This window comes from Ictalurus punctatus, chromosome 3 (genome assembly GCF_001660625.3).
Source record: "Ictalurus punctatus breed USDA103 chromosome 3, Coco_2.0, whole genome shotgun sequence".
Taxonomy (NCBI): domain Eukaryota; kingdom Metazoa; phylum Chordata; class Actinopteri; order Siluriformes; family Ictaluridae; genus Ictalurus; species Ictalurus punctatus.
In genome coordinates this window covers 20,434,707-20,662,602 of record NC_030418.2, presented here as the reverse complement: position 1 = coordinate 20,662,602, position 227,896 = coordinate 20,434,707, and the positions used below count along the sequence as shown (strand labels likewise).

The following is a 227,896-nucleotide window of genomic DNA, read 5'->3' as shown; positions in this document are numbered from 1 at the left end:
GGTACAGACCCACTGAGAGGAACAATAGATAGGCCATTGTTTAAGACACATTATATGGCCAACGGTTTGTGGACACTGGACCATAACGATCATATGTGCTTGTTGAACATTTTATTCTGGATATAGTACCCTTTGCTGTTATAATAACCTCTACTCTTCTGGGAAGGATTTCCACTAGATTTTGAAGCATAGCTGTGGGGATTTGTGCTCATTCAGCCACAAGAGCCACAAGAGCATTAATGAAGTCCTCAATCCGGACTGCAGAATTTGTCACCATCTTCAAGAAACAGCTAAAGACCCACTTCCATGAACACATAATCAACCCATAAAAAAAATCTTACTCTGGCACTTACACCACTACTCTGTGCACTTTGCTTCTTCTAGAACTCAATTAATAGATTTTTGTATAGTAGCACTACTTGTATTGTTCTCTGCTTGATATCACTTTCCTTGTATTTTCTGTAAGTCGTTTTGGATAAAAGTGTCTGCTAAATGAATAAATGTAAATGTAATGTAAATGTCAGTGAAGTCAGACACTGATGTTGGGTTAGGAGGTCTACCACACTGTCAGCATTCCAGTTCATCCAAAAGATGTTCAGTGAGGTAGAGGTCAGGGCTCTGTGCAGGCCACTTGAGTTCTTCTACAACAATCTTGGCAAACCATGTCTTCATGGAGCTTGCTTTTTGCATAGTGGTATTGTCCACACTCCAATGTTTGGGCCCCTTAGTTCCAAAGAAAAGAAATTGTAATTCTACAGCATACAAAGACATCCTAATCAATTGTGTGCTTTCAATCTTGTGTGTACAGTTTAGGGAAGAACCACATATGGGTGTGATAGTCAGGTGTCCACATACTTTTGACCATATAGTGAATATACAAGGGAAAAAAAGCACTAACTCTGGGCAGGCTGTGTAACTATGGTCATAACACAGCTGCAAAAACAATAAAGAATAGAACAAAATTAAATCAAGGATAATAATGAACTATCAGTGAAAACAACTCCCAAAGGTGTTAAACATAAACCTAAATTAACCCTGTTCCAACTGTTTATCTGTTCATGTATGTCTGAAATTAAGGAATCATTATATGAAGTGTCAGGAATGTAAGTGTGTGGACAAGCTCTTTCTATTCTTATGTCCTCTGTCTAGATTTCTTGCTGTGGAGATTCCCAGGAACTTTACAGTAAACACCAAAAACACATCACTTCATGGAAAAATCAGCTTATATGCAACACAGTTTATTTGCAATACTACACAGATTAAATGACTATATGTTATACCTAAATATTGTTAAGCATTGCAGTTTTGCCTTCTTCATCTGATTTTATTGTTAATATAGTTTGCCCAGTGACTTAATCCCCAAAGTGCAAGAATGGTGTGGAAAAACGCCATGTTGCATTTACTTTAATTTATGGAGAACCTCAGGAGAGTCAATGCCTTTTTATCTGGAAAGCTATCATCCTCAGCTGGCACTCGGCACTATAGTTAAGCAAGTACTGTAGGTAGGCTTGTGCGATATAACAATATTAACCTCCCCACATGATATTTTGACATGATATCCAGTGAAGCAGATTGCCAAATCTACCAAATCTGCCAATTCTGTTCAAGTGCAATTTTCTAACATACAGTATTACTAATCAAGGTGAAATGCTCTTACAACGACCTAAGATCAAGCCAGGAGCAACCTGCTATGTCATAGGCACTGCCTGACAATGCCCTACTAACCCCTTAATGACACTAGGGAGTTCAATTGGCTGTGCAATCACTCTGCATTTGCTTCAGGAATTGCAATTTTCTATTATATAAGAAGTTTCTATTCTTCTTCTTCTACTTCTTCTTCTTCTTCTTCTTCTTCTTCTTCTTCATATTATTATTATTATTATTATTATTAATATTATTATTATTATTATTATCATCATCACCAAATACTTCAGTTATCCAATTTGCCTTCTCTCTTGAACAAAAGAAAACAAGTTTTGGTATGTGACATTTTTCTTGGTGATGAATGCCACATTGCTTGTAAATGCTTGTAATCAAATAACCGCCTTTTTGTTTTCTTTTGTACAGATCCAATGTCAGGGCTCCACACGTTTTTAGGAACCTTCCCAGAACCATCCTTTGCCTCAGCTGTGCTGAACTGAAAATTGACCATCTCAAATATTGTAGTTTCTTTTGTGTACAATAGTGTTAGATGTATTTCTGAGTTTAATTTCTTGTACTGCTATAACAACATTGCAACTGCTTTTGGATTATCCTGATTATACTGTATATTTAATATAATTATGACTAAATAAACATGAGTATTGGTAAGAACATCACCATTTACACAGACAGCAACAAGTGTACTGTATCATCTGAGAAATATTATTCTTCTTCCTCTTATTAATAATGAAATAAATATTTTTTAATGCCTAACCCAGTTATACTCATAGACTAATTTGCATATTCATTTATACATCATGAGTATTGATATATGAAATGACAAAATAGGGTACATGAAGAACAAAAATTTTGCCTAGAATATAATAAAATAAAATAGACTACAGTTTAATTAGATGTTATCAACCCATTGGTGTTCCTTGTGTTTGTGTGTTTATTCTTTCTTTCTGTGTGTATTGTGTATGTGCTGTTTAGGCCATTTCAGTTTTTCCAGGTACGGTCCATTCCAGGTCCAATCCTGTGTCCAGACCACCCTTTCCCTGTGGCTTGTTACTCTCTGTCATAGCTTTGATTATTTGTCAATTATACATTACTGTACACTGAAATTCTTCTCTTCACATACCCAAGTTTCTTATCCCATCTTCCTCGTGAATGCTGAAGGAGTCAGCAGTTTAGACTCATTACCTTGTGCTCACTTGACGTGTTGTTTGTGTGCTAGTAGTTATTTGTCATTGAGTGATTCTAGTATATGACCCCAAGCTTGTTTGTGCCCTTTGGTTTTGACTACAGATTGTATACATTTCCTATTGTGTAAATATTGTAGCATTTATAAATATTTGTGTATATGTTACCCAAGTCACCGGCTGTAGAGTTTGGCTGCTATTTATGTTGGGTTTTATCTATGTTTTAGTTAGTCAGGGAGAAAAGGGAAGCCACAAGTCATTTGTTTATCATCTTCTTCTTCTTCTTTTTTTTTTAATAGATAAGACAGCTTCCTTTTGCAACATTTGTTTTGGGTGTTTGTTGTTTTGGCCTGGGCTGGCTTGAAGCAATACCAGCAACTGGAAATATTGTCTACAACGTATTTCATAAAAGATCATTTGTGTCATTGTCCTCATTTTCACCCACATTTCTTATTTCACCTTTCTCTTATCAGCCCCAACCCTAGACTGGGGCATAACAGAAATTGTGAGATGGTGAAAATTAGGAAAATGACATAAATAGAAAAACTAGATTATATAATTTATTTCTTAAATAATATATTTCTTATAGAAATAAGTCATCTTTGATCATGGCTCTACAAACAAAATTTTTTACAGTTACAAAATACTATACTTTCTATCAAGAATGCAGACAAAAAGAAGCAGTGTGGCCAATCGTCGCGCTTTAAGTCATAGAAAATTACCAGTTAAAATACGCCTGGAACCCATGGGGTAATGTTGTCTGGGAGCAACATGGCTATGATTGATATTATTCGTTCTGCAGCTGCCATCTGTTCTGCAACAAATCAGAATGCAGCTAATAAATATTAGGGTGAAATCAGGTATATTGGGACAATAGGTAAATCAAGACAGTTTAACTTAGCAGAAGTTATTTTCTGATAAGTGAAACTCAATACTTTTGTTCCTAAGCCCTTAGAGGAACTGCTTGATGAAAGACACATGGCTTAATTGATGTGACACCATATGGGGGTGTGATCACTGATCAGCATCAAACAGGAAGTTGACAGCAAAAATCGATAACCTATGTTGATTATATACACCGATCAGACATAACATTAAAACTACCGGCCTAATATTGTGTAGGTCCCCCTTGTGCCACCAAAACAGCTCTGACTCGTTGAGGCATGGACTCCACAAGACCTCTGAAGGTGTGCTGTGGTATCTGGCACCAAGACGTTAGCAGCAGATCCTGTAAGTTGTAAGGTGAGGTCTCCATGTTGTTTGTTCAGCACATCCCACAGATACAGTCTGATTGAGATCTGGGGAAGGCCAAGTCGACTCCTTTGTCATGCTCCTCAAACCATTCCTGAACATTCCTGGACCAGACAGGCTTCCCAGGTGCATTAGTGGGCCTTGGGCGCCCATGACCCTGTTGCCGGTTCACTAGATGTCCTCTCTTTAACCACTTTTGGTAGATTTTAACCACTGCATACCAGGAACACTCCACAAGAGCTGCTGTTTTGTGCTCTCCTCTGACCCAGTCATCTAGCCATCACAATTTGTCCCTTGTCAAAATCACTCAGATCCTTATGATTGCCCATTTTTCCTGCTTCGAACACATCAACATTGAGAACTGACTGTTCGCTTACTGCCCAATATGTCCTTGACAGGTGCAACTGGAATGAGATAATCAGTGCTATTCACCTCACCTGGCAGTGGGTTTAATGTTATGGCTGATCAGTGTAAATTCTCCCTTGTTGATGATGGCAGAGAATAACTAAAGAAGGTGACAGCATGAAGGCCAAATTACCTAATAACTTGAATATGCTGGTTGCCGCACTTCTTCACATGCATATGATTCTTCCAAGTTTTATACTGAGCCCCTAAAGGATCACAATGAACTTTTTTTTTATATATATACATTTGCATTACCTCACAATAATTTTGCATTGTCTGGGATCCTTGCTTTAGTCTCTCCATGGGTACACACCCAGCAGTGTCCTATACCACGATGGCTGCACTTACTGAATTTTCCTTAGAAACTGGATTAAAATATTGAGATATATTTTCAATCTGAAATTTGCATTCTGAAACTTTTTAAATGAAAGAACTTCTTGAGGATAGTACCGATAACTAACTGCAAAGAATTTATGTAGGAAGGTGTGCAGGAATCTGTGTACGTTTGATCAGTGAGATGGATCCAAGAGTAGTTTTACAGAGGAAATGATCAATTCAATATTATTGCAAGGGAATGCAAGAAGTATTAAAAAAAGGGAAAGATATCTCATCATGACCCTTCAGAGATTCAGTATTTTTATTTGTTTAATGGAATTTTGAATGCATGCTCTGTCCATGGTCCTGAACTTGGCTCAGACTAGTTGGGCGAGCCTAATTCCAAATAAAGAGTATTCCACTAGAGGGATTTTCCAGGTCAGATCGGTTAATGTGATTGTGCACTATATCATATTTATATTTAGCTACATGTTTATAGTTATCCTACTATTGAGCAAGCAAAATTAAATAAAAAATTAAGTCTGCTCATGGGTGTCTCAAGCGATGCCAGGGGCCTGGGTAAAGTGGTGTGCACATACAAATACGCTATAGAACTGAATAACCAGCCTGCTAATGATAGCAAGTAATGATTGCCAATAAAGAACTGTACCTTTGCTGAGCCAGATCTTCTTTGCAGCAGTGAAGTACATGTGAAGTACACAACAGTGTGTACATAGCAAATTAAAATGCACTACAATGAATAATCTATAATGAAATTGGGGTATGCTACTTACATGGAAATATGTGCAGGTGACACAGAAACTGCTCTTTTGGTGCAAAAATACAACTTGTAACAGCAATCCATTTGGATAAAATTATATATATATATATATATATATATATATATATCTCAGAAATATATGCATTTCATGCATATATTACATGTAGCCCTGAGCATGATAGTGAATAGGTTTCTACATGGCATATGACAAATACAACATCTAATATTTCTATAAAACCCTAAAAAATTATGAATAAAATGCACAAATAAAAAATACTTTGCATATGCCTATAAGACAGCAGCCAGCAGGTGATTACTGATACCGTTGTCCACCCCCACCATTGTTGATGATGAGTAACATAATGAAAGAAAATTGTGTTGTCTGTGTGCTTTTCTATTATATTACCTCCCCAACAGACTTTTTAGACTGTTTTCTTAGTCTGTGACCTAGTGAACCAGTATCAGGATGTATTTATTGATAGATACTTGAAAGCAATTCTGTAAGTTGCTCTGGATAAGGGTGTCTGCCAAATGCCGTAAACATAAATGTAAAATAAATTTCTCATAAACACTGACAAATCTGCCCTTTTTTTTTTTTTTAAATAGTTGCTTGATGCTACCCACAAAAATATTTTCCCCCTCCATTTAAGATATATACACCTCCCATCTCCCCTGAAGCTGAGCAAATGAACTAAGTGGCTCAATATTCAAACCACTTTATATAATCTTACAAAATGTATTAAAACATGACTGTATGGCCTGCTTATTAACTGAAGATATACTGTAAATGTCATGGTGAGCATTTAGTGACATAGTTGTCATAAAATAAAATATCTTGGCTATACCAAAAATGGTAAGGTTGTGCCAGATGTCCAGGAGAGTTTAATTCCTCTATCCCTGACTCTTTGTGCTTCACCTCCCATTCACTTTTTCGAACAGCGAGCTTAGAGGCAACTTAAATACTCCAAGAGACACACTTAACTTTAAAAACATTATTGCATCGAATTTTCAGAAGAGTGTCATGCACAATTTAATGCTCAGCATTTTAATTTTGATGCAGAGAAGTCCTAATAAATCACACCAAGAGGTTGTGGTTTAAGAAAAACTCTGGCACTTTTAATCCAACTCTTTTTGGCCAAAAGCACAAATATTCAAATATATATTTATTGGGTGGAAAACAGATGCATTGGATTTAGATCATTACAAAAGACACAGTTAATTTTCACTGGCTTTACAGTCTCTCTTATACATATGTTTTTTCCATAAAGTTTAGTGTTTCTATAAATTACAAAATTGCATTAAAGAATTAAAGAAAATAAAAACTGAGAACATGGAAAAGTATTAATAGTTAAACAACTGAGAATTATTTTCAACAGGAAGCAATACGTGAAAAAGATTTCTTTTTATGCTTCTTACAGTGTATAGAATAACCCTTTGGTCCCTGTAGATAAGAGGTTAGATAAATCACAGTCTTCTGTTCACTGAGTAGGCAGCACAAGTCCAAACTGTAACACCAGCATTCCATCCTTAGATCGTGGGGAGTGGAAAAAAGCAGTCACTTAGCTGTACAGTTCCAGTTACTATACTCAAATACGAATAGTTACAGGCTAATTTACATGCATGATTAGAGTTTAACTGATACTCACCTGTAGGGCATTTTCTCCCACTGTGCTTTGTACTTCCCTCAAAGACTGACACTGCTCTAAGAGATGCTCTCCACAAACAACATCCACCTGACCGAGAAAGAAAAGCCGTCGGTTTCATTTCAGTCTATTACAAGGCAAAGTGAGGTCAAATCCCAATGAGATGTGTATTGACATATCTGGGTTATGTCTCTTAAGGGATGAATTTTAAATGGAATCCCCAGATTAGCATATATTAAACAACATTTGGTTGGGTTTCAATCATGCCATATTGTCTTCTTTCTCTTGGTTTCAGCCTCATGTCTCAAGAGACTGCAGGCACAATGCATTTCTCTCTCTCTCTCTCTCTCTCTCTCACTCTCAATTAACCTTACAACATTTGCTTTCAATTCTCTGTCTAGGGAAAGATTAACTTTAGCCACAGAAGTCAGTAAGTGACAGTCAAGAAATTACCTTAAGCCACTTTTACATGCATGTTCAATCATACTATTCTGCTTTTAGTAATAGACACTTTTGGCCATTACAAATTCAAAACTGGAATATTACAAAATGGGTCATAAAAAGCTACCACATTCAACTGAATTTCCCGTGCTTGAAATGCTAATGAAGGAAAAGGCCGAAGTCCGATCTGTTCGAACGATTTCCACCCGAGAATTTTTTATATCTTATACTTATTCTGGTAAATATAATGCATGTCTCAAGAAAATGTTGTAACTTATTCTCAGGCTTAAGGTAATTTCTTGACTGTCACTTACTGACTTCTGTGGCTAAAGTTAATCTTTCCCTAGACAGAGAATTGAATGCAAATGTTGTAAGGTTAATTGAGAATGAGAGAGAGAGAGAGAAATGCAATGTGCCTGCAGTCTCTTGAGACATGAGGCTGAAACCAAGAGAAAGAAGGCAATATGGCATGATTGAAACCCAACCAAATGTTGTTTAATATATGCTGATCTGGGGATCACATTTAAAATTCATTAACTCTTAGTCTGCAGTCATTATGGTCTGATACATATCATTAAACAAGAATATGAATAGTGAACAGTGCAATTTTCTTCACTGTTATAAAAAAAAAAGAAAAAAGAAAAAGATGTATTAATTAAAACTACCAACAGTGCTTGGTGAGTCTGGCACACTTATTCAAAAGACCAGTGTCTTATCAGGACCTTGGATAAGAGAACCTTAATTAAATGACAGTTTTGGGGTGAAGTATGACATGGGGATGGATAGAAACAGTTAAGAAAGTCTTTTCGCAGTACTTTTTTTTTTTTTTTTTTTTACATTTTTTTTGCATCTAAAGCAGTTAGAACATTTTCTAACTTTGTCAAAGATCAAGTCTTTTCGCAGTACTTATTTTATTTAAATTTTTTTTTTTCACATTTTTTTTGCATCTAAAGCAGTTACAACATTTTCTAACTTTGTCAAAATGATCGAGCTATGAAACCAAAAACCACCACTATCCCAGGGAGCATCGGGCACAAGGCAGGGTACACCCTGGACAGTTTGCCAATCCATCACAGGGCACAATCACATACCACGCCAATCACATACCAATCACATACCACGCATGTCTTTGGACTGCGGGAGGAAACCCGTGCTGCGTCTCCCCGTGCCGCAGCATGGGGAGAACATGCAAACTCCGCACACACGTGGCCCCGGCGGGAATTGAACCCCAGACCCTGGAGGTGTGATGCCTAACATATTGTGAGAGGCAACTGGCCTTAGTGTTACAAGGATGGACATTTTTACTCAGGCTTTAGTTACATTTATTCACTTTCCAGGCACTGCCAGTATACAGGTGAGACAGGATACAATGCAAGCATATACCTGAGCAGTTGAGGGTTAAAGGTGTGTTACTCATGGGCCCCAGTGGTTCTCTGGTAGTCCTCGGATTTGAAAGCTCAATATTCTAATCACTAGCTCAGAAACTGAATGACTAAGCCAGCAGTGTCCCAAAGTGGGCTTTCACTTTGGGACAATCAACACTAAGCTTATAGCCCTCATTAAATGTCTTGTATTTTCCTGTGCTTAATTACAATATATAATATGTTTTCATTTTATATTTTAAAATACAGTGATGTGTGTTAGTGTTACAGTATAGTGTATACAGTCATGTGACTACTATCATCTCAAACCCGGACAGTGCATGCCCACAATTAACAAAGACTGAGGTCACCACACACACACACACACACAACACACTATATAAACTGTAAGCTACTTGACAATTGTTTATGCAAAGCAATGCAACACATGCCATAAATTATACAATATTCTGCTGTACCTTCAAATTTGGACTCAACTCCATCTTCCTTCGGATAAAGAGCTCCACATGACGAATGGTGGCTTCACCTGAGACACGGATATACTTTCTCTCCAAAGGCTGCACATAGAAAACCTCATCATATCGATAAACCCTACTTGACCAACGCATCATGAGTGCCATTATAAACCAAAATATACCTTATAATTCTCAATGCCCTCCTCAGCTCTGTGAATCAAAGATGTAATAAACACAGAACAGTTAGAAAGGAGAAATATATTTGACGTGTACTTTACACTTACTTCAACCGGCCATTATTGAATTGTTTCTGAAGTTTAACTCCATCTAGTGGTGAAATTCCTATTTGCAATCCTCATAATAAATTACACTGAAAGGTGCGAGCATCATGCCCCAGACACAGGAAAACAAGAGCATTTACCCAACAAAATCCAGCATTAGAGACACATCAAGCTCTGGAGGAATGGTGAAAACAGACTGTGGCATGTAGTCTCTCTGTTTCTGTTTCAGAAGCTTTATTGGAAGCATACTTGGAGCTGCTATTAAAGAAGAAATAGTGACACAAGGGTATTTGATCATTAATTCAGAATACAGAAGAGACCTAAAATGGGTACTCCGAGACCACCAGCTCAAATTTAAACACTCATATACAATCTTTGTTTAAAATAAAATAAAAAATAACCAAACCTGGTTTTGGGATCGGCAGACCTCTCTCTTTGTAAAACGCATAAATTTGTGCCCTCTCCACTTGAATGTGGATCCAAAGACAATTCAAGAAAAACAATAAGCAAAATGAATCATTTTGGAACATGAGAATAGGTTGCCAGATACGTCAAGTAAAATAACACCTTACCTTCCTCCAAATATGGGACTGTCTTATAAACAATATCTTGTAACAACCTGTCAGGTCTGTGAAATAAACAGACAGATTAGACAACAAATTATTAGACAATGGCTACATGTACATGCTGGAAAATCAGCCATGTGGAAAAACGTGAACAAATCCACTACTGTTCCAGGAGAGCAGCATAATTTACACCCAAGGGATTGTTGTGATCATAACAACAAACTCTCAAGGGTCCCATTTTGATCAGAGAACAGTGAAAAATATATTTTGATCACATGAAATTCTGCACTTGCTTCATTTCACGTTGTTCTTTTAAAGGTTAAACTAATATTTTATATTATATATTATATACAAGTTAGTAATATATAACTTTAAACTACCATGAATTACAAAGAAAGGGACTTCAACGCTAATACAATATAGTAATACCTTATATTGTATAATGGTTGTGTTTGATGAACCACGATGCTACAGTTGGGACACCTGTTGCTGCAGAAGAAGTGCTTGACAATGCAACTTTTACAGACTGTGAATAAAGAAAATAAAGACAGTGATGTGTTTGTAGTTGTAAACGGCTAGCCAGAAACAAAACGGACGTGTACATTATCTACATTGGGGAAAATAAGCATTGAACAGGTCAACATTTTTTTCTGTAAATACATTTCCAATGAGGCTATTCACATGAAATTTTCACAAGAGTATTAACTCAAGACAGGATTCACACAATTAAAGTCCATAAATAAAGTTGTGTGTAATAAAGTGGAATGACGCAGAAAAAAATATTGAACACACTAAGAAAAAGCAGTTCTCCAAGGCAAGGTAAGGCAAGGAACCAGCTGAAATCCGTAAGTAATTATACCTCCTATATGTGCAAATTAATATCAGCTGGGTTAGTAAACTGATGGTCTACAAAAAGGCTTTTCGTTACCAAGGTGCCAAACAAGAAACTTCTCATGATGAGTAAAAGCAAAGTGCTCTCCTAAGAACCTTATTGTTGCAAAACATATTGATGGAATCAGATACAGATGTATTTCAAAACTTCTGAATCCTCCAGTAAGCACCATCCATCCATCAGTCCATCTTCTACCACTTACTCCTTCTTCAGGGTTGCGGGGAGCCTATCCCAGGGAACATCGGGCACAGGGCAGGGTGCCAGTCCATCGCAGGGCACAATCACATACACACTGACACACCCATACATACACTACGGACACTTTAGACACGCCAATTGGCCTATTATGCATGTCTTTGGACTGGGGGAAGAAACCAGAGTACCCGGAGGAAACCCCGCAGCACGGGGAGAACATGCAAACTCTGCGCACACATGGCGCACAATCGAACCCCTGGAGGTGTGAGGCGAACGTGCTAACCACTAAGCCACCGTGCGCCCAGTAAGCACCATTGGGGCCATTATCCATAAGTGGAAGCAATATCACTCCATCATCAACCAGCCATGCACAGGAGCTCCTTGCAAGATTTCTGACCAGGGAGTCAGAAGAATAGCCCAAGAGCCAAGGACCACTCAGAAAGAGCTCCAGAAACACTTGGAGGCAGCAGGTGCCATCATCACAGAGAAAACAATAGGCAACGCTCTCCACTGCTCATGCTCACCCTGCCAGACTCCATTACTAAAGAAAAGTATGTCGAAGCTCGTTTAAAGTTTGCAACAAGTCATTTGGACTCATTCAAAAAAAATCAGGGTGTTAGAATGGCCCAGTCAATCACCTGACTTGAATCCAATTGAACAACATTTAAAGACAATATGTTTAGAAGAATGGGCCAAAATCACACCTGAATACTGAGGCCGATTAATTTCTTCATACAGGAAGGGTCTTGAAGCGGTCATTACAAACAAAGGCTTCTCCACTAGGTAAATAAATTTCAGTTAGCGTGTTCAACACTTTTTTCCTGTGTCATTCTGCTTTATTACACATAACTTCAGCTATGGACCTTAATGTTTGGATTTCTTTATATGTGTGGATTTCTTGAGTTAATAACAAAGTCTGGTGAAAAATTAATGTGAATAGCCTCACTGGAAATATATTTACTAAAAAAAAAAAATATTGATGCGTTCAACACTTATTTCCCCCACTTTGTGTCAGGGTCGTTCATTTCAATTCTTGGATGCCCAGTGCTGTGATGACTCTTCTTTATCACACCCACTGAGCTCACAAATAACTGGCCAGTACAATCGGTGAGGAGATCACTAGGACTCCAACACTTACATGTATGAAGACATTCAGTGATGGTGGTAGCATCGATGAAGAAGCCATTGCAGAGACCACAACGAATATAAGGGTACAGATCCCTCAGTGGTAGTGAACGCTTCAAGACAGTGGGGGGAAAAAAACATAATTGATCAGATAAATAAGGAATAAAACACAATGTGGCATGCTACAGTGTGTTATTTAAGCAATACTGTGGGAACAAGAGTGCTGTTGCACTGAATATCAGCACAACTAAAGGCCATGAGGCTATAGGAAATCACATCTGTATTCATATTCAGTACAACAGCAAGATTGGGAGTGTGATATTTGTTTTTATATAACAGTTCTATAAATTATAAATCTATAAAGAAATTATTATTGAGTAACTGACATTTCAGACACAGTATGGCCAAATGTTTTGTATATTTTTTCTCCATAATTAAAAATGGAAGCCACATATGGAAATAGCATAGTGTGTTGCCATGCAAAGCACAGACTAACTGACAGTCTGTAGAAACGATTTTATTATAATGACCTATAGCCAGAACTGGTATTTTATGTAGTGAACACAAACAGGCACAGTGATACAAACAGTGAAATGTGCCAGTACATACTAAATATCACCATTTATGGAATGCCGTTTGACCAGTCAAATTAGTATACGGGAACTAACTTTGTATAAAATAATCCACAATGGTGTGTGCCGAATTGTAATTTTTTCCCCAATTTACACCACACTCAGTAAGTTTACATGTACAACCATAATTCGATATTAACCCGATTAAGACAATACTCTGATTAAGAAACTGGCATGTAAACAGCGATTATTGATGACCTCAATCCGGCTAAAATCATACTCGAAGTAAACACAAATCGAATTACGACATGTGGAGTACTCCTGATTTAGTCGCATCAACGTGCATTACAGACATGTACACACCTTAATCACACTATTAACGTCGTGTGGGAGTTTTCACCGCATTTTGAGACAGGACACGATCACACACGGCAAACAAGAGTGCACGACTGCATCCGAAACCACATACTTACCTACTATATAGTAGGTGAAACACACGTATTTCTATATACTATATAGTAGGTAAGTACGTGATTTTGGACGCAGTCCACGGCTTCAAGCAGTCGTCTATTTGCACATACAGCATGACAAATAATCAACTGCACTTGCAGCTTTCATAAAATTAAAAATGAAACACCCAAAACTGTATACGGTACCATAACGAAGAAGAACCGTATATTGATATGTGAAATTCTGGAGGAACGTCGGACGGCATGGCGTGGGGACGTGATGACGTGTGCCGTTAATCGATCTATGTTCTATAACATGCAAAACGGGATGAAAGGAGTATTCTAAAAGCAACTCATGTAAACACCTTAATCATAATATTGTCTTATTCAGAATAAGGTCAATAATTAGATTACTGCTGTCCATGTAAACGTAGTCACTAATTTGTCAAGAATTGTAATTTGTAATGTATTACTGAATAGCACTTTTTAACCATTTATGATTACATTTAACTTTGCGGCACATTCTGTGAGACAAGTTCCTGTTATCACTGTTGTTATAGCAGCTATAAACAGTCATTCCCTCAGCAGCCTCCCCTTTATTTCTCTCTTTCTAAGTTAATAAGACCAAAAATAGGCAGCATGTCATGGTACAGAGAAAATGGAAAGTGCAAAGCCCATTCACTCTGAAAAAAGATGATAATAATAATAATAATAATAATTATCTTTATCAAATTTCTCAGTAATCAATTAGTCAGTCTCTCTCTCTCTCCACACAAACAGTTCCCTATACAGTTTTCAAAAAATTGCGCTCAATTACCAAAAACGTCGGTTGAGTCAACATGGTAGTTATCTGGTGGCCAGCTGACAGACATAAAATGCAGAAAACAAATAAACATGTCTGAAATATCAAAACATTAAAGTATCATCTTTTATTTCATTAATAGGACTTTTTTTGTTGTTGTTGTTGAAGAAATCCATTAATTCCAATAAAGGACATTTTAAATGATGGTATATTGTGTGTATGGGTCCATATGGTATAAAAACATCACAATTTTCACACATGATTTGATAGTTTATTTAATTAAATATCAGAAATCTAAAAGATGTGCAAGAAAGAACCAACACTTCTCAGTTGGTTTTAGGACTATAAGTCATTCTCTTCAAATGCTATTCAAGTTAGAAACCAATGTCGTATGTAACTTTACAGACGGCCCCGTAAAATTTGCGAATATCGAGCATCCAACGTCAAGCCAACTTTATGCCAGTGAAACTTGTAAGACTTGTTAAGAGTTAAATGTTAAAGGTGTACCTCTGCACAGGTGATCATGTTCTCTGGTGCTTTCTCTTGATCTTCAGCGCCGCTGCACGAGCCCTCGCCCAAACTTTCGTTTCCCTCACAGCTGTCGTCCATTCTTCTTCACTATTTTTTTTTTTTAATAAATGTATTTTTTTTTCTTAAATATTCGGTTAGTTTCAGATAAACATAACTATATTTTGCTTTGGGTTCCAAAGCGTTTAGCATGCGTTACAGCAAACAAATGAACTTTAACAGCGCTTCTCCTCACACCCGGTTGCTACAACATTCAATCCCGCGAGTTAAGCTTTGCGCGCGACAATAACAACACAAAGCTGCCGCGTGCAGATTTGTACATAATAAAAGTCCACATAAAAGTGTTTTTTTTTTTTTTTTTTTTACTTCAACAACAACCACAACAACACGGAAACACCACACATAATTCTACATGTTAATAAAAACCGTCGTGTAGTTCCAAAACTTCCATTTTGTATTGAATACACACTAAATAATTCACTGGACATGTTTAAGCGCATTTTATTGTGAAATGTAAACACGGTTTTGAGCGGAAGTCTGGAGGAGGTGCAAGAGGAAAACGGGCAAAATGGCGGTGCCTATGAGCAACGTGGATGAGATCCGTGATAGAGTGATTTTGGGCGAATTTGGCGTAAAAAATGTACGTATAACATCTTCGACTTATACATAACATCAGTTCACTATCAGATTTATAATAAAGTGAAAGGTTAATACACGCGTTAATAATAAATGCACTGTTTTCTGTGCGGCTGTTTTCATTGACAGTAGCTACACCATGTGTATTAGATAAGTAAATGTATTTTTTGTAGGTGTGAATTGGTAAAGCTTTTAATGTGTTTGATATACAGTGTAAATCCTAATTTTATACAGGTTCATTCTACAAATTTTCCTGGTAATTATCCTGGTTATGATGACACATGGGACCTCGGGAAGTTCAAAAAGGTAGCTACTATAAGCGTTTAGCTTCTGTTACTTTAGTCATATAGATCTGATCATTTGCAAATGCTTTGCTTTTTCATACTGTGCTATAACAGAATTTCAGGCTCGATGTCGTTCATATGGATGAGAACACGTTGGAGTTTGACATGGTGGGAATAGACGCTGCCATTGCTAATGCTTTCAGGCGGATATTACTAGCTGAGGTATGCCATTACTCTTATTAATCTCTGATTTATTGTATTGCATTCATCCAGTTCTTCCATGATGCTGAAATTTTGCTAAATTGCATTAAAGATTTGTACATCATATGGCTAAGTGTTTGTGGACACCTGGTCATCACACTCATGTGCGGTTCTTCCCCAAGCTGTTGCCATAAAGATTGAAGGACACAATTGTGTAGGATGTGATTGTGTGCCGTAGCATTAAGATTTCCCTTCACTGGAACTGACGCCCAACATGTTCTAGCATGGAAATTCCCCTGTGCACAAAGCAAGATCCATGAAGATATGGATTGCCAAGTTTGGATTGGAAGAACACGGGTGTCCTGCACAGAGCCCTGACCTTAACCCCACTGAACACCTTAACGGGAACGCTGACTATGCGCCAGATCTCCTCACTTAACATCACCGGCTGAGTTCACTAATGCTCTTATGGCTGAATGAGCAAATTCCCACAGCAATGTTACAAAACCTAGTGGAAAGCCTTCCCAGAAGAGTGGTGGTTGTAGTAACCGCAAAGGGGGACTAACTCTAGAATGTGCTGTTCAACAAGTACATATAGGAGTGATTGGTCAGGTGTTCACATAGTTTTGGCCACGTAGTGTATATACTGTATATGTATTTGATTGCGTGTCACATTGTTGCATGTATGATAAATGTTTGTGATTTGCTAAGTCATGTACATTTGACAAAGAGATTATGGTTTTATCATATTTTCTGCATTTAGGTCCCAACCATGGCTGTTGAAAAAGTTTTCATTTACAACAATACGTCTATAATTCAAGATGAGATCCTAGCACATAGGCTTGGCTTGGTACCGATCAAAGCTGATCCTCGTCTTTTTGAGTACAGAAATACTGGTAAGAGGGTTTTTTTTGTTTGTTTGTTTGTTTTTTTTAAATTAAAGTAAGCAAGTAAAACTGAGACACATGAGTCATTTCCCTCTAAAGCACTTCCAGTTTTCTCTATTCAAACGGATGGTCCTGTCGACACACTCAACAAGCTTGTCAGTTTAAGTGCCATTTAAATGCTGACTGCTTGTGCTTTATTTCTTTAATATCCTGTTTGAGCAAGATAAGCATTCTTTATGGTATTTTGTTTGATTTGGCTGTTTTTTGTTCTTTACTGTTAGGTGATGAGGAAGGCACAGAAATTGACACAATTCATCTTCAGCTGAAGATCAAATGCACAAGGAATCCCAGGGCATCTAAAGATGCCTCTGATCCCAAAGAATTATACCTCAATCACATGGGTAAGTAGATAATTGTTACTATCATATTATTTACAGATAACTGGAGCATTTGTGCATGATGTGTGTATACAGGAATCAAATATTCTTTTTTGAAATTGTTAAGGTAATCTTTAGTTTATATTGTGATTGGATCACACTTAAATTTGTTTTTTGTTTATTTTATGGTTACACTTGACACCTCATTTTGAGGCTGTTCTCACCATAGTTTTTTTTTAATGCAGTCATCAGTATGAAGGAAAAAGATTTGTAACGAAATGTGCAGCTGCCTGGAAAAATAACCTGGTATATTGTTTGTATTTGTAATGTGATTTGATCAATGAGTTTTGTACAGTCACAGAGGTGGATCTGGTACTTAAGACACCTGAATATCATATTAGGTTAGTGTGTGTGTTTGATTCATGAAACAACTAAAATTCTCCTTATTCTATTATTTTTTACAGTGTATTCAAGGGACATGAAGTGGGTACCTATTGGAAATCAGGCTGATGTGTTTGCTGATGCTAACATTGGTCCTGTGCATGGAGACATACTGTTGGCACAGCTTCGGCCAGGACAAGAGCTGGATATAGTTATGCACTGCGTTAAAGGAATAGGTGAAGACATATGAGCTCTAGTTAGTTTACGTGTGTAACATAACAGTACTTATTAAAAGAATATTTTAATGTACAGTTCATAAGAATATATTACATCTATGAACATCAGAAGATTAATCTCTAGATATTACCATACTAATTGGCTTTAATTAAACCAGAAAACCACATATTGAAGGAATATGCTAGTGTTTTCATACTATTAGTCTGTAGAGTATGTGATTGCCGTGAATTTGGACATGTTAGCCTGTACTTAAAACTCACTCGTATTAGAGGTATAGGAGCAGTGAATTCATTCTGTAAAATGAACATTTATTTTAAATTCTTTCATTAATTTTTTTCCCATTTAAAGGTATTTTAAAATCGCAGCACAATTTACCTTTTCATATACAGTGCCCTCCATTAATATAGACAACCTTGGTAAATATGAGAAAAGAAGGCTTTGAAAATTCTCTTTACCTTTTGATCCTTTGTTTAAATAAAACACAAAAATACAATACTCATGGATATTAAACAATTGCAAACAAAACAAATCCTTTGTTAAATATAGGTTTGCAACAATTATTGGCACCCTTTAGTCAATAAATTGTGATACCCCCCTTTGCCAAGATAACAGCTGAGTTTTCTCCTATAATGCCTGATGAGGTTGGAGCATACATGGCAAGGGATCTGAGACCATTCCTCCATACAGAATCTCTCCAGATCCTTCAAATTTCAAGCTCCATGCTGATGGACTCTCTTCTTCAGTTCACCCCACAGGTTTTCTATGGGTTTTGAGTCAGGGGACTGGGATGGCCATGGCAGGACCTTGATTTTGTGGTCAGTAAACCATTTTTGTTTTGATTTTGATGTACGTTTTGGATCATTGTCCTGCCGGCCCATTTTAAGCCTTCTGGCAGAGGCAGTCAGGTTTTCATTTAATATCTGTTGATATTTGATAGTCCATGATGCTGTGTATCCATCAAAATGTCCAGGTCCTCTGGCAGAAAAACAGCCCTAAAACATTAAAGAGCCACCACCATATTTAACCGTGGGCATGAGGTACTTTTCCATATGGCTACCTCTCTGTGTGCCAAAACCACCTCTGGTGTTTATTGGTAAAAAACTCTTTTTTTTTTTTTTTTTTTTTTTTTGTTTCATCTGACCATAGAACCCGTTCCCATTTGAAGTTCCAGTAGTGTCTGGCAAACTGAAGACGCTTGAGTTTGTTTTTGGATGACAGTAGGGACTTTTTTTCTTGAAACCCTTCCAAACATCTTTTGGTGATATAGGTGACTGCAGATTGTAGTTTTTGAGATTTTCTGATGCAAAGGCACAACTAACCTCTGTAATTCTCCAGGTGTGTTCCTCAATTTTTTTTTTGGCTACTCGAACCATCCTCTTCTCAGAGTGTTGAAACAATATAGACACATGTCCAATTCCCAGTTGATTCATAAAATTTCCAGTTGTCTGGAACTTCTTAATTATTGCCCTGATGGTGAAAATGGGCATTTTCAATGTTTGTGTTATTTTTTTTTTTATAGCCACTTCCCATTTTGTGAAGCTCAACAACCTTTTTCCGCATATCACGGCTATATTGAATCTGGCTATATCACAGGGAATCTGGCCTGTGTGTTACCTCATATTTATACCCCTGTAAAACAGGTCGTCATGGTTGAACAATTTCCTGTTCCTAGTCACCCAGGTGTACTACTTACTTACTTATTTATTTATTTATTTATTTATTAAATATCAAAGGGAGTATACTTCAAATATATTTTTCAAATATGAATTCTTAGGGGTGCCAATAATTGTTGCACACCTATATTTAACTTTTCTTATATATATAAAAACCTGTGTTTTGTTTGCAATTGTTTGACATCCGTGAGAGCAGAGTATTTTGTGAAGTTTTTGGACAAGAGATCAAAAGTTTAAACAATAAAGACAATTTTTCACAGTCTTCTTTGCTCATATTTACCTACGGTTTAGAAGACTAAAGAATTCAGTCTTTAGTCTTCTGTTATAAATGAGGTTTCAGTCAGCTAGGTTTTCATTCTTTTCTCAGTACAGGAAAACATGCCAAAATGATTGATTGTGGTAATTGCATGTATGCTACAGATGTAGTGGTGAATAGGTTGAAAATGTTGGAGTGTTCATTTATAATGCAGAGTTCTGTCTGAATTGTGGCATGTAAAAATTCTTAGCTGTCTCCTCTTTACACTGTATAGGTAAGGACCATGCAAAGTTTTCCCCAGTTGCCACCGCAAGTTATAGGCTACTTCCTGAGATCACATTACTGAAGACCATTGAAGGAGAAAAAGCTGAGAGATTAAAGCGCTGCTTCTCACCTGGAGTTATTGAATTGGAGGATGTTGATGGTATGATTATCTCTCTCTCATTCAGGCTATTCACAGCCTTACTAAAGCACTATACAGTTTTTCAAACATTGATTATTTATGTATGTATGTATGTATTTATTTATTTATTATATCACTTAAGGAAAACAGGTGGCTAAGGTGGTCAACAGTCGTCTGGATACATGCAGCAGAGAAGTGCTTAGGCATGATGACCTAAAGAGTTTGGTTAAACTCGGAAGAGTGCGGGACCATTTCTTATGTATGTATTTGAAGCATGAAAGCTTATACAGCAGTGATACTACAGTAGGGTGAGGTCACTGGCTAATGTTTGTCTTGTCTCTCGCTTTCAGTCTCAGTGGAGTCTACTGGAATTTTACCACCCGATGTCCTGTTCAGTGAGGCCGTTAATGTACTCATTGCAAAGTGCCAGAAATTTCTGACTGAGCTTGATTCAGTGAATGAAATGGAATAGATTGAGGGACGTTGGACTACATGTACTGAAGGCAACATTAACCGGACCTCAACCTTGAAAGGTTTGTAAGACTGGGTAGCTGAAGCAGTGCATGATGTTTTCTCCCCTAATTATAAATGTCTCGAGTCCTACAGGAAGCCTTGACATTAGATCCTTATCAACACAGATTACAATGTTAAGATAAATGGATTTTGCTATGAGAGGTAGTGTTATATTCTCATTCTTAAAGCATCTGCTTTGCTCGGAGTCAGTATTGCTTGGCTGGTCATGATGAATGACTGAGCTTAAGCTTTATTTTTGGCACTTGCCCATGTCTAGACAAAGGCATCAATGATCTAGTGAATCTCAGTGTTCATATTTCTTCATAAATTTGGTTTACATGAAACATTGTATATTGTTTGTATTAAATTTATTGACAAAATGCCACTCCTGTACTCTGTTCTTCCTTTGAAATGTGTGGGGTTTTTTGTATTGTGTGTGTTGTCTTGCCTTGCAGTTCATCTTATTTATGTGCTACAAAGCCCAGATATTTGTTTGAGTTTAGATTTGTTTTTTGTTCTGAAAACTGCTCCAACATATATTTCAGTAAAATGCAGCAATTTCTCCACTGACAGCAACTATACCCACTTTCAGAGATTCATTTCATGGCAGTCTTGGGTGGGGAAAAATATAAATCCACATCCACAGAAAATGACACATGACTACCTGTAAAGTGGTGCTTGAAAGCTTCTGAACGGTTTAGAATTTTTTCTATTTCTGCATAAATATGATCTAAAACAGCTTCAGATTTTAATACAAGTCCTAAAAGAGAATCCAATTAAACAAATGAGACAAAAATATTATACTTGGTCATTTATTTATTGAGGAAAATTATCCAATATGGCCTCTGTGAGTGGCCAAATTATTTGAACCTTTGATTTCAGTATATGGTGTGAACCCTGTGTGCAGCAATAACTGCAACTAAATGTTTCCGGTAACTGTTGCTCAGTCCTGCACATTAGCTTGGAGGAATTTTATCCCGTTTCTCAGTACAGAACAGCTTGAACTCTGGGATATTGGTGGGTTTCCTCACGAACTGTTTGCTTCAGGTCCTTCTACAACATTTCTGTTGGATTAAGGTCAGGAGTTTGACTTCGCCGTTCCAAGACATTAACTTTATTCTTCTTTAACCAATCTTTGGTAGAACAACTTGTGTGTTTAGGGTCATTGTCTTGCTGCATGACCCACTTTCAGAGATTCAGTTCATGGACAGATGTCCTGACATTTTCCTTTAGAATTCGCTGGTATAATTCAGAATTCATTGTTCCATCAATGATAGCAAACCGTCCTGTCCCAGATGCAGCAAAACAAGCCCAAACCATGATACTACCTCCACCATGTTTCACAGATGGGATAAGGTTCTTATGCTGGAATGCGGTATTTTCCTTTCTCCAAACATAACATTTTTCTATTATCCTTCTGGCTTGCTCACATGATCTTTAGCAAATGCAGATGGGCAGCGATGTTGTTTTTGGAGAGCAGAGACCTTGCAATCCTGCCATACACACCATTTTCAGTGTTCCCCTGATTTTCAGTGTTCCCCTGACTCATGAACATTAATATTAGCCAATGTGAGAGAGGCCTTTAGTTGCTTAGAAGTTATCCTGGGTTCCTCTGTGATCTCGTGGACTATTACACTTATTGCTTTTAGTAATCTTTGTTGGTCAACCACTCCTTGGGAGGATAAAAATGGTTTTGATTTTCCTCCATTTGTAAGCTGTCTGACTGTGGATTGGGGGAGTCCAAACTCTTTAAGATATGGTTTTGTAAGCTTTTCCAGCCTGATGAGCATCAAAAACTCTTTCTGAGGTCTTCAGAAAGCTCCTTTGTTCATCCCATGATACACTTCCATAAACATGGCTTGTGAAGATCAGACAAGATACCTGTTCTTTAAATAAAACAGTATGGACACTAACACCTGATTGTTATCCCATTTATTGAAAACACCTGATTCTAATTTCACCTTCAAATTAACTGCTAATCCTAGAGGTTCACATACTTTTGCCACTCATATATACGGTGGGGGAAATAAGTATTGAACGCGTCAACATTTTTTTCAGTAAATATATTTCCAATGAGGATATTCACATGAAATTTTCACCAGACTTTGGTATTAACTCGAGAAATCAACACACATAAAGAAATCCAAACATTAAAGTCCATAAATGAAGTTATGTGTAATAAAGAGGAATGACACAGGAAAAAAGTGTTGAACACGCTAACTGAAATTTATTTACCTAGTGGAGAAGCCATTGTTTGTAATGACAGCTTCAAGACGCTTCCTATATGAAGAAATTAGTCGGCCGCAGTATTCAGGTGTGATTTTGGCCCATTCTTCTAAACATATTGTCTTTAAATCTTGTTCAGTTGGATTCAAGTCAGGTGATTGACTGGGCCATTCTAACACCTTGATTTATTTTCTCTGAAACCAATTGAGAGTTTCTTTTGCTGTATGCTTTCGATCGTTGTCCTACTGGAAGGTCCACCCACGTCACATCAACATCATTCTGGTGGTTGGCAGCAGATTCTTCTCAGACGAGAAGAATCTGATCAGACTACATTCTCCCAGTATTTCATAGCTTGTCCAAATGACTTGTAGCATACTTTAAACGAGCTTTGACATGCTCATTTTCTTTTCTTTTTTTCCAATCCATCGCAGGGCACAATCACATACACATTCACACATCCATTCATACACTACGGACACTTTGAACATGCCAATCAGCCTATCATGCCTAAACACCTGCACTCCTTAAGCAGCTTCTAATCACTGGCACCCGATTTTAAACACCAGATTCTAATGTGAGAGTGTACCTAATTCTAAATGTAGGGATGTACTTACTTTTTCCACAGAACAATATCACATCTATTGATATTCCTGATGAGTAAATGATTGAAAATACTAATTTTCCTTGTGGCTTTGTTCAAGTATATCAACTTTATTAATAGGCATGGTTTCAAACAACGTTTTTTTTTTTTTTTTTTTTTTACATCACTTGCCATAGGTTTACTCAGTATAAACATTTTAGACTGTTTCGTTCCACTTAGATTAATTAGATTTTGAAAGAATATAACATTTACTCCTATTACACCATTTACTTGATTCTAAATTGTGTAATTGTAGCAGATGGACTAAATTATGTAGTGCTAGTGTGACTCAGTTTGGGCACTGAACTGAGAATCTCAGGTAGCAGAGGTTGGCAAAGCATGCTGAGCCACACAGACTTGGCTTTATCTGGTTTACCCTGTGTGCTCTGTGGGTTTTTTTTTCCCTTTCTGCAGAAGAATTGTTGAACTTTAGGAATTAGATATGTATGCAGTCTTGATTATGAATACATACTCTAAATGACTAAATTAACAATCTATGCTTTTAAAAAAATAATTAAATTAATACTTTTTAGTCAATGAATTGATTGAAATTCAGTCTAAGTTACAGCAACAAGACATTTACTGTGTTAGCCTTCACAAGTTTCCCTTCATTATTACTTTGGTCAAATAGTGCATGTTAATATTTTAATATTAAAATATGAGTATTGCAGAAAAAATTATTACATTTTAAAGGGTTGCATCTCACTTACTGGATGTGATGTAAATGTTCTCTAACTACATAGCAAACCCATCATGTGCCTTTATAATTACCCCATATCTCTTTTATATCCCGTGTGCTGCTTTTGAATCTTCTCCATTGTAATACTTGCATTGTAATATTGTTTCTGGCAGATCGCTTGGTTTCTTTAAACACCTGTTATGACTGCTAGATTTCATACACGGCTCCAAATTAACTATGAAGAACGAGCTTGTTTTTCTTTGGGGTTTTTTAAGATCAATTCAAAGTGCATTTTACTCCTTAACCATTAAGTGTGTGGGATGCAAACTTTCACAGTTAACATTGCAATTTCATATTAATAGGTGTTCTTATATAACTTTGCACAGTATTATTTCATTTGTAAAAACCTAAGATCATATACTGTAGCCCAAACAAAGTATAACGTGTCATACTGGGATGATGCCATCACTTTTTTGCAATGTGCCCGGAGCTTGGGTTGTTACCACTTCTGTAACTTAATAACCAAGCTTCTCAATAGTTTCATAATATACACTGGAATATCACTCATCTGTATCCAGTCAAAAATCTGTATTTATGTATAAGATTATTGGTAATATAATAATGCTAATGAATGAATACAAATATTTTGTTTTAATTAACTGATTCATTAGATTCTTTTTTTTTATTCAGTAGGTGGTGTCTGTGCTGGCACTGGAGGATGATCAGATATAAATCCTTTCTCCTCCAGATGGGCTGCATTGCCATTGAGGCTAATTACTGGAGGAGGCTGAAGTCACTACAGCTGCACTGCATCATTCTGAGCATGTTTCTGCCAACAATCCACCAAGCCAGACACACACACACACACACTGGCTTGTGCACGCACATGTGCACACGCACACAGAAGGCAGTTTAATTTGGGCCAGAACATTATCCGTGGTGTCTGGAAGCTGAAAGAGGTGACAGTAAATTGGGTCACCTTCCTTTGTGCCACGAGCTAGCTCTCATCATTAGAGCTCCATGAAGGATGTGGAAGCATGTAGAATTAAAATGGGGGAAATCATTGAGCACTTTCTTTTCCATTCTCCTTCCTCTGTCTGACTTCACAGTCTGACTCATTTGTTTAGGCAAACATAAATCCTATTCATTATATAATATATGGCAAAGAAATAAAAGTGGCATTAATACCTCTGTCATTATGCCATTGATTACTGAGATGACTTTGGAAGATTGGTCATTTTAGACATTTGGTATATGCTTATGTAAGGACTGTTGATATAGAAATGTTATAGTTCGTGTGTGTTAGTTTAGATTCTGGTTACTTTGTTCCTGTTAATCCCTGTAATCTTCCTATTGTGCTTGGCAGACTCCAGCTAAAGTAAAGTGTAGTGTGTAATGACCACTGACTGCATGAGTGAAGCCTCAGGTATTGTAGAGTCATTACTGTACTGCACTGTAGTTATTGCTGACATAGTGAAATTGTGTTTGAGTAAGGAATTTATCCAGGCAGAAAGCAAAGCTCTATTAATAATTAAATGATTAAGACTAGAGTACTGTTAGTATAAGAGATTGTTTCAAACAAAGAACAGGAACCAGGTGTTGACACTGGCAGTCTTTAACTGGGTCAGTATTCCTCATTTTAGGTTATGCATATCTACTGAGGGGGATAGAAACACAATTTCATCTGATATGGGCAGCAGCTGTCTCTGTTACTGGTTCGGATATGACTGCGAGGGCAACAGTGCTCATTTGTGACAGTTACATTTCTGCTTGGTGTATGGAGTGCCTTAATGATCAGTGTCTCCTTGGCATAGGTCACAAGTGGCTGGACTCTACGGCTCAAGGCTGGTTGAAGTTAATTGAATGTGAGGCACCCGTCTGCCTGCATGTATGCTTTCCTGGCTGCATGTTTCCAGCGAGTGAGAGACAGAATAATGCTGTGCCTTGTGTGCCCCCAACGAGCGATCACTGCTCTGCCGTTGCCATGGCGACAGTGCCCTCTCTGGGTACGACGGGCTGGAGAAGTTGCTCTGGATCTGCGTCATATTTTTTTTTTCCAGTGGATCTGTGAGCACTCTCCCGCCTCCTCTCCTCGCTCTCCACCACATCACCCCTCTCTCTCTCTCCCTCTCTCTGTCAGTCCTTTCTTTGTTTAAAGGCTAACTGACCCAGCTTCAGATCGTAGACACTCACTGCTTGGTCTGCCACAAACATCGCAGCTCTTGAAGAGAGAGGACGTGGTAAGGAACCTAGGGCTGATAAATGATGTAAATTGATGAATGAAAACAATGTCATTGTCATTATCTGTGAGCTTGGTGACAGTGATGACTGTATGCTGTGCATTCTGTGTCAGTTATGGTTCATTCTAAGTAATGTGTTTCTGCCTGATTCTCAGGTGGTCAGTGTGGGATCATCGGTGTGTGTGTATGTGTGTGTGTGTGTGTAAGGTGAGTTCATGCTCCTGCATGCAGGTAAATGTCCACTCTTTCACCATGCACTCACACTGCTATGCAACACTCTAATACAGAGTGAGGTAAAGACAGTAGCGGGACCATCTTTGTTTTCAGTGGAGCTGTGGCATGTGTGTGTATGTGTGTATATATGTGTGTGAGAAAGAAGGAGGGAGTGCAAGAGGACCTGATTGTGCAGTCATGAGACCTGATTGTGGTGAAGTGCATTTCCTGAGGCTTAGTGCTTCAAAGCTTTGGCTTGGAAAACAAAAAGCCATTTCCCACAAAATCGCTGCAGCAGCACAGAGAACCTTTTAGTGTAAAATTACTTTGTGATACAGCACGTCTCTTTGTATGTGGTTCACCATTTGGGGACATCATTCCCTCTTGGTCTTGATATTAATTTATTACATACAGACATTAGATGCTGTTGAGGTGAGTTAATGAAAAACTCTTCTGGGCTTTGGAGATCTCTCCAAAGCTAGAACAAATGTGTCATACAATTTGTCCAAAGAAAACACCTTTAGTTGCCATGTCGTTCATATAAATGCGACAACTAGACGAGGAATGCCCTAGTGTCTTCTGAGTCTTGTCTCTCTGACAGTGCATTGATTTTAAATGACAGGCAACAAGGACCAACACGATGCTCGTTTAAAGAGGTCTCTATTCCCTGGGATCGAGATGTCTGAGATCAAGAGGCTGTAACTCAGCCTTTCATGCCTCTCTTCTTCACTCCTGAGGTTTCTAAAGCTCCAGAGGCAGAACAGTCAGCAAGCTCGACAGGATGCGTGGAGGACTCAGTGGTATATGTATTTGATAGTTCGGGGACTGAAGCACAGCCGGTAGGGGAGATTAAGAGGCAAGTGTAGTGACAAAGGATGAAGCCTGTCTGTCCTTCTGTCCTCAAGAATAAAGTAAAGCTGTGAACCAAGAAAGAGGGATTAAAAATGAGCAGGCAACTGAGGAGGCTTTTGGTTATTTGAAAACTAATTAGCAACAACAGTTGAAGCCCTTTGAAATTATGAATGGTGTGTTATTTGTTTGCTTTATGGATTCTTGAATTGAAACCCCCCCATTAGAATGGAAACAGTCTTGCACTGCTCGTTAGCTTGTGTCTCCTAGGTTCCTTGGGCTCTTGTGTGTCCCTGCACTCCAGGTGGGCTTTGCATTTTTAATCGACACTGTCTGTAGCCATTAACACCACCGTTCTCCTGTCAGCAGAAATAAATGAGGGCTTGGAGCAGAAATGAAAAATGAAAGAAAGGGGGAAATGATAAATAATATGCCAAATAATAAAAAGGATATGGACAGAGGGCTGTGTGAAGAGGATGGGGGAGATCTGCAAAACAAGGGATGAAATGTATGTCTCAGTGTCTGGGTGAGTTGTTCAGCAGTCCCTAGGGAGTCACAAGAAAGTAGGCTGTGTGTGTGTGTGTGTGTGTGTGTGTACACCACAGCTCTACTAGGCGATAATGACTCTGTGCCTCTGGGCTCTGACTGACTCTGTTTATCTCGCACACATTGTGCAAGGTAATAGCTGCCAATACATCCACAAGAATAAAAGAGCTGCATTTCATGGCTAATATGCAATGAAATCTGTCTTGTGTGCGTCTTTTACACTGCTCACTTTCTCTTTCACCTTCTCTGTACATCTTCTCTCTTGTCACTGTCTCACACACTTCCTCTGTGTCATATTTTCCCCCACCCACAAGTAATTCAATTTGCATGTTAATATGCAACCGAGAGTCAAACAGGAGCACAATTCCTGCTTCCTGCTTCTAGTCGAGCTCTTGTTTCTACATTTTTTATTCCCTTAAGCACTCCTCCTCCTTACTGCCCTCCCCTCGGCATCTGTTTCTGCTCCTCAGAGGAAGCCCATGCTAGCAGCGCGTGGACTCAACAGCAGCTTTCTGTTCCAAGAAGAGCCAAACATGTGAGAAGATGTCTGTTGGAGGTTGCGCTTGCCCAGGTAAGCACTTCAGCTTGACTTACTCAGCCAAGTGTTGCACTCTGGCTGCACTGTTTATCTTGTGGCGCTCCATGCGTCACGTCTTTTCATTGTTACTCTTCAGTACAGTAGTTTTATGGGTCCTATGGCTTGTATCGTGGTCTGTTTGTGACTCAGTGAGAGGTTGATCAAAGGCTCCATGTCAGTCTTCTAGTAGTTGCACACTGTACCTAATATGCAATTTCAAAGAATTGACTTCCTGTGCAGAGAAAGAATGTTGCTGTAACCTGAACAGCCTCACTGACTGGTTTATATTTGTGTGCTGAGTACACACTTTTTCATGTGACGTCAACCTGTTCTCACAGATCTTGAGGTTGTTTGTAATAAGCAGTGAATAATGGGCGATGGTTTCTGGGGCTGCCAGTGAACTCCAGTAAAAATCTACTGGTTAGACAGGTTGAAATTCATCCCTTTAATTGCTAATGGGATTCTGTTCAAATGTGATACTTACTCACCTGTAGAAAGCAACCTTTTGTTTCTCCTTTCTCTTATATGCTGAGTGAATGCTCAGGCTTTTTAAGCAAACACACTTCAGTATTAAATTTTAGATTGAGTATATTTTTTCTTAGGGTTTATAAGTTGATGTATGGTGAACAGTAGAGCTTTGAAACTGAATGTACTAATGACCGTCTTAAGGAGGATGCTGAGTGTGTGAATTAAACTGAAAGAAGCTTTGACATGGCAAAAATTATACCTAGTCAGAGATCTGAAGGCTTTCAGATTTAATAACTAGAATCCATGTGAGGAATCTACAAGCCAGCAGATTCAATATAGAACCATTCTATCAGATTAATGGGAATATTAAATTTCATAAGGTTATAGGTTATCTGTGCACCAAGGAGAGGCATTGAGAGGATATAAGGTAGAGCCGGGATCTTGTTTTGTTAGGCTCTGAAGAGTTATGGTACACATCCTAGAAGTGGTGCCCTTTTCCCTAGTGCTGTTCGTAATCCAGCTGTGAGAGCCATGGCAACGGATCAACTGTGAAAATGCAGGGGGGACTTGTAACTACATTGAAGAGATTATTGCACGAATGTTGGTCGTTTAGGAGACATTTTAGATATGAAAATGACCCAGTCAGTCTTGTCTGATATTAATGAATTAACCTCATAGCGCTATGAAACGTAACAGTCTGTTAGGGGATGATTGAGTCTTAGTAAAACTGCCATGACATAGCTGCAATATCAAACAAGACCACACGTATGAACTATAGAAGTCACACCGTACCTCAGTTCAGTGATATCCAGAAAACGAGCAGCTCTGATGGAACCGCAGTCACAAGGCACATGAGGTTTCTTCCCTGCTGTTTTAAATGGGATAAAGATCAGTAACGTGTTCATAACGTGGCATGGAGGCAAGTTTAGACGAATGCGGTGACATCAGCACAATGCGAACAGTCTCTTCGCTTGCTCCCTACTGAGATCCTTATCTTTGTACAAGACCCAGGCATGAATGTCTTGCTGGCAGCTCGACAGATTAAAAAAGCCAACATTTCGCACATTTGTTTAAAATCAAGTAGATTAGGTTCACAAGGGTGCATTTTTTATGAGTGTGGTCATGGAAATTTCCACAGCCGTGTGTCCTTTCTGATTGTTCTCTTTTTTAGCAGCAGGAGGAGGGAGAAGGGGCAGAATGAGGGGGTGAGACAGAGTGAGGCAGGGGAAGAAAGAGTGGGAGAGACAGTTGTTTCATGTTGAAATGGGCTGCTTTTGTGTGGGCTCTCCTTGCATTGCTCCATAAAAGCTAGCGGCACTCCATAAAACCTGATTGTGATATTCACCTGGGCTACGAAGACAATGCTATCGCCTTTTCTTTTCCCAAGTCACAGTCAAAGCCCTTCCTCCTAACACATGGCTCTGTTTGAAGTCGAGTTTGTTTACATTCCTGTGCTCGGTGGGAGTGATCATACCCTGGCCCTCAGAGGTCCCCCATCCTCCTGCATACCTGTAGAGATTGTGACTTGCGTGTCCTACCTTTTATGGTTCATTACTATGTTTATTTGGACAGCATTACTCTTATGATGGAATCCCAGTTACCTCCCCAAATTCATCCATTTTCAGTTTGCAATTTGATACACAGGCTTTCGTGTTAAGGTGATAATAAGATTTATAGAGACAACACAAAACAAGCAAAAACAGAGGGCCAGTAATGATGCTGTTCCCTCTCTGCTCTGTCACATACTCATGCAAAGCGTAAGCTGCTGCTCCATTCTGCTTCTCATATACAAGCACTCCAAATCAGCAGGGGCTCTGCTACTCCATGCAGAAAGTCACATGGGCCCCTTGATTAGAGGAAAATCAGAGCTAAAATGGCAAGCTCACAAAGACAGTTTCACATTTCACAATGGCTGCAGCTAGGAGCCAAGAGTTAGGGCAGGGTGTGCTGTGCGTCGAGCTGAATAAGGCTGTCCCGATTCAGTTTCCCTGTTGGACTGTGTGTGTTTGTGTGCGTGCAAACAACACACCTCATATCTACCCATCCCAAATCTTGCAGATCTGTATCATTAGGTTGAGTTTAAACAAAATGGCTTCCTGGGCTGAAAGTCAGCACCGGTTTGCTCGGTGAGCTTATGGCTGTTTGGAACTCGTAATGAACTCGAATGTCAGCAAAAGCCAGAATGTGCCAGATGTAGATTCTGGGACTATGTGGATCAGTGCTGTGATGGTACAAACTGTTCAATATAATTAATTCTCCTAATAGCAACCCTTAAATCCCGGAGATTAAATAAGACAAGGTTAATGCGGTGGTGCAGCAGGTTGCATTGCCACCTCAGAGCTTCAGGGTTCCATGATGATTCTGAGTTCAGATCATTGTCTGTGGAGTTGCTGTGCATGTTTTTCACACGGGTTTCCTCTGGGATCTCTGGTTTCCTCCCACCTCCCATAAACATGGCAGTAGGATAAATTGCTTACTGAAGATGAATGTATGAATTAAAATAGGATAATAAGGAATGCAGTGACAAATAGTGCTGAGGTAAAAATATAAGAGCGAAGCACTGCAAGTGGTGGATGTTTGAGAGACATACAGGGTTGGAGGAAGCAGAAGACAAGCACCCGTTCACTAATTCCACCTTAATTGAACTGTGAACATTTTATCTTGATATGCTTCCACGAGTCAGTGCAGTGCTGCCATTGCCACAGAAGACACAGTGAGTCTTCTCAACAGCTCCCCCATTTAAACTCACCTGACACACTGCACTCTCCAGTAAACTGAAAATAAAATTTGATAGATTCATCCCTTTTCCTCATACAGTCTCTATCCTCAGTCTCCCTCTCATTCCCTCACTCACTCTGTCCATACACTATTGCACTATTGTCAGGCTTCAGCTTTGACAAATCTCACACAGTGGTTTGAATTTACACAAGGCTATTAGACAGAATTATTACAACTGCCAAGCCTCCTATTTTGCATAGTATATCAAACTCCACATTGATTTTTGTACGTCATCTTGTTCAGGATTTCTCTCACTTGTGCCACCTGTTTAGCACTTCTTTTAGACGTTATAAAGTGTTGAACTTTACCACACTGGAAAAAATGTGAACAAACACATAGGAGGATGGGCTTGTGCTTGATATCTTTGCTTTCTCACCAGAAAGCAATATGAGCCTGGTGTTGTATAAGAGCACAAACTGGCTAGAACCAGATTAGGCCATTTACAGCAGTAAGGTCTGATGTCTTAATTTTATACCGCAGCATAAGCAGTGACATGAATATAATAATACTTTTAAAATGATTAAGTAGTATTTGAGCTCTAACTGAGAAACAGGAAAGCATGTCAGATGGTGAGTGTATATGATGTAACGGTCAGGAGAAAATAGTTTGAACCGGCAGTGAACCGCAACAGATCTTATCTTCTGCACTGAATTATGGTTTAATGTAATAGAGAAAGATGTCTCCGCAGCTAGGTCAGTCTGGGGCGGATCGGCTGCTCATCTAAATGAGATGAGAGCCTGCCTCAGCAGTTCTGTAAAGTAGTTTTTCAGCTTACACCAGTGCCCTATAGCCAAAGTGAAAACAGTAAATGGTACATTGAATAGGTTCAGTTAAGAGAATACCCAATTGGATTGATTTTGTCACAATATTATATAAATTATAGTTGGTAAAAGTCTTATAAAAGGTTTTATTGCATGCTTGTAAGCGGTGGCTCTAATGATTCATTTCATAAAGTCAACACAGTGTTCATGTGGCAATAAAAAATTAGCTACTTATTCCTGTGAACACTTATCTTTTTTTTTTGTATGATACATAAAAATTTGTCTGACTTTTATCTTCAATATAATTAGGCTTGGTTTTTTTGTTCTTTAATGGTGTAAATAACAAATTAGGTTAATCTGGAATTGAGTCTTGTAAAATCCATTTTAAAGTCTTTGTGAAGTCCTGAAACATGCAGCGTTATTCGATGTGTTGATGTAATTTACAATTATACAGGAAGTCAGGGTGGGACATATTGAGTGGCTCCTCCCTCTTTTTAAATAGCCAATAACAGCCATAGTTAGTACTATGGATTTTTATAATGTTGGGGGGCGGGAAACTTCAGATTCTAGAGAGCATTTGATTGGACAGGAAATCTGATGAGAAGCTGAAGTGCAGAATGATAATGTAAATTTTGAATTCATATAGCTACTAAATGTTAATTTTGTCATTGTTTTGGAGCACACTAGATAAATAACCTTAAGTCTAACATATTCATACTAAAAGCCACAAAACTTTCATTTTGATTTTAAGGCATTGATTAGCAGGAAGTAATGTGGATGTGAATGTGGATGCCAAAAATTAAATCATATATTAATATCATTGTATCTTTAAAAGACAGGGGATCATATTTATACCAGAATACTGGTCAATTGCACAGGGTGTCCCGAACGTCTCCATACACAGGGAACTATGTTTGTCAGCACCACGTCGGTTGTGTCTTCGTCAGTGGATGTTTGTGGACGTCCTCTTCTCGGACGGTCCGCAACACTTCCAGTCTTTTTAAATTAGTTAATAAGTCTGGCAGCAGTGTCGTGTGTGATGCTCGCCATGTTTCCTGTTAAAGTCCATCACAAACTTGTGACAGCTTCCTGATCCAGCCATGAGAATGATTTCAATACGTTCTTATTTTGTCAAAGGCATTCTTAAAGTGAAAAAAATATATGTATATAATTTTGGAAGATATTTTGCTAAAAAGTGTTCATTTCCCCAGTGTATGGAGACTTTTGAGTCATCCTGTCTTTATCTTTGAGAACGCCATTAAATAATATACATTGAACAGTATCGTTCCAGTGCTTTTCTTGAAAGAAGTACAGTTAACCACATTCTAATTCCCAGTTTAAACTCTGAGTAAAATTTTGATCTTGAATATATAAGCACAATATTCTCATTGTCCACCAACTGAAACAGTGGCACTCCTGAAACAGATGTTGAAATCTGCATTCACATTAGTGCATTCATTTCACAATGTTTAATTCAGTTTTTTGGAGTGTTGTTGCCCTGACTTTAGCATTTTGGGCCTTTAGGCAGTGATTTGTACTGCGATCACTCATCTTGTGTAGTTAATATGGCTGTCACATCGCGTGTCTATCGCCAGAGTATTATCACACTCTGCCAGGTGTGTAGCTGTAAGCAGTCAGGGTGAATGTGCAGCATAGAGCTACTTCTGTGTTTGGGTGTTGGGAGACACGCCATATTAAAGAGCCCCTGAAGCTGAGAGGGGGAAACAGATTTTGTCCGCAATGACTGAGCCAAAACTGAGTGGTGTATAGTGTTTCCCGGCAGTGACATCTCTTACTCACAGCAGTGGATTTAAACAGAACAGAATTAATGCACATTATAGACAATATTGGTTCATGACAAAACTGACTGTTGTTAAAACTTTCACTGACTGTTAAATAAACAGCTATTAGCTCGTTCATTTTTAGATGATATTTTGCAAACACAGGTATTTGCCTGATTTAATGCACCAGTCCCAGACGTTGCGTTCTTCAGGTTTTTTTTTTTTTTTTTTTTTTTTTTTTTGGGTAAAAGAACTCTCAGAGAGACCTGGAAGCATACACCTAAGCTGTAAATACTACTCTTAGAAATACGTCTTAGATATACATAAACATAATAGACATAAGTATAATTCTTAAAAACTGTCATTATTAATATGGAGAAATACATAAAAAAAAGAGATATATTATATATAAATATAGATGTATATTTCCATGTGGAAAATTCTTTGAACCCTCAAGACATTTACTTGGAATTAGTTTTCCCATTAAATGTTTGTGTATAGTGGAGCTGAGGCAAAGTTGATGTAAACAAAATAGTTTGAAATATTATTGAGTGTGGTTTCAAATCAACCAAAGAATTGCCTGTATTGAAATGAATTAAGTCTGCACCCTTACTGAAAAGTCACATGCGCACAAACTAGACATGTAAATAGTCACACGATTTAAAGGTGAAATTTACATGTGGTTGTAGTGCACTTTCACTTGCAGAGCATTTTTTTTTATGTGATTGATGAATGCATTTTCACATGTGATTTGTACACAATTCATTATAATTTTCACGTTCATTTTTCCCCATGTGATCACACAGCGTATTCGCATGATGTCACATTTACATGAGTTCACGTGCACTTTCAGTGCTTAACATGTTGACCTTCACATATTTTCCACATATTGTTTACATAATCACATGTGAACAATCTAAGATCACACGTGAAGTGTATGTGATTTGATGACACTGGTTATGTTCCACAGTGTTCATAAGATCTAAGATTTTAGTCTTTAGAAATGTGTTACCAATAGATGGCGCTGCTGTAATATTGTCCCATATTTTAAACTGAGCGTGTAGACTGTAGGTACATCCAGCAGTACATTTCCCACAGGTGATCATCAGTCAGTCTGGATTTACATGATGACTCATCTTGTTGCTACAACTATGCCATTAGACGCAAAGCAGGTAGACACAACACCAAGCCTTATGGATGCAAATTTGCTGACATGGCAGCTCATGTTGATGGTGGTGTTGCATATTACATTTTTATGTATGTATGTGTATTAACCTCTATTATAAAGCTAAACCAAGATATGACATAATTTGTCATACGGTATGCTCTGCACATAAAGGGTTCTTAAAAGTTTTGGCAGATCAAACTCGTGCAGTTGATGAGTTCTTAGATAGTGATGGTACATTTCATTCATTCATCTTCATAATCACTTTATCTCAGACATTATCTTATCCTGGGAACACTGAGTGTGAGGCAGGAACACACCCTGGATGGGACGCTAGTCCATTGCAGGGCACCATGCACATACACACACACATTCACACACTCATTCAACACCTACGGGCAAAATTGGTGCAGTCAGTCCATCTACCAGAATGTTTTTGGATGATGGGAGGTAAACTGGAAAAAACAACGGAAACCCACATGGACACAGGGACAACTGATTATACATTATTTGTACAGTAGTAATACTGTAATGCAGGGGGTTTCCAACTCAGCATGGTGCATTCACCCCCATACTGCAAGATGAAGACACTCCCCCATTCCATTTACTCTTTTTTTTTTGTTCCTTCACATTAACTCTACAGTTACTGTCTTTTTTTTTTTTTTTTTTTAATAGAATGGTGATTTAAAGGCATAGCTGCATGCTATAGGAGACCAGTATCTCCTAAAAACCCACTTTCAGGGAGGTAAAACATTTTGTTGCCTTCGTAGTCAGCTCTGCAAACCGTTTGGCAACCTATCCAAACTTATCCTAACCTCAAGATCAAAGCTCTTATCATGTGCACAGAATGAATGAAAGAATGAAATTCTTATTCGCATATGGTCCCTCATGAATACATACAGCATGCAGATATATTTAGAAGAAGATTTTGTCATTACAGCACAGTGAAATTCTTTTCTTCGCATATCCTGGCTTATGAGGAAGTTGGGGTCAGAGCACAGGGCCAGCCATGATACGGCACCCCTGGAGCAGAGAGGGTTAAGGGTCTTCCTCAATGACCCAACTACGGCAGCTTGGCGTTCTGCAGCTTGAGCCCCTGACCTTCTGATCAGTAACCCAGTGCCTTTAACCACTGACATGGATGGGTAGTATGGTGACACAGTGGACAGTATTGCCCGCCCACAACTTCTAAGTCCTGTGTTTGATTCTGACCTCGGGTAACGTGTTTGTGAGAGTTTTCTCTGGGTTCTTCATTTTCCTTCCACTATCCAAAATACTAAATTGCCTGTAGGTTTGAATGAGTGTGTGAATGTGTGTGTGAATTTTGCCTTGCGATGGACTAGTGTCCCATCCATGGTGAATTCTCCAGTTTGCATCCAGTGCTGAGAGTGTAGGGGAAGTTATCCAAAAAAAAAGTAATCCACTACACATTACTAATTACTAATTTAAATTGTAATCTGATTACATTATTGATTACTGCATGTAAAATGTAATCAGATGACTAATTAATTTACTTTCACGTTACTTTCAAAACCTAACAAACCTACAAAAATACACTACAAACTGAAACTAAGAGTTCTTTCAGTAATTTTAGCATGCGTCAATGTATGACGATCAGAAAAAGTTGGATTTATCATAAAACCTGCCTCGGGTGTTGTCACTGTTAGTAGAACTACCAGACCGATAAAATATAAAACTTTTTTAACTAGGCTAGTTTGGTGTCGCTAGCCAAGGGAAGGCACAACTAAGCTATCATTGTAAACTGGAACTTTCGTAAATTTCGTAAACTGGAACTCATATAGACATTTAGACACTTTGTTTTCCTGCTCATCATCAGAGGATGTTACTGTTTAGTTTCAACCCCTTTACTGGTTTAAAAAAAATATATATGTATATCCATTTTTCCTCACACTGGCTATGAGCTAGCGTTTGGCAGAATTGAAAAACTGTCAGCCAATAATATATGATTATTTCCACGTATTTTCCTGTAAACCCTGTCTGATTGGTCTCACCTCTGTTCACTGAAGATATAAAATTACAGGCGATCTTCTTTTACTGACGTTCAGTTACGTAGTGACAAACCGCACCAAGTGGAGAATTATTCGGGGCTAAAGAACAAATCTCTGGGGCAAAACATCCATCCATCCATCTTCAATCGCTTACTCCTTTTCAGGGTTGCAGGGGAACCTGGAACCTATCCCAGGAAGCATCGGGCACAAGGCGGGGTACACCCTGGACAGGGTGCCAGTCCATCGCAGGGTGGGGCAAAACATGATTTATTTAAACATGCATTTTACTTAATATTGTTTTCTTAACAATAAATTTATAAGGCAAGTAACGTAATTATATTGACATCAGTAACTGTAATCAAGTTACATACATTTAACATGTAATGTGTTACATTACTGCGTTATCAGAAAAAGTCACTCGATTACAGTAACACGTTACTTTGTAATGCGTTATACACAACTCTGAGCCTTGCTGGGAATGGCACTGGATTCACCGTGACCGTGACCAAGATAAAACAGTTACTGAAGATGAATGAACGAACGCATGCATTGTAACATTTAAGGGGCAAATTAGAATAACATGGGCAATGCATAAAGTTGCATGTGCAATTACGAGTTTGATATGTGCGAGTTAAGAAAGTGGCACATACAACTTTAAAGTGCCCATTAATGCAGTACAGTAGCAAAACTGTTTTGAATGTTTAACCTATGAAAGTTTTATGTATTGAATTATCAAACGATTTGGCAATCTGGGCACTGACTCCTTGCAGCATTGTCACAGATCCAAAGAGAAACTCATTTATAGTGTTCAAATAGGAGTTTATATTAATAATAGACAGATCAGATCTGGGCTGCTCATCAAACAACACCCACAGTTATATTTTATCTGTCCTTTTTACTTGTATACACTCAAAGCCATGATTCTGCAGCATACACAAGCTATAGATTTATGGATTTTAACCCATTTGGCAAATGAAAATCACACCGAATTTTCCAGTTCTTTCTTGCATATAGCTCCTCAAGACTACACAACAATGCAGACATACAGTATTCACAACCTGAAGACAATATGACACCTGTGCAACTTTTTTGAAGACATAGACTGCGAAACATAAGGGACAAAGTAGGATAACATGCAGAGTGCCTTGCGCAGTGTTAAGAAATTGGCATGGTATGTTCAGTGTTCACTAGAACAGTGGTTCCCAGCCTTTTTTCCTTGGAGCGTCCGCCCCCCCAACCACATACTTGTATCTAAGAAAAGCTGACACCCCACTCCCCCCCTTAGTTTTTTTATTGCCAAAAATTGACATCAATTATAGTTTTAAGAATAATAATGATTAATTATTAGCATAATAAGTGATTAATAGCACCTATATGTCTCTGTCCTAGATTTCCCTCAGACAAATAACTGAAACGGGACAGTTTGTTGCATACACACATGCACATCATGTGAACACTGGTTTTGACACAGCTATAATGTCTGTGTTATAAAAAACAAACAATAAGTAACAATAACAAACAGTAAGTTGCAATCAATAACTTTTTTCTTCCTTAAAAAACTAATGGCCACCTTGGGCCTGCATACCTCTGACCAGGGATGGGATGTCAGGTGTCATGCTAGTAGTGATGGGAAGTTCGGATCATTTTACTGACTCGGATCTTTGAATCTCATTCAACAAAATGAACGAATCTTTTTCTTGTCAGTCTTCGGGTTTGAGTCGTTCGTTCATCCTGTTTTCGGTATTGTATGGTACGTAATGAAGAACGAATGACTCGAACCCGAAGACTCGAGAGGTGAACTAATCGTTTCTGTTTACGGTACAGAACCATGTGCGGTCAAAAATGAACGAATCACTCTCTGAGACATCTCGTTGTTCCCGAGTCGTATTAAAGATTCATTCAAAAATGAACAAATCGTTCATGAACGACACATCACTAGATGCTAATGACAGTCATCCTCAAGTCCTGATGGACATCGATCCAGTTACGGCTTTTGTTTTTATCGTTACAAGTGCTCTGAAGGCCGTGTCAGACAGGTATGTAGTGCTGAATGGTAGAATTCCAGTGTTTGGCCAGTCTGGGTGCAACAGACTGTCCTTTCACAAGCCAAAACTTTTTGTATCCGTTCTCATGGAAACATTTGTTTGACCCAGACTCGGCTTGAAAGTCAGCAAGCTCATCTTCACAGCCTAGGTATTCCACGTCCTCGAGACTACACACGTAAAGGTCCATCACCCACGTTTCCTTTAATAAGTGTAGTAGTCAACAGCGACAAAACCTCAGTGCGTAAGGACGCAGGCACAGTGCCTCTCGAGATATAGCCTTACTTTCTTTCTTTCATGATGAGTCATCAGCACTTTTACGTTTCTTAGACATGTTGTTTTATTCATAAAATAGTGATGCTCTGACTGCAGGAGAAATGAGCTGCTAGCTGAAACTGATTGAGTGGGTCATTGAAGTGCACACATTTTGTTTTCGGGTAATTACTGCATTACGTTTCTCTGACATTATTATTATTATTATTATTATTATTATTATTATTATTATTATTATTATTTAGATTGGCCTTAGCATTGCAAGCATGTGATTTTTATAAAAAGTTTTAAATGTAGTAATGTTACAATTAAATTATAGTAGAACATTGTTTGACCTTAAAGCAAATGAGATCACGCCCCCCTGTGAACTCTGGCGCCCCCCTATGGCACCCCAGGTTGTGAACCACTGCACTAGAACAATACAGTAATGATAGATGTCTTGTGCTTTAAATGTTTTCACATATACCATTTGTATGCGTTGGATTTAAGCTCACATTCACATTTTACCTGCCATTGTTGCTTGTATGCACTCTGAGCCGGATAGTGCAGGATTCGCAAATCAAAGATATCTGGATTTTAACCCATTTGGCAAATGAAGAGCAAGTTAGGGCACGTTCATGCATGTAGACTATAAAGTAGCAAATGCATGCTGCAGATGTAGCAAAACTGTTGCAGAGGGAGGGCCGTGTGCGGTCCGGCTACTGGGGGAGGGGTGGATTTAGGCTTGCAGGGAATGCAAAAGGGGGTGATGATGCACAAGAGGAGTAGGAGGCGGTGTGAAGGAGGAAGAGAGAGGTAGAGAAGGAGCACGAGCGAGAGAGGCAGTGAGAGCGCGAGCGCTGTATGCCATTGTTCATGTCCTGTGCAGGGAACAAAGGGCCGGGTGGGTGGACTGTCTTGGGCTTTGCTTCGCATTTGTATTTTTGTTTTGTAGAGAAGACCACAAATTCTGTCGCTAAAACTGGATATAATATTGCATGCCAGCATGGACTTTTAAAAGGGTAAACTTGCGCCCCAGGAGCTGAGATCGGAGCGGGAGACGCGCAGGAGTGCATTCTTCTCTCTGCACAGGTAAAGCACGGCCCAGCTAGGCTAACTGGGCTAACCGGCTTGAGTTCTTACGACCTGTGTGTTACAAACTATCCGTATTTTTGCAGACATTTGTTTAGAAATGAATCCGGACAAACTGACTGTTGTTTGCTTCCTGAACAGGAGCTAAATTAATCTCTGAAAGGCCGCTTGGAGTGCAGTGTTGCTAGGCTAGCCATCAGTACAGACCTAGCCAGGCCTGTGCTCAGAGTGGGGCTGTGTTGTTGCAGACGGTTTTGTCTCATTTCCATTAGTTTGTTGATCATTCACAAGAAATACGTTAACTCTATTTATTTCTTTTTGCTCAGAACTGAGCAACAGTCAGTGCATAGGCATAGAGCAGACATGTAGTAATCCAGTCCACATAAAGGATGAGAGAGACATCCTAAACTTTCCTTTTAGGCTGAGACTGAAGATGTTTTCTAGTCCACAGGTTCCTAATCGTGGTGCTGGAGAACTCCCTGTCCTGCACATTGCAGTGTTTTCCGTGCTCTAACGCACACACACACACACTTAGACGCTTCAACACAAATGATTAGTTGAAGGTGTGTAAGAGCAGGGAAAACACCAGGGTTGTGAATCTGTGTTCTTGTGTATGAAAACAAATCTTAATCCCTGCTTTTAAAAAAAAAACCCCAGACACAACACAATAGAAGTTATAATGTGTACACAGAGGTTGTAATGTGTTTTAGTGGTTATAATGGGAATTGTATTGGTTTTGATGGAAACTGTAATGGTCCCTGTGGGTCTCTACTGGTAATTTGTTGCCTTCTCTTGGTGTTGTGTTGTGTTTAGTGGATACCATTTAAGGACTAATAATGTTAATCTAATGGTTTTAATAATTAGCTGACAGTTTATAATAGTATTTGTAGTGGAAACCATTAGAATTTCTGTAATGGTTTCTTTTTTTCAGCAGGGTTGGCAATGCATTAAAGCGTAAGACATTTAATCCCACACCGACTAGAGATCGACTGATATTGATTTTTTTTTTAAATAACCGATACCGATTATTTTCATGCTTATGTGCCTGATAACCGATATGCAGAACCGATTACTTCTGTTTTTCACACAGTGATAACAACACTACTGAACTTAAGATACTGCTTTTGTATCACTTTTGTACATTTCAGTTCCTCCTTGCATATAAACAATAAAGAGTGCAAAAAACATAAAGTAGTTTTGATCAGGTAAATGGATTATGTGAGTTTGTCTCTATTTCTTAGCACTAAGCTGCTTAAACAGCATATCAAATGTTTATGTAACACATCTAATTTGTGCATTAATGGCTATGTCGGTGCTGCACGCAATTCTCAAAACACCCACAAGATGGCCCCATTTATCGGTGGATCCGGTATTACTAAACCGATAACTGATAGCTTAAATATCGGGGAAAATAACGTTAAAACCGATTATCGGTCGATCTCTAACAGTGACTCTGTGGAACAGCCAGTTTCCCAGTACAGCCTGCATCTTGCACATTGCGACCATCTTGTGCAGTGTAAATGGTCCAGCGCAATGTCATACTGTCATTTGGGTTCGCATTAGGACTGCCGTTATGTGCAGGTTATAATGTGCCTTGATTCTTTTGCTTAGATTAGAGCTTTGCTCCACCAACTCACAACTGTTGTACATCCACAGTAGAATAAAAAAGTGAGTGTGTTGGAGTATCAGGTTTTTTTAATGTCTGCCTTTTTGCAGCTAGGAACCAGACATGTACAGACCCCCTGATGATTCCAGCACAAATGTAGTTTCTGAACATAATCCAACTTTTCAAATATTGGATATATTAAATAAATATATACCACCACCTTCTTCTTCTTCTTCTTCTTCTTCTTCTTCTTCTTCTTCTTCTTATTATTATTATTATTATTACTTCAGCAAACGAGGAAAATAAAACTAATCACATTTGTTATAATGTAGATTCAATAAACTTTTCTATTAACTGAACATTTTCTACTTTGATTATGTTTGCATTTATTTCAAGTTCTTTGTACTTTATTTATTTATTTATTTTTTTAAATTAATCACATTTGTGTCTTTTTAAAATGTAGGTTTCAAACAGTTTGCATTAACTGCATCTCATATCAAGTCCTTCTTTCTACATTTCAGTTTAATAACCAAGTGTAACTATATATAATGAATTAAAAACTACAACTCTATCAGTACTATGTTATTTAAAGAGCTTACTCGTTTGGTGATGCTTCATACGGCACACTGGAGAATCTTGCTCTGTGTTGTTTACCAACTGATTAATCAACATTCTATATTAACAGTCCATCTGCCTCTATAAAATACAAAAGTTATCAATCTATGCCAGAGTTTGTCGTTGGTGTAAGTCAAACGTTTGGGAAGAAGCTAGTTGTCCTGGTTGTTCTCACTTCACTTAAAGTTTAAAGGAGCAGTTTGTATTTTTTTTTTTTTAGTGCCCTCTGTTGCTTGCAAGGTGAATAACAATTGCACTAAATAATTTTGAGATTTTCCCCAATCTAACCCATGTCCCTCTGTTGAAACTTTTGTATAATTTTGGTAAATGGGCAAAGGCTTTTTGGAGGGTCGTAAAATGATTGTTACAGGTTTATGAACACTTGGACATTGCAGTATCACCTTTAAGTTCAATAATTATACCTGGGCAAGGTACAAGTTTTACCCTCAAAGTTTCAGAAAACTAGCCTGGGAGCAGTTTGATGTCACTGATTTGTTAGGGAAAAATAAATGTATTTTGAATGTTCTGTTTGTGCAGGATATCATGTAGGCTGCACAAGAGAAGTGTATAGTTTGTGGATAGCCAGGCCTTTCAGACAATGGATATTTATTTCTTATAGATTTTTGCGTCAAGTGTGGTGAGATGTGTGTGTGTATGTGTGTATATATAATATAATATAATATAATTTCTTCATTGTACCATATCTTTTGCTGTGTGTTATATGTTTATTGGGACACCTAGGTCAGCAATTGTTCAGCTTTTATAGTTGAGTAATTATGTTTCCTGAAAGCCCACAAGACCTTTTAAGATGTAATAGATGGTGTATCAGAAAAGCCGAGAGCCTGTGGGTGAAGTTAAAATGAGAGTGAGGAATTATGTGGTTGATGTTTGCATGTGTTTAGCAAGGACCGTGGGGGATGGGAAAAGCATGCCTCCGCTTCCTTATGTCACAAACTCGAAGAAGGTGCAAAACAGACCAATATGTGTAATGTTTCTCAAATGCATCCATGTCCATTCAGGAAAGGTGTTGCTGAGAAATCATCTCTTATAGTATGATGTTTACATCTGCATGACTAATGACTCTCTCTAGATGCAATGACTGATCTAATTGGAACACAGGAATGAGTCATTTGATACGGCCAAGTCTTGTACTTGGTCTTTCTCTTCATTAAGATTAAGATGTTTGGTTCAATCTTTGACTAAACCACAAGAGAAAAAAGCCTTTTTCTTTCATGTCTGTTAGTCTATGTTTCTATGCTGGTTTTGTGTGTAAAGAGTTTGTGCCTGTGGTTTGTGACACTGCTAGACAAGCAGGAGTTAAGAGTAGCAAAATAAGTGGGGGATGGGCCGTGCGCAGAGTAAGCAGCAGATCAACCCAATGTCATGTGGTCACATGGTACTGTGTTTGTGAATGCAGGAAAAAGGGGTTGTAGGTTTCAGCTGAATTCAGTATTTCACACTCTCTGCTAAACTTTTCTGAAACTAGTTGCTAGAATTCTAAATGCGTCTTTGATATTGTCTAAAATCGTTCTTTTAATGCAAATCGTAAATACAATTATCTTTGTCTTTAAGGGGGAAAATGATTGTGTATATTAAAATTACACTCCACTTCAGAAGCATGTAATTCATTCAAGCTGGATTTTCTCTTTCTCCTGTAGGCTGTTCGTCCAAGTCGTTCAAGCTGTACTCCCCAAAGGAACCTCCTAACGGTAGTGCCTTCCCCCCATTTCACCCAGGCACTATGCTGGACAGAGATGTTGGGTACGACACACTACTGTGGTCACATTTCTTAAATAGACGTTCCACAAAGTAACCATAATGTTATTTGTGTGTTTTTTTTTATTTATTTTTATTTATTTATTTATTTAAACATACACATTACAATGCAAATTAAAACGTCACTTGTGGACTCTTGTCTAATTATGGTTTTCATGATGTGCCTTAAATTGCAGCCCGACACCGATGTACACCCCTTCGTACATGGAGCCTGGAATAGGGTGAGTGTGTGTTATTCAATCACTAATGTAGGTTTGTGTGCTTATTGGTAAGACCTGATCGGGATTTTACCTTTCTGAGAAGTCATGATTAACAGTTTGATAATCTAGAGCTGATGGAAGGATTTAATGTGCATTTTAAATCAAAACGGAGTTATCTTCAATAGACCTTAAATAATTTTATTAGCCTGTTATTACCATAGTAATGTTTAAGACACAACTTTTTGGCCTTCACCTGCGCATGTGCAATATAATAATACTGACTGTTTTTAGAGAAAGGGAGAAAAAATAACACTTACTCTGCATTGCTATTATGTTTTTAGGATTTAAAAATAGGAAACATGAACTGCTGCGGCAAATTTTCTCACATAATATATTCAGTGTCAATGTCATTTGCATAGATAGTTTAGGAGAGGACAAAAATTTAATTAGCTGGTACTCTGCTGGACAAATGTGCATACCCAGTTCTGTGTTCTGGTTGTTCAGAAATAATGTTAATTAGTCTACTTAATATATTCCAAGCTAGTGGATTAGTACAGATCGTCTTAATAAAAATGAGCAAGTATTTGAATTCCCTGGGGGATGATATCTCCGTGTAGGCGTAATCGTTATCCTCTCTTCCTGATGTTATCCCTAATGTCGCAAGTCCTTGGCTGTGAGCTGTGGTTTTCTCTTCTTGTATCACACATGTAAAATATTATTAGAGTCTGGCCGTGTTTTATGTTTTTGTTGGAATGCTGTATGTAAAGTTTTTTTGAATGATCTTTTTTCATTGCATTGTTCTATATTCAGCTCAGCTTTGTCGAAGTTTACACAACATTGGTCAATCCTTGTAAAAAAAAAAAAGGTTTGCCATTTGTACAAGCCAATTTATTAACATAGTAAAAGTTCCTATTTATGGTCAGCATGTATCCTCAGTTGATGTGTGTAGTTTAGCAGGATTGGGCAAACGATGGATGCATGCTAGTAATACGTCGTACCACTATAAAATATATTAACCGGCTGGAGCATATTAAATATTTTGTGAAAGAGGGGGACATGGTGGCTAAGTGATTATCATGTTTGCCTCACACCTCTGGGGTTCGGGGTTCGAATCCCATCTCTGTCTTCTGTGCACGGAGTTTGTATGTTCTCCTCATTCTTTGGGGGTTTTCCTCCGGATACTCCAGTTTCCTCCTGCATGTGTCATAGAAACATGACTGGCATTTCCAAATTGTCCGTAGTGGTGTGTATGATTGTGCCCTGTGATGTGTTGGCACCCCGTCTAATGTCTACTGCCTTGTGCCCCGAGTCCCCTGGCATAGGCGCCGGGCTCCACGTGACCCTGTGTAAGATAAGGGTTACTGAAAATGAATGGACGGAACGGATGTTTTGCGAAAGATAATCAGATGCTTTTTTTTTTTTTCTCCCTGCATTCTCTGGATGATGGACGGGAGAAACAATTGCTGGTTTCACTATATCAGCAGTCTATATATCAGTTAAACATGCTTGTCCATTGGACACCTATGAATAATAAAACAAAAAGACTGGGCATGTAATCTGCTTGTATTATGCACTCCTGTAGTTGTACATAGTAATATTGCACACACCTGCATGATCAATTTCATGATTGACTTCTTTAATCATATTGTTGTAGCACCACTTATTTCCATGTGTTGTCACAGGAGGCATACACCGTATGGAAACCAAACAGACTACAGGATATTTGAACTCAATAAACGACTGCAGAACTGGACAGAGGTAAGGAAAAAGTCTGCTTTCTTGCTAATGTACGGACTAGAGTAGTGTAGTGCTGTCTAGTGTGAATAAATGTTTTCCCTTAAAACACAAGTGAGTGTGATTTTTGTTTTTTTTTTTCTCTAGCAGGATTGTGACAATCTGTGGTGGGACGCCTTCACTACAGAATTTTTCGAAGATGATGCCATGTTAACAATCACATTCTGTTTAGAAGATGGTCCTAAACGATACAGTAAGACGCCTTCAATTTTTAAACCTGTACATTTTATATGAAATTTCAGGCTGTTCACCTGGTCATTATTTTATACGTTGTGAAGGTGTATAAATGTCTCAGGGGTGATGAGACATGTCGTGTGTTGTCTTAACGCTAAACATTTTTCGTGTTCAAAGCCATCGGCCGGACGTTGATTCCTCGCTACTTTAGAAGTATCTTTGAGGGGGGAGCCACTGAACTCTTCTATGTACTAAAGCATCCCAAGGAGTCTTTCCACAGCAACTTTGTGTCCCTTGACTGTGATCAGTGCACCATGGTCACGCAGAACGGCAAGCCCATGTTTACACAGGTAAACCATTCTTTAAAATTTTTGTTGAACATTTACAAAGAGTCAGTGTTTGTCCTTTCAGGCTTTAGGCCAAGACACTCAGTAAGTTTACATGGACCACAATAATCCAATATTAACCCGATTAAGACAATACTCTGATTAAGAAACTACCATGTAAACAGCAATTACTGATTACCTTAATCCGACTAAAGTCATGCTCGAAGTAAACACAAATGGAATTAAGCCATGTGGAGTACTCCTGATTTAGTCTCATTATCGACGTGCATTATAGACATATACACACCTTAATCACACTATTAACGTCGTGTGTGAGTTTTCACCGCATTTTACGACAGGACACACACACACGGCAGTGCTCAATCGTTTGATGGCAAACGAGCACGGCTGCGTCTGAAACTTCGTACTACCCTACTATATAGTATGCAAAATACATGTATTTCTATATACTATATAGACGGTAAGTACGCGGTTTGGGACGCAGCCCACATCTTCAAGCAGTCGTCTATTTGCACGTACAGCCTGACAAATAATTAACTGCACTTGAAGCTTTCGTAAAATTAAAAATGAAACACCCAAAACTGTATACGGTACCATAACGAAGATCAACTGTATGTTGATGCGTGAAATTCTGGAGGGAACGTCAGACGGCGTGGCACGATGACGTAATGACATGTGCTGTTAATCGCTCTATGTTCTATAACAAGTAAAACAGGAACATGAAAGGGATATTCTAAAAGAGACTCATGTAAACACCTTAAACAGAATGTTGTCTTATTCAGAATAAGGTCAATAATTAAATTACTGCTGTCCATGTAAACGTAGTCACTAATGCTGTTAGCTTTTGCACTTAAAGGGGGCATTCACTTTTTTCCTCTAATCTGACCGTTTCTAAGCACTTATAGGTTAATCCACCCGCAACAATAGAATTGCAGTGACTTTGTCGACATACAGTACTACTTCAGGAAAACGTATTTGAGGAGACTAAAGCTTCTAGTTGTTTAAACAGATTTGCCTGCTTGAATCATATGAATGTATTCATCCACTGTCTTGGGGGCACGTCTCGAACATGTGTTACTGCCAATGATGTATCGATTTTAGCTAAAATTTGCATAAATTGAAGGAAACGTGTAGAAATGTACACTGATTCATGCTCTCGGTAGAGCATTTCCACAGCCTACGACACCCCCCATGTTGCTATTACCATGTGAGGTAATCAGCTGCTGTAACCAAAACAAAATCGCCTTTGAGTACGTTCCGCTGTTGCACTTTCCTTTTTTGAAATGGATCAAATAACCAGATTGGCTTGTCTCACCTCCAGCACCACTAAATTACAAACCATGTAGAAGAGATTAGATTAAATCACGTCATGAAAATGGTGACCATCGCGAAGAAAAGCAGGCTTTTTTTTATTGACCGTTTTTATGTCTTTGAAAATTGTTTTGAAGAAACTCATATTGACAAATCAATTAGCGTACTTTGAGTTCGGCGGTTTATAATTTATTTTGCATATAATCCATGGGGTGTACTTATTTTTTCGCACGACTGTATAGTTCAACATCGATATTTTTTGGGAAAAGCAATTTATTAGGCTTAGTTTTTGTGGAGAGTTACATTTTAAGCATGCACTGCTATAAGAGCTGTGCTGTAAACGAATATTTATCAACACCTTCTGATTCGACAATTCAGCAGTACTGTGGCGTAAAGAAATCTGAGTCCGAGTTCTTCAGAGTGTGTGTGATTGGGACCATATCCACAAGCCGTTTTGTTTATCCAAATCACCAGTGAAACTACAGTTAATACGTGTAATGCTGAAACAGTCTCAAATATATAAGATCAGTTTGCTGTGAGTATTATCTCTCTGCCATGTAGATATTTCCTTCAGCTAATGAGGTCTGGATACTGGTTGACATCTGAGTTTTAATTAGGCTTTGTGTTCAACATTCATTAAAAATGCTGTCGTATCCACAGGTTTGTGTAGAAGGAAGATTATATCTGGAATTCATGTTTGACGATATGATGCGCATAAAGACGTGGCACTTCAGCATCAGACAACACCGTGAAGTCGTTCCACGCAGCATATTGGCCATGCACGTGAGTGTCTAATTTTCATATTATTGCATCTTTTAACCAACTAAAGGGTTATTTGTATTGTGTCCAGGATCACTGGAATTCTGTTTTGAATTGAGATGTTTTTTTTTATTACTTTTGAAACACCAAAGAAGGCAAATATCATAATTTGTCACTATTATCCCATGTAAACTGAAATGACTGAGAATATCCATGTGATGGTGCTATATGAATGATGTAAATGTTCTTTCTCTCAACATTATTTCTACAAAATGACTCATTACTTACTAAACAGATCATTAGCACCTCGCCATGTTTGATCCTTTTACTCCAATATTTTGCACCATGCTGGCTAATCAAGCAGTTTGCTTTTTTCACCAAATTAATCAAGACAAAACATTCCTACTCAAAATAACACGTGCATGTGATTTTTTTAAAATTTTTTAAATTTTTTTTTTTTTACCAGCACTAATGTGTCCGCTGTAAAATGAACCTAAAAGAGGAACTCTTTTTACAGGCACAAGACCCTCAGATGCTTGACCAGCTTTCAAAAAACATCACAAGATGTGGGCTGTCCAATTCAACGTTAAACTACCTCCGAGTAAGTATGCGAGAAAGTATTCCTTCCATTTTCTTAGTGAAATACGTTACTTCTTATAAACTCTAAACTTGTAGTTGGCCTTGTTGGCGCTTTAACAAAACTTCAATAACATTATATATTGTGATGCATATTGTGTATCATAAAAATCTCAACAATTATCATATATAATAATAATATTTTTTTTTTTGCCATATCACCCTCCCATATACTAAGGAACATTTAGTTGACTTTACATTAGCCATATGTAGTGTAAATGTTCGGTACAGTTCTAGAAGAAATATGCAAATCTCAAACCTTTAAAGGTCAGACGTCAGATTAAGTGTGTATAGAGTATTCCTCCTTTAAAGCAAGGGTCTAGCCTTGGCATTTGATGACTCGTACAAGTTTTGGCATGGTATTCAAAGTACTCTTAGGACAATTTATAGTTTTTGAGCCCACTATTTAAAATATAATTCGATATTTGTGTCTAAGATTGGTAACTAGGCAAAAATTCCTGTTATGTTTACAGCACTATGAAGAATAAACTGCGAGTCATGTGGGGGAAATTATATTTTTGAAAGATCCATGCTGGTGTTCTGTTTGTTTTGGTATACTTTGTATATTATTGTATTGTTTATTGTATGCAATTTAAATGCATTCATTTGAGCCTTTATTTTACCCTGCTAGGTTCACCATGTAGTGATAAAGATGTCCTGTGTATTGAATGCTGATTCATGTGACTGTTCTTCTGTCTTCTTCAGCTTTGTGTAATCCTGGAACCCATGCAGGAGTTAATGTCCAGACACAAGACATACAGCCTCAGTCCTCGAGACTGCTTAAAGACGTGCTTATTTCAGAAGTGGCAAAGGATGGTTGCCCCACCAGGTAAAGGGCCTGATGAAAGGTCTGCCTTCTTTGTGGTGTTAATATTCGCATATTACTCTTTCCCTCACGACTGTAACACGAATGCCATTGTTCCTGCAGCTGAGCCGGCAAGGCAAGCACCAAATAAGCGACGGAAACGGAAGATGTCTGGTGGCAGCACCGTGAGCACTGGTGGAGGCAACAGCAACAACAGCAACAGCAAGAAGAAGAGTCCAGCCAGCAGCTTTGCGCTCTCCAGCCAGGTACCTGTAAGCATCTCATTTTGATTCCGCTTATGCAAACATTTGGGTAATTAGACAATGAGTGCATGGGTGGTGGGACTGAGAGCTTTGCATGAAAATAAAACCGAAAGAGTTCAAAGAAAAGACAGACCCAATATACTGACAAGTGGACATGATCCAATGCTGGGCAGTCCCTGGTCCTTCAGGGCCTCAGGTCTGTGGGTTTTTCTTTGGTATTTTCTCAGTTATTTGGTCAGAGCCTGTTTTGTGATTTGAGCTCCTGAAACAGCCAGTAATGGAGACCCGAGGTGGAATGAACCCATGCAGCACTAAAGGATCAGGGATGCCCACCGCTGATCTTCTCTCTCAAAGACAGGGCTACACAGGGCTACATTTTAAGGCCACAGTACAATATGGTTCCCAATCAGTAAACTTCGTGTTGGATTCCAAGTTCATTTTTTTGGCAGCCATTGGCGCTTAGAGTTTCTGTGGCTGCCGAACTGTGTTGGCGTTGTTGATTACAGTGGGCGCACATGACTTGAGCTCTGAGGTCTTAATGGCCTCTGAAGTCGGATTGGGGAATGGACGGTGCCAGAAGCTACCGAGTCCCCTCCACCCCTGAAACACCCTCCCCCGTGTTACGGGGATAATGTTTGCACCCCTTGCTGTCCCCTGCAGGACGTGATGGTGGTGGGTGAGCCCACTCTGATGGGAGGGGAGTTCGGGGACGAGGATGAGCGGCTGATCACGCGACTGGAGAATACGCAGTTTGATGCGGCCAATGGCATCGATGATGAGGACAGTTTCAGCAACTCCCCTGCTTTGGGCAACAACAGCCCGTGGAACAACAAAGCTCCCTCCAGCCAGGAGAGCAAGAGCGACAACCCCAGCTCCCAGTCGGCCCCGTAGGCTACAATACTCGCTGTGCATAGATAGGGAAAAGGGCAATACCAAAAGCCTGCATTTGTTCAGAATGGCACTTGCGTTGTAGTAAAGCCAGCCTTCCTGTCACAGAGTTCCGCTCCGAGGAGTCCTCACTGGCCAGACTATGTTTTTCAACTTGTGAAATTGTGATTTGCCGCATACTGTAGGAATTCAATTTGATACAGTTAAATTTCATCATTGAATGATTTCTTTTAAAGGAGCTCACTGTGCATTTGTGCCTGAGAGAAATTCAGTGTTTGGTCCGTTTGAGTTCTCTGAGCCTCAGCAGAGTTAGTGAAGGCAGTCATGTCTGTGGGTTCTTGTTCCAACCTCGGGTCTCAGTGGGTGCTGTGCTTAACTATGCATGGCGGTTTCTGTTGTGCTCACTTCACATGGAAGGGTTCTTTTATTGAATCATCTAATGATAACTATTATGTGCACCTCAGATTCAAAACCAACGCTAAATGATTTGTTTTGTAGGACCTGGTTGGAACAAAAACCTGTACAGTTCCGGAGCTTGAGGACCGGAGTTGAGAACCACTACGTAAAATCTCTTAATAAAGAAATAAATTAATAAAATAAGCAAATAAGTGAAAGCCTTGATGGTACTGGAGTTGTGGTCATGCTCAGTATGGTCATAAGCAGAAGTGGACCATGAAGCCAGGCTCCAAAGAGGTGTTTGTTTTTCTCATTTGTTTTTGATTTGTTGTTTGTTTGTTTTTTTTGTTTTTGTTTTTTCTAGCAATTTGTAAGGGAATAATTATGAGCAAGTAAGAAATACCCTGAATATCCTTTGCACTGTTGCCACTCTATTTTTGATCTATTTTTCTTAAAAGAAAATTATAGTACTTTTTTTTTTTTCCCCCTTCTTTTTATTCCTCCCTATTATTAATAAGTGGAATTTGATTAAATATGTTAAATATGTAACTGGAGAATGGTAGATTTATATATGATGATAATTTGCATTATTAAAGTTATTACTTTGCGGTAAGTAAAGGTCCTGTTAAATGTGTACTAAAGATTTCATGGCATGTATGTCTGGAATCTGCATGTTCCTGACATAAGGCTTACAGTGAGAGAAACAAATTATTTACAGGATCTCCCATTTTTTTTATATTATCATATTTGGAGGGCTTTACCTCCATGTGTATGGTACACGCATTCTTACTCATTAATTTGAGTTGATGTTCTTGTGAAAGAGATTTTAATCTGTACAGGAAAGTAGTCAGCTCAGTACCTTTTAAAGTCTTCAAGAGACACTAACCATGTGGTTTCAAATGCATAAGTAAAGCACCTCTTTTCCTCAACAATAGATTGTGATTATTTTAGTCTCCCAAGAATGGATTTGTTTTGTTTTTATTTTTTATATGCTACAGACCAAGGAGCTAAGAGCAAGATGATTCAACTCAACTATTGTGTATTTGATTCTATGAAGAATACTTTTCATAATTTCGTTTGTGTATTTGTGCTTGTATATTTAAGACTGTAGCTAAGGTCTGTGCAAGTGTAATTGTATTTACTCGTCTTTAGAACTTCTCTAAGGACTTGCATTTTAATGTAAAAAAACAAACAAAACAAAAAAACAATATAAAAACTAAAAAACAAAACCCATGCATTGTAGTAAGTGTTTTTAGAGATATTAGCCATAGGTATCATTTTATTTCTGGGATTAGCTTAAAGTTTTTCAGTGTACAATGTATTTATTATTATTTTTCTTGCCATTGCATCATGTGTATGCATTACATTACATTACAATGTCAGTTTTCTGCCATTTTCAATAGAGAAAGATGGCGCTGCCTTTTTCTATTTCTCATCACCTCATCATTTTCATTTTGTCTAAACAAAGAATTAAGTTATCTGGAAAAAAGAAAAAGAAAAAAAAAATCAGTCCTTTAACTTCTAAGCCCCTTAGACATACTAGATTAAAACACCAGAGGGCATTCTGCATTTTGGTTCTGTGTATGATATGGGGAAAGAGTTCTACTAATTCAGCCATGTATTTTGGTCAATTCTCTGGATGTTTTATAAAAAAAAAAAAAATAAATATATATAAAAAAATAATAATGGGAAAAAAAAAAGCCTCCAGTAAAATTCTGGTTCAAATACCTTCCAAATGTCCTGTGTTGCTTTTGGGGATTTTTCCACCAAATTAACAGTAAAGGGTTAAACCCTTTTCGTGTTCCTGTCAAGCCCCTTTGATAGTGGCTGTTTATAAATCTATTTTTTTTCTATTATCTGCTATTGATGATTCATGTATGGTATAATAAAACCAATTTTCATGTAACTCTTGCGTTTTGTCTTTGTATCAGTAGCCATGCGATCTATATACACCCTTCCAGCTCCTCTCCTATTTGATGAGCACTGAAACTGAAGTGTTTACAGGTACAAAGGTTGAAAATTCATGAGGAGGAAGTCTCAATTCTCTGCCTGGCCTGAAACAGCAAAGTGGACTTGTACAATAAAGAACAGTTTAGTAGAAGGTTCAGGGTAAGGTTTATAGCTGTTTTTAAAAGGTATGCTGACTCACTATTCCCAAAATGAATTTAAAGGCTTCGGTTTACGCTTCCGCAAAATGCAAAGCTGTTTTATTTATTTTTTTTTTTTAAGACCGTCGGTGCAAATGTGATATGCAGCAGCATCTTTTTGTGACAAGCAAAGATATTTACTTCTTTATTTGTCTCAATACATCTTGTAGTGGAATTCAGTATTTATCTTCTTCAATTACACGGTCTTGAGTGTGTACTTCATACTGCTGCTTTTTTCATCTTTGCAATGTAAGAGATACAAGATAAGACTCATTTACTTGTTTTTATGACTAGTTTAATGATTGAGTTTAGGGTATTACATTATGTCTAAGGGGTTAAACCCTTTGATAGGGGCTGCTTGATAAATCAAAATTTTTCTATTGTGTGCTATTGTCGATTCATGATTCAATAAAATCCCTCACATGTTTTGCAATCAAACTTGAATTGTTTTCATGATTCGAATACATAAGAATTTTGTTTCTGGCTTTTAATCACACTAGATAAGTTCCTGCATGTTGGGACTGCGCCATTACATGCTTGTGCACCCTCATCACCTTGAATTTCAACGTGTTCAGCAACAGTGCACAAACTTTACATTTACCCTGAAGTTGTTATTCTTCTGTTTGTAACTGTTTAATAAAGAGTTAAATTATTTTGAGAAACTAGATTCTCTCTGTGTATTCTAAGTGTTGAATTATTTTGAAAAAAGCAGTATAACTTATTGCTAGTTTCTTCCCTACCCTCTTTACCTTCTGTTCAAATTCCTTTTCAAACAGAAGCCCTCCCCTTCTCTCACTCCCTTTGTGGTCGGTCTCTGGTCACTCATGTTCTAATCGCATTTGTGAACTACAGATAGCAGATCAACTTTCTTTTGGACATACTCTGTTTATTACCTAGGCAAGTCAAGCTCTTTTGTCCTGGACACAGCAAGATTTTCTTTCCTGAGGGCACAGGTAATGTCCCAGCACTTCTCTTTCTACATGTTAGTAACGCAATTAAGTCCTCACTGTGTCTCACTTTGCATTTTGTGTGTACATGACTGGTTAGTTTGTTTTCTATTTTTGTGGCAGTGGTATGAAAAGATTTGATGCTGTACATATGTACAGTTTGTACATATGTGATGCACAAGAATTTAACAAGTTTCAATGTGAGCATTTGTCAGAGATTTCATAAAACTTGCAGTAGTCATGAAGAATATTTTGAAACTTTAGTGTGAGCAAATATAGTTCAGCCAGGGTGCAGTTATGTTCATAATCTACACTGAATAACAACCCATATCTCGTGTTCCCATTATATCCATTTCATTCTCTGTCTCTCAGATGCAGTGGGAAGGTGTAAAAGATTAGTAATGAGTTAAAAGACAGTTATTTGTTTACTTCTTGCCAAAATGGGGACCAGTACGAGCCTAATTCTTGGTGTGGTGAACTTGCTGCTCTTTCTTCGGACATGTGTAAGCACACAGCATTGTCCAGCCGGAATAATTCCTCCAGAACTGGACAGTCCTGAGTCCTGGTCTGTCCATAAACCTCCATTTGACACAGGTTTTATGTCATCTATCGTCCATTCCTTTTTGAGCTCTGTCCAACCCAACCCTTTCCCTAAAGGTAAGTTAATTTCTTCTATTTGTAGTAATGTGTTCCTGTATTTTGTTCAGATGCACTTGTGTTGCGTGAAATATGCCACACAAGAAGAGATAGGAGGACATAATTGAATTTACATTGCAAATAATCTATATGTGGACAAATGTTACTTTGCATATAAGACTATGGGTGATGTGTAGTGAGAGCATGGTGTTCATTTAAGATTGTATAATTTATTATCCAATTATGATATATAAAATAATTTTTTCAGGGGTGTATTTGCATGACAAAAAAAACAAACACAAAATATAAATGATACCATGATGAGAACACAAAATGAGCCTTGCTGGAAAAAATGCAAGTTGGCTTCTATTAACCATTTACCTATCAGTACCTAATATTAACAACATTTGATCTCCGTTAGGAAGTATTTATATATAATATTCAGCAGGGAGGTAATTAGAGAAAGACCATTAAGTTCTGTTAAATGTATAAACCCTTATTTAAACAGCCGGTTAATCAGTAGCTAGGCAAAAGTGAATACTGTTACCTCCTGAAGTTTACACTCTATGTTTTGCTTTTCATACTGTAAAGAATCATAATTTAAACATGTATATTTATTTGGAATATGAGGAAGCTGATCTTTACCACTCCTACCACAGAGACTGGTCACATATATTTCGAAAACACATTTAAAAATAAGGGGATCAGATTTTGCTACAGTGAGAACAGATTAGATCAAGATGAAAAAAAACCCCATAGTAAAGCAAGTCCTTATCTCTATTTCTAAAGCAGGTTCTCAGGAAAGCAGCATTAAGAGCTTTTTCATCACAAACCACAAAGTTGTTTGGGAAAATATTTCTCATGCTGGAGAAGCCTAGTTTACGCCACCTATGATGTCAGCTGTGTACATAAGGAGTGACCTTGTAGTCAGGTTTTATTGACCTAAAACAACTTACAATAGAAGTAAATCATTTTAGCGGGTCATGTATAATATGAGTAACCTTCACTAGTGGCTTGATTGATCTGATGAGATGAAATGACTTGAAATAGGTTTGAAAATGGGAACTCTAAATAAAACCTCTTTAACTTAAGGTACTTTTAACCATGAAATGATCAGAGGTCAGAGCTAAAAATGCCTCGTTTGTTAAGTATTGAGTCTTCAGACTCAATACATACTGAACGAGTGCTTTTTTTTCATTTGAATTGGTGTAGAAAATGTGTTTCACCATTCAGCCACCTGCTTTTTATATGTGGAGTTTTGGATACTTTACAAACGAGATCATGGATCCGTTATGCTTTGTGTCAACATGGAAACCAGATGGAACTAAATGTATTGTGTGTAAATTATTCTGAATGGGTAAACACAGACCACAGTAACTATAGTTTCCTTTTCAGACAGAAATCATTGTATTTTTTGTACCTTTACTGTTGAGCATTTACAAGTTCATGTTGTGTGAGCATTTTCACAGGAACTGGTGAACATTGTGACCTTTAATTATAAAAGGATTAGCTGAAAAATACTGCATATCAATCCTGCTGCTCAATATAACAGTAATAAAATATTCTTTCATACTGTGTGTGCTGAATGTATGAAATATTGTGGGTTGAAATGCACTAAATGCTCCTTCTGTACTGAATAACTGTAGTATATCTTGTACTTGGGAGCTTTCTACATATACACAACAAGGTTATATTGATGTTTGAGTGGAAAGTCAAAGCTGAACGTGTTCTCAAGGAGTATGCATATAAAATGTCATTATATTTTTGATATTGAACAGAAAATGGAGCAGTAAGCTATGCTAATATTGTGAAGATATAAAAACTTTCTATTTCATTTCATTTTTTTTAACAGATCTTTTCATTCAAATTCTGAACACTAAGAACATCACAGGTACCACAACACTAAATGAGGTATGTACAGAGTGAACAGCAACATAACATTTGAGAAGTAATGCATGATAGGAAAATCTTCATACTGTTCTGGCCAAATGTGGTGGCAAACACAGCTATGTTTTGTTTAAACAGCAGGAAATTATCCCCAGTCATAAGCACTGCATGCTTGTGTGTCATGTGCCAGTGTTTTTAATAAATATATTCTGTGAATTGACTAGTAGAATATATCATTGAGTTTCATAATGTTCATATTGCCATTATCAATTTTGAAAAAAGTTCTTAAAGAAAAGCTTCCATGTATTCATTTATAGCTGTCTTAAAAACAAACAAAACAAAGTTGTACAGGTTTCCGTGTAACACTTGGATATAGTCAGTGTATACAGTATGAATCAATAGTTTACACATCCTGGATAAGTCATCAGTGTTATCTGTATTTCTTTACTCTGTCTAATGCGTGAAGGTTTTGCGCTATGAGGTGGGATTTCTGGTGTGTGTGGCCATTGGGATTCTGTACATCGTCCTCATGCCCTTAATTGGCCTGTGTTTCGCTTGCTGCCGTTGCTGTGGGAATTGTGGGGGCTACATGTACCAAAAGCAGACCAGTAGCATCAACTGCAGACGACGGAGCTTTTACTGGGTTACTTTTCTAATCACCCTCCTTATATTGTAAGTGGCAAAGGTGCTGGTATATATTATTTATCAAAGCTTCATTACTCTCTTTTCTTACTGGTATTTCAGGTATAATCTTTAAATGTCATTATTTTAGCCTGTCAAAAGCACTTTCTCACATTCTTATCTATATGACTCTTTGAAGCATTTTGCCCAATTCATCTTTTAGTGGTACCGGTTAATTTTAATAGTTTTTTTGTTATCACTAATGGGATACTACTTCCCTATCTCAGGTATACTACTTCCTTATTACCCCCCCCCCCCCCCCCCTTTTCATACTTTTAAGTATAGAGTCATGATTTGAATATACATTATAGTATGTGCTCTGTACTCTATAGCATTATACACAGTATGTCACTGATGTCTCACTTCATGGTTCTGTATGCTATGATAAATGGTGTGATTTAATTAATATTTATCCTTAGTGCAGGGAATATTTGTATGTTCTTAAGCAATAACCACACCCACGAGAGTGTGAGGTCTGCGCCAGGTGAATTCAACACTACCTTAAAAAATCTACAAAGCTACATCTCCAATATTCCCAAGGTAAATATGGAAATAAAGAATAGCTTTATTTGGGTTGGCTGCACTTTTATATTCAGAGCCAGGGCTTCTCTGTCCTAGCAAGCTCATTTGACATCATATTATGTGTTAAGTACATATCAAGACAAAGTACACTGTGTATTATAATCTCTGGTGTTTCTACCAGGAACATTTACAGACGCTTAATGTTTACGGGAAAGTTAACAGGCACAGTGCTTATGATAAGGCTCTTTCTAAGACCAATTCTAAGATTTGGCTTGGTGACAGTTTTTGTCAAGTTGTGTGTGTGTGTGTGTGTGTGTGTGTGTGTGTGTGTGTGTGTGTGTGTGTGTGTGTGTGTGTGTGTGTGTGTGTGTGTGTGTGTGTGTGTGTGTGTGTGTGTGTGTGTGTGTGTGTGTGTGTGTGTGTGTGTGTGTGTGTGTGTGTGTGTTAGTTTAGTTTAGTTTAGTTTAGTTTAGTTTAGTTTAGTTACAGAATAGTAATGAAAAACCCCTTAGCATACTGCATGTTTGTGTTTTTCCTCAACAGCAAATAGACCAAGTGTTGAGTGAGAGCTTTGTAGTTGTGGATAATGTTACATATAACATTAAAGGTGAGTCAAAGTGGCTGGCTGTGTGATTGTTGTGTTTCTGTTACTAATATAAATAAAAACTGTCCGGTGGGAAAAGAGTTTAAACAGAACCGGATATTTCTGTTTAAATTCTACAGAAATTGGCCCTTTGCTTGGCAGAGACATCCAAGGAGGAATAGAAGGCGCTATGATGCCGGCCCTGGACTCTGCTGCGGTGATGGCACAAGGTAAATAGAGCTGTCTTTTAAAGAAAACACTTTGAAATGAAATGATATTTCACCCACTGAAAGTTTACATTAATGGAACAATCTTTTGTAAATGTTTTTGCTTTAAATTCTTTGGAAAATATGTATTTATTAAACACACACTTATTACCTACTTTTTTAGATTGTTCAAATCTTACAAATGCAATTAATTTAGCCTTTGTTGTGATAACACACTCAATGGTCATACTTTCACATAACAATTTGTCAAAATAATATTATATTATGAAATTTTTAAAACACTATGTCAAAGAAAAATGAGAAAATGGCTGACGGCAGTAACCAACCAGCATTCCAAGAAATGGTTAATCTTTCAGCGCATAATAAAGGTTTCTGGTGATGTATTATACAATATGGAGAGATTTAAATTGAATTATAAGCCAATGCAACAAAATTTACGCTAGGTGTAGTAAATGGAGTTGTGTTAAAAGTGTGAAAATATTAACATCAATAACTGTCAATTTATTTTTATATATTGTGGAAGTAAAAATAATAGATGAGAAATACACACTCCGAACATTATAACTTAACAATTGATTCTTGAATAAAGGAAGAATAACGTAATATTTCTCATTGGGAGATTATTATATAACAAATATAAGGCCATTAATCCAAAACATTTTTACTAATTTCAAGCTTAAAATTGTCAGTCTATTGGAAAATAAATAGACTTCTTTCTAAAAAATACAGTAAATACATGAATAAATGTCTGCCAATCGAATAAGGCAATTTCAAGCTTGAAATAAATAAAAAAGATCTAGTTATAGGCTTAATAATGTTATATTTGTTTAATAACAATATAATAAAGTGAGTATTAATTGAATTAGTCTATATATTTAAGTTTCAAAAAGGTCGGAATGGATCACTAAAAATACGATCACCCTTTTTGCCCGGAGTCTTGTATATATGTGTATTTTGTTCATATAGTTTACTGTATTTTTGCATCTCTTAACGTTATTATCTGAATGTTGTGTGTTCAGTTGTTCAAAACACCAGTGTGTTGCTGTACACATTGAACACAACTCAGAAAGAGCTGAATTTGCTGCAGTCCAACCTGACCGGGGTGAAATCACGCATCAACAAGACATTGCACAGCCAAGGCTGCAATCAGTGTGTCTTCTTGCAGTCTGAACTGGACAAGTTGTCCCTGGGAACAAGCATTAATGTAAGTGTAATCTGATCTGTCATGTGGAACAATAAACAGAAATTTGACCAGGGAATTCAGTAACCACTGTTAAGTGAACCGCATGGACTCTTGAGGCTCTTTATTCTGCTTCTTTAATCTTCAGTCCTTCAACACACAGTTATTGGGCATTAGCAGTATTAGTGGCTACAAGCAGATAAAGGAAAAAAGATCACAGTGCTCTAACAGAAGCAGAAACCTTTTTTGAAACTTTTTATGCTGTGGAGCCTATGTGTATTTAGTAACACAGTTCTCTCATTTTTACATTACTCAGTCTGACCATGACTCTCTCAGTCAATGTGTCCTTGAGTAGTGGTTCTCAGAGTGTGGTCCAGTGAACCCCAGGGGTGTGAAGCATTGCCAGGGGCTCTGTCGATTTTTAATATTGTTCTAGCAGTGCTAATCATTCAAACCTCCGTAACACAAAAGCAAACATATAGGTCTGTAAATCATGTCAAATTGGACTTATTGTGTTTTATTGGTGCAAAGTTCAGGAATAAAAAGCACTGGCTCTAATGAATCAGAATATTACTGAACACATTTGAATAGTTCATAATGTAAATCCATGCTAAGGGAGTCTGTAGATTTTTTTTTTTTCCTGGGGTTCCTGGCTGCAAAAGTTTTGAGAATTTTTGCCCTAGAGAGTGCAGAAAGTGATGTTAATTTAATTAGTACACTTATCTGTGCTCTTAGTAAGTAATAAACTTCTTGGGGTAAAACAGTACTATGCGAAGGTCTTATGCCTCCTCATAAATAGTATTTGTGTTGGCTGCCTTAATGCACAACTCTGTAGTGCTGGGACACCTGCGCAAAATGCGCTTTAGTTCAGTGTTCAAAATAACCGTATGTGTGGTAGATAGTCCATGAATAGGAATCCAGCATTTACATTTATGGCATTTGGCAGATGCCTTTATCCAGAGTGATTTACATTTATCTCATTTATACAGCAGAGCAGTTGAAGGTTAAAGGCCTTGCCCAAGGGCACAACAGTGGCAGCCTGGCAGTGCTGGGGCTGGAACGCCTGACCTTCTGATCAGTATCCCAGAGCCTTTAACTGCTGAACCACCACTGTCCTAATTTTACTTTCAAACTATTTTTTTGCTGAATTCCTACTACCCACATAGTTAGAAGTAAAATTAGTCACAGATTTAGAAGTAAAACTTTTAGAAGTAAAACTAATATTTTCTGAATAGAAGGCATGAAAAGACTTTATGTGACAGCAGAAACAAAAGTATATGTGATACACAGCAAGGCACTGGCATCTCTTTGCCTCATTACAGTATTTGTCTTTGCATTAGTGTCAGATCTCGAACTGCATTTGTATCCTTTTTTAAAATTATTATTATTTTTTTATATAAAGGTTTTCTTAGATATCCGTGTCATCATACTGCAGTCTGCTGCATGGCCCAGAATGCTGTTCAAAAGCATATTCAATAGCTGTTAATTGTGACATGTCTCTATTTGTTGTCAATGCACGAATATAGCGAAGCTCACCAAAATAATTGGCAATGACATGCATAAGCAAACTCGCACATGATGTTCTATCCAGCTTTAGAAAACAGACATGGCTCCAAACATTTCATAGTTTGGCTGGTAATTAACAATACTTAATCAACACTGAATTGTAATATCATGTGTGACCATTGTGTATGGCTAATATGGTAGTCTAAAGCAGGGGTCCCCAAACTTTTCCAGGGCAAGGCCCCCCAAATGGCATTAACATTTGACCGTGGCCCCCCTTTTGCAAGATGTCTTTAAAACACATTAAAAATACAGACTTCTGAATATATCCACCTTTGTTTTTTTTTTAAATTAATAATTACATTTTACATCTTTACATTACATTACATTAGGAATTGATTGTGTGTATGTGTGTGGTTGTCTGAGAGTGAGAATTTATTTTTCACACCAAATTGCTCACCGCGACCCCCACTTTGAAAACTACTGGTTTAAAGTGTGAAAAGAGGATTGAACTGAAAGGGAATATGCAAATACAGTACATCAACGGGAAGCATATATTCCCCAATTATTGGAAATAATTACTGTACAGAGCAAAGGAAACAAGGAAGTCATTTTCAAAAAATTTGTTTGTGGCTACGCTGCATATAACACAGAGGCCCAAAGAGAGTGATTCAGTTACACAGGCTGGTGTACTTTAAAATGAGGAAGAAGTTGAAGAGGAGGAAGATGGTTTTTCATGCCATCCATTAGACAGATTTTCATAGACCATATTGAAACAGTACATCTTTCCACCTCAGTGGCTTATGGAAAAATACAAAAGGGTAATTCTGTAATGACACTGAATGGTAGTAGAGTTCAGGTTACTGTCTGTTTGGACTTTCTGTGCGTGTTCTCCCCATGTCTATGTGAGTTTCCTCTGGATTCTCCAGTTTTCTGTCATCTCTGAATTGCCTCTAGGTGTGTGTACATGACGCCTTGATGACCTTTGCTATATTCTTGTGTCAAAAACACATTCCTGAGTCTCACACACAGGACGGTAAAAATTTTTTGTGTTGAATAAAAGGCCTGTAACATTAAAAAAAAAAACACACACACACTTTCAGGAGCCAAATCAAAATGTAGGCCAGTTTTCTAATTTATTACTCTGGGTAAGACACATTCATTGTTCTCTGTTTTTGTGTGATGGTTGTTATGGGCTTAGTGATTGCGTTCCTGTCTGGGTTAACATGAAGATTGACTCCAGTAGGCTCAGCTCCTTAATGGCTTTACTTTGTTCTTCATCATTTTTAACTCCTAATTAGTTAATCTCTCTTTAAATATCTACCGTACTTAAAGATTCCAGATTCAATATCTTTATTGTCATATGTACTTGGTACAATGAAATTCTTATTTTGTCCATTCCTCTCAAGACATCAGGGTAAAAGGACATAAGAAACAATATAATACAAGACAAGACAAAACATAATGGAATTTACACAATACGCAATAAGAACTATAAAAATTAAGAACATTTCACAGTATAATAAAAAGTATAATAAAAAAATAATAATCAAATGAAAAAAAAAAGGATTTATTACAAGTAATGATAAAGTATCAGTGCAAAGTGTAGCGTTAAAGAGACAATGCTCGTCAATCCAGTACAGTGTGAAGTTTGTGTATATGGATAGTCCACTTGGTAAGTTCAAAATGCAATTGAGCAGGGGGGAGGGTTGCTCTTATCCTGATGGCCCCGGGGGAAGTAGTAGCGGGTGATGACTGTTGATCAGTCTGATGGCCTGAGTATATAAACTGTTCCGGAGCTTACATTTTCTGGCTGCAGTACTTCGGTACTGCTTTCCAGACTTCATGAGTGTGAAGAACCTATGGGTGGGGTTGCTGATGATGTTGCTAGCCTATTTGTAGATTTTCTTATTATCAACCTCTGTAGTGCCTTCCTGTCATGTGATGGGCTGTTGCCAAACCACACAGCTATACAGCAAGTTAACACACTCTCTACAGCACCAATCTTCCTCAGTCTCTGAAGGAAGTCCATTCTCTGATTGGCCTTTCTTACCAGCTGCACATGTTCTCTGTCCATTTGAGGTCCTCACAAATGTGCTCACCAAGGAACTTATAGCTGTCCACTCTTTCTACCTCAGAGTCTCTGATCAGTAGTGGCCGATAGAAATGCTCACCCCTCCTCATGTCCACAGCCATCTCCTTGGTCTTACTGATGTACAGTGTGAGATTGTTAGCCTCACACCATGTGACCAGTTCTGACACCTCTCTGCGGTAATCTGGTTCATCATTTCCCCTCATGAGACCAGTGACTGTGGTGTCATCTGCAAACTTTATGATGACATTGCTGGGCCGGGCAGTGACACAGCCATGCGTAAAGAGAGTGTACAGCATAAGACTGAGTACACAGCGTTGCCTGTGTTCATTATGAGGGTACTGGAGGAGTGTTTTCCGAGGCGAACATGTTGTAGTCTGCCAGTGAGGAAGCTTACTGTATTAGATACTGTTTACATAATTATGTCAGGAATACCTTTTCAAGTTTTACAGTATCCCCTAAAAAACACCTCTTGATGATATTTTTAAAAATCAAACAAATGTTAGAGGCACTATTTAAAAATTATCTAAATAAATTTTCTCTTAAACAGGCATGGGAACATGATTTGTGGCGAAACCTACTGTAAGAGAGGAAGACTGTAAGAGAGGAAGGTTCTAGTTGGTATTTGCTTCTTATCATTTGGTGCCCAGCATAGCTTAAACTATGTTCATCATGCATAATGGGCTAAGATCAAACAGGTCAAGATCAAACCAAATCTCGACCCCACATTTGATAGATGTCACTAAGCTCCTGTGACATTAGCTGATGTGTTTTTGGTCTTGTTCCTCTCTAGTTCAACAGTTATCCTTAGTGGTAAATGGTAATGGTAAATGGTCTGCACTTATATAGTGCTTTTTTAACCTTAGTGGTTCCAAAGCACTTTACACTGGTTCTCATTCACCCATTCACACATACTCACACCAGTGGTAGCAGAGCTGCCATGCAAGGCGCTAACTTGCCATCGGGAGCAACTTGGGGTTCAGTGTCTTGCCCAAAGACACGTCAGCATGTGGGCCGGGAATCGAACCGCCAACCCTATGATTAGTGGACAACCCGCTCTACCACCTGAGCCACAGTCGCCCAAAGTGGTTATCATGGCACTACAGAATTTATATAACTATAATCTAAATGTATTTCCTTGCTGAACTTGCTTAGAGAAAGGCATGGAAAGATGTCAAATGCAAATAATTAATGTTTCTATTATGGTATCAGAGTTTGTTTGCAGTTAATCTCATTTTATATAGGTTTTACAAACACGTGCTGCACATACAGTTGGTGGTATAAGACTTTTGCACAGTACTGTTGAAGAGTGCAATAGAATCTTGTTTGAGAAAGATAATTTAAAAAAAAATCCAGTGTAGAGTGAACCCTGACATTTGTACCATTTGGAATCATGGGATATTTACTGCCCTCTGGTGTCAAATATACAACAGGTCAGCCATGATGCTGTATGATTCACTCAAACCGATATGTAAAATAAGACCCCACAACCACCACAAAAACACTGATAATATTTGTTCTGTTGTGTCTTTCAGTTATCCAGCCTTAGTAAGCTCCAGTCAGCTGTGGACCAGGCTGAGAAGACTGATCTGAATACGCAAATACAGAAAGTAATATCTTCAGTACATTCTTTCTCTACATGCAGTTGGAAAATATCGGAATAATTGTAATAATTATTTTAGTACATGGTGTAATGTTCATCAGATTTTACGAATATTGATTGTTGCTTTGCCATGAATCTTTTGCTATGCACAGATTTTCAAGCATCTATTGAATCTGTCACTAGAAAGACATCATCATAGACATTATTAACACCTTAGACACTCTACACACTTTCAACAAACCATCTGTAGATTGAAAGGTGACTTATCATGAGGCATTATCACCTGTTATCAACAGTTAAGGGTTGTTAATGTTTACAGATAATCTATAGACCATCAGCACCCCCTTTTTGCTTTTTACTTTATTTGGATAGTCTAATTTACTGCTGTTGATTTTCAGTAAATATTCCATAGACTCAATCAGTTTGTCTCCAAAGATATCGTGATTTCAAACACAGTCCGTATGTACTCTATTACTGGAATTTCTGATATCTTGTTGGATGATGAATACACATATTTTGACATTTTGAAAATCACATACAATAGACTATACATGGTTTGTTCATTGTGTGTAGACTGCCCAAAAGTGGATTATCAAAATGAAGTGTTCTTAGGCGTTCTAATATATTTAGGTTTATTTTGTAGTTAAAATGTAATATAGAGGTTATTATTATTATCATCATTATTATTATTATTATTATTATTATTATTATTATTATTATTGTTATTAGTTGCACCCAGAAGCTATGGGGGATGCTAAAATTTGCACTCCACAATACCTTTCTGTCTCACAGGGGAAAGACTTCTTCGAAAGCATTCCTGATAGGGTGGCTGATGCAACCACAGACAGTGTGAAGCGTAAGTACATTTTGTGGTGACTTTGAGGAATCCAGTTGTCTATTTATTTATTTATTTTTGCCATTTACTGCTCATAAAGGTTTGCATCTATGTTTAATAACTGCAATTATGTGCATTTATTACTTTTTTTTTAAAAGTCATATATATATATATATATATATATATATATATATATATATATATATATATATATATATATATATATATATATATATATATCTGTGATAACTAAGTACAGTTTACTTTGTACTATAAAATGGAATAAAAGAGGTTTTATGCTCATATATTCATGCAACTGTTAAAACTGTTCTTTTTTGCTTTACGTAGTTCATAAAGGTGTTCTTCACTTGTTTTTTCCCTTTATATTTGTAAAGAGGTTGAACAGGACCTTCAAACCATAAAGAACCAGGTCTCACAGGTAACTAGTGATATTCCACTTCAACAATTGACCGAATTCTCTAACAGCCTGAGTACTGTACAAGAAGAAACCAAGAACTACACACCCACCATAGACCTGGCAGAGAAACTCAGGTAGCAACTAATCACTCTTAGTGTTTATTAATATAGAGGGGGTTTTAAACATTTAATGATGTTTGCATATTTATTTTGTGAAAAATATTAAGTATGATGAGCAGTAGCTATATAAAAATATATAGATAGGTGACAAATAAAAGAAGAAAAAGAGGTGACTCAGTTATACTTTTAATCCACTTGTCCCCTTAGAGGGAAGGTCATTAGAAATCAGTACAAAGTTATTTTGACTGATCACCTTTATCCTATGATGAAACATTTCTATCATGATAAGAGTGGTCTCTTCCTCATGTTTTCAGTTTGGTAATTTGTCAGTTCCCATCCACTAGCTCATGCTCCCCTATCACATGCCAGCTACCAATCGGGGAGGGTTGGGGCAAACACTTCCTCCGAGACATGTGAAGCCAACCTCTGCTCTTGCTCATGATGTGTCACTAGGCAGCGTAACACACTCTGAGGAATCCGAGTTCCTATCTCACTTCTTCCTCATAAATGAGCTCACGGATGCTCTGATTGACAGGGGAACAAGTAATGATATCCCTCCCACCCAGAAAGGATGGCCAATGATGCGCTCTTGGATCCACCACAGATGGCTGTGGCATTGTCAACATATGAACTTAAAATCTCCCGATGATAAGGCAAATGCTTTTTTGTTGCACCACTCTGGGCCCCTATGGAAATGGTGTCTTCCAAGATGGCAGTGTCCATTGGCATGGGGATTTACTGAATGGATTGAGTATCAAAATGATATACAGTGCTGTGAAATTGCAGTGCTGATTTCTTTTGTTTTTGTGTATATCTCATACTAAATAGTTTTAGTGCTTCAAATGAAATGCAACATAAAACAAAGGCAACCTGAGTAAAAACACAATATAGTTTTAATTTATTTATTTATTTTTGTTAATGGAAAAAAAAGTTATTGTACACCTATCACCAATGTGAAAAATGAATTGCCCCTTAAACTTAAAATCTGGTTGTGCCACCTTTAGCAGCAATAACTGCAACCAAAGGCTTCCAAGAACTGCAGCTCAGTCTATCACTTACTTCCAGGATGATTTACTCCTATGCTTTGGATTATTATCTTGATGCATAATCCAGTTCCGCTTGAGTTTCAACTTACACTGATGACAGGACATTCTCCTTTAGGATTTTCAGGTAGAGTGCAGAATTCATGTTTCCCTCAATTACTGCCAGTTGCCCAGGCCCTGAAGCAGCAAAGCATCCGCACACCATCACACTTCCACCACCATGTTTGACTGTAGATATGATGTTCTTTTTCAGGAATTCTGTGTTTAATTTACGCCAGATGTAACGGGACCCTCGCTTCCAAACAGTTCCACTTTCAACTCATCAATCCACAGAACATTCTCCCAAAAGTTTTTTTTTTTGACTTTTCATCAAAGTGTGTTTTGGCAAAATTCAGATGAGCCTTAATGTTCTTCTGGGTTAGCAGTGGTTTTCACCTCGCCACTCTTCCATGAATGCCATTTTTGCTCTGTGTATTTCTGACAGTGGATCATGAACAGTGACCTTTATTGATGCGAGAGGCCTGTAGGTAAATTGATGTTGTCCTTGGCTCTTTTATGACTTGCTGGACGAGTTGCTGTGCTCTTGGAGGAATTTTGGAAGGTCAGCCACTTCTGGGAAGGATCACTACTGTGCTGAGTTTTAACATTATCATTTAAAAACTGTATTCAGTGTTTTCTCAGGTTGCCTTTGTTTTATCTTAGATTTTGTTTTAATTTCTGAAACAATTTAGTATGAGATACACACAAAAACAAAAGAAATGCTTTTTCACAGCACTGTAAATCTTATGCTATGGACTTCACAGTCATCTGATTTCAACCCCTATGAAGAATATTGGAGTGGCATGTTAGACAGTGTTCTTCAGCACCATCATCAAAACACCAACTGAGGGAATATTTTTTTGGAAGTATGGTGTTTATCGCTCCACTACAGTTCTAGAAATGTGTAGAATCTGTGGCAAGGTCCAGTGAAGCTGTTCTTCTGACTCATGGTGGCCCAATACTTTATTAATAAATGTTATGATCCTTTTTTTTACGAATTTATCACCCCCCTATATATACAAGACATTTCTGTTATGCACTGTGACAAAGTTATGGACACAGGAAAAGATGAAATTGTATATGCACTTGTATGTGTGTGTAGGTGGATTATTGCAATAATCCTGTGCTGTCTCATTCTGCTGGTGGTGATGTGTAATGTGCTGGGATTGATGCTTGGCCCGTCAGGACTTGTGCCTAAAAACGATCCGACTGATCGCTCTAGCACAGCAAACTGTGGTGGACTGTTCCTCATGGCGTACGTACAAATCCTACAGCAGACTGCTGCTCCAGCTTCTGCCGCTACTGCTCTTACCACTTTATTTTACTGCATAAGAACATGACCTGAGTGTGTGAGACAGCACATTCTGTTTAAATCAGAAAAAAGTTCATATCTTTTGTATAAAAGTATTTATCCAGATCGCACTATATCACTGTGTAATGCTTGACTATGTTTCTTTTGTTTGATTGCAGGGGTGTTGGCTTCAGCTTTTTATTCTCTTGGATCTTCATGATAATAGTCCTGATCCTTTTCTTAGTAGGGGGCAACATGTATACCCTCATCTGTGTGCCATGGAAGACCCAGCAACTCTTTCAAGTAAAATACTGTAGATAATACATTGTATTAGTTTTCCAAATACAGATCCATTCGTTTATCTTTTATATTGCCGAAGTGTATATTGCATCATGCATAATGATATGACCAGTACATTAACTGTGCTTGTTTGTGTTTTTAATTACAGATCATTGACACTCCAGGTGTGATTCCAGGATTCCAGCTGTCTCAAAGCCTAGGACTTAAGACTAACCTTACTATCACTAATGTGTATAAGTGAGTCACACACACACACACACACGCACACACGCACACAAACACAATAAGACATTCGAAGGAAAATAAAAAATGTAAAGCTATTTCTAAGCAACCCATTTCTACACTTAGATAAGAAGAAGTTTGTTTTAAAACTTTACGGTGAGTCTTGTGCCCACAGGTATCCACGTGACCATGAAATTAAAGAGTAGTGTCTACTTAAAGTAGTTTGGAAGTTTCTTTTTCATCTTTATAAAACTTTAGCTTTTTTTTCTAGGCACTGTATTATCAATTCCTGCTTTTGCTTGTCATTGATAACTTGTATCATGTATCAATCACAGTGACTGCCAAATGAACAAGTCTTTATGGAACACCCTCCACCTGGAGGACATTATTAACCTCAATGACTATCTTAATGTTTCCAAAGTAAGAACAATATGTCATCTCCTAGACTCCCTATACCATTTACATATATTGACACTTGATTAGATGGTTTCAGTAATCAAACAATTTTTGACCTACAATATCTTACATACTGTGAGAAAATCAGTCATATTCTCTTGTTCTTGATGGTGAACAGTACACAGGACATGTGCAGGAGGTGCTTCAGAGCAGCAATATCACTTTACCCAGCATCGTTCTGCTCAATTCTGAGACGAAGAAGCAACTGAGCAGCTTCTCTGCTACAGCCAGCAGTGTGAACGTCAGTAGCATTATGCAGAAGGTATAGTTCCTAACTAAATCAGCTCTCTGAGTTTTCATCTCACCTCTACGAAAATACTATTTTTTGGCCCTTTAATGTGAACCTTAAGTGGTAAAGAGGGGGCATACAATGACTGGTCCTTTGCATTAACCTCAGCTACCTTCCAACCTGGGATATACAAACAAGAATTATGTTATGATGTAGACTTTTGCAATAATAATTAGAATAAATACTATTGTTAAACTTTCTTTGCATCACAAGAAGTGATGAATATAAAATAAATGTTTACTCCAAAAAAAAGTAAATATTCTGCTATTTATCATTTAGGTTACTATTCCAACAAATTTTAGTTACCTTGCAGACCAATTGGATGCTTTGGTTAAAAAACAGGTAAACATTTTCCTTTTTTATGCTATGGTACTGTATGCTGTTTATAGATATAGTTTCCTGTTAAGCTCTAGTATTTGGCTGGTGATTAAGATGTTTATCCTGTTATGCTGTGAGAAGTTCCACATCTACCAAAACAGTAATAATTAATAGTAGTCTCAAACTCGTTATTCATGGTTTATGTTATATTGTATTATTACTTACTTTTCAGACCAATGACACTATTAAAGCTGAACTACAAAATGAGGCAAAAGACCTGAGATTCATCCAGACTCAGATTAATTCCACCATCAAGCCTCAGTTGGTATGTTCACTCAACACAAAAGAGCAACATACTGAAACTGAAAACAATTGAAGCCTTACTATAACTGAGGTGTCACTATGTAGATACTAACAGAAAACAATCTCTGCTAGTATCCATATCCATATCTCTTCATTTTATGCATCGGTTGGTTCTGTCCAATATACATAATGGTTTTCTATTTTACAGATGGATTTAGCCTCTCAAATCGAGTTTTTCAGTGACATAATGTCACACATCAATGTAAGTACACAATGAAATTGTTGGAAAGCTTAGACAATACCTGAAATGAGCGTAATTATTCTCTATAGTTAGTGTTAAAGCCCAATGTGCTAATCTATGATGCCTCTAGAAAACAAAATGTAAGTGGCAGATCAGTGTTTTCCTTTCTCTAGAACATCTTTGCCACATCAGCTAATCATATGAATATTCATGACTTGAATTTGGTGTATTGGTGCTCTACACTGCCCTCTAGAACCCAAAACAGAAATAATTTTGTTGGATTTAGGCTTCTTCTTCTTAAAAGTCCCACTGTGCCATTTATGATTCATGTAAGATTGTAATGGATTTTTGTGCATAACCTATAGTAAGAAAAACAATGAAATACAGGAGTTTCTTCTGCTCTAGGGCACTGTGGAGATTGTTCTGGAGAAAGTCAATTCTGCTCAGGATGTTTTGAACAACACAGCACAAACAGTGAAATCGGTAAGTGTGCTGGTGAATATGTTCTATAATCAGCATTCAAACTACACTTATAAGTACATTATAACTAAATGCCTAGAACTCAATAAGCGTTCTTAATCCGATAGACAATTTGAACAGCAAGATCATTGACGAACTTACATGCCTATACAGTTACATCAGAATAATCATGCAGCACCAGTGTACCATTAATACTGTAGCCATTGATACTGTAAAATGTTAAACTGATAAACATGCTTCTACAGAAATTGACTGAATTTGTAGACTGTCAGATTGGAGTCTTCACAACGCTTGCTGAATGGGCCAACCAAACAGTAAGTCTTAGCTTTACAATTCTAACACAGATTGGCACTCTACTATGATCATTTATGCAAATACATTGCATGATGTGTACATATTGGCTATGGTTGACTGTGACAAAAACTCCAGACTGAATTGAGTGTTTAGTTGTACTGTGTGTATGTGTGTGTCAGATTACTGAAAAGGTGGGACGCTGTGGACCAGTTGCTGTTACTGTCAACACTGTAGAAAATCTAGTTTGCTCACAGCTTGTGGACTCTCTGGTAAGCATGCTTTCTGCTTCACCCCTCCCTCCCCCATAATCTATTTCTATGTAGGGTTATTTGAAAATCTATGTACAAAAGACATGTCTTATAGGGAAAAAAAAAGTGTTTATAAAAAGATTATTATGGCATAAGCCTATAATTTATCTCACCACTTTAATCAATTCATTGACATATTCTCTGTGTCCAGAATGCCTTTTGGTTCAGTTTGGGCTGGTGCATGGTCTTCCTCATTCCCAGCATTATTTTCTCTGTTAAACTGGCCAAGTTCTACCGTCGGATGAAATACAAGGATGAGTATCTGTGAGTTTTAACTGCTGAATCTCAGACACATAGAAATGCATTGTGTCAGGCTGTTGGCATGGCTCACTTTTTTGTGTTACTTCTTTTTAAAGGGATAACATAATGATGAATCCTTTCCCACGAGTCAATCAAAAACCGTACTGAATGGAGGAAGAACATTAACAGTACTGTATAGTCAATGTTGCCATACTAAAGGACCTTGGTATAGTGTGAGAAGACATACACTGGATGCTAGGGCTAAAAACTCAGAGCCTGGAAATCTTTTGCTTTTGGATAAAAGGGGGAAAATTTATGCTATTTTGAATGTGCACATTCAAGACATGCTTTAGAGATTTTACAGTAAGTGAGATCTCTTGACTCATGACTATGAATGCATGTGACCTATCAGACAGAAGCTTCGGAGTTATTTTTGATCGCTGCTTTGTATTTGCACTTTCTCTCTGAGTGAATTTTTGTGTCTGGAATGCTTATTTTATTTTTTTATTATTTAAAAAAAAAATGTAACCAGTAATAAAGCACTGCTTTATGCAGTGCTGTAATTTCACATGGTGATTTAAAATGTGCCGTCTTAATAAACCATACTACTGACATTGAAATTACCTTGTGTTTTTCCTCTTAACCGCTCAGTCAATAAGAAATCCATTCCACCTCCATTTCTGAGGCTCTGTTCTAATCATAGAAACAAAATCAATACAATGGAGGCAGCAGTCGCTGACGAAAAAAAAATGCTCTTGTGAAGAAGCAGCTTTCAGAGTCTGTGGTTTTGCCTTACTGGAGTTAAGTAGGATGGAATCTGACCACGGAGTCTGTTCTGTAAATGTAAAGCTGCATAATCATAGCCCTTCTGGAACTCTCTGCTGTCTCTTATGAGCTACTCTAATGCCCACACTTCATTTAATCACAGCTTGGCTGGGATAGCAAAGGCCGTTCACACTGCTATGCTGAACCTCTGTGTTTGGTGTAAAGCAGCTCTTACTGTGGTCTGTCTTCTCTAGCAGCACGTGCCTCATTCTCCATTCACACAACACGGCTGCTCTCACAGGACCTGCATATCAGAGAACATTCCAAACACAACCATGCTGCTCAGAACAAAGGAGCAGCATTTACACCCAGGAGATCCCATTTGCACTCAACACCAATACAGCCACCTTCATAAAGTCTTTCTTACAGTCGAGTAAGAAAATACCCACTGAACCTGTGCATGATTTGATATTTAGGTTAATACTCATTATCTGGGTTAATAGTAGTCAATGGTATTTGATAAATCCACTATGTGTAATACTAGGCCTAATAACGATAATCTTTATGGAACACTGAAGTGCTCGAATTGAAAACTGTATGCTTAAGCCTTTACAGTCAGTTTCTGAACCCCAAGCTATAAAATATAAAAACTAGAAAATAAACAAAAAATTCCTATTGTTTAAATAAATAAATATATTTGAATTCACATATGATTTTATGTACGACTGTAGACGTCTAAAATTTTTAAGGAAATATGGTCTAAGCTGAGGAGTACAGGCTCCAAAAGAGAATCATTTATTTCCATCTATCACTGATCAGTACTTTACAGAGTTTTACATTTGGTGCATGAAGCTCATTGTGTCATACAGTATGTAAATAATACATACGATGCACAAATTTACAAAAATAAAAAAGTAAAGAATTGTATAAAACATACAGAGATATAGGTGCTCCAAATTAGAAAACATTCCCAGTTTCCAAGAAATCCTATTTTCAAGATGTTTGTCCTGATATATTTAAATATTCTGTTTTATGAAAATGCTTTCTGTTCCCACACCAAACAAAAGCTTTAAAAAAATTCAAACTACATCCAATTAAATAACATACTGATGTTAAGCATTAGTTTGTGGTCATGGGATGGAATAAGGTGTGACTAAAAAGGCAACACAAAATGAGATTAGCTGTGCTGAACCAATACAGAGCCACATAAGTCTGTGCAACATGCTTCAATTAAAGGACACTCTCATTCTGTGCATAATAAAATTTACTTCAAATTCAATTTAATGCAGGGTTGTGACTGCTGCTGACTCTGAACCTCTAACTCGGAGTCTGTGTTTGTAAATCAGCATCTAGTGTCTATGTTGGAGGTTACATGCTAAATTCCTAGTTAACTTAATTATCAATAAATAAGATATATCATGTTGATAAATAGGTTGTGGTGTAATGTAAATGCTAAATCCTGTAGGAACTGGTAACTACTTCTGGATATTGAGCAGAATGAAAAATTCACTTAAGAAGTAACTTTGAAACAACAGATGAGACTCCTTGTATGTACATGTATATATCTATATCTATATACACACACACACACACATACATACATACATATATATATATATACATACATACATACATATATTGTATATATTGTATATATATTGTATATATATATATATATATATATATATATATATATATATATATATATATATATATATATATATATATACAAACTACCAGTCAAAAGTTTAGACACACTCATTCTTTATTTTTATTTTTCCACATTTTAGAATAATAATAAAGTCATCAATACTCTGGAGTAACACAAATAGAACTATGGGAATTATGTAGTTATAAAAAAAACCCCAAAATAATTTAGTATTTTAGCATCTTCAAAGTAGACCCCCTTTTTGCCTAGAATTTCCAGAGATGTATTCTTGGCATTTTTTCCAACCGATTTCTTGAGGAATTCCCCTGAGATGCTTTTTAAACAGTATTAAAGGAGTTCCCACCTATGCTGGATTCTTATTGGCTGCTTTTCTGAATATTTCACTCCAAGTCATCCATTAAAAAAAAAAAAAAAATGTAAATAAAATGTTAGTTTTCTAATGAAAGAAATGAATATTTTGGCACAATTATATTTTTGTCTGCAACACTGATTTCAAACATTTAATCACACACCTTCAGATCAAAAGATCAAAGAGAAACATTTCAGTCGAGTGTCTCCAAACTTTTGACTGGTAATGTATGTATATGTGTGTGTGTGTGTGTGTGTGTGTGTGTGAATCTCTCTCTCTCTCTCTCTCTCTATATATATATATATATACACACACACACACACACACACACACACACACACACACACAATTCTTAATTATTTTCTGTTATTTGTTCATATATTAACATGCCAACAAAAGTGCAAAACACATTTTCATGGCTTTTGCATATCTATATAGTTATATCACCAAGGCAATTGTTAAATGCTTTATCATGGGGAATTTCCTAGAATATGCAGACTGGGCAAAATGTGAAAATGTCACATGTCAGCCTTTGCTGCATTAATTTAAGAACCAACCATCAGTTGGCTTTTAACAATTGTTACTGAATCATTAAATGTAAGAGGCAATCATGTTCAAATGTGCAATACAGGCCATGCAACACTGGTTTAACAGGCGAAGAGGAGTTGAAGAGCATACAAATAAGGTTTTCATGTTCATAAATGGGATTTTCTTGATAAGGGTAAACTTGTATACATGATTGGAAAGGTCATGTCAAGTAACTTATTACTCAATACACAGACAGGTGATAAATTAAAGGGAAAAAATCTGCAAGTATTTGGAACTGTACTGAAGGGATGAACACCATTCTTCCAAAATATATTGGTGTTTTGATGATGGTGGTGGAGAGCAGTGTAAACGTAACTCCACAATCTCCCATTTGTGTTCAACTGGGTTTAAATCCGGTGACTGCAAAGGATTAACATATGATTTAAATCATTTTCATACTCAAACCGTTTAGTGAGCCCTCATGCTGGAGGAGACCACTCACATCAAGATAGAAATGATTCACCATAGGATAAATGTGATCAGCCAGAATAGGATTGTATTGATTTGTAATGGCACATATAAAGGGGACAATAGACATGAACCATGCCGGCAAAACGTAACAAAAACACAACCAGTGTTTAATCCTTTAACTTGTCACCTGTCTGTAGAAATAGGTTTTTAGTGACTTTATATACATTTGTATTAACATATTATTAGATGTTCACCACATTACTGACTACAGTTAAGTCTAATTATTAGTATGCACATTTAGATAACATCATATGTAGTGTTATAGCAATAATCACATTTTTCACTTCCAGAAGCAGATAGCATGGCTCAGTGCAGCGCCACGCCATTATTTCCTGTAATGACTGAACCTCAAGCTGCTCTACTGGGCTACAACAGCACACCTTTGCAACCCTTACCCTTGAATAAGGCAAGGTTTGTTCTATTTGCGATAAAAGTAACCAGTTGGACACATTTGATATAAAATATACTATGATGTGACTGACACCCATGAGTCAGGTCAGTATAAAAGAGCATGCCCCTTTAACACAATTAATGTTCCATGGAGCTTAAATAAGGGCACATTCATATGAAATCAAAGAATCATGTCATTAAATGAAAAAACCTAAAATGTTGCTCCAAACAAGGCATTTTAAAAATAATAACAATAGGCCATACTTAAACTCTGCAGTTCACTACAGACCAATCAATATTTAAAAGCCTTTAATGTAGGCCCCATTAAGGTTCCTATATCTGTTATCGGCAATAACACTAAGGACAGCAGTGTCTGGCTCGTGAAAGAACCACAGTCAATGACGATACTGATCTGATTTGTGTCTGGGAATGTCAGACGGAGGTGACTGGCGATCCAGTTGGAGTTTCCTCCTTTAGGTCAATGTCCAGCTCAGTGTTGACCCGAGCCAACTCTATGACCTGACGTCGAGGCGTAGGCGGTGGGAGGGTGGGGGACTGGAGAATGTCTGCATACCTCTGGCTGGATCTCGTCTCCCGCTGGAGAACTTTACTCAGCAGAGGCTTCAGAAGCCCAATGGTGGGCTGACTCCTGTGCGAATCTCCCTGAAATGGGCCATAGGACTCTGTAGTCGAGGGTAAATTTTTAAGAACTAGGTTTAAAATTCCAGTAACAGTCATATCTTCTGGACAAAGGGCCCATAGTAAGTCCAGGTAGGGGTCCAGGTCTCTGTGCTGGGACACCTCACTAAGCAGTGTGGTGAAGATCTCCTTATTGAGAAGAGGGCTTTGACGGCTGTACCTCTCGGCCACCTGGGTAACACGGTCCCACTGGCCTTGTCCTATGAGCATGCGAAGAGCTTGCATTACTGCATTAGGCCGCTGGCTACACAAAAGCAGCTCCACCTCCAAGTCTTGGCAGGCACTTTTACAGGGAAGGACAGCAAGAGCCCGTTTATATAAAGGTAGGCTCTCAGAGTTCTCCTTTCCAAAATTCCAGGAAGACGTAGATGAAGAGCTGGACTGCTGCTGTGCCAGCTCCAGAAAGCTGGGAAGCCAGCTGGGCTGGAATTTAAAGATGGACTGACACAGCAACTCGAAGACTGGCAACGTACCATTGGCTGGGGTGTTTTTCTGCTTACTATTGTAGTAATTAGGTGTTGTTTGGACAGTGCTTAGAACAATCTTCCATAATTCAGCAGGAGCTTTGGTAGATAAAGAGCCCTCGCCGTTGCATCGGAGTTGGAGTACAGCCTGTACGGCTTGCCAGGTCTCGGTAGGGAATAGTTGGAACATACTATTCAGATATTGTAGGTTTTCCCTATCGATTTCAGAGCTGAGAAGTCTGCAGAGTTCCTGCTGAACCAGAGTCTCACAATAACTATGTAGATGTTTTTCTGAGGCTTTCACCACTGATGCCTTAATGTCCTCCAGGGCAATGAGACTCTTCAGCTCAGAGTCAAGACAGCTTAACAGTTTCTCATGTCCTGAAGAATCCTTCCTCGTCGTTTTTGTCTTACTGTTGCCCAAGTAATCCCTGATGATGTCTGCCATTGCGATAGGTGCCTGAAACATCCCACCCTTCTTGAGTTTTTCAGCTGTTAGCTGTGTGCTGCTAAGACTTCTCTGTTGGTAATATTTACACGCCTCCTCAAACACAGCCTCAACCAAGACAGCACCCAAGTTAATATTCTCTAAATGAGCACTTGATGGTTTGGCTTTTGCTTCGATCTCCTTCTGGATTACCTTATATAACCCAGCCTCTGAGAACATCTGTGGGGAATAACTATCCAAACAGTTCACAAAGAGGAGGCCCTCCCCTTTTAAAGGGATCCTCTCCAACTCCACGCCACACTTAATGTCGATTAGGTACATCATTCTGCCTATTGTTAGTGCAATGACATCGTCATACATGTTTAGGCTGTTTTGAGTCCCGCATGTAGTAAGGCAGTTGTCAGGCAGTTTATAAATCTGCCGCAGAACTCCATCTCTTTGCATAATGCAAATCCACCCCGAGCTGAGGAGGAGCAGGATATCCCCATATCCAATAGGACTAAAACCATAGATGTCAGGCGGGGTAATGGTGGACAGATAGCCGATGCAATCAGTGACCAATCCCTTAAAGTCAAACTGTTTATTTGGATTGGAATTTTTGATAAGGACAGTCCCATAACTGGCACTGTGGACCTTATAGACATCATTCTGAGGGGACCAGGACAAAAACACTTTTGTAACACTTGTGCAAGAGTCTTCCTTTATATTTGGTAACAAATATACAACATCTCCAGTACTGATAAGCGAATAATGAGGATTATTGTGCAGTGCAGTTTTCACTCCACCCAAGGAGATACCTCGTTCGTCTACATCAAAAGTCCTTTTACAGATGCAGTATGTGAAGTTACGGCGATCCGCACTGGAGACCGAAGAGCTCTCTGAAGGAGGTCTCTGCTCACACCATATGATGAAATTCTGACTGAGGCACACAGAAACGATTTTGGCTCTGGGGCTGTTACAGAGATCCACAGTCTGAAGCAAGCTCCATCCACATTTCTTCTCGGAGAATTTCCATAATTCAGCTTTGCCATTCTCAAATATTATTCCAAGCAGAAGCACTCCATCCTCTGAGTCGTTTAGTCTGAAATAAAGTAGGTCTACTATGGAGACATTCCGTGTCAGAACTAAATCCAGATGTTCCTCGCACTGTACTAGGTGGGCTCTTTGGTATCTGTCATGGGTCATGAGACCAGTTCTCGGAGCTTGCTGGATAATGTGGATGTGTCGCCCATCTGGACTAATGCGGATATTAGACAAGCAGCTTTTTGAAGAATGTTTCGCATAAGACTGCTTTAAAAAGTCTTTCAGTTCTTTACCTCTTGTAAAATCGCCGAAATCTGTCACCTGCTCCAAAACATGCTGCGTCATATTAGCTGAAGGCGAGGAAATCCCGGACTAGGACGCAAAATAGAGCAGGTAGTCGATGACAGTTACTTCACTTTATGGCAGCGGCGCAGCATATCTGTCTTCCGTCGTTTCATCGCTTCCATTATAGTTCACAGTGAGCGGATGCCAATGTGTTCAGAAATAATTCTAATCCGAAAAAGCCTGTCTTTTCCTACGTTTAACAACTCAACCCTTTCTGCTCGCCACTTGACATCACGAGTTTGTTAATTTCCGGAATAAAACGCGAGTCCTTTCCTGTAGGAGGAGTCAAAACGGAAGCTTACCGACGGCCTGTTCGCTGTATTTTCACGCCGCTGTTCGATTCCAGAAAATCGACTCCTCGAGAGATAGTCGACTCCTTGTGAATCTGATTCGTGGTGTTGTTCCACCCTATACTCTTTCTCTTTTCAACGTCTGAGCCGAATACATTTCACTCTCGGTTCTTGATTGCCTAGACGTGGCTGACTATAAGAAGTGCCACACACATCCTTTTGTTAAAGTGACGCATTATAAATTGAAAATGTTTATTTTTAAAGCACCGCAAGATATTAGTATCAGTTTCATTGTACAGGCGCGTGCTCTTTTGAACCACAGGGCGCGATAGGGTTTATTCAGTGCCTTCAGTTTTGGTACAGACAATCTTATAGGATCTTATAAATCTTGTACATCTTAGGTAAACAAAGCACTTGTAAACAATTTCATTTTATTGGGCACATCTGTTCACCATTTTTATTTTTATTTTTTACAGATAAATCTAGAAATGAAACATTTATGTTGACTTTACATTCATATACTGGTTAAAATAAATCTAAATAAATGAATTATATACACCCCTGAAATCGTTCTTTCCTTTGTCAGAGTGCAAAAAGAGTACTACTTAGTACCGACAGGGAATTCGGGGTGTTCATGTACAACTGTTCAGATCGAAAACCCGTATTTACGACATTTATCTCGCTAGCACACCAAGGTAACATAAGTCCACTGGTCCACAAGCTAAATTCCATTAGGTTAAGCCCTATGTAGTGCACGTAGATAGGGAGTGTGTGACTGTTTGGTATTCAGCCACGCATGCAAATCGGAAATAAGTCTACTTCCGTGTTTATTTTCGCGCGAAGCCATTCCTATAGTAGTTGGAACTGGTAACCTGCAGGTTGTGTGAGTATAGTTAGCTACTGTTCATGGAACTATGATGTAAATAATGGTAGTGATGTAGAATGAATGGTTTTGTAATGCTGTGATATAGGTTTTAAATGCGTTGTTTGAGAAATGCGTTTGTTTATAGCTAGCTCGCAGCGCAGACGCCAGCAGTAATGATTTCACATAATTAGCAATAGCTTAAACTCTACAAGGAATCTGATGTAAGGGCAGCTAGCGTTTAAAAGCCCAAAACTAGTAACCGACATGTCTCTTTTTAGAGTCATTCTAAATATTTTAAGATGCACAGTATAGACAATTCAATATACATACGAACAATAGCCTTGGCTTAAGTACAGAAAGAACAATTGCTGCAGTTATTAATATCTATGAAGCACTCGAGAGTTACAGTTTCTTTTTTATTGGTCTTTCCACTCCTGTAAACACTTTGGTAAACATTCACTATATTTATCACAATATTTATGTTGACTTCCAGAGTTCCAGCAAAAGAAGGACGTTTTTAAATATTGAAATATACTACTCTACAAATATATTTTTCTGTGCAATGTATACCTTTTTTGTCAACTCAACTTCATTTAAATCTTTCAGTGGTGGTACTGGCGCTTTAAATCAGCACGAGTAGCATGGGGGGAAATTAGACTCGATTCCAGAACTCCCGCTTCACTGCTGCAGCCCGGTGCAAACTGTTAGCAGTGCAGAGTTTAAGAGATTACAAACTGCAGTTTTGTCATCATTCCACACAAAAGACATAATCTTTACAGACAGAACGAATTCAATGTGTTATCCTACCCTCTTTTGATTAACAGGATATAATCGGCCCTGATCAACAGATGTTTTAGGCCGATGGCCAATACCGTGAAAAATGGGCTTTATAATAATCTGTATTGGCCGATACATTGGTGCATCTTACTTGGAAGTGGTCAGAGTGAAATAAGTACTGATGATACATGCAGTATCACTGGGAAGTGGACTGAGGTGTAATTTTTTAAAAAATTATATTGTGATGTACAGCGTTATTCAAATTAAAATGAGAACACAAAAAGGACAAAGCACCAAAATAATAAATATTTTAGTAAGTGTTATGGCTCCCAAAATCTCATCGTAATATCATATAGCAAACTGTTTGCGCACAAAACTCAATCAGTTGAAACTGGCTCTGAATATCTCCGAGTACTTTCTTCATTGTAAATGGCAGGACGTGTGATAAGCATGGTCCCTGCTCCATACTTTATTGATATAATAACACATATACCCATCTGGTTTTATTTGTAATGACCTGCAAATCATATTGTCTGTGTAGTTTTTTTTATTAGTTTTTTTAAATGATTTGTATATGTATATTTTACTTGTGATTTATTTTTCTCTTTATTCCATTTAAGGAACAATTTGCAGAAGTGTAACCTCAAATTGAAATACCTCCACGGTTTCAAAGAGGGCCTTGTTGAAGATGTCCGAGTCGAGACGAAGGGCCAGCCGAGGCAGTCAGGAGGAGGCTGCTGGTCATGGTAATGGAGTGGGTGGACGCAGTAGACCAGACAGATCAACAGACACGGGTGAAGATGATGAAGGTGCAGGTCCATCAGGGATCCATGAGGAAGATGACGACCCTGCACGGCGACGGGAGATCAGAAGCCAATACAGGGATCTCATCAACTCTGTTCAACGTGAGTTTCAGCTTTTTCAGTTTCAGGGCTTTTCAATAGTATAATATTATCTTGAAATTATTATTAAGTTCAAATAGAAATTATTATTATTAATAAGTATTCATCTGATTTTTTTGCTTGCAGAAAACCGTGAGGACATGCTGAATCCTGCCAACAATAAGCTGTTTGATGTGTTAGAGGAGGCCAACAAACTGTTTGCTAATGGTAATATATGCACTTTTACTCGGTTAGAATGTTGTGACATTGTGTCTCAGCTCTGTAAGTGTATTTTTATTTAAAAAAAATCATCCGCTTCAGTTCATATTCTGATTGTGGTTTGGCCACTTCCCCACAGTCAGGCAGGCTCGAGAGGCTGCGCTGGATGCACAGCTGCTTGTCTTAGCCACAGACCTGGGGAGAGAAAAGGCCAGCCAGCTGCATGCTGAGGGCTCAGCGTTTGACCCGTCTGCGTTTGCAGAGCATTTGGTGAGTTATTGTTTGTTTAGATTTTCAGAACACATAACCTAGCAATTTGGGTTAAATTAAACCATTTTTATGCAAACCCAGTTATCCTTCATGGGTTTCAATCGCTTAGAAGAGGAGGAGGATGGTGATGCTGGTTTGGATGGGTATATGCCTCCAGATGCCTGGCACCGGCTTTCCAAAAGAGCACAACATTGCTTCAAAACAGCCCCTTCATTCCACTATATGTGAGTTTCCTAAAATTAATTTGTTTATTTATTTATTTATTTAAGTCAGTCACTATGAATAGTAGATTTCCCCACTATTTACTGAAAGTGAGAAATAGATTTTTTTTTTTTTTTAACTTGATTTCGTTCTTCGAGGTTTGGCTCGTTTTTGGCTGAACCACCACCACCACGGCAGCGGGTCGAGAGACAAAGGAAAGCTCCCAGCAAAGAAGCAAAACGAATCATGCCCACTCAGGTCTGATTTATTTTGTGTGTGCTTCACTGCTTTGAATGCTTTTGATCAAAGCAAAGCTATATTTTAAAATGTCTTTTCACATCACAGCTAAAGAAAATGGAAGAATCACATCAGGAAGCTACAGAGAAAGAGGTGGAGAGGATTTTGGGGTGCCTTCAGAGTTACTTTGCTGATGACCGTTAGTTAATATTTTTGTTGTTTATCGTTGGCAGATATTGAAGATTGAAAATCAGTCCCTCCAGGATTTTGCAATCACAGAAATGAACGCAAGATCAAGCAAACTCTGCAATCTTCGGAGGAGCTTTAAATTGTTCGAAATTGTTCAAAATTCCCAGAGATTTGGGTCAAAATGCGTCATGTGACGTCATCACAACGCACATTCAGCAAATGCCCTCTTCGATTCACGTACGTCGAACATGAGTGCACTTAAAAGGTCTTATTTACCAACACACTTCACTGTGATAGACCGTGCAAAACAATTTTGTGCGATTACAATTTTGCGAATTCAAGTAATTTTCTGCACAAAAAATTCTGCAAGTTGCATCACAAAAAAAAAAGTGTGAAATCCTGTACGGACTGGAAAATAGTAATGATATCAGAAATCTCCAGGCAGTTTGCAGTTGAAAATGAAGTATTATTCTTTTCAAATCCTTTTCTTTAATTTTCAACAGCACAGTCCCCCATATTGTATTACGAGTTTGTTGTTGACCCTACCTCCTTTTCCCGGACAGTGGAGAATATTTTCCACACCTCGTTTCTTATCAGGGTGAGTGTTTTGGGCATGTTTTATTAGTTTACTATGTCGTGCATGTTGATATTAAATGTACAAGTAGGAACTCTTCCCTACTATGTTCTGATTTCCATATTATAATACTATAGTAGTAGTGGTAGTAATAATAATAGTTAAAAGATATTGCTTAATATTGTACAATCCTTTAAGCATCTAAATCAAAGAAAAACCAAGATAATTTTAAGAAGTATCAGCCTTCGTTAAGCTTGTCTAATAGCTGCTGAACATTTCTTGACCAATGGCGGCCATGTTTTTCAAAATTTGTCATTGTATATGCTGATTGGACCTTGGACAAGGACAATTCTTGCAAGAGTTATTTATCAAGACTGTTGGACTAATGGTTCCACATTTACTCCCAATTTCGTTGGGAGTAATTCTCCTCTTAATTTTTTTCTGTTATAGTGCCATCAACTGGTCACAATCAGTTTTTTTTAGAATAGTCCTCAGATTGAGACTATGTGTAAGTATCCTAAGTTTGGTTAAATAATTTCAAGAGTTCAAGTTTCAAGTTCAAGAGTTATAGCCATTTAAGTAAAAGCGGCCAGGCCCACTTCAACTTTTTGATGTGCCCTGATAAATCAAAACTTCAGCTTTTTGTTTTGATAATTATTGATTTAAGTAGTCCAAAGGAGAAAAAAATACAATTATATATATATATATATATATATATATATATATATATATATATATATATATATATATATATATAAATAAATTATTACATTTGAGAGAAAAAATCTAGGACTGCTTTGCAAAGCTAGGTTTCTGTAATAATCCAAAATATTTAACAAACGATTTGATTGACAGCAGTAGTCCTAGAGGCAAAGTTGTTCAGAATCAGAAGATCTAATGTATGATCCAAAGAATATGTGTATATTTGAAACTTTGAATGATATTCAGTCATTTGCGCACCATTTATACAGCCATTGTCAAGTTTTATTTACTATTAAATCAACTTTTGAAATACAAATACCACTCAAAAATTTACTCTTATTTATTTATTCACAGGATGGACTGGCAAGGATTTATCTAAACAGTAACAAACTTCCTTGTATAGGTAAGATATCTAAAACTTCAGTTTCCTGTTTTTATTTAGGATTTATTTGTGTCTAGAATGATTTATTTTAATTACATTTGCGTGGGGCATGCAAAGGGAGGTATTATGGGGGAAACACACATACAGTAATTTTGCATAAACCTCAAATGCTTCACCCTTCTTTAAAAACACAAGTTGTATCACTGTAGGCTACAGTATTTATGTTGAGTGTTTCCCTATTGTTATATATTTGATCACTTTGCTGTTAATATATGACTTTTAATGCAAAAGAGGATTTTAAAATAACACCACCAAAGAAAGATTAATTCATAACTTCTCCGAAATCATTTGATATTAGAATTGTGATTTTGGACTGTTACATTGAAACTGTAGAGCTTGTTCCTCTTTGCACGTGTGGGTGCGTGTGTGTGTTTTTTGGCCCATATATAATGTAGTCTCTCTCTAGTAATACTTTTATGTTGTATGCCTGTGTGTGTGTGTGTTTCCTTCAGCTCCAGTTGAGGAGGGTGAGTTAGAGCCTGGTGGTGCGAACACCCGTCATCAGTGTGTCGTCTCAATCAGTCCAGCTAGCTGGAGGGTAAGCTCCTGATATCCTGACATGCATATAAGTGCCATTGACCATAATTGATGTGTTATGCTTTAGTTCAACTGGAATTTAGGTGTATGTATGTGTGTATGTATATGTGTATGTGTGTGTGTGTGTGTGTGTGTGTGTATTAAATTTGGTGTGTCACATTAATCACTGTGATGTGAAGCTAATCATACAATTGAAAGGCAGAGAGATTTTCAATGGCAACCTTTGAAAAGTTACAGCACCATAAACCTTGTGCATTTAAACATCTCATAATTGACTGAACTATGCGATTATTCATTTCAGTGAAAGAGTGCATTCTCCATTCTACAAAACACCTTCATAGACATGCTTGTTCTGTCTGGTTTAAAACTATTATATTTAAAAATAAAAATTTGATGCTTTCTCTCTTTAAAAAAAAATGTTCTCTTTGTTTTGCAGGAGATCATCGAGGCCTTTGATATTAAGGAGGCTTTGATTCCCACCCCAAAAGTATTGTCACAGGAAAGCTGATTTTAAAAAAAGAATAATTCATATTGTTTTCATTACTTCACTATTTAGAAAAGGATTTTTAGAATTAATCACAAATTTTAAGTGTATATTATGTATTTAAAATGCACTGAGGGGTTTTATAATGTAAGAAAAGTATATGTTACCATTTTAAATTTGTAAAATAAAGTTACATGGTCTCTGACACCTTGATCATTTTTTTGTGCCCCAGGTCTATAGAATCACTATGTAGACTACAGTTTGTATAAAGTATTTGTCCACAGTCTATGATTAAGTGCTGCCACCTAGTGGAGAAGAACAGTGTGTGTGTGTGTGTGTGTGTGTATGTGTGTATATATATATATATATATATATATATATATATATATATATATATATATATATATATATATATATATATATATATATATATATATATAAAACAAAAAAATGAAATGTGTTGGAAAATATTTAGGCCCCTCCACTCATTGTATGCTTTATTGTAATATAGTTTTAACTTAATATTGATTAAATCGACCTTTTTTGTCCATTAAACTACAAACAATAATCTAAAATGACAAAGCATAATTTTTTTGAAATATATGCAAATTTAGTAAAAATCAAAAACCTACACCTCATTTAGCGAATTATTCAGACCTTTGACTAGGGCACTCCAAACTGAGCTCATGTACATCCTCTTTGCTTTGAATATTGTCTTTTATGTGTGATGTGAAGTGAAAACACTAGAGTTCTTTGAAAACATTGAACTCCAAGTGATGTCTGGTGCAAAGCATGTACTACTCATCAACTGGCTAATACCTACAGTGAAGCATGGTGGTGGCAGTATCATGGGGTACTTCTCAGTGGCAGAGACAGGGATATTAGTAAGAACTGAAGGAAGAATAAATGCAGCCAAATATAGAGAGGCACTTAAAGAAAGCAGCACAGGACCTCAGACTGGAGCAAAGATTCACTTTTCAGCATGCCATTGACCCAAGCATACAGCCAAGTCAGTACTGGAGTGGCTTTGGAATGTGCTTGAGTGATCCAGCAAAAACCCAGACCCTGTAGAACATGGTGATGAGGGCTGAACATGGTAGTTCACAGATGCTTCCCATCCAATCTGATTTGCCAGATAGAATGGGAGAAACTGCTGAAATCCAAGTGTGCAATGTTAGTAGAGTTTTACCCAAAAAGGCTTGAAGATGTAATTGCTCCCAAAGGTGCTTCTATACAGTAGAAGAGAAGGAAGTTTTGATAAATTTTTCATAAATTTAAATTTAAAAAAAATTTTTTTTTAAATAAATCAATCAATTGCTTTGGCATTATGGGTTATTGTGTATATATGTATGACCAGAAAAGTCAATTTAATCCATTTTAAATTAAATATACATAAACATGATGAAGTAAGCACGTTTGCCTTGCATCTCCAGGGTTGGGGGTTCGAATCCTGCCTTCACCCTGTGTGCGCAGAGTTTGCGCAGAGTTTCTCCCCGTGCTTCATGGGTTTCCTCCCCCAGTCCAAAGACGTGCATTGTAGGTTGATTGGCATTTACAAATTATCTGTAGTGTGTGTGTGCGCCCTGCATCCTTGCCTTGTTCCCCGAATTCCCTGGGATAGGATCCAGACTTCCCCGTGACCCTCTGTAGGATAAGCAGTACAGAAAATGGATGGATGTGTGGGCATAATAATGTGTTTAAAAATTGAAAGCCATTGAGTACTTTTCTGAAGCCACTGTACTATATGCAGTCTAGTTTGAGGATACTCCATCTAATTTGTCGGTGGTCAGTCGTTCTGCTTTCTAAATTGTGCATTTTTTTTTTGATGGTTAAGGCAGCATAATTATTATTTTTTTGGCTGTGGTCCCTTTAAAATCTCAGATGTGCTCTCTTTTTACCTCTCCCCATCTCACTCAGCTTCACTCAATCCTGTCCCCATCCTCTTCCTGCTCTGTTAGTGTTTCTGTGGGAAAGAGAGGAGCTTTTTACCCTCACAGTGCTACCATCCACCATTTCTGTGTTACTCCTGAGGAATGCAGGAAAGGAAATCAAAGCGCTCTCTCTTCTCTTTGCATTCTTCAACTGATTTCATTGTTGCACTCTTATATAACACAGCATATAGATGTTTGCCACTCCAGTACTCTGATTAGTGCTGGCGGTGAAGCTTATTAGTCACACACACGCTCACACACTTGCATGCACAAGCCACTAGGGTTTTCTCACTCTTACACATTTGCACTCAGTTCCTCACATGAATCGTAGCCAGCTCTGCGATGCCATCTCTCTGTAGTGGCAATGCAGTTCTGCAGAGACTATTTCTGTAAGCCTTGTAGCGCAGCTGTCACCTCCCCTCAGGAGGACATGGAATACAGGATGGGAAGCTGCATCGGAGTCGCACGCAACCAGGTAACACCTCCATCACTGCCTATGCAACAGCAAGCAACAGATGATGTGGTAGAGAAAGAAACGCAGAGAGAGATGCAAGAGCTCGATGGAATATTGAGGGATGCTTGTGATCGTGACCGTGCAGTGCAGGGTGGTGGGGGGGAGGGGGTGATGTTTGTGCTGGAGTAGAGTGACGTCAGGAAAAGAGGGAAGGAGAGGAATCATGTTATTACTGCCAGTACTGGAGAGATGGAGAGAAGAGCAGGAGAGCACCCCAGAGAGAAGAAGGAAAAGAGGGATGGGCCAAGGGGAAGTGGGGAAAATGGAGCAGTGGAAATGAGTGGATGAGTCCGACAGCACTGTTTTATCTAAGAAGGGATGCTTTAGTATTGTGACTTTAGTGAGATTGATGCATCTGTGGAATGATATCAGAGCACATAAATCTTGCGTAGCAACACGACTGAATGGTTCACACAGATGTGTTTTGGGGAGTGAGCTGGCAGGTGGTGATTAAAAATTTATTTTCTTTTCATGATTACTGTGATTATTAGATAAATTGAGTCAAATATCACCAAGTATAAAAAAAATGTTATCTGTTATTGTTATAGTTACAGTGAACTATTACATTAGTAAAACGATTAAGTATACCCCGTAGAAGTCTATGATGTCGTTCAGTTTGATTTATTTACTACACTTCCTTTTGGCTTAGTTTATCAAGCCATTTTTATTAGTCATATTTTGCATCTTAAATATGTTGTGATCTGGGAAAACCTGTACAATATTGCTGCTGTTTAAGAAATCATTCATATACAGTCAGGTCCATAAGTGTTTGGACAGTGACACGATTGTTTTGTAATTTTGCCTGTCTACAACACCATAATGGAATCGAAATGAAGCAATCAATATGTGATTGAAGTGTAGACTTTCAGTTTTAATTCAAGGGTTTTAACTAAAATATTCCACTGGCAGCCATAAATACCCATACCATAACACTTCCTCTGCATGCTTGGCAGATGATGGCAGTATGCTTTGGATCATGAGCCTTTCCTTTCCTTCTCCACACTCTTCTTTTCACATCATTCTTCAATCACATCTTGATTGCTTCATTTTAAATTCATTGTGGTGGTTTACAGACGCAAAATTATGAAAATGGTGTCGCTGTCCAAATACTTATGGACCTGACTGTATTTCCCCCAAAACAATGTAGAAAGATTTCTACACTGATTTATTGTTATCTTTCTGCAAAGATTGAGTTAGGTAGATAAAGAACCAGTTTAACAAACACGGCTAGAAAAAAAAAAGGTCAGTCTGCCCGAAGGGTGCTTAAATTCTAGCTTGCTAGCCAAAAGTCCTTTGCTTACACAGTGCTTTGATCAAGTTGTTGGTTATGCATTATATATCGAAAATGGACATAATCAATACCAGCTGTCAAATGATCCCTGATGCACTTGCATTGCCGCTTGTGCTGCAGCAGTGTTTGTAGAGTTGTAGTGTTTCAATGCAACTAGAAAAAAGGAAATTTAGCTAATAGAACAAAACTCACTGAATGAATCCACGAATATTGAGCACTAATGTAAGGGCGAATAGTGATCGATTAAGTGCAGAGATGATTATGAGGTTCCAGTTTGTCAAATGAGGTGATTTTGCTCAGGATATGAGACTAGAGAGTATGATTTTGATGATGCTTAATATAAAAATGATTGCTTGTTTTCCATTGTTATAATCTTTGATAAAGTGAGTAGTCATATTTATTATTTTTTTATTCTTTTATTTATTACATGTTAAATTACATTCAAATTAAGTCAATATTTAGAAGTTGCTTTGACACAGTAAGTGTGTTTCTTTCAGTGGAATTGAAATGGAATCTTTCGGTGCAAGTTTGTCCCTTTTTACTTTTGGAAGTAACCAGATTTTAATATGCTGTAGCTTTATTGTGAATGAGATGTATGCAAAAGAAACAATATTTTCCGTCCAGGAAAACCTGCAGCTTTATAGTAGACAATGTCAAAATTTGACCAAATGAAGGGTTTTTCCAGGCCATCACACAAATAATACACTACAATATGCTTAAGCATTTAGGACTTCTTCATTCCCCCATGAGCTTACATTACTGCATACCTTAAGCCTTACATGCCTCAGTTTTTAGCCAGTAGTATGTCAGGATCCATTTATTTTCTGCTCGCCAATAAACAGTAATTGCAGTGTGATGTGTTGGTCGATTATATAGTCACATTTAGCAGCAGGGCTCCTTTACAGTGCTGACCACAAAGAGTATAGTGATGGTTCATCTGCAAAGCCTTGGCATGTTTCAATGACAACTTTGGTTTATGTAAAAGCAAAACTGAACTGGAGACCTGTACAAACAAACTGTCCATTCTCTGCCCACAATTTTACATTTGTATTTATAAGCACGCATTGTTTTCTGCATTGGAGAGACCACGATTACAGCTAAATGAGTGAACTGTCTAAAAATATTCACATAAAGTGCTGAGAGTGAACATTAACACCAGTGTAGATCTAATTCCTTCTAAATAAATGAGGAAAAGCTGTAGAATGGTTTCAGTGCTCCGGCACTAGAGAAAGGGTAGCATGCTGTGTCACCTTTCAGCACTTACTCTGTCAGCAGTGTGAGGTTAACTAGGGGTGAGATCCTGAACACCACACTGTGGCCTGGTGTTTGTTTACATGTTACCTAGTGGCTCTCCCGTCCAGCTGACTACCCATGAGAGAAAATAAACATCCAGTCACCCCACCCCCCCGTGATGCCACGCTCACCCCGTACTCTGCCCTCTTACTTCCCCTCCTCAGCCTTCACCTATTCAGCCCTCTGTACTGATCTAGTCGTCCTCTGGGACAGGTTTCTCAGAAGTACAGCTAGTTTAGATACAAAGGTTATATTAATGGATTCAAACCTTGGCTATGTATTTGCACCAGTTAGATGGGAAAGTATGGGCCAGGGGGAATAACTACTAAAGATTCTCTAAGGTGGGTGAGTATTTTTGAAGGGAACAGAATCAAAGGTGATTTACTGTGTTTCTGTATGTCTAGATAACAGTTACCTTTGTGTACTTGTTGGATTTTTATGTTTCATTGTTAAATAAAGCTGTCACTGGACTGTGTAAGTTTTTGTACAATTTAACAGTTGGGTAAATGAGTGTTATCATTTTTGAGCTAAGAAATAGATGCTAACAATATCATACACAGAAGAAGTTCTGATCAGGATTGATTCCCACAAATATCAGACATGACAGGTGGATTAGATTTTTTGTTTTCATATATTACAGCACAGAGATTATGTCCATGTGATGTTCTACATGGAGCATTTAGGGGGTCGATGTGAACTAATGTCGAATTAATACGGAGGATTTGTGGACAGCTCCGCATTACCTCACACCACAGTCACTTTAATTTGACCACAGGCTTGGCACGTCTCTAGATCATCAGATATACATAAATATAATCTCTTATAAGCTAAACCTATACACAGATCACTGTTGGCATGCACGAGGAAATGATACTGCAGCTATTACAGAAAGCAGCTTATTTAGGAATGAGAGGAAAGCACATGACTGTGTTCCAGAAGGAAAGACAAGTGCGGCTGACGCTGGTGTTGAGATGGCAGGAGGAGGGTCTATTTATAACATGTTTCATATTCAGATCTGTGTTTGCTGGCAAGGCCTGGTCACATGACCATGCAGGCACACAAACAATCCAGCAGCTATACTGTCTGAAATCTTACAGACAAACATAGTTATGCTTATTTTGTCATGATGACTGTCTGCTGCACTGATATCACTTTTTGGGAGACTGATTAGATCTAAAGGCATAAATGCTGGAGTAACACCCTTCGATAAAGCTTAAACCAAAAACTGCCAGTCTGTTTAAGAATCTCAGTAGGGGGAGATAGAGAGCAGAACCTAAACCTGCTTTGTGTCGCTCATTATGGACCACTTTCAGAGAAATATGTGGTACTTGCTCTGTGGTTACATGAATTGCCTTCTGTGTAAACAGTCTTATGCCTTGGCTGTATGGCTGAGAAGGGGGCAGGGTGACTGATGTTGTGTGGATCACAGAATGTGTGTGAGGCTCTGGACACTTGAATGAGTCATGAGTGTGTGGAGTTCTGCAGGTCAGAGGTCACAGTGGTTTTAGAGAGGGTGGGGGTGGGGGGATATAATAACTCACACACATTGAAACATTCAACCCAGATGTGTAGCCTGCTTATGTGCAGCTCTCTTCTTCCAGTATGTCTCATGTATAGTATGGGGTTTTCCCAGAACAGGAATGTATTAATCTTAACAGATTAAGGATCTGTGTGTTTCTAGACATGCTCATCATGCTTTAAGTGATGTTATGAAATTAATCGACATTTGGATACCGTAGGTGTATATAGATAACGCACATACTGTACAGAGAACACACACAGTGCTGGTTCTGACAGGTATCTGAGTATAACTTTACTTTCCCTTTCACTTAAATGTCAGTGTAATTTAACCCGATCAGACCAGCCATCTTGTAATCCTAAAGTGTATTTAGAGCACTGCTACTACTGTCCTTGTGGGGGAAAAATGCATTACAACTATGTATGAGTATGACTAATATTTAATATAATCGTGTATAAGAGGGTTTATTGATTGATGTATCATATTAGCTGAGGTTGTGCTAAGATCTGCTGATTTATAACACTTGCTTTTAGAATAAAAAATAAATATAATTTATTTTAAAAAATGGGGAGAGAGAAAATGAGTTTCAAAGCATCAGCAGCACATTTTTTTTCTATCAAAATATACAGTTTTAAACTCTTTATATGATGTGTATCAAAGATGATATGTAAGTATCAAATGTGGTGATATAATAAGTTATTAATGTTTAAGACAAAAAAAATTGTTTCAGTATAAGTGTAATGAAAATCATTCTTTTTTAAAATTATTTTTCTTGATATTAATAAGGATGCTGATGGATGCTATGCTATATGGACAGAATTTCTGATTTCTTTTTTTTTTTAAGCCATAAAATGTATACACAAGTAACTGGAGTACAGAAATATGAGGATTGAAGAATCAGGACAGCACTGTTTCCTTTGTTTAAATTTTCCATGTTTAATTGAGTCATTTGAAATGTTTTTTGTACTTACACTCATGTGCTCAGAATAGGTTTATGTGCTGTATGGATTAGGTTTTCGTAATAGACATCAAGTACATTCATATTCATACCATTATAATAGAGTTATAAGGTTCTGCCTGACTCATTAGCAGCAGAGACATGCCATGTGTAAGTGAGGAATGTAATTGTAACATGCTGAGGGAATGCTATCGGCTAAGCACACACACCTGCTACTTTAGTTTTTGCTGAAGACAGAATCAGAAAATGAAGGTTTTCTTCATACTTTGGGTCAGTAGTTGTGTACTTTGTTCCAGGAGAAGGTGCTTGCATCATGGGCGTCTAATCTCAATACATGTCACACTCACAGATGCGCGCACACATTTTTCTTCCTGTTTGTACAAAGCTCAAAACACCTTCAGACATTTGATAAGAGAGCAGTGTCTGGCACCAGCTGCTGGTTTCTTTTCCATGCTCATCATTCCTCCTGTTGGTCCTTCAGTCTGGCAGTGCTGGTGCTGTGCGACAGTGGTGAGATTAGAGCCTGATCACACTGCACCATGGGAAATGAGAGCAGCTCTGCAGGCTTGCCGGTAAGAACGAGGATGCTAGCAGGACCTGCTTTCTTGTGCTGCATAATGTTCCATAGTGCTGTAGGAGTTATTTTAATGTCGATGGTGTACTAATAGCCATGCTTACTGTTTTTGTAACACAGAGTCATGAAGATATTTGTGGCATTTGGTGGAGGCTGTTTACATTTCCACACTAATATGCATTTTTGTCCTTGTCATGCTGCCCTTGAGATAACAGTGTGAGACCGGGACAGAGTGAGTGGTGCTATGCTGCAGGAAATAAACCAATATTTGTCAGAGATGGTGACTATTTATCTTTGATATGAACTGTTGTTGGATTATTGGTAATGGACATAGTTTGGTCTACACAGTTCTGTTCTTGCTTTTAATATTTCTAACCTTGATTTGAAGATTCTCTGACAGAGAGCTTGCATTTGTGAATCTGTTGCTCATGTTATACCTTTTCACATCTCATGCAGCTCTGATATTTAGTTCTAACACAGTTAGATATTAGTCAAAATCTATGCATGTCATGTCATTAAGTAGACTGAAAAAAAAGCATTTAGCATTATAGTATTCAGGGATTATCTTAATACGATCAGCCTAAACTTTAAATTGTATGCTGCTGGTGCTTGGGTGAATTTGCTCATTTATTATTATTATTATTATTATTATTATTATTATTATTATTATACAGCGCTGTTGAATTCTCTATTCTGATTGGCTGACAAACGTTCTGAGGTGTGTAATTATTTTTCGGTAAATAGGACCGCGTTACAGTTCCATATCACTTCGCCAAGTTAACTGAAATAACGGGAAAGTTAGCCTACTGTCCATCACAGCACACAGAGCTAACAACAAACAAAGCGACAGAAAACTACGATTTTCCAGAAATATGTAAGGAGTAATTGACGACGAACTGTTGAATTATTTAAAAAAAATAAAAAATAAAAAAATGCGTACCTGAGGTGGTAATATGGCCACGAGGTGAAGCGAAGGCCTGAGCCAATGATATGAGAGAGACAGAGACAGAGAGACAGAGAGAGAGAGAGAGCGCACGTGTGATAAACCGGTGAACAAGTATCAATCTTTATTTATTTATTTATTCGTTGTATTTTCTGCAGAGATTTCCCCCATATAATGTAAAGCGCTATATAAATATAAGGAATTATAATTATTACGGAATTATTATTAATAAAAAAAACGAACAATTAGCCTATGTGAACAAGTAGGCTTGTCGATATTTATTTATTTATTTGTCCTGTTTTATATTATTAGCATGAAACAAACAAAAAAAACCCATCTGAACTCTCTCTCTCTCTCTCTCTCTCTCTCTCTCTCTCTCTCTCTCTCTCTCTCCAATAACTACATGTATTATTATTATTATTATTATTATTATTATTATTATTATTATTATTATTATTATTATTTTAATTATCGTTTGCTCGTTTGCCAGCACCAACAACCCCATAAACATATACTGACTCAAAGCATGCAACCTTTAAAAAAAATAAAAAAATAAAAAACTTCAACCTTAACCTTTTTTATCTTTCACACCTGCGTGTTCCCACCACAGGAGGGCGCAACAGACAATGTGGTGCTTTTTCCTCCTCAGGAAGCAGCATCTGACTCCACACATGAGGTACTAGTGGGCTGCACTTGGATGCATGGCCTGAGAATGGGATTTTATGGTGTGTGTGTGTGTGTGTGTGTGTGTGTGTGTGTGTGTGTGTGTGTGTGTGTGTGTGTGTGTGTGTGTGTGTGTGTGTGTGTGTGTGTGTGTGTGTGTGTGTGTGTGTGTTCATAGTTTTATGGCCTGAAGTGTTTTAGACAGACTGGGGTTGATGACAGTAAGCGGGAGAGTTAAACTGAACAAATAGCAACAATTACCACAACACAGCTTGGTGTTCAGAGTGTGTGCTGTGTGAGACATTTCTGAGCCTCTTTAGCCTCCAGAGTCAGTGATGAGGAACACTATAAAGAGGGCAGGAGGATTATTAGGAACTGGAGTAATTACGGCTCTGGGAGTTTTATGTCTCAAATCTGGGAAACATGGCCTAATTCTCTCTCTCTGTGTGTGTGTGTGTGTCTTTGTGTGAAACCTGATACCCTCTAAGGAAATACTATAAATGTGACCTTTGGCCCATTTCCCAGCCTTCACCTGCAGTAGTAGTGTCACTGCAGCTCAGTCCACTCAGCAGGAAGAGACAGAAAAGGGCAGAAGTGGAAGGAGGGAGAGAAAAAGAGATAGAGGGAGGGGCATAAGAAAGACAGGGGGAGGGAAGAGAAGAGAGAAGTGTGCTATGTTGAAAGAGTGTGGAGGAGGGGGAGGGCTTTTCCTCAAGTTGCCTGTGTTTGCTACTGGAGTCTAGTAGTCCTGTACAAGAGCCGGCACCTTTCCTTCAACCTGTGTAGTGTTGTATGTTCTCTGTCACATACACACACACTCACACAACAGTACACACTGCTGTAGGTGTAGCGTGTGTACACACTTGTCCTCAGAAGGGCAACAGGACAGGAGGAGGGATCTGACTGAGGAGCGTTGGGAGGACACATGTACTGCAGTCCCGGTTAGACTGCATCATAACACATGGCCCTGCCACACACCTTTCCTTGACTTTATCAAGACTACTGCATGTGTGTGTGTGTGTGTTCTCTTCTAAACCAAGGTGAGTGTGCTAATCAATTTGTGTATACTGTCTCAGAGTACTGCAGATTTTCATTATCTGCACACATTAGAAATCAGTGTTTAAATCAGTGTATTTATGTATCAAAATGTTTTCCAGTCGTAACAATATTTAACACAGAGAAACAGCTTGGATGGACTGTTCACTCAAAGGTGTTTGGGGTTAGGGTTATTACTGTTGCCATAGTAACCACTGTGCGACTTGTGACTTGGGTTGTTGTTGGCAAGGAGCTACTTTAATGGAGGATAATGGGCTTGTAGGCGATACATGCTATGGAAACCCACATTTCTCAGATTCGTAAGTACCTGAGGGTTAAATCACAAAGCCAGACACTACCCCAATTCAAGCGTTAACTTTAACTATACTTGCTATATCAGAACAGGTCCTAATTCATGGTTTACATCCTGGTTCTTTTACAGACTTGATACACTATTTGAGTGAGAAACAGTATATTATATTGTTGTGTGCTGACAAAGAGCTGTACATGTTCAGAATTCAGACAGGAAACAGGAAGCTGTGAAGTTTCTATAATACTGTGAGAAACACCGGCACTCTCTCTCGATCTCTGAGAGGATGCTTTAACCCCTTACATTCACAGAGTTGTGTTGCCATTGAGTCTAAAGCATATTATTCATAAGTAGAGTGAAACTAATGAGAATGATATACTTATGGCATGAATGTAACTTTGGATTTGGGATAAGAAGTTAATGATCATAATTGTAAATGTGCATTTACTGAGAATAATGTGATGGTGATTATTCATTTAGGATTGTTGGATAAGAATATACATTAGTATATTCTATATAAGTGTATTATATTCACTTGTATATTATATTATACATATTATAATATTATAATATAATATTATATTATATTCACTAGTTGAATGATAGATGTTATTTGTCAAGCCGTTTCGGTAATAGATGAATAAAGTTCTTAAAAGAAAAGAGTTGTTTGGAGTAGAAATGGTTGTTGGAGTAACACAAGTCACCATTCTGCCATTAAACAGGTGTGTAAAAGGATCCTAGTCATGTTAAGAATGAGCCTATACAAGTACGGGAGCCACAAGGGACTGGCATTGTGGTGAAGAGAAAAAGCAAGATTGATGGTACAGGGAATATACCTGATGCTTTGTTCTGTTCCAGTTTAAGATGAACATACCCAATATTTTCCTTTTGGATGTGAGTCTAAGTCAAACAAATGGAAACGTTTTTCACACCACATCCTTCATGTCAAGAGTTTTCCATGAAAATGTAGCTCATTACAGTGACTTATCCACACATTTTTATTCCATTTTTATTTCTGATGCATGTAAACTCTGCATCTCAGAGTGAAATGGATTAGTAAAGTTGGCAGACTTTAGACTGAATTGAAGACTGACTTGAGTAAATGTGTATTTTTTAAGGACTTCACTTCAAATCTTGTGGCTTCTCTACTTGTACTTTTCTGTTTTTACTTGTAATTTTGACTAGACGTGTAACTTTAGATTTTTGCAACCTAAAGGTCTGCTCACTCCGGTCCGTTTTTCGCAGCGTTTTTTTGTGTACACCCAGGCGTTAAACGTGAGCGATGCGCTGAATTAAAGTGCAAATTCACTCCCTGACAGTAGTTGGAACTTATTGAAAAGCAGAAATCGGTACTCAAGGTGGCGCTGCACAACTTTCCGTTTCTGACACTCGTTTATCACTGAGAAGAAGAAGAGAGACAGCATTTACGTCTTTGCAAAAAGCCGATCTAACACTTTTTGCGAACTGGCTAACTGAGATTAATACATAATATCAATAAGCACTAGCACTCACTACGGCAACTGATATATAATATTTTTGATCTAACATGTTCTATCGAAATGTAAAGTATTTGGTGATTTGGGCACAACAACAAATAGTTCTTTAAAGCTAAATCCTTAAAGTTCTCATTTTAAACAATATACTATTTTTAAATAAGCAATGATTTCAATTAATTCAAAGTCACAGCAATAGCATTCACATACTTATGGGAAGACCCAGATTATTGGGGGGGGGCATATAATGACATGTTGGTATAAGGCAGTTGGTATAAGGCAACTATTGTTGTGCCCAAAAATGTTAATGTTCCTGCAGATTAATGAAGTGTAGTCTTTTTTGTGGTCAATATGATAATACAACGACTCAATAATGGGGCACTTAACTATTTGAATAAGAGGTCAAGAATCTAAAAAAAAAAAAATATTGTGGAAAAGTTCATTTTTTCCCCATAATTTAATTCAGAAACCTTTCACTTACATTATGTACTGTGCACTCTATGGTCTAGTTTACTAACGGGAAGTACAAGCCACTTCCTAGTCAGTGGCACATGACGTCATACGCATTCAATCCAACGCCGCTAGCTTTAGCAGGTACCCAGAATCAACAACAATGATTTTGTTCAGTTTACTGTTTATGTCAACATTACCTTTTATTCCCAACTTGACCCCAGTCACCATCAGACGGAGGTGTAATCGTCAAGTGACTAAGGAAGAAAGTGTGCGACCTCCAAGTCTTCTAAGGCAGGGGGGCATTTTATATTAAACACCGTGGAGAAGATCAAACTTTAAAGCAGAGATTGTGTGGTAGGGAAGCACGACAGTGATGCACAAACACAAACATGTGTTTATATCCAAAATGCTGCATTGTGTATAAGGGCTTGGGGAAACTGGTGCAAGCTGCTTAAAATGTTTACTTTAATTTAAGTTTATTGTCATTATATGCTGTATTTGCGCCCTTGCAGTGTAAATTCTGTCGTTTATTATAACGGAAATGATGTGTTAGTAACAAGGCTGCGTTACTGATCATGTGCTGTGTAGACAAGCTGATACACAGTGGGAGCACGAGTAAGATCTGTAATGTCCAATTAAAACATTATGATCAAAAGTAAACAGAAGTAAAATAATAAGCCTAAAGGCAGTGAGTAACAGAAACCACAAGGTGCAGTGAAAGTGAGATTTTATTATTAATTTAGGACTGTAGTTTAATTCTGTGCTTTTTGTAAAATAATAATAAAAAAATAATGAATAAATATTATTATATAATATAACCTAATATATACTAATAATTATGCATAATTTTTTATTGATGCACAAAAAGCACTGAATTAAACTACAGTCCTAAATTAATAATATATATTCTGCTGCATGTCTGTGTGTATTTTCAGTCTTATATAATTGGACAAACAGTTGTGTAAAGTTTTAGTGTGAAGTTTATATTTGTAACACTCAGTTTGTGGATTTTACTTTAAATAAACGTAAAAATAGTACTGAAAGTTTGACCCCCCCATCTGATTTAACGAAAGAATAATTGGCCAACTAATCGATCATGAAAATAATCGTTAGTTGCAGTCCTAGCATGATGTTTTCATGATAGGTGAATTCCTGTATCATTTTTTTGGACTGCACACAACACAGTAGCAAAACAATGTGAAAAACTGTAAATCCTACATTTTGAATTTTTTTTAAAAACTATTAACAAAGATAAATAGGAACAGAAGGACATTTGAATAGCCAATCAGCTTCGTTTTACTGTACAGTGCTCTCAGAACAGCATGTTGTGATGTAATTCACCACAATGACAATAACACATTTTGTTATTGCACATTCCTAGTACATATCCTTCTCTGTACCTTTATTTTGCTTTGGGAGCTCATGTTAATTTGCCAAGCTTAACAGATGACAAAAACACAAATAAAATGAAAGAATTTTGTACATAAATAGCAGTTAATTCACAGAGATTCCAACTAGAAGACATAGTAATCTAGTAAAGCTAGTGTTGGGCTGCTGGAGTAATGTAACTATAATGCATCACTATTATAGACACCCCAACATGTTAGCAATCAGAGCCAGGATACACCACCAACGCTGATTTATGCTTTCTTGATCTGTGAGATAATGATAAGATATGTGTTTATCTGTCTGATGTGCATGTACATAGTTATTTTAATTGCATAGAGTCCTGTTCTTGTGCTCTGCTTATTGCAGTGGATTGCAGATTAGAAACTGTACTTATGGTTAGATTTACTCTGTCATTCGTTAAATATTTCAGAGGCCTTGCCATTCATGGACCTCTGCAGTAGAATACCGACATATGATTAGATGTTTGTAAAAGGCTCCATGGTTTCTGGCGTAGCTGCTTGGTTAGATGAGGTTGTTTTATAGCTTTGGGAAAGAACAGAAAGGAAAGCAGTCGAACCGGCTCAGTCAGTATGCCTAATCATCTCAATACCCTTTTCAGTGGAAAAATAAAAACCTGAACTAGACAGTCTGGAGCAAATAAAGCACATGTTCTCTGTTGTCCAGGAATTGGTATGACTTGTCTATGACACTAGTGCTAATGTTTAACAGTAGTAAACTGACTTTTCTTTTTTTCTGGCTGCTGCACTGTTTTGGAATTCAGTTTTATATAACACCATGCTGTAAGCATGCACTGTAGATTTGTCTGTTGCTGTATGATGGCATGATGCCAAAAGATCAGGGTGTGTGTTTAAAAACAAACAAAAAAAAACCAAACAACGATTTAGCTCCGCATTGAGTTGACACAGGGTGTGTTTGTGTATTAAGATCAAATGTGAAAGCCTCTGCATGTAAAGATCAAAATGTGTTCATGGTTGATTTACACAATTAACCAGTTTTTGAGTGGTTAGTAAATATCTCATCCATTACAGGATCGTTTTGTGAAGTGGGCGAAGGCATACTTCACAATGTGAATGATTAATCTCATTCTCCACAGACAATTGAATGATCAGTCATAGATCTGAAACTCCTCTCGCTATTAATAGTCTTTCTTGTGTCTGTCAGGCTGAAGTTCACAGTGAGAAAGTCAGTCCAGAAGCTGAGAAATCCACCAGCGGAAATAATGGAGTAGTCCAGACGGAAGTGCTATCTCCACTCCACAGTCTCACTCCTGTGGCAGAGGCAGACACACATACTCACGAGGACGGGAGTGGAAAAGAAGAGGAACTCGAGTTTCCACATGACCTGCTGCCCAGCATAGATCTGAGCACTGAGCTCAACTTTACCTGGGGAGCGTCACTCAGGTAGGAGTCCAGCTCCTTTCACTCTTTCTCTTTCTCTCTCTCTCTGTTATTCTGTTGCGAACGTAGACACATGAGTGCTGAATAATATGCGTCATGCTGGTCCTGACAAGGACTTCCTGATAACTTGGAATTAGAGAAAATGCTAGACATCATGTAGTTAACAAAGGGGCATGTTTCAGCATGCCACGTCTCTGAAGAAGATATCAGATGCAAATCCTCATCCCACATTTGGTTTGCACGTGTAACTCACATAAACAAAAGCATTTTGTGCAACGATAACCCTGTGTTAGTGTGAGCATTGTCAGTCCTGGTATGAGTTCCTCTAAAAAAACATGTATACAGGTTTTGGATTTTTCTTCCATGCATGCATAATGCATGACTATTTGTAATCTTTGTTTCATCTCAACAACCAAACTAAAAAAATGAATTTGTATTTACTAATGACACTGTATGAGAAAATATCAAATAAAATAAAATTGAATTTTAATGCTTTATGAACGGCAACCTTACCTATCTTAGTAGTTTGAATCACACAATGAACATAAAACAGGAACAGGAAGCAACAATGTGTGAGACGTTACGGGGAAAAAAAACCCCCATGGTTTAAATAGGTAGTAATAGAAATAGAAATAGAAATAATTGCTATAAAACATGAACGTTTATCTTACACATTATACCAGCCTTATTTGCACCACATTCCAAACTCATTGTTAGGCTAAAAAATAAAATAAATCATCCACAACCAAATTGAAATGTAGAATCTAAACAGTACTAAATACTAAATACTAAATATATTCACAAAAAAGTGTGACATGATTTTTTGCACCTCGGTAAAGTGCTAGAGTGCAGACATCTCTTACTACATATTTTGTAATTAGCTTCTAAAAATGCAGTTCTGGCATGTTGTAGTGTTCTACAACATAGTGTTCTTTTGCTACTGATAAAGGGGTAAAAACATTCACAGTTCCTTATAATCATATTGCAAGATTTAACCAAAAGCCAGTAAGTTAAAGGGCAGCCTAATGTAGTCCATAGTCAGAGTAATTATAGTAATTGAACATGAGACAGTTTGTTGTTTTGGCTCTGAACTCCAACACATCACATTTGATTTCATTAAGCAGCATTTATTTATTTATTGAACCATAATACACATATCCCTGCCATTTTTATGTGCTGTCCCTCCATTTTAGGTAGCGTTTAGTAAGTGTGCTGTTGGCTGCTTGGCTGTTTTTTTGGTCAGCTGTGTTTTTCAACTTGCACAAAAGAGCTAAGAAAAGATCTGGTGTTGATGATAGATGTGGTCTCTAGAGCCAAAAAAAATGGTATTACCACTAAAACAGGCCATTATAAAACATCTGGAGAACAAGCAAACAACAACAACAACAACACAAAAACTCATAGCCAGTAATCACATACTGTATGTATCTGAATATTATATTGCTAAAAAGCAAGAACTTACTGGTGTGGTTAACCCTAGCAAAGAAAAGCTCTTCAGTGTATACAAGAATATGATTCAGGATAAACATAGATACAACATCCATTAAGTTAATAATTCAGTACAGTCTCATATGACCTTGCAGTGTTTACCAACATATGCAAACCATTGGTATGAACAGAACTGCTAGGATATATTTTTTAAATTAAATTGAGCTCTGTAAAAAGTCTTACGGACAGGTTAGATGACCTGTACCTAAATGATGAAAGAAAGGCAATACACAGACCAAAGCATAGCACCTCATATGAGAAGCATGGTGACTTGGTTATCTTTGTCTGCGAGTGAAAACTGTAAATTGTAGATTTAGAAAACTTATGCTTATGCTCATTTAATTTTTCAAGGTCGAAATTAGTGCTACAAGAACTAATTGATAATAATGGATAATTAAAATAATCGACAACAAATTTCATTATGGATTAGTTGGGTCTGTGACATCAGTGTGGAAAACCCCCGTCAGTGACGTCACTTCCCAATGGTGAAAAACACATTTCTATGAATAAAACACATCTGAAAAACAGCGGAGGTCACAGAGTGAGCTGCTGCGGGAAAAGTGCACGATCAAGGTCGTCCAAAACATGAGAATGTTTTATATTAAGCGCTTCAAACAAACTCGTAAGGGTATAAACATGGCTTATTGTGTCAGATCCTGCGACAGATGTGTATGCTGTTTAATGTGTTCCAGACATGTTTTCTTCAGTGCAGACATTACATTTTTACATTTATATCCTTATCTGTAAATGTTAGAAATTCACGCCAGTATTTCCATTTTACATAAAGACTCGTCCTGACAGCAAGTGAGTCTCCATTAAACTTCACTGAATGAGCACGAGTCCACGCATGCGCGTCAATCAAACAGCGCGCAATAGAAAGGAAGCGCAATAACTGACTAAAATATTCACTTTGATCAAATATGTTGTTTGGTGCTGTATTTAGCTATATTTAGAAACAAAAGTAATTGTGTTTTTTATGAGAGCAGAAACTGTAATGTGGTTATAAAATGTAATTGTATATAAATGTAAGAAGTGTCATACATTTACAGAATAAAGGAACATGTTACTGTGTTCAGATGATAACATTCAGTTCAACATTCAACCTCTTACCAGTTAACACTTACTTTGTGCTTTTGTTTTTCTTTCTTTTTTATTTATTTATTTATTTATTTATTTATTTTTAGCATTTTTAATATAGTGATTTAACTTCTGCTTTAAAGCTTGTGGACAATCAGTTGTTTTTTTGTTTTCAAAATATAATACTGATATTTTAAAAAATCCTTTGCACAATGTATAGCATAACCCACATAGATACATTTAATACCTTTTTCATAGCCTTCAATATGCACAGTGTTTGAAGGACAACATTGGGCAGAATGTGAAATAACATGTTTTTTTTTTTTTTTTTTAAATACAGAAAATAAAAACTGGCCTTTTAATCCAACCAATTGCTTAATTGAAAAAAATATTGTCAGATGAATCGATTATCAAAATAATTGTTAGTTGCAGCTCTAGACGTAATGTTCCCTGAAATGTGGGCATGTGGGTACAATATGGGTATAAAAAGCACAACAGTTTCTACTGTATATTTAATGTAAATACGCTCATGTTGAATGTGACTTTCTGAATTTATTGTGCAGTGCCAAGATTGTCTTGCCAGTCGTTTTTCTATTGAATTATTTACAGACTGTGCTACGAATTGAAAATATTGTTTTATATACTGTATCTCTGCATCTGACACACAGTCTTTGCCACATGTGTGCAGTTCAAAAGAAAAGCTAAGCCGTACACCTGGCCTGACAATCCCTTTGAGTTTAAAAGGCAGATTAACGCTGCAGGTGTTGAATGAGTTTCCAGAGTTCTGTGACTCACTGTTGTGGAAAATTTGCTAGAAGCTGCTATTCTTCTGGCATGCTAGGCAGGCCTGTGCACGAACCTGTGTGCCGCTGGAGTGGTAGTGCAGGTATAATGGAAACATTAATTATTTAACTTCTTTGCAGAGTAATGTAATTAAAAGGCACATGACATCTAGAAGGATTTTTGTTTTATTATTATTACCCCATTTTCTCCTAGTTGGGTCATTTTCAATTCCCACCAACTAGCAAATCTTCCTCTTATCACATGATGGCTAACAGCCAGGGCGTGTGGGGGCTTGCAAGTGCTTCCTCTGAGAAGCCAGCCACTGCATCTTTTCCAAGGGCTTCTTATGCTATGACACAAGACAGACACAAGACAAGACCACTCAGAGGAAAGCACTAACTGCTCTCTATTCATACATGATTCACAAACGTCCATGATTGGTTAGCATCACACTGATTGACAGGTCAGAGAGTAATGCCATCCTTCATACAGTCAATTTTGTTTCTTGGACTTCTGGAGAAAAAGGAGATAAAATGAGCAAAAAAGCATATGTGTGTGGGTGTGCTTGTGTATGCATGATTTCACAGCTGCATGTGTTCATTTTAGTGGAAAAACTTTTCCAAAGTTAACTAAAACTTCCAAGCATAATTGCTAAATAAGGTAGGTCTACTGTGCAGCGTTTAGAATCTGGGTTGTTTGATAAAAATCCCAACTGAAGTACTGTATATAGATCCAAATCTCATAGTGCTCCACCCACTTCTGAAACCACAGCTACACCCTTGCAGACAAGTGATTAATTATTAACGCAAGAACGTGAAGCCATCAGCCATCTGAGAGCTTTATGAAATGTGCTAGTCAGCGAATGATCATTATGCTTATTGCATCAGCTATTCAGGGGCATGTTTTGGAAAGAAAACAACATGGCTCTTAGGATGTGTTAGGATTTCATGGTCAAGCATATCTCTATGTGTGTGTGTGTGTTCATGTGTATGAATTGTACGAATAAGTAGCAGTAAGCCGGGTGAGAAAGGAGACCCCCTGCTGGGAGATGTGCAGTATTACATGGAAGCCAGTCCACCATTGGTGGCCATTGTAATGAGGTAATAGATAGCAGAATGCAGTCAGACACCAACCAGGCCCAAACCTGTGTGATATAGCAAAGTGCATGTTATGCACGTTTCTTTCAGCCCACATCTAATAATGTGCACACATCCTGTGTAAACACAAGGAAAGTAAATGCATCCGCTTTTCAATAACTCTTAAACAAAGCTGACAAAAGCATGGCCTCAAGCTTAAAGTGCATTGCAGAATCCCAAAGGTGTTACAGTACCACAGAGGAAGTTACAGTGTCACAAACATTATTACAGAAAATATCCAAAATATTTTGCTACTACCACTAAGCTCTGATTCACTGATTTGATGTACGCGCACAGACTTAGCAAGTTTCATAATGGTGGAAAACAGTTTATTATATAAAACTATGTAGACCATTTGGTCTGCAACACAGTCTTTTTGAATTTGTTAATAATTTGGCAACATTGTCGTGGGTGCTGTGCTGCCCATGTTTCCTGTTAAAGTCCATCACAACCTTGTGACAACCTCTTTATCCAGCCATGAGAATTTTTTCAAAATGCTCTTCTTTTCTATACATATAATTTTTTATTACTATATATATATATATATATATATATATATATATATATATATATATATATATATATATATATATATATACATACATATACAGTAGTCTCAGGTAGAATTAGTGCAGTTTTATAAGGAAATGAGATGTAAGTTTTATGGAGCATCTTGCAGAACCAGCCATGGAGACTTTGGAGACTTTAACTGTTGCACTTGCTTCTTATTTTTGCAGTAAAATCCAGCAGCCATCATTATGTTTTTTTGTCTGAAAAGTGTCTCTTAACACTTAATATGCTGATTTCTCTACTGACATGCAAACATTTTTCTGTAACTTTTAATTTTGTGTCGGAAAACTAATGTTTGGAAATCTAAAATGTTTTTGTTTGTACTGACTCGATAATGTAGAAGTCATAAAATAAAAATCTATAACAAAGTTTGTACTAAAAAAACAAACAAACATAGGGTGCCTAAGATTTTTGCACAGTACTGTGTGTGTGTGTGTGCGCATATATATATATATATATATATATATATATATATATATATATATATATATATATATATATATATATATATATATATATAAACTAACATTTTGTTAAAAAGTGTTTATTTCCCCTGCACTATAACCAATAATTTACTAGATTGGAAAAAGACAGAAAGCAATAGGGGATATGTAACATACACACAAACGCACGGCTTGCAGGCAAGGGCTTGCCATTCACACCCTGTTTCTCCTCTCACATCTGGCAGGGTGTGCTATTAAGATTAAGGGCGTGTTTGTAGGTTGAAAACTGCAGTTTTTTTCAACATAATTTCTATGAAAGACAGCAGTACATGGTGTTATTACCTTACAGCTTACATTGTGAATGAATGCCAGAAGGTGACCTTGTTATTATCACTTGTGATTACTATGTGAGTGTGTTTCCATTTGCGGTTGGGAATGATTGATTGCCATAGAGTTTCAGTTGGAAGAGAAAAATGTGCTAGATAAATATTAGCTTCACTCTATGCATGTCTCCTTAAAATGAAGGCACAGAGGGAGAATTACTGAGGTTGAAAAGACAGAGGCAGCATGAGGGCAATGTGCCTGTACAAGCTGGTGCTATTGTATTGGCCAGTGACTCAGCAGCTGTGATTCAGCACCAGAAGCAGGAGCATGAGAGTGGTTATAATGTACAGCTCTCTCTTGATGCTTGTTTCATGAGGCTGACACCATCTGTATGACTGTGCTTGTGTTGGCAAATCAAAAGGATTTGGGTAGAAATAAATAGATTTTTGTATCTGCTTGCTGCCACTTGGAGTGCTCAAAACAGCTTGGTGTGCTGTGTTTGTGCATGGGGTGTTTTCGCATTGTGGAATGGTGTGCACTGGTTTCAGGATTTCTGTGTAGAATAAACCGCTGGCATCTTTTTTTTAATTGCCAAAGTTTATTTCTATTATTCTCTTTTGCTGAATCCCATATAGCCAAGATGGAGAGGCAGTTTCCACAGATAGCTCATCTGTTCCACAGCTCCAGTCAGCTGGAATGATTCAGGAAAATGCACCATCACACCAGTCCTCAGCAACACTGGTGGACCGTGAGCTCCAAGAAGCCTTTAAGGAATGTGAGGAACAAATAGCCTCTTTTGGCATGTCCTCACACTCAATCACGTCATGCAGTACAGATCAGACTGACAGCTGTCTGTCGGAGGCCGTGTCTGCAACTGATAATGAGAAACTCAAGAGTACAAGTATCAAGGAGGATCCTATGTCACTGTCAATTTCACTCGCAGAATCTCAAAAAGGATGTGACCAGAGTTGCCATGGAAATCTTGGAGCACAAACTACTGATTTAGGATCTTGCACAGAGGAGACTGTGTTTAGCTTCAGAGACTATATACTAGGGAAAACACAACCAGAGCATGCCAGGACCGAAGATCCCAAAGAACACAGTGAGAAATTGAACACTGAACCAAAGGAAGAATTTCATAAAGAGCCTGAAAGGGAAACAAACATTGACAAAACAAAATCGGAAAATGGACTAAATAAAATATATGAAATACAAGAAGTATCAGAAGGTGTCAGCTTAGTAGTTTCCAAGGACTGTCTAAATGAGGAGGGTAAATCTATAACAGGTACTGTGGAAAAGCCACAGATGACACCTGATACAGGCACACAAATTATTACCACTACAGTCATGGATAATAAATCACCAAAAGGATTTTCTACAGAAAATGACATTAATCGTTGTTCCATGTCAGAGAACTCTGATTGGGATAAAATACAACTAAACACACAGACATCGCTGGAATCAGAGAAGCACGTACAAATTATTACTCAAACAAAGACTCAGTCAGAAACAAACCCTAACATTAAGACAAAAGCAGATAATCAAATTGAGTTGTTAGACAACCTTGGGCAGCTGGGGCATCTCTGCTCCTCATCTCCAGAGTCTTTATCGAATCAGGCTCATCTTATCCCACTGGAGAATACACCTGCCCCCACACTGGACCATCTGCAGAGTACTGAAGAACAGGGTAACTTTGGGACAGATGGACCCTGTAAGTCAATATCAGAATATGAAACCCTAAACCTCAATTCAACAAGTGAAGTTGAACATGAGAAATGTGTATATAAGGTATCTACTGATAGCACTGTGATTGATTTTCGAGATGTAAACACCAGTGAACATGAGCATGAAAAGAGATGCGGTTCAGAGGCCTGCCCATTGGAGGAGGAGGAGGAGAATGTGTTTTTTATAGGCAGTGAAGCTGGCACACACACAGTGGTGTGGGGGAAAACACACTCTCTGAGCAGAACTAGCACTAAAGGGATAAAGACGGAGGAGGAGAGTGCCCTTGAGGAGGCTTCAGCATCAGCCGTTGATTTCACACCGCCACTGACGACATCCACAATGCCAGAAATGATAGAATGCGAGGGAGTGGGAGAGAAGGGAACTGGAGATTCAGAAAGAGTGAAGACAACAGAGAAAGGATATTTAGATGGAACCACAAAATCACAGGAAACACATGAATCTCTGTGTTCTGATGGAAAATGGAGTGAAAGTATTGCAACAGGAGTGCACTTATGTTCTCTAAGCTTTCCAGAGATTAATAACTCACCTGCAAAGGAAGCTAAGGAGGTAGGAGCAGCATCTGAGGTGAGATGGAGCAGCGAAATGCTACAAAACTCTGAAGAAAATGAAGGGAAGGGAGGAGGTCTGACAGTTGATTGCTCCTTGGGGATGGACTCTCTCTCTGCAGCTGGCAAGAAAAAGACAGGCACAGTCAGTGTTGCGGACATGACTGTGGTCGCTGCCTCTACACCAGAGTTTAACGACAGACGTGATTGGAAGAGAAAGAGCTCTGAGTCACTGGAGAAAAGGGGAGAGGGAGGAACAGAGGAGGGGAGAGGGAAAGAAAGGGGTGGAGCAGAGACTTTATACAGAGAGCAGGCACTGTCCTTGGCAGTGACTAAATCTTATTCTCTCCATGACAACGGAGTGACACTGGTGGAACCACAGCAAAGGGATGAACTCGTTACTTTGGTCACAGCAGACATAGCTGACACAGCCTTACCTTTGTTGTCCAGCAGCAAAACAATTGTCAGCGGCTTGATCAACCCCTCCTCTCCTGTCTTCCTCTTAAACGCCACAGAAACAGAGAGCAAGGAAGCATCAGAGAAAGAGGCTCATCTGAAAGAGAGTTTTAATGCACTGGGTGAAAACCAGCCAAACAGCGATTTTTCACATCTGCAAGCTGCTTCAGCAGATGGTAAAGATCTTGCTGTGCAGACCAGCTATCAACAGGTACAGAATACTTCATGGATTCAAACCGAAATGAACAGCACCCAACAAAACAAAGCGGGGACAGGAAAAGACACATGCCATAAGACTGAAGACAAGCATTTATCATCTACATCTCAGCTGGACATGAGGAGCATCACTGGAAGTTTTAACAAAGTGGATGGGGGAACTGGGGGCTCTCAAGATGACATGCCATGCCAGGTGACTGGGTTTGCTTCTCTGCCACCACTAACGGTTCATGAGAATCTGTGGCACCCAGTAAGTGAGACAAGCTTTAGCTTTCAGGGGTTATTTAGCAACAGAAAACCAGACCCACCCCAAAATGCAGCTTATCCCATATGTGAAAGCACCGGTGAGGCTGAGGTGACAGTGGAAATCATGACTATGACTGAAAACCCTGAAAAGCATATTGATGGAAAAAAGGAAAATGATTCAAAAGATAAAATTACTAATAACATTACAATGAGTGTTGAAGAGTCACTGAAGATTATGAGCACTAATGATATGGAGACCTCTGAGAACAATGCAGTGAACAAAAATCCTGATCTGCTTACAACAAACAAAGAAGAGTTTCAAGAAAAGGATGAAATTGTACTAATCACCCAGAGCACCCTGGAGCATAAACCTTCATTAGAGGATACTAATGAAAAAGGGGTTGAACTGCAGGATACTATTATGGAAGAGGATGGAAGTGATAAGATGGACCTCATCAGTCTTTCTGACCTCATTGTGTCTGATGTAGAGAAAAAACCTGAGGTTGTGCTCACCACCAAAGAAGTGGATAGAACGGAAGCCAAATCAGTGGAATATGATGTGAGCATTCTGAGTGACAGTATACAGCAGAAGTTAGAGTCGCAAACTTCAGGAAGTGTTTCTCAGGAACACTGCATAAAATCTGAAGAAAAACCCCTCTCCTGCACAGATGTAGACGGCATGCTGTCCAGTCAATCTACTGACAGTACAGGCATATCCAAGAAGGACCTAAAATCAAATACTGAACTACCCAATTTAATTTCTATTGGATGTCCTCAAGCAAAATGCGAAGATCATATGAATGTGCACCAATATCAGACCGATTCCAGTCATGACACTGGACCAGCTTCAGAAGTTGCCATGGGCACTGTGAGTACAAAAGATCCAAAGCTTCCTCCTGCTATAAACGTATCTAGTGCAGTGGAAGGGAGCATACCCTCTGCCAGTGCCAGTATTCAAAGTGATACTAAAGTGCCCATTGTGCTCAGGCCTCCTGGCCCTATGATGAGTCACTGGGAGGTCATTAATGACTGTAATGTTTCTCTCCTGGGAGAGGAAATGCAATGCAGTCAGGAAGTTAAAGCAGAGATGAGCAGTACGATTGTAAAAACTGATGCATTATTAAAAAGAGAAGCTGTGGAGACTACAGGAGAAAAAATAGAAAATAATACCAGCCTTTCCTGTATGACTGTGTTAATCCCTGATATAACTGTCATGGCTTCTTCCGTGCAGGATACCAAGTTAGCATCTAAAGAAGCGGAAGGTAATAATTTGTCTTCAGGTAGCCTACATGATGATGAAAATACAAATAAGAGGATAGATTTTGTGTTACTTGAGAACTCTAAAGATGGAAAATATGAAATGGATGTTGAACATGGGGCACCTGAGAAACCGTTATGTATTGTTCGGGAAGAGGAAACCCTATCTGCTGCTGAATGCTCCAAAGTAGAAAACATGCTGTCAAGAAGGTCTAGTACAGATATATCTCAACAGTACAGTACAGATATATCTCAACAGGACCAGATATCAAATACTATGATCTTGGAGGAATCTTCTCAAGCAAAACCTGTAGAGAACACGAGTGAGCTGCAATTTCAAACAGATTTAGGTCATGACAGTGGAGCAGTCACAGAAGTTGCCATGAGTGTTGTGTCTACAAAAGACCTTATGCCTCCTGAAATAGATGTATCTGGCATGGGGGAAGGGGGAGTTTCATCTTCCAACATTCAAAGTGATCCTAAAGTACCTATTGTGCTCAAGCATCCTGGACCTATGATGAGTCACTGGGAGGTCATTAATGACTGTAATGTTTCTTTCTCAGAAGAGGAAGCACAATGCAACTATAATAAAATCAGCACTCTGAACAATGGAAGTGTTGGTGCAGCAGATATGAGAAATAAGATTGTGAAAACTGATATTGTAGAAAAATCTGATGCGCATTGTGTATCTGTGGAGACAAAGAGAGAGAAAAACAAAAATGATAACAGTTCTTGCTGTCTGAATGTGTTAATCCCAGATATACTAACGGATGCTGCTTCTTCCAAGCAGGATATCAAGTTAGCTTCTAAAGAAGAAGTGGAAGGTCCTAATTTAGCACCAGATAGCTTACAAAGTGATGAAAATGCAAATAAGATCCAATCAAGCCAGTCTACAAACAATACAGGCATATTACAACAGAACCAGAAATCAAATACTGTGATCTTGGAGGAATGTTTCCAAGCAAAACCTGAAGAGAACATGAGTAAGCTGCAATCTCAAACAGATATAGAACATGACAGTGGAGCAGTCTCAGAAGCCGCTATGAGTATTGTGTCTACAAAAGATCTCGAACCTCCTGATTTGGCAGTATATGGCAGGAGGGAAGGGAGAATGTCATCTTCCAATATTCAAAGTGATCCTGTAGAAACACCCAATGAGCGTTCTAAACCTGTGCAGACAAAGAGAGAAAAAATTGAAAATGATAACAGCTGTATGAATGTGTTAATCCCGGCTATAACAACTGCCATAGCGTCTTCTGTGCAGGATACCAAGTTAGCATATAGAGAAGTGAAAGGTACTAATTTGGCACCTGGCAGCCTACATAGTGATAAAAAAGCAAATAAGGGGATTGATTTTGTGGTACAAGAGGTCCCTGGAAATGAAAAACCTGAAGTGGATGTTCTAACAAGGGAACCAGGAAGACAATTTAGTACTCATCATGAATGGGATCAAATCACACATACAAAAGATATAGCAGACACTAGTACTATAAGACAAGCAACTGAGCAAAATACAGATACTCTAATACTCATTCCACTACACTGTGATGAAAGCAAATTATATGAATGTGATGCTATTTCTAAGCCAAATGCATCAACAGCAGATAAAGTTTATCCTTCATTTGGCTATGTCAGCTCTGAATCAGAGGACAGAATGGCTGATATTCAGTCCTCACCATCTGCCTATGCAGACCGGAATTGCTTTGTTGAGATAGACACCTCTATGGCCAAGGAATGCTGTGCGATTGAACTTTCCACTGTGATACCACAACACTCAAGCCCCAAACCTGCTGCCTCTGAAATCAACCCTGTCCTAAATCAGGTGCTAATAGAGGATACAGGTAGCTTTAATAAAGATGATACTGTTAGAACAAATAAAACATATCAAGAAAATACTGAAGAAGAAAATCAGGTGATTAAGGTGGAACAACTTGAAGAACCAGAGTGTGCAAATGATGCTAGCCTATTCAAAGAACAAACTACTACAGATGAACTTAATGTCTCCGAAAATGAAATGAAGTGTGAGCAATCAATCAACAACTTACAGACATTGGAGGATGGACTGTCTGGAAACCTTAAAGAAGAGAGAAACAAAAACAAGCAAACAAACCCTTCAGATGAACTACAAGAGAGCAATCAAAATTTGGAGAAAGATGTAGAAAAAGTACAAACCAACGTGGAACAAAGGGAGATAACTGTGGATCACAGAGAGACAACAGAAGAAAAAATTACAGAAACAGTGGAAATGAGAGGTTTGGAGAGGTATGATGATGTTTCACTAAAAGAACCCAAATTTAGCTGTCCTAGTTATGAAGCGCAGGCCAATGGGATTTTCGAAAGTAGAGCTGAATCTGAGAACTCCTGTAGTAGTTTTGGGAAATTGGAAAATGTCAAGCTGCTGATGGATCATGACAGTATCATTACTGATGATGATGCATGTCTTGATGGTAAGCAAAAGCAAAGTGAACCCAGTATCAGACCAACAGGCTTTGGAGATGTATCTTCTATAATTAAAGACATTAATGAAAATAGTACAAAAGATAGTAACCAAGAAGAACAGACAGACAATCAAGCGAATAAATTCCTGCGCATTTCAGCAGCAGCCTTTGACAATACAGAGCTCAACACTGAGCTGAAAGAATTGCCAGTGTCTGTCATTGAAGCGTCACAAGAAAGTGACGGCAAACCTCACTTGGGCAATACAAGTGAATCACAGGTCAGTGTGGATAAACCTGGACGTCTGGAGGAAGTCGTACCTGACCTCTGTAAAGCTGTAGAACTTGCCAGCAATTTACCCAAACCATGTGAGAATTCTAGCACCTCACACCATGAACCCAAAACAGTGGATCAGTGTTTCAGTGCTATCACCTTTGGCAAGAACAAGTGTACTGAGGTGTGTACTAGTGTTCAGACTGAGGCGATGCTGCCATCTGTTTACAGAGCTCCTGTTGAGAACGTGGAGCATGAGAGCGTTATTGATGTCTCTCAAGACATGGACAATGAAGAACTGATAAATAAAGCTCAAATTCACAATATAGAACTCCACTGTTCACCCCTTCAGACTAAAATCTTGGCTTTGGAGGTGGAGCAACATAATGAGGCATCTCTGGATCCCAAATGTTCACAAAACAAAGAGTGGCATGATGCACTTGATCCTGAAGCACAGCATACTGAGTCACAAGGCTTCACAACAAGTGCAGGAACTGAAGAGGAGGCCAAAAATAAGAAGACAGCAACAGCTATTTCAGGAGAGGTCAAGCAGATGGAGCACAGGAAGGAACAGATAAGTGAATGCAAAGAAGAGGGAAGAGAGAATGAGACAGCAGAAGGCAGGAAACTCACACAGAAGTCTGTAAGGCCTGAGACTAGTGCCGTAGAGTGTGATCTTAAAGACATAAGGGAAGGAAATGAGAGAAAATTCAAAACAGTGAGTGGTGGTACTGATCTCATAAAATCAAGTGTAAGTGATGGATTCCAGACTGAACAGGAAAAAGAGTTGTCATCAAGTCCCAAACTCACTGCTGTTGCCACGGTGTCAACCTCACAGGACCCTTCCCAGACATTACTCAATGCTAATGCAGACTCTGGTCATGAGGCTGCCAATTCCTTTATTCAGACTATGCGTGAAAATGCTTCAGAAGAATTGAAAATGGAACATGGCTCAAAGGTTGGAGACGTGGACTTCACTTTATTCAGCAAAGTAGTTCAGAAGGAAACAGCTGATGGCAATGAATACACTCAACAAGTATCAACAGATGAAAATAGGTCAGTTCCTATGAAGACTAGTGCTTTATTGGAGGAGGATGTTTCAGAGAGCCCAGGTGCAGCTGTTAGTCCTGTAATAGAATTGAATCAAAAAACAGCCAACACAGAAGAATCATATGAGCGTTCAGACTGGCTCAGAGCACTGAAAGAGGCGGCCTCTATATCTCAGGCTCAACAGAAATATAAGCTTGAGACGCCTTGTGGATCTGCAGATAACAGGTACTTGAGAACTGCTTAGGAGAGAGTTTATGTAGCTACTATTCATAGTGAAGAACTTTAATCCATAAAATAAAGTGTTTAGCAGATATACATTTCAAGTGTTTAATCCGATAAATGATTGTGGTAGTTCGCATGGTAGTTATTGTATGAAAAAGAAGTCAGGAGGCCTTTCATTAAATGTTAAAAGTTTTCACATTGCCTATATTTTTCAGCAGAGTTTAGTCTCTGCATCAGATGCTACATGTTCATGTGTCTCATATCTTTTTATAACTGGTCACAATCTTTAGAGTCTTGAAGTTTGCAATCTGATTGGGTCTTTGCACTTCTGTGTATACATTCATCTGTACACCGGTTTTCAACATGAAACTGACTGAGGTTTTCAGAGCAGGAAGCAGTCACTGGACTAAAAAGAAAAAAGTCATTACGGCAGTTCATTAAAAGTTGTTTGATAGTTGTGTTTGAAAAATGGTGAGTAAAAATGGTTTACAGGCCTCTTCCTGTGAAAAAATGTTGTTCTTGGCTATATTTAGTGACAAACATTACCACACACTCTAACAAAGTCTAGAGGTCTATCTTACTAGACTAGCCATAGCCTAACCTTCAGATTATAATGGAAATGTTACATTTACCACCCCCAATCTCCCTCTAGGGGAATTCATTTAGGGTCTATATAGAACCCTTTAATTTCAGAAAAGGTCCCAGTTAGAACCCCTTTAGGAATTTTGAACATCCAAAGAACTCTTGAAGAAACATTTATTCTAAATGTACTATAAATTTATGGTATATTTGAATCTCAGTTTCAATTTACAGAAAGTTAGGATGTATAGATATGGAAGTTTTTGAGACTGTGTAAATTACTGTAGTGGTTTAATGAAAGGTTGCACATCTACTATGGCCCATTATCTCCTGAAGGTGATCTCAGCAATGACATCATCATGCCCTTTGTGGCAAGAAAGAGCCTATTCATATAGACACCCAACGACACATCGCCCTCACAGACACTATAAACAATTGCCCATGAAATCTTTGTATTGTGATGCACTCTTGGTCATCTCTTGACCTGTTTTCAATGCTTGTTGTTTCTCCTTAGACCTTTTGAGACTCTTGACAAACCTCAGGCTGAACTAGAGTCTCATTCCCCTACTATAGACAGTGACTCTGTAGTAAAGGAGCAGCCAGAGGAACCACCTGACAGCAGGTAGGAACTTTATTACACTACATTACCACTTTTGCAAAAGGTAGTTTATTCTGTAAGACGTTGATTTTGTTTTTTGTTAGTTAAAGTCCAAAGTTACATTCTGAAAGGATTTAACTGTGGTTTAATCGCTCACTTATCAGTGCTATGTTTACTTTCTCTCTAATTCTGTCTTCTTCACTCTTTACTGACCTTACAACTACACAGCCACACCTTAGAGCACTTGCTGCCTGTCAGTCATAGCCTTTGACCCAGAAGTTTACTAGGAGAGACAGAACGGGGCCAGTGAATGACAGACATTCTAAAGTCTTATGTCCTTCTTATTTCTTAAACCACAAAAGTTAGCTTGTTAGTTCATGCTGGTAATCATTGGTATTTTGTTCTAGTGCATGAGTGGCTTCAGCTTACTGAAAGGTAGCTGTCAGATTCTCCCCAAATCTCTTGTAGATGTGGTCCACAAAGTATGTAGTCTACATGTGTGAATGTGTGTGTGTTCTGGCAAATGTGAGTGCAAGAATGTGCAACCATGCATCCATATATGTTTGCTATTTGCGCCAACACCCTCACATGAGGTCATTCTTAGAGGCCTATCAGTGTAGAACAAAAGGGATGGAACAGTGGCACACTCAAGACCAGTGTGAATGAGTCAGAGTACATGCTTGTGTGTGTGTGTGTGTGTGTGTGTGTATGTGTGTGTGTGTGAGAGAGAGAGAGAGAGAGAGAGAGAGAGAGAGAGAGAGAGAGAGAGAGAGACCAGCAAAGTGTCTTGAGGTATTTTGAGTGCAGTGCCTAAAGGGAATACCCTCCATGCTGTAGCGTGTAGTCTGCACTCAATCAGGCTAGTGGACTCTGTGCGCTCCAACACTTGGTAAGTTCTGCACATATTTCACTGTTCCTGATGTTTAGTCATACATGATCTTTGATGCTGCTGAGGCTCAAGGGTAGAGTAAATTAAGTGCTAATAATTGTCAGGGCACAACAGATGGAAAGTAGGAGGAATTCTATGCGCTGTAGAGAAGCATCTTTCTTCTTTACCTGTTCCTGCTTCTCTCTCTCTCATTCCTGGTTTCAAACAGATGACTATACTCAGTATGATCACCCATTTGAAACATGTTTCAGTGAAGAAAGTAAATAAAATTCGAGACAAAGGTGTTTGCATGCTAATGTCTCCATTTATTCAGCTCTTTCCACTGGGACTAACATAAACACGTGCTAACAAGCCACAAGTGGATCCACACATGCTCACCATAACAGTAACCGATGGTGTTCACCTGCATGTGGCCAGTTACTCTACTTTTAGATCTCACTGACTTAACCACATATTACCTATGTCCTTTGATGTGTACAAATAAATTTTTCCAGATATTTGTTTGTTTTTCATTGTTATATAATAAAAATTGTTATCAGAGTTTATCATAGAAGAAGGTCTATGGTAAGCCAAGCTAAAAAGCTTCTCACATTGTAAAAAAAAAATAATTTTATGTATTTATATTGAAACCTCGGCCCTAGACATAGGGCCTCCTTTATAGATATGTTACGGCAAATAATTGCATGCAATACATACAACATACTCCAATTGTGTACAGTTTGTTAATATTTTCATTGCTGTTTACACCACTAAAAGGTTTGGCTAGAAATTCCAGTCATACCGTTCTGAGTTCTTAACAGGGCACCTCAATGTTGGATGCTCAGGAAAGCTAATTCATCTGAAGTTAAAAGGACAATGTTCATGCAAGAGTGATGTGGCTGGAAGAAATGGGTATGTGAAAGAATCAGAGGTATCATGGTAATTCATGATCACCAGAAAAAAATGTCTGGGAAGCAGTAGATTATAACAGACTTGTGGGAAAAAAACTGCAAGTATGTAACCTTTTTATACGGCAGCTCAACTATAATTAGCTGAAACTGCTTCTGGTGGCATGTAAAAAAAAAGTGTGAAAACTGCTTTAGTACACACTAGTTGCATTGTGATATGCCAGCACCTTCAGCTACTTTTATTTATTGCAGTCTGTTTGCTATTAAACACAGTCTGGGCCTCTAGGTCTATTTCAGCGAATACAGCTGCTCCCAAGTGATTAGGCTGTGTGAGAGTATATGTTAGTGTGTATTTGTGTCAGAGACAGAAAATAGAGTTTTTCTAAAACTCTAGATAAGTTACACAAGAAGTATGTTGAACTTAAATGTCTATTATGAGACAAGCAGGTCTGAGGTGGCAGTATGGGACTTTGTTGATTAAAGGATACAGTGTGTTGGAAATGCTATGCTATGCTAGGAACAGTTGTTGAAGGAGTGTGGATATCTGGAGGCTGAGATGCATAAGTGAGGTATATTTTTAGAGTGTGGCAGGAGGCTGGCCCTCACTTTGAGCAGCTGGAGGACCGTCTGCTGTCTACCCAGTTGGGCTTTTGCCATCTTTCTTTGGCCAATACCAATTATGATGTATGACTTTTTAGTGGATTTTACGTTTCATTTCTACTTTGGGGGCGAACCCGACCCACGCATCGCCTTATGACTAAGGTTTTATGCAAAATATTTGGTTTTATGTTTATATTTTCTTAGTATATATTGCATACAAATATGCTGGTAATTCAGCTGAAATAACTTTCCAATACTATATTCCAGTATAGCATTACTGTCATGCAACAGAGTTGGAGTCGGATGCAGGTTAGCCTTTTTTATTAAAAGATTGGTAAACAATACCAAAACATGAAGCAAGGATCATAAGGTTGGAACAGGCAGAAGGTCTTGGAAAAACTAAGGTTGCTGCTGGAAGTGATATTAGGGAGGCCAGTAGGCGGTGCTTACCCTGTGGTCTGTGTGGGGCCTAATGCCTCAGTATAGTGATGTGGACACTATACTGTAAAAACAGCACCGTCTTTCGGATGAGACGTTAAACCGAGGCCCAGGACACTTAAAAGAGTAGTGGTATACCCTGGTGTCCTGGTGAAATTCCCCCATTGGCCCTTCTCTATTATGGCCCCTTAATAATCCCCATCTCTGAATTGGCTACATCACTCTCTCCTCTCCACTAATAGCTGGTGTGTGGTGGGGGTTCTGGTGCACTATGGCTGCCGTCGATGGATGTTACACACTAGTGGTGGTTGAGGAGATCCCCCCCCCCATACCATGTAAAGTGCTTTGAGTGTCTAGAAAAGCGCTATATAAATGTAACTAACTAATCAGTAAACTGAACCATGTAGGGAAACCAAAATCCAAAAACAAGGCAAGATCAAAATCCAGAATAGTGATAAACAAATACAAGACTTGGTAAGTCAGATAAAGGCACACTGTGCCTTATTCCACAACTGGATAACATAGGGTGTGAGTGTAATTGTGAACAGGTGTGTGTGATTAGAACTCTGGAGATTGTGAATGTGCCGAGGGAGTGTTGTGCTGGAGATTATAGTCTGTGGTGGGAATATTTGTAGGCCACGGTGTGTTCTTGGAAGTGGAGTCTCTGGTGAATTCTCACATTTGTGTGACGATTTCATTCTAGACCAACATGTTGCACCGCTCCTCTTACCAGAACTCTCAAGAATTATAAAAGGAACCAGTGAATCAGAAAGGGTTCAAACAAAATCGTTCCAAATCCCTAACCTTGTAGAAAAAATCTTGACTTAATAAAGAATCCATGGAACGTTGTTGACAAGAACTCTTTAGGAGTATTGTAGGTGACATATTATATTAAATATTTCCCTGAGGTTGTCAGTATGGTCCCATTAGTAGCAATTAGTAATTACTCTCATTAATAAATACTGTACAGAACCAAATATTGGCTGTAAATGTAATTAGCTATTGTATACAAACAACTGTTAAGGTATTATAAGCCTACAGTGTGAAGGGGCAGTCTGGCTGACAGTGTCTTCTTAAATTGTCACTTAGCCTAACTTGCCATTCATAAACAACTTAAAAATAAAATCTTCACCAATCTATCTATCTATCTATCTATCTATCTATCTATCTATCTATCTATCTATCTATCTATCTATCTATCTGTCTATCTATCTATCTATCTATCTGTCTGTCTGTCTGTCTGTCTGTCTGTCTGTAACAAAACAAGCCTTAGGCTTAGCCTCTGTAAAGTTTAGTTTATTGATTTATAAAACAACAGATGTTGAAACCAAAGTGCTGTACAAGAAATATAAAACAGAATTAAAGCAAATTAAAAGAGTAAACAAAAACCAAAGAAAAGACCAATGAAAAATTTATACCCTCAATTAAAACATAAAGAATACAAATAAATTTTCAAAGAGGATTTAAACACAGAAAAGTGAACTATGTATTTTTCTGTCAAGCTCTCCTTACCCCTTTGTGTATTTGTGTGTTGTCCAGGCCATTGCTGTCAGAATCAGCTGATGGGAGTGAGTCTGTCTTTTCCTTCCCCCCACCCCCAGAGGAGGACACATTACTGCCAGCTCTCCCTGCTCACCTGTTCTGTGATAGCTCTGAATTCCCCACCCCGCCACCCACACCCCCAGAGAGCGCTCTTCTAGAGCTCGAACCTGAGACTGCACCCGCTATTTCTCCCTCTGACCCGGATCAGGTCCCAAACGCTGCAGAAGTTCTTCCTCAGCTTCAGCACGACCAGGACACAAGTCCTCCAGCCAGGTACACAGCTCTTCCATCTCTTATTCTTTTGTGAAATGCACCTGTGAGAGTGCAGCTGTTGGCTGAGACAAATTTAACCTTGAGATAGTTCTTCACAATAAGTTTAGGTGGAAAGGTAATCTGGTAAGCCGCAAATGTTAAGTGTCCTCTTCTTCATGTAGATGCTGATGGAAACCACACACTCCTAAGAGTGCTGATTCACTGCTAATGTTTTCTGTGCTCTCTGGCTGCCTGTCTTAATTAACACAACAATTGCATAGGTGGCCGCTCTGCTCGTTGTGTGAGCCTTAGGCCTGTTCCTGCCAAGAGAGACATCATTCACTTTTAGCTGTTTAATGCAGTTTTCTTGCAGATGAATAATAATGGCAGCTTTTACTAAAGCCTTAATGCGACATGCTGAGATATACCGAGCTGCCGAATGCTTCCTCAGCATTCTTCCCCTGCTGATTCTCATAAAAATGGCAGCACAGTAATGCATCTGACAGAAATGTATAGACCTCTATTTCTTATGCACATTAGAAATTCCACAAGGTAAAGACAGATCCTTTTAGCCTTTTGTTAATATTCAGTGGAAATTTGAGGAGACCTTTATATATTTTTATTTCCTTTTAATCCTTCTTCCTGCATCGACATCATGCCCTATAATTTGAAAATAATATGCTGCACTGATGTTTTCTGTCATGTGTTTGCTCACACAGATATATTTGAGCTATAATGTAACACTGGCCACTGATGAAGCATTTCACTAGCACTGCTTTGTTTGGATAGTGGACAGGATGACTCAGCCACGTTGACAGACCGTGTGAATAGCATGCAGTTTCTTTTTCTAATGTAGAGGTTGTGCGTGCTGCGCTCAGTAGCACTGCCTGGCTCCATCTACACACTGCTGCCCACTACTGTGTATAGTGAGTGAATGCATGTAGAAATGGTATACACTTTATGATCATATCATTTTAGTTGTCTATGTTTGAAATAAATGCTTTTTATGGGAAAGCTGTATGGGAATATATATATATTTTTTAAAATGTATAGATTCAGGATGGTGCATAATACATAGATTTCATGCGCTTATGAACTGCGAAACAATTTCTTTAAGTCATGAAGTGCTGTATTTATTAAAATGTACATATTCATCACATAGCAAATAAATGACATCAGAACTTGATGATCATACATGTTTGTTGAAAAAGAAAAAAAATATATATATATATATATATATATATATATATATATATATATATATATATATATAATCTCATAAAAGTGAGTACACCCCTCACATTTTTGTAAATATTTGATTATATCTTTTAATGTGACAACACTGAAGAAATGACACTTTGCTACAATGTAAAGTAGTGAGTGTACAGCTTGTATAACAGTGTAAATTTGCTGTCCCCTCAAAATAACTCAACACACAGCCATTAATGTCTAAACTGCTGGCAACAAAAGTGAGTACACCCCTAAGTGAAAATGTCCAAATTGAGCCCAATTAGCCATTTTCCCTGCCCGGTGTCATGTGACTTGTTACTGTTACAAGGTCTCAGGTGTGAATGGGGAGCAGGTGTGTTAAATTTGGTGTCATCGCTCTCACACTCCCTCAGACTTATAGACGTATGAGTGCTGCCAGCATTGCTGCAGAGGTTAAAGGGGTGGGGGGTCAGCCTATCAGTGCTCAGACCATACGTCGCACACTGCATCAAATTGGTCTGCATGGCTGTCGTCCCAGAAGGAAGCCTCTTCTAAAGATGATGCACAAGAAAGACCGCAAACAGTTTGCTGAAGACAAGCAGACTAAGGACATGGATTACTGGAACCATGTCCTGTGGTCTGATGAGACCAAGATAAACTTATTTGGTTCAGATGGTGTCAAGCGTGTGTGGCGGCAACCCGGTGAAGAGTGCAAAGACAAGTGTGTGTTGTCTACAGTCAAGCTTGGTGGTTGGAGTGTCATGGTCTGGGGCTGCATGAGTGCTGCCGGCACTGAGGAGCTACAGTTCATTGAGGGAACCATGAATGCCAACATGTACTGTGACATACTGAAGCAGAGCATGATCAGTATGCAGAATTCCAGCATGATAACGATCCCAAACACACCTCCAAGATGACCACTGCCTTGCTAAAGAAGCTGAGGGTGAAGGTGATGGACCGGCCAAGCATGTCTCCAGACCTAAACCCTATTGAGCATCTGTGGGGCATCCTCAAACGGAAGGTGGAGGAGCACAAGGTCTCTAACATCCACCAGCTCCGTGATGTCATCATGGAGGAGTGCAAGAGGATTCCAGTGGCAACCTGTGAAGCTCTGGTGAACTAGAGCTTCACAGGTTGCCACTGGAATCCTCTTCCAAGAGGGAATCCCATGCCCAAGAGGGTTAAGGCAATGCTGGAAAATAATGGTGGCCACACAAAATATTGACACTTTGGGCCCAATTTGGACATTTTCACTTAGGGGTGTATTCACTTTTGTTGCCAGCAGTTTAGACATTAATGGCTGTGTGTTGAGTTACTTTGAGGGGACAGCAAAGTGACACTGTTACACAAGCTGTACACTCACTACTTTACATTGTAGCAAAGTGTCATTTCTTCAGTGTTGTCACATTAAATCGTATCAAGTATTTGCAAAAATGTGAGGGGTGTACTCACTTTTGTGAGATATTGTGTGTGTATATATATACATATATATATATGTATATATGTGTGTGTGTGTGTGTGTGTGTGTGTGTGTGTGTATATATATATATATATATGTACACACACAACAGATCTGAATATAATATGAGTTAGGCAGTTGCCTAATTGTGTGCATAAAACATATTGTTTCATGTATTTCAGTACATCATCCGAATAAGAATGTCTGCTAAACTCCTAAGGACATTCCAATCTACCTCATATTAATTCGACATTGGCCCTGCTTTCAAAATCTGACGTACACACTGACTGTACCGAACTTATGCTTTTTGCCCATGATGATACGCATTTCTGTCAACACAAAATGGTATTAATATATAAAAATATATTAATATATTTACCTTTGAAAGCAGGATTAATATAACAAATCAGTTGTAACTAGGGATGCACCGAATGTTCGGCAACCGAAATAAGTGAAAAGACAGAATAAATTTGACCGAACAATGACGTGTTTGATGACGCGACCAAATAGCCTAGCAACCAGAGTGAGATGCGCGAATGTCACGATGTTCTATGATGAAAAACATATATCCTGATGCGTGGCCACTTTCAGGATGACAAATGACTGATTGGTTTGAATATGAAAATGGTATCATTCATATGCTATGGCCTTTACAGTCATCAGACCTGAACCCAGTTGAAAAACTATTTGAGATAATATCTTTTGGAAGAATGTTCATCATTTTAGTACACATCCAGAGACTTGTGGAATCTATTTCAAAGTGCTTTGAAGCCTTATATAAGTTTAATTTCTCCATGGTAGACGTTCTTGGTCTGTTTATCTTATTTTGACCAGCATGCTCTTGGGAAAGGTAGGTAAAACAGCAGGGAAGGGATGTGCCAAATTACTTTGTTTAGCTCATGCTTGGTGAGAAACCTGTATAGAAGTCTACACTTTGGTGTGTTCTTTATTTTGACAACAGAAATAAAGGTATTCCTATGTATGTTATTTTGTACCTTATTTGGTGTGCTGAACTTTCCCTTTACTTGTCTGTTTTACCAGAAACTATGCTATGATCATGACTCATTTACACAAGAAGGCCATGAACTACATTTTAACAATGTATAAATATAATATGTAACTGTATATCTCTATAGAAATTATTAGCATTATTAGTTTATTACTTTTATTTTCAGCTGGTCCACATTATGATTGATATTGTGATTTAAAATCAAAGGAGAAAACTATTTAATGCTGAGCAGGTCCAGTTGACCACGATTTTGGGTCAAGATGACAAGAGAACAAATGTAGATGACTTTGAAAAAGGTTTCATTATTGGGGCATCGATGCAGGAGCTTCAGTTTCAAAAACTGCTGTTAGATTTCCACTCATCTCAGGAATCTCAGCTTTATGTCACCAGATCTCCGTCATGCTTTCTTTAGCCTATTCTACAATTCTACAATTATTTACTTCTATTAACTTTTAGTTCTGTGCTGCTATGAGCTAGAAAGTGTGGTTTTCCTCGGAGCGTTTCAGATCTGGGGAGTCTAATGAACACACACTGACACATGCATGCTCACAGAGATGTCCGATTTATTCATTCAAAACAGAAGTATTTATACACATTGCACACATTGATAACAGCAGTGTGTGGACGGTTTCTACTGGTCCAGGTGTCAGAGAGATTTAGACAAAACACACAGCACATAGTCATGATACAGAATGAGTCCTGTGCCATGCTGACATGAAAATACATAATAATATAATCAAGGGTAGCAGTTGATCAGCTTATTTAAAGAGGTACTCAAATGAATACAAGGTAATTAAATGAATACATTCATCATAGGTATTTGATAACAGTTCATAATATAAGATGGTACATGGTATAAGAGAATTTCCTTTCAACTGCAAAGGTGGATTTGTTTTAACAGGACCAGCGATGAAATTGATCTGCATTTAGATCCATGGAAAAGACATCAGTAAATAGAGTTGGAAGTTGTGGTCAAAGTGCACATTCAATTGCCGTGCTGTTTCATTTAACAGACCAGAGCCATGAACTAGTCTGATTGCCATTTCTTAAATGAGGCATGAGAGATTTATGACATATGTTTACTTTGTTAGATCAGGTTCAAATTATATGAATGAAGATTTTCCTCGTTACAGTTTTATATAGTGGAGTGCCAAAGATCTGTCTCTCCACAAAGTTAGTAAAGACTCCTAGTCCTGAAAGGCAATAGGTACAGCTGGGCTTGTGTGAAAAGTTCTTTGTTCTGCTTTCCCACGAGCAGACAATAGATTTATAATCCTCATGTTTCAGATCCCGTCATCCTCCCAGTTTCCCATATCCACTGCTCCTTCACACTGTAAATCAATATAAAGTGTGTGGATTGGGCAGACTGGCAAGAGCTCTACTGTCTGCCCTGTAGGCAGTTATAATGTATCTTTCTTTAGTCTCTTATACATTCTTCTGCTTTCTCTTTTTCCACTCTTATGAAGTAAAAATTTTAGTTCCCATATTTCATGTTGGTATAAGTTATATAGATCTGCAATACAGCTGGTCTCCTTCAGGACTGACAGAATTAATTTGCTGAAGGCAGTTAGCACAAGCTCTCGCATTGGTAAGCCCATCTTTCATTGTGTTGTCTTGGACAAGCAGGAGGATTCAGAATCATTATAAGGATAGAAAGTCATGATATTCTCTGGAAAAGTTATTTGTAAGTGAAGTTCCTATCAGGATTTATTGATTTTGACATTAATTGTATCATAAATGTTCAGACAATATAAGTAATGAATGTGCTGCTTGGGCTTTAGTGCTTAAAAGAATACGAAACTGAAATAGGGTCAGTCTTCATGAATAAACTAAAACACGCACACACATAGAAAGGGATCTTTCTAAGGGTCTATTGTTGAACTCCTTTTTGTTTTCAGCTGCCTGTCTACTCCTGATGGAAGTTTCCAATTTTCCCTCATGAAAACTCACCAGCAGCTTCTTTATAACTCATGAAAAAAGTGCACAGTAAGAAGCAGTGAAAAGGAGATTAGGTTGTGTTTAATTTTAAATGTCAGGTGCAATTGTGCTTTGGATCGCGAGAGTGAGAGAATGAGGACGTGGTGGGGGATGTGTTACATAGCTTTGTGTGGGGTGCTCTATTGTTTACGTTTCATTCGCAGATAGGACACCAGGGGGCTCATAGATAGGGAAAAGCTGCCTGATTGTTTATACCTAACTAGCCCTGAGAGAAAGAGAGAGAGAGAGAGAGAGAGAGAGAGAGCGAGCGAGCGAGCAGTGGGGGGTCGGGAGAGCTAACCAGCATTAGCTTTGCTGAATGGTCAGTGCTTCAGAGAGGGGAGGTACTAGTGTGAAGTAGCATCATATCATCCTCCTTCCTCCTCTCTCTTATTCTCTGCATCTTTTATTTAATACCTTGGTACACTATTTCGCTCTTCTACCCTTGAAGCTCTGCTGTTGTCACGGATACAAGCAGGCCTCAGCCTCCTCCCACTACCATGTAGAGACAGCATGTGAGAAGCGGATTATTGGATAGAGGAATCGGGAGACTCTGTGATGGGTAGATGCTGAGTCTGGCTACGCAGCCTGCCCCCGATGCCATCTTACCCTTGTTCATTTGACAGCGACAAGCAGACTCTGCGCTCCCCTTCCCCGTCACCCACCGTCTGGCGGAGGGGGAGGTGGAGAAGAAGGAGGTGCAGGAGGAGGACGGTGGAAAGGAGCAGGTGGAGGTGAAATTAGCCGAGAATGGGAGCAGTGGAGTCCACCGAGCAAGGACAGGTTCCCTGTCTGTTTCAGGAGCGTCCGGAGAGCATGTGAGTGAGGACAGAAAAGAAGAGAGGAAAGGAGAGGAAGGGGAGTTTCTTGAAGATCTCATTGTTGGCTCTTGTTATTGTTGTCATGAGAATATGCTGCGTAATGAACAGTTCACCTGTTCGGTTTGTCTTGTGTACATGCTCACTTTTGTATGTATGGATTCACTGAGCAGTGTTGTTGCGATAGCCAGATGGCCTCAGTGTAGATTTGTAAATGGTTATCAGTCAGGCATAGTGATTCAAGCATGCGATCTGAAACGAAGGCAATGGTTTATTATTGTGGACCTTCCATGGTGGATGACGTCATTTTTGTACCCGTCATGTATGGCTGTGTTTACATCCAGGTAGAACATATATTGAATAGAGTGAATGTGGTCAGATCTGGTGGATATGGGACTCTGTCTACCTTGGATATAGAGTGTGTTTTTGTGGGGGAATGGAGGGCAGTGCTGCATGGAGAAAGAGGACTGAGTGAGCTGGTGCTCCAATAGAAGGATAAAGTACATGAGAAGAAGGGGGGATGGTGATATGGCAGAAGAGAGAGTTATTTATGGCTCATACAGCAATGAGTATTTGAGAATAGGACAGCTAGGTGACTGTTACCTTTTTATAAGATACAAAAATGTACGTTGAGAAAATGCACCATATTCTCCATGTGATCATGATCTGGGGTTACCACACACACACACACACACACACACACACAAAGAGCAATAAGGCTAATTTTCTAGTGTTTGACCTATTGTCCTAAACTTTGGTCATAAACAAAAAATAATAAACAAAAAATGTGATGATTAAATCTCACATAATGGGCAAAGTGTGGAAAATTGTGCCAGCAGCTCTTTTGTCACTTTCTTTTAGGAAACAGGGGGATTGAACTCACATTTGAAAAATGGTTTTGAACATATGATAAGTGCTATTGTCTGTCACCGGTTTACCATGAAAAGGTGGAGGGTACGACTGTTGGTGTTTACAATGCACATATTCAGAGAATATGAATTTCTTGATGGGGTCAAAATGTAGGTTGTTTGTGCCTTCATCTTTTGTATAATGATTATTTTGGGGAACCACTATGCCAAGATAAATATTATTCAGCATTTTATGTGACTTTATTGGTTTAAGTTCATAGCTCTGGAGTATCTGATAGGTGGATGTTGGGATTGGTGAAGTCCTTTATGGGCACTTTATGCCACTTCAAATAAGAGTTAAGCACACCGTTTTGCATCAAAGAGTACAGTTAAGCTTTTTGTCTGCTTATGCAACCACTTCAAATGTTCCCATGTAATATTGTCATACCCTTTTTATTTATTTATTTATTTTTTTTTAATAAACTTAAATAGACTTTGCAGTGAAGTTCATAAGGTCCTTTGGACTATGAATATGGTTAACAATATTTGGATGTCAATTTGACACAAAGCACTCAGTCAACAGCACAGAACCCTCATTTTATATATATATATATATATATATATATATATATATATATATATATATATATATATATATACATACATACATATGAAATGTAGTATGAATACTGTGAAACAAGCAAAATATATAAATGTTTATTCTGTTGTCGGTGTTGCTTACTCCTCGATGTCGAGTTCACAATGATTCTTGGATTGGTTGCAGAAAACGTCATCTCATCATGACTCTGTGGTTTATTTTCTAGAAAAATGACCGTTTATTTGGAACATGCTTCTTATACTTAAATGGAGAGGCTTATTCTGTGGTCATGGCTCTGTTTCTCCCAGACTCTGTTATCATCTGTAAATCAAGGCTACTGACAAGCGGTTAGGCACCACTTTGTTATTATAAGCGTGTGTATCTTTTAAACAGTCCTCTTTGTTTATGTAGAGATTGCTTACATGTAAAATGACTTACATGTAAAACTTACAGCATTATTTCTGGATTTCTTACGGTAGTTGAGGCGAAGGGAAACAAATCCTGTTAGAGGTTTTTGGACACATTTATTCACAATGTTTCAAGAAATGCTGCACAAAGAAAACTTGACCAAAACCAGGAAAACCAATTTCTTCCACTAGAGCTGTGATGTTTAGACATCTTTCTGCTAAACTAAAACAGTAAACTAGGCCTCTGTTTGGGACTTTTCCTGACTTCTTAGTATTGATTTCAAACCAAATGCCTAGAGCACGTAACTGTATTCAGTGCTGTCAAGCTTAAAAAGTACAACAGATACTAGATCCTTGATGATATATGATGTTTCATGACATTATAGTGAGACACAGATGGATCATGTGGGATTTGGTGGGTTGAGGCACTAATTCTTATTAACCACTATATTTCATGATCCATTTGGGATTACTGGCCAATGGGATGACTCATGAAATGGGATTTGATAAGCAGGACTAGAAATCAAGGCTACTGGCTGCTGGTGTTTGCATTTCAAATTCATTTTTTAGCATGAGATGAATGGCTGCAGGTTTTTGGGGCATGGCATGTAGAAGAAATTAAATATTGAAAGAGCAGAATTACTTCAGCACAAGGAGAGCTGGTGCATTACTGCATGCCGCAGAATGGAGATGGAAAATAACTGTCTCAGGAATTTTGTTTATGTGCTAAGTATGCATTACTTTTCCTAAGTATTACAATCTCCCTATGGTTTGGCATTAGATTATTCCCCTGAGTTTCTGCATCTCATATAAACATGCACTACAGCCAGTGAACATATAAATCCAAAGCACTGAGAATAGAGTAGTGAATGCTATTATGCAGGCTTGTCTATCATGTATTTGTTTTTATTTTAATTTGATTGTAATTCTGGTTGTTATAGTGCAGTAAATGTTTCATCTTCTCATAACACAAATGAATATCCACCAGTTATTTCCTGCTTCTGATTTTCTCAGGAACAGACATTGGGAAAGGGAACACTTCGAGCACACAATAAAGGGAAGTGAAGGGTAACTGAACATCACATTGCTAGCATTGCTGAGAGTTGCTGGTTATTATGGGGGAAGAAGATGTTTTTCAGGACTTATTTTATTTTACTCTGAAAGGTGTGAAAAAGAGAAACAGTTATCTAGTTTGGAGCTGAGAACTGAACCTAATAATGATGTACCAACCAAAACTGCTGTAAAGTGTATAGTGTATACTGCTGAGTATTATATAATCAGCAGTATTTCCCCCCTCTGTTCCTGTCTGCTTTGTCTCCCCCTCTTGGCCTCTAAATATCATACAATGTAGTCTATTTCTGACTTTTCTTTTATAAATCACATTCCAGCATTCAGAAGAAATGTATCATTACTTCCTGTATTGTATTTTTTTTGTTTGTTTTATCTGAATTCTAAATAATTAGACTAGAGGATAGCCTAGCAGATACTAATAGAGTAGAATTATATGCTGCCATTCACATCCCTATATAGTGACATATACAATGCAATATAAGATTCATTAGGAATCATGTAATGAACCTCTTAGTTATTAGTTTACCATATTTGTTTATTTTTTCCTAGCCTGTAGGTGTGGAACACTCATCCTCCTCTTTCAGCAGAATAGGTCTTCTCAGACAGCACACTCATACACAGAAATGACTTCCGTATGGCTGGGACACACTGGCAAGCACAGGCTCGGTGCTGACGTATATGTGTGCCAGGGATTCTGGCTGTTTCCATGCAGACAGTGCTGGCTGTATCTGTCTTTTTGTTTCCTTCCCTTTTGTCTCCTTCTGCTTGCTGCCAATGTTTCGTTCTTCTTCCCTTTATCCTATATTTTTCGCCCATGCTGTCAACAGTGCAGGGAGTTTCCGTTGTCTTTCACTGAAGCAGTAGTTGTTTAGTGTCATAACAGCAGTTATTTCAGTTCCTTCCAAATTAGCAGGAACTAATAGCAGTAAAACCGTTTGTTCTCTGGGTTCTCGTCTAAGCATTGCTTCATTCAAAAATGCAGTGCAGCAAAAATGGCTTTAAAAAAACTCAGGGGAAGCATATGCTTGGTATTACAGCACTGCAACTCATATGTTCTGTGGATATTTGAGAAATAAATTAGCACTTTACATAACCATACACTGACAGGACCACTTTTTGTGCATTTGTGTTTACTGTGATAAATGTAACCAATTAAAGATGTGCGATTATATGTGTGCACATTTGAGAGAAAGAAAAAGGACAGGCTCAGCCAAGATTTTGTGTAAGCTATCAGTGTGTGCCCAGGGAAGCATATGGCCTGAGACATAGTTGCCATGGCAACAGTCTGTTTGCAAGGCTATGGCAAAATTTCCCTACAAAGAACAGAGGTGGGTGGAATAAACTGATCACCCCATTAGTTTTGTCAAATACTAATACTAATATGAGTTTAGTAGCCTCATACTGCCCATACCCAAAACAAACAAAAAAAATGGTTTGGAAAGCATGAGAGTGATATCTACTAGACAGGTAGAATGAATGAATTATATAATTGTACAGAAAACATCATTCTTTATCGAGTTTAATTCTAGAGTTATAGGATGTAGTTCAGTAGCAAACAGTCATTGTTTTTCCAACCAACTAGATCATCATTGGTGCTCCTCCTCCATAGAGATAAAAAGGTTTAAACTTTGGCTTTGGCATTGACCACCCTGAGTGATGCTTAGCTCTCTCCACTTTATTCATTGATTTCCACCGTCACTGATCCAGCATCTCACATTAGAAACACACTTAAACCATGTGTATTGTAAGTGGACACAGATGTTCCTAAATCCCCCATGGCTTTGTTCACACTGACAGAGTGCACACACAGCAGGTGGGCTTGTGCCATTGAACATGAGTGAAAGCCCTTAGCATGAGCTGGATCAATATACTTTTCACCTCAGATAGTCTATGTAGCTGCCTATGGGTTTGGCACTGTGTTGTGGTAAGTGTAGTCACAGATTATAAGAGCTGTCTGATACTAACCCTGCTTTCTGTCCTCTTGTGTGCATTTAGTATGGTTCTGCTCCCAGTTTGATTCTACTGCTGTAGTCATGAATATTCATCACAGTGATGCTCTTTTCCTTCTCAACTAGGTTGGTGGTTTTTACAGTCAATATTTCCTCAATCAGCCTTTGGTCAGACTGCTCAAGACTGTTCTGGAGTATTGATGGAAGATAAAGGCTAAAGCGTTGTGTGTTCTCTTTACACCTAGAACTGCACAATAATAGCTAAATGAAAGATCTTTGGTCAAGATTGAAGTCAAGATTTGCTATTGCTTATACTACTATTCAGTCAAGTTTTATTGTACTTTAGCGTTTTAAATAGAAAATTTAAGAGAAATGATTGTTCACTCACTATAAGCCTATACCTCTTCATAATGTGGCATGGTGGCACAGAGGATAGAGTTGAACCTTCACAGCTCCAGGGTCTGATCCTGAACTCGGGTTACTATCTGTGTAGAGTTTTGCAAGTTCTTTCCTTGTCTGCGTGGATTTCCTCTGGGTTTTCCGGTTTCCTCCCACTGTCCCAAAACATGCAGGTAGGCCGATTGGCTAAGTTAATTGTTTCAGTTTGGATTTGTGTGTGTATTGTGCCCCGTGATTAATTGGTGTCCCATTTGGGATGAATTTTGTCTTGTGCCCAGACTTCCCAGTATAGTCTCCGGATCCACTGTGACCCTGGCCAGTGGTTACTGATGATGAATGAATAAATGAATGAATTTCTTAACATCTTTAAATCACAATCACAAATGGGATTCACTTCACTTTGTTACTACAGTTGATTATGTTTATTTGATTGAGGAATTCAAATTGATTAATTGTGCAGGTACAGATAGAAGAAGAAAACACATGTGCATGCCTAATCTGTATGTTAGATCAGTACTTGGGCTTTTGAGTGTAATTTGAATACATTTATTAGATTTAAGTACAGCAAGAAAAGATGGGGTAAGGTGATAAGAAGGTGAATGTGCAGTGCAGTGGAAACAGGCTTAGAAAGGACTACTACACTGTTACACATTACACTAACTACTTAGACAGAAGACCTGTTTCTCTGCCTTTTACAAATGTTTGAATTATTACAGTATATTTGCTGCGGATAGAATCGTGAACCTGATTCACTGCTCAGCATGAAGGCAAGGGGATGCTGAGAAGAGTGAGGGAGTGTGAGAGAGAGAGCGAGAGAGTGCGAGAGAGAGAGGAAGGATGGGGTGGGGGTGGGGATGCGGGTGGGAGGGGAAAAGGCAGACAGTGAGGAGTGCAGAGAATGAGAGAAACAGGCAAGAGAGAGGGAGGCTGGGAGCCTGTAGGTGGTGATTATCTGTCTCTTTTGGAAAACCCCACTAAAGGAAATGCTATAGGATGAGCCTATAAGAACAGCCAGTGTGTGAGCTGTACTGTAGCAGAGAGGAGAATGGGAAGAAGGCTTGTATGAGGAGTGAGGAGCATAGCTCATTGACAGAGCAGCTGGAGTATTTCTGCATTTGCAAGTGTATACCTAGTGGTGGTGATGGCCATGAATGCATGGCATGCTCTGTCCCCATTGCAGTGGGCACGATGGGGCTGGGATACATTGCTGGGGGGCTCTGGCAAAGGGGACGAGGGAGACCCTACACTTGGACTTCTCCAGCGCCTCACCTGGAGCTCCAGAAGCAACTATATGATCAAGGCTGGTAGCGGGCCGGTGAGGCAGAGGTGAGAGATGCTGTCAAGCACTGAGACGAATTAGTCGGACACCGATGCAGGGAGATTGGGTGGGGTCTGCAAATCAGGAAAAATGTTGCGGACTTGAATCATGATGATTGTATTTGAATGAATAATCCACTGTGAATTTTTAACTGCCTAGTCTGTGTACCTATGTGTGCCTATGTCAGATAATCTGCCTGTATATTCATCTTAAAGCCCTGATTACACAGACATTAAGATATTTTGCACTAATGATTAGCACTAAAATGGCATTTAGAAAGGCTTTTTAAGTAGCTTAATGCTTATTGTGGCTTATTGTATATGTGAAAGTGGTTAGTTTGTGTGTATGGATTGACTGTGAGAAAAAATAGAAAGAAAGGGGGAGGCAGAGGCAGGGCTGCATGTCAGATCCATGGTGTCCATCATCTTACAGCAGATTCAGCGCTTTGATTTCCAGCTGTAGCCCAACATTCCTCCAGCGATAGAAAAAACATGCTGCAAAGTGTGTGCCATAAATGAACAGGCCGCTAAATGCATTCTAATGTCTCTCCATGTGGTCTCAGAGTGTGATGGTGATGGGAGCAGTGCTGATATCCTGCAGTGCTACTGGCTCATGACGTGAAATACAAAAGCTTATAAATAGAGCTGACTATATAAACTATATGCAACACATTTGGTTTTGCTTATTTAAAAACGTGAATTTATATTTCAAAATCTGAAATGCGTCCTAAGTCAAATGAGTATCAGAGTGCAATAATGATGTTCACTACTGTATATTCTCTATACAAATGACTGTCAAGAGTCCAGTCACCAACACTCATTACTTTAAATATGCAGATGATACTGCCATTCTTGCATTGCTTAATAAGGACAATGATTCTTTTTTCCGGTTCTTATGTATGGTGCCATTTGTTTTTTCCATATGCTAACATTTACCAATAAGAACAAACTCTTGAAGATAACTAATTTAGCGAGAAAAAATATTGGTATTCCCACCCCTAATTTATCAGACTGTGTCATTTCATATACGCTCCAGAAGGCACATAAAATTTTAAATGATCCAGACCACCAACTTTATCAACATTTCAACCCCCTTCCTTCTGGCCGCAAGTATAGACTACCCATGTGCAGAAAGGCCAGCTATGGCAGGAGTTTTGTTCATATATTGCTATACATATATTGCTATACGAGCGTTTAAACAATAGGTAATCAGCCATAGTGATACCATCTTATACTCTGGCATTTGTTGTATGATCCTGATGTTTTCTTTTTGTTCCTTTCTCCCCTCTATGCCTGTGATTGTTTATGATGGTTTATATGTAAGGTGTTGTGTTTATGTTTTTCTATGCACCCACGGTGGAAACAAATTTCCTCTCTGAGGACAAATAAATGATCTATCTATCTACCTTACACATGTACATCTTTTAATAACATGATTAAATCTAATTCATATGGCATGAACTGTATACACTGGGTTGTCAGTTTATTGGTATACCTAACTATGTATCTCAGTGCAGTATTATATAATTGACTATCTCTCTGTTTTTCCCTTGGTTTGTTTTAGGAGCTCAGACTCTGATGGCACGTTTGAGACTCCTGAATCCACCACCCCAGTGAAGACCGCAGCCCCTCCACTTCCCTCAGACAAGCAGCCGGAGCCTATCACAGTCACACAGCCCCTGATCCCCACAGACACAGGTAATCACTGACAAACACAATCATCATTACAGCTGGCCAAAGATGGAGACTTATCTATCAACATGATCATCATTTTTCTGCCTGTGTTTATATACTGGATATTTGTTAACTGTTTACAAAGTGTGCATGGTTTCTGATACATTTATTATGTTTTCCATCACAACCAGAAAAGTAATATTTAACAGAATAAACCTCATTGTAGACTATTACATACAAAAAATACCACAGACACAATACCAAGCACTTCACAAGTGTTTACATGGATTATGTGTATTTTTGTATGATATGAAATCTTTCTTTGTGTTTTATTTATTTATTTTTTATTTTTAGACAAAGAGGTTGGCCACGCAGGCCCTCTAGAGGAGATCAGAAGTAGTGAATTTAGATGAGCAGAGTGGCTACATATAAGAATATCAGTGTTTATCTGGAGCTTAACTGCATGGAATTAGACTTGACATGACTTTTGGTGTATAAGCAGAAATTAAATGAAATTATTAAGTGCAATATAATTGCAGCTTTTTTTTTTTTTAAATCAGCTACAATGTAGGCAGGCTTTAATATCATTTTTATTCCTTATCATAGCAGAACAGAAAGACATGTACACAGTATACACTCAGATACAAAACTGTCAGATACTTTGAACATGAACAGAATACTAAACAAATACTGTACACACACACACACACACACACACACACACACACACACACACACACACACACACAATACACATAAATAGGAGAGTGTATGAAATCAACAGGCAGTGCACTAGAGGGCACAATTCAGTGGCAGACAGGTTTTGCACACACAGTATGTGTAACAGAGCATTGAGTGAAACATTGAATCGAAACTATAGTTTAATAATAATATTTATACACTTTAGGTTTTATGGATAGTTGATGGTTCAAAATGTTCAAAAGGGGTTCTTCATCAGGGGTTCTACAAACAAAGTGAATATTTTCTGAAAAGGAAAGAAGTACACTTTTGGGTAGGGGTAGATGGAACCTTTTTTGTATATAGACACAGATTCTGCAGCAGGTGTGAGGAATATATGCAACAGTATGAAGAATGTATTAAAACTAAACATTTCTCGCATTATACTCAACCGTTGTCTTCATTTAAAGAACAACAAAGCCAAATCAAATTCAGTAGGCTGCTGGAAATACAAAAATTCTTAAAGCCTTGGATTATTTTACTGTTACTCAGCACAAGATATGTCAATGTCAATGTGCCTACCGTTTTAACACAAGCAAGCTTAGGTACAAAACTAAACTCTATTAAAAATCCTGCCTTTTATGCTTCTGTTTTCCAGACTCCTGTCCTCTGCCTGCCTCTACAGTAGATGACTGCGCTAGTGAGGTGCTAGATACTCCTTCTTTCCATCCTCCCAGTCGCTCTGCTTCCACTGTCTTTGATGAAGACAAGCCCATTGCAAGCAGTGGCACCTACAATATCGAACACATCCTTACCACTGAGTCCATCTCAGCACCAGCATTTGATTCGGGCTCATCAGGGCTAGAGAGTCGTACACCCCTAACCCGCTCACTCAGCTTCCAGTCTGGGGATTTAGACAGCTCTAGTCCTGGAGAAAGACCTGCAGAGGGAGCCTCTAACAGATCCACTCATCCTCGTTCGGAATCTTTCAGTGTAGGCACAGAGAGCGCCCCTGGGACTCTACGACGGGTCAAAAAGCCTCGACCAGGCTCTTTGAAGAAAAAACCTCTTTCCAGGCAGAACTCAAACCCTGAGAGTGCCACTTCCAGAACTGTCTCATCCAGCAGTACCCCAGAGGTGAAGAAGAAAGGGAAGCCTCTTGCAGATGGTCCTCTACAAACACAAGAGGAGAAAGAGTGTCCCTCGGCTTCTCCCAGCTCAAGCCCTGCTGGCACCCTCAGGCGGACCAGAATCAAGTCTCGAGTAGAGAGTCCTCCACCTGTTGTGGAGGAGAGTAGCCTTGCTCAAGGACCAGTGGCTGCAAAAGCACAGGAAGAGATTTTGTCAGTTCCTGAAGAGGTCTCCCCCACCCCTCCCAGTGCCACTTACAAATGGGACCCAGATAACTTTGAAAACATTGATCCCTTTTGCACAGGCGGCAGTAAGCTTGCCAACTCTCCTGTCTTGGGTAGGAAACCTGATTTTATCCCTGCCCCTGACCCCACCCCTATTCCTACAGAGGAGCCCCCTGCTGCTCCTGTACCTCCCTCAGAGAAAACCTTCAGCATTGAGGAGCAGCCAATCACCAAGCGGCAGTCAGTCAGACTGGAGTTTGATTACTCAGAGGAGAGTGGAGATACACTACAGGACATTCCTCCGCCTCCCAAAAAACTGGGCAAGAAGCAAGGGGGCAAGATGCCTCTTAGAAAACCAAAGCTGGGGATTAAGAAGGCCCCCCCACAACCTGAGCAGTTAGACAACACACCTGCTGCGGTCCATTTAAATGACAATGATGACATTCCTAAGTCATCCTACAACATTGATCCTAGCAAATGGGATGATCATAATTTTAACCCTTTCTCTGCAGGGAAAGGCATCCCTAACTCCCCTCCCAAGTCCAGGGCAAGCTACAACTTTGATCCTAACTCGTTTGATGACTCCATTGACCCTTTCAAGCCATCCACCCAGATGGGAAATTCACCTCCAAAAGTGGCATCTTTAGAAGTGTCCAGCAATGACAATGAAAATGACAATGACAATGTTGATGAGCTGGAGGATCGAAATCAGAATAAGCCAGCCAAAAACAAGAAAAAGCCCCTCAAATCGTAAGTCTAAGCCCAGCATCAGAGTAGTTGTCTTGTCCAATGTAAGCATGTGTTCTATTCATCTTATTGTGGACATGAGAGAGAGAGAGAGAGAGAGAGAGAGAGAGAGAGAGAGAGAGAGAGAGAGAGAGTGTGAGAGAGTGAGAAAGAGAGAGAGAAAGAGACAGAGACACCAGTCTGCATGTCACTTGTTCCCATGTCACTTTCATGTGTCACAGGAAGTCCAGTGGTTTTTCTTCTCTCTGTTGTACCTTGTAAGTAAAAGGATGAAAGAATAAACAAGCATCAGTAATGATAACATACATCACCATTTGCTTTCTGACTACAGCATTTGTAATAGTTTATTTTCATAGGATTTCATTTGCCATCATAGAGAACTTTTTATCTTTAACTCAGACATCGTTCTAACTTTTAAGTCATGTCCACATCATCTACACCCTGACACATAAATAATAAAAATCAGATTTTATGGCATTCTGATGCTGGTCATCCATACTGGATGCTGGTTGCTTCATCTGTGTAGTGAGCAATTTGAAGTAAGCCTCAGGGTAACATTAACTCTACTGTATCTGAGCCAGGACTTAGACTTGTGCTATAAAACAACATATGTGAAACTACATATTTATGTTTATTTTTATTTTTGTTTATTATTTTATCTTTGTTTATTTTCCACCAGGGGTTAAATTAATGTGCAAGCCCAATTTCAGAGGACTACCAGTATACAGTTAGAGGAGAAGCCAACTTCCAAAAAATAGTAGAATACAAGGGGAAAACTGCAAACCACATACACATAATACACTAACAATAGCATTGAGTGGAAAGCCAGTTACTAATTCTGAAAAATGCACCAGTATTTCACTCTTGATAAAGGTAGGGTCAGTGATTTTTAAGTCAGAACACTTTGTGTAATATTTGATTCTTCTCACATTATGGCAGCTGTGAATAAGCTACCTATGCAGACGAGAAGCTCCAGTGTCAAGCTGTAAATGGGAGAAGAAAACAGTTGTGATGACCACTGACATTATGTCAATCAAGACAAAGACCTGACTATAAATCATGTTGCAGAAGGCTACCCCTTTTGCACTAGCATTCGCTTGTGTTCAAGCTTGTGGTACACTTGTAGGTGGTTTGGAGGTATAGCGTTGGAGGGAACACCAAAGAGAAGAGTCTGTATCTGCTTAGAATTTGAGTTTCAAAATAACTAGATTCATCTAACTAAAGCTAAAATCACTGACTATACCTTTAACTGTATTTACTTAGACATTCTTTATATAATTGTTAAATGCTGGCTGTTTAGAATTTAGAAAAAAAAGGCAACACAGCAGGTATGTATTCAAATGAAGTTTCACAGAAAACAAGACTGAAAACTTTATATCCTAAATGTTCTACGAAAATTCAAGGAATGAGGCATTTGTTCTGTTTCATACTTGTTATTGAAATTAAACAGTGGTAAGCTTCAGCCCTCATGATGTAATTTTTTTGTGTTTCACAGTAACACATTTAGAGTGAAGAAGTCACCAAAGAGGTCACCTCTATCTGAACAGGTTGCACAGGTGACAAAGACTGACATTCTGAGAATTTATAAGGAATTAATGAGTAAAATAAATAGCATAATACAGATATAGTTCAATAGTTGTATCTGCTCCTTATTGAGAGGTCAAAATATTATGCTTCATGATCCTAAAATCACAGAATTGTTAGATTGAACCTTATAAACTCACTTTGTTGTCAGTTGTTTTTTTTTCTTATTGGCCATTTCTTCACTGTCAGCTCTACAATGTTGTGTTTTTTCCTACCATCTCACTCAACATCACCCCCTTCAGGACTCCTCTGGTGATGCCATGCCTGATCACCTTCAGGACCATGCCACAGATGAAGAGAAATTGGCCTCCTCTACCAATCAGAAATGGGCAGCTCGGCATGACTTGCAAGTGGAGTTGACGTCTGACGTCCAGGACTTTCCTCAGCCTTCTGACCTCACTGCCTTCGTCAATGAGAGCAGCTTACCAGCACAGAGCCATGGTGAGAGCTGGGGACAGACAGAATAGTTGTGGGCGTGTGTGTGCATCTGTATGTGTACTTTCCTTTTCCATGAACATACAAGTGTCATATTCATAGCAAAATTTTAGATTTATTTGTCTATATGTGTCTATAGTCTAACACCTTTTTGTTTTGCTCTGGAAAAAAAGATTCATTCAAGTATTACCCCCTTTAGATACTGATCATCTATAGAGAATTTGCAATAATTAAACACGCAAATACATTTTCAATAATTTGAACAGTTAACAAACTCAGTGTACAGATGCTTTGACAAAAGGAAATGACCATTTCAGATGATGTAGAGTTTCAGGCATAGCTTACAACATGAGATAGCACTGGACTACAGATACTGTACATTTATGATTATTTCTCATAAACAAGCTACTTTTTACTTAATAGAAATCTAACCCCTTAAACTCCCAGGATCTGTCATCAGATTCACGCTTACATTCCTCACTCTCATAAGTACATTCTTTGAGCATTAGATTTGCTGTAGTTACTGAATACTTAGCTGCTGAATCATGTGTATTTAGAGGAATAAATTAATAGCATGACAGGAGTTTGAAGGGTTCATATGCCAGGGTGGTGAATTAAGTGTTAAAATTGAATCCCTGTCTCTTAAAATAACATATGAGTTATACTGTATGTGCTTCTCAGGAATCTTGTTAGCTCATGTAAAGAGAATTTTGCAGTTATGGCTCTCATTCGAGTGTGTTATGATGCTGCACATGTACAGGAGTTTGATAAGATATAGGTGGCTTGTTGAAGACTTTCCTCTTCCGGGTCTGTAGCTGTCAGCTGAGATATGATATTAATTGACAAACAAATTGAGAAGAAAATAAAAAAGGAGTAAAAAAAAAAAAGAGAGAATAGATGAATGATTTAAATATTAAGTGTATTACATTTCTTATTTACACTTGGCACTAATTTGATAAAGTGATATTAGCTGTCTCAGTGATAACAGTTTGGATGATAGCACAGGTTGAAACAGCTTATCTGGGTCACAGCAGCGTGAGTGTGTGTGTGTGTGTGTGCATGTCAGTGTGTTTATCAGATGTACTACAGTGATACTGTCCTGCTTATGCTCTCACTTCATTATTGTAAGTCCAGAGGCCAAAATGGGTTTGCTGCAGAGAGGGTGTGTATTGACTGTGGTGTTATCATCTTTGCAACTAGTCATTGCACTGGAGTTGTTCAAACTCACTTCCTGTGTTTGTCTTCTCTGTGTTTTCTGTCTACGTACAGACTATGAGATTGAATACATGGAGAAGATTGGAACTTCCACTCCAGTAAGTATCTATTTTAGTGGTTAGCTAAAAATCACACTGAGAATACTGTACCAGTAAGAATAAACCGAATTATGTTCTACTTCTGTCAGTGTGTTCATTCATCGGGGTCACTTTGTGTTTGCCAGCCTTTGTCAGTGAAAAAGCCGTCCCTCTACCTAAATCTGGATTCAGTGACAGATAGTACAAACCAGGGATCCAGTATACACCACTCAGGACCCAACTCCCCCTGTACTGGGTAAAACACACACACATACACACTCACACACACACACTCACACACGTGCACACACACACACACACACACACACTCACACACGTGCACACACACACACACACACACACACACACACACACACACACACACACACACACACACACACACACTTTTGTTTGTTTTTCTTACTGCCCTTGTGAGGACCTTCCTTTGACATAATTATTAATGCAGCGAATTAATGCTATACCTTCATATAAATCTAACCCTAAATCTAACCAAGACAAATACAGTTTACTTTCTGGGGAGCATTTAAAACTGTCAGATATTTCTTTCCTATCCTTCCTATCCACATGCACACACCCTGCTTAAAATCTCAATCCTTGATAAAGTTTTACTTGTGCATCCTCTGTAGGAGTTTTGAGGAAATGGAAGCTAAGATCTCAGTGGAGGGAAAATCACCTGTGCTGTCGTCTTGTGGAGCCCCAGAGTCTCTAATACTGGAGAAGAGCAAAAAGAGGGAAGTCCATTCCCAGAGCTGGACACAAAGCAGTGAGAGAGATGGAATGGTCAGTATGATTAATCAAACTTTGGAAGTGCAACCAGATATTGCTAATAACATGATCATTAATTGAGAAAATGTTTAATAAATTCATCTGTAATTTCAACCTCTAGAGGGAGACAAATGGCAGGTTTTATGTCTGTCTATGGTCATTGTGATGTTCTGGGTTTAGCCTGTAAACAGCCTGCTATCATTTTGGCATCTCATCCACTTCGCATAACATAACAGAACCCCACCAGAGAAACAAGACAAACAAAATTCCAGCTTAACGTTTACACCAGGCCACTTTGGTGAGACATCATGTGTGTTTGCATCACATTTCTGACACCCACACACCTTCCTCCTCCTCCTCCTCCTCTTGTCCTTCTCCCACTGTAAACTCCATAACAGTCCCCCTCTCAAGGCCCTGGGGAGCCCGCAGATCTATCCCTCTTAGACAGGCTGAGTGAGTCAGCCACCCCTCTCAGCTACCTGGAGCCTGACCTGGCAGAGACCAACCCCACTGCCTTCGCCCACAAACTGCAGGTGTGTAGAAAGTGACATGCCTGCTGAGCCCCTTACTCTCCTTCTCCCCCTCAGACCTCTTCTGATGGACTGTGTGCTTGAATGGTGGCATCTTTGTGTGAGTGGTTTCATTCAGCTTTGGCGTTTTTTGCAAAAGTCATTTTGCATTTTATTTTAGTTGTCTATGTGCTGGTGTATCTCTCTGTCCTCAATGTCTATCACATCTGTCTGTGTTAGTTGTTCTTGGGCTGAGGTCAACCCAGCAACACATTTTTTTTTTCTTTCAGGTTTTCAGTTCTTTTCTTAGTACAGAAAAAGGTGTTGAAGATTGTGTCTGTGCTAATCGCATATATGCTACAGATGTGATAGAAATAGTCCAGGTTGAGAAAACTCTTGAATATTTCTTTGATTTGAACTGTGATCAAAGCTTATGTGGCTTTTTTTTTCAATGTGTCCAAATCCAAATTAAATACTTGAACAATTTCGATGATAGAGATGGACTTGGCCTCAGCTCTGAACATCATATGTAACATTATACTTGTATGTGTAATACAGGATGTGTGTCTATACTGCGTTCATATAGGTGTGTGTGTGTGTATGTGTGTGTGTGTGTGCGTGTGTGTGTGTGTGTGTGTGTATGGGAGTGTTAATGTATTCTTCTGAACTCAGTGAGTTCAAATAAGAGGTGAGAGTTTGAACTCTAACCCGTCTCTCCCTCCTCGCCCAATACCCTTTCCCCTTGCGTTGCTGCTTTTCCTTTTCCCTTCTCCTCCTCCTCCTCCTCCTCCTCCCCCTGCGTCCCAGGAAGAGCTAGTCCTTGCAGCTCTGAGGATTGAGGCTCTGCAGGTAGCCCAAAACATCTCTCAGAGCCCTTCTCTATCCACTGTTTCCCCTCAGGTATTGCTCTGTGCCATTGTGTGTGGGTGTGCTGGGGTGTGTTTATGTGCGTGTTTTCCATCTGCAGTAGCAGAGTGTTTGCAGTGCTGTGTGTGGGAGCACGTGTGATTCCTTTACCTGACTGCATCCTGGTGTGAGTGCATACCCACCTACTACCTCAACATATTTATGGGAGTGGCCCAACACTCACATTCATCCCTGGTTCCTGTCATGTGACTTCTCTAACCTGGCTCCTGCTCCCTGACTGGTGCTGCTCCCTCCCAAACCGACACCCTCTCTCTCGAGAGTGGAGTGTGTGTCTTCTGTAAGGGCTTTGTGACAATCCTGCATGTTTGCCTGGATAGGAGATGCATAGAAACAATGATCAATGTGACTTGGGATGCTATGCTGGGGTTTAGTTTATGTAGCAGTCTTGTCCTAATACATGCTGAGTGTCTCACCGCTGGTTTGGAAATTGTGAATAGCACTCTTATTGACTAATATCTTTTTTTTGAGAAAAAAGTGGGCCTTTGGCAAAAAATAATTAATCCATTCATTCACAAACACATTTGTGTTCTCCCTGGGTTGTCTCAAGTGGAGGGTGGGGCCAAGTGCAGTATTTTTCTTGCAGGGTCTGGGATGGGCGAATGTGGTGTGTGTTTGGTGCTGTTTGTACCGTACAAATAAACGATAGAACCAAACACAAACCGCACCTGAATGACAGCCTAGTAAATTAAGCAATTCTTAAATATTAAGGATTTGAATTGCCATAGCTATTTACCAAGGATTATTTCTCTAACAATGTTCACACCTTGAAGGCTTCAATGGCATAAATTCCCGTTTGAGTCTCACAGAGTGAGGCAGTAAGTGTGCTCCATTACTGCTCTGGCATGTACCTGCACACCATTCAGATGCCATCTCAGCTGGCTGCTAAGCCAGATCATCCACTTAGATTTAGTGGCGAAAGACAGTGAGTACATAAACAGTGAGCACATAGAAACTTAAAACAGACACCGAGACTGGTTTAAACGAAGTTGGTATCTATGATTGATATGGAAATATGTGCAACTCAAACAGAAACCTTGCTGTTTGTGGCCATATTTGTGAACTGTAATTGCAATTAATTTTTTATCTCATTCTGTATGATCACAACCATTTCTCATACACGCTCTGACAGGTCTGCCATGTTTTTGTTTACAGTTGTCGTTTGCTGCTGTCGGCAGAAATATTTCCATCATCCATTTAATTAAGTTATACATGCCTTCCTCTCCCCGGCTGAAGCATAAGAAGCACCCTCTAGGCTAATTTTTTGTCATATGGCAAAGCACACTCTGAGTAACATTAGCTCTTGATCTGTAATGACTAAAAACTAATCTGTTTCGGCAAACATTTCCTTAGAATTCTCATTAGCTCTTCTGAATGTTTCTTTCTGATTGCATAATTTTACTGCAACATTCATTTCACACGCAATCTCTTGCTACAATTTTCGCTGACGCATAGTCAGTGCAGGGCCCTGAGCCGCTGTTTTCGCCCACTCATTGAAACGACCCTATGTTCTTCCCATTCCATAGTCAAGTCTTTTTCTTGCACGCTTCACAGTCTCGGCTCAAGAAACCCAGCCCACGCCGCTGGAATCTCAACCGTTCATCCACAGCTAAAGTAAGAGGATTCAGACTAGAATCAATTAACTCCCTCTCTTTTTCACACTGGGTTAAAACCTTTCCTGAGCTAACACATAAATGTGAAATAAACCTTATATCCCACATACCTTCTGTCATTTCATTCCGCAAGCACCACAATCTCACTCCCTTGAGGACGCTGCCCACTCTTTTTAGCTTTGTTTAAAGGATACAATAGTTACAATAAATCTCATGCATGTGCATCTAACACTGAACATAACACGACACAGATAACACCAAACATCCATTTCCATTTGGACTTTAGATTCCAAACCCATAGGACACTACTGTTGAAGACAGAAGGAAAAAACTATCAAATATCTTTACAGTTCACACAGGTACAACATTTAGTTCCCCACAAAATGTATAGATAATGAGCCAAGCATCCAAAAGCTATTGTGTAGAGTCTACTCTGTAGATGCTATACATTGTGTGGTGTTGCCCTTATACACATCATTACTTCAGAATATATACATATAATATACACCATTAAATTCACAATACATCCTGAAATTATGTAAACACTTTTACATAATTATAATATAATTATAATCACAGAAAATACCATGCTTAATGTATAGCATCATCCAAACTTAATCCCACTATTGTGTTGATAATTTCAGCCATGCAGCTCTCACAGTTATAATTTCACATAAATAGCTTATCCTGTGCATCACAGATGCAGTATCCATTGATATTCATAGACAAACATTGTCTTAAGTGAAGACATTGCAAATGAAGTAGTCGTTCCACAACAGCAATGAGCTTCAGGGTGGAATATGAAATAATCATAAATACTATGGCCAGACCCAAAATGTATGTGTTTATGTCCTGTCATATGCCTCTGTGTGCTCTGTAAAACTGGAACTCAGCCAAATAATCTCCTAATCCTCCACTTTTTGGATTTGCTCCCAGTCAGCAGATGGGTTATAAGTGGAAACAAAATCATTGTGCTTACATTTAGGGCTATGAATAGACTGGAAAATTAGGGGTGTAGAGAGAGGTCAAATCTGCAATCATGGCAGGATTTCCTTTTAAGTTTGTTCACAAGATGCAATCTGTTTAGTTTCACTATTTGTGGAAAAGTGCTAAGAATAGAAAAGACCCAGGAATTCATGAAACCCATTTTGTCCCACGCTTTTGGGTGAGGTTTCCTCAACTGCTTTTTTTTGTTTGTTGCCAATTTAATGTGGATTAAAACTGATTAATAGTGAGTGTTGTGATCCTTAAACTCGGGTCCTGGGATCTGAATGTGTCTGGGGTTATTACAAAGCTAGTTTTGGAGTTAATCCTCAAATGTACACAGGACTGGTTGGTCGTCTTTGATACAGAAAATGTGCATCTCATAACTGTTTATTCATACATGTGCAAATCATTATAATTAACACCTTTGTATACATGTTGCTCTTTTTAACTGCCCCAGCATGTCACTAACACATGGGTAATTCTTTGAACCCTCCTGAATACCCTTCCTCCCTGGCCTGGGCCCAATCACAGCTATGCTCTTTCACAATGAGCAGCTGCTTCCACCCATCTTGCTTTGAGCCTATCACAGCCTCTTAGCTGAAGCTCAACAGCAGATTGAAGCCTTATCCCAACTGCGCAAAGCTTTAAATCCGAGCTAAAATCCTGCTCTCATTGGCATTGTGGCTTTGCTGTGTAGAACCTGTAGACACTGTGCTGCCTCATGGCTTGGTTCAGAATCCCTCTAGTATGAGTGTATGACTGAAGAGTGTGAATCACTGTGGGTAGAGGTGTGCGTGGGACCATTTTAAAAATCCCACTTCTGCCCGCTTCTGAAGGACTTCTGACCAAACCTGCTCACTCCCATAGACACCCTTGACCAATCGCGCCCTCTCCTGCAGTTATTTTTTTGCACCTGGTCACAATTTTTTCTAATGAACTTATTTCTGATTCTGAAAATATAAACAAATTAGTAATTTAACCCACAACAACCTTGACCAGAATAAAGCAGTTACTAACCATGAATGAATGCAGTATATGTTGTTCAGCACAAGCACGTAGAACACTCCTATAATACATAAATATAGCATTTTTTTTGTCCCACACAATTCATATCTGGTAAAAACCACCTGCTCCCGCAACTTTTTGGTAGGGGTCCTTGGGGTCCCATGTGATCCCAGTCCCAATGCACACCTCTAACTGAGGCTAGAGACAGTTAACCTTAATTGCTATATCTATCATCCCTCCTAACACTTACCATCTTTCCGAACCAGGAGAGAGAGCTGGCCTCCCCTGGAGACAGTGGTGTGTCCAAAAGCTCCCTATACTCCCGGACGGGATACAGTGAAGGTGAAAGCCCTTATCTCCCCCAGGATATGGACCATTCACTGGGCATAGCGAGAGAAGAGGTATATAAGTGTATATGTGTCAATTCTCAGACAAGATTTACTACAAAATCTTATGTTTCTATGATCAACAACCGAGTGCACTAATGTCCCCATTTGTCTGGGAATCTGAGCTAAAACAATGATGGATTACACGTGTCAGTTCTGCACTCTATCCAGTCTGTTAATGATGTAGCTTTACAACACAAGCAGGATTAAGAATGCATTATACTACTCCTATTGCCTAAGAGCACCAAGCATTACTCAGTCTTATACTTTACTGTATGATCTGATCCTGCACATTTATTCCATTCTGTATGGATAATATGCTGCTGCTTGCATCATCAGATTGTTGCCAAGGAAAAAGAAGTGCTGGAATGGCAGAGAAAGTATGAGGACAGTCAACAGGAACTTGAAGAGATGAAGTAAGAGAGCACCACATTACTTGACCTGTATCCTTAAATAGCAAACAAAACTGTACTTCTAATAGAGCTTGTCCTTAATCGGTAGCATTGGGCTTGCTAGCTACATAATTACAGCACTGAGCTAACATTGCCTATAGCTAACATTTACTTTTACATTTATGGCACTTGGCAGATGCCCTTATCTAGATCAACTTACATTTTATCTCATTTGTACAACTGAGCAGTTGAGGGTTAAGGGCCTTGCTCAAGGGCCAAGCAGTGGCAGCTTGGCAGTGCTGAGATTTTCACCTTATGACCTTCCGATCTGTAGTCCAACATCTTAACCACTGAATTACCACTGCTAAGTATTTAGCTTTGCTAATGTTAACTCTTAACTTTTAATATTAACATATGCTGGACAAGTTAAAATCCTCTTAAAGTTAGGCAGAGCCTTATATCATTTAATTAAAACTAAGTGATAGCAAATTAGTTAACATTAGGCTAAGTATATTGTGTAAATAGTTAGGCAGGTTTGCTAGTAAGCTAGTTGACAATAGGCTATTAGCTGACATGTCACGTAATTTCAAACTGACTTGGACCAAGAGTTTCCTTATTCGGTAGGATGGATCAGCCCTCATGCTCCAGGAATGTTGGCTGTCATGATCACAAGAGGGAAGGAGGGAGACCATGTGACAGGGTGGGAATTGGCAATAACTAAATTGGGTGCAAATAGGATACATTTCTATTTTTACCTGGGTGCAAATAACCTCTGCCATAAAGGCTTACCTGTTCACTTTGACTGCTCTGTAGACTACATAGTGTTGCCAACTGCTACGGTAATCTTTTTATGACCAACACGTCAGCCTCAGTGCATCTGTCAATCTGTTTATCTCTCTCCAACCTTTTCTCAAAGCTCAGGCCCATGTGAGAAGCCAATTAAAAAGGCCTAGATGTGTGGCAGAGACAGGGAAGGGACATAAAGAAATGAGGGAAGACTATACTGCTGATTATGGCCCATCAGAGCATGACAGACACTCACCTGCCACTTTAATAGGAACCTGCTCATTCAGCGCATTCATGCTATTATCCAATCAGCCAATCATGTGGCTGCTGCACTATGCATAAAATCATGCAGATACACGTCAAGAGCTTTAGTTAATGTTCACATCAAAATTTGTTCTCACTGACTTTGACCATAGCACGGTTGTTGGTGCCAGACGGGCTGGTTTGAGTATTTCAGAAATGGCTGATCTCCTAGGATTTTTATGCACAACTGAGTTTACACAGAATTGTGTGGAAGAAACTCTCAAGTGAGCAGCAGTTCAGCCTTGAGGAGAGAGGACAGAGGAGAATGACCAGACTGGATCCAACTGACAGGAATTCTACAGTAACTCAACTAACCAATCTTTACAACCATGGTTAGTAGAAAATCATCTCGGAACACACAACATACAAACAGCAGAAGACCACTCACCAGGTTTCCCTCCTGTCAGCCAAGAACAGGGCACAGTCTCAACAAAACTGGACAGTTGAAGATTGGAATTTCAATTTTTAACTTTACTGAATCTCTTGACCTGTACCTGTAGTATTGTATGCGTTGTGATGCCAGCACATGATTGGCTGATTGGATAATTGCAAGTGGCTGGTGTAGGCAGACATGAAGTTGAACTATTGTGTCCAAAATCACATCATTAATATGCACTACACTGAGTAATATTTCTAATGTATAACACTGGATCTAACAGACCTGATAGTATTAAATGAGACTGGACAATAATGGCATATAGCACACACATATAGTAACAGTAAAAGATAAAACATTGTATTGTAACACAGAAAAATACTAAGAGATTTTTTATTTATTTATAACTTTTTTTCTGGCCCAGGCATGTGCTGGAGGCTGAAAGGGAGGGGGAATAAAGACAGCAGCTTACTTGATTAGACTGATTGGTCTTAGCATAAGGAAGACCTAGAAAGCATTGCAAATCCATCTGCTTATGTGCTGGCAACCTGCTTTTCCCAAAATAAGCTGCCCCTTGGGCTTTTGGCAACAAACAGTAGCCTTCCAAGCACTGCCTTTAGTAGGGGAACTTCAGGAAAAATGGCACAGCCAGCCATCACTAGAAAGCACAGATAAAAATGTGAGAAACAGCACAAGCATAGAAAAACATTCCGATCTAGCTCGGTAATTGTGTACTATGAATTGTGTGTATGTATGTGTATATATATAAATAAATATATATATATATATATATATATATATATATATATATATATATATATATATATATATATATATATATATATTAGTCCAAATCAATTCAAATTTATTTCCTCCTTTGTCTGCAGGAGAATAGTTACAGAGTATGAGAAAACCATTGCACAAATGATTGGTGAGTATTAAGTGTCTGCAATACACCTGAATGTCTTTGGTTCATTATGTCTGTATAGCAGCTCTACTGTTATTTTCTTTTACAGATATTATTCACAACAAGACCGAATAGCAGACACTAATCTCTGAGTCATAAACATATTTACAGATACACATACCACTTAATCTGATTGATCTTGGGGATTGGGGGGTTGTGGATCATTTCCAAGCACTGGCTCTCTTACCCTTCACTCCTCAACTTTTGCTCTTGTCTAATTGTCTTTTACAACATTAAATTTTAATGCTATTTTTCTATCCTTCCCCTATATTTTAGTCTTTAATGTTAGATATATATTTGTGCTGTGATATATAATAGCTTGTTCATACACTCTTGCTCACACATTTGTTTGAGTTGTCAGCCCCAGCAGTAACAGTCTATTTCTCACTCAGTTCAGCTTTACTTTTCTCCCCTTTTTCCACACCAAGTCTCTTTCTTGCTTATTCGTTTTGCTTATGTTATTTAATTATTTCACCACTCACAGACTTTCTTTGATGTAAATCTGTGCTTTTGGGTTATTTTATCTTGTGACACCTCAGTGGAAGGAAGAGGATTTCTTTTTATATCTCTAACACACTTTCTCCCACATATCACTCCCAGCTGGCTTGTTTTAACACAATCCCTTCTTTCTGTTTGCCTCCCTCCTTTGCCCATAAATACCTGATAAACCAATCAGGCATGCCTGGTAAGTAACAAAAGGACTCTTCTTTTTGCCTGTTTGTTTGGCGCCCAAATACATCTGGTAGATCGGGCAAGGTGGAGTCTCTCCATGCTTGTCTCCTTATGTGTTTACATCTCTCTCTCTCCCCCCCCCCCCCCATTTCTGAATGTTTAGCTGTTTGTGATTTCAAATCCAGGGCATACTACTCACATTTCCAGTCCAGACATGTTAAGGAAACATAAAACATAAGGACCATACTTGACATGTGCAATTTTGGATGTTTCATATTCTTCCTGTCTCTCACGAAACTTAGAAGTGGTCCATAATTCTTGTGATATCATAGAGTCAGAAGTATTTCTGAAAGAGTCTCTTGTGTAAAGGGAAGTCAAATGATCCTCTGTGGTGGTCTCATCTGTCTCCCTGTGTCTCTTTGGTTGCCCATCATTTATTGTGTGTCTCGTCTGCATGCTTCACAGGGGAAATGCGGTTCAACAGAATGTCATCAAATATTAGTGATCATCATTAATGATCCAATGCATATCATATTTTCCAATTCTGAATCCATTTATAGTGTCTCTATTGCTGGCCTTCCGTTTGTCTACTCAGTGGGGATTTGACTGTGTGGAATTGAGTGTGACTGTGTGTGTGATAATTAATTATTTATGACATTTAGCAGTACTTTTTCACATCATTGTCAGTATTATGACATTAAAGCAGGGTTGGCAGCGGTCTCATCTGTGTGTGTGTGTGTGTGTGTGTGTGTGTGTGTGTGTGTGTGTGTGTGTGTGTGTGTGTGTGTGCGCGTGCGTATGTACGTATCTTAGAGGATGAGCAGAGGGAGAAGTCTCTGTCCCATCACACCATCCAACAGCTCATTCTGGAAAAGGACCAGGCACTGGCTGATCTCAACTCAGTGGAGAAGTCTCTGGCTGATCTGTTCCGCCGCTATGAGAAAATGAAAGATGTTCTAGAAGGTTTCCGTAAGGTGAAGTCAAAAGTCTGCTGATAAATACATACTTAGACCCTTATTCAAACATTCCCTGTTTACTATATAGACTGTTTTATAGCACATTATAGGGCAGCAGTAAATGAGAAACCAAAGTGAAATCAGACTTAATAGTGAGTGCTCAGGAAACACACAATCGTAACCCACTGTTAGATAAACAATTTGAATGTTACAAATTACCTAGCAAACTAAAAACACAAAATTAAGTACACCACTAATGAATTACTTTTGGTTTTAGTTGTCGTTAAAAAAGCATATTTTAATAACATTTATAAACAAAAGTGTAGAAATAAAAAAAAGTTTTTATTTATTTTTGTGCTAATTTAAGTAATTCATGTAGAGATAGGTCTTCCAGTAGTATGCCGGATTTGCTGCGCACTATGTGTAATTATTAGTTATTACTAATATAAAATTTAGTTAAAAACAAGAACAAAAGGAAAAAAAAGGGGGGAAAAAAGGAAAAGCGAAGAAAATCCACGACTCCAGTATCTTGATACAAGGGCAAAAACACCCTTTTCTGTCTTCTATTACTGTCACCTTTCTTGCAAACTGGTTTTATATGGTGTTATAGATGTAGAATTTTTTTTTTTCATCACACATCAGTATACAGTTCAGTATATAGCCTCCTTCATCCAATTCATACAATGGACTAAATTATTTGACCTGTAACAGATAAAAACAAACAATTCAGCTGATACATCATCACAGACATCACTTAACATATATTTAACAGAATGTCTAAAAAAAATTGAATTCAATATTAAAGACTTACTAAATTAACTGCTGTCAGAGCCCAGAGGAATTAGAAAATAAAAATGCACACACATGTGAGTGATCTCCCACAAGGGCACAAGAGGACAGAAAATGTATTTCTTCTAAGTGCTGTGCATCAGCATTTTATTTATTCCACTGAAATATTGTGAAATCAGATCATACTGTATATCATTACATACATGGCACCGCACTGGGCAGGGCAGACAGTGCAGCTCTGATATATCACATAACCACACTTCTAAATAATATGTTTGTTCTTACTCGACTCATTTTTTTTCAATTATGCTCCTGCTAACACCCAACATGCTAAGACCATAATCTCGTGTGAGCTTTAATGGTTTGAAAAAATTCTATTTTCATTATAGAATGAGGATGTACTGAAGAAATGTGCACAGGAGTATCTGTCTCGAGTGCGCAAAGAGGAGCAGCGCTACCAGGCCCTGAAAATCCATGCCGAGGAGAAACTGGATAAGTAAGTGCGCTGCAGTGAGAAGTTATAAATGCTTTATTGCAGCATTATTTTGATTTGTCTTGTCTACTGCTGCCTAATGCATGCACCTAATGGCTGTTAGTGAGTAAATGAGTTCTGTGGAAATAAAATCTGAATGTAATGTGCAGTGGCAGTGCCTGACTATTGAGCGCTTTGTGGCATCCTGCAGGGCGAATGCAGAAATTGCTCAAGTGCGTGCCAAATCTAAGCAGGAGCAGGCAGCGTACCAGGCCGGTCTGAGGAAAGAACAGATGAAGGTGGATTCCCTGGAGCGTACACTGGATCAGAAGGTTTGTCTTCACTGCCATACATGTCTACCCAGCGTTTTTAATAAGACAAATACACAGGGTCATATTAGCATACACTTAATTAATTCACTGCAACATAAAATAAAATATGAAGTAATTATTTGACACAATATGTTTGATTTTTTTTTTTCACAGAACAAAGAGATTGAAGAATTGACCAAGATCTGTGATGAGCTGATTGCTAAAATGGGGAAGAGCTAGCTGACTGTCACATGATCCTTGTCCACATAGGACAATATATGAACTGAGAGTTGTAAAAAACCATTGTCCTATTGACTGCTGGACAGAACCACAAACTGTCCCCAAAATCTTAAACACTACTGACACTCTTCAAGAAATGGGGCTCCTGTTGACGAGGAGGACACTCTGGTCACTCTATCACACCACTGTAACTACTTACCGAGCATTTTGATGTTTTGATGTACACCAATTTACCTGTAATAGGGGTCTTGTGGCTATGTTCGAGATGTATTCCCCATCAGTACAGAAATTTTATGAGAGTGTGTGTATGTCTGAAAGAGAGAGAGAATGAGAGAGAGAGAGAGAAAGAGAGAGAGTGAGGATGAGTTTAACTGCTATGATGCCATGACAGCCACTGATGGAGCTGACTGTTAAGTTAATTTCTGTGGTAACCTCTTTGAACTTGAAATCACAAGTGAGAAGAAAGACATGTCTATATATATATGATTATGAAACGATTATGAATATGCATGTGTTAATTTCATTTGTTTTTGTGAATATGAGCTGAATATAGCATAGGAACACGAATGCAGGTTTTGATACGGTTTAATCAGCTTCCTCATGTATCTTTGTAGATACTCCCTAGTTTTGTTGCCTCTTAGCAAAACCGATGTGCAATTGTATTTTTTCGAATTTCATTTTAATATGTTAGTAAGCATTTTAATATGTTAATAATGTCCTCTGTCTCTGGTACTAAAATAGCTCAATTCATTTGAATAGGATTGTCTCAGTCCTGCTCTGGTTGATGTGACACAGTAGATGTTCCCTTAAAAAGGAGCTCTACTTGGCTACACAGCACCTGCTTACAAAGTGCAATAAAAGAAGGCAATAAACTCTGCTGCCTCTTTGTTTGATCCTACACAAGCCACTCTACATTCGAGTTAAAACAATGAAATGCTATAACATAATATTACCCTGAGAATGAAAACAGCCTATATGTACTTGTTATGCATGTATTAATGGTTTGAGCATTTGAGTGGCTTGGATCATTTTGGCACCTTTTACTTGAGCTTATTTGGGCACCCATTTGGAAAAGAAAAACAAACTCTCAGTTCATCACAGTACTACAAAACTATGCTCAACTGACTGCTGAGTATGATGGGAAAGTGAAAGATTTAAAATTATGGCTCACTATTTCGGTGAGACTTGTCTCAGCAGACAAGCTGGTAATCTGGCTCTGCTCAGTACTGGTGAGGTATTAGCTCTCTGTCTTAGACTTCAAGGTTTAGATGAGAACAACCCGCTTATCAATCTGGTTGGACCAAGAGCAACATGAGTGCTGTCCGATGTTACCTGTTGTTTGGTGTTTTCCTTCTCCTCTGCTGTGTTCACAGTAAGTATCTCTCTTCCTGTTCTGTACTCTTTCCATTTCTCCACCACATTTATTTTATCTTTAAAGGAACACCAAAGCGAGCACTTCTATCTCATAATCTTTTCTGTCTAGACCTCCATCTGTTGTTTTCCCCTCATGTGTACTGTCAGTTTTACGTCTAGCCAGCTTCCTTGATAAAGTCCATTAAGTGCCTCTCATAGAATGTTACTCTGTTTGATAAGATTGTCTTTTGTTCCTGTTTTCTTCATTTGGACAAAGTGTTAATGGACTAATGGCAAGAGACAAACCACTCCTTTAAAAAGAATGAGACCAAAGTGAGTCGCAAAAAAGCTCAGTGCTGTCTGGCTAATGCAAAAAACAAACAAACAAACACATTTTATTGATCGCTCCAAATGGAGAACGTATTTATCTAGTTCAGACATGTTAAGTCAATTTGCAGTGCATGGTGCGATAACTGTCAGTTTTACCAGCTGCCATGAGGATATTGATTCTCTCAATCTTAGATTTATAATAGATTTATGTAATCAAGGAAAGGTTTTTCAGGTTTTGTTTGTGTTCAAGTAGTTAAGGTGACTGACTTGTGTGCAGTAAGTGCTTTAATTTGATTTAAGCATCAAGGGTGATAACGATTCATGAAGAGGCCTTGGCAGTATTCAGGTGATTAAGGTTGGTTCTCTGAGTAAATTTCCTTTTAGCTCTTCTTCCAATATGAATCCATCCCCACTGGAGGCTCTAACACTCTGCAATGTGGACTCCATGTATAGCATATTAACATCGTCTTTGGGGAAATTTGTTACATTTCCTGCGCAATGATAACTTTGAGCTGAACTATGGGCAGTTGTTTTATAAACTACAGCTATATGATGGTTGATTACTGGAGGATATATCATTAATAAAGCTGGTGGGAGCACAAAAGATCACATTTAATTTGAAAAAGATTTGTATTCGTTTGGAAACTTGCTACCTGTATGATAATTCAGCAGGATTAGAGTTTGCTGTAGGCCTTACTCCTGCAATATTGATGACATCTCTTCAAGGTTTGGATAACCTTTGGGGATTGCATATAGATGAGATGAACAGGAAAGTGAGTGAGGGTTGTCTTAGATTACAGTTATGATGGGTTGTGTGTGTCTGCACCTTATGCCTTGGATTTCAAATAGTGCTTGTGTGGGAAAACACATCTGGGATTTAAGTTGTTACTGAATACATTTCTATGATGTTTACTAATGGTTGTCTTAATAAATTACTATAGTTGCTGTGATGGTTAAGCAAACACTACTACTAATAATAATAATAGTGCTCAGTGTAATTCTTTTCCCACCTATTGAATTTTAAATCAATTCTAGACTTAGTCCTTAAGTAAGGATAAGAAAGGGATGCATAGTAGATTAATAAAGCATGCAATGCGTGTCTTGTCTGTCTGATTAGGTGAGGCACTGCACTGTTACACCTGCATTGGGTCAACAGATGAGGACTGCAATCGCCAGGGATCCAAATCGTGTCCAATTTACTCAGACGCATGTGCTATTATTAAAGGAGATGGCAGTAAGTTTTACACTTGATTTTAAATGTGATTGATTTCTTGTTAAGTGTGCAAACAGTATTGTCATCTTTTAGAGAGGCAAATGTTTAATTTGTCTCAATTAACACTGGAGAAGATTTTGAAAAGATGCACTATGTGTGTGTGTGTGTGTGTGTGTGTGTGAGAGAGAGAGAGAGAGAGAGAGAGAGAGAGTGTAAGTGTGAGTGAGAGAGCGAGAGGTGGCTGCTCTATCCACTAAACCACATTAAAACATAAGTAATTATACTCATTTGTATGTTGCTTTGGAGAAAAGCGTCTGCTAAATGAATAAATGTACATGTAAATTGTATTGCTTATATTTTGACACTGAATTTATCTGTTCTAATCTTTTCTAACAGGCGGTGTGCTGAAGTCATGTTCCTACAAATCCTTCTGCAGTCAAGCTAACAGCAAAGGTGACAGAGTTGCAGGGGTGAAGGTTCACTGCTGCTACTCAGATGACTGTAACGTAATGGGACATGGCACCCGACTCAGCAGAGGGTTTAGCTATCTCTTAGTCCTTCTGCCACTGTTTTGGCTTCTATTGTCAAGCTAAAATTGCCAGCACGAGCTTAAATGTGCTTTGTACAGGGGAAGTCACATAATGAATGCAATAGCCATTAAGTGTAATAATGTCTCTGGTCATGCCTATTAAACGGAATAATAATACCACACAAATGGACTCTTCATGCAGATGCCATATTTATATTTATATTTAGTTGTTTTATATAAAATAGTAAAACAACACAGTCATTTTTTTCCAACAACAAAAAATAAAACACTATTGAATTAGAGACACATGGTGCTACAGAATATGTTTAATTCAAACGCTAAGTAGGCAACGGTAAACAAGTAAATAAATAAAGTAATAAAATAAAAGTATAAATAAATCAAATCTTTGAAGATCAGAAAATCTTTGAAGACTTAGGATAATATACTCTATATAATACACATTAAATTGTCCACTGGCAAAGCAACCAATGCATTGATTCTTTGGAAGTTAAAGAGATAAAATCCCAGCATTTCCAAGCTACCACTGTCTGACCCTCTGCTTTGATCCCAGTTTCCTAGCTGCCATATTTAAAGGAAAGAATTTCTTTGTACCATGCATTTGTATGTATAAAGGCTGCTGTTTTATTTTTTCAGCACATCCCTTCTGTATATATAGCATTTAGCAAGAGAGTGGGGTATTTAAAACATTGATGTTTTGCCACTAAAATATTCGTTATGTGTCTCACTGTACACCTATTTTAGGGTTTTTTGCTTCCATGTTTTTACATGTTTCACTGTTTGCAGATATGCTCTAGATATCAATCTTATGCAAATCTGATTTTGCTTTGAGCTTTGAGTGAATGCGTGAGTTGTTGAAGATACTTAAGTAAAGGCACAAACCTTAAAGAAGATCTATTATTCTTTAAGGTAGACCTACTCATTAGATTCTGGCATTAACACAACAGACTTTCACAACAGTCTCATTTTGCTTCTGAGTGTTATTTATGGCATTAACACTAGGGGTCAGTATAAATTCACAAATGTTGTGGTTATTGTGTAGTGATAGCGTGACGTTTTACAGGATCTGCTGCTACTCTGTAAAGGAACAGCTATTATTCTGAACTTTCAAATGGCAGGTCTTAGCTGGGTAGTTTAACACATGTTCCAATAACAGCAGTAAAAATATCAATTGTATTATTATATCAATGGTATTATTAGCACAGCATTGACGGTCACAGGCTGTACAGTAGCCGCGACTTTTATTCAGTGTATTTTGTGGAGCTTGAAATTAGGGCAGTATACAACCATTTGTAAAACAGGTATTTTGCTTTGTTTTTGAGGCCTGCAAGCTTCTTAGATACCTTTTTAAACAGTAGACTACATGCAGTATACTATCTAGTACTATTAAACAGAGCATGGCTCACTTTTCATAATAAAATACATTAGAATTTGATACATTAATCTGCAATATAAAACAATATTTATTTTTAAATGTTAAGAATTATGTAAGAAAAAAAAACACTATTGTAAAAAATAAAAGTGGTTCTACAAAATGATAAAACACAAATATGTTCTGGGTCACGGTCATGAACTGGTGGATCAGCCTAAGCACTCGAAAAAGACTGGAGCAGAACCGATCGAAGGAAAAAAAAACTGACCATAGTTCAGTAACTCTTCAGTTTTTTGTTTTTGATGACCTATTACGGCTTCTGTAGCAGATACTCAGCTGAGGCTTGGTGCCGTGAAATGTGTGCATATATTTAAATATTTTACCTGTAGACAACTCACTGATCTAATTAGTGAAGGGACAACTTGGATAAATTGATAAGGAAAAGAGAATGTTTAAAGTCAGTTGTATTAGTTGATCAGAATGGAAGAAGGATGCATTTATTCAAAAAAGTGCAAAAGTTCAAAACAGACCTGTCCAGAATCCATAGCACTAATTAAAAGTGGTAACATGAAGCACTAATAAAAAAACAAACAGAATTCAAAAATTCAGAAATGAATTCAAATTGATGTGTCTTCTTAATACATAGCTAGTAACTAATCATTAATAGTTAAGAATTAAATGGTTACTGTTGTCAACATTTAATCAGGTTAGTTGCTTAACTGGACCTTTGTAAGCAAGGAATTTTATGCAGCTGGTCCTTCAGAAATTTTAGTTGAATACCTGTACTGTTTTTACGTACCTGTACTGTAATACCTGTTCTTAAAGATCCTCACATGGGTAGTTTGCCCCAGGCCATACTCCCCTTATCAGATGGCTATTCAAGCTCTAGTTTTTACAAAATGCAATATTTATCATGTCACTACATTATTAGTAATTGCCCATCTACAACACTGACATGAAATAGAGGCACATTTAAAAAATATATATATTTTCCCCAATAAACATTTTTATATGCTTTCTGCCCCTGAAAGAAAAAGACTCATTCCTTTGGTCAGGGCTCTGACATTATTTTTTTTCGTGGCATTTCTCCTCCTTAAGCCTGTATTCCTCTACTCTTCCCTGCGGTGAGCCTTGCGGCTCTCTCCTTTGACAGGCAGGTGTGATAGTGTGAGTAGACTGCCCTGGAGGGGGATAGAGACTGACCCCAAACTGTGACGCTCCAGGCCAAAGAGTCTGAGTGCTCTGCTTGCCAATGTCAGAGCTCATCAGCTTTATTTGCAGCTCACATGCATTAAGACGTGAGGACATGGTGCATGACTGCTGGGTGTTTTCACTAAAGAAGTTTAACTTCAAAGACAAATGTACACTTCATTATTAGAGGATATTAGGTCACAGGATTGTTGTATACTTGCGTAAAAGTAGTAATACCATTCTAGAAAAGTTAAGAGTTAAAAGAAAAGTAAAAGTTAAAAGAAACCCAGAAGAACAATAATTAATTATGGACCATTTTAGCCCTTAATATCTGCCAAAGTTATACTTATTTCAGCTGTACTTGTAGGTTTTTTTTGTTGTTGTTGTTTTTTTCAGTTTATCCCTGTTCTTTTAATTGGCACAAAGAAGATGACGCATAATTAGACTTGAGACTGAGGGCACCGTGGCTAAGTGGTTAGAATGTTTGCCTCACACCTCTGGGGTTGGGGGTTCGAGTCCTGCCTCCAGCCTGTGTTTGCCTGCTCTCCCTGAGCTTTGGGGGGTTTCCTCCGGGTACTCCGGTTTCCTCCCCCAGTTCAAAGATGTGCATTGTATGTTGATTGGCATTTCCAAATAGCCTGTACAGTGTGTGTGCCCAGCGATGGATTGGTACCCTGTCCGGGGTGCCCCCTGCCTTGTGTCCTGATTTCCCTACGATAGGCTCCAGGCTCCCTGTGTAGGGTAAGCTGTATGGAAAATTGACTGATATAAACTATTCATTTCATTTGTCTATCTGGAGATGGCTGTCAAGTAAAAATGCATTATTATTAGGAATATCATGTTTTATTCATCCTTTGGTTAACTGATGGTCATACAGTTTTGTTATAATAATTGGGTACAGATTCAAAACATACTGAGTGTGTGCTTCAGACATGATTATTTAATATTTTTGGTTATGGTCCTGCAGCAGTTCGACAATGTTATACTGTACATAACATTAACTAAATAGGGGAAATTTTGAATTAGCTGACTGATTCTAAATGAATTTTTGCTCAATGAGACTGAAGTTAACAACTACTGTATTGCCTTAGCACATCTCAGTCCACTGTACTAGTAGTAGTAGCTGACAATAGCCAGCTTATTTATTAAAGTGCCCCTATTATGCTTTTTCAGATATTACTGTTCATGTAGTTTGTTATAGAGCTGTTTGTGATTGTACAAAATCTGCAAATTTTCAAAAATCAAAGTGTGCGACAAATGAGGTTATTGTTTCCCAAAAGAAAGAACCAATTTTGAACACCTGAAACGAGTCATCAGAAATTCCAAACTTACTTCCTGCACAAACTTACATAGGTTTGTAACAAAAAAACCCTCCTCTGGTCTTCATTGGCTGCTCGCGAACAACATATATTTTGACCCGCCTTTGTTGTTGCGCTAGTATCTGAAACACGAGCTGTGAAGGCAGGGAAAGGTTGCGAGGAGCAGCACCTCATTTGCATTTAAAAAGACATACATGAAAACAGTGTGTTTTTAGTCCCACCTAAAAAGGGGGCATTTACAGCATGGTATAATAAATGATCTGTGGGGTATTTTGTGCTGAAACGTCAAAGACACATTCTGGGGACACCTGAGACTTATATTACATCTTGTAAAAAGGGGCATAATAGGTCCTCTTAAAGCAAGCCAGCAAGCAAACAAACAAACAACATTGATCCACAATGCCTTAACCAGTGATGTAAAGCTTAAGCATATTTTGTCATCTTTGAAATCTAACTGGACGTTGATTGATGGGCTAAGAAGTAAAAATATTCCTACATACGTAACTATGTATTGCATTGTTATTATACACCACAAGGTGCACAGTGTCTTACTTGGAGATTTCTTTTTGCCCGGAGTGGTAAAAACAGTGGAGGTGGAGGCCTGTCCAAATAAATTGGAAAAATTCCTGGCAGTTTTATGTGAATTATGAAGTTTACAGAAACATTTTATTATCACAAAGTACAACACTGGTTCAACTTTGCAGGGGAAGTGATTTCATATAAAAATAAAAATAATGTTACCATTTGCCATGAATGCCAAGTATAAAGGTCATAATCACAATGGCCATCACCTAGGAAGAAATTTCTCATTTGATCATCCTTAGGTATGTGCTCAGACCTAATCCTTTCCTTCCTAAGGGCATTATTACAGTAAATTATATCTTCCTTCCACAGACCCTTGAGCTGTATGCCCTTTACAGGCTAGAGACATGGCTGCAGTTATTTTGATCCTGTAAAGTTTGCATATGTTTTGTTCCACGTGTGTAATCTTTGTGGTTTTAGGTCTTGCAAATGACATTTTGAAGGCATTGCGCAAGAGGTGTTAATCACTTGATTTTTTTTCTGTATCATTTATTTATTTATTTATTTATTTTACAAATGAATACAAGGAAGATGTATGCATGTACAGTATGTGCTATTTTTTAGATTACAATTATTACTTGATTTACAATGTTTTAGGATATTAGCACAGTCGTGTAAATAACTACACGTTTAAATGTGTAGTGTGCTGTGCAAGTGGCATTTGTTGATGTCTTCCAAATGAGACAGTGTTATTTTGTTGCCAAGCAAATACTGTCCAAAAAGCTATCTACCTAGCAATGGCAGTGAGCTTTGGCAAAGTGGCAAAGGAGCATTAAAATGAGCATTACTGCCCACTGCATTTATTTTGGTCTTAACCAAAACATGTTAATATGTTTGTGTATACACAGCAAAATCCCCAGTGTTGATTTAACACCCAGAGTGTTGAATTTACACCCTACAGTGTTTATATAAGTCCATTTGGACACAAATGAACACTCTGGGTGTTAAATCAACATTAGGGATTTTCCTGTGTAGGTTTGGGCTTCAGTAAATTGAATTTGGTTCCTCATTACTTTGTGCTTCATAGTGATGCGCCATTCACAAATGAGTGGACTTTTTAAGCAGGCTCATTTAGAAGAAGATTGGAAAAATTGACAAGATCTTACAGATATTACTTTAATGCCAGTAGCTGGATTGGCAACCTAGCTGTGAATGTTTGTATGAATGTGTGCATGTGTGTGTGCATGGTGCCTTGTATTGGACTGGCATCCCATGTAGGGTGTATTCCCACTTCACTTGTGTCAATCAGAAAGAACACTAAGGTTTTATCGAACAATTTATTGCTTCTATGAAGACACAGAAAATGATCTTTTTTCATTTTATAGTTCTCTTTAATTTAATCAGTTTTGGCTGTATAGTTACAAATACTAGACCACATCTGCCCGGCTACCTAGACAGCTGTGATCCGAAAAAGTGTAGTGGGTGTGGAATGCAGCACTATATTGTAGACACCTAATGCATATAGTATCCTGTGCTTCAAAAACTTTTTTTTCAGTGCTTATCCTAGCAACATTGAACTTAATGTACTGTATATAATATCTGGCAAGAATGCAAGAGTAAAAAATGCAGAAGAATCATGGTATACATTTGATCAATGCTTTCATTTGCTGCTACATCCACTGCAGTTGCAATGTACTGGGAGTTGTGCATTGACCAGAAGCACCAATTAGGACAACGCATTAAAATGGCATGCAATCAAACAAGCCAAATATCCAGATTAGGGCCATGTACTGTAGTGAGCCACATCAAATGCCCTCTGTCTCCAACAAGAGAACAAAAGTGTAAGAGTGGAGCAGAGGAAATGATACAATGGCTGTGTTTACGAGTCTGAGAGGCTGACTGGCTGGCCAGGGTCAGGCTGTGGTCATCGGTTCTGGAGTCTCAGTTACTGAGGTCTTTTTGAAAAAGATTCATGAAGCAGAATTAAAGTGAACTACCTCTGAGGATGCAGAGTTTTGCAACAAGTGGAAGGGGGTAAGCACAGAGTGGAAAGAAAGTGATAAGGATTAGTGAGAAGAATGAGGAGTGGTGGGGGTTTGGCAAGGATGCAAGGTGAGTTGTACATAATTAGAGTGGTCCCCCGCCTCCGTTATTTTGAAATGTGACAAAATGGTCCTATGGTGCTGTTTTACTGGCAAACGTTGAAAGCACAGCAGTTTAATCCATGACCAGAATACCTTCTGCCTTCCTGTGGATTTCTTTTGCTCGCGTGCAAAATTATATGTCAATACTGCAACCCCAATTCCAAAAAAGTTGGAAAGCTGTGTAAAATGTAGATAAAAATAGAATGCAATGATTTGAAAATCTCATAAGCTCATATGTTATTGACAATAGAATATTGAAAACATTTCAGATGTTTAAACTGAGGAAATTTACCATTTTAAGAAATAAATAAGGTCATTTTGTAAAAATGTTAAGGCGGGGACAACAAAAGGCTGGAAAAGAAGTGTTACTAAAATGAAACAGCTGGAGGAACATTTAGCTAATTAGGTTAGTTAACTGGCAACAGGTCAGTAACATGATTGGGTATAATAAGTATATCTTAGAGAGGCAGAGTCTCTCAGAAATAAATATGGGATGGAATCTGGATGGAAGTAAATGTTGCTCTAAAACCTGTATATACCTTTCAGCATTGATGGTGCTTTCTAGATGTGCAAGCCTATGCCTATGTTCATTCCATAGGCACTAATGCACTCCCATACCATCAGAGATGCAGACTTTTGAACAAAGGGCTGATATAAAAGCCGGACGGTCCCTCTCCTCTTTAGTCATCTTTAGTTTAGAGGACGCGGAGTCTGTGGTGTCCAAAAAGAATTTCAAATTTTGGTTCGTCTGACCACAGAACAGTTTTCAACTTTGTCTCAGTCCATTTTAAATGAGCTTTCGCCAAGAGTAGATGCCGGTGTTTCTTAATGTTCACATATAGCTTATTCTTTGTATGATGGAGCTTTAACCAGCATTTGTGGCTGGCACGGTGAACTGTGTTCATAGACATTGAGTTATGGAGGTGTATCTGAGCCCATGCAGAGATTTCCATTGCAGAATCATGCATGTTTTTAATTCAGTGCCAACTGAGGGCCCGAAGATCACTGGCATGCAATATTGATTTTCACCCTTGTCCCTTGCTCACAGAAATTTCTCCAGATTTTCGGAATCTTTTGTTGATTTTATGTACTGTAGATGATGAGATCTTCATAGTCTTCACAATTTTACATTGAGGAACATTATTCTGAAATTGTTCCACAAATTGTAGATGCAGTTTATCGCAGGTTGGTGAACTTCTGCCCATCTTTACAGTTTATTTATTCTCCATGACAGTGTGAAGCCACCATTGAATCTAAGACATTATAATAGGAGGCTTATCATCTTTAATGGAGTAAGAGTGATGCGGAGTACACATTTTTTGTTTGTTTGTTTGTTTGTTTGTTTAATGTCCTGTAATTTTCCATTTCTATGCATTGATTTTTTTCTGCCGGACAAATTATACTGTGTTTGCTCTGACAACTGCTTAAGCTGTTTCTTCAGGTTTCTTCTGTATTGTTGTAGCAAATGGTAAAAATTGCAAATGCTAAGACTAAACTGTAAATATTGGTACCTCTGCTGTATTGATTCTCAGATGGTATACTAGCAAATCCATTGGTAGTATACACATAAACCTACACACACTACACATATTAACACATGTACAAAGTGCAAAAACAATACAGAAGGTATCTTTCTGGAACAACATGATACATTGAGCAGATTCAGTTCCTACAGATACTGCATGCACAGTACACCACAGGCTAAAAAAATAATGCTGGCCAGACTGATAATGATACTATCACTGTAGTCTGTATCAATGTAGGTTTCTCCAAAGGGAGCATTAAGAACTCAGTGGTGCTTGTGAGTATGCTTTTGAATCCCAAAATGAGAACTGGGATACCCTACAGCAGAGGTCTTCAATCTTATCTGCAAAGGGCAGTTGTGGCTGCAGGTTTTCATTTCAGCCAAATAGGAGCCACAACTAATAATGATTTGAAAACTCAAGATCAAGTGATTAAGCAAATGGTGTCAGGTGTAGCTCCTGCTCAGAATGAAACCCTGCAGCCACACTGGACATGCCTTCCTTATAGTTGGAAATTGCATATTTTTGTATGGGTACAGGAATCTCAGAGAAAACTATCTTACTATTGACTTTTGGCATTAAAATAACTATAAACATAGATGAAGTAAAATAACCTTAAGGTCAACATCAGTATTGTTTAGATTAACCTTAAACGTTGTTGCGTTCTGCTGCCATTATAGCATTAAAATGATCATTTGTTATTCATAAATTCAAAAGCACTGAAACAGAAGTGACCTGCGTATGAATGATCATTAATGAAAGCCTGTTAATTTGTTTGTGCACTTTTTTTTGTTTGTGGTAATTGTAGGCTGTAAGATTTATGGAAAGAGGGACTTCGTGGACGCATGAAGCACCAAAGCCAAGAGCAAATCACACCAGTAACTATTGTGCTCTGGGGCCGAGGTAGACTCACTCAGCCGTGCTGTGCAACTGGGATAATTAGTTTTGGAAAGGAATATCAGCCGATATAATTGAGCATTCTCCCCTAATGAAGATCCTCCACGTTGTCAGTGACAAGGCGCTAACTGATGGCAGAAGCGCGATTTGACAGCAGAGGCTGAGAAAATGTTTTATCGCACATGTAAGTGCAGAGTGTTTTGATGATCAAATCTGCTGAAATCTGTCAAGAGTTCATTTTCCCCAGTGCTGCTTTCTATTGCCTTTGTTGCTTCCTGTTTCCTGTGTTGTTTTTTGGTTTGTGATTTATGTCGGTTTGTGCATTGTGGTCTGTCTGTTTCTGGATGAAAGAGAAGTCCATAGAAGGACTGCAGAGGGGATTATAAAGAGAGATAGAGAGAAATGGTAAACACAGGAGGGAATTATAAAGAGAGATAGAAGGAAAGGGTAAAAACGGGAGGGAATGGCTAGGTTAAGGTTGCTGGCTTGTTTAGTAAAGGGGGAGTTCAGGATGTGTTGAGGGTTTTGACTGAGGAACGCAAGGGTTTGAAGATTTGGAGAAGGGGGGAGAGGCAGGAGGAGGTCACTGTGAAATGAGTTTGGAGGGATAATAGGGGAGCAAATTGGTTTTGACAAGTTTGGGGAGGTGGAAGTAATGCACTTCTTTTAAAAATAAAAAAGGAGCAAATGCAGGAATACTATGAGATAATAGAGGGGACCGGAAGGGAGGGGGTGATTATAGTCCCAGAGCCCTGGAGCACAGCCTTGGTGTGAATGTAGCTCATGGTTAGAGTACCCCTTATCACATCCTCACCTGTACATATTGTCATGGCAAGGAGCCATGTAATAGAAGAGGCTCAGCTGTGGGGCATAATTATGGGCCTGCCGGTGACTGTTCAGTAGAGGAAATCTGCTTGATGATTATTTCACATCTAAATGAGGTTTACGAGGTTTGGGCTTGCAGAAATTTTGCAAAATTAGCCTGGTCCAGTGGTTCGTTTTTGCAGATCAGGCCCAAACCTGCAGAACATCTCTCTGCTGTTTATGAGGAGCTACACCCAGCTGTCATCTCCCTCCTGTTAATAAGACAGCAATGATTATTTACTGCATGGTTCGTTGTGTTGGTGATGCAAGCAAATGGGTTTTCATGTGTTTGAAGAGAAACAGAGGATTAGAGGAGTGAAGGGAAAGCTGCAGGGGCTAAAGCAGCATTAGGCTCTTGATATTTACCACACAGAGTGAATCCGGCTCCATGCCTTTGCCAACCCTGCTGGGGTGAGAACTGCACTGTATGGTGGACCAGGGTGTATTGAGAAAGCCTCTGAAAAAAGAGCTGCTTACACAGTGTTATCACAGAAAGTATTTTCTGTGGAATACCTGGAAGAATGGTCCTCTGCTATTGAGCACTAATTCTTAAATAATGGTCCGTGGTAATGTAGCCCTGACGCAGCTTATTGCCATCGGATGTGCAAGGGCCTTGCTTAATATGGAGTGCATGAATTAAAGTCAAGCCATTAGGCAAGAGTTCCTCATTTGAGAAATTGCTCCTTTTTCTTCATTGCTCAGCGCTGAAAAGCGAGGTAGGGGGAGGTCCAAGGAGCAGATGGCTTTGATGATGTGAAGTGAAAAATTTCCTCGAACACCCGGAACAGGTCCGCAACAGGAGTTAAGATCACAGGAGTAGAGTCATCTTTATCACACTGCAACTCAGACTGGATAATACTTGCATATTTATGCCTTTCAAAGCATGAATCCTTCCAATAGATGTCAATCAAAATTCACCAGTCATCGCTGACCTCTTAATAAACACACACTGCAGCTATTAAAATTGCTTTTTTGTTTTATGACAGATGTAGTCGCATTACTGGCTTCATTTCTGCATGTCTGTACTGTATCTCCTTCCCACTCAGCTGAACTCATGATAGCAGTGGGCTGGAAGAACATACCGAGTTTCAGACAGTGGCAGACAGCAACTGCATACAAGGATAGACTCAAGCCGTGCCTGAGTGTCATTAGTCTGTATGTGTCTAGCAGGCACTCCTCCTTTTGCTGATTATTTCCCATCCAGGAACGTCTGCCATTCCGCTGGCAGACTGCTTCGCCTGCATGCCCCTGCTACGTAGGCGGACATCACAATTAATTTTCATGAGGATTCTTTGTATAAGACCCTGGGCTATCTTATTATTTATTATAAAATGAACAACTATGTTTTACTATGCTCTTGATGTTTAGGGGTTGTCTAGCAAAGCCAGTGGTATCCACAAAATTACACTGACAAAGAATGAAGCTAACTATGTATACTGACTGAGATGATGCATGCGCTAATGTTTTTAAATGAATGCCTCAATATGTTGTTCTCATTAAATGATTTAATATTGTTTCATAATTCTAAATTGCATCATGAATGCTTTATAAATATAGTCTCTGAAGCAAGATATCAGGTACCTCATTTATAAAACAGCCTGATCAGATCTTAAATTCCACATATACACGCCTGCACACACACACACACACACACACACACACACACACACACACACACACACACACACACACACACACACACACACACACACACACACACACACACACACACACACACACACACACAAACAAAAACACACTCCAAATGAGGTTCCTGGTATCTAGCCTCAGAGACAGATTATTATATCAGTGTATAAATACAGTGGTGCTTGAAAGTTTGTAAACTCTTTAGAATTTTCTATATATATATATATATATATATATGCATGAATAGGATCTAAAACATCATCAGATTTTCACACAAGTCCTAAAAATAGATAAAGAGAATCCAATTTAACAAATGGGACAAGAGTATCATATTTGGTCATTTATTTATTGTGGAAAATTATCCAATATTACATATCTATGAGGGGCAAAAGTATGTGCACCTCTAGGATTAGCAGTTGAATTTGAAGGTGAAATTAGAGTCAAGTGACATAAATCAATGGGATGACAATCATGTGTGAGTGAGTGCCCTGTTTTATTTAAAGAACAGCGACCAATCAAAGTCTGATGTTCACAACACATGTTTGTGGAAATGTATCATGGCATGAACAAAAGAGATTTTTGAGGACCTCAGAAAAATAATTGTTGTTGCTCATCAGGCTGGAAAAGGTTACAAAACCATGTCTAAAGAGTTAGGACTTCACAAATCCACAGTCAGACACATTTTGTACAAATGTAGGTAATTCAAGACCATTGTTACCCTCCCCAGGAGCGGGCGACCAAGAAAGATCACTCCAAGAGCAAGCAGTGTTATAGTCTACGCGGTCACAAAGGAGCCATGGTAACTTCTAAACACCTAAAGGCCTCTGTTACATTGGCTAATGTTAATGTTCATGAGTCCACCATCACGAAAACACTGAACAATGGTATACATGGCAGAGTTGCAAGGACAAAGCCACTGCTCTACAAAAAGAACATTGAAGCCCCTCTGCAGTTTGCTAAAGATCATGTGGACAAGCTAGAAGGCTACTGAAAATTGTTTTGTGGATAGATGAGACCAAAATAGAAATTTTGGCTTCAAAGAGAAAGGTTATGTTTGGAGAAAGGAAAACACTACATTCCAGCATAAGAACCTTATCCTATCTGTGAAACATGGTGGAGGTAGTATCATGGTTTGGACTTGTTTTGCTGCATCTGGTCCAGGACGACTTGTTATCATTGATGGAACAATGAATTCTGAAATATACCAGCGAATTCAAAAGGAAAATGTCAGGACATCTGTCTGTGATCTGAATCTCAAGAGAAAGTGGCTCATGTAGCAAGACAACGACCAAAAGCACACAAGTGGTTCTACCAAAGATTGGTTAAAGAAGAATAAAGTTAATGTTTTGGAATGGCCAAGTCAAAGTCTTAACCTTAATCCAAAAAAAATGTTGTGGAAAGATTCTGCAGCAAGCAGTTCATGTGAGGAAACCCAACAACATCCCAGAGTTGAAGCTGTTCTGTACTGAGGAATGGGCTCAATTCCTCCAAGCCGATGTGCAGGACTGATCAACAGTTAACGGAAACGTTTAAATGCAGTTATTGCTGCACACGGGGGTCACAACATATACTGCAATCAAAGGTTCACATACTTTTGCCTCTCAAAATATGTAATATTGGATCATTTTCCTCAATTAATAAATGAACAAGTATGATACTTTTGTCTCATTTGTTCAATTGGGTTCTCTTTATTTGTGTGAAAGTAGATAAAGGACCTGTGTGAAAATCTGATTATGTTTTAGGTCACATTCATGCAGAAATATTGAAAACTATAAACAAACACAAACTTGAACCATATATATATATATATATATATATATATATATATATATATATATATATATATATATATATATATATATATATATATATATATATATACTGAAAAAATAGTGTTTATAATGCCTCATAATTAGTATATACTGTACATACACATTACTCAGAAGGTGTGTTTTCCAAGATCGATTAGACTTATTCGCGTACAACATTTCTTTTGCAGACACATATTCATTTTCACACTGGAGCTGCACTTCACATGATGCTTTAACAGCAAAGTATTGTGACTAATTACTTAATCACTTGTCCACATGCACATGAATTTAAGATGATTTATAGTGACCAAAATGATCAATAGACCACATGTAGGGAGGATTTAGGAACATTTGTAGTGCATGTGAACAGTTTATAAATTCTTCATGGAAACCTTTAAGAAACAAACAGCTTGTATGTCGAGATTTTGGATTCTATTATGCAGGTCTTGGTATGCATTACAGGAGTGATAGCTCAGTAGTTAAAATGTTGGACTGCTGATGGGAAGGTTGTGAGTTTAAATCCCCGCACTTAACCCTCAATTGTTCAATTATATAAATGAGATAAATGTAAATCACTCTGGATAGAAGTGTCTGCCAAATGCTGGTAATGTAATGTAGGTCTTTATAAAGACATTAATCCATGTTAGTAGGTTACTTCTTTTCAGCAATATTTCATATTTTTCACCTTGCATGCTCTGGTGAGAATTTCTTTTAGACCTTTTTCAATAATAGTGTCTGCTGTGAATGTTTCTCAAATGTGACACAGGGTAACAGGCATCTTTATGCAAATTTGTGTAAGAAAAATACTCTTTTTTTACATGATCCATTGTCAGAGACGTGGATAAAGAGAACATATTATGGTCTTATTTCCTCCCAGAGCTGAACATCTTTTTCCCTGTGTTGTTTTGACAGAACAATGTAATCACCCAAGCTTCTCCCTGCTTTTCACTGTAGAAAAGAAGGTTCTTCAGGGGTGCTTAGAAGGTTAATTAGATACATAAGGGCCCTTAGCTTCTAAAAAGGGACCTCCCAGTAACCATTTCTGATGGGCAAGCACTCTGTTGTAGAGATCTACATGGACCTTTAAGGGCTCCACTTACATTTTCTAAATTTACTAAGTGTGTAGGATGTGATGGACAGTCTGGACACTTGGAGAGGGAGGAGATGAGGGCATGAATGCTAGATGATACAGGTTATAGTAGGCAGCAAAGGTATTTAGGGGCTGCTTGGTTGTTCGTGTCATGACCACCCTGAGCACCACTGGGTCTGTTTTGGATTGACAGTTCTGCTGCAGTGTCACACCATCAGGGCTGTACCCTTAGAGCGGCAGGTGTTCAAAGTTAAAAAGGGACACATGGATTTGAAAACACCAATTCCAACATAACCTGTTGAACTACAGTAACTGATATTCAGGCAGAACATAACAAACCACACCACATTATCATCCACAGAGTGCCAAATAAATCTGTCAAATCACACAAATACCTGTGTGTTTTCTTAACAATAAATTTGAATAGTTAGACAACACTGATGCCATATACAGAAAGCACCAAAGTCTAATTGAATAACTCTGACAAAAAAGGAGACTGGACAAGCTGATCAGGAAGGCATCTCTCTCTAGGAGGTCAGCACAAAAAGAATGATAGCCAAAGTAACAGCTATCATTGACAACACCTCCCACCCACTCCACAAGATTTTGCAGGCATTTGGCAGCTATTTCAACAATCGTCTGCTCCACCCACAGTGCAGAAAAGAATGATACCACAGTTCCTTCATACCTGTGGCTATAAGGATAACCAGTGCCCTTAGCAGTCTTCTACAGTATACCTAAAACTGATCAATCTATCCAGCCACGGCACCCACATTTGTTCAATGTTAGGACTGTGTAGATGCTGTATTAAGCCTCCTATTATGTTGGAAAAAAAGTTACATCTATTATGTTATGGGTCAAGATGACTTTCACAGTTTAAATACACACAAAAAACAGCAAAGAACAGCTTAAAACAGTAAACTTTTATTATGGCTTGTCTGAGACAAGCCATAAAAAGACTCATAAAAAGTTCATGACCCTAAAGGAGGAAAAGTCTGAACATTTCAAAGAGAAAAATAGAGATTAACCAGTATTTCAGACATCTCAAATGTGGAAACTGGTCAAATTGACCCATAACACAATAGGGGGGTTAAGCAATACTTTGACTTCTGTACTTTGCACATATTGGGAATAACCTGGTATATTGCATTAGCTCATTTGTTTGCACTCTCACTGATATAACAGTCTTTCAGTTTATGTCATGCAGCTGTCATATGTGTTTTTGCATACATACTTTTGTGCACACTATCTGTATCAGTATCAGTGTCAGTATTCACCTGAAGGGGGCATGGCCTAGAAGTTTTTTATTTGTAATTAAAAAATATATTTATTATTATTATTATTATTATTATTATTATTATTATTATTAACACCACCAGGGTTGGGGGTTCAAATCCCACCTCCGTCCTGTGTTTGCATGTTCTCGATATGCTTTGAGGGTTTACTCCCCCAGTCCAAAGACATGCATGGTAGGCATTTCCAAATTGTCCTTAATGTGTGTGCAATTGTGCCCTGCAATGGGTTGGCACTCTGTCCAGGGTGTTCCCTGTGATATGCTCCAGGCTCTCCTTGATCCTATGTAGGATAAGTGGTATGGAAAATGCATGGATGGATTATTGTTGTTGTTCTTGTTCTTTGTTAATTAATTAAATGATTTTTTTTTTACCCTACCACTATGGCCCAATGCTAAAAATGAACAAAAAAAAACCAAAACAAATACCAACACTGTCTGTGAATTCTGCCTCTGAGAGTTTCATATAACATGAGATCATAATTGGTTTCAAATAGAGAGAGATATGTGTGGGGCTGTTATATGTAAACCCACATAATTATTATTTTTGTTTTTACAACCCCAATTGCAAAAAAGTTGTATAAAATGTAACTAAAAGCAGAATGCAATGATTTGCAAATCTCATAAACCCATATGTTATTCACAATAGAACATAGAAAACATATCAAATGTATAAACTGAGTAAATGTACCATTTTAAGAAAGAAATAAGGTAATTTTGAATTTGATGGCTGCAAAACATTTAAAAAAAATTTGAGAGAGTCGACAGTTTTCCACTGTGTAACATCACCCTTTCTTTTAATAACACTTATTAAGCATTTCGGCACTGAAGACACCAGTTGGTTAAGTTTAACAAGTAGAAATTTCCTCATTCATCCATTATGCATTTCTTCAGCTGCGCAACTGTACCGGGCTTTCGTTGCCTTATTTTGCGCTTCATAATGCGCCACACGTTCTCAATCGGAGACGGGTCAGAACTGCAGGCAGGCCATGCTAGCACCCACACTCTCTGCTTACGCAACCATGCGCTTGTAATCCGGGCAGAATGTGGTTTGGTGTTGTCCTGCTTTGGATGGCAACATATGTTACTCCAAAATGTGCACATATCTTTCTGCATTAATACTGCCCTCACAGATGTGCAAGTTACCCATGCCATGGGCACTGACACACCCCCATACCATGGCAGAAGCTGGCTTTTGGACCTGAACCTGATAACAGCTTGGATGGTTCTTTTACTCTTTGGCCCAGAGAACATGATGGCTGTTTTGTCCAAAACGTTGACCTGTTGGACCGCAAAACACGATTCCTCTGTGCTACTGTTCATCTCAGATGAGACCGAGCCCAGAGAAGTCAGCGGCACTTCTGGACAGTGTTTATGAATAGTGTTGACTGGTGTTTGGTGTTGACTGACAGAGGTTTACCAAAATATTCCCGAACCCATGCCAGAATATTCACTACAGACTCATGACGGTTTTTAAGACAGTGACATCTGAGGGATCGGAGATCATGCACATTCAGAAATGGTTTTTGGTCTTGCCCTTTGCGCTCGGAGATTTGACCGGATTCCTTGAATCTTTTAATTATATTGTGCACTGTAGAAGGTGAAATACCCCAAATCCTATCGATTTGTCTTTTGGGAATGTTGTTCTCAAAGTGCTTACACATCTGTTTTCAGATTGTCAATCCTCGACCCATCCTTGCTCTTGAAGGATTAGGCCTTTTTTGGAGGATCCTTGTATACTATGATTAGACGATTGCCTCATCTGTTTCACATCACCTTCTTATTTCAACTTGTCACATCACTATTAGTCCAAAATTGCCCTGTCCCAACTTTTTTGGAACATGTTGCATGCATCAATTTCAAAATAAACGTTTATCTTCAAAAAACTATGCAGTTGATTACATAAATACCTTGTCTTTATGTATTTTTTGTTTAAATACAAGTCAGAGTACATTTACAAATCACTCTTTGTTTTTATTAGCATTTTCCTTACTGTCCCAACTTTTTCGAAATTGTAGATCAGGATTTAAAACACAGTTCACAAAAAACAGAGAGTGTGACTTTAATGGAGTTTACACTACACTTATGTGTGAGTAAAAAAAAAAAAAATACAATTATGGCATATTAAGCAAATGTATGAGATGTGCTAAAATGTGTCAGGAAAGCGTCCGATGTGAATTAGCATTTAAGCTAAATCGTCTACTGTTCTGCTGCACAATTTCCCAAATAAGTGTACTACTATAAATACAACATGACAACATAAATACTGTTGAGAGTCACTCTTTTCTAAACATAATAAGCACATCATCTGCACCTCGCTATTTGGAGCACAAATGTTGGGTCACGGCATGTGGCTGTAGTGTAATGACAGGTCACGTGATGTAACCTGACAGATGGCAGCCAGGGCTTTTTATTTATAGTTAAATTATTAATAATTATATTATTCATTATTAATTATTCTCTTGATTAGTGCATCACGCAAGCCTTTCCAAAAAAACAAGGCTTGTTTTCATAATTACAACATGATTTACAGTTGATAAATTCATAAGTCTTATTCTGATTCATCTAATGTTCCCCACTTAACAATCTGTCAGCATTCTTAGAGAGCCATTGTGTCTGATGAGACTGTGCATATATTTCTATTCCAGTTAATCACATTTTATTCAGCAAAGCAATCCACTTTCTATCTCTTTAGTTTCTCAAAGGTCACATGGTACAAACCATATTGAGAAACAGTCTTTGATTAGTGCTCGCTGCTTGCTGTCTATTAAACCTTCATATCACATTTACACCTACACACTCTACATGCAGACTCATATTTAATACATTAGGGAAAATATGATAGCTGATGAAATTATTAATATAACAAGGTTATACATCACTGATAATCACTAGGAACAAGTACAACATACAGTACTCTTCAAGGGCTATGTGACTCTAATGCACTTTATGAGTCATTTGTTCAGTTCACTGAAGAACAGCTTTTCTTTTTCTTCAACATGTAGGATTATGCTGAGATCTCTGTTATGCTTCACATGTGAGAGCAGCACAATGAATAAACTCATGCAGATACCGGCCTTCAGTTAACACTACCATCAAATATCAGATTGTGGAAATGATGTGATCTCAATGACTTTGGCTATGCCATGGCTGTTGGTGCCAGATGGGCTGATTTGAGTATTTCATAAACTGCTGAAGTTTTATGCACTGTCTCTAGAGTTTATGCAGAAATGCTGCAGAAAAAAAAATATTGAGAGAGGCAGTTCTGTAGGTGGAAACACCTTGTTGATGAGAGAAATCAGAGGAGAATGGACACACTAGTTTGAGTTGACAGGAAGTCTACAGTAACTCAAATAACCACTCTTTACAAAAATGGTGAGAAGAAAAGCATGTCAGAAGGCACTACACTTCAGGATTGGCTCCAGATTCACCACAAGCCTGGCGAGGATACAGCGGTTACTCAGGATGATGATGATTATTATTTTATTTGGAAATAGTAATTACCTTAATCCTGCAAAGGGATCATCATTGTTCATTGAACATTCTATAAAAAAACCCCACAAATGATTAATTAAAGCATGATATACTGTATATGTAAACAAACAAAAGCCATTCAAATACGAAAAGCCACCAGCCTGAAACTCAGTTAGCACCCAGAGAAAAGAATCATTCTTGGAGTAAAGATAAGGAGATCCCCCTCAAAACCTCCTTCTAACTGTACATAATATAGTTATAAAAGAAATTGCTGTTTGATTAAGACAGTCCTTTTTTAGAGACAAAAGTTATGAGGTAAGAAGGAATGCAGTATGTGTAAGGTAGTGCACACTTGTTCAGAGAGAATATAAAAGTTAGAGATATAGATTTCAATGAGTTGCATGTAAGATTAAACAAGTACTAATATTTACATTAATAGCATGAGAATGATGTTTGGGATCAATGTAACTAAGCTATTGATTAATGATGCAGCACAAAATCATGATGCTTGGTTTTGATTGCAGTCAAGCTATAATGATCTCAGAACAATCATTAGATATACATTATAAACACCAAACATCCATCCATTTTCTGTACCATATATCCTACACAGGGTCACATAGAGCCTTGAGACTATCCCAACCCACTGCAGGGCACAATCACACACACACTTATACACCCATTCATACACTACGGACAATTTGGAAATGCCAATCAGCCTACAATAGATGTCTTTGGACTGGGAGAGGAAACTGGAGTACCCGGAGGAAACCCCCGAAGCACCGGGAGAATATGCAAACTCCACGCACACAGGGCGGAGGTGTGAATCAAACCGACAAGCCTTGCTGGTGCGAGACAAACGTGATAACCACTAAGCCAACCAAATGTCCACAAACACCAAATCCTAATTTTCATAATTAAAAAAAGAGACTGCATTAACTGCAGTAAACACTTATTCAGCAATTATCTTGAAATGGACAATGCCTAAGTCAAATACCTTAAGGTTTTTTTTTTTTTTTTTTTTAATTAAAAAAGGGACAACCAACATACAATAAAACCAAAATAAAACATTATAAAATATTTAATTACACTTTTCTTTATCACACTCCAAACAACGACGGTACCTCAGAGGTGAGGCCATGTTGTCAGTGCTGCAGAAATTAATTTCCAGACTAATTCTCAGTAAACAAAAACGGGAGCAGTGTGTAGATCCAACACACTCATTTAGGATTCATCCAGTCGCCGTCTCTCCCAGTAGACACTGCTTTGTAAACAGACCTTCTGTGATTTCTCACCAGTATGTTTGTGGTTTTGTGGCTTTTCAGTACATTGTCAAAAACAGGTATCATACAAAGATATTACACAGTATCTGGGGGAAATGATGAAGCACTTCGTTGAAGTTCATATGTCAGTATGCTTGCACCTGCCTTTTAATTGGCAAAAATCTATTGGAACCATTTTAGCTTTGTCTGAATGCCATATTTGTTTACATTACACCGCATTCACAGAAAATGGCATTCAGGCATTATGTTACATTTTTAGCAGTGACTCCTGTGTACATGAACATTCTGTCTAGCTCTAAATAATTTCTGTTATGTGGCATCAACAGGGTTTTAAAGTGAAATTCTTTTACTTGGTCAATAGTTTTCACAGGAATAATAACACTTCAGGCTGTAAACATTTCTGGCCTGAATGTTTGGTGGTGGCTAATTCCCCATCATTCTTTTTGAATGACACAGTAAATGAAACACTTTACATTGTGTGCTCTGTCTGTTTCCAGTGTGGACAGTCATGCTTAATGAAATTATGTTTAGAGAAATTGCTGCTTGGGTATGCTGTATTATTCTCTGGCCTAAGACAGTGTTACAAGTGTGTCTATTATGATTTTATTTTTAATTTTTTTTTTGCAGCCTTATTTATAAGGACCTTATTTTGTTTTCTTATGTGGTTCAATTAGAAGCATTGTTTATTTCATCTTTCCCATTTATTCAACGCATTTGTTAAATGTATATTAAGGGTGTACTGTTTATCTGTCTGTCCAAGATAACAATATGCACAAATACAGTGCAGTCAGAATGCATTCAGACCTCTTCATTTTTTTTGTTATGTGTTTATGCTAAAAGGCTTTAATTTTTTTTTATTCATGTAACTCCATACCCCATAATGACAAAGCTATTTTTTTTTTTTTGCTTGATTTCACAGATTTGTAATAACTTTGCAAATTTAATAAAAAGAAAACCCTGATATATCTCACTGATTTAAGAGTTGAGACTCTTTGCTTTGACACTGGAAATTTAGCTCATGTGCATCATATTTCTCTGGATCATCTCTGAGATGATTCTACACTTTGATTGAAGTCTGCCTGTGGCAAATTCAACTGATTGGACATGATTTGGAAAGGCACACACCTGTGTAGATAAGGTCTAACAGCTGAAAATGCATATCAGAGCAAAAGCCAAGCCATGAGGTCAAAGGAACTGCCTGCAGAGATCAGAGTCAGGATTGTGTCAAGGCACAGATCTCGGGAAGGCTACAAAAAATCTGCTGCACTGAAGGTTCTCAAGAGCTCATTGGCCTCCATAATTCATAAACTGAAGAAGTTTGGAACAACCAGGACTCTTCCTAGAATTATCCGCCCAACCCATCTGAGTAGTCAGGGAAGAAGGGCCTTGGTAAGACAGGTGACCAAGAACCTGATTGTCACTCTAGTTGAGCTCCAGAGATCATGTGTGGAGATGGGAGAAATTTGTGGAAGGTCAACCATGTCTGGAGGAAACCAGGCACTGCTTATTACCTTCACAATATCATCCCAGTGGTGAAGCACGGTGGTGGGAACATGCACAGGTTTACATGGGCTGAAGTCCAGGGCCCTTGCACCAGGGAGTGGCCTACTAATTGCACGAAAATAAACATCTTTTTTTAAACAATTATTTTTAAAACAAATATTTTAATAATTTTAATGTTTTCAGATTGTATTAATACATAGAGATATACATAAAATTTACATTTCTTTAATACAGTGAGGGGGATGCATACTTTTTTTTAACCTGTCCAGAGGTGACTAGCGATATAGTGTGAAAGATGGCGGGTTTCATGAAGCATGAGAATGGGGAACATAAAAGAAAAATGCACAAATTGATTGAAAAAAAAAAAAAAAAACAACTTCTTCTTCTTCTTTTTTTTTTTTTTTTTAAAAAAAAGTACAGGATATTTCAAGCCTTCTGCAACAACTCTCAGTCAGGCTCTCAATCAGCCTTTAGAGAATGCTAACAGAACAGACAGGCTGTATGGATCTAAAACGTGCCCTATAGACAATCAAGACAGTGGCAATGAAACAACAAAACCTTCAGAAAGTGAACACCACTAGCTGCTACATTGTCATGCAAAGTACATTATCTTTCCTTATGCTCTACTCAGATCATGTTCATGTAAGCTGGAACTCATATAGACATTTACACACCTTGTTTTCCTGTCCAGCATCAGAGGATGTTAGTGTTTCAGTTTCAACCCCTTTACTGGTTTAAAAAAAATATATCCATTTTTCCTCACACTGACTGTGAGCAAGCGTTTGGCAGAATTGAGAAACTGTCAGCCAATAATACACGAGTGTTTCCATATATTTTTCTGTAAACCCTGTCTGATTTGTCTCGCCTCCGTTCACTGAAGATATAAAATTTCAGGCGATCTTCTTTTACTGACGTTCAGTTACGTAGTGACAAACCGCACCAAGTGGAGAATTATTCAGTGATAAACGTGATCTATTTTAAAATGAATTTTACTTAATATTGTTTTCTTAACAATACATTTGTAATGCAAGTAAGGTAGTTTGATTGACATCAGTAACTGCAATCAATTTACATGCATTTAACATGTAATGCATTACATTACTGCGTTATCAGAAAAAGTCATTAGATTACAGTATCACATTACATCCAACTCAAGGATGTACCCAAATATGAAGGCCCTGAAACTGAAGTGTTAAGAAGAGTGGTAGCAGTTGTTAAATTTCTGGCAGAGTGTGACTTTCCTTTTAGAGGTCATAGTGCCATTTTTGGTAATCCCAACAACAGGAATTATTTGGGAATTTTAGAATTAATTAGTCAGTTTGATCCCTTCTTAAAAGTGCACATTGAGAAATATGGGAATGCAGGGAAAGGACATCCTTCTTACCTTTCTCATGGGATCTGTGAAGAATTTATTCAGGTGATGGGGCAGAAGGTTCTTTGTCATATCCTGAATCGAATTAAAATCACAAAATATTTTGGTCTGTTTAAATTTTAACCACTAACCGCTAACCACTCATGATGAAGCCATTGGACTAAACAAGAAAATGGATAAACTGGAAATTGCTTTCCTGTGTAACACGTGGAACACAATTCTGCAATGTTTTTACAAGAAAAGCACAATCCTCCAGACTGTTGATCTTGATTTGTGTGTTGCTGTAGATTGAGGCAGAGCTCCAAAATCAGTTCGACAGTTTTGAAGGAATGGCAAAACAAATGTCTCCAACAGTATCTTTGGTGTACAAAGAAAACACTCAACGCCAGAGAAAGCGCAAAAAGCACAGTGATGAAGCCACAGAGCCAGACCAACACGTATCAGGCTGGGATCTGTTTTCATCTAGCGCATTTATACTGGTATTTGACAGACTAGTGCCCGAGCTGGACCGGCGATTCAGTTCATATGATAATGTAAACCATCACTTTGGCTTTTTAAATAACATTCTCTCCCTGACTCCAGAAGAGCTGCATGTGCCTGCAACAAAACTGCTAAATAAATACTGTAGTAATTTGGAAATGGACTTGGTAGATGAACTTCAACATTTTAAAGCACTCATCCATAATGAATCTGACACCACTGCAAGAATTCTCATCAAGATAATAAAAAAAATGGAAATTGGTGTCTGTATTTCCAAACATAGACATCGCTCTCCGCTTATTTCTCACACTGCCAGTAACAAATGCACCCTCTGGGCGGTCATTCTCACAACTGGCCTGGGTAAAAAAAACAGGCTACATAATCAAGGACTTCTCAGCAAGAAAAACAAGGAAGAAATTTTATAAATTAGAACTTATTCATTCAATGAGCACAAATTGAAATGGATATTTATAGACTAATGGCCTAGTGACATTTTTATTGGGGGTAAGGGGGCTTATTGTAATGCTGTAGCCCAGGGGCCTCTGGTTATCTAAAGATGCCCCTGGAAACATCATGCTGTAGGGTGTTTTACAATGGCAGGGACTGGATCACTGGTCAAGGTAGAAGGAAAGCTGAAGGCAGCAAAATACAGAGATATCATTAATGAAAACCTGTTCTAGAGCACTTAGGACCTCTGACTGTTCTGAAGGGTCACCTTCCAACAGGACAATGACCCTAAGCACACACGTAAGACAACACAAGAGTGTCTTAGGGACAACTCTGTGGATGTCCTTGAGCGGCACTGTCAGAGCCCGGAGTTGAACTCAATCGAACATTTCTGGAAAGACCTGAAAATGGCTGTCCACTGACCACCCCCAACCAACCTGACAGAGCTTAAGAGGATCTGCAGAGAAGAATAGCAGAAAATCCCCAAATCCAAGTGTGTAAAAGCTTGTCGCATCATACTTCAAAAAACATGAGGCTGTAATCACTGCCAAAGGTGCTTCAAATAAGTACTGAGTTTTGGGTCTGAATACTTATGGCAATGTGATATTTCAGGTTTAAAAAAATAAATAATTGCAAAGTTATCACAAATCTGTTTTTTGCAATGTGGTTTTTGCTTTTGCTCCATGGGGTATGGAGAGAAGATTGATGCGAAAAAAGCTAAGCATTTTGCAATAAGGCTGCAACATAAAGTGCAATGCAATACAAATTGATTAAATACTAAACAACAGTTTAATATTATGCAGTATATATCAGGGGTTCTCAAACCTTTTGCAACCTGGGGCACATTTAACTTTAAAATAAATTCAGTGGAATTTATGAACATCGAAATATAAGACACATTATTTAAATGTGTATAGTAATATTTTGGCTATTTATTGGAACTTTTTATTCCTTTTTATAAGTTTCCATTGCCATTGCACATAAGGGCAAAGCTGACATTATTTATAAGCATTTTGAAGTTTGGATTAAACCCATTTAGTTAAAGGGACCAGACAAATAGGTTATTAACTATAAGAACACAAAAATTAAAACTTTATTAATTGAGATTTTCATCACCGTAAGAAAAAAAACCCCAGAAGGCTATGCGTCACTGACCCCACATTGAGAAACTGGTCTATATGTGGTCTAACAGACATATAGGCTGCACCACTTTTACTGGGACTGACAGACAGCAGAGTAAGTGAGAAAGGGTTAAACACTTTATTCAAGGAAATTAGTTAAATACAACAGACACTACTAATTTTATTATCGTGATGTGAGACTGAGACAAGAGCCCAGTTAAAAAAATTAAACATATAAAACACATAACAGAACACACACACAGCTATATAAATATACGGTCTCCTCCTAAACTATTGAAACGGCAAGGCCAATTAATTTGTTTGTGCTACACCAAAGACATTTGGGCTTGAGATCAAAAGATGGATATGAGATGAGAGTTACGATTTCAGCTTTTATCTCCTGGTATTTTCATCTAGGTGTGTTAAACAACATAAAACATAGAACCTTTTGTATCAGATAACCCAATCATTAGGCGAGCAAAAGTATAGGAACACATAAGACTTGAAGTAAATTAAATTAAAAAAATATTTAATATTTGGTAGCATATCCCTTACTTGACATAACTGCATCAAGCAATTGACAACACCAAATTGCTGGATTCTTCTTTTATGATGCTTTTCCAGGCTTTTACTGCAGCATCTTTCAGCTATTGTTTTTATTATATTTATTTTATTTATTTATTTATTTATTTACTTTTTGGGGGGGGGGTGGGGGGGGGGGGGCTTGTATGCTTTGGATCATGAGCAGATCCTTTCTTTCTCCACACTTTGTCCTTTCCATCACTTTGGTTGAGGTTAATCTTGGTTCTAGAACGTTTGTGACTCATCTTTGTATTTCTTTGCTAATTCCAATCTGGCTTTCTGATTCTTACTGCTGATGAGTGTTTTGCATCTTGTGGTATGGCCCTTACATTTCTGCTCTCTAAGTCTTCTTCAAATGGTGGATTGGGATATCTTCACCCCTGCCCTGTGAAGGCTAGTGGTGATGTCATTGACTATTTTATTTTATTGATTTTTTTTTCAATCACAGCTCTCACAACATTTCAAATTGTTATATTGGCTATGCCTAATGTTTGTGCAATGCCTCTGACTGATTTTTCGCTTTTCTCTTTATTCTGCTTTTTTTGTTTAAGCAATCAATCTTACAGGTCACACCTGGATAACAAGTAACACCTGTCAGTCACATGTTCCAGTATTATTTCTTGCCTACAAATTGGGTGGTCTGATAAAAAGTGTGCTATGTTCTATTCCGTTTAATGTATTCACATATAAATACCAAGAAATAAACTTTCTACTCATGTTCATCGTTTGATCTCAAACCCAAATGTTTTCAGTCTACAGCAAAAAAAAAAAAAAAAATTGAATTGGCCATGCTGTTCCAATAGTTTCCAAGTGGACTGTATACTTTTATAACAGACACCTATGCTGCTCCTATTTTAAAAGCCATGAGCCACCACTGCTGTTAGCTATAGCTTCTGTGGTGAATTTACAGCTGACTTCTAAAGAAAGCTGGATAACTCAGTTATATTTCTGAAATTAATTTTACAAGCTGATTTAATTTAATGAATCTGCTAATTTATCTGAACCACATACATTCTTTCCTTGTCACTCAGCCTCTTTGTGCTGTGAGTGAGTGTGAGCTCGCACCGTTTATGTAAGGAAATTAGTTGGATAATGTTTTTAAATAACAGTACACCAGTAAATAGATACATGCGTGGTATTATACATCTGCTTAGATTCAGTCACGATTTCCTCCCAGTTTTTCCTGTTGTGTGGGCATCCATAATGTAAGTACTGAGATCAATACACAGATTTAAATGGGTGAATCTTTACACTCCTAATTTTTCAGTGGCCTGCGCCCATTTTCTCTGCTCTAACTCCATGTAGAAATAAATGCCCTCAGCACCTACACCTCCATGCTTTCCTGCTTTCCTGACTGAGGGCTTGTTTCTGAATGTCACAGTATATGTCAACACTGACTCTTAAGTGCTTTTAATGGGCTATTAGTGGCACTAAAGCATTTTAACACAGCCACTGAAAGGCACTAAAAACACTGAAATGTGGTCTTAACTGTAGCAGCTATGACCACTGAATCGTGCATGAGACGCGGGTGCATTTCAGCTGTGTGCTTGTGTAATAATGTGTCATATGGGCCAAATTACAGCTGAATGAAAAAGACTATGAGTCAGACATGGGTTATAAAGTATGTGCCAGAGGACTGTTACATATTAACAAATGTTTGAGAAATGGAGAAGCAAACAAGACTGATGGTTTTAAATGAGTTTTGAGAAGGAAAAAAGCATCACATGCTAAAGGCCTTCTCTCTCTGCCTGCACTTTAAATGAATGGAGGAAAGGAGAAGGAGACAGACTTGACCCTAACTGTGAAGGAGACAGAGAGAAAGGTTGAGAAAAAGATAGAAGAGGGAAGATAGAAAGAGTATTAGTGAGTACTAGACACTGGGAGAGAAAAGCAGAGAAAGGGAGAGAGAAGCAGTGTAAGTGAGGCCCTTTCTGGCCTTTGCCTGAGGTGGACATGGTCTGCTGTTCTTGTCTGAATGTCCCTGCCTACATTTTGGACTCTAGAGATGTATTGAGGTCCCGCTTCTGCCATCGAGCACTCAACCGCCCCCGGCCATAGCTGACTTTACATGCACCTGCCCGTGATGTAGAACAAAGCACTAAGAATGAGGAGGGAAAAAAGTGACCCCCCTCCTTTTTTGTGATACTCTTCCAAAGTGCAGAGAGGCCAGGCTCGGCCGAGTTAACAGCTGCTGGGTAATGCATTTAGAAAGTCATTTGTTAAATTCTAATTGATGGCTCCACTTGCACCTCCACTCACTCTGGCCAGGCTGAGCAAAGCTGAACCGCAGCAGATGCTGCCAGTCCTATGCGTGGCAACGCTGCAGGCAAGGTGCTCTAGTAGAGTAGAACACACACACACACACACACACACACACACACACACATATACACACACACTTGATAAAAAGGTGGATGTTGTTTTTTTCCCTCAACAACAGGGAGCTTATAATATTTAAAAGTGGGCTTAGCAACTTTTTCTCAGAACACATTTATATTATTTGCTGAAGTTCTTCCCACATTCTGTCAGCTGTCAATAAAATATCTGCTTAGAGATAAATACTTTAGTCTCTGTGGGTTCTCAGGTTCTGTAAACAGAGGTAAAAACAACTCAAATTAACCATCAACATCCAACCAATGAAAACAAGATAGAGTCTGTAGCTACCTGTCAGTCAGGTTGTTTGCCAGATCTGTAAGCTGTTATATGCAGCAGCATCCAAAGGGTTGTGTGTTTAGGGGTGAGTGGGGTGTGGCTTTGAGGGGAACACTAAGACACTTAAGACTAATTTCAAGACAAAGTTGGTGCAAATTTCAAACGAGTGAAAAATATGGCAAATTCAACTCCTCCAACTGTTTTCAGTGTACAGTGCAGCCTGTGTGAAAATCTCCTTTCAAGCCCCTGACACGCAACCTGTCGAACTCCAAGATCCAAGAACAGATCCAAGTACACTGTGGTGTCATTTTGGGGTTGACCCAGCTGTCACTACCTTCTTCAGTGAAATTTAGTTGCAATTTAGCATGACAGGGCTGACCCTACTAATATTTTTGACCTTTTTGATTTTGGACAAGCCTTTTGGTGCTTTTAGTTTTGAGCAAAGACTGAGAATTTACGAGCAAAACAGCATCTAATTGTCATGTAATGGAGGATGAGATGGAAGCAAATGCAGGTATGACAGTTTAATGAGAACACAAATCCAAAGGGTCAAGCAGAAATTGATAAACATGGACAGGCAAGGGTCAAACGATCATGCAAACAACACAGAATAGGCAAGGCAGAGCAGTCAAGGGAATAAACAAAGTCAGAATAACAAAAAAACAAACAAACAAAAAAAACAGAATAACAACATGAGATACAGGCTTAATAATCAACAGAAACAATAGCAACTAAACACCTAAACTTCACAACTGAGAAGCGTGTGAATAATCTCTTTTAAGGAGTGGTGTGAATGTGAGTGTGATTAGGAACAGGTGTGTCTAATTAGTACTCTGGAGATGGTGCACGTGTCTGTGTGTGTGTTTGGGAGTTGTAGTCGTCTTCGGCCATGTTTGTAGTTAGTGGTGCATTCAGGGAAATGGAGTCGCTGGTTTGCTGTGATATGAAACTAATTAGCATTTATTATTTTTTCACCATTTTATATACACTTTTTTAGTGCATTGGTCTATCTGTGGTAACGGTGAATAGTTCTACCTTTAGAACGAGACTTTTTTTTTTAAACAGTGAAGCAATAAGAATTAGAAGAGTGGCTGCACTGTAATTAAGATAATCATGATTTACACCTACTACTGTAAAAAGTTTGCATGCTGAATTTTTGTTTGTGTTTTTTTATGTTGTGTAACTCCTTGTTTACACTTAAGTGCATTAAAAAGCCTGCAGTTTCTGAAAATGTTTTTCAGGTTTTTATGCTTTTCAGAATTCATAATAAAATGAACAGAAAAGAATATAGCAAAGTTAATCTGATCTTGCTGAACTTCACTGACAAAACTCACAACCTTAAATGGTTAATAAGTCAGTCACTGTCATATGATAGTAGGCAATTAAATGGCAGCAGAATATAGCACATTTTAATCAATTTTATGAAACCAGACACTGTGAAACAGCATGCAACCCAAAATGGCCACATAGCTCTGATTAGACAAAAAAAAGAAGGTTTTATTTTTTTGTAGCTTTTAGTTTTAATTAGTAATTAGGGATGTATTTTTTCTTGAATCAACCACTGGTAAATGCTTATTAAATGATAGATTTGAAGTATCACAAAAAATATTTCATGTGTGAAACCACATTGCCAGGGGCTTTTAACGAAAGCCAAACAATACATAATGCTCTTCAGAACTATTCACTTTTAATAGACACTTGGCTTCAGCTACGTGTTCTAGTGAGTAATATGTCATAAGGTATAGGTTTCTACAGATAGGTTTCAGAGTGATAAGTGTGTTTGTGTGAGATGCAAGGTTGCTGTTGAGCTCATAGTCTGTTTGCGTGGTGCATCTGAGCAAGAAATAGCCACCATCCTCAATGGTTGTAACCTGTGCTCTCTCACTCCCCTTGTTCATTTGCACCTCTCAGGATGTAGGCCTGGACTTTTCTGCTGGGACCCTTCCTGATAATCAGGCCAGCAGGTGGGATGTCACTGACGTGTGTGTGTGTGTGTGTGTGTGTGTGTGTGTGTGTGTGTATTTGAGGGCAGTGGGGGTTAGAGTGGGAGGGTTAACAATAGCAGGCCTGACGGGGGCACAGGAGGAACATGCTGGTGGTGTGTGGACTCCACTGTCACTGACAGTGCAATCATATCACATCAAAGCAAACAATGGCAGTCTTGCGGCGTAATTCTCACCCTGAGAGATGTGTGATGCCAAGTGGTGCAGTACTTCACAGCTTCAGTGTGGCACCGCCATCCTGCACAAACCCATTCTAATATCACACACATACAGCATTAGATCCAAAGACAGAGAGACACGGGGCACGCACGCCATTCAGTTTAAAAACAAACTACAGTTCTAAAACTGAGCCTTCTGTATGTGTGCTTCAGGCATCTTACTGACAGTCTTATGCAAGTGGGCTTCAGAAACTTCATTTTTCAAGATGTGACCACTGGGAGGTTTTTAATTTGGTTTTACCAGAGGGACATATTGGAGCTTGGTAAAGTGGATGAGCAACAGTAGAACATGAACTCAGCTTGAATTAGTCCATTTGCAAGGAGGTCAAGTAGCAGTTGGGTTTGAATAACAGCACAGTTAAATTTAATGTACGTTTAATAGTGGTTTAAATAATCAGAGACACGTACATATTCCATTGCAGGGCAGACTGTTGGCTTGGCAGGTGCTGTTATCAATTCAGTTCTTGCATAATCAGTGTTTGGCTTGGTTGCAGTCTGGGATTGTGGTGAGCTCAATCTGAGGCTTCATGACAGCTTTTTGTCTAACTTGACCATACTGTGCAATCAAGGTTTTCAATGTGTCATCACAGCCTGATACTTGTCAGTGTTTCATATTTGTTCTGATTGTTTGGCTTTTGGAATAGAATGAATATGACATGCATAAGACATGAAAGTTGCTAGGGTGTGACTGTAATGATGGATGAATGAAATTGTGTGCTGGTGTAGTATCCTGTTCTGCTGCCCCAGGCACAGTGTGTCTGTCAGGGAGTCAGAGAACATCAGTGACATGCAAGAGACTGAAGAAAACACAGGAAGATGACAGCTACTGGTCACCCTCTTATTAGCACACATCAGTGTCTGCTACTGTGATTGTGTCTTCATACACATAGCTCTACACTATAATTATGCCTCTTTCTTATTCACATTTTTTCTCTTCTTTGTAGTCTGACTTTCTACTTCTGTCTCACTTGACTCTCGTTTTCTTTGAGTCCTCTGTTTAGTGAGATATCATTAGCCATGCCGAACTACTGACTTCATTTATGTGATTGACAGTTGGGCTGAGTTGTCTGGAGGTTTGCATATCTCACATCGGCACACTACCTGCCGCTAATGGTGCCGATCCCCAGACTACAGCTCCTGAATTAGCATCTGCCAGTCTGGGAGCGCACTGGGCTAATCAGCCTGGGACAGGGAGGGGAAGGAAAGGGAGGTTTAAATTACATCCCTCTCAGTCTACGGAAGGCACACATAAAAGTGTGACATCCCACCGTTTTATCACAGAACTGAAGATGAGCACTGACAGCACCCCACTTACCACTGGGACATTGAGAGAACGTCTCCAATTTAGAGGCCTCCTATTATGTCTTATATTAATAATAAATGTCCTGCATTTGCCAGGAATATGTGTGTCTATATGTGGATGTATGTACGTGTGTGTGTGTGTTTGTGTGTGTTTGTTGAAAGTAAACATCTGCATGTTTAAGGGACTGTATCTGATGGTGTCAATGTCCATTTGTGGTGAGGGTGGTTGCTGCTCTGCTGTGGTGAGAAATGCCATAAGCAGACCCCGAGGAAACTGTAGCCTCCACAATGGATTAAAGCAGGAAACCTGAAGTGCTGAGACTCATGAGCAGCTCAGGTGGATGCCGGGAAGCTGGACAAGCTCAGTCAAAAACTTTTCCAGGAAAAAGGTGTTATAGCTATACACTGCTCTAATGATACAAGCCTTATTATATAATCAATAATGGCCAAGTCTGCGGAGACCTAAATGATAGGGAAGAAATATATATATATATATATATATATATATATATATATATATATATATATATATATATATATATATAAGCCCAAAATGTCAAAATATTAGGCTGCACTCCTTAGACCTCCTATGCTAGCATTTGCTACCATATACTGTAGATAGATAGATAAACTAATACTGTCTATATTAATAATAATAATTAACAGTAATAACAAAAAAATTAAGGTAAGCATATGCTGTTTATAATCTATATCAATACTATATTTTATTGCATTTTTTAAATGACTATTTTATTGTATCAACTAAATATATGCAAAAATTACCAGTAAGTATACATTATCATGGCTTTAGAGTTAATAACTAATATGATGATGATTATCAACATAATATTCTGTAATTTCATTTATGCAAAATTATGTTGTCTTATAAATTATAGTTAATGTAGATGTTCATTATTTAGTGAACGTTCCAGCAGAAAACAATTATTCATGTGCTAACATCACTTATTTGGTGTATTGATTCATGATCGTTAAAATGCAACCTACAGAAATGGAGGCAGCTGAGTGAAAGGTCTCAGCAGTAACTATAGAACAGCTCTGTATATAGTGCATAGTGAGGCAAAGCTCTGTGTATCTGTGCCAAGAAGCCCATCATGTTTACAATCTACTATATTTGGAAAAGCTAGTGATTTTTTGCATACACTTGCAGTCTACTACACCTTCTGCTATGGGATTTGCACTCATATGTTCATTTGATTCAAAGTTAAATCCTCAGTTAATCATATGTAGTGTCTGTATCTATCTACAGTATTAACACATTTTGTTTCATAGATCACATGCGATGTTCCTTTGTAAGATAGCTCCTTTGGAAATAGAGTGCTGAGAGAAATCATATGAACAAGGGTCTGTTGGGTGATTTGTTTTGCTGGTGAGTGTGTGCCTAATGCCAGAGCATGGCTGTAGTTTTTTTGGGCCGCAGCAGCTGCAGGGCAAGGCCATGTGATACATGAAGGGAGGCTGACCTTGGAGAGGACCAAGCATTCTCTCCACTTCTTGCAATACCTGCTGTTTCCTTTGTGCTGGCTGAAATCGGAATGTGCTTGTTTTGTCATTTTGTTCTAGTGTAATACTAGCTGCTGTTTCTCTTGCCTTTCGATAGTGGTGTCGGTCTCAACATAAAGTCAATACCCAGACACACCCTGATCTATCTGTCTCCCGTTGCTCTTCGTCGTTTCAGAGGCAGCCCATAGGTTCCGAGTTGTTTCTGGTTTGTTGTGTAGGAGTTTCCCCTGCAGCAAGTTACGCTGCACTTTGCTGGGTAGCATGAGGCAGTGGCCACAGCAGCCTCTTACTTCATTTGAGCTGTCACAATTACTCTGTGTTAACAGTGTCAAACTGCACAAAGCCCAATGCTCAGGCTGTTTTTTTGTCTCCTTAGGTTACACAAGCATCTTTTAATGCGTCCAGACAATTTCAGTAAATAGCTGAAAGGGTTTTATTTTAAATTATGAAATAAATTGGATATTGAATGTATATCAGTAATATTTTCAGTGCAGTTACTTTAGTTTCAGAATTGACCTTTTATTTTGTCAGCATTTTACCTGCAGACTGCACATTAGGAAAGAGATGTATCACTATTTCTTAAAATCATTATTATTATTATTATTATTATTATTATTATTATTATTATTATTATTACTTTTATTCATTTGCACATTTGCATATTCGGTTGCACATTTGGCATGGTGAGGTCAGTCAAGGGGGTTTATAGTTTGTATAAACTTCACCATTTATGATAATTATTCCTGTTGTAATTATTCAATATTCAATTAAATATTTAAATATTAAACATTTAATTTAAATGTAACATTAAAAATTATAATGGGATATATAGAATGTGATGTAAAATTGTACCATACTTTCGATTAGGCAATCATCTGACAATTAAAAAAACTTTTTGAAGTTTAACCTCAAAAAGTCGCTGTGAGCTTCTCTCTTTTTTTTGCATCTACATTTTGACAAATGATACCTGTCGTTCTGTCAGAAGTGCACTAATTGAGTCCTATTTAAATCATTAGCTGGCAAAGCAAGCCTGAAGTCCCTCTGGTCCTGAACAAATTACTTGTAGCATATTTGTGTTCCCCAGAACATATCTACTGCTGCCAGGACATCAGTGTCTCAAGAGAAGAAGAATATAGTGGTGAATGTATGCTGTTATTACTTCATTTATCTTCAACAGAGATGAGCCTCAGCCTATTTCACACTGAAATCAAGTGATTTAAATATATGTGAACTGAAACTCATGTTTAACTAATATTAGTAATATTCATAACCATCAACTTGAACACTGCTTAAAGAGACAGACATTATCAAAACGATGTAATGAAAAATCTCATCTGTTTTAATGAGATAAATTGACAGTTATAGGTACAGTATTTGTCATGATAGCTGTCAGTACAAGTTAAGATGAGTTTTATGAGAAAAATTATATGTGCTTTATGAAACTTCATTCATTCATTCATTTATCTCCAGCAAGAGCTTTATCCTTGTCAAGGATGTGATGGATCCAGAGCCTTGAACACTTGAACAAGACAGGAATAAACAGTAGCATAATTTTTAGCAAATCTACTGACATATTTTAGACAACCAGAGGAGATTTACAAGGACACAGATAGAACGAGAAGCTTGTAACCTGAGCTCTGAGCTGTAAGGCAGCAACCCTGTCCACTATACCATCACACCACCTGCATTATGAAAATTATCATGCCATTTTATGCACAAAGAATACTTCACTGAAAAAATAATTCATGGATCAATGTATTTAAATTGAGGGGAGAATTTCCACTTAGGTTAAATATGTAAGTTAAACAATAAATAAATACATACATTTAAGAGCTTAATTTATTATCGTAACACAAACCTGGTAACAGTGCATCAAAGCTATATATTTTACATGTGGAAATTCTGCCCTTAATTTAAATACATTGATGAATGGTTTACTTTTTTCAGTATTTTATGTGGCTAGTCGGTGTTTGGTAGTTTCTTATTTTGTGACATCTTTAAAGTAGATCTAGTCAAAATTTTTACAACAGTTCTAATCTACCAAATCTACTGATGTTACAATTGGGTATAAGATCAAGAATGCAAGCATGTCCAAAGTGTCCACAGTGTATGAATGGGTGTGTGAATGTGTATGTGATTGTGCCCTGCGATGGATTGACACCCTTAGCAGGGTGTACCCTGCCTTGTGCCCAATGCTCCCTGGGATAGGCTCCAGGTTCCGTGTGACCCTGTAGGATAAGCGGTATAAAAAATGGATGGATGAATGTAACTCAACAAGCAGAAGGTTGGAAGCCAAGGTCAAGATAGCCTGGAGGGATATCAGTCAGCTAAGAAAGGTGCAGACAGGTGTCATGAGAGACAGGTCCTGGATGGATAAGAAGTACAACAAGATGTTCAGAAGTGAGACTCTAGAGACTGCCAAAGACTCACAGCTCTGGCTGCTAGGCTGAAGAGATACACTAGAGAAGCTGAGGCCAAGAGAATACAGTGTGTGAAATACGTATTGAACGCGTAAACATTTTTTTCAGTAAATATATTTCCAATGAGGATATTCACATGAAATTTTCACCAGACATCAGTATTAACTCAAAAAATCCGGAAATATAAAGAATTCTCACCATTAAAGTCCATAAATAAAGTTATGTGGAATAAAGTGGAATGACTCTGTCACGATTTCCCGTCAAGCTTAGCGCTGGAGCACGCAGCGTGATAGGAAAACCGAAGCATGTGTTCGGTGCGCAAGCTCTAAGCGCGAGCTCAATGCACAAGTACAAAGTACGAGCGCACGCTTTTGTGGGTTCAGTGACACTGACTTTGTTTACACATGCATTTATTATGGTTTATTTCCTGTCTCCGTCCCTGCTTTTTCGATGGTTGTTACCCACATGTGTAGCATCATTGTTCTCAGCTGTCTTGTGTTTCACCCTTGATTACACTTGTTATTTAAACCCCTTGTGTATCTTGTACGTTATGAAGTATTGAATGTTATCACCATACCAAGAGTTGGTACCCTGTTCCTCGTTTTGTTTCTTAGTCAATGATCTTGTTTCTTGTTTCTCATTACATGCTTTTGCCTTGCCTAGTTTATGCCTGTTTACAGATCGCCTGACCCTTGCCTGTTTCTGAACATGATATTGTCTCATGATTTGGATTTGTCTGCCTTACACTCTTTATTAAAAGCTGTTATCTGCATTTGCATCTGTCCTGACCTCCATTACCTTCATTACAAGACAGAATACTTTGCCTCACTATGGATGCGGCAGGAGAGGGAGGAGAGCATCACGCTAGTGTACATGGGGATGTCTGGTCACCATTCATGTCAGTCCAGTTTACTCAGTGGATGGACATAGAACTCCTGGACCCAAATTATGGATTGGGCGGCTATCCAAGGCAGTTCATGTTCCACTGCCAAATGTACTTTTCGAGCCTGGTAAACCCCAAGCCAGACAAGAGGCAGTGGCTCAAATTCATTGTGTCCTGGCTTTATGATTGGGCAGAGCATTTGGCCAGTACAGGGTCAAGAGCCCCCAACAATGTAACTCAGTTTGCGGAACTACTCATGAGGGAGTTTAGGCATCCAGGGCAGAGCTACAACTTGGAACAACTTTTGAGGGGAGTCAGTGTGATGAACAAGCCTGATCTGCCGTTCCACACTTACTATGAGTGGATCGACAGTATGGCCTCCACAGCTCAGCTTCAGCCCCCGGCCGACAGGGCAGTGATGGGGGTGATGCAGACCTGCAAAACCAAGGGCTGCTGTAAAGGAGCCCAGCTACAGTGCATACCTGTTTTACCTGTAGTAAACTTGGGATACCCAAACATATTTCTGATCTCAGGAATGTTCCATGGGCAGCTGGCATGCCCCCAAACAGCTACACAAGAGAGCAATAGCAGAGCTTGAGCGGCAAGAGAGCAATAGCAGAGCTCCTGCCTGAGACTCACGAGGTGGTCTCACCTGCTGAGCTCCAGCCACCGGTCAACGTGGCGACCTCATCTCCAGAACTCCAAGTTAAGTTCCTGTCTGAAGTCGACAAGATGGTCTCCCAAGCCACATTCCTGTCCATGGTCGACGGGATGGCCTCCCAAGCCAAGCCACGTTCCTGTTCGAGGTCAAAGCGACAGCCTCCCAAGCCATGCTCCTGTCCAAGGTTGAAGAGACAGCCTCCCGAAGCACATTCCTGTCCGAGCTCGTAGAGACAGCCTTCCAAGACACGTTCCTGTCCGAGGTCGAAGAGACAGCCTTCCAAGCCATGTTCCCGTCCAAGGTCTAAGAGACGGCCTCCCATGCCACGTTCCTGTCCGAGGTCGAAGAGATGACCGCTCAAGCCAAGTTCCTGTCCGAGGTCAAAGAGATGACCGCTCAAGCCAAGTTCCTGTCTGAGGTCAAAGAGATGGCCTCCCAAGCCATGTTCCTGACCAAGGTTGACGAGGCGGCCTCCCAAGCCACGTTCCTGCAAATGGAAGCAACGTCACTCCATCACCACCCAACCACACACAGGAGCTCCTCGCAAGATTTCTGTCCAGCGAGTGAGAAGAATAGTCAGAAGAGTAGCCCAACAGCCAAAGACAACTCAGAAAGAGCACCAGAAACACTTGGAGGCAGCAGGTACCATCGTCACAGAGAAAACAATAGGCAATGCACTCCACTGCACATACTCACCCTGCAATACCAAAGAAAAGGCATGTCGAAGCTTGTTTAAAGTTTGCTAAAACTCATTTGGACAAGCTTATGAAATACTGGGAGAGTGCAGTCTGGTCAGATGAGAGCAAAATTGAACTTTTTGGCTGTCATACTACACACCATGTTTGGAGTATCACCCTTAAAACACTATACCAACTGTGAAGTTTGGAGGTGGAAGCATCTGGTGTGGGGCTGTTTTTCATTGCATGCTACTGGCAGATTCATATAATTGAAGGAACAATGAATGGAGCTTTTTACCAGAAGATTCTTGAGAAGAATCTGCTGCCATCCACCAGGATGATGAAGATGAGATGTGGGTGGACCTTCTAGCAGGACAACGATCCAAAGCACACAGCAAAGGAAACTCTCAACTGGTTTCAGAGAAAAAAAATCAAGGTGTTAGAATGGCCCAGTCAATCACCTGACTTGAATCCAATTAACAAGATTTAAAGACAATATGTTTAGAAGAATGGGCCAAAATCACACCTGAATACTGCGGCCGATTAAGTTCTTCATACAGGACGTGTCTTCAAGCTGCCATTACAAACAAAGGCTTCTCCACTAAATATTAAATAAATTTCAGTTAGCTTGTTCATACTTTTTCCTGTGTCATTACAATTTATTACACATAACTTCATGTATGGACTTTAATGTTTGGATTTCCATATATGTGTGGATTTCTTGAGTTAATAAGAAAGTCTAGTGAAAATTTCATGTGAATAGCCTCATTGGAAATATATTTACTGAAACAAATGTTGACAAGTTCAATGCTTATTTACCCCACTGTATATGGGCTGTTCTCCCAAGACCCATCTAGGGTGTACCAGCAAGGGAACAAGGGCACTAGAAGAGTCCCACCCAGAGCTGAGCTGAGCAATACTGGAAGGACATATGTGAGAACGAGGCATCAGACAACACCAATGCCAAGTGGCATGTGGATCTAAGAGTGGACCACAGCAATCTCCCGGAGCAACAACCAGTTATCGTCACAAAGGCAGACGTCCAACCATGAGTCTTAGGTATGAAGAGCTGGACAGCTCCAGGACCTGATATGAGGCACACCTACTGGCTGAAGAAGTTAACAAGGCTCCATGATCGCCTGGCAGCACAAATGGTTGTGATGCTAACAATAGGCACTCACACAGACTGGCTACATTAAACACAGGCAAACATTCATTTTATTCATAACCTTAACAATGCTTGACACATTTTAGGGTTATAATGAAAAGTGCTGCTTTCCCAGTGTTTGCCAAGGACACTAAAATGAAAGATATGGTTTCACACAGAAAGGAATGATTTATAGTTTACATGTAGAAATATTTTCACTATGGATGAAAATGATAAATGGATGGATGGGATTAGAAATGTTAGCTTATTAAAATAACAATGAGATGCAATTTAATTTATGATGAAATAAAACATCCGTTTTACTAACCATCTCTTGGCAAGTTGTTGTCATGGTACAGGTGAGATAAAACATTCCAAAGAGTCTCAGTATCAGAAAGTAAGGAGATGCGTACTCTCAATCTTCATTGTTTCCCTTCTGTTTTCTGTCATTTTTGGGACGCTTTGCTGGGCATTATTATTATTATTATTATTATTATTATTATTATTATTTTTTTTTTTTTTTTTTTTTTATTATTTTACATATTATATGATAAAGATTTTAAAAAATAATGTTGGAATGGTCAAGTCAAAGTCCAGACCTCAACCCCATTGACTGAGTACTTTCTTTTTCCCATGCTGTATTCATAGATGCACATGTACATTGGCAACACCTTCATATGTCATACAATCCTTTTTTTCTTTCTTTCTTTTTTTTTTTTTACACAGACTTGCGACTTTTCCTTCTACCCCAGGCACTAACAGTTACAGTTACATTTTAATTCAAATATGTATGAGCAGGCTCTGCCTCAAAGTCAGTAAGCATCCTCCTTATCACTGTTGTCTGTGAGTCTGTTTTCATGTACTTTTTTTGGTGTTCATTTACTTTGTAGACGTCCTGCTGTTGTGACAGAGAACACTGATGTATAGTCCACAGAGGCAGTGTCTGTTTGGCAGCAATATGCAGTAGACAGCTTTGTTTGTTCATCTGCGTTCTCCTGTCTGTGATTTCGTATTTATATTGAAAAGGAATCTTACCAGCATTAATGTGAAAATAAATATTTCCTTTGTGTTTCTGTCTGTTTCTTTTTCGCCAATGATCATTCTAAAGTCCCAACTGTAGAAGAGTTCAGGGAGTTTTCTCTTGTAGGTGTGTCAGTGTGTAAGTGACACAGCGACAGGCTTCATGTGCTTCAGAGGAAGAAATATGCAAGCCTTCATCTCTCCAGATGGTACTGTCACTTAATTAGAGACACACTGTTCTGGGAACTGGGTACAAATGAATAAAAATGGTAAAACTTATAAATAATGATAGACAAAATCAGTCTCATAATGATTAATTTATTAAACTCGTAAACTCTTAAATTTATTAAACTCATAAACTCAGTACTGAACTAAATTGGTTATTAAAAGGTGCATAAGGCAGAGTTCATCTTCAAGCAAAAAAAAAAAAAAACAGGTTCAAAAGATGCTTGAGACTGGACTTCATGTTGTTGCTATGGTAATGCTGAGAGTGATATTAGTGAAGCATCTTATAAGGGAATTTACCTCTCCTTGGTGTTGATTTTAATATACAGCATAATACCTCTTTATTTGCTAGTTAATCCAAGGCAATATGGTCCTTCTCCCGTGATGCTAATTAATATGCTTTATTTATTTATTTTTCTCAATTAATGGGCAAGATTAAATTGCAATTCCAGCTTCTGCAGCAGATTTTTTAAATGCCAAGGGTCCCCAAATCCAGCTAGGTGAATTAATATGATAATCTGAATGTCTGTGTGAAAGAATATTATCCAAGGGAAATGATAGGAATTTTCCTCAGAAAAGAATGTTGCATGCTCTTTTAATTTAGATTTTACATTCTGTGTATGTTTGTGTGTACACACTGTATGTTGCTCCATATTTTGATTTTATGAACATCATGCTTAAAACTATCAACATCTTATTGAATAGCCTGTACGTTTATGACAAGCCACATATCTTCAATGTGTGTGCTACTTAACACAGGCTTTAACACAGGCAGGGACTGCTCTGCAGCCAGGCTGGGTGAGCAATATGGATATCAGTGTCAGTTATTTTTACCCCATCCTTTTTATAGCCTTAATAAATCTATGTAAGAGGGAATTCTTCATCAGGACTTCCAGACGACATAAATAACAATGATTAAAGAATAATATAATATACATTAAGCACTCTATCTTGCTGTTTCATTCAGTCTGGCACTTTTTCTTGAGTTTTAAATAGCTTCTATCACTAGCTTCTACCTTTATTACAAATATCCTCCAGTCAGTCAATGCTGTTTAGATGTCATTTCAGTATGATTCCATGTCCTAAATCTTAATTTAACTCCCAAGACTTACAGACATAGATCAAATCTTTTGAAATAAATACATACTGGATTTCGTGAGTATATTTATTTTGCAAACTTTCATGCAAACTTGGTATGCATACCTAAAATTTTAGTATGAACATTTAGTTTTAAAATATACTATTGATATTTAAGTACCCGTACATATTTTGTGTACAACTTTTTAAAAAAAAAAATATGCAGACTTATTTAGCATACTTATTATTTAGTGTTTGTGCATATTTTTAGTGATTTGTAGTGTCACATTTCTATGCTGAAAGATTAATATGTATTGTTAGTTCGTTAGGTAAATGTTGCTTAGTTAATTAATCGATTGGGTAAGTTAGTTAAACTTTAATTAAAACCTGCTGCGGTGGTGAGCTGGTATAATGGGTAGTGTTATTGCTTCATGTTCCAAGGATTGTGGTCATGTGTGTAGAAGATCTCGATTCCTAGTGGGCCTGCGTGTGTTTTCCTACAGGTTCTCCAGTTTTCTCCCAACTTTTGAAAACATGCCTCATAACAGTTTAGCTAATGGTCTGAGTTGTGACACTACTGTGACTCTGACCAGGATGATTCAGTATGATTCAGGATGATTCCATGTCTTAAATCTTAATTTAGCCCTGGAGACTTCCAGATGTAGATCAAATCTTTTGAAATAAAAACATACTGGATTTTGTGGGTATATTTATTTAGCATATTTTCATGCAAACTTTTTAAGTAAACATACTTAAATCTTGGCATGCATACATAAAACTTTAGTAAGCATACTATAAACTTTAGTATGCATACTTGTTTTTTTAAAATATGCATACTTAAATTTCTAGTATGCACACTCAGATTTGAAGTATGCATGTAATTTTTTAACTACCTTAACATATTTTGTGTACAGCTTCTTTACAAATATGCATGCTTATGTAGTATACTTATTGTTTAGTGTTTGTACATATTTGTAGTGATTTGTAGTTGCACATTTCTATGCTGAAAGACTTCTATGTATTGTGTATTGTATGTGTAGATTAGGTAAACGTTGCTTAGTTAATTAATCCATTGGGTAACTTAGTTAAACTTTAGCTTTTAGATGAATATCTTAGAACAAAAAAATGTGTAATGAAATACTGTTTTAATCACATTTCTATGATATCATTGTTAAGATGTACATTTAATAAAACATGCAGTGTACAGTACTGTTCCCCATGTTGATGGCAACCATAAAAGAAGTAGAGCTTCCCCATGTCCTAAATCTTAATTTAACCCCTGAGACTTACAGACGTAGATCAAATCTTTTGAAATAAAAGCATACTGGATTTTGTGAGAATATTTATTTTGTATACTTTCATGAAAACCTATTTTTAAGTGTGCATACTTAAATTTTGGAATGCGTACTTAAAATTTTAGTATGCATGCTTGTTTTTAAAGTATTAATACTTAAAATTGTATGATGAATTATATGCATTATATGGAAACGGTTTGAGATATGAAAAAGTTTTTTAACACAAAATCCATAACATTGCTGGCATGGGCTGAAGATGATCTGAGTCGAATTTGGTGAAAATCGGATGAACAATCTGAAACGCAAAAATATGCTCTCGTGAGCACAAAGTGCCACTGTTCCGAATTTGTGCAGCTACCCTCAAGTCATGATGGCTATGACATATACGCTAAAACATTACAGAAATATAGACTGGTACCGATGACACATATCGATTTTCATAACGACATGCCAAGTCATTCATAAAATACAAGATTTTATGACAACACCTGAAATGACCAACATAGGAATATTTTATATTATCCGACTTGGTATGCCCAACTGAATCTAAAGAGAGCAATCATGATTTCATGGCAAACTGTTCAAAAGTTACAGTGCTGTGAAAAAGCATTTTCTGATTAAATAATGATAATTGCTCTCACTGTGGTCCTTTGGAATCCCAAAGCCTTTGAAATAGCTTTGTAACCCTTCCCAGACTGATGTATTTCAGTTACCTTCTGATTCTGGAATTTCTATCAATTTTGGCACAATGTGTTACTGGGTGAGACCTTTTAATATCATACTGTTGAAAAAGTTTTATTTAAGTGTTGATTTGATTGAACATGGTTTGCAGTAATCAGGCCTGGTTGTGTCTAGTCCAGCTGAACCCCATTATATATGCAGTTTCATAGATTTGCAGAATTAGTAACTCCAGGGGCAAATACATTTTCACACAGGCCCAGTTGGTATTCGAAAACTTTTTGCTTTAATAAATAACATTATCATTTAAAAACTGTATTTTATGTTTGCTCAAGTTGCTTTTGTTTTATCTTAGATTATGTTTTAATTTCTGAAACAAGCTGCTATGAGATACACACAAAAACAGAATAAATCAGGATGGGGCAAATACTTTGTCATTTATGGCATTTGGCAGATACCCTTATTCATCTGATTTATACTATTCAGCAGTTGAGGCTTAAGGGCCTTGCTCAAGGGCCCAGCAGTGTCAGCTTAGTGGTTTTGGCATTCAAACTCACAATCTTCCCATCAGAAGTCCAATGTCTTAATCACTGTGCTACCACCACCACTATTCAAGTACAGTACTTATTGTTTAGTGTTTCATAACTTTTCTACATACAGTTCTATGGGCTGCCATAGACTCAAGAGCAGAACAAGAAGAAGCATAATAAGAAGAATGTTGCAGAAAACAATAGGTGCCTATTCGCCTGTGGTGCTTGGCCCCTAATAATAATAATCATTTCAATCACATGATAATATTGCAGTGGTTAGCATTGTCTCCTCACTGAGCCAGTGTCCTGGGTTCTATCCTGAATTTGAGTTACTGTCTGTGTGGAGTTTCACATTTTCTCCCCATGTCTGCATGGGTTTCCTCCAGGTTTCCTCAAACTGTCCAAAAACATGTAGGTATATAGATTGGATACACTAAATTGCCCCTAGGTGTGGGTGAGTGTGTGTGAAGGGTTCCTTGTGATGGACTAGCATCCCATACGGCAGGGGTGTCCAATCTTATCCGGAAAGGGCCGGTGTGGGTGCAGGTTTTCATTCCAACCAAGCAGAAGCCACACCTGAGTCTATTGAAAGCCAAGATCATCTGATTAAACAGGTGGAATCAGGTGTGGCTCTTGCTTGGTTGGAATGAAAACCTGCACCCACAGTGGCCCTTTCCGGATAAGATTGGACACCCCTGCCATACGGGGTGATTTCTTCTGCCTTGTGTCCAGTTTTAACAGTATAGGCTCCAGATCCACCGCATCCCTGATCAAGATAAAGCAGTTACTGTAATGTGTGCATGAGAGAGAGAATAATTAGCAGTAATAAGAAGAATAGCATTAGATTAATAAGCCACAAACATACCAGTGATCTTACCAGCTTTAATATCCTTATGATATTGGGGTAGTGATAGGTTGAAATATAAGTGTAGGATAAAAAGATAAACATGTACAACAATTACAATATATACAATTTTTGAAAGCCTGTATTAGTGAAGCTGTAACTCTTACTACAGCAACATGTAGCTGTAGGGCCTTTTTATTGCTGTCAATCTAGACAGGGAATTCAGAGAAAGTGAAAAATGCAGAAATTTCTGAGACTGTGTTGCTCTAAAAGAGAAAGTGTGTGTCAGTTTCATTGTTTTCTTTTTTGTTGTTTATTTGTTAGAGGTCTGAATTGTGCCATGCTCACTCAGATACAGGAGGCTTGTATTATTGTACACTTAAAATGCACATATCTGTTGTTTTACCTAAGTTTAGTGAACTAACGGTTACATTTTAATTGTGGTGTCTGGCGAAGACATCTAGGAAGTTCTCATAGTAAATACTCAAAGACAAACCTAGGAAATGTTTCGTTAAAAAGTTTAATGGTGGTACACTATGCAATGAAAAGAAGGAAATATTAAGTGAGCTATGAGGTGCCTGAGCGAGTTTGCATAATGATAATTGGGCTGACACAGTCTTCACTTCATTAACAAGGTTTGCTTATTTTGTGTTATTAGCCATATTTTAGGGTTAAAGAATATTTTTTAAAAAAATATTAAACCGTTTTTTTTTTTTTTCTGATACCTTGTAATGGTTTATATTACATTTCAGCAACAAATTGCAACAGATGGAGTGCAATCAGAAACAACTCTGTCATATGTGTGCCAGAGAAAGGGACTTCATTGTTTGCGGTGGCTGATGAGCGCTAGGTACTGATTTAGACTCTAATTGACAGTATTGTGAGCATGGCAGTCTGCAGGGGGGTGTCTGTCACTCAGAAAAACACCGGTTCTATTTCGTGTAAGCTGTTAATTAGATAATCACCTATTATATAATTGTCAGTCCAAATAAAAATGGATTTTTACAAGGATATAACTCATATTTAAATGTTTAACTACACTGTAAAAATGCTGTAATTTCACAGCATTTCTTTTTAACAGTAAAATTGCAGGATTCTCATGTAAACAATTGGGAAATTAGAGCAGTGTATTGGTTTACAGTATAATACCAGAAAAGTCAATGCATATTGGGATACCTAACAGTTCAGGTGACAGTAAAATGTTGACATCTGAAAATTAGTAGAACCATACATTTTAGGCGACTAAACCCTCTTTAAGTTACTTTAAGTAAAACTTCAGTTCACACTGAACTTTTCTTTTTGTGTGAGTTAATTCAACAGTAAAGGGAGGTTGAGTCAGTGCAAGCTAATTGATAGAAGTGGTGGCTAATTGGTTAAGCCTTTGAGATGCAACTCAGGTTGTGAGTTAAAATCTCAGCAATACCAAGCTGCCGTAGTTGGGTTCTTAAGCAAGTCCCTTGACCTTCAAGTGTTCAGTTGTATCCTGCCTTAATTGTAAGTCAAGCCAAATTAACATCAGGCAAATTAGCAAATGCAGTGGATTATATTTTCTCTTAACACTTAACGATAACAGTGCATGAATAATCATGCACTAATGCCTGAATTAATACTACGATGTGAGTCTTATGAATTCCTGCAGGAATAATGACCACCTTAAGTACATGTTTGTTAGTTAATGTATTAATTAACACATAGGGGTGAATTAAATCATATGTCCTCTATAAAAAAGAATACAAATTAAACATGCAGCATATCAAATGGTTTATATAAATTGGCATATACAGCTTCGTACACAAACATCATTGTTTGGCGCTGGATTAATTTCATCATTTACATTGATCCTCATTAGCGAATGTAGAAATATGCACCAGATTCATATAAAGCAGTCAAAGTAAATACAGTGATATCTTAGATTAAAACACCGGAAAATCTTAAAGAACACTGGTTTTAAATGTGAGAGAATAGCTTCTACTAAATGACTAAATGTTCCTGTATTAATTTCACTCTTGTGGACAATGTGCAGCGCCTCAGGTCTTAGCCACCCAGAGCATGTACTAGTACTACAGTGGGATTTGAAGAGAAATAGATGGAGGATTTATGCAGAATGGGTTGAGATGAAATTATTGGTGTTTATTATTAGTGCATCTTTCTATGTTTGATAAGGAGAATCAATGTAAATTCTGAAAGAAATTCCAGCACCATCCAGTGATGTTTGTGTATGCAGCAGCATATGCCAAATTATATAAACTATTTGAGATTATGCATGTTTAATTCATATTCATTCTTATAGAGCACGCTTGATTTAGTTTACCCCTACGTGTTAATTAATTCATTAACCAACAAACATGTACTAACCTACTTAAGGCGGTCGTTGTTCATGCATGAATGCATAAGACTAATGTCATAGTTAAGGTTATAGCTTCATTATTTCATGTTTAAGTAAGTATTAATTCAGGTATCATTGCATGATTATTCATGTACTGTTATTGTAAAGTGCTACTTTTTTTTTGGGGGGGGGGGGATAATATTCTGAAGAAAGTATTGTAATTACCGGTAAATATATTGTAGTACTATATTGTAAATATATTTTACAATTATTTACTGTAAGTTTATAGTACTGGTATATACTGGTAACTCTGCTATCCCAAAGGGTATCTGATTGCTAACCATATTGAGGAGCATAATTAAAACCTCATAGAAGTTAACATGATAAGCTTGACAAAAAGAAAGTTAATTAATGATACTTTGATCAATTAAATGGGGGTATGTACAGTGGCGTAGTGTTGATGCTTCACATCTCCAGGGTCCATGGTTCAGCTCAAGCTTCATTTAATGTGTCTCTTGTCCATGTGGGTTTCTTCCCACCTCCTGAATAAAAGGTTGGTAGGTGGATTTACTACTGTATTCATCCCTAAACAGTTGTCTCATCCAGGGTGTACTCCAGGATACCAGGCTAAAGCTGTTCCCGTTGATGATAATAATGAATGAGTGTGCATGTACTTTTGTGTAGTGCCACTATAACTCAGAAAGTATGGTGTAGGTAATTGGTAATCAGTTTGATAGCCTCATTAATAGCTGATACACTAGGGTAGACAGTCCACAACTCAGGGAAGCGATAGTGCCAAGCTAACCTCAATAAAGAATAATAAATTGTTTTACTCAGTATAGTCAGTTGAAGATTTGCATCTGGGTATTTGTAACATATATAAAATATTAGGATTTTTTAAAATTACAATTAATACAATTATATATATATATATATATATATATATATATATATATATATATATATATATATATATATATATATATATTCGCATGATGACCATAATGCCATCAAGTCATCTGCCCTATTAACACACATTTAACAGTTAATTGATATTTGAAATGATTAGTTATGAGAATAATTATGACAGACTCATGCCTGTAGTGTGTTATTTGCCAACAATTTATATATAATGTTATCTAATGTCCATCCAACTAAGTTCCTGTTATTGCTTACATTATAAACAATTGCTCCTTGACCAGCCTCTCTTGTATTCTTTTTCTTGAAGTTTATAAGTCCTGAAGACTTTCCTGTGCTGAGAAAATTTACAAAGCACCATGACTGTTATAAAGCCATCCATAAATGTTACATAAACTTTCCCAACAAAAATCAACGATTATATACTTCACTTGGCTAAACAACAACCAATCAATTTGTTATTGGTCTTATATTATGTGGCATGTCTACTATTCAAGTCCCTGTGTATGAGGTGTTACTATAGAAACAATCACATATTACAACCAGGCCATCAATATCAACCTATGATTTTTTTTGTTAGAGCTGGAACTGCTCTCAGAGCTGTGCAGTTATATAAAATTATATATGAAATTAATCCACACTTTCTAAACAATGAGAGTTGAAAACCCAACCATATGATATAATAATCAATAATAATTGTGCCACAGCAACATCCTTCTGAGTGCTAGTTATCATGTGGTCCACAGTGATGTTTGAATCTGTTGTGTTGTGGTGAATCTAGGGAGGATGAATCTGATTAGTTATGTTCAAAATGAGTACTTCAAGGATTTGCCCACTACATCCATAAGGGAATGAGGAAGGATAATTCTACTTTGGTTGCCTTTTTATTGAAAATGAAATCAATATGTGACCACTTCTACAATAACATGTCACATTTATTTGGTTATACAATACATGGGGGTCATTGTATCCTATGCAACTGAGGAGTGATTCTTTGTCTAGAGTGTTGTTTTATTGAAGATCCTGGAAGAGGCAAGCATCCATTGAATTCCAGGTTTTGCTAATGCACATAATAACATAGTCCCAAAGGAGGCCCCACCAAGCAGGTGCAAATTATAACACCCTATACCATTAACTTGATCCTTAAAGGTGTGCATAACCATTGCCCCAAGGATTCTCCCTGACCACATCCTACTAGTACTCCTATGCCTGAACGGATTTCACATTTGAAACACCTTATCAGGTTCCCCCCTCAGCTAACGTTAATTTCCTGATCCCACCCTTCACAGATGGACATAATAACTGACTGGTTGATTATAGCATCTCGCTTATTCTCTGCATGCACCACTGAGATAAAGAATAAAGGATTGTTCTGTTAAGCTGTGGCAGCCCAGTGACCCATCAACAATTTTGCATTACCTCAATGTGAAAATCTCCTCATCTGCTTTAATTACCACCTAATCATGTCAGGGTCCAGAGGGACTGACACCCTACTCCCTCTCTTTGGCTGTGGAAAATTCTGTCTGAAATGGTTAAGGTGTGTGATTGTCTTTGTGTTTGATGCATTCAAAAACATTAGTTTGAAGAATGAACATGATCTTCTAAGTGTTACATTAAATATTGTATGTAAACATTTCAGTCTGAAGTGTGTTTTGTTATATCAGATATCTATGTTGTCCTAAGTTCCTGCATCTCTGTTGTGTGTTGTAGAAGGATTTCACATCTCAGCTTGAAATTGTAGAACCATTTATATGAGGAAATGTGTTGTAAATTATTAGTAAGTAGTTAGTTGTTAAGACAATGTCTCAACATACAGTAAGATGTATAAATAGTAATAGCTCATAAGCAAATGGCTTTTATTGTGTATATTCAGTACTTACTTATTTATACAAGCTGTATGTAGGCCTATTGTAACAAAATAATACGTTTTACACTATTACACATGGCAGCACAAGGACATATTCACACATGAGCAAGCAATGATCACTATTAAGTCCAGCACCACTGGCCAGCAGTTTAATGTAAACACAATATGTCATGCTGAAATTCATGTTTCATGCAAATTCATGTTTTGCTATAGAATGCCATTTGAGGCCAACATTAAATACATAAATATGGCACTATTAATTAAGTATTGTCCCTTTCAAGTCCACAGACTGGAGGATGTTGGAGACAGGATCTTAATCAGATACACTGCTTATAAAGGCAGATTTTTTTAAAGGATACATTTATTAATTAAATGAATGTGAGCTGTAAGCATATCATAGTGCTTCATCACCTTATCCTTATCTATGGGCACATTTTCTTCACAAGAGAACACATCAAATTAACCAAACTATTAGAATTATTTTTAAAAAAATAATAAAGTTATATCAAAACAGCAAACTAAATGTTCTCATGACCATCATGTAGTATCTTGTGGATTCAATTTACAGTTACTTGGTCCATGTACAATATTCATCCATCCATTTTCTGTACTGCTTATCCTACACAGGGACATGGGGAGCTTGGAGCCTATCCCAGGGGACTCGTGGGACAAGGCGGGGGACACCCTGTATGGGGTGCCAACCCATCACAGGGTACAATCACACACACACATTCACACACTATGGACAATTTAGACATGCCAATCAGCCCACAACGCATGCCTTTAGACTGGGGGAGGAAACCGGAGTACCCAGAGGAAAGTCCTGAAGCACGTGGAGAACATGAAAGGCAGGAATCAACACCCCAACCAGGAGGTGTGAGACAAACGTGCTGAACACTCTATCCCCATGTACGATATGCAAAAATAAAATGCAAGATAATAGGATGTGCTGTATCAAGCGCTGCTGAATAATAGAAGAGTAGAAACCATACTGTTAAATTAAACCAAATTTGCAGTCATTCATGTCATAATTACAAGTAGCACTATTCATTCAGCAATATATTGGCAATTTAATAAATTATTATTAGATGGGGCTTTTATTTTCAAAGCTTGCCATCATATTCATTTATCATCAAATCAGTAATTTCATTTGTCACTTTATGTTATACTACACTTGACAGCAGTGATTATACAATTTAAAGTCTATTTTAAATTTAAAAATAAAAAAGTCTAAAGTTTGCAATTATTATTTTAATTAAAAAAACATTCGGTGGGTGGGGGGTTGGGGTTGGGGTCATATGCTTGTGGCATTGATATTGGTAAACAATACTGGAAAAAAAAAAGGCCTTGGACGCCTCTACTCAAAATCAATCTGGCAACCTCAGAACCATGAGCTACATACAGGCAATTTGTGTAATCTGAATGGCACACCCTGAAAATCAATTTAAGCAGGTGCTTAGTCCATCTCTGAATATACCTTTCACCACATAAATACTGATGTAACTTTTGCACTAAATTCACAAACTGAATTTAGTGCAAAATGTTTGTTTCATAGTCCTGCTCATAGCCTGCATGTTTTGTCTTTTGTCTCTGGTTCAGGTTTTTTGATTCTTGTTTTCACTCTTTTGCTGTTTGCTTGCACTGTTTATCAATAAATCTGAATCCGCTGCCTTTGACTCCAAGTTCCTGACCATTTGTGACCTTTAGTAGCATATATGAGTAATATATGATCCCCTATGGTAAATTAAATAAGGTGAACATTGCTGTAGCTGTTACAATTCCAAAAAGGTTTTGTCAGACAAATTCAGAATTGAAATCGAGGAAAGTACACCACAATTAATTCTGTATCTCTACTGTTTCTCATCTGTATACCCCCTACTTCTCTGAGTGTCACTGATTGGAGGAGTCACTCCCATCCTCATCACTGCTACCCAGCTCCAGTGCTTGTACAGATCCCAAACAGAAATGTCTTCAGCCCCAGCCATTGTTTAATTGGGGGTTTTGAAATGCTCGGCTCTCGTTAGACTTGCCATGCGGGAAATGATCTGGTAACAAATTACACACGTAGCAAAGCAATGAATTTCAATCACCTTTCCTGCCTGCGCTACAGATTGGTTGTGCATCAAACTGCCGCTACGCCCATACAGACATTTCAGAAGATGTGAATGCTCAGTGGAGGGACATCATTCATGGGTCTTTTATTAATCAATCATAAAATACATAATAATGTTAAATGAGTGCAGAAAGATGGAGAGTTTATTACATGAAGTTACAAGGTGAAGAAAGATGTGGGGAAACAGGTAAAGAATGAGGTATAGTAATATAAAGGATAATAATAGCACGTTCGCCTCACACCTCCAGTGTCCGGGGTTCGATTCCTGCCGGGGCTATGTGTGTGTTTGCATTTTCTCCCCGTGCTGCGGGGTTTCCTCCGGGTACTCCGGTTTCCTCCCCCAGTCCAAAGACATGCATGGTATGCTGATTGGTGTGTCTAAAGTGTCCGTAGTGTATGAATGGCTATGTGATTGTGTGATTGTGCCCTGCGATGGACTGGCACCCTGTCCAGGGTGTACCCTGCGTTGTGCCCAATGCTTCCTGGGATAGGCTCCAGGTTCCCCACGACCCTGAAGAAGGATTAAGTGGTAGAAGATGGATGGATAATAATAATAATTCAAAAAAGTTTTTATGCACTCTGAATATACTATATGTGTTAATAATAGTACAATTACATGGATGATGATACAAGTTCTTATTGGGTGCTGTTGCATTTCCTTGACAGTGTCTGTAGTGTATGGGTGACAAAGTGAAAGGTCATGTAGTTCACTGCACTCTTGATAATTATCGCTGCACAGAGTCAAGAAAAAAAAAAGACTTGTGAAAGGTCACTAATGCATGCTCAGTGTCTGCTATGTCTGCTATATGTGTATTTGATTTTTTGTTATTTACAGGGCACCATGCAGTATAAAGCTAGAGTGAGATTCAATTCAATTCATTATTATATTATTTATACAGAAGTTGAAAATAAGCTTCAACATAAACATGCATTGTTTTTTTAGAGTCAGGATTCAGACAATTGCTTAGCCTACAAGCATTATTAGTTTTGATTAACTCCACTCATTGCATTAAGTGCAATCAGATATTGAGTCGGAATAGAGTTAATGTGAGCTAAATTAATATTGCTGGCTTGCTGGCTGTCTTCAAACCACATTGTTAATGAGAAACAATGTGACCCTCACACCCCTCCTCAGCTCTGTCAGTGGACTTCATATACTGCCCATATTGTAAATCTTTTACCTTTTCCTGCACCGTAAAGCAAATGGGGGGTAATTACAGCACTGTGGTAATTCAATTCCTTTCTTTATTATCTTTATTAGGCTCAGTCGAACATCATCAATTTTTTATTTCAGTTTAACAAGAATTTTACATGTTCATTATAATGTAACTAAGTTGGATTTTGTGTGTCTGTGTGGGTTTGTGTTTATGAGAGAGACAGAGAGAGAGAGAAAGCGAGAGAGAGAGAGAGAGAGAGAGAGAGAGAGAGAGAGAGAGAGAGAGATGAAGAAGAGAGATGAGAGATGCAGAGCTGTAAGTTTGGGCATATACTGACTCAGGACAGTGGTAAGTGGTTCCTCTGAGGTGATCAATTTTGATCTCTTCAGCAATGGCACAGCGCTTTCTAATTCATCTGTCTTTTAGAGATGTGCTTCCATAATGAGAATTCTGCAGGCTGCCCATTGTCACAGTATGAGAACATTGTCTCTCTCTTTATTTATTCATGTCATGATGAGTGGATGCCGTGGCTTGTGCCACATTTTATTTCTCACTTGGCTTCATGTTGACACTGCTATTCAGAAAAGGAACACCACAAGGTAGCTTAATGCAACTTTCCTCATGCAGCCTGACATCCCAGTAGCCCAGCAGTGCCAGAATCCACTGTGCTGTAAGCTTTCAAAATATTTCTTTCTGTTTGGAGCTTATGACTGACCTGCGCTTGAGGGACCAAAGCCTGAAGGAAATTGGTCACTCTGCTTTTAATGAGAGCAGATCAGATCAATCGCCTCTGTTTTTTGCTCTGTCTGCATGATAGCATGAATCCATCCTGGATGGGACTCCAGACCAATTACAGAGCACCATTCACACACTGATTCACACCTAGAGGCAATTTATCTTAACCAACGCATCTACTGGCTTCTAATGTTTTCTGAGGTGGGAGGAAACCAGAGAATCTGGAGGAAACCCACATGGACATGCTTCTCTAGAACATGCAGAGAAACTCCACGCAAACAAAAACCCAACCTCAGTATTGTACCAGCAACCCTGGAGCCGTGGACAGTAATTCTGATACAGGTATATGAAATACGTGCTGTATTTGACATATTTAGTAATTTAGAAGAAATGCTATGAATTTTGCCTCAAAATGCTAGTGTGTGTAGTTTTGAGTAGTGGCATCATATACTGATGCTCATCAAGTTGTGATGGACTTTAAAGTGGGCAATCACACCAAAATTATCTGCCAGCACCTTATACTTCTGTTTCTGAACAGTCAATGAACAGTACAGAAGCTTCTGGTTGTGAACAGTCAATGAACAGTGCAACAGTTTTTTTTTTTTAAGTGCACAAACAAAGCAGCAGCTTTTGTTTGAGAACAGTCCTTGAAGAGTGCTGCAGGTTATACAAAACTGACTAATCAGGGGAGAAATAAAGAGCTAGTGTGCTTCTAGTGAGCATATTCCAAAACTGTGCCTGATAGTACAGGATGTTTAATACATGCTTAATAATTTCACAATATGTAATTGCTCCTACCAACACACAAGAGGAAAACACAACAGCACCATAATATGTGTGACACAGTAAAATAAAACAAAATAAATCTAACAAACAAAAAAAGACCATTCATGATTTAGAATGAGCCATCAGTATGAGAGTATCAAAGTCCATCAGATGCAAGATTGAGAGCCTGATCCTTCTTCTTTCCTCTTTGACCTGCTGATCCTCCTTTTCCTTCTGCTAGCTTTTTCTTGGAGTGAATCAGTAAATCAATCAATTACTTGTCTGGGCCAGTGGAAGAGAAAAGACACCTGTAAGCCCCACTTGACATGTCAGGTTCTATCCCTGATAAACTCAGGACTTATCAACTCTGGGTCAACCAGAATTGTTGTAAGTATATCAGAAGTTCTTAAGGTTTGTGAAGTAACACTCAAATGTGAACACAGCTTTTATGTAATAAGAGTAATTTAATAAGATAATGCCTACTGTAATAATTTTCACATTTGAATCCCATCATTGCTGTTTGTTCACTAGAGAAACTGACGTTAATTCAAGCCTCCAGGTTTCTACCTAAATACAACTTAAGCGCTAATTTATTTTTCGGATTTTTAATGTGCTGTGTTCCTGTGATATTACAAATTCAACAAGGCACAACCCTCACATCTAATACACTACGCTGAAACAGACAGAGTATGGGGTGGTTTAACATTCATTTAACATTACATTTTCAAATTGCATGCATCCACATCAACACAGTCTGTGCCTTCTACCATTAAATACAAATTGTTTGATTTTTCTGTGTATATTCCAAGTCTTCAGGGGCTTGAATTTAGGTTGAGTGAATAAATTTGCAATTACTGTTGATCTGGGCATAGCCTCTCTGGATCACTCAGATTTCTACTCTTTTTAATGAATCTTATTTTAGAGCAGAAATATGGGATGATGTTCATTGTTATTAGGTCTAATAGGTTTCATTGATGAACCATGGCCATGCTCTAGCACATTATGGAGCATGTAAGTGACATTTCACTACATTATGTTCCATAATAACCACTCCGTAGTCAGTCTATCATACTTAAGAAAAATTTAATGTCTTCCTCCTCCATTTTAGAATTGCTAATGGTTGAATGTTACATGGTAAAACGAAGCAAGAACAATAAAATGGTCTTTTTATCATCTGATATCATAGATCATATAAAGAATTATATGCATTAATTAGGTCTTTTTGCTGGCACTGCTGGCTTCTAAATGTAAATGTGTCTGTTGGTGCAATCACAGGTAATCAAACTCATTAATTCAGAGCAATTTAAATGCCACGTTTGACTAAATATACTTTGAGCATTTTAAGTTAGAAAAAAGTTTTAAATGTAAATGTCACCCTCGTTATGTTGTGGATTACAATAAAATTACAAATCCATCAAATGAGAGAAGATTGCCAAATTACTGTTGAATGCAAACCTAATAGTCGGTATAATATAATAGTAAATAATAATAAACATTGCACATGATGACTTGTTTAAAATGTGTTGTTCTGTTCTGATTTGATAATATTCTAGTTTTCTTCCTGTCAAAATATAACAATCTGTCAAAAAGCAAATATTTATATGCACTGAAAATTGTGAAAGCATGATATGGTTTAAATGATTCTGCCACCAACCCTGATAATGTTTATCTCATCACATGCAGTTAAAATAATTGTATAGAATTTGTATATCTCTTAGAACCATGTACGGTATATATATGGTGTGAGCATATTTGATGCTTAAGTATTTCCATTATATTTAAATATATTTGGTTTTACATTGCATGTTATATTGGTTTGTTTCATGTTAGACAGTCATGGTTGAGATATAAAATGTATGTATGGGTTTGTTTGTGTATGTGGTTATGACTGTGCAGTATTCCATATAGCTGTACATCTCCTGATGTGGCTTTGTGTTTACTGGCACTGGCCTTCTTCACTCCCCTTCTGCTCCTTAATTACTCTGGCCCATCGATCTCTCCTCAGTGTAGTCCACTTCTTGGCGCTGTCCCGTCCAGTGGAGCGCCAGCCCGCCTGCCTTAATGAACAAGTGTTTAACTGCCTCCAGCCCTGGGGTCACTGCTATATAGGATCAACCTGTCACAGTCATCAGTTCTAGTTTCGGCATGGTAGAGTGTAAAAATACATTTTGGGTATACAACAGAATGAAAAAAGTCAAATAGTAAGAATCTATTCATAGGGGAAACACATAAATAATAAACCATACTGATGGAAATATAGAGACATTCTACAATGCACATGCTGTAAGTAATTAAACATTACACAGGGCAAAAATACTTTAAACATTAAAGTGCCACAGAGTAATACAATAGCTTGTTGAAATTAAAGTTCCATATATGTTTCTGGATCTTGTTTTTTCTCCTTTTTTTCTTTTAACAAAGACAGTTGCCACAATTAGGAATGGAGGCTTATTTCTTTTCATGTATGCACAGAATATATTTGCAGGGCAGACAGATGCACTCTGAAGTGTGTTCAAGTGCAAGAAAAAGTAAGGTGAAGAGAGGTGATGTTCAGTTTACCTTATCTGCTGGTAATTATTACGTGTCAGCTTGTTGAGTCAGGGTCCTTTCATTTTTTGAATTGTGTAATTTTATTGGCATATAGTTTTGCTATTAGATAAATGAATAAAAGAAGGAAAAAATGTCTGTAGTAAAATGTCTAGAAACATGTTTAGTACTATTATGATTCCTTCACATTGATGCCATAATCCATCCATCCATTTTCCATACCGCATGTACTACACAGGCTCACGGGAGAGCCTGGAGCCCATCCCAGGGAACTTGGGGCACAAGGCAGAGGACATCCATTGCAGGGCACAAGCACACACAAATCCACACACTATGGACAAGTTGGAAATGCCAATCAGCATGTTTTTGGACTGGGGGAGGAAACCAGAGTAACTGGAGGAAACCCCCAAAATACAAGAAGAACATGCAAGCTCCACACACACAGGGCAGAGGTAGGATTCAAGCCCCCAACCCCGGAGTTGTAAGGCTAACCACTAAGCCACTGTGCAACACCCCCCCGCCCCCATGATGCCATAATAAGAAATGTTATTCAAAGTTACAACTAACTGCCAAATAAATAAAGCAATTTCTTACTTTAGTAAAACAAAACAAACACGTTTAAAAATGTGTTTAATGTTCTAATTCTTTCATAATTATCGCATATTTTAACAGAAAAATTACATTTTAATTTCTAAGATGCCATTTTTAAGGTAGCAGAATGTGAGTAAATTTGGAGAAAATCTGATAAACAACAAAAAAGGGAACAAAGGTAATATGAATATAATTCATATTCATTAAATATGAATTTAGAAAAAAGATGGGTTGAGAGGCTGTATTGGCTTGTACTGGACAGGAAGCCCTGGTACTGTTTAACAGATGGCTTTCATCTTCTTGATGCTTGAAACATGGTGCATTTGCTGTACTAGTAATGGGTTATTGGTCAAAAGACAGAAATTTATGTAAGAACAGCCAGTTCTCAATAAGGCACCTAGGAGCAATGGGTATATCAGTATTTAATGGTGCAAAATGTTACCTAATATTCAGATGTTCTCTCTTATGGGATATAAGAAGTAGTATTTTATCCTCCTCAGTAATCCTCCATTTAAACATTCATAAGAATACACTATAATGGAAAATCTCTGTGGCTAGAAGAATCCATTTGTGCTGCTATATTCAGCATTTATATGACAGACTGGGGCATTTTATAAGAAGCACCCTTTGAACTCATAAATTCATGATGTCTTAGCGCAGAGGGCAATCTAAGCATGGGGTATAAGCAGCAGGAGACGGGAGCAACATTAAAGGAAGAAGAACCCTGGCCCACTTTTAATGAGGAACTCTGATCAGTTAAAGTCCTCAGACACTTTGAAGCAGTGTGAGGGATGTATATGCCCCATCAAGTCAACACTCAAATGCCTTGGCAGAGAACAGAGTATGTGTGAGTGACACAACTGTCACAGTTGGGTGGAAGAATCTGTATTTTTTTCTTACTTTTTTCCTTTTCTCCAATCTGCCTCACTCTACTGCTCTCTTTATCTTTTCATGGCTGAGGATTTCTAGGAATTTCTCTTTCGTCTTGGTGAAGGAAAGGGTCACTTGGGAGAAATAAGAGATCATTACGAGGAGTGATCTTTACCCAGACTGCCCATCCTGTGGGACCAGAGTGGAGAAGAAGGGTTGAATAATGAATATGTCAGAACAGGAGAGAGACAAGGGAAAAACACGTGAAAATGATGAAGAGCTGGCCAAGACTGAATAAAATGTTATCCAAATTCTTCCAATAATGTATCGATCTCAGGTGAGCAGGTGATATTAACGTCCTGCCTCTCTGAGAAATCTTCTATGAGATATAGATTTCTCGCTCTCTCTTGAAGCAAACCATGGACCAAAAACGTGTTGGTGATGGTTTACTATCTGAGTCCTGTTGAGCAGTTGCAGAGTATAGAGTTGTCCTGTTTATAAAGCACTTACTTATAAGAACACCTTGTTATGCCATTATTAGCATGAATGGTTTAGTTTAGTTTTTGTCTTCATGAGAGGTGGATCATGCTGTTCTACCATTTTTAATCAGTTGCATTTTACCAAGCTAATTGACAGCACTGTGTTGGTATAAAAGGGGATTTTTTTTTTTTACCAATACATGCATATGATTAATGTGTGCATACATGCAATTCATTGCTGCCACCCACTCCTGTGTAACACAACTGAAATTTCAACCGAAAGTTTGTGTACTGAGATGTGTATGTGGCTCTCTTTCCATTAGGATTGTATTGTTCAAAAACATATGTGGGCCACATTGTCTAGCAGCAGCTACTATTTAAGTGAAAGTTATCACTTTTTAACACAACGACAGATGGTTCTCTATTACCTTCTGTTAAAATCCTCAGTTGCACAACTTACTTATTATCACATTCATTGGCTCAATTTCACTCAATCTTTCTTTTTCACCTCCTCATCATGATCTGTTCAGACCTCTTGATTCATAATAACAGCTTTAGCTTAAGGTCTAGCTTGTACTGACATGGGCAATCTCATATTTTCTCAGTGTAAGCGGAGGTTCAGTACAGTAAGTACAGTATATGGTATATGCTGTATCTGGGTAAGAGGAGTATTTCAGTGAATTTGCACACAGGAGCCATTAGAGATATTCAAGCAGTGATTCACAAAAGGCCAGATAAGAAAAAGTGTTGTTTTAATGAACCCAGCATTCATAATCCATTTTAAGCATATTTATAATGTGTTACATAGCATACACAATGACTTATTGCTTGACATACTATATATGTCTCTATAAATCCCCATCCATAGCAAAAGAAAGTTTAGAAAGAGATCTCTTTATTATCTGTAGTGTCTCCTAGACAGCAAACAGATCAAATGGAATGAAAAAGGAGATTTCTGCTTAAGTCTCCAGTCTCTCCAGTTTTTCTCTTGATCCAAAAGACCCCAGTAATCTCACACTCCTCACCTCAGCGTTCAACACAGATCTGCCCAGGCAATGATTCAAATATACTATATAAGTTAAACCATGCTTACTACAAGCATAATAATGTATAGTTATATGTGCACTTTGCTTTTGATATACTATAAAGTGTACTTGGATAATACTGTATGTCGTTTTTTTTTTTTGTCTTAATCTATTTCTCCTAAGTAATTTTAGGAGAAACATTTGCGAAAGAAGTGATACATAAATTAAACAGTACAGTAAGAATTACTTAAGTCTCCTAAGATATGAAAGAGAAACCTTTGAGAAAAGAAAATTTCCTCTGGTTATTGTTTTATGTAGGGATACATTGATACAGATACTGGTATTGGATATTGGCATGATATTGTGCTCATTTACTCCTGCTTGTATTCATACAAATGCTTCAGTATCAACATCCCATCGCTTGTGATTCTATGTGCATAAGCCTAGTGTACGTTGTCAAGCTAATGAACAGGGAAAAGAATCCAAAATGGCAGTGACCACAAAATTATGATAATCTGATAAGTGCAGAGCAGAATCAGCAAGCGTGGTCATTAAAAAAAAGAGGTAATCCTGAGTGTGGTACGGGTAAGTGAGCATAGAGAGAAATTGTGCAAGTACTTCACTTCTGTGAGCACTGAGACACACGCGTTTCCTTTTTGCCAGAGTCTACACTTGGCTCGGGAGTCATGGTGAATTTCATCCCAGTGGCAGAACATCAGCACAATTCATTGCTAGCAGCCCACAGCAGCAACTGTCACTGTAGCAAAGTCTACCTAGGTGATGAAAAAGTAGGTGAGTAAAAATAACAGCTCTTACCCAGTATATTGACAGTCTTGATGATCAACCAATATTGGTCATTGACAATGAGGGATTCTGATGCAATGAAGACAATGAACCATACTTTAATTGCAGTTGTACAGAAGCGGTTTCTGAAGTGAAACAAAACCTGCTCTTCTCCACTGCAACCTCTCACATTCCAAGGTAACTTGGATCTACATGCATATGTTATACATGATGAACCTAGTAGGCTTGTGCATGAATATGCACATGTTCACATTTCATGGCCATCATGTAAACTCTGGAAACAAATACAAAGCTAAATAAAATGTCCTTGAGTGATTAATACTAAGTAGGTTACTCATTCTTGTATAAGTATTGGTATCACTATGGGTAAAGACCAAAAATATGTACACATTGTGAAGACAATGGTATTGATGCATCCCTAATTTTGTCTGTAGCACTTTATATGACTTAATAATGTCAGGTTATGTAGCGCACTACAATATATGCATTGTAGACACTGATATAACACAGACTGTCGTATAGTATCTGAATGGCAAGTTCTAATGTCATAGTGCATTATAAATAGAAATTATATTGATTCACATCACGTTATTAAGTTACCGTGTCTACTCATTGTTTATAATTATGTTTATCATTAACTACCAATGATAATGTATACAGATTTATACCAGTAATCATAAGGTATTATGGGCTATATGACACATTGCATAGATATTTATTATGTATATGAACACTGGATTCATAGAATGTTTTACCAAAAACCTTTTTGATTTTGATCAAATACTATATTGTTCAAAATAAAATTCTATAGTGAGATGTTTCTTTTTTTCTTTAAATAGTCATCACTAAGGATTCACTGAACAAAATAAAACAGAATTTGCAAAATAGTCTGAACAAATGATAAATGTGATAGTGTAGGTGGTAGCAAGATAATTGTTTAGGGAGCTTGTTTTTTTTTCTAGTTCGCTTGTGTCGTCTGCCCCTATGCATTTTCACAGGTGGTAAGGGTGTTAGAAGGAAAAGTTGCACACTAACAATCTGTAAATCACCCTACGCACAAATCTGTTAGGCATGTGCAACTGAAAATCATATTCTAAAATCATATTATGTTCTGTTTCTATATTGGTTTAGTATTAAATGCTTTGCATGAATTGGAATGTATTATTCATGCATTAAAAGTGATTGTTGTGATCTTGGTTCATTTTAAGAATATATTTTAGGCACTCATACATTACATTTCTGACTGGCAGTGCAGCATTTTTCAGGATCTCCAGAGCCTCAGTCCCACCCTTCCCTCCTGGGATCCATCACGCAGCCCCCTAACAACGGCCAGCTAAAGCAGTCATTACAGACTCTAATGATAACATGGCACTTGTCTCTGATTGACTCAGTAGGGGGTCCCCAGGTGCCTGCTCTACACTTGATAGGAGCAGGAAGGGGATATAATGTGTGTGTGTGTGTGTGTGTGTGTGTGTGTGTGTGTGTGTGTGTGTGTGTGTGTGTGTGTGTGTGTGTGTGTGTGTATGTGTGTGTGTGATAAAGGATGAACTGTCTGACTGCATTGTCAGGGGTGTGTTTTAATTAAACAGATGAGAACTACAGCAATGAAGGTTCTGCGGAGGCCTGTGGGCTTGTGTTTTAATTGAGATGCAATAAGGTTTCCAAGGGCACCTCTGATACACAGGACTGGCCCGCAGTTACTGATGCCTATACATACTAAACCACATAAAACATTATTTGTTTTTAAACTTGAGAAGGAGAGTAGGCTGATATAAGGGGGAGCAGGTAATATGGCAAATAATGAATGTGAACACAACAGCACAAACAAGAATGCTGCTATTGCATGTGGCTGCTAAAAGGATTTGCATGAGCACATTTACCTAGGGCATGTCATTCAGTCTAAGCGTGATGGAAAAATTTTGGTCTCCCTTTTCTGAATTTGTTTTTTAAAAGTTACATGTGAGCTATATGCAGGGATCTTTGCATGTGGAGTTAATTTACCTAGCTTATTTACCACTGGTGCAATCCCTATAGTGAGACACTTACTTCAGTTTACTCAGGAAAGATGTAAATGGTGAAAGCTAAACAGCTCTCAGCATGGCACAGATGATGGGATGTAAGAACGTAAAACTTAGTGCATCGGGGTAAACCACCTGTAGGCACAGTGCATATTCTCCTATGATTGGTCAGGGTTTCATGGGCAACTGCAATGCAACAATGCAAATCTCCAAAGTCATGCAAATGCGGTATAACCTTCAAAAAAAAAAAAAAAAAAAAAAAAAGAAACCAGGCCTCTGAATCTGAGTAATAGCATATACACACGTGGTTAGCACGTTTGCCTTGCACCTCTAGGTGCATCATCTATGGATGTGTGTGTGGAGTTTGCATGCTCTCCCGATGTTTCAGGGGGTTCTTTTGGATATTTTGGTTTCCTCCCCCACTCCAAAGACACATGTTGTGTTGTAGGTTGATTGGCATTTTAAATTTGTCCGTAGCGTGTGAATGCGAATGTGTGTGCGTCTGTTCCCAGCGATGGGTTGGCACACCATCCAGGGTGTCCCCCAATTTGTGCCTCACGTTCTCTGTGTAGTCCCCTGTACAGAATAAGCGGTACAGAAAATGGATGGATGGGTAGTAATATATTGTATTTAAATACAAGAAATAATAGGATTCCACAAATCCTATTGAATATGTCCTGAAATCCTATATATCCTATATACTGAAAAGTTTAGTGATATATTTTTCGCCATTTTACCCACCTCCGTAGACATTCTGCAGTACTTTGTTGTTGTTGGAATAAAGGTTATTAGGGTAATAGATGACATGTGGACTCATTTGGCAGCCCACATGATTAAGTAATATGCTACAGCTGCCAGCATAGCGGATACGTGTGCTGCAACACAAATGACATTGAATACTTCAATGTACCTTAAACAAGATGTCTGTGTTTTAACTTTCTCCGTTTTTTTAAGTTAACATCACACACTTGCACTCAATCCATCACCTCTAACCTTTCTTTAAGTCTCTCTAATTCAGCACTTTGTAGTTGCATTGATTCAACAACCACGTCGATAGCTTTCAAATATAGCAGCCTGTCTGAAGAGGAGCTGTGGAGCATGAAGAGACAGAGAGATTTACTCTCGGTACAGCCTTCCTCATGGCTTTAGCCACACTATTCAGCTTGTGTTGATGCACAGTGTTTTAGGTGTGACTTTGGACCAGTGTCTCTCCCCTACACTTTTCTTAATTACCAGGTATCCACTGGGAGTCAAGGCTTATGCGTCTCCTACACAACCTGTTCAAGGTTGTGGCTCTTGTGATCGAAAAGCCTCTCTGACACCTGTCGCTATCAGCCGCGCTGTTTTCACCTTAGAAAGTTTCACTTCCAGGAAGGTGTTGGTCTTATGAAAATTGCACTGCAATCACATGGGGCTTTGCAGAGACTCTGGTGGCCTGAGCTGCTGTACTGTGAATCATGTTCTGGAGAGTTTGGGAATTGAGGAGAGAAGATCAAGGCTTTAGTTTGGACTGGGAGCATAGTTTCAGGGGCATGGTAAAGGTCTATTGCTTGCAGTTGTTTGGAGAGTACTGCTATCCTGGGGATGAAGCCCTTTCTGGTGGGGGTGGTCACTTTGGTCTGCCTTTGTTAAATTCTCTTTGCAGCCTTGGGAATGGAGCTGCAGAGAGCAGGATATTGGGCTTGAATGCTCTCATTACACTTGCTACACTCTCCAGCTCTCACAAGAGCACTTGAATCTGCCACTACGCCTCTCCGCAACAAAAGAGGCCTGCTTTAATAACGCAGGCTTAAAGCGCAAACAAACTCTTTTAAAACAATTTCTTGTCAGCCGTCAATGAAACAAAAGAGATAACCAGCTCACACACTTAAGCCCAGTCAGAAAAGGCATCAGAACAAAGTGACAAATGCTCTCAAACCAAGGCAGCTCTCATTGCTAATTTCTCTGTCTTTTTTCTGTAGCGTGGCTGAGCTCTCAGTGAGCAGTGTTTATCTCTTTGTGGCAGTGCTATGTGGACATGAGGTGGACATGAGAAGCAGCGTGGGCAGTCGCCCAACCCATTCTGCCTCTGGTTTCCTCTCTAAGTCGGCAGCTGATAATTGGTAGAATTCCCAGCAGGCAGTGGTGCTGTTTTAATCTAGCGTGTATGTAATCCTGGCTCCCTGTCTGCCACCGATAGGTCTTCAACACACCTGCGACACCCCCAAGCCGCCAACACACACAGCTTCAAACAGTGTGGGGGAGAAAATCCATTCTGCATATGTGTGTGTGTGTGTGTGTGTGTGTGGACTGAGAGATCAAGATGGGGCGAATTTGTAATAGACAAAATATGTTTATATTTGCATAGCATACTCCTGGATGAAAGAAAATGTCCGCATTAGTGTGCACGACGAGGGAATGTGTGCTTGTGATAAAGAAAGAGAAAATATTTATATGTCCTGTATATTATATATTTATTTTTGAATATTTGTTTCTCTGTAGATGTGAAAGAGGCAGAGAAAACATGTACATTTAAGGAAATGCAGTGAGTGACAGAAGGAAAAGTGATGCCTTAGGATATAGAAGATGACCTACATGGAGTCCTGTTTTCCCCCCTTTGGTCTGCAGAATCACATGAAAAGCAGACTGAGATATTTAATGAACTTCGTTTGATTTGTTCGTGTTTATTTCACTCCAGCTGTGCTGTGAGGCCAATTGCTGTGTTATTTACGTTCACTTAGGGTGTACTTGATAACTTTATTGTGGAAATGACCTAACTCACTCTCTTAAAGTCCCCCTAAATTCTGAGTCACTTCCTCTCAGCAGGAATATCACCAAGTCCTGCAGTTTGACTTTAGCTAGGCAAATCTCCTACTTTGTTTGAATGCGTTTCTCATTCTGACCTCAGATATTTACTGCTACCTTTATTCTTTCTTGTCTCTGACACAGCCTGCTTAGGTTCCTCTAATGCTCTGCTTCCCCGTGGACTATTCAGACCTCCCTATTGACACAGCGCAGGGTTGTCATTGCACATGATTAGGAACAGGCAGCAGTGTACAAAGCCTTTCCTGCATGCTTCTTTCTAATGAGTGATTTGGCACACTTTGGCAGCGTTTACTGGCAGCACACGTCAGATAAATGGAGATTTTGACTGGATGCCTAAAGCAGCTTTTGCCAAAAAGCAATTAGATATATCATGAAATTAAAAAAATATGCACTTGTTATCTCTGCTATTCCAATCTAGTGCACAACACAAAGGATTATAGCTTTCCATATGTCTTAAGAGCTGCAATTGTGTGTTACAAAGTTCATGCAGGTCTGTATTACATGCTGACTTGTTTTTCTCATAACGCCGCCATCATCGTGGGAAGAATTTTAATGTTATGCTTTTTAGAGCACCAAGCATTAGGATATAGAGTCTGTGACAAGCAATTCTGAGAAATTACAGGGTGACAAATCAATCTCAATCTGCAGTCTTCGAGCACTTCAGTCCCAAATCATAGTCAGCTTAAGTGCTCCAAATAAATCAATATGCTTTTTCCCTAGTGTGGTGCAAGGCTTTAACCTATTCAGGAACGTTCATAATGAGAAGAAAAGCTCACGCTTTAATATCGCATGCAATAAACTGATATCACATGACATGCGGGATGACCTAAAACCATGGCTGATATGGGTGTTTTTATAAAGTGTTGTCAGTCACGACAACTTGACGTGTATGAAAAACTGAAATGGAAAAGACATGTCATGTGCTGAAATTTTGATGACATTAAACTTTGACAAGGTGTGCAATGTACTTTCAAACATACGCAATCCACTAGGACCCACTCACACACACACACACATGTATACACACACACTGCACAGAGCTTTGCTCTAGTGCTCTCTAATTACATTGTAGCTCCCTCAAATACCTTCTGCAGTAATATTGATTGTCTACTTTCACATGTACTCACACATGTGTGAATGTGTTTACGAAAAAAAAAAAACAGTCAAATATAGAATCTCATAGACACTTGCGTTAAGGCCACACTTTTGTACTCTTTTCAGCAACTTTCTGAATTTCAAACATAAGGGTTTGTTGTTCAGATCCAATAAGCACCTGGACTGTAAAACCCAGCAGATTTACACAGTCTCTCATGGTGGCTAAACGGAAACATCCTCCCTGTTAAAAGTCAGTAAAACAGCCACAAGTGGGAGAGATAGTGTTGATGAGGGGGAAATTAATATCGACACACGTTACCATCTGTGCGGACTGCAGCTCACGTCAGCCTCCACTGGTTTAGGGACATTG

General features: G+C 38.3%; 9 protein-coding genes across 24 annotated transcripts; 7 read left to right on the top strand and 2 right to left on the bottom strand.

The window, feature by feature from the left end:
* Positions 1–6,689: 6,689 nt before the first annotated feature.
* On the bottom strand, positions 6,690–15,216 carry pcgf6 (polycomb group ring finger 6). 2 transcript variants are annotated; one of them, XM_017462967.3, is made up of 11 exons: positions 14,906–15,216; positions 14,414–14,457; positions 12,589–12,688; positions 10,793–10,889; positions 10,370–10,425; positions 10,204–10,263; positions 9,938–10,055; positions 9,699–9,726; positions 9,520–9,618; positions 7,242–7,328; positions 6,690–7,121 (listed from the first exon to the last, which is right to left on the bottom strand). In XM_017462967.3, exons 2-11 carry the CDS (start codon positions 14,435–14,437, stop codon positions 7,074–7,076), a joined length of 717 nt encoding a protein of 238 aa, XP_017318456.1. In that variant the 5' UTR covers positions 14,438–14,457; positions 14,906–15,216; the 3' UTR covers positions 6,690–7,073. The 2 variants fall into 2 exon arrangements, with proteins under 2 accessions (XP_017318456.1, XP_017318446.1); XM_017462957.2 differs by lacking the exon at positions 14,414–14,457.
* Positions 15,217–15,454: 238 nt separating this feature from the next.
* Positions 15,455–25,145, top strand: polr1c (RNA polymerase I and III subunit C). Of its 2 annotated transcripts, XR_001812104.3 has the most exons (10): positions 15,455–15,566; positions 15,797–15,868; positions 15,961–16,068; positions 16,811–16,943; positions 17,216–17,335; positions 17,776–17,928; positions 20,133–20,282; positions 20,404–20,520; positions 20,612–20,794; positions 25,010–25,145. XR_001812104.3 is itself a non-coding variant. In XM_017463730.3 (9 exons), exons 1-9 carry the CDS (start codon positions 15,495–15,497, stop codon positions 20,731–20,733), a joined length of 1,047 nt encoding a protein of 348 aa, XP_017319219.1. In that variant the 5' UTR covers positions 15,455–15,494; the 3' UTR covers positions 20,734–21,159. The 2 variants fall into 2 exon arrangements, 1 of the variants encoding a protein (XP_017319219.1); XM_017463730.3 differs by lacking the exon at positions 25,010–25,145 and having other exon boundaries at positions 20,612–21,159.
* A 1,326-nt stretch (positions 25,146–26,471) lies between these two features.
* ldb1a (LIM domain binding 1a) lies at positions 26,472–54,568 on the top strand. 8 transcript variants are annotated; one of them, XM_017463724.3, is made up of 13 exons: positions 26,472–26,559; positions 26,715–26,766; positions 28,638–28,738; positions 44,972–45,074; positions 45,266–45,310; positions 46,972–47,047; positions 47,174–47,276; positions 47,435–47,607; positions 49,576–49,698; positions 50,192–50,275; positions 51,016–51,139; positions 51,239–51,381; positions 52,039–54,568. In XM_017463724.3, exons 3-13 carry the CDS (start codon positions 28,711–28,713, stop codon positions 52,267–52,269), a joined length of 1,233 nt encoding a protein of 410 aa, XP_017319213.1. In that variant the 5' UTR covers positions 26,472–26,559; positions 26,715–26,766; positions 28,638–28,710; the 3' UTR covers positions 52,270–54,568. The 8 variants fall into 8 exon arrangements, with proteins under 8 accessions (XP_017319213.1, XP_017319217.1, XP_017319211.1 ...); XM_017463728.3 differs by having other exon boundaries at positions 51,239–51,387; positions 52,765–54,568; XM_017463722.3 differs by having other exon boundaries at positions 51,239–51,387.
* Positions 54,569–55,524: 956 nt separating this feature from the next.
* prom2 (prominin 2) lies at positions 55,525–74,486 on the top strand. Its single transcript, XM_017463715.3, has 24 exons — positions 55,525–55,762; positions 56,129–56,413; positions 58,245–58,303; positions 58,746–58,951; positions 59,380–59,500; positions 60,026–60,089; positions 60,206–60,295; positions 61,312–61,496; positions 66,603–66,677; positions 67,463–67,526; positions 67,901–68,057; positions 70,227–70,379; positions 70,595–70,718; positions 70,864–70,952; positions 71,273–71,357; positions 71,512–71,655; positions 71,962–72,024; positions 72,233–72,325; positions 72,512–72,565; positions 72,950–73,027; positions 73,270–73,338; positions 73,498–73,587; positions 73,778–73,890; positions 73,983–74,486. The coding sequence occupies exons 2-24, from the start codon at positions 56,197–56,199 to the stop codon at positions 74,032–74,034; spliced, it is 2,445 nt and encodes an 814-aa protein (XP_017319204.1). The 5' UTR covers positions 55,525–55,762; positions 56,129–56,196; the 3' UTR covers positions 74,035–74,486.
* Positions 74,487–75,403: 917 nt separating this feature from the next.
* On the bottom strand, positions 75,404–81,396 carry LOC108263183 (HPS6 biogenesis of lysosomal organelles complex 2 subunit 3). Its single transcript, XM_017463731.3, has one exon. It carries the CDS (start codon positions 81,075–81,077, stop codon positions 78,531–78,533), a length of 2,547 nt encoding a protein of 848 aa, XP_017319220.1. The 5' UTR covers positions 81,078–81,396; the 3' UTR covers positions 75,404–78,530.
* Positions 81,397–82,161: 765 nt separating this feature from the next.
* On the top strand, positions 82,162–87,950 carry nsmce4a (NSE4 homolog A, SMC5-SMC6 complex component). 2 transcript variants are annotated; one of them, XM_017462869.3, is made up of 11 exons: positions 82,163–82,250; positions 83,630–83,914; positions 84,038–84,118; positions 84,249–84,379; positions 84,461–84,603; positions 84,739–84,838; positions 84,926–85,016; positions 85,510–85,604; positions 86,637–86,685; positions 87,177–87,262; positions 87,698–87,950. In XM_017462869.3, exons 2-11 carry the CDS (start codon positions 83,698–83,700, stop codon positions 87,767–87,769), a joined length of 1,065 nt encoding a protein of 354 aa, XP_017318358.1. In that variant the 5' UTR covers positions 82,163–82,250; positions 83,630–83,697; the 3' UTR covers positions 87,770–87,950. The 2 variants fall into 2 exon arrangements, with proteins under 2 accessions (XP_053535711.1, XP_017318358.1); XM_053679736.1 differs by lacking the exons at positions 86,637–86,685; positions 87,177–87,262; positions 87,698–87,950 and adding an exon at positions 85,051–85,243 and having other exon boundaries at positions 82,162–82,250; positions 84,926–84,970.
* Positions 87,951–92,976: 5,026 nt separating this feature from the next.
* Positions 92,977–111,029, top strand: LOC124627703 (uncharacterized). Its single transcript, XM_053679045.1, has 7 exons — positions 92,977–93,115; positions 95,733–95,823; positions 97,379–97,444; positions 103,294–103,532; positions 107,888–107,977; positions 109,986–110,635; positions 110,968–111,029. Exons 2-7 carry the CDS (start codon positions 95,791–95,793, stop codon positions 111,027–111,029), a joined length of 1,140 nt encoding a protein of 379 aa, XP_053535020.1. The 5' UTR covers positions 92,977–93,115; positions 95,733–95,790.
* A 151-nt stretch (positions 111,030–111,180) lies between these two features.
* Positions 111,181–157,754, top strand: tacc2 (transforming, acidic coiled-coil containing protein 2). 6 transcript variants are annotated; one of them, XM_053679730.1, is made up of 20 exons: positions 111,186–117,800; positions 118,891–118,998; positions 123,328–123,603; positions 138,208–138,341; positions 139,654–141,100; positions 142,593–142,653; positions 142,924–143,122; positions 144,386–144,429; positions 144,555–144,664; positions 145,056–145,209; positions 145,593–145,727; positions 146,511–146,603; positions 148,182–148,241; positions 150,499–150,633; positions 150,958–151,034; positions 153,363–153,406; positions 154,928–155,088; positions 156,249–156,355; positions 156,543–156,663; positions 156,817–157,754. In XM_053679730.1, exons 1-20 carry the CDS (start codon positions 111,415–111,417, stop codon positions 156,880–156,882), a joined length of 9,918 nt encoding a protein of 3,305 aa, XP_053535705.1. In that variant the 5' UTR covers positions 111,186–111,414; the 3' UTR covers positions 156,883–157,754. The 6 variants fall into 6 exon arrangements, with proteins under 6 accessions (XP_053535710.1, XP_053535705.1, XP_053535707.1 ...); XM_053679732.1 differs by lacking the exon at positions 146,511–146,603; XM_053679731.1 differs by lacking the exon at positions 148,182–148,241 and having other exon boundaries at positions 111,187–117,800.
* Positions 157,755–158,044: 290 nt separating this feature from the next.
* On the top strand, positions 158,045–161,700 carry ly6pge (lymphocyte antigen 6 family member pge). The gene is made up of 3 exons (XM_053679044.1): positions 158,045–158,111; positions 159,683–159,799; positions 160,175–161,700. The coding sequence occupies exons 1-3, from the start codon at positions 158,045–158,047 to the stop codon at positions 160,369–160,371; spliced, it is 381 nt and encodes a 126-aa protein (XP_053535019.1). The 3' UTR covers positions 160,372–161,700.
* Positions 161,701–227,896: the final 66,196 nt, after the last annotated feature.

Excerpts from the sequence above, each read along its gene's own strand:
- pcgf6 (XM_017462957.2), bottom strand. The coding sequence starts at position 15,007 with ATGGACGACAGCTGTGAGGGAAACGAAAGTTTGGGCGAGGGCTCGTGC. Across the intron at positions 10,056-10,203 it reads TCTGCCGATCCCAAAACCAG|CAGCTCCAAGTATGCTTCCA; the intron begins GTTTGGTTATTT and ends CTTCTTTAATAG. Across the intron at positions 7,122-7,241 it reads TGGGAGAAAATGCCCTACAG|GATGGAATGCTGGTGTTACA; the intron begins GTGAGTATCAGT and ends CCACGATCTAAG.
- polr1c (XM_017463730.3), top strand. The coding sequence starts at position 15,495 with ATGGCGGTGCCTATGAGCAACGTGGATGAGATCCGTGATAGAGTGATT. Across the intron at positions 15,567-15,796 it reads GCGAATTTGGCGTAAAAAAT|GTTCATTCTACAAATTTTCC; the intron begins GTACGTATAACA and ends AATTTTATACAG. Across the intron at positions 17,336-17,775 it reads ATTATACCTCAATCACATGG|TGTATTCAAGGGACATGAAG; the intron begins GTAAGTAGATAA and ends TATTTTTTACAG.
- ldb1a (XM_017463716.3), top strand. The coding sequence starts at position 28,711 with ATGTCTGTTGGAGGTTGCGCTTGCCCAG. Across the intron at positions 47,608-49,575 it reads GCAAGCCCATGTTTACACAG|GTTTGTGTAGAAGGAAGATT; the intron begins GTAAACCATTCT and ends TCGTATCCACAG. Across the intron at positions 51,388-52,038 it reads CGCTCTCCAGCCAGGTACCT|GACGTGATGGTGGTGGGTGA; the intron begins GTAAGCATCTCA and ends TGTCCCCTGCAG.
- prom2 (XM_017463715.3), top strand. The coding sequence starts at position 56,197 with ATGGGGACCAGTACGAGCCTAATTCTTGGTGTGGTGAACTTGCTGCTC. Across the intron at positions 56,414-58,244 it reads ACCCAACCCTTTCCCTAAAG|ATCTTTTCATTCAAATTCTG; the intron begins GTAAGTTAATTT and ends TTTTTTTAACAG. Across the intron at positions 66,678-67,462 it reads TGAATACGCAAATACAGAAA|GGGAAAGACTTCTTCGAAAG; the intron begins GTAATATCTTCA and ends TCTGTCTCACAG.
- LOC108263183 (XM_017463731.3), bottom strand. The coding sequence starts at position 81,077 with ATGACGCAGCATGTTTTGGAGCAGGTGACAGATTTCGGCGATTTTACA.
- nsmce4a (XM_017462869.3), top strand. The coding sequence starts at position 83,698 with ATGTCCGAGTCGAGACGAAGGGCCAGCCGAGGCAGTCAGGAGGAGGCT. Across the intron at positions 84,119-84,248 it reads CAACAAACTGTTTGCTAATG|TCAGGCAGGCTCGAGAGGCT; the intron begins GTAATATATGCA and ends ACTTCCCCACAG. Across the intron at positions 85,605-86,636 it reads ACACCTCGTTTCTTATCAGG|GATGGACTGGCAAGGATTTA; the intron begins GTGAGTGTTTTG and ends ATTTATTCACAG.
- LOC124627703 (XM_053679045.1), top strand. The coding sequence starts at position 95,791 with ATGGGAAATGAGAGCAGCTCTGCAGGCTTGCCG. Across the intron at positions 103,533-107,887 it reads ACCTGGGGAGCGTCACTCAG|CAGTAAGCCGGGTGAGAAAG; the intron begins GTAGGAGTCCAG and ends ACGAATAAGTAG. Across the intron at positions 107,978-109,985 it reads TTGGTGGCCATTGTAATGAG|CCAAGATGGAGAGGCAGTTT; the intron begins GTAATAGATAGC and ends AATCCCATATAG.
- tacc2 (XM_053679730.1), top strand. The coding sequence starts at position 111,415 with ATGCCAGAAATGATAGAATGCGAGGGAGTGGGAGAGAAGGGAACTGGA. Across the intron at positions 151,035-153,362 it reads CAGGAACTTGAAGAGATGAA|GAGAATAGTTACAGAGTATG; the intron begins GTAAGAGAGCAC and ends CTTTGTCTGCAG. Across the intron at positions 153,407-154,927 it reads AACCATTGCACAAATGATTG|AGGATGAGCAGAGGGAGAAG; the intron begins GTGAGTATTAAG and ends TACGTATCTTAG.
- ly6pge (XM_053679044.1), top strand. The coding sequence starts at position 158,045 with ATGGCTCACTATTTCGGTGAGACTTGTCTCAGCAGACAAGCTGGTAAT. Across the intron at positions 158,112-159,682 it reads TCTGGCTCTGCTCAGTACTG|GTGAGGCACTGCACTGTTAC; the intron begins GTGAGGTATTAG and ends CTGTCTGATTAG. Across the intron at positions 159,800-160,174 it reads TATTATTAAAGGAGATGGCA|GCGGTGTGCTGAAGTCATGT; the intron begins GTAAGTTTTACA and ends CTTTTCTAACAG.